At 44.3% G+C, this 254,323-nt stretch overlaps 3 protein-coding genes across 4 annotated transcripts in view; 2 read left to right on the top strand and 1 right to left on the bottom strand.

Moving 5' to 3' along the window:
- Positions 1–37,834: 37,834 nt before the first annotated feature.
- nadk2 (NAD kinase 2, mitochondrial) lies at positions 37,835–80,041 on the bottom strand. Of its 2 annotated transcripts, none has more exons than XM_034192460.1 (12): positions 79,414–80,041; positions 61,393–61,481; positions 61,184–61,272; positions 56,059–56,140; positions 55,826–55,909; positions 43,257–43,396; positions 42,827–42,920; positions 42,428–42,523; positions 38,971–39,026; positions 38,841–38,894; positions 38,623–38,746; positions 37,835–38,546 (listed from the first exon to the last, which is right to left on the bottom strand). In XM_034192460.1, exons 1-12 carry the CDS (start codon positions 79,636–79,638, stop codon positions 38,408–38,410), a joined length of 1,272 nt encoding a protein of 423 aa, XP_034048351.1. In that variant the 5' UTR covers positions 79,639–80,041; the 3' UTR covers positions 37,835–38,407. The 2 variants fall into 2 exon arrangements, with proteins under 2 accessions (XP_034048351.1, XP_034048350.1); XM_034192459.1 differs by having other exon boundaries at positions 37,836–38,546; positions 42,428–42,571.
- A 20,170-nt stretch (positions 80,042–100,211) lies between these two features.
- Positions 100,212–233,330, top strand: LOC117529831 (excitatory amino acid transporter 1-like). The gene is made up of 10 exons (XM_034192702.1): positions 100,212–100,246; positions 107,807–107,946; positions 108,030–108,167; positions 169,274–169,478; positions 169,574–169,616; positions 180,715–180,995; positions 181,080–181,313; positions 197,773–197,967; positions 198,056–198,190; positions 233,120–233,330. Exons 2-10 carry the CDS (start codon positions 107,808–107,810, stop codon positions 233,328–233,330), a joined length of 1,581 nt encoding a protein of 526 aa, XP_034048593.1. The 5' UTR covers positions 100,212–100,246; position 107,807.
- Positions 233,331–246,482: 13,152 nt separating this feature from the next.
- LOC117529139 (calcium-dependent protein kinase 2-like) overlaps positions 246,483–254,323 on the top strand; it is an 18,694-nt gene continuing 10,853 nt past the window's right edge. Inside the window, exons 1-8 of the mRNA XM_034191838.1 lie at positions 246,483–246,579; positions 248,769–248,805; positions 249,111–249,239; positions 250,402–250,539; positions 252,017–252,145; positions 253,092–253,238; positions 253,331–253,379; positions 253,554–253,674. Coding sequence (XP_034047729.1) covers positions 246,483–246,579; positions 248,769–248,805; positions 249,111–249,239; positions 250,402–250,539; positions 252,017–252,145; positions 253,092–253,238; positions 253,331–253,379; positions 253,554–253,674 — 847 coding nt within the window. The remainder of the gene's footprint in view (positions 246,580–248,768; positions 248,806–249,110; positions 249,240–250,401; positions 250,540–252,016; positions 252,146–253,091; positions 253,239–253,330; positions 253,380–253,553; positions 253,675–254,323) is intronic.

Here is a 254,323-nt window from a genome sequence, read left to right as displayed (position 1 = left end):
AGGGGACAGGATGACTGATCCGTGTTAAGGGAAGAATGAACATGGCCATGTATCATGAGATTTTAAGCCAAAACCTCCTTCCATCAGTGAGAGCATTGAAGATGCAACGTGGCTGGGTCTTCCAGCATGACAATGATCCCAAACACACCACTCAGGCAACAAAGGAGTGGCTCCATAAAAAGCATTTCAAGGTCCTGGAGTGGCCAAGCCAGTCTCCAGACTTCAACACCATAGAAAATTTGTTGAGGGAGTTGAAAGTCTGTGTTGCCCAGTGACAGCCCCAAAACATCACTGCTCTAGAGGAGATCTGCATGGAGGAATGGGGCAAAATACCAGCTACAGTGTGTGCAAACCTGGTGAAGACTTACAGGAAACGTTTGACCCCTGTCATTGCCAACAATGATTATGTTACAAAGCACTGAGTTGAACTTTTGTTATTGACCAAATACTTATTTTCCACCATAATTTACAAATAAATTCTTTAAAAATCCTACAACGTGATTTCCTGGATTTTTTTTTACTAATTTTGTCTCTCACAGTTGAAGTGTACCTATGATGAAAATTACAGACCTCTCTCATCTTTCTAAGTAGGAGAACTTGCACATTCAGTGACTGACTAAATACTTTTTTTTACCCCACTGTGTGTGTGTGTATATATATATATATATATAAACCAAAAAGTTAGCTTTGATAACAGCTAATCAGCTAACTGAAAAGTTATCTTTTATAAACTGAAACCGATAAATCACCCAAAAATCTATCGGAAGCTACAGCTAACTGATAACTTTCAAAATTGAGTTTTAACACCACAATCACAAACCCATACAATGAATCACCACTTCTGTCTTTGTGCCCTCTGCTGGAAGCTCCTGTTTACTACGTATTTTACTCTACCGCATCAAAAGGAGCCTGACCACTAAGTTGTCTCTCACACACACACACACACGCACGCACGCACACACACACACACACACACACACACACACACACACACACACACACACACACACACACACACACACACACACACACACACAAAATTAATTAAAATAATAATAATAATAATAATAATAATAATAATCATTATTACTTAACCGCATACAGCTATTCCACCGTGGGGCAGAGGTCTTGGAAAATAAAGCAGTTTTAACTTATGGTTTTGATTTATAAATCAAATTATTCTGTATAGAATAACTACATTAATGACAATTCTGTCATTTGTACAAAGTTAAAATATAACACGTCTTTGAACCCTCTGGGGCTGACGCAGTTGTATACGATGGCTGAGACCAAGCTTTACTAAATTATCAATAACTTTTTAATGATATGAGACAGAAACGTACTTTTTTGCCAAAAAGTTAACTCCGCAGACTTTCGAGCCAGCAGTCGGCCATTTTTGTAGTCCTCATAGAAGCTGTGTGATGACGTGCGCAACGTGAGTGTCCCATTGGAATTAGTTCACTGTCACATGGTTTTCCAAAATCCAATTGTAGGGCAGATTTACCTCACGTGAAAAGCCAAAGATTGTTTTTAGGAGTGATATGTTACTAGGTGGCCCATTTGAATAGCCGCCTGGGTGCTCCAGTATGCCCTGTGCCATTACGCAAAGTGATCAGTGAAAGCAGACGGAGCAGACGGACAGCCTCTGATGACAATCTCACGAGCTCAAACAAAGAGTGTGTAACTATCAGGATTGCTCCACTAGTTTCCATGTGAATGTTACTGGATAACTGTTGCTTTCCCGGTGTAAAGCACTTGTTTAACATATCAATGGAGTGAGGGGGAGGGGCCGCTCCTCAAACTGTAAGGAGCCAAAGTGGGCCAAAGTGTGAATGAAAGCTGCTTTAGGAGCAGCACAGAACACTCCAAAACGCAGTAGAAGTAGAGGTTTGTGATGTGACCTTTGGGTAATAGCAGACAGAAATTGCTTTGAGATGAAGACAAACAAAAAGCATAGAGCATTTTGTATATATTGTTCAAAATGTGCATTTGTGTTTATTGTTTGAACCTTTTTGTTATACAGTCTTTCACACAAGACCTCAAATTACCTTCATAAAGTGTCAAAAAAGTTGTTTATTATAGTTTGCTGTGTGTTTTGAATAAATGTGCGTGGAAAATTATTTTCTGCTTTACTTTTTCTTTTCTTATTTCTGATTGTAAACCTTTATTACACTTATAAAACACAACAAAAGCATATATATTATGAAAGTACAGGTTGTCCTGAAAAAAAAGAGACATAAAACTTGATTGTGGGATGCAGGGAGAGCTGTTAACAGCAATAATAAAACATTTATGCCAGGCGAGTGAACTGTCCAAAAAATGCCCTCGGACCCCAGAGGGTTAATTTTAAATAATGCACTAATTCTAAAGTTTTGTAACAAACACTCACAGATGCCAAAGGGATTATGGGTAAAATAGCCTCCGCTGACACTGATTGGTTGACTCATTCATTCTATGTAAAAACAAACATGTTAATGTGATGTATGTGTTGGTTTACATATAAATGTGCTTTTATAAAATATGCCATTTTTTTCATATGTTAAAAAAAGGTCATTTGCAAAAGTCAAAAGTCAAGTTGTGATTAGACAACGTCTAACCTGATAATACTGCCATGAACAATCCCGGCCAGTAGATGGCAGGAGAGACCGTGAAAACTTACCAAAACAACTATTCCAAATAATCCATGTCTGCTACATTTAATCTGCGTGGAATTTAATAAACACAAACCAAATTTCAGACATCATATATATATTACTCTAGAACAAAGATGACAAACAGTGTTGTAAAGGATAATAACCAGGACATTATAGCACAAACAGGAAGCGACTGCAGCTCATTGTGATTCCAATTGAAAATAATGGAGAAGCAACCTGAGCTTGTTCTGGCATTTTTACATAAAACAAACAATAACAACATCTATAAACCCAGCGAATATATTCACGACAGTTTTAGGCACAATATACAAAGAGTTTAATGCTGTTGTCAGTGTGGAGCCTGATCAGATCGTCTCAAATGCATTTCTCCTGTCATGAACTTTTACATGACAGGAGAGTTATCTCTGAGATAACCGTTGGACTCTTTTTTTCATGCAGTTGTTCACAAAGTGGTGATCCTCGCCCTATCTTTGCTTGTGAACGGCTGAGCCTTTTGGGGATGCTCCTTTTATACCTAATCATGACACTCACCTGTTTTCAATTAACCTGTTCACCTGTGGAATGTTAAAAACAGGTGTTCTTTGAGCATTGTTCAACTTTTCCAGTCTTTTGTTGCCACTGTCCTAGCTTTTTTGAAATGTGTTGCAGGTATCCATTTCAAAATGAGCAAATATTTGCACAAAAACATTAAAGTTTATCAGTTTGAACATTAAATATCTTGTCTTTGTCATGTATTCAATTGAATATAGGTTGCAAATCATTGTATTCTGTTTTTATTTACATTTTACACAATCTCCCAACTTCATTGGAATTGGGGTTGTATGATTTTTGGCCAAAATCCTTCACTCGGTGATACAAGCATCAATCAGATTCAGCATGAATGTTCTTCATAAATCAGTGTTTGAGTAACAAGCGTGAGCCACTAGAAAGTCCAATATGGCGGCCAGGTAGAGGTCAATGAAGATTTATACAGGGTTCAAAATTTTAAAATCCTCCAGTCATTTTGAAAAGTATGCCACATTATTTATCTGGTCACAAAGATTCTAAAAAGGTATAGATTGGACTGTATGATGGAATCTCACAAAAAAATAATTGAATTTTTCACCATCTTCTTTTTTTTTTAGATGCAGCTGTGTTGTATAGCTTCTTTGCCATATCCTGTTTTTGAGTTCTAATGAAGCAGGTTGAAAAATACCAGGGTCTTTTGTTAACTGGTGACAATCCCAATAAACCAAAGGTTCAGCAGTGGGTGCTGTGCTCTCCACACTGAGCTTTTGGAGGCCGAGGTTACATGGGGCCAGGCTGCGTTCAATGCCACAGATGGTGGTTGCCTTCCAGGGCCCAAACGGTGATGGGATGACACACACCACCAGGGCCTGCTCTCAGACATGACCTACAGTACTTTTTGTTGTTGTTTATTTGTTTGTTTGTGTTATGTGGGAGAGTAATTGTTTGCTCTAGTTTCCAGGTTTCCCAGCCTGCAGAGTCCTGGAGCCTATAAAAGCCCACCTTGAACCCGTCCTCTTGCTCTCACACTCCACCTGGCAGCAGCTCCTCCTCCTCCTCCTCCTTCAATCTTCTTCCTCTTTTCCCCATTATGTTTATTTTTAACTCCCCTAGATTTTTGTTACAATAAATTTTTGTCTTCCTTTATGTTGCACTCCAAGAGCCACGGTGTAACATATTGGGGTTGGTCTGGGAATGGTTGTACTTGGGTTCGGGTTTTCAGTTTTCCCATGTTAAGTTTGTTAGTTTGGGTGTAATTTGGTTGAGGTTCTGTTGTCTTTTGTTAGCTGTTGGGTAAGTCTCCCTTTAGTTTGGTTTGGTCCTTCTGGTTAGACCAGGGAGTGTGCCAGCTAGATTGACTTTGCCATCTTTCCTTCGGCCACTTATTTTGCCTTTTTTGTTTTCAAGGTAATCCTGGGTGGGGAATCTGTCCCTGTCAGGGGTAAGCGAGTCAGGGCCTTGTGGTTTGCTTTTAAAGCCACCTCTTGCCTGGCACTCCTCAAAAGATAGCTTAGGCTTTAGTTCTGGTTAGGTACCAGGGGACATTTGTATGTTGTACACTTTGTGTGTGTTTTAGGGAGAATGTGTTTAGTTAGGTGAGTATTGTGAGCTTTCTGTGTCTGTGATTCTAACTGTTAGCAGCTTTTGTGTTTTGTCAAGTTTTGGTATGTGGCTTGACTTTGAGTGTGGGCTTAATTTGTAGTCAAGCAGTTTTGCTGAGTCGACTGTTTGCTACTTTTGTAGTTGTGGTGTTGGTCTACTCGTGTGTTGAGAGTGTCTTTTGTTTGCTTCTTTTGTGTAGACTTACGGTTTTGATCTATAAATCAAATTATTCTGTATAGAATAACTACATTAATAACAATTCTGTCATTTGTACAAAGATAAAATATAACACATATCTTTTAATTTTAAATAATACACTGATTATAAAGTTTTGTAACAAACACACAGATGCCAAAGGGATTATGGGTAAAATAGCCTCCGCTGACACTGATTGGTTGGCTCATTAATTTTATGTAAAAACAAACATGTTAATGTGACATGTATGACACTTTGTTTTTGTTTGTGTGGAGTTTGGCGCTCTCTCTTTGTAATTTTTAACTTTAGGTAAGGGACTTACCATGGCTTCTCTGGAGGACTTTACTCTGTCACCATCTGGAGAGTTACTTGAGCAGTTTTGTTGGCCTATCCTTCTGTGGACAACGTGGCCATAAATGTTCTTGAGTCTGCAATTTCATTACTGGAGCCTCCTGATCCTTCGAGGCAAGACTAAAAGAACTAAGTCTTAAAGAACGAGAGCTGCAGCTAAGAGAGAAACAGATTTATTTAGACCATGAATGCTTCTTAAAAGAATTAGATTTTAAAAGAGCTTCTATGAATGTTAAGCCTGAACAAAGTTAGTTTGATGTGGTTAGAAACACAAGATTGGTTCCTCCTTTTGTAGAAAAAGATGTTGAGAAATATTTTCCATATTTTGAGTGTGTTGCCACCATTTCCAGATGACCTAAGCATTTCTGGACCTTACTCTTGCAGAATGTTCTAGTTGGGAAAACCCAAGAAGCTTATTCATCTTTAACAGTGATGGAGAGTGAATATTATGACACTGTTAAAATGCTGTTCTTCAAGCTTATGAGTCGGTTCCTGAAGCATATGATCAGCGATTTAGAAGTCTGGTTAAACTTGAAAGCCAGACATACAGTGAGGAAAATAAGTATTTGAACACCCTGCAATTTTGCAAGTTCTCCCACTTAGAAATCATGGAGGGGTCTGAAATTTTCATCTTAGGTGCATGTCCACTGTGAGAGACATAATCTAAAAAAGAAAATCTGGAAATCACAATGTATGATTTTTTAATAATTTATTTGTATGTTACTGCTGCAAACAAGTATTTGAACACCTACCAACCAGCAAGAATTCTGGCTCTCACAGACTTGTTCATTTTTCTTTAAGAAGCCCTCTTATTCTGCACTCTTTACCTGTACTAATTGCACCTGTTTGAACTTGTTACCTGTATAAAAGACACCTGTTCACACACTCAATCAATGACACTCCAACCTGTCCACCATATCCAAGTGACCATCTGGATGATCCAGAGGAGGCATGGGAGAAGGTCATGTGATCAGATGAGACCAGAATAGAGCTTTTTGGAATCAACTCCACTTACCATGTTTAGAGGATGAGAACAACCCCAAGAAAACCGTCCCAACCGTGAAGCATGGGGGTGGAAACATCATACTCTGGGGGATGCTCTTCTGCAAAGGGGACAGGACGACTGCACCGTATTGAAGGGAGGATGAATGCCATAGGTATTAAAGGCACTGCATTGCGGTGGTTTGAATCATATTTGTCTAATAGATTACAATTTGTTCATGTAAATGGGGAATCTTCTTCACAGACTAAAGTTAATTATGGAGTTCCACAAGGTTCTGTGCTAGGACCAATTTTATTCACTTTATACATGCTTCCCTTAGGCAGTATTATTAGACGGTATTGCTTAAACTTTCATTGTTACGCAGATGATACCCAGCTTTATCTATCCATGAAGCCAGAGGACACACACCAATTAGCTAAATTGCAGGATTGTCTTACAGACATAAAGACATGGATGACCTCTAATTTCCTGCTTTTAAACTCAGATAAAACTGAAGTTATTGTACTTGGCCCCACAAATCTTAGAAACATGGTGTCTAACCAGATCCTTACTCTGGATGGCATTACCCTGAGCTCTAGTAATACTGTGAGAAATCTTGGAGTCATTTTTGATCAGGATATGTCATTCAAAGCGCATATTAAACAAATATGTAGGACTGCTTTTTTGCATTTACGCAATATCTCTAAAATCAGAAAGGTCTTGTCTCAGAGTGATGCTGAAAAACTAATTCATGCATTTATTTCCTTTAGACTGGACTATTGTAATTCATTATTATCAGGTTGTCCTAAAAGTTCCCTAAAAAGCCTTCAGTTAATTCAAAATGCTGCAGCTAGAGTACTGACGGGGACTAGAAGGAGAGAGCATATCTCACCCATATTGGCCTCTCTTCATTGGCTTCCTGTTAATTCTAGAATAGAATTTAAAATTCTTCTTCTTACTTATAAGGTTTTGAATAATCAGGTCCCATCTTATCTTAGGGACCTCGTAGTACCATATCACCCCAATAGAGCGCTTCGCTCTCAGACTGCAGGCTTACTTGTAGTTCCTAGGGTTTGTAAGAGTAGAATGGGAGGCAGAGCCTTCAGCTTTCAGGCTCCTCTCCTGTGGAACCAGCTCCCAATTCAGATCAGGGAGACAGACACCCTCTCTACTTTTAAGATTAGGCTTAAAACTTTCCTTTTTGCTAAAGCTTATAGTTAGGGCTGGATCAGGTGACCCTGAACCATCCCTTAGTTATGCTGCTATAGACGTAGACTGCTGGGGGGTTCCCATGATGCATTGTTTCTTTCTCTTTTTGCTCTGTATGCACCACTCTGCATTTAATCATTAGTGATCGATCTCTGCTCCCCTCCACAGCATGTCTTTTTCCTGGTTCTCTCCCTCAGCCCCAACCAGTCCCAGCAGAAGACTGCCCCTCCCTGAGCCTGGTTCTGCTGGAGGTTTCTTCCTGTTAAAAGGGAGTTTTTCCTTACCACTGTAGCCAAGTGCTTGCTCACAGGGGGTCGTTTTGACCGTTGGGGTTTTACATAATTATTGTATGGCCTTGCCTTACAATATAAAGCGCCTTGGGGCAACTGTTTGTTGTGATTTGGCGCTATATAAAAAAAATTGATTGATTGATTGATGAATGGGGTCATGTATTGCGAGATTTTGGCAAACAACCTACTTCCCTCAGTAAGAGCATTGAAGATGGGTCATGGCTGGATCTTCCAGCATGACAATGACCCCAAACTCACAGCCAGGGCAACTAAGGAGGAGCTCAGTAAGAAGCATTTCAAGGTCCTGGAGTGGCCTGGCCAGTCTCCAGACCTGAACTCAATAGAAAACCTTTGGAGGGAGCTGAAACTCCAAACCTGAAAGAGCTGTATGGAGGAGTGGACCAAAATCCCTGCTGCAGTGTGTGCAAACCTGGTGAAAAACTACAGGAAAAGTTTGACCTCTGTAATTGTAAACAAAGGCTACTGGACCAAATATTAACATTGATTTTCACAGGAGTTCAAATACTTATTTGCAGCAGTAATGTTGTGTGTTGGGGGGTTTGGCTGGACATTTTGGTGTTGTTTTCTTTTCTTTGCTCTCCAGGTGGTATGCAAACTGGTTTTTGTCTGTGGAGAAGGTGCTGGCAGAAGAGTCCTTCACCCTCATCAGCATGATTTGCAGCACCTGTGGATGATGCTCACGTGCAAACTTAAAGACTTTCAGCTGAAGCAGATAATGAGATGGCGTTCTGCATTTAAGCCATGAGTGATTCAAGCAGAATTGCCGGGAACTCGACCTTGTGATGTTCGTTTGTGAGACGCTGAGGACCGCGCCTGGGTTTGTGCCTGTGAAGGAGGACGGGTGAGGGACACATGCTGTCAGCACACATCAGAGGTGATTGATTGTCTGAATAAGTGTTAACAGTAATTTGGTATTTTGTTACGCAGTATATTTGAACATTGATGAGAATTGTGCAGCTCGCTTCTTACTACCGTGGCGTACGGACTGATGATCCTCCACCTGTTGTGAGAAGCTGCTCATTTACATAAAGCTTAAATTCAGACCTGAATGTGTTGCTGATAGTGTGTGCCTTTGAAGGATATTTGTTGTAGCTGTTGACTTACCTCACCTTTCCCATCCTTCACAGAGTCAGTTTGTCGTATCCACCTGGGGGGTGTTCAGCGGTGAGTCTGGGTCCAGAAGCGTCGAGCTTTGATCCATTTGGGAGCTGGAGAGCGCGCCGTCCTTCACCTCGCCAAACAACCGCACATTTATGTTGTACACCAATTATTGCACAGGAGAAAAATAAAACTGTTTTGTTTTTGGAACCACTTTCTGGTTATTTAGCGCTGGTTTCAGTCAGACGCAGGTCCGCTCCTCAATCCGCGTCTGCACATAATAAGTAACATACAAATAAATTATTAAAAAAAATCATACATTGTGATTTCCGGATTATTTTATTTTTTTTTAGATTATGTCTCTCACAGTGGACATGCACCCAAGATGAAAATTTCTGACCCCTCCATGATTTCTAAGTGGGAGAACTTGCAAAATTACAGGGTGTTGAAATACTTATTTTCCTCACTGTATGTTTAATTTGCTAGAGAGAAAGAAACACTTTTCAATCGATGGTGTTCGTCTGAAAAAGTTGTATCAGTAGATGAGCTGAAACAGTTGATTCTCTTAGAGGACTTTAAAAACTGTTTGCCTGGAGTGGTTTGCACATACATCACCGAGCAGAAAGTTAACACACTTTCCACAGCTTCAGTGCTGAGTGATGAGTTTCTGTTGACTCATAAATCAAGTTTTAATCTTGAGCAGAATGATCTAAAGCAGTTCTGTTTGGCTCATCACACCCAGGGAACTGTATCAAACTAACACCATCTTACAGGCATCTTACAGGCATAAGATAAGACATTATATTTATCTGCCCAACGGGAGGGCGAATAGCCTTTGCCTTATTTTTAATGGATGGTTTTGTGCCCCTAGTTTCAGATCCTAACACTAAATGCCCAATAAAAATCTGGAGGGATAGTGGAGCTTTTCAGTCTGTAATTTTGCAGGATGTTCTTCTCTTTTCTGAGCTGTCAGAGTTAAAATGTAGTGTGACTGTACAAGGTTTTGGGGGCTCTGCATATGGTTAACCTGCACACTGCATTAGCTTCTGGAAATGTTCCTGTAGTTGTGTGCGCCTCCATTCCCATGGAGGGTGTGTCCATGATCCTAGGAAATGACTTGACCAGTTACAAGGTTTTGGCTGCTCCTGTAGTGGTCTCCGATCCTACACTGTGAGTTCCCATGCAGCAGCAATATCCGGATGCTTTTCAGTCATGCCTAAACAACTCTCGACTAAGTGATGCTGAGGTTCTGTCTGACACATTCCAAGCCAAAGGTAACACTTTTGGTTGTACTGAATATTTTCCTTCTCACAATGACCTGAAGTCTGCTCAACAGAGAGATTCTGGACTAACTGCCTTATTCGACAATGCTGTTTCCAAAAGTGAAATTAAGAAGCTCCTTTGTGCTTATTTTATTAGCCATGGGGTTCTTATGAGAAAGTCGACTCCTCCAGCATTGACCTGTGTGGATGAATAGAGTTCTGTTTATCAAGTCGTTCCTGAAGTTTATCTCAAACTTGCTCATGACCATAGCTTAGCGGCACATATGGGTGGAAAGAAAACTCTAGAGTGAGGAGACACTTATATTGGCCTGGAGTTAAGTCTGATGTTTATTGGAGAGGCTTTGAACACATCTTGGTAGATTGTGTAGGACCTCTTCCTCAAACAAAATCTGGTAATCAATATCTTCTAACAGTTATGTGTATGGCTACTCATTTGCCTGAGGCTATTCACCTCATTACAGCGATCACTGTTTCTAAGGCCCTTGTTAAGTTTTTCACTCTGTTTGGCCTTCCAAAGGTTGTGCAGACTGACCAAGGGTCCAATTTTATGTCCAAGATTTTCTCAGGTGCTTCAGCAGTTGTCAATCAAACATTGCACATGCTCTGCTACCACCCTGAGTCCCAGGGGCCCTGGAGAGGTTCCACCAAACTCTGAAAAACATGTTGAGAGTTTACTGCAAGGAGTTTGTGTTGTATGGTTGGGGGTGCCTGGCTGCCTTTGTTTCTGTCTTCTGTTCTGTCTTTTGTTTTTCCTTCCAGGTGGCACGCATTTAGGACTGAGTGGCTGTGTGGCTGAGTCATCAGGACCTCACCCTGATCACCTGAGGCTGATCATGTGCAGCTCGTCAGGACTCACAGCTGTGGTGCATCTACACGGATTGGAGCATGGTGGCATTTAAGTCTGGAGTACACAGTGTGTATTTACCAGAGACTCGACCTTGTGACCAGACGGGTGAGATTGTCGTCTTGAGAGCCATCTCATCATTATGGATGCAGAGAACGTCCAGGTTTGATGCTATGGTCTGTGAAAGAGGAGGGGGTGAGGTCTCACGCTCGTCAGCACACTTCCTGAGGTACGTTAGGTTTTGTGACTAACATTTGTACAGTCAGTAAATGTGGTGTCCCTCACACCTTATATTGAGCTGTTATGTTAGTCGTTTAATCAGCTTCCACTGCAGTTGAGTAATGTGAACTGGGTGTTCCATGCCTGCAGGGTGGGAAGCTGATTAGTGATTAAGCCAGGAAGTGTTTGCTGTTATGTACACCTTTGAGTGGTCTCTCTGTGTGTGGAGTGTGGACTCACATGATGGTTTCTTCTTTCACAGACTCGGTTTGTCGCGGCCACCTGGGGGGTGTCGGCGGGGTCCTTGGGTCCGAACTGTTTCTGGCTCCGGACCGTTTGTGCAGCTGGGAGCGCACCGTATACCCACCTCGCCAGTCCGCGCACTCATTTGTTATACTTTAGCACGTCACTGTTATGTTTATTAAATTTTGTTATCCTTTGTACCGTGCTCTGCTTATTTCATAATGGGTCCTTCAAACGCTGGTCGGTTCTCCGTCCTGCGTCCGACACATAACAGTAGTCTCTGGCCAAACATCACGGACCCAGCGGTAGCAGAGACGGTACCACGCCGGTAAGGCGGCAACAGACGTTCAGAAGTTATCCGGATCAGTTGCGAGTGCTCTCCGCCCGGATGGTGCGTGTTTGAGAACCCATTACTGAATACTGATTTGAGCGCTCTTGCAGCCGTGTTCCTGTGTTGTGCCTTATCCGTGGGTCGTGGTGGAGTGTGACTGGCGATGGCTTCGCGTCACACTCCGACCGGATAAGAGGTAAACGGGAGCTGCATGAGTGGGTTTGTAATGGGTGTATGCGCACGGCGGAGTTCTGTGGCACGGGTCGCTGAGCTTCCTGTGTTACAGTTGTAGCCCCGTTTCCCCGGGTGAAGATAACTACTGCGTCTGTTGTGTCAGCTCCGGCGTTATTTAGTTGAAACACTTTTTGGTTGTGTTTTACACATAGCTGCGCACAGGAAAAGCAGCATGTTGTTTTCTCTGTAACCAAAGGGGTTTTTATTTTCAGCACTTTGGCTCCCTCTGTTGGTGACTGAGTCACATTACCGTTAATGCTCTTAAGGTGGAACAGGTGTGTTCCATTTGTTTGAGCTTAACGGTATGAGTCACTGATTAGTTTTGTGTTGGTTCATTTTTTGTGGGTGTTTTTTGAGTTGGTTATTGTGTGGGATTTTTTACACTAATTAGTGTCTGGGGTTGTGACCCTGCAGTCTGTCTGGAGCATAAACAGGACCCAAGTTAACTTTATGTTAGTCTGTTAGGCTTTCTTTTCATTTCTTTTAGTTTCACCTCCCAGGGTTTGATGGGACGGTCCCCTGGGGGGTGATGGGGGGGGGGGGGTAATTGGGTTGTTTTTTCTTTTTTTTGTTGGTTTTTTTTTTGTTATGCCCTCTCTTCTCCTCTGGCTCCAGCCGTGTGAGCCGTAGGTTGTTGGCGTTGCTGGAGTGGTGCAGTTTGGTTATGCTGGGCGTTTCCCAGGTAACCTCTGCACCTGGGAGGGGGGGGGGTTCGGGGTGTTGTTTTTTTTGTTGATTCCCTGTTCCACCTCCGGCTTCAGCACGCCTTTGAGCCGTCTGCCATCGGCATGGCTGAGGTTTGGGGCAGTGGGATATACCCGCAGCTGGTGGCTGGTTTGGAAGTCGGAGGGGTGGCGCCGTTTTGTGCCGTCTGCCATAACCGCTGTTCCACTCCTCCCGGTTGACTTCTGGGGTATAGTCATGGTTGGTGATGCTGGACGTGCTTCCAGTTTCCACTGCGCCGAGGGGGTGGGGTTGGGGTTGTTTTGTTTGTATGTTTTTTTTGTTTTGTTTTTCCCCCCAGTTTCTGCCCTCAGGGTTTGACTGTGGTGTCCTCTGGGGGGGAAAGGGCTGTGGGTCCATTTAGCCATAGACAGCCGGGGCTGGGTCCGTTAGTCATGAGGGGGGGCGCCTCCTGGGGTTGATGGAACGGTCCTCTGGGAGGCGCTGGGAGTCCCCGTGGGTGACTTTGGATCCCAGAGGGACCTCGGCTGTGGTTATTACTCCTGGAGCTGGCGGGATGTCCTCTGGGGGGTGTTGGTCCCTACATGTCGTCAGGGGGGAGGGGGGGTGTTAGCGTTTTTATTTGCAAGCTTGAGTTTGGGTTGTTTTTCCTTTTCTCCCCTTCCCGGGGTTTGATGGAACGGTCCTCTGGGGAGGGGGGGGGGGTGGGTGTTAGCATTTTTATTTGCAAGCTTAAGTTTAGGTTGTTTTTCTTTTCTCCCCTTCCCGGGGTTTGATGGAACGGTCCTCTGGGGAGGGGGGAGGGGGTGGTTTGGTTGTTTGTGTTTGTCTTTTTTGTTTTATGACTAATCAGACTGTAAACATGGTTGGACAAAGGCTGACCGCACAGGTTCAAGAACTCCTGGCCACACCTGTGCTAATTGACTGACAGAACCAAAGGCAAAGATGCAGTCAGAGGAGAAGACGTCAACCGTTCTGTCAGATGAAGATTCTGTTGGAAGATGAATGCAGATACGGTCTCCAGCCATGGTCCCTGGAGGGGGGTGTTTCTCCTGGGCCAGGTTTGTGTGGTCGCCGGGAGGCTTCCCGTGAGGGTGGGGTGCTGTTGTATGGTTGGGGGTGCCTGGCTGCCTTTGTTTCTGTCTTCTGTTCTGTCTTTTGTTTTTCCTTCCAGGTGGCACGCATTTAGGACTGAGTGGCTGTGTGGCTGAGTCATCAGGACCTCACCCTGATCACCTGAGGCTGATCATGTGCAGCTCGTCAGGACTCACAGCTGTGGTGCATCTACACGGATTGGAGCATGGTGGCGTTTAAGTCTGGAGTACACAGTGTGTATTTGCCAGAGACTCGACCTTGTGACCAGACGGGTGAGATCGTTGTCTTGAGAGCCATCTCATCATTATGGATGCAGAGAACGTCCAGGTTTGATGCTATGGTCTGTGAAAGAGGAGGGGGTGAGGTCTCATGCTCATCAGCACACTTCCTGAGGTACGTTAGGTTTTGTGACTAACATTTGTACAGTCAGTAAATGTGGTGTCCCTCACACCTTATTATATTGAGCTGTTATGTTAGTCATTTAATCAGCTTCCACTGCAGTTGAGTAATGTGAACTGGGTGTTCCATGCCTGCAGGGTGGGAAGCTGATTAGTGATTAAGCCAGGAAGTGTTTGCTGTTATGTACACCGAACTGTTTCTGGCTCCAGTGTTGTGAAAGTGTAAGAGCACGGACCCACAACAGGGGGCGTAAATGAACGGACAATGGATAAGGCCAAATACAACACTTTACTGTTGTGAAATTGCACAACAACAACGACAGATTACAATATGAACTCCAATATACACAGTGTTATGTGGGCAGGCTCGAAGATAGGAGACGTCAGTCCACGAACCACACGATTTCCACCGCCACCGAACCCCGGGAATACTGGAGCCGCCAAGTCCCGAACTCCCAGGTGGCCACTGCCTACGCGTGTCGGATCTGGTACTGCTGGCGAGGAGCAAACACAGTTAGAAGTGGGTGCGTGTGCACCGAGCAACACATATGGTGGGAAATCACCTCCACCTCTCGTCAAAAAAAGGAACAGAGTAAATGCTGTCCAAGTCACACAAGCAACAGTTATTCCACAATACAGTCAGCTGAGAATTTACCTCTTCGTAGAGCGATATCTCGGCAATGAGGTGGAGATGCTGTCTTGCTGATATACCACTGAAGATCAGATGATTGATGACAGCTGTCGTCGGTGATAAGTGACAGCTGTCACCCCGGCTGCTCCTGTGAGGCGGCAGTGCCCTCTGGTGCCTGGAGCCCGCACTCCAGGCAGGGCGCCCTCTGGTGGTGGTGGGCCAGCAGTACCTCCTCTTCAGCGGCCCACACAACATCCGGACCGTTTGTGCAGCTGGGAGCGCACCGTATACCCACCTCGCCAGTCCGCGCACTCATTTGTTATCCTTTAGCACGTCACTGTTATGTTTATTAAATTTTGTTATCCTTTGTACCGTGCTCTGCTTATTTCATACTGGGTCCTTCAAACGCTGGTCGGTTCTCCGTCCTGCGTCCGACACATAACAGTTTGAGAAAGAATGGGATGATGGTGTTCCCTTGCTTCTCTTTGCAGCTCGAGAAGTGACTCAGAAGTCGTTGGGTTTTAGCCCAGCTGAGCTCGTGTTTGGTCATACAGTGCATGGGCTATTAAAACTCTTGAAAGAGAGATGGTTAGAAGACTCAGCAGTTTGTGTGCAGTTTCAGATCCAAACTCCAGAGGGCATGTGATCTTGCCAAGCCAAATTTGGAGAAGGTTCAAGGAAAAATGGCCTACAGCAGGATTGTTTTCCACCGGCGTGGCTCCACCGAGGCCCGAGGCGCCAGCGTGGAGTTATCTGACCATGGGTCCGAAGAAGGCGCTGACGGCGCTGGACTTTTTGTCTGAGGAAATCTCTGTTGTTAAAATGCAGCAGAAATCCATTATGGAGCTGGTGGAAGAAGTGAAGGCTCTCCGGATCCAGAATGCAGAGAAAGACCGGCGTCTGGTGTACCTGGAGAACCGTGTTGCAGAGTTGGAACAGTACACAAGGATGAACGACGTTATTATTACTGGAATTCATATTAAACCTCGATCCTACGCACGGGCGGTGTCAGAAGACAGCGGAGGGGAGGCCAGTGAGCAGGAGGCCAGCTCAGTGGAACAACAGGTGGCTGACTTCCTGCAATCTAAAGGTATTCAAATGGACTGTAATAACATTGAAGCGTGCCACCCCCTGCCCAGGAGAGAGGATGGAGACAAGCGAGCAGTTATAATGAGGTTTGTCAACAGAAAACATAAAATGGCATTGTTAAAACAGGGACGGAAACTTAAAGGAACAAACGTATTCATCAATGAACATCTGACCAAAAGAAACGCAGACATCGCCAGGAAAGCTTGTTTCTTAAAAAAGCAGGGAAAAATTCAACAGACATGGACATCCAACTGCAAAACATTTATGAAATGAATTGAACACCAGAACAAGCGAAGGTTATGGTAATCAGGAACATCGAGGAACTGGACAAATATGACCAATAAGGTATGAGGACACAAACACATCACAACACCATGACACAGACCAGAGGAACCTATTCATCTACTACATCATCTACATCTGGAGACAAGAAGGATATAACTCAAAGGATTGCTGATCATGGAAAAATAGAACTGAGAACATTTAAATACACAGACCACAATGTACTGGACTTGGAGCACGATATAGACCCGGACAATAATTTCTTCTCAAATATCAATGACAGTTGTTGGTATTATACAGATGAACAGTTTAATCGGATCATTAAAACGGATAACAAATTATCAATAGTCCATTTCAACAGCAGAAGTCTATATGCAAACTTTAACAACATTAAAGAATATTTAATGCATGTAATAAGAAAAATACACTGTATAGAGAATTCATAAAACTAAAGACTAAAGAGGCAGAAAATAGATATAAGAAATACAAAAATAGATTAACTAATATTATACGGGTATGTAGGAAGGAATATTATAGTAACATATTATATAATAACAAAAACAATATTAAAGGAATATGGGATATATTAAATAGCATGATCAAAAATGGTAATAAAAAACAGAGTTACCCTCAGTATTTCATTGATAATAATATCAAGAAGGAAAATAAGGATGAGGTAGTCAATGGTTTTAATAATTTTTTTGTAAATATTGGACCAAGCTTGGCAGAAAAAAATCCCAATTCCCAACCTGAGGATTGGGATAATAATCTCATAGAAAGAAATCCCTGTTCAATGTTCCTCACAGCAGTGGATGGAAAAGAAATTATAGACATTGTGAATAATTGTAAATATAAAACATCTACCGATTTAAATGAAATTGATATGGTGGTGGTAAAACAGGTCATTGAATGGATTGTAGAACCATTAACATACATCTGTAACTTATCATTTCAAACCGGTAAATTTCCCAATCAAATGAAAATAGCTAAGGTTGTGCCGCTGTATAAGACTGGGGATAGACACCACTTCACAAATTATAGACCTGTTTCTTTGCTTCCACAATTTTCCAAATTATTAGAAAAGTTATTCAATAATAGATTAGACAAATTCATGAATAAACATAAATTACTTACTGATAGTCAGTATGGATTCAGAGCACATAGTTCAACATCACTTGCATTAATAGAATCAGTTGAGGAGATTACAAACGCCATAGACCACAAATTACATTCAGTTGGAATATTTATAGACCTTAAAAAGGCTTTTGATACAATCAATCATGACATATTAATCAATAAACTTGAACAGTATGGGATTAGGGGGTTGGTGTTGCACTGGGTGAGAAGCTACTTAAGTAACAGAAAACAGTTTGTGAAGTTGGGGGAATATACATCATCATGCTTGGACAATGCTTGTGGCGTCCCACAGGGGTCAGTATTGGGTCCAAAACGGTTTCTAATTTATATAAATGATATTGTCAATGTTTCCAAAATATTAAAATTAGTATTATTTGCAGATGACACAAGCATTTTTTGTTCAGGGGGGATTTGCAGGAGTTACTGAGGAGGATCAGTATAGAAATGGGAAAACTGAAAATATGGTTTGACAGAAACAAATTATCATTAAACTTAAGTAAAACAAAATACATGTTATTTGGCTATTGTAATACAGACATAGAGGTTCAGTTACAAGTCGAGGGGGTAGATATTGAAAGGGTACATGAAAAATAAGTTTCTGGGGGTGATAATAGATGATAAGATAAACTGGAAGACTCATATAAAACATATACAAAGTAAACTGTCAAGAAGCATTTCAGTTCTAAACAAAGCGAAACATATTCTGGACCACAACTCACTCCGCATTCTTTACTGCTCACTGGTTTTACCATATTTACAGTACTGTGCAGAGGTATGGGGTAATACTTATAAAGGTACAACACAATCACTATCAGTAATGCAGAAAAGAGCTATAAGAATTATTCATAATACTGGCTATAGAGATCATACAAATCCACTATTTTTACAATCCAAATTCTTAAAATTCACAGACTTGGTTCATTTTCAAACAGTACAAATTGTGTATAAAGCAATAAACAATTTACTTACAGCAAATATTAAAAATATGTTTTTTAACAGATCAGGGGATTACAGTCTGAGGGGGAAATTTAATTTAAAGCATCAGTGGGCACGAACAACATTAAAAGGTTTCTGTATTTCTGTCTGTGGGGTGAGGATGTGGAACAGATTGGGAGTGGGGCTCAAGCAATGTCCAAGCATGAACCAGTTCAAACAGCGGTACAAAAATATGGTTTTTTTCTAGGTATAGGGAGGAGGAAGGGTAATGAGGGTTAGGGTGTTTTTGTTTTTTGCTTCGGCTTGTAAATATATAGTATTTTGTATGTAAGTAGGTATGTGTAGGTGTATATTTATGTTTGTGTATATATGTGTGTATATGTGTATATATGTGTATGTATATATATATATATATGTGTGTGTATATGTGTATGTATGTTGATATATATATATATATACTCAACAAAAATATAAACGCAACACTTTTGGTTTTGCTCCCATTTTGTATGAGATGAACTCAAAGATCTAAAACTTTTTCCACATACACAATATCACCATTTCCCTCAAATATTGTTCACAAACCAGTCTAAATCTGTGATAGTGAGCACTTCTCCTTTGCTGAGATAATCCATCCCACCTCACAGGTGTGCCATATCAACATGCTGATTAGACACCATGATTAGTGCACAGGTGTGCCTTAGACTGTCCACAATAAAAGGCCACTCTGAAAGGTGCAGTTTTGTTTTATTGGGGGGGGGGGGATACCAGTCAGTATCTGGTGTGACCACCATTTGCCTCATGCAGTGCAACACATCTCCTTCGCATCATCCGTGAAGAGAACACCTCTCCAACGTGCCAAACGCCAGCGAATGTGAGCATTTGCCCACTCAAGTCAGTTACGACGACGAACTGGAGTCAGGTCGAGACCCCGATGAGGACGACGAGCATGCAGATGAGCTTCCCTGAGACGGTTTCTGACAGTTTGTGCAGAAATTCTTTGGTTATGCAAACCGATTGTTTCAGCAGCTGTCCGAGTGGCTGGTCTCAGACGATCTTGGAGGTGAACATGCTGGATGTGGAGGTCCTGGGCTGGTGTGGTTACACGTGGTCTGCGGTTGTGAGGCTGGTTGGATGTACTGCCAAATTCTCTGAAACGACTTTGGAGACGGCTTATGGTAGAGAAATGAACATTCAATACACGAGCAACAGCTCTGGTTGACATTCCTGCTGTCAGCATGCCAATTGCACGCTCCCTCAAATCTTGCGACATCTGTGGCATTGTGCTGTGTGATAAAACTGCACCTTTCAGAGTGGCCTTTTATTGTGGGCAGTCTAAGGCACACCTGTGCACTAATCATGGTGTCTAATCAGCATCTTGATATGGCACACCTGTGAGGTGGGATGGATTATCTCAGCAAAGGACAAGTGCTCACTATCACAGATTTAGACTGGTTTGTGAACAATATTTGAGAGAAATGGTGATATTGTGTATGTGGAAAAAGTTTTAGATCTTTGAGTTCACCTCATACAAAATGGGAGCAAAACCAAAAGTGTTGCGTTTATATTTTTGTTGAGTGTATATGTGTATATATGTATGTATATATATATATCGGTTTAGGTGTGTAGGAATCTATGTGTATATGTGGCAAAGGGTATTACTGGTTGTGGGGAAGAAGGGGTAGAGATAAACAAGCTGATGCTTCACCCTACCCCTTTTCGGACATGTTGGGTACACAGTAGGAACTTTTTTGTTGTTGTCTTTACTGATCTATCTTGTAATTGTTGTTGTATCAAATGTTCGAAATAAACAGTTTTCATCTTCATCATCATCATCTTCATCATCATCATCATCATCATCATCAAAATGAAACATAGTGTTTTCTCCAGGGGAGTACTGGTCCTACTGCCACTTCCTGGGTCTGCTTTGCATGCTCAGCATAGCGGGCCTTTTGAGATCGAGCGTAAAGTCAGTGATACTGATTATTTGGTCAAGACCCCTGATAGGAGGAGGAAAGTATGGTTGTGCCATATTAATCTTCTCAAGCCTTATTTTACAGGAACGATGTCATGTCCGGTCTGAAATCTGTTGCTGTGCTGACTACCGCAGTGTCAGAACCGGAGGATACAGTTGGTATGGTTGGGAAAAAAAAGTTCCTGAAAGAAGCAACAGCCCTCCAGAGTGAACCTTGAGAAGCGCCAGATGAGGTACATTATATGCTGCAGCATGGTATTGCTCAGCCCAGTTCCAGTCCATGGAGCTCTCCATGTCTGCTGGTTGAAAAGTTCGATAAGTCACCTCAGTTTTATACCAATTGCAGAAAAGTGAATGCTATCACTAAACCTGATTGCTTACCGTTACCTCCCCTTGACGACTATATTGACAGTATAGGATCTGCAATTTTTGTCTCCAAACTAGAACTTTTAAGGCTATTGGCAGGTTCCACTGACCGCTAGGGCCTGTGAGATCTTGGCCTTTGTTACTCCAGATGATTTTTGTCAATATACTATCATGGCCTTTGGTATGAGGAACGCACCAGCCATTTTTCAGTGTCTTGTCAATACAGTTCTGAAAGGTGCTGATGGTTGTGAAGCCTACTTGGATGACTTGGTCATCTGTAGTTCCTCTTGGTCTGTTGTGAAAGTGTCGTGACACGGACCCACAACAGGGGGCGTTAATGAACGGACAATGGATAAGCCAAAAAGTAACAATTTAATGTTGTGAATCGCACAACAACGTACAGACAATAACAATATGGTGGACTGTCAATCATACACCAGGTGATGTGTGGGCAGGCTCGACGATAGAAGACGCCTGGAGAGAGAAGAGCTGGATCCCCACACAGCTTCCAACACCAACGGAGCTGAAGAACACCGGAGCCGCCAAGCCCTGCGCCCCAGGTGGCCGCTGTCTTCAGCAGTCAGACCCGGTACTGCTGGCAGAGAACAGAGACAGTCCAGATGAGTGTGAGTTCGCACACTCAGTAATGTAATAAGTAAAGGAGGGAAAACCTCCACCTCCAATCACACACACTCGTGCAGCTCCTGGTCAACCACTTATCTGAGTTGGGGTGTGAGGCGAAGCCGTCGCTGTCACACCAAACGCCAATCCTCCAGATAAGGAAACACTCCAGGAAAACGGCTGCAAATAGAAGTTCAGGTTAAACACACACAGTGTCAGTCAGCAGAGAAATTACCTGAATGGTAGTTGATTTCTCGGCGAGGAGGTGGAGTTGCAGTCCGGTCTTTGTAGTGGTGGTGATGGGTGACAGCTTGTGTTGATTGATGACAGCTGTCACCTCCAGCAAAGCCGACGCCCTCTCATGCTTGAAGCCTGCACTTCAAGCAGGGCGCCATCTTGTGGTGGTGGGCCAGCAGTACCTCCTCTTCAGCGGCCCACACAACATGGTCTGGCCATCAGTCAAGACTTAATATTTTTTCATGACGAGTAGCTGCCAATTTAACACTAAACTTCGCAAAGTGTGAGTTTGGGCAGGCTACTGTGACCTATTTGGGCAAAATTGTGGGCTGTGGAACAGTGGAACAGTGTGTCCTGTTGGTGCTTTTTTATAGAGCAACAGACTCTTTTTCCAGGCTAAGCGAAGATCTTCTAAATTAGTGAGACGCCATTTCCTCTCCAACTTATGGGTTACCTGCTTTAAGCTGCGAGTTTGTGAGTTATACCATGGAGTCAGGCACTTCTGATTTAAGGCTCTCTTTTTCAGAGGAGGTACAGCATCCAAAGTTGTCCTCAATGAGGATGTAAAACTATTGACGAGATAATCTATCTCACTCACAGAGTTTAGGTAGCTACTCCGCCCTGTGTTGGTATATGCCCCTGTGACCCACCTCTCTCCATCCTGGGCAAATTAATTCAATGTATTTTAGGGTCCCTTCTCATGCAGTGCAAAGTTTGGACTGTGTTTGGACGAAAATGGTGAAACAGTTCAAAATTAGCGCTTGAAACATCGTGGCAATGGCCAGGCATGCACGAACCCAGTGCGAAAGAGTTCATGCACGCGCCGGTGTATTTCCAGCAGGAACAGTGTCAGGTGCAGCACATGGCGCCACTTATATGGAAGAAATAAAACCCAGCTGGTACCTATGGGACCACATCGCGCCGTGGAATAATAATAATAAAAAAAAAACACACACACACCACCCAGGATGCAAACGCACACCTTACAAAACCTCTGATCCCAAGTCAGACTCTTTCCACAAAGCTACAGAGCTGTTCTTTGAAAGCTGCAGGAAGCTGCCTCATATCAGGAAGGACATGGAAGTATTACAAAAAAATTTAAATCCCACACCATATAAAAACACTGCATTTTATCAAGCGAGCAATACAAATATGATCCGTCTGTTCCTCTGGTGATGACCCATGGTCACAGACATACAGTCATGAAATGACATGAATGAGAAGCAGTGTGCTCTGATCATGTCCACATCTACTGGTCAGGTGTGTCCAGTCAGCCGTGCATGTGTTCTGCCCGACACACGTGTCTTCTGGACTGCGCGCTGCAGCACAGACATCGCGTCATATCACCCGCTGCGTGTTCTGATCTGATGGTCCGTTTCAACCTGGGGGCGCTGTCACTGTCCGCTCTTTGCGAGTGCTCGCTTGCTGCAGCTTGTCGCCACCATGGCGGTATATGTTTTTATTTATGTCCACCTAAGTACAACAATCAGACACATGCGCCTCACAGTGGACAGTTGTTAGTCCATGTCTGTCCAAACATAGTAGGTGTTGTGTAGTTGGAATGTCCAGAATGACAGATCAGCACAGCTGCTTCTGTTGGAAGCCACGCCTCCCGTGAGTAGAGCGCACACAACCACGTGTCAGTGTGTGTGCTTGCAAAGTCACACTCATGGGGAACTTAGACAAATTTCACAGCAGTACGAAAGTGGTCATCTGCAGTCTGTTGTCGTGTGAAGAGTGTGACTGGCCACACATTTTCTGAGTGCCATGTGAGCGGTGTTAGGTGTTCATGCGTGTCACCTGGAATTTGGCTGACACCTGCCACGAGAGGGTGTGATGGGTTCGCACAGCAAACACTCTGTCTTGTGTGCGCAAATACGTGTAGCAACAAGTGTACAAAGCGTTGGTGACAGTGATGACATTATATGGTTTGCACATGATTCATGTGTCATGCGCAGTAAGTGTGCACATCGTCCAAACTTTGCACGATGTGTGAAGGGGCCTTTACAGTCGATTTGATAAGACAGATTTCTGTACTGAGCGCAATGAAGTGTCTAACTCTGTCCCACAATATGTTCCACTGACACTCACAGAACATGAAATTACCTCATCAGTCATATAGACTCAGATATTTCTTATTGTTACATGGGAAACAAGGTACCAGTAGATTCAGTAGATTCTCACAAATCCAACAAGACCAAGCATTCATGATATGCAAACTCTTAAGGCTATGAAATTGGGCTATTAGTAAAAAAAAAGTAGAAAAGGGGGTGTACACAATAATAGTAGTGTAGCATTCAGTCAGTGAGTTCGTCAACTTTGTGGAACAAACAGGTGTGAATCAGGTGTCCCCTATTTAAGAATGAAGCCAGCACCTGTTGAACATGCTTTTCTCTTTGAAAGCCTGAGGAAAATGGGATGTTCAAGACATAACAGCGTAGTTTGATTAAAAAGTTGATTGGAAAGGGGAAAACTTATACGCAGGTGCAAAAAATTATAGGCTGTTCATCTACAATGATCTCCAATGCTTTAAAATGGAAAAAAAAAAAAAAAAAAACAGAGACGTGTGGAAGAAAACAGAAATCAACCATCAAAATGGATAAAAGAATAACCAGAATGTTGGGGAAGTGTCGTGACACGGACCCACAACAGGGGGCGTTAATGAAGGGACAATGGAATAGCCAAAAAGTAACAATTTAATGTTGTGAAGGTGCACAACGTAATACAGACAGATACAAATATGCGTTATATCAATCCGACAAAAAAGGTGATGTGTGGCAGGCTCGAAGATAGGAGATGTCCGGCGAGAGAAAAGCCGGAACCCACACAAGCCTCACCGCCAACGGACCTGAAGAACACCGGAGCCGCCAAGCCCTGCGCCCCAGGTGGCCACTGTCTTCAGCAGTCAGACCTGGTACTGCTGGCAGAAAACAGAAACAGTTCTGGATGAGTGTGAGTTCGCACACTCAGTAATCCCACAGTCTGTGTTCAGTAAGGAGGGAGCACCTCCACCTCCAATCACACACTCGTGCAGCTCCTGTCTAACCACTTATCTGGTTGGAGTGTGAAGCGAAGCCGTCGCTGATCACACCAAACGCCAATCCCACAGATAAGGCAACACCACAGGAAAACGGCTGCAAAGAAGTACAGATTATTACTCAATGTTTTGAGTCTGCAGAGAAAGTTACCTGTAAGGTAGACGATTTCTCGGCAAGGAGGTGGAATTGCAGTCCTGTCTTTATAGTGGTGGTGATGGGTGACAGCTGGTGTTGATAGATGACAGCTGTCACCTCCAGCGGCTCCGACGCCCTCTCGTGCTTGGAGCCCGCACTCCAAGCAGGGCGCCATCTGGTGGTGGTGGGCCAGCAGTACCTCCTCTTCAGCGGCCCACACAACATAGAATGGCAAAGGCTCACCCATTGATCAGCTCCAGGATGATCAAAGACAGTCTGGAGTTACCTGTAAGTGCTGTGACAGTTAGAAGACACCTGTGTGAAGCTAATTTATGTGCAAGAATCCCCCGCAAAGTCCCTCTGTTAAATAAAAGACGTGCAGAAGAGGTTACAATTTGCCAAAGAACACATCAACTGGCATAAAGAGAAATGGAGGAATATTTTGTGGACTGATGAGAGTAAAATTGTTCTTTTTGGGTCCAACGACCGCAAACAGTTTGTGAGACGACCCCCAAACTCTGAATTCAAGCCACAGTTCACAGTGAAGACAGTGAAGCATGGTGGTGCAAGCATCATGATATGGGCATGTTTCTCCTACTATGGTGTTGGGCCTATATATCACATACCAGGTATCATGGATCAGTTTGGATATGTCAAAATACTTGAAGAGATCATGTTGCCTTATGCTGAAGAGGACATGCCCTTGAAATGGGTGTTTCAACAAGACAATGACCCCAAGCACACTAGTAAATGAGCAAAATCTTGGTTCCAAACCAACAAAATTAATGCCTCGCAGATGTGAAGAAATCATGAAAAACTGTGGTTATACAACTAAATACTAGTTTAGTGATTCACAGGATTGATAAAAAGCAGTTTGAACATAATAGTTTTGTAGCATCAACAGCAGATGCTACTATTATTGTGAAAACCCCCTTTTCTACTTTTTTTTACTAATAGCCCAATTTCATAGCCTTAAGAGTGTGCATATCATGAATGCTTGGTCTTGTTGGATTTGTGAGAATCTACTGAATCTACTGGTACCTTGTGTTATGTGGGCCACTGAAGAGGAGGTACTGCTGGCCCACCACCACCAGAGGGCGCCCTGCTTGGAGTGTGGGCTCCAAGCAGGGCGCCAGACCCAGAAGAAGTGACAGCTGTCATTCATCCTCTGCACCAGCTGTCACTCGTTCATCATCATCATCATCATCACCATAAAGGCCGGACTGCAGCTCCACCTCCTCGCCGAGAAATCGACTACCAAGAGGTAATTTCTCTGCTGACTAATATGTTGTGTAATAATCTGAACTTCTGTTGCAGCCGTTTTCCTGGTATTTTCCTTATCTGTGGGATTGGCGTTTGGTGTGACAGCGACGGCTTCGCCTCACACCCCAAACCAGATAAGTGGTTAATCAGGAGCTGCACGAGTGTGTGATTGGAGGTGGAGGTGCTCCCTCCTAACTGTGTGCAGACTGTGGACTACTGAGTGTGCGGACTCACACTCATTCATCTTGTCTTTGCTTTCTGCCAGCAGTACCAGGGTCGACAGCCGAAGACAGAGGCCACCTGGGGACTCGGGACTTGGCGGCTCTGGTGTTCTTCAGACCGTTGGTGGTGGAAGCCGTGTGGGACGCGGCTTCTCTCTCGTCGGGGGTCTTCTATCTTCGAGCCTGCCCACACGTCACCTGGTGTTAATTGACTTTACAATTTTTGTGTGTTTAGTTGTGTGTTGTCACAACATTAAATTGTTACTTTTTGGCTTATTCATTGTCCGTTCTTTAGCGCCCCCTGTTGTGGGTCCGTGCTACAACACCTTCCCAACACCTTGTTTCCCATGTAACAATAAGAAATATACTCAAAACCCAGATTAATCTTTTTAGTCACATAGCACTACTATTATTCTGAACACTACTGTACACGTGTCAGAGAAACTTGACATGCACACAGACAAGGAAAGCACAAATAATATGAATATGTAGGCAGAATAATTAAGCACAGATCACTGGTTCATAAAATCACTTCTAATTGTTTGTGGGTGGAGCATCTGCACTTTATTATTCTGCCAAAAATATTAAGAATATTGCAACAGTCTCGTTTCCCTTTTAACCACATGTTGTAAAAGTTTTTTTAAGTAGTTCTTCATTGATGTTGACACAAACAGGTTCTTCATCTGCTCGTAAGACTTAAACTGGAAACAACTTAAAGCGACAATGTGGAGGATTTACTGCCATCTAGTGGTGAGGTTGCAGATTGCATTTCTGTAAGGTCAAACAGCTGCATGGTTTCAATTCACATTTGTGCTCTCTCTCTTGTCTCTCTGAATCAGTGCCGCTGTCATGTTGCCTCGGGGTTTTGCTCTGCTTCCCCTCCGGTTCTGTTTCCTCCAGGCGCTGCACCGCGGGGCTGATTAACTCACCCACCTGCTAATAGGCCCTGGTTCAGTCAGTCCACCTTCAGTGTTCATTCCGTGGTACCTGGCCTCCTCTCGATCTGCTGTGATGGTTTGATGCTCCTGACTCTGTACTTGGTTCTGACCCGTTTGGTCTTTGGGTTTTCCTCAGCATTCCTGCCTCTGTCAGCTCCGTGTGCAGCCACCTGGTCCTGGTTCCCTGCCACCTCCGTCATTCTGGTCCAGTCGATGTCTTCTGCCTCCAGTATCTCATTGCACATTTCCAAATTCGGTTCGGTTGGCTCGATCTGGGAGCACAGAAACAACAAACATTCATTCATTCATTCTTTTTTCCCTGTTACACCAGTTAAGGGTCACAGTGGGGTTAGATCTTATCCCAGCGGTCACTGGGTGAGAGATGGTGTGGGGCTTCCAGACAGGCCGCCAGTCCATCGCAGGGTCAAAAATTGACACATTTACACCAAGGATCAATTTAAAGTTTCCAGTTCTCCAGTTGTATGAAGTGGAAACCCACACAAACACGGGGAGAACACGCAAACTGCACACTGAAAGGTCAAAGGTGGGAGAGGAACCTGTAACCTGTGTAATCTAATGTTTGAAATAAACAACAGGCTGTAAAAATAAAAGCTTTAAAGGTTTAAAAGTTTTATTTTCAAAACGGATGCAACTTCTGTCCACAAATGGAGTCCTGATCCAAAGCAGATCTTTGTAGAAACCTACTAATTTGTCAACAAATAAAGGGCCCTATCTTCCACCAGGCACAAAGCAACACAAAATGTACAATCGGGGTTGTACAGACAAGTTAATCAGCCGCTGTGCAATGACACTTTAATCTCGATGTCCACTCGTCACTGATAAGGTGTGGTTAGTCACAATCACAAACACACACATATATATATATATATATATATATATATATATATATATATATATATATATATATGAAGCAGCAGAACCTTCGTGGTCGGGACGACGGTGGGGATCGAACCCACGCGGCTCGCACAAAAGACTGTTCCTCTACCAGGTCAGCCAAAGGGGAACTCCCCGTTAGCCAAGCTAGCGGGAACGTCTTTTCAATTGGGACCTGGGACTTTCAACCCGCTACACATCTCCCCACCATTTTTGACTTCGTCCCGAAGTCACAGGTGCATGTTAGCATACTCTGTGATCCACATCCTGTTCGTGACGCCAGATTGAAGCAGCAGGACCTTCATGGCTGGGACGACGGTGGGGTTCGAACCCACGCGGCTCGCACAAAAGACCGTTCCTCTACCAGGTCAGCCAAAGGGGAACTCCCCGTTAGCCAAGCTAGCGGGAACGTCTTTTCAATTGGGACCCGGGACTTTCACCCCGCTACAAATATATATATATATATATATATATATATATATATATATATATATATATATATATATATATATATATGAGACAAACACAGTGATATTTGAGAAGTGAAATGAAGTTTATAGGATTTACAGAAAGTGTGCAATAATTCTTTAAACAAAATTAGGCAGGTGCATAAATTTGAGCAGCCCAACAGAAAAAAAAAATACATCAATATTTAGTAGATCCTCCTTTTGCAGAAGTAACAGCCTAAATGCTTCCTATAGCTTCCAGTGAGAGTCTGGATTCTGATTGAAGGTATTTTGGACCATTCTTCTTCACAAAACATCTCAGGTTTGTTGGTTTCTGAGCATGGACAGCCCAATTAAAACTACACCACAGATTTTCAATAATATTCAGGTCTGGGGACTGAGATGGCCATTCCAGAATGTTGTACTTGTTCCTCTGCATGAATGCTTCAGTAGAAGTGAGCAGTGTTTCAGGTCGTTGTCTTGTTAAAAGATCCAGCCCCGGTGCAACTTTAACTTTGTCACTGATTCTTGAACATTGTTCTCAAGAATCTGCTGATATTGACTGGAATCCATGTGACCCTCAACTTTAACAAGATTCCCAGTACCTGCACTGGCCACACAGCCCCACAGCATGGTGGAACCAACTCCAAATTTTACTGTTGGTAGCAAGTGTTTTTCTTGGAATGCTGTGTTCTTTTTCTGCCAGGCATACAGCCCCTTGTTATGTCCAAACAACTCAATTTTAGTTTCATCAGTCCACAGGACCTTATTCCAAAATGAAGCCAACTTGACCAAATGTGCTTTAGCGTACCTCAAGCGACTCTGTTTGTAGTGTGTACGCAGAAAAGGCTTCCTATGCATTACAGCATCTCCTTGTGCAAAGTGCGCTGTATTTGAAGTTGAACTGTAGTTCAACTTCAAATACAGCTGTAGTTGAACAATGCACAGAGACACTATCTGCAGCAACATCATGTTGTTGGTCTTTGGAGCAGGTCTGTGGGTTGACTATTACTGTTCTCACCATCCTTCGCTTCATCTTATCACAGTGGAAACTGACAGCTGAAATCTCTGAGATAGCTTTTTGTATCCTTCCCCTAAACCAGTGGTGGCCAAACTATTCCAGAAAGGGCAGAGAGGGTGCAGGTTTTCTTTGCAACCACTGACTCCAGTAGGTGATTTCAACTGATGAACTCATCCCACCTGCTCAAAAGGATATTAATCAGTGAAATCACTTGCTGAAGTCAGTGGCTGCAAGGAAAACATGCACCATCTCGGCCCTTTCTGGAATAGTTTGGCCACCACTGCCCTAAACCATGATGTCAAACAATCTTTGTTATCAGGACATTTGAGAGTTGTTTAGAGGCTCTCATGTTGCCACTCATTAGAAGAGATGCAAAGAGGGGAAACATTTGCAAATGGCCACCTTAAATACCATTTCTCATGATTGGATTCACCTGTGGTCAAGGGTCAGTGAGCTTACAAACCAATTTTGTGTTCCAATAATTACTGCTAAATGTATTCAAATCAATAAAATGACAAGGGCGCCCAAATGTATGCACCTGCCCAGTTTTGTTTAAATAATTATTGCACACTATCTGTAAATACTGGAAACTTCATTTCACTTCTCAAATATCAATGTCTTTGTCTGCTATATGATATATTTAACTGAAATTTATAATGATTTAAAGGAAAATCATGAAAATTATCAGGGGTGCCCAAACTTTTGCATACAACTGGGTATATATATATATATATATATATATATATATATATATATATATATATATATATACGAGGTCTGTTAGACAAGTATCCGACCTTTTATTTTTTTCAAAAACCATATGGATTTGAATCACGTGTGATTGCATCAGCCAAGCTTGAACCTTCGTGCGCATGCGTGAGTTTTTTCACGCCTGTCGGTTGTGTCATTTGCCTCTGAGTAGGCTTTGTGTGAGCACTGGTCCACCCTCTCGTTTTTTTATTGCGAATAAATGTCTGAACGATTTGGAGCTTTGCTGCATCAATTTTTTTCCAGAAACTGTGAGAGACCTCCAGGTGGACACCGTTCGGAAAATTAATATGGCTTTCAGGGATGATTTTATGGGGATTATACAGATTAAGGAGTGTTACTGCCGCTTTAAGGATGGCCCACAACTGCTGAGAGCGCGGCACACTCCCAGCGCCGATCGACAGGCTCAGACCCCGCTGAAACAACCAGATCATTTCCAACGTGAAGGCTTTGTTGATCCGGGACCTCGTCTGACTTACACAACAATGGCAGAAGTTGTGGACATCAGCACTTTTTCGGCACATTCCACTGTTACAGGAGTTTTTGTCATGGAAAGAGGAGCGGAGGGACGCACCACGGAGCCGTTCATTACGCGGGACAAAACCACCTCGGTGTTGGTCTCACAGGACGGCTTAAAGGTGGATTTCAGACGGCTGTCGGTTGCTTTTCAGTCGTGTCATTATCCGATTGTGATTGTGCATGAGCTGGACCTGCCCCAACATGTCCTGGAAGGCTTCATCACAGCGTTGCTTTGCGCCATGCAGCTCCACCGCGACATGCGGTGGAGCCGCTCCTCTTTCCATGACAGAAACTCCTGTAACAGTGGAATGTGCCGTTCATTTCTAAACTGGATGCTGTCTTGATCCGGTATGTTGTCTGACTAGCACAGGAATTGTGAAAAGACGTGGACATCAGCATTTTTCGGCACTTTGAGACAGACGTGCGAAGGAGTTCCGCGCGTCGCGGTGGAGCTGCATGGCGCAAAGCAACGCTGTGATGAAGCCTTCCAGGACATGTTGGGGCAGGTCCAGCTCATGCACAATCACAATCGGATAATCACACGACTGAAAAGCAACCAGAATCCATCTGAAATCCACCTTTAAGCCGCCCTGTGAGACCAACACCGAGGTGGTTTTGTTCCGCGTAATGAACGGCTCTATGGCGTGTCCCTCCGCTTTTCTTTCCATGAAAAAAACTCCTGTAACAGTGGAATGTGCCGAAAAAGTGCTGATGTCCACGACTTCTGCCTTTTTGTGAAAGTCAGACGAGGTCCCGGATCAACAAAGCCTTCACGTTGGAAATGATCTGGTTGTTTCAGCGGGGTCTGTCAATCGGCGCTGGGAGCGCACCGCAATCCTTAAAGCGGCAGTAACACTCCTTAATCTGTATAATCCCCATAAAATCATTCCTGAAAGCCATATTAATTTTCCGAACGGTGTCCACCTGGAGGTCTCTCACAGTTTCTGGAAAAAAAAAAAAAAATTTGATGCAGCAAAGCTCCAAATCGTTCAGACATTTATTCGCAATAAAAAAAACGACGAGGGGAGTGGACCAGTGCTCACACAAAGCGTGCTCACAGGCGAATGACGCAACCGACAGGCGTGAAAAAACTCACGCATGCGTACGAAGGTTCAAGCTTGGCTGATGCAATCACATGTGATTCAAATCCATAAAGTTATTGCAAAAAATAAAAAGGTCGGACACTTTTCTAACAGACCTCGTATATATATATATATATATATACAGGTTTTTTTTTCCATGTGTCATGAGTTTCATATTCATGTTCATGAGTGTGCAACCAGGAAGATGTATAAAAGCTTGTGTCCAAAGCCGGACCTCCTCTACTTGGACAGTATAGTTTGATGGAAGCCTTTAAAATGTGTAATTTTATTTTCAACTTCACCCTGACGAGACTTTACATTTGCCATGAAAATGTGTTGTTCTTCACAGTGCTGTCTAACCTTCAGCTCCACGGGAAATAGTTGATCTCAACTGGTGCAAAAACAAACATTTTCTTTGCAATGTCAACTCCTTAAAAGACATCTCAGTGGACATGAGATCAAAAATCTGGACAACAAATGATAAGAAAAATGTTGCTTGGTCTGATGCGTCTCGGAGTGATGCTGAAAAACTAATTCATGCATTTATTTCCTCTAGGCTGGACTATTGTAATTCATTATTATCAGGTTGTCCTAAAAGTTCCCTGAAAAGCCTTCAGTTAATTCAAAATGCTGCAGCTATAGTACTGACGGGGACTAGAAGGAGAGAGCATATCTCACCCATATTGGCCTCTCTTCACTGGCTTCCTGTTAATTCTAGAATAGAATTTAAAATTCTTCTTCTTACTTATAAGGTTTTGAATAATCAGGTCCCATCTTATCTTAGGGACCTCATAGTACCATATCACCCCAATAGAGCGCTTCGCTCTCAGACTGCAGGCTTACTTGTAGTTCCTAGGGTTTGTAAGAGTAGAATGGGAGGCAGAGCCTTCAGCTTTCAGGCTCCTCTCCTGTGGAACCAGCTCCCAATTCAGATCAGGGAGACAGACACCCTCTCTACTTTTAAGATTAGGCTTAAAACTTTCCTTTTTGCTAAAGCTTATAGTTAGGGCTGGATCAGGTGACCCTGAACCATCCCTTAGTTATGCTGCTATAGACGTAGACTGCTGGGGGGTTCCCATGATGCACTGAGTGTTTCTTTCTCTTTTTGCTCTGTATGCACCACTCTGCATTTAATCATTAGTGATTGATCTCTGCTCCCCTCCACAGCATGTCTTTTTCCTGGTTCTCTCCCTCAGCCCCAACCAGTCCCAGCAGAAGACTGCCCCTCCCTGAGCCTGGTTCTGCTGGAGGTTTCTTCCTGTTAAAAGGGAGTTTTTCCTTCCCACTGTCACCAAGTGCTTGCTCACAGGGGGTCGTTTTGACCGTTGGGGTTTTTTTCTGTAATTATTGTATGGCCTTGCCTTACAATATAAAGCGCCTTGGGGCAACTGTTTGTTGTGATTTGGCGCTATATAAATAAAATTGACTTGATTTGATGCGTCTGAATTTCTGCTGTGAACCTGAATTACTGAATGGATAGAACGTGTGGCTGGAAGTGATACAGAAACATTTTGATTGGTCCTGGAAATATGACATTTGAGCGCCCACTGCCTGTGTGCGATCATCACAGACCAGAGTGACCACCCAAAAGCAGTGACATACTGCAAAAGTGAGAATTAACCTCTCAGATAGGGAAGCTGAAAATGACTTGCAGTAAAAGTCTCTTGAGACATTAACTGTCCGATTTATTAGGTACATCTAATTTAAACGAATGGTGTGTTTGTGAGAATTATGATGCTCAGTTTTTATTGACTACTTGAGAAAGCTGTTGATTTGTTTTAAGGCTAAAACCTGGGGTTGAATTGTTCTGTTTATACTGAGAGGTGGAGCTAACATACGAGGGTAGGCTGAAAAGTTCTAAGGCTCACCAAGAAGGAGAAATGCCATTTCAGTAAAACTTGGCATGCATTAAGTTCAACTCTTCTGATGACTAACTTATTTTCTTCTAGGTTGTGAGGTAGTTTGTGGTTCATAGCCAAGTTTGAAAGTACGTGGTAGAGGGAAACAGCAAAAATGGACAAAATCTGACATCGCGGTGTGATTAAGTACCTGCATAAAAAGGGGTTAAAGCCCAAGGACATTCATGCGGATATGGTTGCTACATTAGGGGATGAAGCTCCCTCTATATCTACAGTGCAGAAGTGGGCAGCTGAATTTAAGAGGGGCAGAGAGAGCCTTGAAGACGACCCAAGGTCTGGGCAGCCTGCAACAGCCACAACCCAGAAAAACATTGACCTTGTTCATGAAATGGTGATGGACAACAGACGATCGACGATTAATCAGCTAGCAGATGCTGTGGAAATATCCCATGAGAGAATTGAACACATTCTGCATGAAGAACTTGGAATATCAAAGGTGTCAGCTCGGTGGGTGCAACGTCTTTTGACGCCTGATCAGAAACGCACCAGGCTAGTCATGTCGAAGGCAAACTTGATGCAATTTGAAGAGGATCCAGCCAATTACATGGAACGTTTTCTTACCCAGGATGAGTGTTGGGTTCACCACTTTGAACCAGAGACAAAAAACAATAAATACAGTGGAAACACCCAAGGTCATGTGGGGAAGGTCATGGTTTCAGTTTTCTGGGATGCCAAGGGCATTGTGTTCATGGACTATCTTGAAAAGGGACAAACCATAAATGGACAGTACTATTCTAACCTACTGAGACAGTTATGCGAGGCTATCAAAAAGAAGCGACCAGGAAAGCTGACGAAAGGGGTGCTGTTCCATCAAGATAATGCCCCAGCTCACCAGTCAAAAGTGGCCATGGCTACTATCCACGAGTGTGGATTCGAACTGGTAGATCACCCACCATACTCCCCTGACTTGGCACCCTCGGACTTTCATCTGTTCCCAAACCTGAAAAAAAAAACTTGGCTGGGAAGCACTATCGGAGCAATGATGCGGTGATGGCTGCCGTTGAGGACTATTTTGACTCTCAAGATGAAAGCTTCTATGCCAAGGGAATCGAAGCACTCAAGCACCGCTGGAAGAAGTGTGTGGAGTTACAGGGAGACTATGTAGAAAAATAACCCTGAATTTGTTCAATTCGACACCTGCATCATAGTCAGCCTTAGAACTTTTCAGCCTACCCTCATAGTAGTTAAGGTTTTATCAGCAGGGGCGTCACCAACATAAAATTTCTGGGGAGGGTAAGCAGAGGGTATTAACATTGTGCAAAAGAAACACACCTCATTATCTAATTAACCAAACTCATTAAATACACTGACTCAGCTTCCCTTTAAGCTTGATTTTTTTTTCTCAGTGTCAAAGTCTCTGTTTTGTACTTTGATGGATAAGTTGATGGGTTTTTCAGAGATAAAAACTATAAGCAAAATACATAATTTAAACCATTTAAATTCAAAATAAATACAAATCAGCTTGTTAAAATGAGAACAAAGTGATCAAAATCTGGCAAAGTTTGGTGCAGCAGATCATAAAACAGCTCTGTTTTGCTGGTGTGAAACAGGAGATGTTGAACTTTACTGGATTGCTACAAGATTCATTCTAGAGACGGATGTTTTAAACTCAGCTGCAGGGAGAATCATGATGCCTTGTAAGGTGTCAAAACATGGGAAGAAATACACAAAATAATGAGGAAGTAAAACCAGATGAAAGCACATGACTGGGAATGACAGAAAAACTTTGTGGTGTTGAAAGCAGGCGCTGATTGTTCTCCAAACTACAGCAAAAAGCAGAAGCTGCTCCGTTCTTCCTCTCTTGATGGTACAAGCTAACCACTAACACATGCCAATTTATTAGGTACACCTATTGCAGTATAATACAACAGCCCTGATTCACCAGCATGATTACCCGATGGTCATATTTTGGCCATCGGGTAATCATCTATCTAGTTTGACTTGTTGTGGAAATATAACAGAAAATATGTTTTGTTGACTTTAACCTGAAAAACTATCCAGCCATTTTTAATGATCTTGTTCACAGACAGGCAGGACTAAATACAAATACCGTTTCACCCAGAGGTCACTGGGCGGGGCACACCGTGGACATGCAGACAAACATTCACACCTACGGTTAATTTAGAGTCACCAGTTCACCGAACCTGCACGTTTGGAAGCGGGAGCACCCGGAGGGAACCCACACAAACACGGGATCAAAATGGGAAACATCTGCCAGGATTATAGTTAGGATGTGGGAAAATAAAGCCTGCCTTCAGATGGCTTTTGTTGATTTTGTGACAGGTCATGGACCTCTGCTGACACCAGGGTCAGTATTGGTGTTTTTGTTTTTTTTAGTTGAACTGGTTCTGATAAACTACATTAAACACTACACAGGCCCATCAGGTCAGTGCTGATCTCCGGAACAACAGCATGAGGTTGATGAGCACCTACGACTCAACTCCATTACAGGTCATGTCTCCAGCCACGTTCGGTACCCACTAACAGCTGGATGTGGTGGGACGATGCAGCTGAAGTATCTTGTTGAAGGACACAGACCACCTGAACCTGCCAAGGAAGAGATTTTTATTTTGCATTTCACAAAACAGTAGGTCAAGTTCATCTTCGAAAGTAAATAAAACCTCTTTTAGGAATATTGAGGAACAAAACCAAGTTCATGACCCTACATGAGAAAACTTAGTTCCCACTATTTTTGTCCCCCTTCACCTCGGCGGGGGCAGAGAAATGTAGTCTGTCCTTCTGTGCCAACAGATTACTCACAAGTTGAGTGCAAGGACACCAAATTTGCATCCCATGGAAATATTGGACAAGTTTGATGATTAATGACCTTGACTATTTTCCAAGGACAGTTTTGGGGGTGGGTGGGGGGGAGCAAACACAAAAATACAAACAGCTATCCAGATTCAGTGTAGGGATACCAAATTTGCACCACATATGCAAGTCACAGAGACCTTAGATGAGATTGATAAGTGAAAATTCAATAAGGTATATCTTATATATTATATTCCAATTCTTCATGTTGGTACCATGAGTAAAATGTTTAGTGGTTTAATTGTCTTCAGCCACCGTCTTTGTCAAATTAAAACCACCTGTTTACAGCAACTGTGCATTCAGCTGATATTTGCTATTGCATGCTTATGTATTTTGGGTCAAGGATGAACGGCCTCATAACAGACCGCTGACGGGACTAATAGATTTGGAGAAGCTACGGAATTAACTAACGCTGCAAAATTACATTTTGGACTCACACACCTTTCCAGCAGGGGGCAGTAAATAATCTTTATATTAAAAGCATGAGTGCAGGTGCATATAATTGTAAATACATTAAAAATACATGACACAAGAAAGTGAAAACTTATTTCCATTGTGGTCCATTTAAAAATCAAATGACAAAATAGAAGTAAAAATGAAACAAAAATAACTGTGTATACAACAAGCTAAACAATTTATAAATACATTAAGACAGCAAATTAACATTAAAAATTATATAATTAACAGGAAACAAAAGGGTTGAGTTCCTTGACTAAAAGAGGTCTTGAGGTCTAAGGTTCTAAAAACATTCTGGACTCACTCACTCACTATTCCAACTCATTGCTTAATTTATTACCACCCTTGAAAAATATCAGTTACCTATTTTATAAACACTACCCAATCTAGAGGCCGTGGATCACCACGCAAGTTTCCTTTTATCACTTTCATATGTCTTATGATGTCACCAAGCACAACACCCTCTTGTCAGAGGACAGTTGGTCCTTTTTGCCTGTGCAGATGTTTTTACTCATTAGTACACACATTTAATAACCTGATTGATTGAAAAAACAACAGGCAAACATTTTTCTTAAAAAGTAGTATTTTATTGTGTAACGGTTTGCTTTATGACACAATTAGATCACACAGTGTTAATAAGAGCCTCTCATACACACATTTTGTGGCCAGTCCAAAGATGAACACTTAATTTGAAACAGCTCATGATCGTTTCAGCGCACACGTTTTAGTGCATTGTCAGGCTTTTCTGTCCTTATGATCGGCAACAACGGCTTAAAATGCTTTGTATTTTTTCCCCCTCAAAAAAAAAAAAAAAAAAAAAAAAAAAAAAAAAATCTTGCTCACAAAGGATCAGGTTCAAGTGTTTCCAGTTCAATTCCCTGCAGCATTCAGACCACAGAATAGTTGAACGCTCTGATCACAACCTCTGAATTCGGGCAAAGGTATTAAAAATCAGAACAACTTTAGTGTTCAAATCCCCCTCCGTTTTTCCACTTAGAGCATCATGTACTTTTACACCCTTATGTTGAAAGCATGTGACTAAAGGAGAAACTGATATGTTAACATGGCCCATTTTTAAAAAGAACCCAGACAGGTTGGAAAACACTGCATAATCAAGATAAACAGTTTAAATTACACCAATCCTTTAGGCTAAAGAGGAACAAAAATCACCAATATTCTTTACATTAATGCAATCTTTCATTTCTGCTTGTTTTGGTCGAGTTTAACTCAACGTGTCCAAAGCAGACAATCTCTGTCCTCAGTTTCTAACCAATCCCACTGTGAAAACTAGTACCTCGGATAGCTTTGGTTCAGATTTCAGTCCACGGCCTTTAAAAACCTTCCATTTGAATGAGGTACAATCACTGAGGTCTGCGTTGGACTCCTCAGTTCTCCAGAACCACCGTCCGGAGTCGATCCTCTTCACTCACACTGATGGTTGTGATGGCGCCGTCGTTAAACTCAAACGAAGTCCCGCCATCGACCACCATACAGGCGTCCCAGCACCGTGAGCGCACACACACCCTGCAGCAAAAACAAGTCTACCTGTAAGGGGGCTCACTCAAACATGTCTGCACCACTTCAACACAAACAAACTGACTTTGTGGCGAAGCCTCTTTGGTGACTGCTGGAGAAGACGCGGTTAACAATGGGCTCCCTGACGCTGAAGAAGAGCCGCGTGTCGTCCGGACTGAACACCAGAGAGTCATTGTATTCATCAGTAACTGAAAACAGACACACAAAATGTCAGTAGACACGTGCGCGCACACACACAACAAACGGGGGCAAAACAAAAAAACATGAGGATGGGGAACTCACCGTTGTCAATAAAGTCGCGACTGAGTGGGACATCGACGCCCGACTGCAACTTTGCTGAAACACATTTTGCCGTCAGATGTTGGCTGGAAAACGAGGCCAACTGACTTTAAACCACATCACTCAAACTTACCGATCTTAAGAACGTCCTCCACAGCTCGGTGAGTGAGTTTGTTGATGTTATAGGACCTGTGGATACCGAAATCAGACATCAATAGTTAGTGAGAAATAAACACTTCTAAATCTAAAAATGCTGTTTTTGAAAAGAGATAACACCTGTGAAGTGATTTACAAGATATTTTAACCCTCAGGTGACCGAGTGGGGTCACTGATGACCCCAGGCATATATTTTTGTGCACCATTTGTCTAATTTTAATTGGGAAAAAAGTTTCCTACCATGAATTTATCAATTTGTCCTGCGCTTGTTCATAGAATTCTGCAAAGATCTGCCAATCCGTGTGGCAAATATAATCCACACGTGTGGGGGTCACTTATGACCCTGGGAAGATGTATGAGATTTTCAACATTATAGCTTCAGATGGTATTGTAATTAGCCAACTATAATCATTATATTTTACTGTTTTGCAAGGCAATACAATTTCAATTTATTTTCATTTATATAGCGCCAAATCACAACAGAGTTGCCTCAAAGCGCATCATACAGGTAAGGTCTAACCTTACCAACCCCCGGAGCAACAGTGGTAAGGAAAAACTCCTTCTGAGGAAGAAACCTCAAGCAGACCAGACTCAAAGGGGTGACCCTCTGCTTGGGCCATGCTACAAACATAAATTACAGAACAATTCACAGATGAATATACAAGAAATGCAATTGGGGCACAGGACAGGAGGATCGCCAACACAAACACAACTCCCATCTCTGGATGGAGCTGCACCTTAAACAGAGAGAAAAAAAAACAGAATCAGGCATCAGAAAGACAAGAAATACTGTATAATCTGTCAGCATTAAACAACAAGAAAAACAGAGAAATACTAAGGTGATCGCCGGCCACTAGCCCTAAACTTCACTAAAAGACCCAGAATTTAGGTAAAGTTGAGACCGCGGCCCGCTCCAATTACTAATAAAATGAATTAAAAGAATAAAAAGCGTCAAATAAAACTGTACCAGTATGCTAGCCATATGAAAGGGAAAATAAGTAAGTGTGTCTTAAGTCAAGGCAGCCAACAGACCGAGAACAGCAAGATTTGCAGCCCCACAAGCACTGAGACTGACCCAGAGTGAGGATGAAAGGATGAGGAACAAATAAATGAGAGTGAAATAAATATGAAGAACCCTAAAACAATCATTTATACAGAAGTATTCCAATATAAAGTCAATAGGGTGACAAATAACCCCACTCAGTCATATTAGTTGCTAAAATAGCTTGGTCACTTGAGGGTTAAGAATGTTCACAGATTAGAACAGGAAAATTTCCCATTTTAAAAACATGGGCGCTGGCTGTGAAAACATCAACAGGATCTGTTGGAAATGAGAGCAGTGACACTTGCGCTTCTGTGTTGCGTTTTTTAAATTTTTTTTAAAGCCCACAGGTGTAAGTTCAATGGCGGCATGAGGGCACATATGGCTGCGACCAGAACTGTTCTCTCGTATATTAATCCATGATGTGACTGCTGACAAAAATTTGTAAGATTTATTGTCCGATGTTACTGCCCCACATCCAAGGTTTTTTTTTTTCTCCTTCAAGTAAAATCTAATGTTGTGCGGTTTAACAGTGATCGCAGGACCTGAACTGAAGTGAGAAGCATTTCAATTGTTGAAGGAAAAATGTCCCCAAAACAAAGTGGGTAACACTTGTTATTAACTGCACGCTATGAAGCATTAGTAAAGCATTTATAAAGTGTAAGTAAATGCTTAAATAACTACTTATAAAACATTTACAAAGCATTATTTTATGAGCTACTCATTGGTAAGAACATAAATAGACAGCTTAATTATTAATAACAAAATATGTAATTTCTTTATAAAACATTTATAAATGATTTTTAAATTCTCTATAAACCATTCAAGAATAGTTGATCATTAATAGTTAGCTATCGCTTAGTGGCTAATGGCGACCCGTTCTAAACCCACATTTAGCTATTGGTTAGCAACCAATGGTGGCTCAATTACTCACAAATCAACACCACCTCCTAACGGAACATCACTAACATTGTGTGACGAATGAACCCATACTTCTTGTCTAATATCGCCGTACCAATTTCTCAAAACAAAATATGTGTTGATAAGTATTTATGAATGGATATATAAAAGTGAATTGGTCAATTCTTGGTGACTCTGCGTAACACATATATATAGCATCTACAAATGAGTTAAAAATGCAAATTTAGCTATCACTTTAGTTAAGCTCACACCAAATACTTTACTATCAGCTTGTAAAGGCTTTATAATAGTATTTTTAAGTTTACTAACACAATGATAAGCATTTATAAATGAACATATAAAAGTGAATTGGTCAACTGTTGGTGACTCTGAGTATAATATGTAATTTACATCTACAAATAAGTTAAAAATGCAAATTTAACCATAACATAAGTTGAGCTCACACCAAATATTTTACTAACAGCTTGTAAAGGCTTTATAATAGTATTTAAGTTTACTAACGCATTGATAAGCATTTAGAAATGGACATAAAGTGAGTTGGTCAACTGTTTGAGATTGTGATTAAAATATAAATTAAGCATATACAAATTAGTTACAACAAAATTTAATCACAACAAGGATATTACAAATGCTTAACTAACGCTCAGTTAAGGCTTATTCGTACATTGAAAGAAGAATTCATACATAAAGTCTTTAAAACTGCATACTTGTAGTGATGGGGAAAGAGACTTGAGCTTTGTACGTTATGATACATAAAGCATTGAGGAATGCAATCTTTACAAATGTTATAACTGATACATTGAACATCAACTAATGGTTTATTAATGCTTAGTAGAGGCTTAATAATTTGTGAGGAAAAAATGTAAAGACAAAATATAATTTGTAAATTATTTTTTATCACTAATGAATAATGTCTGATTTTACATTTGTAAATGAAGAACTATTAATGATCAACCTTTCTTTCTGGTTTAAAAAAAAATCAAAAATGTAAAAATCACTTGTTTTATGAAGACATTACATATTTTATTAATTATTAAGCCATCTATTTATGCTCTTACTAATGAGTAGATACTAAAAACGAATGCTTTGTAAATGTTTTACAAGTAGTTATTTAAGCATTTACTTACACTTTATAAATGCTTTACTAATGCTTTATAGCGTGCAGTTAATATAAAGAGTTACCACAAAGGGAAAACTGCATGGCGCCTCACCTGATGACAAAAAACTAAATCTAACTGGGCTCGAAACTGCATTAACAGCCTTTAAATAAGATGTGAGCATTTAACACTGGGGTTCCTGATCAAAGATCACTGGAGAAGCAGAGAGCCACTCTGCCTCATGACTGATGGCTAAAAGCAACAGTCAGAGTCCAAATATCATCTTTAATCACTGCAGCCTCTGTTTGGCCACACACTCGACACCAAGGGTTCATGTTTAACAGAAAATGTTGAGTATCGCTACATGTACCAACCAGGCTTTGGATCCCGTTCCTGTGCAAATGCTCAGGCCTGAACTCTTCTGCTTTTCCCACGGGCCATCATCCACTGAGATCTCATAGTAGGAAGCCCTATGGAGCAAGAGTTTAACATGGGGTTTGAGGGACTTAAACTTCACCCTGTGATGAACAGAAATCACCCTATCAGTGCCAGAGACAAAAGCATGGTGGTAATGAAGAAGTGATGACCACAACAACAACAACAACACCACACACACACACACACACACACACACACACACACACACACACCACACACACACACACACACACACACACACACACACACACACACACACACACACACACACACACACACACACACACACACACACACACACAGAAGATATGCATCTCGCCGTATGCTGAGGGTACCTGGAGGACTGAGACTCCCCGATGAAGATTTCATTCAGGCTCCTGACAGGGAGCAGAATAGGTTTACAGTATCCATCATATAGTGGTCCTGCCCCTGGGGAATAGAACCAAATCATCAGCATAAACAAAACAAAAGGCAACAATGTGTGAAGGTTGGAGTGGTGATGCTGAGCAAGCTTCAAAGAAAATACTCCCAGTACACTGTGCCGATGTTTGTCCACATCTCCCTTTGAATTTCAGAACTTATTTGGTGTACTGAAAGTTATTCTTTGGGGGAAGAACATCAAACATCCTGTTGAGGCATCAAAACTCACAAAAACAATCACAATCTTAAAATTTCAATTTGCGTAAAACCACACACAGAGCAGACAGCAAGCAAACATGAGGACAAAGACAGACTGAGGAACTGAAAGTGGTGGAGGAGTCGTACTCCGCTGGCTGTCTGCAGTGGCGACACGGTGAGCTTGGCTGTGTTGCAACAAACTCAGCTGCTGCTCATGAAGATCCAGCGGGGTGGGATTAATTCCTGTCCCCTCTAAATGTAGTCGAATCCTCTGTCGCCACAACCACCTGAAGTCCACAGAGAAGACAGGGAGGGACAGGCTAGTGATTTCACTCAGTCACGAGCTAGAAACCTGACAATACTACAACCTCACTTCCAATGAAGTTGTGTAAAATGTAAATAAAAACAGAATATAATGATTTGCAAATCCTATTCAACCTATATTCAGTTGAATACACCACAAAGACAAGATATTTAATGTTCAAACTGATAAACTTTATTGTTTTTGTGCAAATATTTGCTCATTTTGAAATGCCTGTAACACGTTTCAAAAAAGCTGGGACAGTGGTATGTTTACCACTGTGTTACATCACCTTTCCTTCTAACAACACTCAATAAGCGTTTGGGAACTGAGGACACTAATTGTTGAAGCTTTGTAGGTGGAATTCTTTCCCCTTCTTGCTTGATGTACAACTTCAGTTGTTCAACAGTCCACGGTCTCCATTGTCGTATTTTGTGCTTCATAATGAGCCACACATTTTCAATGGGTGACAGGTCTGGATTGCAGGCAGGCCAGTCTAGTACCCACACTCTTTTACTATGAAGCCATGCTGTTGTAACACGTGCAGAATGTGGCTTGGCATCGTCTTGCTGAAATAAGCAGGGACGTCCCCGAAAAAGACTGCTTGGATGGCAGCATGTGTTGCTCCAAAACCTGGATGTACCTTTCAGCATTGATGGTCCCATCACAGATGTGTAAGTTGCCCATGCCATGGGCACTAACACACTCCTAATACGATCACAGATCCTGGCTTTTGAACTATGTGCTGGTAACAATCTGGATGGTCTTTTTCCTCTTTTGTCCAGAGGACAAGACATCCATGATTTCCAAAAACAATCTGAAATGTGGACTCATCATACCACAGCACATTTCTACACTTTGCGTCTGTCCATTTCAAATGAGCTCAGGCCCAGAGAAGGTGGCGGCATTTCTGGATGTTGTTGATGTATGGCTTTCGCTTTGCATAGTAGAGTTTTATCTTGCACTTGTAGATGTAGCGACGAACTGTGTTAACTGACAATGGTTTTCTGAAGTGTTCCTGAGCCCACGTGGTGAGATCATTCACACAATGATGTCGGTTTTTAATGCAGTGCTGCCTGAGGGATCTAAGGTCACGGGCATTCAATGTTGGTTTTTGTCCTTGCTGCTTACGTGTAGAAAGTTCTTCAGATTTTCTCAATCTTCTGATTATATTATGAACTGTAGATGATGGAATCCCTAAATTCCTTCCAATTGAATGTTGAGAAACATTGTTAAACTGCTGGACTATTTTTTCATACAGTTGTTCACTAAGTGGTGATCCTCATCCCATCTTTGCTTGTGAACTGCTGAGACTTTTGGGGATGCTCCTTTAATACCTAATCATGACACTCACAATTAGTGTCCTCCCCAACATACCACTGTCCCAGCTTTTTTGAAACATGTTGCAGGCATCCATTTCAAAATGAGCAAATATTTGCACAAAAACAATAAGGTTTATCAGTTTGAACATTAAATAGCTTGTCTTTGTCGTGTATTCAATTGAATATAGGTTGAAGAGGATTTGCAAATCACTGTATTCTGTTTTTATTTACATTTTACACAACATCCCAACTTCACTGGAATTGGGGTTGTAGGTCCAGCATTTTGGAATGCATTCTGAATCAATCCATCCATCACAGTCATGCCAATCACAATTACACAGTTCTAAACCCAAGTAACAACTGGATTAGACAAGGTGGACTCAATAACTTGAAATGATATACATTAGGCGTGGATGACATAACCTTATATTAATATCATTGTATACACACACACAGTGATAATTATAATATGTGTGTGTCAAATGGACTGCATTTATGTAGTGCCTTTTCCATTTATATCAGAAGCTCAAAGCACTTTACATTGATGCCTCACATTCACACTCGCACACCAATTTGTGGACTTGTGGATTAAGGACTTGCCCAACGGCCTTGATTGATTTTCCAACCAGATGGGGATTTGAACAGAGGATCGCCTAGTCTCCACCCCACTACTAGATCCTCACCTCCCCACATGTGCAGCATTGTCTTGAGTATTCTGCGTGCAGTTCTGCGCACCAAACTTTTGTGTTCATACCGAATGGCTCATTACAAATACATGTATTGTGACACCCCTAATATACAACCCCAATTCCAATGAAGTTGGGATGTTGTGTAAAATGTAAATAAAAACAGAATACAATGATTTGCAAATCCTCTTCAACCATGGGTTAAAGCAATAAATTTTCATCTGACTGAAATTTTTTCCTGGCAAAAATCAATGCCAGCAATTCCCTAAAATGTGGCGTAGTGGGGGCACACACTGTTTTTTCCCCTCAATAAATCCAATAAACACATTATACAGCCTCTAAGGAGAGACAGACAAAGCATAAAAAGAATACAAAACTTGAACATAAAGGTACATAAAAGGGTGGTGGGGGGTGGGGTGTAATCTTGATTCTGGGGGGTCTGGGGGTATGAAGCCCTCTGAAACAAATAAAACTCACTTCAATCTGTGAAGTAAAAACACAGTATTGATTATGGGGGTCTGGGAGATCTCCCCCAGAAATCTTTTAAAAGAGCAAGTCAAATTTTGTATATTCTGGTGAATTTTAATGAGTATGAAGCCGTCTGAAACAAAGAAAACTCACTTCAGTTAAGTAAAAATTCTTTGTCTTCTGCAGTATTTTGATCTGTTCTAATTCGGTGAATGCACCAAATGGGTGCTGTGTCGCTGTACAGTCAATAAGATACAAAATTAGGGCCTAAAGCAACTGACAACGTTGTTCTGCTGTGCACAAAGTAACACTGTCACCAGTTTTGAAAACACATGCGCACTGAGAAACTCAAAACTGGCTTATTCACATTTAATCTGTAAAATGCTCTCACTCCTAAAACAAACTAGGGCTGCAACTAACGATTATTTTAGTAATCGATTAATCATTTTTTTGTTGTTTGTTTTTTATTTACATGTGAGTTTTGCCATTATTTCTTGGAGTTATTATTAAAAGGTCTTTATCACACAACATCAACGTCTGACCTTGTAACAAAGTTATGATGTTATATTCTCATCAAAAACATACCTGGAGCAGTGTTTTGTTTTATTTTGCACATACATTATTAAACAAATACGTAGGACTGCTTTTTTGCATTTACGCAATATCTCTAAAATTAGAAAGGTCTTGTCTCAGAGTGATGCTGAAAAACTAATTCATGCATTTATTTCCTCTAGGCTGGACTATTGTAATTCATTATTATCAGGTTGTCCTAAAAGTTCCCTAAAAAGCCTTCAGTTAATTCAAAATGCTGCAGCTAGAGTACTGACGGGGACTAGAAGGAGAGAGCATATCTCACCCATATTGGCCTCTCTTCATTGGCTTCCTGTTAATTCTAGAATAGAATTTAAAATTCTTCTTCTTACTTATAAGGTTTTGAATAATCAGGTCCCATCTTATCTTAGGGACCTCGTAGTACCATATCACCCCAATAGAGCGCTTCGCTCTCAGACTGCAGGCTTACTTGTAGTTCCTAGGGTTTGTAAGAGTAGAATGGGAGGCAGAACCTTCAGCTTTCAGGCTCCTCTCCTGTGGAACCAGCTCCCAATTCAGATCAGGGAGACAGATACCCTCTCTACTTTTAAGATTAGGCTTAAAACTTTCCTTTTTGCTAAAGCTTATAGTTAGGGCTGGATCAGGTGACCCTGAACCATCCCTTAGTTATGCTGCTATAGACTTAGGCTGCTGGGGGGTTCCCATGATGCACTGTTTCTTTCTCTTTTTGCTCTGTATGCACCACTCTGCATTTAATCATTAGTGATCGATCTCTGCTCCCCTCCACAGCATGTCTTTTTCCTGGTTCTCTCCCTCAGCCCCAACCAGTCCCAGCAGAAGACTGCCCCTCCCTGAGCCTGGTTCTGCTGGAGGTTTCTTCCTGTTAAAGGAGTTTTTCCTTCCCACTGTAGCCAAGTGCTTGCTCACAGGGGGTCGTTTTGACCGTTGGGGTTTTACATAATTATTGTATGGCCTTGCCTTACAATATAAAGCGCCTTGGGGCAACTGTTTGTTGTGATTTGGCGCTATATAAAAAAAAATTGATTGATTGACATATATCACTGACACACCACAGAGAGATTTCCATCAGGCTTCATTTTTAGATGCCTACAGCAACTATCTCAACCACTGACAACATATTACGGCAAGAGTCCACAAAAGTATTTTAAAGGCCTGACTAAAGTGTAATATGTGATCTTTAATAAGTTATTTTCATGAAAAAAGACACAAATGTGCAGTTTACTGCATTTAATTTTTTTCTTGTGTAAAAACACAGCTTAGATGTGGTTTGACCGAAACAAATTGTCATTAAACTTAAATAAAACAGAGATGAAGTGGAGGTTTAAGAGTCACCAGGTGTTCACAGGAAACAGTTATTTATTTCTATATTTATTTATGCTGTTAGTTGGTTTTACCTTTTCTGTTGTGTTTTGTTTTATCAGGTTCTTTTTGTCTGTTTCTCTAAAATTGTATTGTAGCAATATTAGTTATTATTACTTTTGTTGTTGCTATTAATATATATATACAACCCCTGGCAAAAATTATGGAATCATCGGCCTCAGAGGATGTTCATTCAGTTGTTTAATTTTGTAGAAAAAAAGCAGATCACAGACATGACACAAAACTAAAATCATTTCAAATGGCAACTTTCTGGCTTTAAGAAACACTATAAGAAATCAAGAAAAAAAGATTGTGGCAGTCAGTAATGGTTACTTTTTTAGACCAAGCAGAGGAAAAAAATATGGAATCACTCAATTCTGAGGAATAAATTATGGAATCACCCTGTAAATTTTCATCCCCAAAACTAACACCTGCATCAAATCAGATCTGCTCGTTAGTCTGCATCTAAAAAGGAGTGATCACACCTTGGAGAGCTGTTGCACCAAGTGGACTGACAAGAATCATGGCTCCAACACGAGAGATGTCAATTGAAACAAAGGAGAGGATTATCAAACTCTTAAAAGAGGGTAAATCATCACGCAACGTTGCAAAAGATGTTGGTTGTTCACAGTCAGCTGTGTCTAAACTCTGGACCAAATACAAACAACATGGGAAGGTTGTTAAAGGCAAACATACTGGTAGACAAAGGATTACATCAAAGACAGAAAACTTAAAGCAATATGTCTCAAAAATCTAAAATGCACAACAAAACAAATGAGGAACGAATGGGAGGAAACTGGAGTCAACGTCTGTGACCGAACTGTAAGAAACCGCCTAAAGAAAATGGGATTTACATACAGAAAAGCTAAACGAAAGCCATCATTAACACCTAAACAGAAAAAAACAAGGTTACAATGGGCTAAGGAAAAGCAATCGTGGACTGTGGATGACTGGATGAAAGTCATATTCAGTGATGAATCTCGAGTCTGCATTGAGCAAGGTGATGATGCTGGAACTTTTGTTTGGTGCCGTTCCAATGGGATTTATAAAGATGACTGCCTGAAGAGGACATGTAAATTTCCACAGTCATTGATGATATGGGGCTGCATGTCAGGTAAAGGCACTGGGGAGATGGCTGTCATTACATCATCAATAAATGCACAAGTTTACGTTGATATTTTGGACAATTGAAAGGATGTTTGGGGATGATGAAATCATTTTTCAAGATGATAATGCATCTTGCCATACAGCAAAAACTGTGAAAACATTCCTTGCAAAAAGACACATAGGGTCAATGTCATGGCATAGGGTCAATATCAACGAGCAGATGTGATTTGATGCAGTGTTAGTTTTGGGGATGAAAATTTACAGGGTGATTCCATAATTCTTTCCTCAGAATTGAGTGATTCCATATTTTTTTCCTCTGCTTGGTCTAAAAAAGTAACAGTTACTGACTGCCACAATCTTTTTTCTTGATTTCTTATAGTGTTTCTTAAAGCCAGAAAGTTGCCATTTGAAATGACTTTAGTTTTGTGTCATGTCTGTGATCTGCTTTTTTTCTACAAAATTAAACAACTGAATGAACATCCTCCGAGGCCGGTGATTCCATAATTTTTGCCAGGGGTTGTATATAAAAAACAATTCATAATACATTTGACTCTTTTACAACAACAAACACTAAGCCATTAATTATTTATACAAAAAATATGCACACAAACTGTGCTGAGATGTGAACAGCTTAATGCTAACTTTAACACTGAAAACATCATAGACATGCTAAGGCGTTAGCATCGGTCCCGTTTTCAAGTTCTAAAATACATCCATCAACTGTTTTAGAAGACCATAACAGGTCGGTTTAATATAAAAAAGGTAAATATTACTCACAGACATATGCTCTTTAGGGTTTTAGTGGGAGAAAATTAAGATAAAGTGAAATGATACAACAAACGATCGAAGCATTGAGACGGATCATTGCTTCATTGGTTCAAAGCAAAGCCACACCCCACTCTACTTGGGGAAGGTCGGCCAATGTTCTCACGAAGACAGGGAGGAGAAGGACCACGGCTCATGGCAATCAGTAAACAGAGCGGAGAGGAAGGAAAATTCACACAGTCCCTTCCTCCACAGTCCACGCTGACACTGCTGCTGCTTTGATTAGCGCAGAATGGGATGTTGCTTTGACAGTGAAATCACATTTCTGCCCCAAAACATGCATGACACCACGTGCACACGCGTATGTGTGGTTAAATTTTCCAAATGATGGAAATCCGTCGTGGTGACGGAGAACTTTAACCCATGTCTTCAACCTATATTCAATTTAACACACCACAAAGACAAGAGATTTAATGTTCAAACTGATAAACTTTATTGTTTTTGTGCAAATATTTGCTCATTTTGAAATGGATACCTGCAACACATTTCAAAAAAGCTGGGACAGTGGTATGTTTACCACTGTGTTACATCACCTTTCCTTCTAACAACACTCAATAAGCGTTTGGGAACTGAGGACACTAATTGTTGAAGCTTTGTCGGTGGAATTCTTTCCCATTCTTGCTCGATGTATGACTTCAGTTGTTCAACAGTCCGGGGTCTCAGTTGTCATATTTTGCGCTTCATAATGCGTCACACATTTTCAATGGGTGACAGGTCTGGACTGCAGGCAGGCCAGTCTAGTACCCGCACTCTTTTACTATGAAGCCATGCTGTTGTAACACGTGCAGAATGTGGCTTGGCATCGTCTTGCTGAAATAAGCAGGGGCGTCCCCGAAAAAGACGTTGCTTGGATGGCAGCATGTGTTGCTCCAAAACCTGGATGTACCTTTCAGCATTGATGGTGCCATCACGGACGTGCAAGTTGCCCATGCCATGGGCAACTTACACACCCCCATACCATCACAGATGCTGGCTTTTGAACTTTGAGCTGGTAACAGTCTGGATGGTCTTTTGCCTCTTTTGTCCAGAGGACACGACATCCATGAGTTTTAACTTGCACTTGTAGATGTAGGGATGAACTGTGTTAACTGACAATGGTTTTCTGAAGTGTTCCTGAGCCCACACGGTAAAATCCTTTACACAGTGATGTCGGTTTTTAATGCAGTGCCGCCTGAGGGATTGAAGGTCACGGGCATTCAGTGGTGGTTTTCCGCCTTGCCGCTTATGTGTAGAAAGTTCTCCAGATGTTGAAACACTGTTCTTAAACTGTTGGACTATTTTTTCATGCAGTTGTTCACAAAGTGGTGATCCTCACCCCATGTTTGCTTGTGAACAGCTGAGACCATTGGGGATGCTTCTTTTATACCCAATCATGAGTGTCCTCAGTTCCCAAACGTTTATTGAGTGTTGTTAGAAGGAAAGGTGATGTAACACAGTGGTAAACATATCACTGTCCCAGCTTTTTGAAACATGTTACAGGCATCCATTTCAAAATGAGCAAATATTTGCACAAAAACAAGTTTATCAGTTTGAACATTAAATATCGTCTTTGTGGTGTATTCAATTGAATATAGGTTGAAGAGGATTTGCAAATCACTGAATTCTGTTTTTATTTACATTTTACACAACGTCCCAACTTCATTGGAATTGGGGTTGTGTGTGTCTACACTCATCACTCATCTCAACCGCTTTTCCGGATTCAGGTCGCGAGGGCAACAGCTCCAGCAGGGGACCCCAGAGTCCTCTTTCCTGTGCCACACTGACCACCTCTGACTGGGGGAACCTGAGGCATTCCCAGGCCAGTGTGGAGATATAATCTCTCCACCTAGTCCTGGGTCTTCCACGGGGTCTCCTCCCAGATGGACATGCCTGGAACACCTCCCTTGGGAGGCGCCCAGGAGGCATCCTTACCAGATGCCCGAACCACCTCAGCTGGCTCCTTTCAACGCGAAGGAGCAGCGACTCTACTCCGAGCTCCCCATGGATGACCGAACTTCTCACCCTATCTCTAAGGGAGACACCAGCCACCTTCCTGAGGAAGCCCATTTCGACCACTTGTACCATCAATCTAGTTCTTTCGGTCATGACCCAACACTTATGACCATAGGTGAGAGTAGGAACAAAGATTGACCATTAGATTGAGACCTTTGCCTTTTGGGTCAGCTCCCTTTTCGTCACAACAGTACGGTAGAGTGAATGCAATACTGCCCCTGCTGCACCAATTCTCTGGCCAATCTCACGCTCCATCGTCCCCTCACTCATGAACAAGACCCCGAGGTACTTGAACTCCTTCACTTGGGGCAAGGCCGTATTCCCTACCCGGAGTCTGCAATCCATCAGTTTCCTGCTTAGAACCATGGCCTCAGATTTAGAGGTGCTGATCCTCATCCCAGCTGCTTCACACTCGGCTGCGAACTGATCCAGTGAGTGTTGGAGGTCACCGGCCGATGAAGCCAACAGGACCACATCATCTGCAAAAAGCAGTGATGAGACCCTGAGCCCACCAAACTGGAAACCCTCCTCCCCTCAACTACACCTCGATATCCTGTCCACGAATATCACAAACATGATTGGTGACAAGGTGCAGCCCTGGTGGAGGCCAACCTCCACCAGAAACAAGTCCGAGTTATTGCCGAGCACCCGAACACAGCTCTCGCTTTGCGAGTACAAAGATTGGATGACCCTGAGAAGGGACACCCTCACTCCATACTCCCACAGCATCTCCCACAGTATCTCCCAGGGTATCAAATCATACGCCTTCTCCAAGTCCACAAAACACATGTAGACTGGGTGGGCATACTCCAAGGAACCCTCCAGGATCCTTGTGAGAGTAAAGAGCTGGTCGGTTGTTCCACAACCAGGATGGAACCCGCATTGTTCCTCTTCAATCCGAGGTTCGACTATCGACCGAACCCTCCTTTCCAGCACCCTGGAGTAGACTTTAGACTGAGTAGTGTGATGCCCCTGTAGTTAGCACACACTCTCTGGTCCCCCTTTTTAAATATGGGGACCACCACCCCAGTTTGCCACTCCATAGGCACTGTCTCAGATCTCAATGCAATGTTGAAGAGACGTCTCATCCAAGACAATCCCTCCACACCCAGAGCCTTCAGCATTTCTGGACGGATCTCATCAACCCCTGGGGCCTTGCCACTGCGGAGTTGTTTGACTATATATATATATATATATATATATATATATATATATATATATATATATATATATACACACACTCAACAAAAATATAAACGCAACACTTTTGGTTTTGCTCCCATTTTGTATGAGATGAACTCAAAGATCTAAAACTTTTTCCACATACACAATATCACCATTTCCCTCAAATATTGTTCACAAACCAGTCTAAATCTGTGATAGTGAGCACTTCTCCTTTGCTGAGATAATCCATCCCACCTCACAGGTGTGCCATATCAAGATGCTGATTAGACACCATGATTAGTGCACAGGTGTGCCTTAGACTGTCTACAATAAAAGGCCACTCTGAAAGGTGCAGTTTTATCACACAGCACAATGCCACAGATGTTGCAAGATTTGAGGGAGCGTGCAATAGGCATGCTGACAGCAGGAATGTCAACCAGAGCTGTTGCTCGTGTATTGAATGTTCATTTCTCTACCATAAGCCGTCTCCAAAGGCGTTTCAGAGAATTTGGCAGTACATCCAACCAGCCTCACAACCGCAGACCACGTGTAACCACACCAGCCCAGGACCTCCACATCCAGCATGTTCACCTCCAAGATCGTCTGAGACCAGCCACTCGGACAGCTGCTGAAACAATCGGTTTGCATAACCAAAGAATTTCTGCACAAACTGTCAGAAACCGTCTCAGGGAAGCTCATCTGCATGCTCGCCGTCCTCATCGGGGTCTCGACCTGACTCCAGTTCGTCGTTGTAACCGACTTGAGTGGGCAAATGCTCACATTCGCTGGCGTTTGGCACGTTGGAGAGGTGTTCTCTTCACGGATGAATCCCGGTTCACACTGTTCAGGGCAGATGGCAGACAGCGTGTGTGGCATTGTGTGGGTGAGTGGTTTTCTGATGTCAATGTTGTGGATCGAGTGGCCCATGGTGGCGGTGGGGTTATGGTATGGGCAAGTGTCTGTTATGAACGAAGAACACAGGTGCATTTTATTGATGGCATTTTGAATGCACAGAGATACTGTGACAAGATCCTGAGGCCCATTGTTGTGCCATACATCCAAGAACATCACCTCATGTTGCAGCAGGATAATGCACGGCCCCATGTTGCAAGGATCTGTACACAATTCTTGGAAGCTGAAAATGTCCCAGTTCTCGCATGGCCGGCATACTCACTGGACATGTCACCCATTGAGCATGTTTGGGATGCTCTGGACCGGCGTATACGACAGCGTGTACCAGTACCTGCCAATATCCAGCAACTTCGCACAGCCATTGAAGAGGAGTGGACCAACATTCCACAGGCCACAACTGACAACCTGATCAACTCTATGCGAAGGAGATGTGTTGCACTGCATGAGGAAAATGGTGGTCACACAAGATACTGACTGGTATCCCCCCCCCCAATAAAACAAAACTGCACCTTTCAGAGTGGCCTTTTATTGTGGGCAGTCTAAGGCACACCTGTGCACTAATCATGGTGTCTAATCAGCATCTTGATATGGTACACCTGTGAGGTGGGATGGATTATCTCAGCAAAGGAGAAGTGCTCACTATCACAGATTTAGACTGGTTTGTGAACAATATTTGAGGGAAATGGTGATATTGTGTATGTGGAAAAAGTTTTAGATCTTTGAGTTCATCTCATACAAAATGGGAGCAAAACCAAAAGTGTTGCGTTTATATTTTTGTTGAGTGTATATACACACACACACACACACACACACACACACACACACACACACACACACACACACACACACACACACACACACACACACACACACACACACACACACACACACACACACACACACACACACACACCATGAAGAATAATCTCTTCCAAGTTTGCACTGCCTGCTGCGTTCTACACTTCTGTGACCCCCAAAATTCTTTGTTACCTTACATTATTTGTTGTTGTTTATGCAGCTGCTCCTTTTTTTTTTTTTAACAGGTTCACCACAGCGTAAACAGTCAGATCTGCATTGGCATTTGACACATTTCACGCTGGATGCCCATCCTAACAACTTCAGTTTTAAATGAATAACTTATGCTCACTGGCACAGGATGTATTCTGAAATCCTGGCAAACAAGCACGGTGTCGGAGCAGCCACAGACTCTGTGAAATCAGGGGTTATTTGTGTAGTCATGTGGTTGCAGTATGGGACTGTGGGATTATTCAGCATCTTCCTCTTCACTGGCTCACTGTCTAAGTCACCCATTTTTTTTTTTTTATATCTGACAGTTATCCAGTATAAACCAGCCTTGACCAATGTGCATGCTTCTAAAACATCCTTTGCCACTTGCATGTTGAAATGTCAGTATTGTCATTCTGCTGTATTTCACATGAGCTGTAATACTAAAGCAATAACTTCTACAAGTCACACGAGGTGGCAACACAGGTCAGCTGGTTAGAACGACCTGGAATTACCAGGTCTTGCACAATACCACATCAGTATTTCATCATCAATCTGAAAGGTTTTGTCAACTGTGTTTGACATTAGAAGGCACTAAAGCAGTAGTTTCTACCAGTGACACCAAGAGGCTGCAATGCATCACATCTGCTTCTATAACATCAATAACAACAACAGTAATAACAATAATTTTTATTGTTGATCTGTGATCAATATGTTATTTCCACTTAAAGTTTAAATTTAGTGACGTTTGTCTTTCTCGAGTTTCACAGATATTCTCCTGAATTAAGCAGAATGATTAAACCAGGCAGCTTTCCAACCTCGCAGCTTGATTTGTAACTCCATCCTATCTAACAGCATGACAACTAAATAATCAAGCTGATCTGACAGAAGTGAGCATATTGCAGTTCAGTCAATGAAGCCAGTTTTCCAAGAGGAAAGTCAAAAACAACAAAAAAAAAAACAGCAGAGCAGCACTCAGATTATTTATGGATAAATACGCACCTGAACTCACCACGAAAGAGTTTCTCCAGGGCCTCTGGAAAGGCGTGAGTGTAACGTACAGGCAAACACAAATGACCTTCTGACCTTTAGTTGAAAAAGAGAAATGGGTCATACTGAGAATGTAATTCCTCAAAGAGGAACACCACAGAATCTTGAAATGAGAGTGAAAGTGAAACATTCAGCCAAAATCGTTCTCATATGATATAACCATGTGATTTATTTGTTGAGTTTACCTCTCAGGGTCTGTGTTAACACCGACGACAGGTTTGTCTTTGCTTAAAACCTTACTGGCAACAAGCAGCATTGTCCCGTCACCTAAAAAAACAAACTGCAGTTAGACACACTTTCAGATTCCAAACCTCCTGCACTGACACAGACTCGATGTACGCTGTGTGTCTGGTCCTCTTGTTGTGTATTTATCTCACCTCGGTGAACAATAAACCATATTTAATTGTCTCAGCTGCAACTTTTTCTGGAAAGTTACTGCATGTTCTTTCAACCATTTTTGTGCCTTCTGTTCTGTATTGATGGAATGGCAACCACACCGAGTCTGGTCTGCTTGAGGTTTCTTCCAGATAAAAAAACAAAAACAAAAAACAAACAAAACAAACCACACACACACACACACACACACACACACACACACACACACACACACACACACACACACACACACACACACACACACACACTAGGGAGTGTTATCCTCACCATTGTTGACAGCATGCTTGCTCGTGCGTCCTCATGCACACCACTTTAAGGATACCTTACAGCATGTGGTGATTGATTTATATAAATATAAAACACTGGACTGAATGTGTGTTTGTGCATCTTAAGGTTTGGAATGCAGCAATTCTGTAGCTCATACCTGGACACAAAACAGCCAAGAAGAACTATTGTGCAGCTCTCTGTGCCAAGAATGGGGCTTACAAGAATCATTCTGAACAGGAATGTCCCAGTTACTTGCCACTTAGCAGTGGAGGAGCCAGAACTCATCCCTGATCAATGCCCATGAAAACTGGCATTTGTCAAGCACAATACTTGTGTATAGGCTGGCTATGGTATCAAGCAACTTTTTGGGGACTCATGAACAGATGAAAGGGACTCTTTGATTATCACAGCCCTGTCATTCTTGTAGATAGGACAATCATCCAATCTTCAGTTGGGACTTTGTTTTAACAACCTTTCTTTTTAATTAATCTGTATTTATGTTTGAACAGATGCATTCTTTAGACACTGTATGCGTAACTGCTCCCTGTCCTGACATGTGGATAAATGCAGAGCTCAGAAAGCCACACTTCACACTGTTCCAATCAGAACACTCTGGATGACACAGTGTCTGAAGCTTCATATTAAAAAACCTGTTATTTGACAAACAGTCAATGTCTTGATTCTTTCTTTCCACAGACAGCCTGAAAATCCTTCTGCCTCAATACCAGTGATGGACCTGAAGTCCAGACAGAAGAAGAGAACATCTCTGCTCTTCAAAATGTGAGGAATGTGCCTCCAAAAAACTCAAGAGGTCTAAAGTGCAGTGGAGACCTCCACCTGGTGAAAATGTCCCGAGAGTTCAGCTCACTTGTCGTGCTGCTGTTATGCTTCTAAACAAAACAAAGGCTATTTGAAAAAGCTGTTTCCTTTTATATTTTAACATTAAATGAATGAATCATTAAACATGTCCATGAAGTCAAAGTTCAGGCAATAAGACACTTGCACAGGTTGCACAAGAAGCCCAACCCCTATTGTGTGTAATTTCATAGCATTCAATGTTGAATTGACTTAATTGAGTTAAATGTTGAAATGACTAATTAGTCAGTTGTTTCTCGGTTGTGTTTACTAAGCACATTTGCTGGTTTAATAGAGATGTTTACTCATATTTGTTTCAAATAAGGACAACTGCTCATTGCATTTTATCTCTGGAGTCTGACAATGACGTGTTTCTTGTTTCCATCGTAACAAAAATATGTGGAATCGTTATTTTTCAGTATGTAAGTTGCATAAGCCCATTGTAGTGAGACTAGCATACAAGTCACAGGAAAACTGTGTTTAAAAAACAAATCCAAAAAACAAACAAAAAACATAACTTCATTTATACTCCAGAAAAGATGGTATATCAACGGCATAGCATGTTATCGATAATATATTATTCAGTAAAATTTATTGGCAGGCCTGGTGTAACCTGTAGAACTCTGTGGGATGGGACTTGGACTGAAAACGTCACCTGGGGTTCAAGTCTAGTTGTGTGCTCCATGCCACCTGTTATGTCCTTGGACAAGACATGCCATCTGCATTACCTAGGGTGCACAATGCCATCAACATCACCAAACTATATGTCTGATGAAAGAGTTTGCCTCCTTATGTCATATGATAGTTAAACTAGCTTGGGGACTTGATGGCGCTGAATGTTACACCACTTGAAAGATGGGAATTTAATAAAATATCAGTTTTTGCGTATTTTTGCCTTGAACTTTGATGACCCCTGGCAATGTCACCATTTGGTTTTTGGTTGAAAAATTTTGGGAAAGTTCGTTTGTTGGTAGGTTCCCTCTTTGAGCCAAGTTTCATTGAAATCCAATTTGGCTTTAATCACAGCCCGCCTGAGCTTTACCAAAATTGAAGCAGTGGACGATTCTTGCAGAAAAAAAAGAGGAGTCCTGTTTGTGACTTTAATCAGCAGAAAAGGTGAGTCACGATTGACATCTGTAATTGTGGATGCACTGCTTCTAATCAGAACCAATGGGTCCACAATCAACGTAGAGAAATGATTGTTACACACCCCTCAAAACAATGTAACGTGCTGGACAGTAACAGTCCAGCACACCTGGGACCAACTCCAGCAGGACACTGCTTATTCAGGGGCAGAGAAAGGAGCAGACCCTACATATGCATGTTTTGATTGCGGGAGGAAAACCGGAATGCCGAGGGGAAACCACACAGACACTGGGAAACATGCAAACTCCACACAAAAAGGGTGGGAGCCATGCAACAACCTTCTTGTTGTGAGGCTCAGTGCTAACCACTAATCCACCTGTGCCGCCCACTCATGAACATCACTTGAGCAGATGGGGTGAGTTCATCAGTGAATCACCGTGCTGGAATCAGTGGCTGCAAAGAAATCCTGCACTCTCTTGCCCTTTATGGAACGTCTTTGGACACCACTGGTCTACACCAAGACAAGCTGCCTTGCTCTTATTTTTCCACTTTTCTATTTATTTCCAATACTGTCCTGTGCAGGGCCGTTAAATTATGGCAGCAGGAATTCCATTACTACAGCCGTGTGTCCCAGCAACTTTCAGCAACTTCCAAAAAATGTAATTTGTTTCCCACCACGTGTAGCCACCTCATGTCAAACCAAGCACATGATGTGATGTTGTGATCCACTCAAACAGGAAGAGTCAGTCATCCACACTCACCCATATGATCATGTCTTCAGAAAGTGAAACCTTAGTAACGCCCTCAGCCAGTAGTGGAGAAGAGTTAAAAAACAAACATATTTCAGCTGTTAGACACTGAAAGGTAAATTATCCAAATGCCTGACAAAATCAACCCTGCAATTTAAAACTTTGGAGGGACACAGCATAGTGGTCAGAATATAGCTACAAAGCATAGACTTATAGATAGAGCAAAGCTACAGTGTGCACTCCCTATAGCGCTAATGTAATGGTGCCGTGCTTATATGGCCGCGGCCGCCATTACCGATGAAGGCAAAAAGTACCTGGATGTGCAATACAGCGCGCGTGTTGAGTGAATGTGGAAGCACCGAGGGCAATCACTACAAAGGGCTTACATGGACCATAAATGTTGTACCTACCTGTTTTTGGTTCACTTTAATAAAAATTATTTTATTAAGTTAAAATAATTACATTTTTTTCCCTCTTTGGTAATGGTAGTGCATGCTCCTTGACTGCACACGGCCAGGTGTGACTCCATCCTCCAGCTTCGCTATATCCGACTCTATGCTACAAAGTCCTCTTTCTCACTCTTATATGTGATCCTCTGCTACACTACACACACTACATGCATTTTTAAATAAAATCATTAGACACTGTTCCAAGAGCCTCCAGTTAAGGCTTCATACATTAGACATACAGTACTAACAGAGTGCTTCACATTAACCACAATCACATGCACACAACGCTAATCACTGTAGATATATTACCAAGCCAGATGGCATTCTGCAGAGGATTACAAAGAAGCCATATGCCCATAGATCTACTGAAAGGATCCCGTCTACAAAATGAAACCAGTTGCATGCTTATTATCACTGATTACAGTACAAGTTGTACTATGAAAATGTACACAAAAAGACAATAATCATGACACTTAAAAATACAGCCGAAGCCACAAAATAGCACCCAATTTTTCTCCAAAAATTTACAGAAGGACAGCACACCCATGGTCTCTCCTAGATTTGCCACAGCTCTGTCATACCTGCCGCCACCTACTTTTAGGTCCATCGAAAGCAAACTACCACAATTACACATCAGAAATATTCCAAAAATGTCAGAATTTTTTTTTGTATTTACATATGCACGGATGCACAATATTGGAAAAAAAAATTGACATTGATTTCCCCCCCACCACAGCAATACAGTGCATCCAGAAAGTATTCACAGTGCTTCACTTTTTCCAGATTTTGTTGTTATGGCCTTATTTCAAAAATAGATCAAATTCATCCTTTCCCTCAAAATTCTACTCACAACACCCCATAATGTCAACATAAAAAAGTTTTTTTTTTTAATTAAAAATGTATTTTATTAATAATAAAAAAAAAACAACTAAGAAATCACATGTACTTAAGTATTCACTGCCTCTGCTGTGTCAATACTTTGTTGATGCATCTTTTGGAGCAATTACAGCCTCAAGTCTTCTCGAATATGATGCCACAAGCTTGGTGCTCCTATGTTTGGGCAGTTTATCTATTCCTCTTTGCAGCACCTCTCAAGCTCCATCAGGTTGGATGGGGAGCATCAGTGCACAGACATTTTCAGATCTCTCCAGAGACCTGGACTCATGCACCATTCCAACTTATTATAGAAACTTTGCACAATTTAATACCACCTATTTTATATAAACATGATCCAATCTAGAGCCTGTGGATCCCCACAGGCAACACGCTAGTTTTGGTATAAGGCTGTAACATTGAAGCAAATGTGGAAAAAGTGAAGTGCTATCAATACTTTCTGAATGCACCATACCTAATTGTGAAAGCACCCACAGACTCTCATCCACTTCACCCCACAGTATCTGGGGATGAGCACCAGCCGGATGAGCCTGTATAAAGACTTACTCATGTAACCTATCGATTCTTTTGTTTTATATTTTTTATTCTGACAATTTATCTTAACTTATTCCTACCGCCAGCAGAGATGATAGCATCTGCCCATCGCACGACGACTTCATCATATTCTCCTCTCTTCACAACTCTCACCTCGATACCAGCTTTCCTGTGAATCCAGAGTCACAAAGCAGTTAGTTTTATTTTAAATAAACTCTACTCCAGCCAGTAAAGCGTCGTTCTGTCTCCTCTGAATCTGTTGGCGTTCGTGTGAAGGGTCGCAGCTCACCGCAGGCTCTTCACAATGTGTTCCACGTTGTGAGTGTGGATGTTGTGCCTTTCCAGCAGGCCGCTGTAGTTGGAGCCTTTCATAGCAAGCTGCAAAACAAACACCAGCACAACAGCCAGAATTAGGCAACACAACACACGCCATGCGATTTGGCAGTCGAGGGCAAGGTTAAGGGAACTCGACCCCCCCCGGCCTTTATTTTTAAGCACTTCTTACATTTTGCTTGATAAATAATTTAATTTATCTGGTTTATCTTTCAAGTAAGATCTGTCATTTCAGACTTCTCTGTTATTCACCTGCCCAACTGTCTCCTCCCCGTGTTCCTGTTGTTGTCAGTAACCTGACCTGCTCCTGCCTCCAGACATGATCCTCATTAACCAGTTATCCACAGCGTTAATACTCTGCACTGACCAGTTACCCACAGCCTTAATACTCTGCAGCAGCCAGTTATCCACAGCCTTAATACTCTGCACTAACCAGTTATCCACAGCGTTAATACTCTGCACTGACCAGTTATCCACAGCGTTAATACTCTGCACTGACCAGTTACCCACAGCCTTAATACTCTGCACTGACCAGTTACCCACAGCCTTAATACTCTGCAGCAGCCAGTTATCCACAGCATTAATACTCTGCACTGACCAGTTACCCACAGCCTTAATACTCTGCAGCAGCCAGTTATCCGCAGCATTAATACTCTGCACTAACCAGTTATCTACAGCGTTAATACTGTGCACTGACCAGTTATCCACAGCGTTAATACTCTACAATGACCAGTTATCCACAGAGTTAATACTCTGCGCCTGCACAGGGGTCTCATCAGCCACACTGTTCTTCGTGTCTCCTTGTTGCAGCTCTGCAGCTAATTTGTTCTAAAGTTCACAACAAAGGAAGTGATGAAGGATTTGGAGGCATCAGACAGAAATGTAGATTTTCCACCTTTATCTGAGCAGTCACCACCATGAAGTAACCACAGACAAACCCATTACTCTAAAATGAACAAAAAATAAAAATTATAATTAGAAAAGAGCTTGCAGATTATCACCAAGACAAAGACCAAGTTAATGCTACTTTTGGTTTCCTCCAATGCCATCATTTACCTGCTTAGCTGTGATCATGAGGTTCTGGACCTTCAGAACAAATGTTAATTCCTGTGTATTAATTTGGACTTCCTTCCTCAAGGACATTAGGTCTTGTCACGTGTTTCATTTAACAGATTGGACAGTTGCTTGTGGAACCACAAATCTTCTCAACCTGCTCTTAATGAGGAACCTGATTTATGGAGATTTATATTTTTGCCCCAGAACCCTCGGCTTAATTCTTTAGGAGTGTTGTTTTTACTGTTACAGTGCATCCAAAAGTATTCACAGTGCTTCACTTTTTCCACATTTTGTTATGTGGATCAGATGATATTCATTTTTTCCCTAAATTCTACACATATTCTATCCCATAATGACAATGTGAAAAAAGGTTGAGATTTTTGCAGATTTATTAAAAATAAATAAAGTCAGCGATTGGGAAAAAAGGGCCTTAATAAGGGAGGAGTCCAAGAACCAGATGGTCACTCAATGAGAGCTCCAGCATTGAGAAGAACAACCATCTCTCTAGCAATCAGGGATGAGACAGGCAAATTCGATTTTCAGAGGAAAATAAGCCAGGGTCCAGGGGCCGCAGGCCCCGACGGGTCCAGGGCGGAGCATTTTTGCTGTTTTAAAACATGTAAATTACACTAAAATGATATTAAAAACTACTATAAATGCCAGGTGTTCATATCTATAATTCAAACTGTAAACCCTTACTAAGACCATCTACTGTACATGTGTATTTTTGTGACCAAAATATTTTTCATAACTAGACTTACTTGATTTTCAGCATTCTCCACTTTCAGCATGGCACACTTGTCAACAAACATACATGTACATGTGTATCCTCAAATACATGTACATGTATAATCCAATGTTCTATGTCCATTGAACTGTCAGACCATATAAGGTTTATATTTAGTCGATGTGATCTCCACCTATAACACTGTCATCACGTGTATACATGTATATAATATACACACACATACATGTATATATAACAATGTTCTAGCACACTACAATAACGTTAAAATGTCTGTTTACATAATCCACTGACTGTGTGTGTGTATGTGTGTGTGTGTGTGTGTGTGTGCGCAACACCGAAGAAAGGGCGGGAGAAACGCATACGAGTATATAACCTTTGCGCTGATTGGTCATAAGCTTTGAAATAACCAATGAAAACGTGCGTAAGTAATAGCTTTGACTGAGCTTCGATACCGTCTTGGTTTTTATGATTTGTTGGAGGGAAAACTGAATACAGTGGTCCCTCGTTTATCGCGGGAGTTACGTTCTAAAAATAGCCCGCGATAGGCGAAATCCGCGAAGTAGTCAGCGTTATTTTTTTTTACAATTATTATAGACGCTTTAAGGCTGTAAAACCCCTCACTACACACTTAATGCCTGTTTGAGAAAAGTGTATAAACATTTTCTCACTTTTCTCTCCTGTGTAAACACTCTCAAAGTTCAAACATTAGTAGAAAAATAAGTTCAGTATTATAGAATGAAACCAAAGATCAAAACCTGTTTTCAGGCCCAAACATTTGTTTGAGAAATAAAAATAGAACATTTTCCTATAAATAATTATGATGGCTTTTAGAACTAACAAATTTAATTTTAACGATCAACCTACGAGGTTGGACACATAAGAAATTATTAATAGTGACTCACCAGTATTTCACAGTTCCTCTGATTGCGCCTCTGCGTCCTAGCGCCGCTCCGCTCTTTTTCCACTGAGTCACACCTCGCTGCAGGTGTCTTTTTCCGAGTGAAGAACACAGTTATGGGTAGTTGTTGGCGCTCTTTTTTCTTCTGGGGGAGAAGCAGAATACAATGCGCGTGCTGTTTCTTTGCTCACTGCCTCCGGTGTTACTGTTGCGAGACGGATGCGGGACCAGCAAAGAAGCCAAGTCATTAAAAAGATACAAACTTCTCTCAGTGGCCACGGAGTTCTGCGGCTGCGGTTACTGAGACCATGCAGCACTGTGGATTTTTCCACAAGAATTCTATCCTTGTTGGAGCACTCTGCATCAAAACAGCGAGCGTAGTCTCTGGACCTGTTGCCAGATTTTGGCGACAGGCGCTGTTTAAATAAATAAATAAATAAATAAAAAAAAAAAAAAAAAAAAAAAAAAAAAAAAAAAAGGCAGCAGCATGCAAAATTGCACTAAAAAAAAAAATCTGCGAAACTGCGAGACTGCGAAAGGTGAACCGCGATATAGCGAAGGACCACTGTATTGGAAGATGAAAGACTACACAGTTAACTCCCTTACACTACATGCTCATTGTGCACCTACTTCATACTGGTCACTGTCAGCACAGCGTTACTCTTCTGCATTTGGCTGACTGACAGACTGATCGAACTTGCTGCGTCGGCGATAACAAACAAAGACCACTCAGTGTTCTGAATAGACGACAATTTTATTAAACAAAGGTACTCCTGGCATTAATTTTTTTTTGCATTCTTACCCCCCCCCCCCCTATAATTTTCTCAACGGATTTGGACGTTTCACAAAATCGACCCCCGGGACTGTACTGCCAAATCTGCGGAAATCCGCAGATAAATCTCATCCCTGAGCAATCCACCAATCAGACGTGTATGGTAGAGTGGCCAGATGGAAGCCACTCCTTAGTACAACCCCAATTCCAATGAAGTTGGGACATTGTGTGAAATGTAAATAAAAACAGAATACAATGATTTGAACATCCTCTTCAACATATATTAAATTGAATACACCACAAAAACAAGATATTTAATGTTCAAACTGATAAACTTTTTTGTTTTTGTGCAAATTATTTGCTCATTTTGAAATGGATGGCTGAAACACATTTTAAAAAAGCTGAGACAGGGGTAACAAAAGATTGGGAAAGTTGACAATTGCTCAATGAACACCTGTTTGGAACATTCCACAGGTGAACAGGTTAATTGGAAACAGGTGATTGTCATGATTGGGTATAAAAGGAGCATCCCCAAAAGTTTCAGCCATTCACAAGCAAAGATGGGGCGAGGATCACCACTTTGTGAACAACTGCGTGAAAAAAATAGTCCAACAGTTTAAAAACAATGTTTCTCAACATTCAATTGCAAGGAATTTAGGGATTCCATCATCTACAGTCCATAATATAATCAGAAGATTCAGAGAATCTGGAGAACTTTCAATCAATCAATCAATCAATTTTTTTTATATAGCGCCAAATCACAACAAACAGTTGCCCCAAGGCGCTTTATATTGTAAGGCAAGGCCATACAATAATTATGTAAAACCCCAACGGTCAAAACGACCCCCTGTGAGCAAGCTCTTGGCTACAGTGGGAAGGAAAAACTCCCTTTTAACAGGAAGAAACCTCCAGCAGAACCAGGCTCAGGGAGGGGCAGTCTTCTGCTGGGACTGGTTGGGGCTGAGGGAGAGAACCAGGAAAAAGACATGCTGTGGAGGGGAGCAGAGATCGATCACTAATGATTAAATGCAGAGTGGTGCATACAGAGCAAAAAGAGAAAGAAACAGTGCATCATGGGAACCCCCCAGCAGTCTACGTCTATAGCAGCATAACTAAGGGATGGTTCAGGGTCACCTGATCCAGCCCTAACTATAAGCTTTAGCAAAAGGAAAGTTTTAAGCCTAATCTTAAAAGTAGAGAGGGTGTCTGTCTCCCTGATCTGAATTGGGAGCTGGTTCCACAGGAGAGGAGCCTGAAAGCTGAAGGCTCTGCCTCCCATTCTACTCTTACAAACCCTAGGAACTACAAGTAAGCCTGCAGTCTGAGAGCGAAGCGCTCTATTGGGGTGATATGGTACTATGAGGTCCCTAAGATAAGATGGGACCTGATTATTCAAAACCTTATAAGTAAGAAGAAGAATTTTAAATTCTATTCTAGAATTAACAGGAAGCCAATGAAGAGAGGCCAATATGGGTGAGATATGCTCTCTCCTTCTAGTCCCCGTCAGTACTCTAGCTGCAGCATTTTGAATTAACTGAAGGCTTTTTAGGGAACTTTTAGGACAACCTGATAATAATGAATTACAATAGTCCAGCCTAGAGGAAATAATTTTGCGTAAATGCAAAAAAGCAGTCCTACATATTTGTTTAATATGCGCTTTGAATGACATATCCTGATCAAAAATGACTCCAAGATTTCTCACAGTATTACTAGAGGTCAGGGTAATGCCATCCAGAGTAAGGATCTGGTTAGACACCATGTTTCTAAGATTTGTGGGGCCAAGTACAATAACTTCAGTTTTAGCTGAGTTTAAAAGCAGGAAATTAGATGTCATCCATGTCTTTATGTCTGTAAGACAATCCTGCAGTTTAGCTAATTGGTGTGTGTCCTCTGGCTTCATGGATAGATAAAGCTGGGTATCATCTGCGTAACAATGAAAATTTAAGCAATACCGTCTAATAATACTGCCTAAGGGAAGCATGTATAAAGTGAATAAAATTGGTCCTAGCACAGAACCTTGTGGAACTCCATAATTAACTTTAGTCTGTGAAGAAGATTCCCCATTTACATGAACAAATTGTAATCTATTAGACAAATATGATTCAAACCAAAGCAGCGCAGTGCCTTAAATACCTATGGCATGCTCTAATCTCTGTAATAAAATTTTATGGTCAACAGTATCAAAAGCAGCACTGAGGTCTAACAGAACAAGCACAGAGATGAGTCCACTGTCCGAGGCCATAAGAAGATCATTTGTAACCTTCACTAATGCTGTTTCTGTACTATGATGAATTCTAAAACCTGACTGAAACTCTTCAAATAGACCATTCCTCTGCAGATGATCAGTTAGCTGTTTTACAACTACCCTTTCAAGAATTTTTGAGAGAAAAGGAAGGTTGGAGATTGGCCTATAATTAGCTAAGATAGCTGGGTCAAGTGATGGCTTTTTAAGTAATGGTTTAATTACTGCCACCTTAAAAGCCTGAGGTACATAGCCAACTAACAAAGATAGATTGATCATATTTAAGATCGAAGCATTAAATAATGGTAGGGCTTCCTTGAGCAGCCTGGTAGGAATGGGGTCTAATAAACATGTTGATGGTTTGGATGAAGTAACTAATGAAAATAACTCAGACAGAACAATCGGAGAGAAAGAGTCTAACCAAATACCGGCATCACTGAAAGCAGCCAAAGATAACGATACGTCTTTGGGATGGTTATGAGTAATTTTTTCTCTAATAGTTAAAATTTTGTTAGCAAAGAAAGTCATGAAGTCATTACTAGTTAAAGTTAATGGAATACTCAGCTCAATAGAGCTGACTCTGTCAGCCTGGCTACAGTGCTGAAAAGAAACCTGGGGTTGTTCTTATTTTCTTCAATTAGTGATGAGTAGAAAGATGTCCTAGCTTTACGGAGGGCTTTTTAATAGAGCAACAGACTCTTTTTCCAGGCTAAGTGAAGATCTTCTAAATTAGTGAGACGCCATTTCCTCTCCAACGTACAGGTAATCTGCTTTAAGCTATGAGTTTGTGAGTTATACCACGGAGTCAGGCACTTCTGATTTAAAGCTCTCTTTTTTAGAGGAGCTACAGCATCCAAAGTTGTCTTCAATGAGGATGTAAAACTATTGACGAGATACTCTATCTCACTTACAGAGTTTAGGTAGCTACTCTGCACTGTGTTGGTATATGGCATTAGAGAACATAAAGAAGGAATCATATCCTTAAACCTAGTTACAGCGCTTTCTGAAAGACTTCTAGTGTAATGAAACTTATTCCCCACTGCTGGGTAGTCCATCAGAGTAAATGTAAATGTTATTAAGAAATGATCAGACAGAAGGGAGTTTTCAGGGAATACTGTTAAGTCTGCTATTTCCATACCATAAGTCAGAACAAGATCTAAGATATGATTAAAGTGGTGCGTGGACTCATTTACTTTTTGAGCAAAGCCAATAGAGTCTAATAATAGACTAAATGCAGTGTTGAGGCTGTCATTCTCAGCATCTGTGTGGATGTTAAAATCGCCCACTATAATTATCTTATCTGAGCTAAGCACTAAGTCAGACAAAAGGTCTGAAAATTCACAGAGAAACTCACAGTAACGACCAGGTGGACAATAGATAATAAATAAAACTGGTTTTTGGGACTTCCAATTTGGATGGACAAGACTAAGAGTCAAGCTTTCAAATGAATTAAAGCTCTGTCTGGGTTTTTGATTAATTAATAAGCTGGAATGGAAGATTGCTGCTAATCCTCCGCCCCGGCCCGTGCTACGAGCATTCTGACAGTTAGTGTGACTCGGGGGTGTTGACTCATTTAAACTAACATATTCATCCTGCTGTAACCAGGTTTCTGTAAGGCAGAATAAATCAATATGTTGATCAATTATTATATCATTTACCAACAGGGACTTAGAAGAGAGAGACCTAATGTTTAATAGACCGCATTTAACTGTTTTAGTCTGTGGTGCAGTTGAAGGTGCTATATTATTTTTTCTTTTTGAATTTTTATGCTTAAATAGATTTTTGCTGGTTATTGGTAGTCTGGGAGCAGGCACCGTCTCTACGGGGATGGGGTAATGAGAGGATGGCAGGGGGAGAGAAGCTGCAGAGAGGTGTGTAAGACTACAACTCTGCTTCCTGGTCCCAACCCTGGATAGTCACGGTTTGGAGGATTTAAGAAAATTGGCCAGATTTCTAGAAATGAGAGCTGCTCCATCCAAAGTGGGATGGATGCCGTCTCTCCTAACAAGACCAGATTTTCCCCAGAAGCTTTGCCAATTATCTATGAAGCCCACCTCATTTTTTGGACACCACTCAGACAGCCAGCAATTCAAGGAGAACATGCGGCTAAACATGTCACTCCCGGTCTGATTGGGGAGGGGCCCAGAGAAAACTACAGAGTCCGACATTGTTTTTGCAAAGTTACACACCGATTTAATGTTAATTTTAGTGACCTCCGATTGGCGTAACCGGGTGTCATTACTGCCGACGTGAATTACAATCTTACCAAATTTACGCTTAGCCTTAGCCAGCAGTTTCAAATTTCCTTCAATGTCGCCTGCTCTGGCCCCCGGAAGACAATTGACTATGGTTGCTGGTGTCGCTAACTTCACATTTCGCAAAACAGAGTCACCAATAACCAGAGTTTGATCCTCGGCGGGTGTGTCGTCGAGTGGGGAAAAACGGTTAGAGATGTGAACGGGTTGGCGGTGTACACGGGGCTTCTGTTTAGGGCTACGCTTCCTCCTCACAGTCACCCAGTCAGCCTGCTTTCCCGGCTGCTCGGGATCTGCCAGGGGGTAACTAACGGCGGCTAAGCTACCTTGGTCCGCACCGACTACAGGGGCCTGGCTAGCTGTAGAATTTTCCACGGTGCGGAGCCGAGTCTCCAATTCGCCCAGCCTGGCCTCCAAAGCTACGAATAAGCTACACTTATTACAAGTACCGTTACTGCTAAAGGAGGCCGAGGAATAACTAAACATTTCACACCCAGAGCAGAAAAGTGCGGGAGAGACAGGAGAAGCCACCATGCTAAATCGGCTAAGAGCTAGTAGCTACACTAAGCTAGCGGATTCCTAAAAACACGCAAAGTGAATAATGTGTAAATAATTTAGAGGTGATTCAGCAGAAGGAGTGCTTTAGTTAAGGCACGTAAAGATTACACTGGGAAACAAATCGTAATCTAGATAACTAGATCAATCTAACTGCGCAGATTAAACAGCTAACAGATACAGAAAAACACAGCTGTGCTCCGGAACAGGAAGTGATACAATACCGTAGTGAGAGCCAACCACCAGTAGAGGCAAGCTGTAAGTGGCAAAGCTGAAAACCAACACTGAACGCCCGTGACCTTCGATCCCTCAGGCGGCACTGCATTAAAAACTGACATCATTGTGTAAGGGATCTTACCGCGTGGGCTCAGGAACAGTTCAGAGAACCCTTGTCAGTTAACACAGTTTATCGCTACATCTACAAGTGTAAGTTAAAACTCTACCATGCAAAGTGAAAGCCATACATCACCAACATCCAGAAATGCCGCCACCTTCTCTGGGCCCGAGCTCATTTGAAATGGACAGACGCAAAGTGGAAAAGTGTGCTGTGGTCTGAGGAGACCACATTTCAAATTGTTTTTGGAAATCATGGACGTCGTGTCCTCCGGACAAAAGAGGAAAAAGACCATCCAGATCGTTACCGGCGCTACATTCAAAAGCCAGCATCTGTGATGGTATGGGTTGAGTGTTAGTGCCCATGGCACTGCCAACTTACACATCAGTGATGGCACCATCAATGCTGAAAGGTACATCCAGGTTTTGGAGCAACACATGCTGCCATCCAAGCAATGTCTTTTTCAGGGACATCCCTGCTTATTTCAGCGAGACAGCGTGGCTTCATAGTAAAAGAGTGCGGGTACCAGACTGGCTTGCCTGCAGTCCAGACCTGTCACCCATTGAAAATGTGTGGTGCATTATGAAGCGCAAAATATAACAGAGACCCCGGACTGTTGAACAACTGAAGTCGTACATCAAGCAAGAATGGGAAAGAATTACACTTACAAAGCTTCAACAATTAGTGTCCTCAGTTCCCAAACTCTTATTGAGTGTTGTTAGAAGGAAAGGTGATGTAACACAGTGGTAAACATACCACTGTCACAGCTTTTTTGAAACTTGCTGCAGGCATCAATTTCAAAATGAGCAAATATTTGCACAAAAACAATAAAGTTTATCAGTTTGAACATTAAATATCTTGTCTTTGTGGTGTATTCAATTGAATATAGGTTGAAGAGGATCTGCAAATCATTGTATTGTTTTTATTTACATTTTACACAACGTCCCAACCAGGGCAGTCACAATTATTACAATATTCACCAATCGCGATTATTTTTCATATTTGCGATTACCGTGAATTATTTATTTTATCCACAAAGCATAAAACGACTCCGAATCTGACGTCATTGTGCTGCAGCCTCGCTCACTCTGTTTCAACCTCATCTTAAAGGAGGACAATAACATGGAGACTGAGGAGCGATCCGCCCTGCCATTTGGATAAGACGGCCGATTAAAACAGTGGCCGTCTTCTTCAAAGCCGTCTAAAATGCGGAGTTTACTGAAGGAGCTATCGGTGTGCGTGTCTGTGTGTGTGCGCGCGGAGTCAACAGGCTGCAGACTGCGAGGGAGGGAGTAGGTGAGGATTCCTGAATGGAGGCACGACACGTTAGTCTCCTGAGAACCATCAGTGCACGCAGCGAGCGCAGAGCAGAGAGAATTTTAACCCGACTGAACATGTTAAAAAACAAAACCAAAACGTGGAGTTGCTTTTACTTGTCTCTGAGCTTTCTCTCCCGGTGTGATTCTGCCATTACCGTCCTGTTCACACCATGTGCGCGTTGTATACTGAATTTATAAGATCAAGAGATGAAATAAACAGTCAAATATCTTTAAAAACATATTTAAAAAAGGGGAATATATGAATTAACGTGGCGAAACTGTGGTGATGTTCAGACGCACAGATCATAAAAAGCAGGTGAGAACTCTGAACTTTAACTGCTGTTATTTTCCAAAGGTATTTATTTGTTCAATCTTGAGCTTATTGTAGTGTTTAAGCACAAAACGTTACTGATGAGGAGAAAGAATTTCAGAAATGCAACAGAAACTACCACAAATCAGAAAAAGTTGGGACTGTATTTAAAATGAAGCTAAAAATAAAAATGTTGCACTATTCCCAGTTTCTCCACTCACAAAAGCGAAACATTCTTCCAGAATTGTGTAATTATACTACGATAGTAGAATATAAAGAAGGGGAAAAAGATAAAAAAATAGACAATATATTCGTCAATCGCAATTATTTGTCTGACAATTAATCGTCTCCAGAAATTCCTAATCGTGACAGCCCTAGTCCCAACTTCATTGGAATTGGGGTTATACACTCCACAAACAGAGTCGCTTGAGGTATACTAAAGCACATTTGGAGAAGCCAGCTTCATTTTGGAATAAGGTGCTGTGGACTGATGAAACTAAAATTAAGTTATTTGGACATAACAAGGGGCTGTATGCATGGCTGAAGAAGAACACAGCATTCCAAGAAAAACACTTACCTACAGTAAAATTTGGAGGTGGTTCCATCATGCTGTGTGGCTGTGTGGCCAGTGCAGGTACTGGGAATCTGGTTAAAGTCGAGTGTCAAATGGATTCCAATCAATATCAGCAGATTCTTGACAACAACGTTCATGAATCAGTGACAAAGTTGAAGTTGCGCCAGGGCTGGATCTTTCAACAAGACAACGACCCTAAACACTGCTCAAAATCTACTAAAGCATTCATGCAGAGGAACAAGTACAATGTTCTGGAATGGCCATCAGTCCCCAGACCTGAATATTATTTAAAATCTGTGGTGTAATTTTAAGCGGGCTGTCCATGCCCGGAAACCAACAAACCTGAGATGTTCTGTAAAGAAGAATGGTCCAAAATACCGTCAACCAGAATCCAGACTCTCATTGGAAGCTACAGGAAGCATTTTGAGGCTGTTATTTCTGCAAAAGGAGGATCTACTAAATGTATTTTTTCTGTTGGCAAGCCCAAATTTATGCACCTGACTAATTTTGTTTAAAGAATTATTGCACACTTTCTGTAAATCCTATAAACTATAAACTTCACTTCTCAAATATCAGTGTGTTCATTTGCTATACAATATATTTAACTGAAAGTTCTGATCCAGACAACCAATGATTTATAAAGGAAAATCATGAAAATTATCAGGGGTGTCCAAACTTTTGCATACAACTGTACATATATAGAAATAAATGAATATTACAATTTGTAATGCATCTGACTCTAATGCTAACTTTAAAATTGAAAATGCCATAGACATACTCACGTGTTAGCATTGCCCCCGTTTTTAAGTTATAAAATACAACTGTTTCAGAAGACCATAATAAGTCAGTTTAACATAAAAAGGTAATTATTACTCACTGACATATGCTCTTTAAAGTTTAGCAGGGAAAAATTAAGAGAAACAGGAGCATGCTCACAGCTCAAAAACAGAGGACCCATTATTAGCTGCCCAAAGTGCATGATGGGGGAAAAAAAAAAAGAAAAAGAAACACCTGTAACACCTTGTGGATAAAGTTAAGCGCCGTGAATACTTTCCAGATGCACATATGTTCCTTCTTGCTGTTAAATAGTTCTTCAGGTAGGTCCTCAAATACAGCCCAACACTCCCCAATTAGTCATTCAGAAGCTTTTCTAAGTCATCTTTTTCTTTTGGCTGCTCCCGTTCAGGGTCACCACAGCAGCATCTCAGCCTGTCCTCTGTATCTTCCTCCGTCACACAAATATAGACCTGGAATGGACGTGGAATGGACGTGCGCGCCTCAATCTATTAGTGTCGCTCAGGACAGGAAGGCGCCATTACTGAGGGTGGAGATGTGCAGATCATCAATAATAAACTGACCGCTTTTTTGCACTAGCGTCACTATTTCTTAACAGATTTTAATAAATGTAGGTTTGTTTTAAAGCCCTTTGAAAGCTCTTTCCAATGCACCTATGCATGTGTGGGTGAAAAAAAAAAAAACTTATGTAAAATGCAGAAATTTGGGGAAATTATGACAAACTGTGCTGCTTTTCTCGCTCTATTGTCGCTATTTGTTAACAGATTTTAATAAAAGTAGGCTTGTTTTAAAGCCCTTTAACTGCTCTTTCTAATGGAACCCATCCATGCCTGGGTAGAAAAAAATGTTTTATGTAAATGTGTGGAAATTTGGGGGAAATATGCCATTCTGTTCACTTACTGTGATGGTTTTTCCTGTCATCATAATCTCGATGGATTTTTATAATGACGCCTTGTAAGTTGTATTCTAGCTGATTAAAAGCTCTAATGAACCCATACATGCCTGGATAAAAAAAAAATCCTTATGTATTAAAATTAAAATCTGAAGTATGCCTTGCTATTGTGCTCATTTACCTTGCTGCTTTTTCCACTGTAATATTACTGCTAGTCTTTAATGACAACAACATATAATTAGTTTTTACTAACATTTATTACAAGTAGATTAAAGCCATTCAGAAATTATGACTTTGACCCTCAGTCAGGGTAAAAAGGTGCCTCCTCCATCCCCTCAACCACACTGTTAAATTGAATACCACCTGTGACCACCATGTTACATATCAAACAACTGGCAAGTATATATACATAAATATATTTGAACATTCATGTTTCCATATCTGTATGCATGTGAACGCAGCTTAATGAAAAGAACTTATGGTGTTGAGTTATAGTCTCAGTATTATCGATATTAAATTGCGACATAACGACTTTAAAATAGACATTTGTTTTACATAATTACATTAAGGCTATTATACACTTAATTTTAGTACTGGAGAATTTCTTTTTGTAGTTGGTGCAGTTGATGGTGAAGCATTGGCTGCTATTTTCCCCCTCGTTTTGCTTCTGTTTAACAGGTGCCTTAACTGGCTCAAGCTATCTGTCCAACCTTAGTAATGGCCGCTGTGTGGCACCCACTAGTCACGCGACGGCTTCCATTCCAGGTCTCTATTTCCTGGGCACACCAACCACCTGCAGGCCCCTCCCTCAGTAGTGCAGCAGATAACTGAACAATCATGCAAATGGTGATACAAGCACCAAAGTTGGCACAAATACTCCTTAGACATTGCTCTTTTGAACAAACCGACTGGCCACTTGAATTTTAGGTAGGTGGCCAGGTAGGGGTCAATTGAAGAATTACACAGGGGTCAAAATTAAAAATGCTGAAATCATTTTGAAAACTACACCACGTTATTTGTGTGATCGTAAAGATTCCAAAAAAGTATAGATTCGTAAAGATTCCAAAAAAGTATAGATTGGGCTATCTATGACTGAATGATTAGGAGTTATGGGGTAAAAACAGCAAAAACGGTGACAAAGGTCAGTTTCAGTTTGTACAGGGGTCAAGTTAAAGTTGCTCCAATTTTGGTAAAAAATGATGCAAATTATTAGTTGAGGTAACAGGGTTTTAAAAAGGAATAGCTTACACCATGTATCATGCTTAGTTATCATGTTACAGGGTAACATATGTCACGTCATAGAATCCAATGGATGTTGACCTTGTTTGACCTTTACTTTGGAGACCAAACATTCAACACAATCAAAACTATTATTAATCCTATTAGCTCAACCAATAATTTGTATCACTTTTTACCAAAATTACAGCAACATTAACTTTTGACCCCTGTACAAACTGACACTGACCTTTGTCACCATTTTTGCTGTTTTTACCACATAACTTCTGATCATTCAGGCATAGATAGTCAAAACTATACCTTTTTGGAATCTTTACAATCAGACAAATAATGTGGTGTAGTTTTCAAAATGATTTCAGCATTTTTTATTTCGGCCCCTGTGTAATTCTTCAATTGACCCCTACCTGGCCCCCTATTGAAAATTCAAGTGGCCACTCGGTTTGTTCAAAAGAGTAATGTCTAAGGAGTATTTGTGCCAACTTTGGTGCTTGTATCACCATTTGCACGATTTTGCTCTAAATATTCTCTTAGCCGCTGCACTACAGCAAGGAATTCAAACAATTTCCAAATCTTTCATGCAGTTTTGGAGCGCATCAGTCTTTGTGTGCAAATGTTTGACCTACTGAACATCTGGGAATAAAGTATTCCATAATATTGTTTGATAAAATGTGAAGTTGCAGAAAAATGAGTTTGAAAGTGTTTTGCCAAGGCGTATGCAAATTTATCAACACAACCCACATATAATGTTCCTAAAAATGCAGTGTCTTCACAATGTGCACACACACATAATACAAACAGTTTTCATAGAAAAATGGAAATTAACACAAAATAAAATTTTGCCCCTTTGGAATTATTCAGGATTTGACAAGAAGGGGTTTTTTGTGACCCAGACCAGTGCAGTCGGGTCATACAAACAAATAAACAGAAAGTGAAGTGCCCCATTTCTTGCAGTTTTACAAATAGGATAAAGCTTTCACAAATCTGAAATTCTGTTTTCAAGAAACCTTTACCTCTGTGAGAGAATTGAGTCCAGATCCGGCATGCAGCAAGTTCTGATCTTGACCAAGTCTGCATTTTCATAAAAATAAGTTTTCAGAAAGGCTGTGGCTATCCGTACGTAGCCGTATTCACATAGCAAAGTTCTATTAGTACGTACCGTCTCTCTCATTGGTCAATATAGGTGATGTGATCGTGAGGCCACTACTTGTACTACGTCAAGCACAACCACTAATCCTAACCATAACTAGGTACATGTGTATGACCTAAATATGGCGTCCGCTGCTGTGGTTCTGTCAGCTGTACCTGGCCTGAGAGACTTTCCACCTTTCTACCTTTCTGTGAAGTGTGGCGGAGACTGAAGCCTTTGTATGCATGTTTTTTATGATCCTCCATAACCGATGTCGAGTCGGCAAGACGGCAGACAGGGCGAAACTTAGCTTGGAAACTGCTGTCAGAAAACAGTGTTTAAATGGTGGATCATTGTTTAAATGTGATAATTAGGTTTGACAGAGTACCATCATTTTGAAATGTAAATTATGAATTATGAAACTGGTCACAGCTTTCTGTTGTTTTCCTTTAAGAACAAAGACGTAAATTACCAAGCTCATCCGAACTTCAAATGCTCATAACTTTCTTCATATTTGACATAGAACAAAGATTTAAACACCATTATGAAGGTCTCTTTAGGCCCTTTCCAACCGCACCATTTGTTACAATTCCTTTGACTTTAATTTTTTGTCACGTACCTACCATAACAATAACACAGCTTCGCTACGTACGAATAGAATTTGGAATTATTATTACATACGAATAGCCACTTCCTTTCAGAAATCTGTATCTCTCACGCTTACAAAGCTGTAAGACCTGCAAAACTGTCAGTGGATGTTGCCTGTATGGAGTCAAATTTGTCTCATAATTACTTGCAAAAGCCAGAGGGTGATTTACAAATATCCATTGATTTATACACATACTTTGTGATCCACAAACACAAATTTCTGATTTGTAACGTGTTGGTTTTTACAAAGAAATATGTTTTTGTAAATATATCATTTTTCATTTGAAAAAAAAAAAAAAGGCATCTGCAAAACTGAAAATTCTGTTTGTGAAGAGTGATTCAGCATTTGTGGATCCCTGATTACTCGCATTCATCACTTTGCTCAGTTACGCAATAGTGAGACATTCTCAGCGCAAAACTGCACAAATCCACAAACAAACAGCCAGCGATTCACACAAAGCAACACCGTCATACTCGCAAATGCACAGAGGTTGATTTACAAATATTCCTCAATTTGTACACATGTTTTGTGATCCACAAACACAAACGCATTTGCAAAACTCAAAATTCTGCTTGTGAAGTGTGATTCAGCATTTGTAGATCACCGATTACATGCATTCATCGTGTTACTCACTTACACCATACTGCAATTTTCATCTGACTGAAATTTTCTCCTGGCAAAAATCAATGCCAGCAATTCCCTAAAATGTGGCGTAGTGGGGGCACACACTCTTTTTTTACAAATCTATTCTAAATAGCCTCTAAGGAGAGACAGACAAAGCATAAAAAGAATGCAAAACTTGAACATAAAGGTACATAAAAGGGTGGTGGGGGGCAGGGTGTAGTTTTAATTTTGGGGGGGGTCTGGGGGTGCCCCCCCAAAACATTTTTTAAAGACCAAGTCAAATTTTGTGTATTCTGGTGAATTATAACAGGTACGAAGCCCTCTGAAACAAATAAAACACTTCAATCTGTGAAGTAAAAACACAGTATTAATTATGTGGGGTCTGGGGGATCACCACCAGAAATTTCAGTTCTGCAGATGCCTTTTTTTTTATTTTTCAAATGAAAAACGATATATTTACAAATACATATTTCTTTGTAAAAACCAACACACGTTACAAATCAGAAATTTGTGTTTGTGGATCACAAAGTACGTGTATAAATCAATGGATATTTGTAAATCACCCTCTGGCTTTTGCAAGTAATTATGAGACAAATTTGACTCCATATCAAAATGCATAGAACAACACTGTCATCTACTGGATGGAAATGTGAATAGCGACATACATATTGTGAAACTGAGCAGTTTTGCGCTGAGATGTCTAAGTGAGCAACACGATGAATGCGTGTAATCTGTGATCTACAAATGCTAAATCACACTTCACAAGCAAATTTTGAGTTTTGCAATGCTTTTGTGTTTGTGGATCACAAAACGTCTACAAATCAAGGGGATATTTGTAAATCGCCCTCTGTGCATTTGCTGGTTTGACAGTGTTGCTTTGTGTGAACTGCGAGCAGTTTGTGTGTTTGTGCAGTTTTGCCTTGAGAATGTCTCAATATTGCATAACTGAGCAAAGTGATGATGCGAGTAATCGTGGATCCACAAATGCCACAAACGTAATTTTCAGTTTGCAAATGCTTTTTTTTTTTTTTTTTTTTTGGTCAAATGAACAAATATTATACAATACATATTCAAGTGTAAAAACCAACGCACAGTTACAAATCTGAAATTTGTGTTTGTGGATCACAGCAACGTGTACAATCAAGGGATATTTGTAAATCGCCCTCTGTGCATTTGCTGGTTTGACAGTGTTGCTTTGTGTGAACTGCGAGCAGTTTGTGTGTTTGTGCAGTTTTGCCTTGAGAATGTCTCAATATTGCATAACTGAGCAAAGTGATGAATGCGAGTAATCGTGGATCCACAAATGCCACAAACGTAATTTTCAGTTTTGCAAATGCTTTTTTTTTTTTTTTTTTTGGTCAAATGAACAAATATTATACAAATACATATTCAAGTGTAAAAACCAACGCACAAGTTACAAATCTGAAATTTGTGTTTGTGGATCACAGCACGTGTACAAATCAAGGGATATTTGTAAATCACCCTCTGTGTATTTGCAAGTAATTATGAGACAAATTTAACTCCATATGCCTGAACTTTGCCCTGAACCGCGGACTCGGACGCTGTTTTTCAGTCTGAACTGTGGCCATCACCAGATATTTCAAGTCCTCCCTCGCAGAGTCCCGCGAACTGGTACACCGCTGCTGCTCGAACTCGTACCGCGTCGTCTTCGTCACAACCGCCACCTTCGCCGGTTGGAATCCGGCCTGAGGTCCTGATAACCGCATGTGTGCTGATTCATAGAGATAACGAAGCGAGTGCGCACACAGCAGAGTCACAGCTCGAGTCCCAGCGCGCAGTACTGATCCACGAGCCATGATCACTCAGCCCACGGTGCAAAGGGATTAACGTGTCCGGCTGCCAGCACTCAAACAAGCTGCTGCTCACATTCTGGGTCGCGTCAGTCCTCGGCACCAGCTGCCCACCGGGTCTGACCCTAAACCCACAGACTAAGTCCACGTCTTATTAGAACCAATGAGGCGTGTTCGCTGCCGTTAGCTTAGACAGGCTAAGCTTAAACACCTGCGTCACGTTCCGAGCAGAGCTCACGAAGCTAACAGCTAGTTCCGTAATGTAGTTATCCGTCATATGACATGTTTATTCTTATCTTATTGTTCTCATCAAACTGACGCTCTCAGCGCCAAAAGCCTTTTGAACAGAAAACAATAATGCAGCGTGAGAAAACTGACCGCACTGGACGCACGACGTCGCCACGCACCACGTCAGTACGAGCGTATAATCTGACTGGCTACGTAAAACACACGCCCCCTTTCGTCAAAGGACGCCGCCCATAGAGCTAAAGAATGTAGAGTGAACAGGAGCTCATCTTTACGATATTTTTGTCAGTCATCTTCGGACAGGTACTGTCACGGGTTTGTGGCCCACCGCCTTAGTGACATACAGCAAAATTGCATTTGACCAATGGAGTTCTCATTTCAAATTCCAATTAACACTGGATACCAAGGAATTAGAAATATTTCTGCCTGGTTCATTTTATGCTTATAACAGTATAAAAGCAAAACTATGAATGTTGGACACGTTGTTTTGGGGTCATTCACTCTGTCTCGGTTCCAAGTTGTTTCCAGTTATGCATTTAAATCAACATTTCCAATAACAGTCAATATTTTTTCTGCTGTACTACTTGCCAAGACATGTCTTTTGGTTTTGAAAGATAAAAAATAACTGAGGTCAGATCTGATCTGGACTACCACAGTTTACCTGCTTAGTGCTGGCATTTAGAGTTGGACATTGCCTTTTTTCCCCAATCTTTGTTTGCACGTTTTAAACTCTGAAATAAAATGGAATTACGCACAAACAAAAGATATATATATGTATATATGATATACAAATAATGAATGTTTATGAGTTCAATGGTATGAATATTTCGTGAGGTGAAAGCTGGAACAAACCATTCAACTGGTTTGTTCCAGCTTTCACCCAGTCCAGTCGAAGATTCAAGCTTCTCTACTATGGAAACCACCTGGACAACTGAGAGCCTACACAAAATCCTTGTCATTTGATATTTTATTAATTTATAAACAACAGAAAGGGGACTTACTGGTGTTCCACTGTAACATGTAGTCCAGTGATGCTGTGCACTGACTTTGGACTTCCAGAAAAAAAAAAAAACATTTTGTGTAGTTCCTCAGTAGTTGTGTAGTTCCAGCCAAAAATCATTTCATTTCATTTCATTTATTAATTCATTTCGAGCAGTGTAACAGAATACATGAACCTAGTACATATTAAACAATCAGATACATTTCATTTTTGCTCGAAAAGGAGTGGGAAGAAGAAAACCTGTTGAATCCCACCCCTATCTTACATTAATACTTAACTTAAACTATATTTGACTTCCAATTTCCATATCAGTTGAGAAAAACAAAACACACACACACACACACACACACACACACACACACACACACACACACACACACACACACACACACACACACACACACACACACACACAAACAAAATAAATAACACACCAAAATAAGAAACAAGTCATTCACATCAAAAATATTGATAACTAAATGAAGAGTAGATTAGTAAATACAATAAATGTTCATATAAGAAACGACAAGCTACATACCAACAATGGTAATACAATAGAAAGAACTCACATACCAACGATGGTAAGAAAACTTCAGGTATCAAACACAACACTGATACAGACAAGTGCACAACAAGACATTTAAACTCTACTATGACTATATTCTGACCAAACTGCATTTTTATACAAGGACTTAAATTTGTGAATATTTGGGCAAAGCCTTCACTGTAGATCCAGAGCATTCCACATTTTGACCCCACATGCTGTCACACAAAAACTTTTACGAGTGGTTTGTATCTTAGGTAAAATAAAATTTCCATTACCTCTCAGATTATGAATCTTCTCTTTGTGAGAAAATAATTTTTGCACATTTTTTGGAAGTTGATTATTGAATGCTTTAAATAACATAATTACAGTACAGTATTTTACAAGGTCATGAAATTTTAATAATTTGGACTGGATAAAAAGATCATGGGTGTGCTCAAAGAAACCAACCTTATGAATAATCCGCATTGCTCTTTTTTGCAATAAGAATAGCGGATTTATTGAACATTTATAGTTATTGCTCCATATTTTGACACAGTATGTGAAATAGGGGAGAACCAGAGAACAATATAAAATACGGAGTGCTATTTGGTCAACGAACTGCTTAGCTTTGTTTATAATAGAAAGATTCTTAGATATTTTAGTTTTTATTTGCCTGATATGGGCTTTCCATGATAATTTGCTATCCATAATTACACCAAGAAATTTGTTTTCCGATACATTTTCAATTTGTACACCATCAATAATAATTTGAAATTCATTTCTATGTTTATAATTACCAAAAAATCATAGCTTTTGTTTTACTTAGATTTAACAGTAATTTTTTGGTGTCCATCCATTTCTTTAATTTATTCATTTCCATATTCACAGTTTCCAGAAGCTCGTTATAATCTAAACTACTATAGAAGATATTTGTGTCATCAGCAAAGAGAATTAGCTTTAAAAATTTTGATGCATTGAATATATCATTAATGTAAAGATTGAACAAAATTGGACCCAGCACTGACCCCTGGGGGACACCACAGGTAATACCAAGATGTTCAGATGCGTAATCTCCCATTTTCACATACTGTACCCTTCCGGTCAAATAATTTCGTATCCAAGTCCCCGCTACTCCTCTGATTACAAAACCAAGGGGCCCCCAAAAAGCACTATAAGGACCAGCTGAAGAAACAGCTCTCCCTTGCAGGCATTCAGCATCAGTCATGGCAGCATCTAGCTACAGATAGACTCAGCTGGCGTTCCAGCATCAAATCCACCAGCCTGAAGTTTGAGGCAGAAAGAAGTGAGGCCTCACGCCAGAAGCGTCAAAGACAGAAAGAGCGGGCAGCAGCACAAGCCCAGCCTACTGAAGTGTTCATTTGCCCCAAGTGTAACAGGTCTTGTGCATCCCGCATCGGACTTTTCAGCCACCAGAGGGCTTGTGAACGGGTTGGCGGTGTACACGGGGCTTCTGTTTAGAACTACGCTTCCTCCTCACAGTCACCCAGTCCCGGCTGCTCGGGATCTGCCAGAGGGAAACTAACGGCGCCTAAGCTACCTTGGTCCGCACCAACTACAGGGGCCTGGCTAGCTGTAGAATTTTCCACGGTGCGGAGCCGAGTCTCCAGTTCGCCCAGCCTGGCCTCCAAAGCTATGAATAAGCTACACTTATTACAAGTACCATTACTGCTAAAGGAGGCCGAGGAATAACTAAACATTTCACACCCAGAGTAGAAAAGTGCGGGAGAGACAGGAGAAGCCGCCATGCTAAACCGGCTAAGAGCTAGTAGCTGCGCTAAGCTAGCGGATTCCTACAGTATGTCAATATTACATATTAATAAAAAAGCAACTTATAAATATAATTTACAAAAACAACAGTATTTATATATATATATATATATATATATATATATATATATATATATATATATATATATAATTTTAAAAGCAGGAATAGCATATAAACTAAAGTAACAATAGTGCACTTTTTTAGCATCTCACACCCAAAGTGCGCAAAGTATCCAGGCATGAGATGATGCAAGGAACAGGAACAAGTATTAGAGGTACAGTCAATTGTTTTTCCTCTTCTCCAGTTCCTTGTCCACCACACTTTTAAAGTGCTCATAACAGTTCTATACTACGCCTTCAAAACCAGGCGTAATTGATTTGTTGGTAGCAAGGCAAAATGGCAGTGGTAGGTCCATGACCTATACGGGATCTAGGCACTCCCGCCATCACGAGCCTCCCAGCTGACTGGGTTATAGCAGTGGGTAGATGGGTCTCATTAGCCCTGTTAAGGCGGTCCACCTAGGGGAAGGAAAACCCTGATGTTAAACCCCCAGCCTGGGTTACTGCCCCCGTGCCTCCTAGGAAGGTTCTTTAGCCAGAGGCTAGGAGAAGGTCACTCTGATGTAAAACCTACAGCCTGGTGGTCGCCACAGCCGTCTCAGCTTGTCGGTGCCACTGTGGAGTGCCACCTTGCCTAAAGAGTGGAATTGGTGTGCGCGAGTTGATCCCCACTTTAAGCAACGAGCGCAGGCGGGAAGGAAAGCCCTGCAGCGATGGGAAGAGGCGAAAACAGCAGGTGCATGATGGCACTGGGAGCTGCAATCTCGATCCTGCATGCAGGCGGCTCAGGAGCTATGGTCGTTTGATTGCTGACCCGAGACAACAGCATCATCCGGCAGGGCCCTGGGTGACCAAGCAGCCCTGTTTAGGGATAGCCCTGTTTGCTCCACATTGAGACAGACCTAGAAAAGGTGGTCTAAACATGACTTGTCTCACTAGACCCAGTTGGCTCACCGCTGCCAACGGGTATCACTACACGCGGTGCGAAAAGAAAAACAAAGAACCTGAAAATTGTGTGCTGGAATGTACGCACAATGATGTACTCAGACAATAGCGATCGTCCTCGAAGATGCTTAGCCTTAGTCACCAAAGAGCTAGCAAGGCTTGACATTGACATTGCTGCACTCAGCGAGGTGCACTTTGCAGACCAAGGGTCACTCACCGAGGAAGGCACAGGCTACACACTGTTCTGGTCAGGGAAGGCTAAAGAAGATCGTCGACTCTCAGGGGTCGGGTTCATGATTAAGAGCGCCATAGCACATAGGTTACACAGTTTGCCAGTTGGACATTCTGACCGACTCATGTCACTCCGGCTCCCCATCAACAACAAGGATTTTGCCACTATTGTTAGTGTGTATGCCCCAACCATGCAGGCCGACATCGGAGTTAAGGAGGATTTCTATCTGCACAACCTTCTACAGCGCGTCGACACCCAGGACAAGCTCCTCATCATGGGAGATTTCAACGCCAGAGTGGGCCGCGACTCTGATGTATGGAAGGACGTGCTAGGGAAACATGGCATAGGCAACTGTAACGACAATGGCCGCCTGCTGCTGGAGTTCTGCTCTGCACATGACTTGACGATCACCAACAGCCTGTTCCAACAGAAAGAGAGATTCAAAGCAACCTGGAGACACCCATGCTCCAAACACTGGCACCTTCTGGACTATGTTCTGACGCGACAGTGTGATAGAAGAGACGTACTACATACCAGGGTGATGCCTAGTGCGGATTGCTATACGGATCATCGCTTGGTCCGTTCCAAGATTGCTTTCACTTCCCCCTCCTAAGAAGAAAGGCCCACAGTTTAAGAAGCTACAAGTCCACAAGCTGCAAGACATAGACACAAAAATGGAGTTCCAGGCCAAACTGGAGGAGAGACTGGGTGGAGAAGAAGGCCTGCCTGATGACCCTGAACAACAGTGGATGAGATTAAAGACCATCCTTCAGGAGACGGCAGCACAAGTAGTGGGCTTCTCAGCCAGGAAAAATAAAGACTGGTTTGATGACTCTGATGCACAGATCCAGGAACTACTAGAAAAGAAATGTGCATGCCACAAGACTCTTTTAGCTAAACCTGATGACCACTCTGCCAAGACAGCTTACAGAAATGCCTGCTCCACACTGCAAAGCAAGCTCCACATACTGCAGAACGACTGGTGGCTAGCTTTTGTGGAGAAGACACAACAACATGCTGATGCCGGAGACATGCGCTCCTTTTATGAAGCCCTTAAGACCATCCATGGGCCAGCACATCAAGTGCAAGCACCCCTGCACTCCTCAGATGGCTCCACCCTTCTGACGGACAAGGAAACCATTATGCAGCGTTGGTCAGAACACTTTGAAAACCTCTTCAGTGACAAGCGCACTGTGCAAGAGTCATCAATCGAGAAGATTCCCCAGGTGGAGGTGAAATGGGAACTTGATGACCCCCCAAAACTTGAAGAGATCCGAAAGGCCACCACGCAGCTGAATCCAGGGAAGTCTCCTAGCATAGATGGCATCCCAGCAGAGGTGTACCAAAATGGAGGTGAGGCAGTCCTCGACAAGCTTCAGATTCTCTTCTCCAGTTGCTGGGAAAAGGAAATGGTTCCACATGACCTTCGGGATGCGGTCATTGTCTCCCTGTACAAGAACAAGGGCGACAAGTCCGACTGTTCTAATTACCGGGGCATCACTCTCCTCTCAATAGCAGGTAAGATTTGGCTTGAGTGCTGCCAACAGGCTTACCCCTACCATAGCGCATGAAAATACTCCAGAGAGTCAGTGCGGATTTCGGGCCAACAGGGGAACCACCGACATGATCTTCATCCTGAGACAGATCCAGGAGAAGTGCAGAGAACAGAACATGGCCCTTTATGCAGCCTTCATAGACCTAACCAAGGCTTTTGACACGGTCAGTCGTGAGGGTTTGTGGAAGATTCTTTCACGCCTTGGCTGCCCTCCAAAGCACCTCACCATCATCCGCCAGCTGCATGAAGGCCAGATGGGACAAGTGAAGTACAACGGGGCTCTGTCCGGCAGCTTCCCCATCTCAAATGGCGTCAAACAAGGTTGCATCCTCGCGCCCACTCTGTTCTCCATCTTCTTCAGCATGATGCTTCGTGAGGCCAAAGAAGACTTGACAGACGGCATCTATATCTGCTTCAGAACCAACGGAAGTCTGTTTAACTTGCGGCGCCTTCTGTCCCACACTAAGATCACAGAACAGCTAATCATGGAGATGCTCTTCGCAGATGACTGCGCCCTCGTCGCCCATACGGAGCAAGCCTTGCAACACATTGTCAACTGTTTTGCTATCGCCCTGGGACCAAGAACACCTGGTCTGACACACTGTCCCGGGTGCACAAAGAGGAAGTTGGAGCAAGTCTGTTGGACCCACCTGACATCATACCGGAATCCACTATCGTCGCAGCCCTCACGTGGGACGTGGAGGAAGTGGTCAGGGAGGCCCTGACGCGACATCCGGATCCTGGAGTTGGTCCTCCCAACAGGCTGTACGTCCCACCGGACGCTCGGACTGCCGTATTGGACTTCTGCCATGGTTCCAAGCTCTCCTGCCATCCGGGGGAGCGAAGAACTGTGGCAGTGGTCCGGCAGCAGTTCTGGTGGGTGTCAGTTGAAACCGACACCAGGGACTACATCCGGGCCTGCACCACCTGCGCCAGGGGCAAGACGACACACCAAACGGAGAAGGAGCTTCTCCAGCCATTGCCTGTGCCTCATCACCCCTGGTCCCACATCAGACTGGACTTCGTCATGGGTGTCCCTGCCTCCAAGGGGAAGAAAGTCATCCTGATGATAGTGGACCGGTTCTCCAAGGCGGCCCACTTCGTGGCCCTCCCGAAGCTCCCGACTGCCCTGGAGACGGCAGACCTCCTGGTCTACCATGTCATGTGTCTGCATGGTATCCCCACGGACATCGTCTTGGATCGTGGTCCTCAGTTCTCCTCGCAGGTCTGGAAGAGCTTTTGCAAGGAGCTGGGGGCCACGGTGAGCTGTCAACCCAGGTACCACCCTCAGACTAACGGTCAAGCGGAGCAGGCTAACCAAGATCTGGAACAAGCCCTCCGATGTGTCACATCTACGCACCCGATGGCCTGGAGCTACCACCTGGCCTGGATCGAGTACGCACATAATAGCCAAGTCTCATCCGCTTACCAGGCCTCTCCCCGTTCGAGGTCTGTTTGGGGTACCAGCCCCCATTGTTTCTGGCTGTTGAGGGAGAGCTCAAGGTGCCCTCGGTCCAGGCCCACCTCAGGAGATGCCGTCGGGTGTGGAAGAAAGCCCGCTCTGCTCTCCTGAAAGCCGGATGCGGGCTAAGGACCATGCAGACCGCTGACGAGCCCTGGCCCTGCTTACCAGCCAGGGCAGGAAGTTTGGCTATCTACCAAGAACATTCCTCTACACACAGACTCCCCAAAACTGACTGACCATTTCAATGGAACATATAGGATCATCAAGGTGATCAGCTCCGCCGCAGTGAAGCAGGGAGCTTGAGCTTCACTGCGGATTCACCCTGTGTTCCACGTTTCCCACATCAAGCCATACCACACCTCAGACCTCTGCACCCCTGGACCGGCGCCGCCTCCTGCCCAGATCGTCGATGGAGAACCAGCCTGCACTGTGAGGAAGCTCCTGGATGTTCGACGGAGGGGTCGGGGTTTCCAGTATCTGGTAGACTGGGAGGGATATGGACCGGAGGAACGTTCCTGGGTGAAGAGGAGCTTGATTTTGGATCCCGCCCTCCTGGCGGATTTCTACCGGGAACACTCCGACAAGCCGGGTCAGGCACCAGGAGGCGCCCGTTGAGGGGGGGGGGGTCCTGTTGTGTGGGACGCCCGAAGAGGAGGTACTACTGGCCCACCACCAAATGGCGCCCTGCCACACTGGCACTTCTTGGCCCTTAGAGGGCGCATGGGCTGGTTGACGTCTCCAGGTGCGCATCGTTAGGCTGTCATCTGTTTATCATCATCATCATCACCTTCCATAAAAGCCTGGGAGAGACACCATAACTCTACCGAGTTATCAGCTTACCATACAGGTAAACCGACTCAGCCATTTTGTGCCGTTCGCGCATTCATTGTTAATTGGACTCAGCATATTTGGTTTTGTGTTGCACTTTTGCAAAATAAACTGTCATTTATTTGTAATCCTATTGACCGTTCATTTACGCCCCCTAGCGTGGGTCCATGCATTCACTTTCCCAACAGCACTATTGTTACTGTGTTCAAAAGCTATTCCTGCTTTTAAAAATGATATATATATAATTCTACTTTTATATTTATAATACTGTTTCTAAATTATATTTAGAAATTGCTTCATTTATAAATGTATTTGTACATATTTGTACAAAAAACTACATATCTGTAGTTTTCTCTGGGCCCCTCCCCAATCGGACCGGGAGTGACATGTTTAGCCGCATGTTCTCCTTGAATTGCTGGCTGTCGGAGCGGTGTCCAAAAAATGAGGTGGGCTTCATAGATAATTGACAAAGCTTCTGGGGCAAACCTGGTCTTGTTAGGAGAGCTGGCATCCATCCCACTTTGGATGGAGCAGCTCTCATCTCTAGAAATCTGGCCAATTTTATTAAACCCTCCAAACCGTGACTATCCAGGGTTGGGACCAGGAAGCAGAGTTGTAGTCTTACACACCTCTCTGCAGCTTCTCTCCCCATGCCACCCCCCCCAATACCCCATCCCCGTAGAGATGGTGCCTGCTCCCAGACCACCAACAACCAGTAAAATCTATTTATGCATAAAATTCAAAAAGAAAAAATAATATAGCACCTTCAACTGCACCACAGACTAAAACAGTTAATGTGGTTTATTAAACATTAGGTCTCTCTCTTCTAAGTCCCTGTTAGTAAATGATATAATAATTGATCAACATATTGATTTATTCTGCTTTACAGAAACCTGGTTATAGCAGGATGAATATGTTAGTTTAAATGAGTCAACACCCTCGAGTCACACTAACTGTCAGAATGCTCGTTGCATGGGCCGAGGAGGAGGATTAGCAGCAATCTTCCACTCCAGCTTATTAATTAATCAAAAACCCAGACAGAGCTTTAATTCATTTGAAAGCTTGTCTCTTCGTCTTGTCCATCCAAATTGGAAGTCCCCAAAACCAGTTTTATTTGTTGTTATCTATCGTCCACCTGGTCGTTACTGTGAGTTTCTTTGTGAATTTTCAGACCTTTTGTCTGACTTAGTGCTTAGCTCAGATAAGATAATTATAGTGGGCGATTTTAACATCCACATAGATGCTGAGAATGACAGCCTCAACACTGCATTTAATCTATTATTAGACTCAACTGGCTTCGCTCAAAATGTAAATGAGTCCACTCACCACTTTAACCATACTTTAGATCTTGTTCTGACTTATGGTATGGAAATTGAAGACTTAACAGTATTCCCTGAAAACCCCCTTCTGTCTGATCATTTCTTAATAACTTTTACTTTTACTTTAATGGACTACCCAGCAGTGGGGAATAAGTTTCATTACAGTAGAAGTCTTTCGGAAAGCGCTGTAACTAGGTTTAAGGATATGATTCCTTCTTTGTTATGTTCTCCAATGCCATATACCAACACAGTGCAGAGTAGCTACCTAAACTCTGTGAGTGAGATAGATTATCTCGTCAATAGTTTTACATCCTCCTTGAGCACAACTTTGGATGCTGTAGCTCCTCTGAAAAAGAGAGCCTTAAATCAGAAGTGTCTGACTCCGTGGTATAACTCACAAAGTCGCAGTTTAAAGCAGATAACCCGTAAGTTGGAGAGGAAATGTCGTCTCACTAATTTAGAAAATCTTCACTTAGCCTGGAAAAAGAGTCTGTTGCTCTATAAAAAGCCCTTCATAAAGCTAGGACATCTTACTACTCATCACTAATTGAAGAAAATAAGAACAACCCCAGGTTTCTTTTCAGCACTGTAGCCAAGCTGACAAAGAGTCAGAGCTCTATTGAGCCGAGTATTCCTTTAACTTTAACTAGTAATGACTTCATGACTTTCTTTGCTAATAAAATTTTAACTATTAGAGAAAAAAATTATTGAACCTCCTATAGAAATTAGCGAAGCCGAGGAACTGTTGCAGCTTCCTACGGCTTGTTGGTTGGGGCCAATCTCTCACCGCCGCAACCTTGGCCGGATCAGGGGCGACGGAGTTAGAGGAAATGATAAACCCCAGGAAGGACAAAGACGTGCGGTGAAACTCGCACTTCTCGCCCTTCACAAACAGTCGGTTCTCTAACAACCGCTGCAGGACCTGACGTACATGCTGGACATGGGTCTCAGGATCCGCAGAAAAGATGAGAATATCGTCCAGATATACGAAGACGAATCGGTGCAGGAAGTCCCGCAAGACGTCGTTAACCAAGGCTTGGAACGTCGCGGGGGCGTTGGTGAGGCCGAACGGCATGACCAGGTACTCAAAGTGACCTAACGGGGTGTTAAATGCCGTCTTCCATTCGTCTCCCTTCCGGATCCGAACCAGGTGATACGCATTCCTAAGATCCAGCTTAGTAAAGATTTTGGCTCCATGCATGGGGGTGAACACAGAATCTAACAACGGCAACGGGTATCGGTTGCGAACTGTAATCTCATTCAGCCCCCTGTAATCAATGCATGGACGGAGTCCGCCATCTTTCTTGCACACCAAAAGAAACCTGCACCCATCGGGGAGGTGGAGTTCCGGATCAGCCGGCAGCTAATGAGTCCCGGATGTAGGTCTCCATTGATTCGCGCTCAGGTCGTGAGAGGTTGTACAGCCTGCTGGACGGGAACTCAACGCCTGGAACCAAATCAATGGCACAATCGTACGGACGGTGCGGGGGAAGGGTGAGTGCCAGATCCTTGCTGAAGACGTCAGCAAGATCGTGGTACTCAACCGGCACTGCCGTCAGATTGGGAGGGACTTTGACCTTCTCCTTAGCATGTAAACCGGGAGGAACCGAGGATCCTAAACACACCCGATGGCAGGTTTCGCTCCACTGAACCACTACCCCAGACGGCCAATCAATCCGGGGATTGTGTTTCAACATCCATGGGAAGCCCAAAATCACGCGGGAGGTAGAAGGAGTTACAAAAAACTCGATCTCCTCCCGATGGTTTCCAGACACCACCAGAGTTACTGGTTGTGTCTTGTGTGTGATTAAAGGGAGGAGTGTGCCATCTAGTGCCCGCACCTGCAATGGCGAAGGAAGCGCCACCAGAGGGAGCCCTACCTCCCTTGCCCATCTGCTGTCTAGCAAATTCCCTTCTGACCCCGTGTCCACCAGTGCTGGGGCTTGAAGGGTTAAATCGCCGCTCAGGATTGTAACTGGGAGTCGTGTGGCAATATGTATGTGTCCCACGTGAATGTTATGACCCCCCCTTAGCCCAGTCTCTAAGGGCGGTTGTTGTCGTTGTGGCCGTTTGGGGCAGTTTTTCTGTATGTGCTCTTTTGAGCTGCAGAGAAAACACTCCCCGCGGACCAGCCTCCTCATTCTGTCATCTGTTCTCATTTTGGCCCTGTCCCTAGCAACGTCAGCAGGGGGAGCTGTTGCCCCACGGAGCGCTGCGGCTGTGGAGCGTGGGGAGGGCGGAATCTTTTCGAACCCGGAAGGGAGAGGGACGGCGCGTACCCGGCCACGTCCTTCGCCTCGCTCCCGACGGAGTTCCTCCAACCGATTGTCTAACCGTATAACGAGATCGATAAGCCCATCTAAATCCCGCGGTTCTTCCTTAGCTACCAGATGCTCCTTCAGCACCGATGACAGTCCGCTTATGAAGGCGGCGCGGAGCGCAACGTTATTCCAGCCGGACCTCGCAGCCGCGATGCGGAAGTCGACTGCATATTCGGCTGCGCACCGGCGCCCCTGTCGCATTGACAGCAGCACTGTTGAAGCGGTCTCTCCTCTGTTAGGGTGATCAAACACTGTTCTGAACTCCCTCACAAACCCAGTGTATGCTGATAACAACCGTGAGTTCTGTTCCCAGAGCGCCGTAGCCCAGGTGCGTGCCTTACCTCAAAGCAAGTTAATAACATAAGCCACCTTGCTGGCGTCAGACGCGTACATCACGGGTCGTTGTGCAAAGACGAGCGAACACCGCATCAGAAAGTCCGCGCACGTCTCCACACAACCCCCGTACGGCTCTGGGGGACTTATGTATGCTTCAGGGGATGGTGGGGGGGTTCGTTGAACGACCAGTGGAATGTTAATATCCGGCACTGGGTCGGCAGGAGGAGGAGCCGCAGCAGCGCTCTGATCGCGCGCTTCCACCTGTGCGGTGAGAGCCTCCATCCTGCGATTAAGGATGACGTTTTGCTCGGACATCAAATCCAGCTGAGCGGTAAGGCGGTGAGGATTTGCTGCAACTCACCGAGCACGCCTCCTGCAGATGCCTGTGCACCCTGCTCTTCCATTGGCTGTCCAACAGATGGGTGACGCCCCTCGGGATCCATGACGCTGGCCGAGATATCCTGTTGTGAAAGTGTAGTGACACGGACCCACAACAGGGGGGCGCAAATGAACGGTCAATAGATGAGCCAAAAAGTAACAATTTAATGTTGTGAAGGTGCACAACGAATATACAGACAATCTCAGAATCTGATAACAGTCAATCCACAAAGGTGACGTGTGGGCAGGCTCGAGGATAGAAGACGTCTGTCCTGAGAAGAGCCGGAACCACACGATTTCCGCCGCCACCGAACCTGGTGAATACTGGAGCCGCCAAGTCCCGAATTCCTAGGTGATCACCGTCCCCGACTGTCGGATCTGGTACTGCTGGCGAAGAGCAAAGACAGTCAAGTGTGGGTGTGTGTACACCCCGTAACAACAACGGTGGGAATGCCACCTCCACCTCTACCACACACTCGTGCAGCGTCTGTGTAACCACTTATCTGAATCTGCAGGCTGAGAAGGTTACCTCCATAGAAGTACGATATCTCGGCGATGAGGTGGAGATGACGTCTGGGTTTTATGGAGTGAGATGATGAAGCATGAATGTGTGACAGCTGTCAGGAAATAATGAGTGACAGCTGTCACTCCCGGCTGTGTCCGTGGCGGCAGCGCCCTCTCGTACCTGAAGCCCGCACTTCAGGCAGGGCGCCCTCTGGTGGTGGGCCAGCAGTACCTCCTCTTCTGGCGGCCCACACAACAGGCATGGGATGATGTTGAATGAAAGGGAAACGCGATAGGGAGCTCATCTCGACAGAACACCAGCACTGCCCAAGGGCTCCTCAGCAGCCATAAAACAGCTCTGGTTGTAGGTCGCAGACAGTAAGCTGAACTCAAGGGGCTGACCAGATTCTAAAACTCACCACTTTCTTAAATCACAAATACAGAAACATTTCATTCATCATTGGTTTGTAAGAGGCTCAGTGACCTGATTTTAGGGGTGTTCCAAAGTAATTCTGTTTGACTTCATCAGGGAGGTCACTCATTACAGCCGAAGCTCCAGTTCTTTCAGCTAATTATAACAGGCTTTCGTGTTGTCTGCTCTGTGGAATTACTCTGAACTGTAACACGTCCCAAGTGACAATTTGTATCCATTAAAACTGGGTGTCACTCTATGCTGGAAACAATCTGTGTATGTGCAACACACACACACACACACACACACACACACACACACACACACACACACACACACACACACACACACACACACACACACACACACACACACACACACACACACACACACACACACACACACACCTTCAAAGAGAACACCTTTAACCCTTTATATTCTCAATCAACCCCCTACAGTATTTTATAATAATTTCCAAGTTTCAGCTCCCAGTATACAGTCAGGACACATACATGAGTTGCAGTTACATCCAACCCCACAAGATGGTGCAGCCACCCTTAGAGCACAGTGAGATGCACAGGCCACAGAGCTGCACATCACAGCCTTGATCCAGAATCAAAACCATGTCATTTCTGAAGTTACTTGACCAAGCAGAAGTGATGGAGTTGGCTATATCTGAGGTGAGTCTTTCTGGAGATTTAATACAGCTGCAAATCCTCTTCAACCTATATTCAATTGAATACACCACAAAGACAAGATATTTAATGTTCAAACTAATAAACTTTATTGTTTTTGTGCAAATATTTGCTCATTTTGAAATGGATGCCTGCAACACGTTTCAAAAAAGCTGGGACAGTGGTATGTTTACCACTGTGTTACATCACCTTTCCTTCTAACAACACTCAATAAGCGTTTGGGAACGTTTTCATCTCGTGCCTCCTGTGTGTGCGCACGCGTGTGTCTTTCCTGGTCCGCTGTGCGCACCTGTCTCCCTGTAGCAGTGATTCTCAACCGGGGTGCCGCGGCACCCTAGGGTGCCGTGATCGATCGTCAGGGGTGCCGTGGGTATTTTTCATATTCGCGATTACCGTGAATTATTTATTTTATCCACAAAGCATAAAACGACTCAGAATCTGATGTCAAACGTGCTGCAGCCTCGCTCTCATCTTAAGGCGGGACAATAACAAGGAGGCTGACGGCCGATTAAAACAGTGCCGTCTCCTTCAAAAGCCGTCTAAAATGTGGAGCTGTCGGTGTGTGTGTCAGTGCCTGTGTGTGCGCGCGCGCGGAGTTAACAGGCTGCAGACTGAATGCAGGCGCGACACGTTCAGTGCGCAGCGAGCACGGAGCAGAGAGAGGATTGTAAACCCGAGTGAACGTTAACAAACCGGAAACATGAAGCTGCCTTTACTTCTCTCTGAACTTTCTCTAAAGGTGTGATTCTGCCGTTACTGTCCTGGTCGTATGCTGAATTTATGAGATCATGAGATGAAATAAATGGTCAAATATCTTTAAAAAATGAGAATATACGAGGGCTGTCAATAAAGTTACGGTCCTTTTTATTTTTTTCAAAAACTATATGGATTTCATTCATATGTTTTTACGTCAGACATGCTTGAACCCTCGTGCGCATGCGTGAGTTTTTCCACGCCTGTCGGTGACGTCATTCGCCTGTGAGCACTCCTTGTGGGAGGAGTCGTCCAGCCCCTCGTCGGAATTCCTTTGTCTGAGAAGCTGCTGAGAGACTGGCGCTTTGTTTGATCAAACTTTTTTCTAAACCTGTGAGACACATCGAAGTGAACACGGTTCGAAAAATTAAGCTGGTTTTCAGTGAAAATTTTAACGGCTGATGAGAGATTTTGAGGTGATTCTGTCGCTTTAAGGACTTTTCACGGTGCGAGACGTCGCTCAGCGCTCTCAGACGCCATCATCAGCCTGTTCAAGCTGAAAACCTCCACATTTCAGGCTCTATTGATCCAGGACGTCGTGACAGAACAGAGAAGTTTCAGAAGAAGTCGGTTTCAGCATTTTATCCGGATATTCCACTGTTAAAGGAGATTTTTTTAATGAAAGACGTGCGGACGGGTCCGCGCGTCGGGACGCAGCCGACGCGGTGCGGCGGCACAGGAAAAACACCTCCGTGTTGATAACCATTTGTAAAATCCAGGCGGCTTTTGATGGCTTTCAGTGGAGTGAGTATATGAGAAATTGTTTAACAGGCAGGACATGTTCCAACTTGTCCTTAAGGCTTCCAACAGAGGTGTTTTTCCTGTGGCGGAGCGTTGCGGCGGCTGCGTCCCGACGCGCGGACCCGTCCGCACGTCTTTCATTAAAAAAAATCTCCTTTAACAGTGGAATATCCGGATAAAATGCTGAAACCGACTTCTTCTGAAACTTCTCTGTTCTCTCACGACGTCCTGGATCAATAGAGCCTGAAATGTGGAGGTTTTCAGCTTGAACAGGCTGATGACGCCGCCTGAGAGCGCTGCACGACGTCTCGCACCGTGAAAAGTCCTTAAAGCGACAGAATCACCTCAAAATCTCTCATCAGCCGTTAAAATTTTCACTGAAAACCAGCTTAATTTTTCGAACCGTGTCCACTTCGATGTGTCTCACAGGTTTAGAAAAAACCTAAGATTTTATTTTCCAGTCACTTTGCTTTCATGTTGCTGTCATCTTTGTTAATGTTGATCTCATTTATTTCCATTCCATAGATCAGAGACTCAGGTCACAATCATAGTAATACTATCTGTTTCATAAGAGATTCTGAGATGACTGGACATAAAGTCAGTTTAAACATGCCTAAGCCAATCTCATTTTAGGAATCAGATCTCGTTAGTACAATTACAATCAAGCAGACGTTTTGGAAATGAAAGACACTGACAAGTTTATTTTAAGATAAATATGAGTTCAAAAACATGCATGCTGAGTGCAGAGCCACCAAAATTCTTTGGGCACCTCAAAGATCAAAAATGAAAAAGTCAGAATTTAATCTTGATGTAGGGCCACGGACCAAAAGAAAATGTTTCAACGCGCCAGTCTCTCAGCAACTTCTCAGACAAAGGAATTCCGACGAGGGGCTGGACGACTCCTCCCACAAGGAGTGCTCACAGGCGAATGACGTCACCGACAGGCGTGGAAAAACTCACGCATGCGCACGAGGGTTCAAGCATGTCTGACGTAAAAACATATGAATGAAATCCATATAGTTTTTGAAAAAAATAAAAAGGACCGTAACTTTATTGACAGCCCTCGTATGAATGAACTGAGCCACAAAAAAAAAAAAAAAAAAAAATGTTCAGACGCACAGATCACAAAAAGCAGGTGAGAACTCTGAACTTTAACAGCTGTTATTTTCCAAAGGTATTTATTTGTTCAGTCTTGAGCTTAATGTAGTGTTTAAGCACAAAACGTGACTGATGAGGAGAAACAATTTCAGAAATGCAACAGAAACAACCACAAATCAGAAAAAGTTGGGACTGTATGTAAAATGAAGATAAAAATAAAAATGTTGCACCATTCCCAGTTTCTCCACTCACAGAAGCCAAACGTTCTTCCAGAGTTGTGTAATTATACTACAATAGTAGAATATAAAGAAGGGGGAAAAAAAAATAGACAATATATTCGTCAATCGCAATTATTTGTCTGACAATTAATCGTCTCCAGAAATTCCTAATCTGACAGCCCTACTTGAGATCAGAGTGCAAAATGCTTGAGGATTTTCGAAATACGGTGTTTTCTGTATCGAATTTCTATTGCGATAATTGGGTTTTGCGCAAAACCAGAGGTAATAGCATTATAATATTATTTTGGTTGGTGGTGTGCCGCAGGATTTTGTAAATATAAAAAGGGTGCCGCGGCTCAAAAAAGGTTGAAAATCACTGCCCTGTAGGCACTGTGTGTGTGTGCCATGCACGTTGCCTCCATCCGTTCTCTGTGTCTTGTGTGTGTCCAATCCCTGCCATATGCTGATCTTCTGTTTTGGTTTTTGCGTCAGTCAATCGTTTTTCGTCCACCTGTTTCTCATGCACACAGTTTATTCTTTGTTCCATATCTTTGTTCTGTTGTATTGTGGGTTTTGGTTTTGATTACATTTTTGTTGTCATTGTTGTTTATGTTTGTTCACCTTGATCTTTCTTTCTTAGTTTTCGTATTGGTTTGCATTTCGTTCACCTCTGTGGTTGTCATTTGTTTCCATGTTTTTATTTCTCATCTTCTGTGGTTTTGGTTGGTTATTGCATTTTCATTCTGGCTCATCCTTTTTTTTTTTTCCATATTATAGTTCTGTTACCAGTAATTGTCTGTTCAGTTTTTTATCTCCCTGGGCTCTCTTCATTCATGTGAGATTTTTAGTTCCGCTTCCTTGTTTGTCACACACCTGTTGTCAATTCAGCCTTCGTTATTTAAGCACTTCCTTGTTTATCTACTGTTGCCAGTTCACTGTGAATATCTCCATCAAGTTCTGCACCAGTGTCTAGGTTTGTACCTTATCCTCGTCCTCACTCTGATTTATTCTTGACTCAGTGTGTATGTGTTCCCTGGTGTAGATGTTGTTCAGTTTTGTTAGTTCTCCATGCATTCCCCTGAGTTTTTGTCTTCACTGGGATTGTGAATATTTTTGGGACTGTTGTCACCTCTGCACTCATTTAACTAATTGTCACAATAAATCGATGACTTAAATGACATCATCTCAGGTAAACTCCTCAGCTGCAGAATAAGTGTTCCACAGCCAGGACGGAACTTGCATTGTTCCTCTTCAATCATAGGTTTGACTATTGGCTGAACCCTCCTTTCAAGCACCCTTAAGTAGAAGTAGAGAAGCTTCAATCTTCGACTGGACTGGGTTGCTTGATGCAAGGACGTTTTGCTTCAAATCGCAGAAGCTTAAACTGGGATTTTGTGCTGTCTGAAGATCCTCTGTAGTTTCTCCTCTGTTAGTAGATCCTCTGTGGACAGCACAAAATCCCAGTTTACTTTAAACCTGTTAACACCTTGAGACAGAACTTAGTTCACACTAAGGACAGGATCCCTAGTTACAAACAGAGCAATGTAGTGTATTCTATCAGGTGTCAGGAAAACTGCAACAAACACTACATAGGTGAGACTAAGCAACCGTTACACAAAAGGCTATACCAGCACCGCAGAGACGGCGCCAGTTGACCTCAGTCTGCAGTTCATCTCCACCTTAAAGACACTAACCACACGTTTGAGGACAAGGAAGTTAAAATCTTAGCCAGAGAAAAGAAATGGTTTGAGAGAGGGGTGAAGGAGGCCTTCTATGTGAAACATTTGAAACCTAGCATTAACCGGGGAGGGGGTCTGAGACACGCTTTGTCCCCTGTTTACAATGGGTTACTCAGATCAAAGCAGTTTCGGTCTTTTGTTCATGGTAATGAGTCATTCACGTCATCGGGAGAGGCGTCAGTCCCATCATTAGGAGGGACAGCTACCCTGTCATTAGGAGGGTGCTAACAAGAGCACAGTAGCTGCTAATTAAAGCAATTGTTTAGTCACTTGCCAATAGCAGTCTGCCTCTTGGTAGGAGGGGTCTGGTTAGGTTTAAAACTTCAGCTTTTGTGGCTTCTGTTTGTTCTTCTCTACAAGGGTCAGACAGAAGTCAGACTACCAGAGAACGAATTTTAGCTGAGGATGCTTCTGCGATTTGAAGCGAAACGTCCTCGCGTCAAGCAACCCAGTCCAGTCGAAGATTGAAGCTTCTCTACTATGGAAACCACCTGGACAACTGACAGCCTACACAGAAAACCTTGAGTAGACTTTACCAGGGAGGCTGAGCAGTGTGATGCCCCTGTAATTGGCAGTACACTACATTAGTGTACTAAACAATACCTCATAGATTTTCTAGAGGTATTGTCAAGAGGAACATATGCAGGGGTGGTGGCCAAGTGGTTAATGCGCTTGGTTTCAGTTCAGAAGGTTCCCAGTTCAAATCCCACCCCTGCCACATTTCTCCATGTAATGTGGAGTTGCGTCAGGAAGGGCATCCGGCGATCCCGAGTGCAAACAAGGGAGCAGCCGAAGGGGCTTACTACTGTCACGAGGAACATGAGAGACACCAGACCCAACAATCCAGATGAGCTGTCAAAGCAACGCAGGCTTCCTTCACACCTCAGCAGTGCCACAGGCTGATTACCTCCATCACACGCCGCACTCATGTGGAACTTCAACAAAAGGAGCCCAAACCAAATATTGAGTGCAGAAATTGACATATGTTTCAGAAATGTGACGTGTTTGTGTTATAAATCCTTTTTTATTAATTGATCTTATGAAATATTCTAATATTTTGATGTATGTTTTTCTTAACTTTGGAGCTGTAGGCCATAATTTTCCAAAAAAAAAAAAAAAAAAAATTGTCAATGCTTGAAACATTTTAGTTTTTATGTAATCAGTCTAGAATATATACAATTTTCACTTAGTGAAATAAAAAAGGAAAGCTTTTCATGGTATATAGTGCAGAGCCTCTATACACCTGAGCTTCATCTGAAAGTGTGTTACAGGGCTAAGGGAGCACTGTTGTCCTCCTCCCTCTCTCCTCCCACTTTGTTCAGTCGGAGTGAGGGAGCGCTGCTTCAGGTGCCACAACAGTTCTTTGGCACCAGTTTCAGGGGCACATCTCATCAGCCTGCAGCACTGAGACCGTGCACTGATAACCGAACCACAGAGTGGAGGCTGTCTGAGCAGGTACGTGAGATAACCTAAGATTTTATTTTCCAGTCACTTTGCTTTCATGTTGCTGTCATCTTTGTTAATGTTGATCTCATTTATTTTCATTCCATAGATCAGAGACTCAGGTCACAATCATAGTAATACTATCTGTTTCATAAGAGATTCTGAGATGACTGGACATAAAGTCAGTTTAAACATGCCTAAGCCAATCTCATTTTAGGAATCAGATCTCGTTAGTACAATTACAATCAAGCAGACGTTTTGGAAATGAAAGACACTGACAAGTTTATTTTAAGATAAATATGAGTTAATATGATAATATGAGTAAAAACATGCATGCTGAGTGCAGAGCCACCAAAATTCTTTGGGCACCTCAAAGATCAAAAATGAAAAAGTCAGAATTTAATCTTGATGTAGGGCCACGGACCAAAAGAAAATGTTTCCATTAATTTTTATTTATGTCAATGTTTTGTCAACAAATAACATTCAAAATCTAATATCTATATTTCAAAATAATAAATACACTATTGTTTAATATGCATAAGTAATTCATTAATTTGCAGAGAATGGTGGGCTAAAACAAAGGGAGTGTGGACTAAACGTGACCCACGGGCCTCACATTGGGCAAACCTCTTTTTGAGAGAAACAGAAGACTGAAGTCTGTTTTTGATCAATTATTTCCTTCCTGCAGGTTTCAAAACTCAAACAATATGGTCACCAACACACACAACCTTGAGTGTTTGTGACCGTGTTATTTGAGTTTTTTTATATAGGGGAAACTGGGGCACGGTGAATCACGGGGCACAGTGAATCAGTAGCTATATCTGCAAAACTACATATATATATTTGCAGGAGTTATGACAAATTTTTATGCATAAAGACATTCCCCTTATAAATTAGTGTTTTGTTTTTGGATACATTAACGGTAAAACTAAGTGGCAAGTGAAGTCAGTTTTTTCCTATCAAAAGTAAATTTTGTGGATGTCATTGTCTTTGTATTTATTTCTCACAACAGAGGAAAGGTGGCCCAAAAAAGTGTTATTAGTTAGAAGACTACCCCGTCCAACTGAGAAGCATGTATTATGTCTTCTCCAGACTATCAGCTGTTTGATAACATGACTCGTGTGTGTCACGTGCACGGGCACAGTGAATCAGTCTAGAAAGTGATTTACTAAGCCCCAGTATCAAGTGGATGACAAATATTACTTGTTGAAGCTTATACATTTATTTTTCCATGGATTATTTCTATAATTTGTGTATATAAACAACTGTTTTCACATTTGAACGGAAATTATGACAGTTATATTTATAATAGTTTCTAAAGGACTTATATATAAGACACACACATTACATAGCTGGTTTGCTGGATTATAGTTTGTACATGCATCAACATATATTTAATAATTTTGAAGAAATCTTTATAATCATGTGTTTCTTCATCGTATTCTTAAGTTGATTCACTGTGCCCCATGAATTAGTGTCTGGGGCACAGTGAATCAAAATTTTAAAATCGATTTTAAACACCTGTAAATTACACTTGGGGAGCCATAAATAACACAGGATTTCAAGTTTATGCACATAAACAATGTCAAATGTATATATGTTGTCTTAATTCTGATGTGTGCCATTATTACGCCTCCGCCAAGGAGGTTATGTTTTCGGTCGAGTTTGTTTGTTTGTTTGTCTGTCTGTCTGTTTGTAAGAAGGATAACTCAAAAAGTTTTGAACGGATTTTGATAAAATTTTGTGGATTGGTTGGAAATGACAAGAGGAACAAGTGATTAAATTTTAGTGGTGATCCGGATCACGATCCAGATCCAGGAATTTTGTAAAGGATTCTTCACCATTGCAGGATAGCGGGAATTTTGACATTCTTGTTTCTAACTCCACAAAAACAAGGCATAAAGGCTTGAAAAAAATTAGGGTGTAACATAGTCAAATGTTCTATCAAACAACAAAGTTTGGTGATGATCGGATCCGGATTCCAGATCTGGTGATCCAGAATATGCAAAAATATAGGGAAAATACAAAATGTGTCAGTGTGAGGTGACAAATGAAGCTAGAGATGCACAACTAACACCAAATTGTAGCTGAATCTGTACTGATTCATTAAGGTGTCGTCCGATTTGATGTAGCTTCAAATGTTATGGAGCTAGATCCAGAAGAAAACCAGAATTACCGAAAAATTGTTTTTATACAATAACTTTTGAACTAATAAAGACATAAAAGTGATTCCAAGTTCTAGTGGTATGTTTTCATGGTCAAGGATGTCAAATATAAAGGAAAGAAAAGTGTATGTATCATAGTTTTGGTTGTAACACTGAATTGTTGAATAGATCACTGTGCCAAGGAGGGAATCTCTTTAGGGTCAGTGACCCTATGGCCTTGTGTAGCACATGCAACACTTAAAAAATAGTTCTATTTCAGAATTTATTGTTATTTATTTAGAGAAGTGTTTCATAAATGTTAAAAAAAATTCATATATTTGCAGTTTAGTTGAATAATAAATTGAATTTTGTCTCTTATTTGTTTTTGTCTATAAGCACAGGCAATATCAATATCAGTGCTCAGATGACAGTAGCTTCTGGGAAAAGTGCAAGTTGCAATAAACTGATGTCAAGCGCTAAGGATACATGCTATCCAGTCACAGCAGATGAAACTTTTTTTTACTACTGAGCAAACATCATTGTTAGACTTTTTTAGGTTCAGTGATTCCACGGTGTGTAGATGTTATGGCGTCAGTGACCCCATGGCCTTGGCGGAGGTTTGCACTCTCTGAGTGCTTCTAGTTGTGGATTAATTGCTGTTTGTCTGTGGAAATGTGAGTGTGGATGTAATCTCATTGTTGTTGCACTTGTAATGACAATGATAATAAAGCTATCCATCCATCCATCCATCCATCCATCCATCCATCCATCCATCCATCCATCCATCCATCCATCCATCCATCCATCCATCCATCCATCCATCCATCCATCCATCCATCCATCCATCCATCCATCCATCCATCATCAAAAAATAAAGGCCAAAATATGTACAGTTGTGTAACATTTTATTGACTACAAATGCTAGAAATGAACATGTTCATCTTAAGTAGATGATTCTGAACAAACTCTTTATCACAATTTGACTGACTCGATTTTGTTAACTTACCATACTTTCCCGTAGCGTCAATGTCATAGATTTCAAAAAATTGTTTTCTCATGCTGTCTATGTTCAATTCATTTGCCCGTAGAAGTCGTGCGTCTGTTCACCTCAATGCGACTGCTTGAAACAATTTTTTTTCATTGCCTCAAAACTCGATGGCCATTGGATAAATGCCACGATTTTGTCCCATTCTGGAGGTGAATGGAGCTGTGGGTGGGGCCTGGACTCTGAGCTTCCGCATGATGATTGGAGGATAAGTTGAAAGGCTGAATCCCGTTTGGATTCACAGCTACAGCATTTTGAGATCTACACTGTCACTTAATCATCGGGAGCTCAGTCCCATTGCAGATTTTGCAAGTGAAGTCTTAAGACAAACTGCAACCCATTTCTTGGCGTTTGCTTGACAAAATTTCTTGACCAATTCCCATGTTCATTTCTTACACTGTAAATAAAACACACTCATAGTATTTCCTTGTTTCAGTTTAACATAATGTATTGTGTTGTGGTAGCGGATATTGGGATTTTCCCAGCATGCACTGCTTAGCATGTTTACTGATAAAACTACCAGTTAATGCCGTTTCTTGCATGTGATGTGGTTTACGTTCATTGCTGTTACTGTTCTTCTGAGTTACCGTTGTAACCTGAGGTGTTTGTTTTGCCACACCATGAGTGTGAGTGTTAGTACAGCTCATTGCCTTCCATCAGCATGCGTACAATTTAATGATAAAGGGGCGTGGTCTCTGTGTCATTCAGTGTTTGGGGGTACGTGAGCAGCCACTAAATTGAGTTCGTCTCAGTCTGTTATTGTTATAACAAACCACTCATCTGATACAATAATTTCAACATTTCGTTTTTCGAGTTTAATATCATTTCATTAGTTTGTTCAGTCAATCATTCATAATGTTGGTTAGGTCGGAGCAAACTAGGCAGCTAACAAGGATCACATGCGATGGCAGACAATGCTGATATTGTGACTTGATTTTGTCAAAATCATTTGAGAGTTTTCTTCACAAGGAGAAACAGAATTAATCAGCAGGGCAAATCAACACCTAAGATATGGTGGAAAAAGTAACAGGTCTGTTCAGCTCGGTTGTTATGATGACAAAGTGAGCTGGCTGACTGGAAGTGCTGTGACAAAGAAAATGTACTATTGGCCTCTTAATGAAACCATCTCAGGGATGTCTTGTCTGGCCAAATATGGGTTTGGGGATCTGTCAAACTGACCGGCATATAAAAGGCATGAAAAGAGCAATGAACATGTGAGTCCATGTGCCACTGAGAGGACACTGGTCAACTCCCCGGAAAAGATGTCTACTTGGCAGAGGTGTAAAACGCCGGCTTCAGAAAGTAAAATTTGTTCCATCGTCCTAATAAACCAGCTGATTGTAATTAGTTCAGGCAGATGGATGAGCTAAATATTGAGATCACCTGTTTTAGGTGCACAGGTAGATTGAGTCACAGACCATTTTCTTGAAAAAGACCACAGGGCAGAATTTACATATAAATAAATTTACAAATTTTATGATACAGTAGTGTTCAGTGCTATGTGACTAAAAAGATTAATCCAGGTTTTGAGTATATTTCACATTACATGGGAAACAAGGTACCAGTAGATTCAGTAGATTCTCACAAATCCAACAAGACCAAGCATTCATGATATGCAAACTCTTAAGGCTATGAGATTGGGCTGTTAGTAAAAAAAAGTAGAAAAGGGGGTGTTCACAATAATAGTAGTGTGGCATTCAGTCAGTGAGTTTGTCAATTTTGTGGAACAAACAGGTTTGAATCAGGTGTCCCCTATTTAAGGATGAAGCCAGCACCTGTTGAACATGCTTTTCTCTTTGAAAGCCTGAGGAAAATGGGACGTTCAAGACATTGTTCAGAAGAACAGCGTAATTTGATTAAAAAGTTGATTGGAGAGGGGAAAACTTATACGCAAGTGCAAAAAATTATAGGCTGTTCATCTACAATGACCTCCAATGCTTTAAAATGGAAAAAAAACAAAACAAAACAAAACAAAAAAAAAAACAGAGATGCGTGGAAGAAAACAGAAAACAACCATCAAAATGGACAGAAGAATAACCAGAATGGCAAAGGCTCACCCATTGATCAGCTCCAGGATGATCAAAGACAGTCTGGAGTTACCTGTAAGTGCTATGACAGTTAGAAGACGCCTGTGTGAAGCTAATTTATGTGCAAGAATCCCCTGAAATAAAAGACGTGTGCAGAAAAGGTTACAATTTGCCAAAGAACACATCAACTGGCCTAAAGAGAAATGGAGGAATATTTTGTGGACTGATGACAGTAAAATTGTTCTTTTTGGGTCCAAGGGCCGCAGACAGTTTGTGAGACGACCCCCAAACTCTGAATTCAAGCCACAGTTCACAGTGAAGACAGTGAAGTATGGTGGTGCAAGCATCATGATATGGGCATGTTTCTCCTACTATGGTGTTGGGCCTATATATCACATACCAGGTATCATGGATCAGTTTGGATATGTCAAAATACTTGAAGAGGTCATGTTGCCTTATGCTGAAGAGGACATGCCCTTGAAATGGGTGTTTTAACAAGACAATGACCCCAAGCACACTAGTAAACCAGCAAAATCTTGGTTCCAAACCAACAAAATTAATGCCTCGCAGATGTGAAGAAATCATGAAAAACTGGTTGTACAACTAAATACTAGTTTAGTGATTCACAGGATTGCTAAAAAAGCAGTTTGAACATAATAGTTTTGAGTTTGTAGCGTCAACAGCAGATGCTACTATTATTGTGAACACCCCCTTTTCTACTTTTTTAACTAATAGCCCAATTTCATAGCCTTAAGAGTGTGCATATCATGAATGCTTAGTCTTGTGAGAATTTGTGAGAATCTACTGGTACCTTGTTTCCCATGTAACAATAAGAAATATACTCAAAACCTGGATCAGTCTTTTTAGTCACATAGCACTACTATTAATCTGAACACTACTGTATAAGCCGACAGTGAGCTTCCTCTCTTAAGCTGGGCAGACACTGTATGATATTTTCAATCATTGTACTCGGCTGCAGCTCAAACTGTGTGACAAAACCGCAGGGTGTAAAAGTTCAGAGCGCACGATTAATGTTCTCACACTGTACGGCCTGGTGCTCTGATGTGATCTGACTGCTCACATTGTATGTTCAAAAACCACACGTCGGACTCGTGTTTCCAGAAGCAAAATGTAAACAGAAGCTTTTTTTTCTTTTTCTTTTTTTTTCTAACTTTGTTTACATTTCTTATTTTTACAAAAAACTCTTGATGGGAGACATCAAAGTTAAAAAAAAATACAAGACTTTAAATCAGTTGAAGAATAATGGGGAAAAAAGAAACAGAAGCTGTTCTCCCAAAGAGATGATCATTGTTTATGCTCTCTCCGGTGTTTGCACAGTGCGAGTAACGCTTGTAGCTCTTCAGTAGCGGGATACCCTCATGACGGCCGACCAGAATATCAAACAGGTTTGATTTTCATCCGACCATACGATTGCTGATCGGAGGTGGCTGTGTGAGGTTAAATGCAGCTCGTTACTCCATGTGTACTACATGATGCAGGACGTGCGATTAAGCTGAAACTTGGCGCGATACAAAAAATTCTCGCACAAGTGAAAAATCAGCTGAAAAAGGGCCAAAAGTCGCACAGTGTAAGCCCAGCTTTAGGAGGACCAGCAGCCCCACTGCTGTTAAACAGTCGGACAACAGTTCATATCTCTGATGAATGTTTCTTCTGTTCTCCATCTCATGAACATCATTCACTCTCGAACCTCCTCAACCATGTCTCTCACTCTTGTTTAATGTCGCCGTCAATACCAAATCTTTTCTGCTGAGTTGTGTGGACTTCAGATCATGTTATTTGAGTTTTCCGACGTTGCCACTGTTTACCGTATTGTCATGACAACTTTCATATGATAGACCAAAAGTCAACTGTGATATTCCAACAGAGATTCCAACAGATTTTATGTGCAACCTGTTCAGGTTGCACATAAAATCATATATATAGAAAAAGAAATAATAACTGTAAGACAAATTGTCTCCTTTTTCTGGGTTCAAACCTTATGAAATCAGGACAGGGGCACTGCATGCACACCACACACTGTGTGAAGAACATCTTTATTTAATTTTTAATCACAGCATTTTGAGATAATTTCATGACACAGGTTTTATTGTGATGTGATTAATCATGCTGCCCGAGTTATTATGAATATAATGATAATTCATTTGACTCTTTTGGTGCCTTCTCCAGCACTCCGTGCCCTATGCACAGTGCGTAATGTGTGTGGTGACAGTAGCGTCTCTGGACAAAGCAAAAGAGAGATGTGGTTGAACCTCCTGGGCACCAGTAATTACTGCAGGCTGTATGTGTGTATACTGTGTCCTCCCACTTGTAGTAATGTACAATACTTTTTCAGCAGTATGCAGCGCATCCGGGAAGGCATTCACATACGTACCATGAAGGCCAAGAGGAAAGTGGAGGAGATCTCCAAAGAGGATATTAGGGCCTTCCTGAAGAAGAATTCCTTTGTGCTCTTCACAGTGGGAGCAGTCATTGCAGGTAACTGTGTTTTGAGGATAAATGTGCAAGTATCTCAGAATTGTGTCATTTCACACATACATGACAAGCTTTTTGTTTTGCAGGCATTATTGTGGGTTTCACACTTCGCCCCTATAAAATGTCCTATCGGGAAGTGAAGTACTTCTCTTTCCCCGGAGAGCTGTTAATGCGAATGCTTCAAATGCTCGTCCTGCCTTTGTTGGTCTCCAGCCTAATAACAGGTACAAAATAAGAAGCTATGAACTGCAAAACTCTGCACTGGATGACCACATAACCAAAATTATAAGGTCACATGGAACTTAGCAGGTGCATTGAACTCAATTGTAGATTGTGTTAAAAATTTGGGGTGTCTCAAATATATTCTCTATGGAACAAAATGTGATTTTGCTCTCACTAACCTTGTAACCTAATTAACATGCAAATCAGGTCACTGTTGCTATGCTAATCCCCCCCGGGACTACTTCTGTGCCAAATTTATTTTGGTCCCGATGGCCTTGGCAATATATTGACAAATGATTGCACAGATGGAGAAAAGGACATACAGTTCATAAGGTGCCCCTTAACTATTCTGTATACTTTAGTCATTCAGGTGGGGAACAATAGACAAGCTTTGTCATAAAAATATGTAATTGTCATTGAATCCAAGATGGCGTCCTTATCATTAGAAGATATTTATGTTGTGTTCTCAAACACTTTTGATTTGAATGAGAAGAGACGTACTCATCTTTCTAAACATGTTTTTTTTTCTGTGAAGGCTGTCAGTTGTCCAGGTGGTTTCCACAGTAGAGAAGCTTGAATCTTCGACTGGACTGGGTTGCTTGATGCAAGGACATTTCGCTTCTAATCGCAGAAGCTTCCTCAGCTAAATTTCTTGCTCTGGTAGTCTGACTTCTGTCTACACTCTTGTAGAGAAGGATAACAGAAGCCAGCAAAAGCTGGAGTTTTAAACCTAACCAGACCCCTCCTACCGAGAGGCAGACTGCTATTGGCTAGTGACTAACAGTTGCTCTAATTAGCACCTATTGTGCTCTACTTAGCATCCTCCTAATGACAGAGCAGCTGTCCCTCCTAATGATGGGACTGATGCCTCTCCCGATGACTCCCCTGACAACGTGAATGACTCATTACTATGAACAAAAGACTGAAACTGCTTTGACCTGTCAAGGCGTGGCACAAATCAGGTGGACACAAGTGCAAACTCTCACAACAGATGTGATTAGAATCAGGCTGAATTGTTGAGACAGGCAGGGATTCGGCACACAGGTGGTCCAGCAGCAACGGCAAAGGTACAGACAGACATGAGGCTGAGGCTTGGTCCAAAAAAACAGGCTGTGGTCAAAAAACACAGCGTGGAGGTAATCAGAGGCAAAGACAAGTACAAGATCAAGGGCAAAACAAGGTCAGATGCCGACAGGTTGATCAAGACGAGACGTGATAGCTGGAAAGTGAAGTACATTCAACAATCGAGCAAGAGACTGTGAGACTGTGAGGGCTTAAATAACTGGTGATGTAATTAGTGGAACAAGACACAGGTGTCAGTGAAGGTTCTGGAAGGGGGCGTGACCAGGGAAGACAAAGGTAAGTGCAAGAGAGTGAAGGCAGGAAAACACAGTGGAGTGATGAAAGTAACTAAGGCATGTGAGCAAGTGCAAGAGCGGGAGTGAAAGAAAATACAAAGCAGACAGAAACAAAGTGTGAGACATAAACACAATGGCTGGTGCAGTGATATGGAGTGGGAACATACTTAGACAGGCATGAAGGAAACATTGAACTATGAACAAAGCTAAACCGAATAATATATTAACCAGACTGACCCACATTAAAGTATAAGAATACAAGCAACAACTGATGAGCAAAAAATAAACAAACTAAAACCAGTGACCAAACAACAAAATAAATCATAAACAGAAAATGCAATACATACAATTGGGACACAACTGGATGAAAACAATGAAGATAAATATTAACCAAAACCAGTGATTAAAGCATAATAAAGCAACACAAAATAAATTATAAACAGAGTGCAATAAATAATGTAACTAAAGGAACATAACCAGACAGGAAACACTTGCACGTAAATAACAACCAAAAACTGTGATCAAAGCATAATACACACAATGTGATCAACAGAACTAAACTACAGCTACTTAAGGAACCAAGAGTGAACAAATACGAGGAGGACTGACAGAAACAAAACCAATGATAACATGAACATGAAAACCTGACAAGAACAAGAAACACGACCAGCTGAAGCATGACTATGATACAGGGCATGATTAAGAAATACAAAAGGCTCACAGCACAAACATGGAAAAAAGACTTCAAAATAATAACAGTCGTGCCCAACAGGGCTGGATCATGACAGTACCTCCCCCCAACGGACCGACACCGGCGGTCCCCAGAGAACCACAGACCCAAGCCGACAATGGGCGCAAGGACGGGGGAATGGCTGGAGGGCACTACCGAAAGGGAACACGGGCCAGCATCCAGGCGAACTGTATAGAGGAGGGCAACCAAAAGCCATACAGGGAACGAATGAGCAGGCAGGCAAACAGACCACTGAGGAATCCGGAGGACGACCATGAGGCAGACCGAAATGATCAGGCAAGGCCAGAGGCCGGCTATGGACCCCATTAGAAAAAACAGCAGAACTGAAGGAAGAACAGGAAGGCCCCCTGGCCATCACTGGCAAGTCGGGGGGTCAGACCTGATGGCACACCCGAGCTACGGATGATTTAGGGGAGTGTTCTGGAGGTTGGCTGGGACAGGAGTCGAACATTTGAGCTGCCCCTGGGTCTGATGTGGGACATAGAATCAACAGAATACTTGACCCCCTTAGGGCAACAGACCTATGGGACTGCAAAAACTGTGAAAAAAACAACTTGACGGCCCTGCCAATGAGGGAAGAACCTGTTTTATGAATGGAACGAGTGAATGGACTAATTAGAGGTAACAAAAAAGTGACAAAAGGGAAAAAAAAACAACCCACATAACCCCCCAATAACCAAGACATAAAAGCCGAATTACAGACCAACTCCCCAGACCCACAACAAAGCAACTGACCAAGAAACTGAAAGAAAAATGAACAGTGAACTGAGTTCAGGGAAAAACTGACTTCATGAGGGAGCTGAAAAATGAAAGAAACCAATCACATAAAAGGCTGTGAGGGTCAGGGTAATGCAATGCCTTATCATGACCATTAGGGGAGTAGAACTGTGTGATAATGGATTGAAGTACAGAAAACCCCTTATGCAAAGGACTGAGGATGTTTTTAAAAGAGGACAAAACAACAAAACAACTACTACAAGGAAAAAACAACTGACTGACCAAAGTTTGCAAGTAGTGCAACATATACCAGGCATAACCAAAAATCCAGGATTCAACAAAAAACCTGAGTGACAACTTAACAAAACTGCAAAGTAAGTGGAGGATCTGTTTCAAACAAAAATGTGAACGGTGCCCAGTCCACAAACATGTAAACACATAAAAAATGGAAGGAAATATTGCCAAACAACTAAATCAAATCAAATCAATTTTATTTATATAGCGCCAAATCACAACAAACAGTTGCCCCAAGGCACTTTATATTGTAAGGCAAGGCCATACAATAATTACGTTAAAACCCCAACGGTCAAAACGACCCCCTGTGAGCAAGCACTTGGCGACAGAGGCAAGGAAAAACTCCCTTTTAACAGGAAGAAACCTCCAGCAGAACCAGGCTCAGGGAGGGGCAGTCTTCTGCTGGGACTGGTTGGGGCTGAGGGAGAGAACCAGGAAAAAGACATGCTGTGGAGGGGAGCAGACATCAATCACTAATGATTAAATGCAGAGTGGTGCATACAGAGCAAAAAGAGAAAGAAACACTCAGTGCATCATGGGAACCCCCCAGCAGTCTAAGTCTATAGCAGCATAACTAAGGGATGGTTCAGGGTCACCTGATCCAGCCCTAACTATAAGCTTTAGCAAAAAGGAAAGTTTTAAGCCTAATCTTAAAAGTAGAGAGGGTGTCTGTCTCCCAGATCTGAATTGGGAGCTGGTTCCACAGGAGAGGAGCCTGAAAGCTGAAGGCTCTGCCTCCCATTCTACTCTTACAAACCCTAGGAACTACAAGTAAGCCTGCAGTCTGAGAGCGAAGCGCTCTATTGGGGTGATATGGTACTGTGACGTCCCTACGATAAGATGGGACCTGATTATTCAAAACATTATAAGTAAGAAGAAGAATTTTAAATTCTATTCTAGAATTAACAGGAAGCCAATGAAGACAGGCCAATATGGGTGAAATATGCTCTCTCCTTCTAGTCCCTGTCAGTACTCTAGCTGCAGCATTTTGAATTAACTGAAGGCTTTTCAGGGAACTTTTAGGACAACCTGATAATCATGAATTACAATAGTCCAGCCTAGAGGAAATAAATGCATGAATTAGTTTTTCAGCATCACTCTGAGACAAGACCTTTCTAATTTTAGAGATATTGTGCAAATGCAAAAAAGCAGTCCTACATATTTGTTTAATATGTGCATTGAATTACATATCCTGATCAAAAATGACTCCAAGATTTCTCACAGTATTACTAGAGGTCAGGGTAATGCCATCCAGAGTAAGGATCTGGTTAGACACCATGTTTCTAAGATTTGTGGGGCCAAGTACAATAACTTCAGTTTTATCTGAGTTTAAAAGCAGGAAATTACAGGGCATCCATGTCTTTATGTCTGTAAGACAATCCTGCAGTTTAGCTAATTGGTGTGTGTCCTCTGGCTTCATGGATAGATAAAGCTGGGTATCATCTGCGTAACAATGAAAATTTAAGCAATGCTGTCTAATAATACTGCCTAAGGGAAACATGTATAAAGTGAATAAAATTGGTCCTAGCACAGAACCTTGTGGAACGCCATAATTAACCTTAGTCTATGAAGAAGATTCCCCATTTACATGAACAAATTGTAATCTATTAGATAAATATGATTCAAACCACCGCAGCGCAGTGCCTTTAATACCTATGGCTCTAATCTCTGTAATAAAATTTTATGGTCAACAGTATCAAAAGCAGCACTGAGGTCTAACAGAACAAGCACAGAGATGAGTCCACTGTCTGAGGCCATAAGATCATTTGTAACCTTCACTAATGCTGTTTCTGTACTATGATGAATTCTAAAACCTGACTGAAACTCTTCAAATAGACCATTCCTCTGCAGATGATCAGTTAGCTGTTTTACAACTACCCTTTCAAGACTTTTTGAGAGAAAAGGAAGGTTGGAGATTGGCCTATAATTAGCTAAGATAGCTGGGTCAAGTGATGGCTTTTTAAGTAATGGTTTAATTACTGCCACTTTAAAAGCCTGTGGTACATAGCCAACTAATAAAGATAGATTGATCATATTTAAGATTGAAGCATTAATTAATGGCAGGGCTTCCTTGAGCAGCCTGGTAGGAATGGGGTCTAATAGACATGTTGATGGTTTGGAGGAAGTACCTAATGAAAATAACTCAGACAGAACAATCAGAGAGAAAGAGTCTAACCAAATACCGGCATCACTGAAAGCAGCCAAAGATAACGATATGTCTTTGGGATGGTTATGAGTAATTTTTTCTCTAATAGTTAAAATTTTATTAGCAAAGAAAGTCATGAAGTCATTACTAGTTAAAGTTAAAGGAATACTCGGCTCAATAGAGCTCTGACTCTTTGTCAGCCTGGCTACAGTGCTGAAAAGAAACCTGGGGTTGTTCTTATTTTCTTCAATTAGTGATGAGTAGTAAGATGTCCTAGCTTTAGGGAGGGCTTTTTTTTTATAGAGCAACAGACTCTTTTTCCAGGCTAAGTGAAGATCTTCTATATTAGTGAGACGCCATTTCCTCTCCAACTTACGGGTTATCTGCTTTAAGCTGCGAGTTTGTGAGTTATACCACGGAGTCAGGCACTTCTGATTTAAGGCTCTCTTTTTCAGAGGAGCTACAGCATCCAAAGTTGTCCTCAGTGAGGATGTAAAACTACTGACGAGATACTCTATCTCACTCACAGAGTTTAGGTAGCTACTCTGCACTGTGTTGGTATATGGCATTAGAGAACATAAAGAAGGAATCATATCCTTAAACCTAGTTACAGCGCTTTCTGAAAGACTTCTAGTGTAATGAAACGTATTCCCCACTGCTGGGTAGTCCATCAGAGTAAATGTAAATGTTATTAAGAAATGATCAGACAGAAGGGAGTTTTCAGGGAATCCTGTTAAGTCTTCAATTTCCATACCATAAGTCAGAACAAGATCTAAGATATGATTAAAGTGGTGGGTGGACTCATTTACATTTTGAGCAATGCCAATTGAGTCTAATAACAGATTAAATGCAGTGTCATTCTCAGCATCTGTGTGGATGTTAAAATTGCCCACTATAATTATCTTATCTGAGCTAAGCACTAAGTCAGACAAAAGGTCTGAAAATTCACAGAGAAAGTCACAGTAACGACCAGGTGGATGATAGATAATAACAAATAAAACTGGTTTTTGGGACTTCCAATTTGGATGGACAAGACTAAGAGTCAAGCTTTCAAATGAATTAAAGCTCTGTCTGGGTTTTGAATTAATTAATAAGCTGGAATGGAAGATTGCTGCTAATCCTCCGCCTCGGCTCATGCTATGAGCGTTCTGGCAGTTAGTGTGACTCGGGGGTGTTGACTCATTTAAACTAACATATTCATCCTGCTGTAACCAGGTTTCTGTAAGGCAGAATAAATCAATATGTTGATCAATTATTATATCATTTACTAACAGGGACTTAGAAGAGAGAGACCTAATGTTTAATAGACCACATTTAACTGTTTTAGTCTGTGGTGCAGTTGAAGGTGCTATATTATTTTTTCTTTTTGAATTTTTATGCTTAAATAGATTTTTACTGGTTATTGGTGGTCTGGGAGCAGGCACCGTCTCTACGGGGATGGGGTAATGAGGGGATGGCAGGGGGAGAGAAGCTGCAGAGAGGTGTGTAAGACTACAACTCTGCTTCCTGGTCCCAACCCTGGATAGTCACGGTTTGGAGGATTTAAGAAAATTGGCCAGATTTCTAGAAATGAGAGCTGCTCTATCCAAAGTGGGATGGATGCCGTCTCTCCTAACAAGACCAGGTTTTCCCCAGAAGCTTTGCCAATTATCTATGAAGCCCACCTCATTTTTTGGACACCACTCAGACAGCCAGCAATTCAAGGAGAACATGCGGCTAAACATGTCACTCCCGGTCCGATTGGGGAGGGGCCCAGAGAAAACTACAGAGTCCGACATTGTTTTTGCAAAGTTACACACTGATTCAATGTTAATTTTAGTGACCTCCGATTGGCGTAACTGGGTGTCATTACTGCTGACGTGAATTACAATCTTACCAAATTTACGCTTAGCCTTAGCCAGCAGTTTCAAATTTCCTTCAATGTCGCCTGCTCTGGCCCCCGGAAGACAATTGACTATGGTTGCTGGTGTCGCTAACTTCACATTTCTCAAAACAGAGTCGCCAATAACCAGAGTTTGATCCTTGGCGGGTGTGTCGCCAAGTGGGGAAAAACGGTTAGAAATGTGAACAGGTTGGTGGTGTACAGGGGGCTTCTGTTTAGGACTACGCTTCCTCCTCACAGTCACCCAGTCGGCCTGCTTTCCCGGCTGCTTGGGATCTGCTGGAAGGGAACTAACAGCGGCTAAGCTACCTTGGTCCGCACCGACTACAGGGGCCTGGCTAGCTGTAGAATTTTCCACGGTGCGGAGCCGAGTCTCCAATTCGCCTAGCCTGGCCTCCAAAGCTACAAATAAGCTACACTTATTACAAGTACCATTACTACTAAAGGAATAACTAAACATTTCACACCCAGAGCAGAAAAGTGCGGGAGAGACAGGAGAAGCCGCCATGCTAAATTGGCTAAGAGCTAGTAGCTGTGCTAAGCTAGCGGATTCCTAAAAACACACAAAGTGAATAATGTGTAAATAATTTAGAGGTGATTCAGCAGAGGGAGTGCTTTAGTTAAGGCACGTGAAGATTACACTGTGAAATAAATTATCTAGTTATCTAGATCAATCTAACTGCGCAGATTAAACAGCTAACAGATACTGCAAAACACCACTGTGCTCCGGAACAGGAAGTGATACAATACCGCAGTGAGAGCCAACCACCAGTAGAGGCAAGCAAGAATAATCCACTGGTTCCCAAAAATGCCAGTAAACTGTTCATTCCTAGACAACAACTAGAGACAAAATTTAAAGACCATCTGAATAGGTACTGACAGGAGTGAAAAAAATGCTTTTCTGGAAGGTACAATAGATGGAGTATTACTTCAAGAATAATAACTAGGCAGAGAGGCAAACTAACAGTCCTACCAGCAGAGTCATCTCCATTCTCTCTCTGGAGCGGAACTGTCACCTGGGTGGAGAGTGGAAGGGCTGGTGATGAAGGTTTGTGGCGATATCCTGGAGATGGGCATGGTGCGGAAACCCCCAAAGAAGCAGATGATGTCGGAGGAGAGTGTGTTGCGGGAGACTCTTTACACAGAGCCGTAACATTTTCCAGAAGTCCTGGTAGTACAGACAGTGTGCGCGGGGCCTGCGGCCCCAGAGGTGAGTACATTCTACAGGTTCCCAGCGGTATGTGCGCCATCGACTGCTGAGGCGAGGAGTTCCTCCCTGGGTCTGTCACTGAAGACGAGAAAGAGGGTGACAGAGCTGCTGTGAGCTGAGGAGACGAGAGCATCTGTAGAGATGCAGCGCCGACGGCTGGCGTTGTCAGTTGCTCTGCGCTTTGTGGCGCATGCGCTATGCGATTCATGGAAGAGGGTTCAGGAGGTGAGAACTCCACTTCTGAATGCTGAGGAGGCGTGATGTTTACAGCAGGTGCTTCTAAATACATGAATGGTTCAGCTTGGAAAGGAGGCGGGGACCCGGGGGAAGCCCCGGTAAGTGCAGATGTGCACGATGGTGATGTGGAGCTTCCCGATGGCTCAGAGGATGAACTCACTGACGTCATCCCTTCTGAGGGGTCGGGCAAAAATTGTGCAACGGCGTCGGGGACAGAGGGGAATGCAGAAGCCGAGGCCTGGTGCTGAGGCGAGAGCGTCCTCCTTGGTGCTGGGATTGGAGCTTGGTGAGTCCGTTGTGACGTCACTGTGGCTGCCGGGCGAAGCACCTGTCCTTCTGGCTGTTGCGGTCCGGGTCGCGCCTGCGTGACTAAGCGTCGTGGGGCCGGGGTTGGCAGTGGGCCTGACAATATTGGCGCTGCTGCTGGTGACAGCCAGGGATCAGATGCAGATGAAGGCGGAAGTGATATCGCGGCGTGAGAGAGGATGATGGAAGGAGGCGGGGTCATGCCGGACTCATAAAGTTCTGATTCAAACAAAAAATATATGGCATCCTCTATATACAAAGGGATTTGACCTTGTTTGAACAGCTCTTTGATGTTGTTTAAGTCTGGGTATGTAGATACTATATCAGGCTCTGCCTGCAGTATTTGATCTAGAGTTGAAAAAATGCGTTGTCTGTGCCCATGACTGGAACTTCCCAAAAACTCAAAAAAAATAAGTCGTGTATTTTAAAAAATACTGTGGCAACATCCTGGAGTGCCTGACCTTCTGCCTCTGATGACATTTCATCGTCAATGTCCTCCCACTCAGAGTCACTATCTGTGAGCGGGCAGCTGGGCAACAGGTGGAATTGAGGTTGAGCAATCCAGGCTGGAAGTTTCTCAGCAGCAAAAAACTCATCCAACCTTTCCAGGTCTGGAAAAATGCCATATAACCAAGCATTATCCTCAACAAGGTCCAAAGCCTGGCCAAGATAATCAAACCTCTTTTAGGTGTAAAACATGAGTGAAAACAATCAAAAAAGAAGTCAATTTCCAAAAAAATGTCTCTGATGGCAGCAAGGTCTTGGGCAGTGATAGCGGGTGAGGAGTTCGCTGCGTCCATGTTTGGCTCAATTGTTCTGTCAAGGCGTGGCACAAATCAGGTGGACACAAGTGCAAACTCTCACAACAGATGTTAGAATCACGTTTAATTGTTGAGACAGGCAGGGATTCGGCACACAGGTGTTCCAGCAGCAACGGCAAAGGTACAGACAGACATGAGGCTGAGGCTTGGTCCAAAAAACAGGCTGTGGTCAGAAAACACGGCGTGGAGGTAATCAGAGGCAAAGACAAGTACAAGGTCGAGGGCAAAACAAAGTCAGATACCGGCAGGTTGATCAAGACAAGACGTGAGAGCTGGAAAGTTCAACAATCGAGCAAGAGACTGTGAGACTGTGAGGGCTTAAATAACTGGTGATGTAATTAGTGGAACAAGACACAGGTGTCAGTGAAGGTTCTAGAAGGGGGCGTGACCAGGAAAGACAAAGGTAAGTGCAAGAGTGTGAAGGCAGGAAAACACAGTGGAGTGATGAAAGTAACAAAGGCACGTGAGCAAGTGCAAGAGCGGGAGTGAGAGAAAATACAAAGCAGACAGAAACAAAGTGTGAGACATAAACACAATGGCTGGTGCAGTGATATGGAGTGGGAACATACTTAGACAGACTTGTGATAACCAGAGAAATGGCACACGATGGTCACGGATCCAGACAGCCATCCGTTTAGATATGAAATGGTCGTTCAGCCTGTCGATGGCGGCTTCGGAGCGTGGCGTGCCGCACAGCTGCTGGGGGCCATCCTTAAAGCGACAGTAACACTCCTTATTCTCTACCAAGCCCGTAACATTTTCACCGAACGCCAGATAAATTTTTCTAATGGTTTCCAGCTGCCAGTCTCTAACAGTTTCTGAAAAAATTCTGATGGAAAAAAAGCCCAAATCATTCTGCCATTTCCTGACAATGAAAATCCGCCGAGTGGGTGGACCACTCCTCACTCAAAGCCTGCTCACAGGCGAATGACGCAACCGACAGGTGTGGAAAAACTCATGCATGTGCACGAGGGTTCAAGCTTGTCTGATGCAATCACACGTGATTCAAATCCATATGGTTTTTGAAAAAAATATTAAGGTCAGATACTTTTCTAATAGACGTCGTAAACTGGGATTTTGTGCTGTCTGAAGATCTTCTGTAGTTTTTCCTCTACTCCTGCTAAATAAAGGAGAGACACTCCTCTTCTTCTTGGCTCCATATCCTGTCTATCTGGTCTCTTTGTGCTTTGGGACTTCTGCACTTTATCCAGGGACCATCGTGGGTACCCACAGTATATTATGTTTTGGACTTAACTTCAAAGTATTGGTCTAGAAGTGAACGCACCCCATGGTGCCCCACCACGCAGAATTACTCGTACCTTAAGCTGGGAGTTTCTCCTGTCATTCTGGTCTACATTCAGTGGTGTTGTACTGGTCAATATTCCACCAGAGCTTCGTAGACTGAGCACTAAGTGTACACATTAGAAAAGAGGGAGCAGAGGCGGAATACACTGGAGACTCAAGAATGTGGGTCTCCTAGATCGCCATTGATCTTGGGTTCTCCCTACAGTGTTACTATCTAATGTACAGTCTGTAACAAGCTGGATTAGCTGTAAGTTTGAGCCACATTAAAATATTAAGTGAGGGACACTTGTTTACTCGTCTTCACTAAAACATGACTTAGTGATCTGAACTAAGACGAGGACCTGTCATCAGCGATTTTGAGCCCCATGAAAAGAAATCTTACTGGCCCCCCGACCATAGCTGGCTGCCAGGTCAGTGGAAACGTTTGACACTGTTCTACCTAAAACTATTCATTTTATAGATATTTTTGACTATCATTCCCATATTTGTGAAAAGAAAAACATGATTTGACAGTTGCTTGGTAGGGGAAGTAATGAAAATACAATGAAATTCATTTAGGTTCAATTATTTGCTACAAGACTGACACTCTAGACTGACAAAAATACATATATGTGGCTGATTGTTGGTATTTAATCATCTGATTTCCAGAAAATGTAAACATTTCTCTGATTGGATTGAGAACAGTCACTACTACTGCAAAGCAGGGGCATGAGAGTGTTGTGAAAGTGTCGTGACACGGACCCACAACAGGGGGCGTTAATGAACGATGCCCCTGCCGTATCGACAGCAGCATGCTTGAAGCGGTCTCGCCTCTATGAGGGTGGTCGAACACCTGTCGGAACTCCCCCCCAGAGCTTGCAACCATGACAGAAGTCAAGGACCGCAGCCCTGGCCTCTGGTGGGACGTACAACTTGTCCTTTGGACCTGTCCCCGGGTCTGGGCTCCGTGTCAGGGCCTCCCGGACGGTCTTCTCCACGTCCCAGGTAAGGGTGGCCACGACAGTGGACTCGGGGATGATGGTGTCAGGGGGGTCTGACGGCTCGGTCTTGACCTCCTCTTCATGCACCCGGGACAGGGCGTCAGATCGTTGGTTTTTTGTCCCGGGGCGGTAGTTGATCCGGAAGTCAAAACGCCCGAAGAACAGCGACCAGTGGGCTTGCCTGGGGTTCAGACGCTTCGCGGTCCGGATGTACTCCAGGTTCCGATGGTCCGTGAAAACCGTAAATGGTACCGATGCTACCTCCAACAGGTGTCTCCACTCCTTCACCACAAGACGTTCCCGATTGCCGACGTCATAGTTCCGTTCAGCTGGGGTCAAGCTGCGGGAAAAGTAGGCACATGGATGGAGAACCTTGTCGGACTCCCCGCTCTGGGATAGCACGGCTCCTATCCCTGAGTCAGAGGCGTCCACTTCAACTACGAACTGGCGATTGGGATCGGGCTGCACCAGAACCGGTGCAGTCGAGAACCGGCGTTTCAACTCCCTAAACACGGCTTCGCACCGATCCGACCAGGTGAAGGGGACTTTTGTGGAGGTCAGGGCTGTCAGGGGGCTAACAACCTGACTGTAGCCCTTGATGAACCTCTGGTAGAAATTTGCAAAACCGAGGAACTGTTGTAGTTTCCTACGGTTCGTTGGTTGGGGCCAATCTCTCACCGCCGCAACCTTGGCCGGATCAGGGGCGACGGAGTTGGAGGAGATTATGAACCCCAGGAAAGACAAAGAAGTGCGGTGAAACTCACACTTCTCGCCCTTCACAAACAGCCGGTTCTCCAACAACCGCTGTAGGACCTGACGTACATGCTTGACATGGGTCTCAGGATCCGGAGAAAAGATGAGTATATCGTCTAGATATACGAAGACAAACCGATGCAGGAAGTCCCGCAAGACGTCATTAACCAATGCTTGGAACGTCGCGGGCGCATTGGTGAGGCCGAACGGCATGACCAGGTACTCAAAGTGACCTAACGGGGTGTTAAATGCCGTCTTCCACTCGTCTCCCTCCCGGATCCGAACCAGGTGATAAGCATTCCTAAGATCCAATTTCATGAAAATTTGGGCTCCATGCAGGGGCGTGAACACTGAATCCAACAGAGGTAACGGGTATCGGTTGCGAACCGTGATCTCGTTCAGCCCTCTGTAATCAATGCATGGACGGAGTCCGCCGTCCTTCTTACCCACAAAAAAGAAACCAGCACCCATCGGGGAGGTGGAGTTCTGGATCAACCCAGCAGCTAACGAGTCCCGGATGTAGGTCTCCATTGATTCGCGTTCTGGACGTGAGAGGTTGTACAGCCTGCTGGACGGGTACTCAGCGCCCGGTATCAAATCAATGGCACAATCGTACGGACGGTGTGGGGGCAGCGTGAGTGCCAGATCCTTGCTGAAGACGTCAGCAAGGTCGTGGTACTTGGCTGGCACTGCCGCCAGATTGGGGGGGACTAAAACCTCCTCCTTAGCTGTCACACCGGGTGGAACCGAGGATCAAAAACACTCCCGGTGGCAGGTTTCGCTCCACTGAACCACAACCCCAGACGGCCAGTCAATCCGGGGATTGTGTTTTAGTACCCAAATCACTCGGGAGGTTGAAGGTGTTACATAAAACACAATCTCCTCCCTGTGATTCCCAGACACCACCAATGTCACTGGCTGTGTCTGGTGTGTGTTTAGTGGAAGAAGGGTGCCATCTAGTGCCCGCACCGACAATGGTGACGGTAAGGCCACTAGAGGGAGCCCAACCTCCTTTGCCCATCTGCTATCCAGCAGATTCCCCTCCGACCCCGTGTCCACCAGTGCTGGGGCGTGAAGGGTTAGATCCCCACTCAGGATCGTGACTGGGATACGTGCAGATCGTCGGGGTCTCCCCACGTGGGTGTTGTGACCCACCCTTAGCCCAGTCTCTAAGGACGAGTGCTGCTGTTTTGACCGTTTGGAGCATTCTCTCTGTGTGTGCTCAGTAGAGCTGCAGAGAAAACACTCTCCACGGATCAGCCTCCTTTGTCTCTGATCTGATCGCTTTTTGGCCCTGCTCGTTTCCATAGCAACGTCAGCAGGGGGAGCTGTCATCACGTGGAGAGCCCTGGCAGTGGAGCGTGGGGAAGTCGGCTCCCTTTCGGACCCGGGAGGAAGAGGGACGGCTTGTGCCTGACCATGCCCTTCGTCTCGCTCCCGTCGGTGTTCTGTTAATTGGTTGTCTAACCATATAACCAGGTTGATAAGCCCATCTAAATCCCGCGGCTCGTCCTTCGTCACCAGGTGCTCCTTAAGGACCAGAGACAGTCCATTTACAAAGGCAGTGCGGAGCGCAACAGCATTCCAGCCTGCTCGCGCTGCCGCAATGCGGAAGTCGACTGCATACTTCGCTGCGCTCCGACACCCCTGCCGTATCGACAGCAGCACGCTTGAAGCGGTCTCGCCTCTATGAGGGTGGTCGAACACCTGTCGGAACTCCCTCACAAACTCAGTGTAAATTGTTAGGAGCCATGAATTCTGCTCCCAGAGCGCCGTAGAACAGGCACGTGCCTCTCCTCGAAGCAAATTTAGAACGTAAGCCACCTGGCTAGCGTCTGACGCGTACATGACGGGACGCTGTGAAAAGACGAGCGAGCACTGCATCAAGAAGTCCACACACGTCTCCGCACAGCCTCCGTACGGCTCCGGAGGGCTTATGTGTGCTTCAGGGGAAGGTGGGGGGGTTTGTTGAACGACCAGCGGAATGTCTGTCTCTGGCACACGGTCAGCTGGAGGAGGTGCTGCAGCAGCGCCCTGAGCATGCGCTTCCACCTGGGCGGTGAGAGCCTCCATCCTACGATTGAGAATAATGCTCTGCTCGGTAACTAAGTCCAACCGAGCGGTAAAGGCGGTTAAGATGTGCTGCAGCTCACCCAACACGCCTCCTGCTGGCGCCTGTGCACCTCGCTCTTCCATTGGCTGTTCAAGCGATGGTTGACGCCCCTCGGGATCCATGACGCTGGCCGAGAAATCCTGTTGTGAAAGTGTCGTGACACGGACCCACAACAGGGGGCGTTAATGAACGGACAATGGATAACCCAAAAGTAACAATTTAATGTTGTGAATCGCACAACGAAGTACAGACAATAACAATATGGTGGAATGTCAATTATACACAAGGTGACGTGTGGGCAGGCTCGACGATAGAAGACGTCTGGCGAGAGAAGAGCCGGATCCCACACAGCTTCCACCACCAACGGAGCTGAAGAACACCGGAGCCGCCAAGCCCTGCGCCCCAGGTGGCCGCTGTCTTCAGCAGTCAGACCCGGTACTGCTGGCAGAGAACAGAGACAGTACTGATGAGTGTGAGTTCACACACTCAGTAATCCCACAGTCTGTATACAGTTAGGAGGGAAAACCTCCACCTCCAATCACACACTCGTGCAGCTCCCGAGATAACCACTTATCTGGGTGGGGTGGGAGGCGAAGCCGTCGCAGTCCACACCAAAAGCCAACTCAGCAGACAGGGTATCCGTCCCAGGAAAACGGCTGCAAAAGAGATCAGACTGATGCTCGGGTTAAGGTTCAGCAGAGAAGTAATTACCTGAATGGTAGCTGATTTCTCGGCGGGGAGGTGGAGTTGCAGTCCGGCCTTTATTGTGGTGGTGATGAGTAGTGGATGAGTGACAGCTGGTATGGATGATGAGTGACAGCTGTCACTCCCGGTCGCTCCGACGCCCTCTCGTGCTTGAAGCCTGCACTTCAAGCAGGGCGCCATCTTGTGGTGGTGGGCCAGCAGTACCTCCTCTTCAGCGGCCCACACAACAGAGAGTCCAAAACTATTGACCAAACATTGTATTTCAGTGATAGCTGGTGTTTTTAAAACCATTAAATTAATTCTGAAATAAATTCAGACTATAGGCATTTTTTATTTCAGAATGATTTTTTCATTCTGTAATGTTTTTTCTTCATAATAATCAATTAATTCAACACACAGCTGTGCATCTCCTTCCTCATGGGGTACTTGGGCTTGTTCAGGTGCTGCTGCTCCTGGCGTGTCTGTTCAGAACATGCTTTGTTTTTTGAGCAAGCCACCCCAACTGAACAAGCCCAAGTATCCCATGAGGAAGGAGGTGAGCACATATAATTATTTAACTAAAACAACAGTGAAATGTACAAATCCAGAGGGTTTTTTTTTTTCTTTCAGGAATATAAGCTAATATGGGGAGAAAAGTGAGCTAGCTTATAAACTATGGACAAAGTTAGAAACAGACAACAGGCTAACATTCCAGAACTTTCCATCACATGAACCAGTAACAGATCCACCTTGCCTATGAAAGAAGTGGGTGACATACTGTCGTTTCTTTCTCCTGTGTGAGCTTTTTTGTTTTCATTTTTTGGTTTCTGAGTACAGAGGCATACTACTGTCTCCTCCTCCACTGGCTGTCTGTGAAAAGGCTCTGTAGGTGTCTGACAGAGCAGGTGGACTGAACCATTTTACATACATAAAGAGGGGGGAGGTTTGAGAAACATTTCCAAAACAAATAAACAGTGTTACCAATATACTGTAAATAAAATATATATGTAATTGTAAGTTTATTATTGAGTGTCGTATTATAATTGTATTAGGCACCTCTCTGTGCCCCTGTCAATCATGAGCCCCAAGAATCATTGTCCTTATTCTCCATTTTTCAGCACCCCTGCCTGTCACTGAGAGGGTTCAGTGTTCCATATTCAAGATTAGATTTGTACTCTCATCATACAACTCTTGATAGTCTCACTCTGGCCCTTTAACTTGTCTCAGGAGTTTCAATAGTTGTTTTTCACAATTGTTTACATTCACCTGCATGCTAATGTTACTGCTTAGCTGATTGCTGACGTAACACATAGACTTGAAGCATTATGTCCAAATTTGTCCTTGGTGATTTTAACTACTGTCGATTAAATGAGACATTGGGGAAAGCATTATGTGACTTGTGCCCCCACACAGAGGAGATGTACCACAGATGGACCTGTGTTACCGCTCAGTGAGTGGCACTCATACATATCTGCCACTGCCTTCCTTGGAATCATCATATCATAACACCGTGTATCTTATGCTCCTGTACATCCGTTCCTTCAGGTGACTCCCCCGTGTGGAGAAGTTAGTGCCAAGTTGGTCAGAGGACAGCATCGCTTCCTTTCAGGACTGCTTTGGCTGTACAGACTGGCAACATTTTTATAATGTATGGGGAAAATAATATTGATGATCATTGCGATTCTTTATCATTGTACACCACACTGTGTGCAGACCTGATCATACCTTATTATTCAGGGCAGCAGTAGCTCAGTTGGTAGAGTGGGTTGTCCTATGTGGTTAGAATCTGGATCCCAAACAGTTACAACCAGTTCTGCCTACTGCTGTTGTGTCCTTGGGCAAGACATTTTTCCCACCTTGTCTAAATGTATAAATGTGTTGGAGGGGCGGTAGGTGCAGAATGGCAGCCATGCTTCCATCAGTTTGCTCCAGTGCAGCTGTGGCTGCACTAGTAGTTTACCACCACCCGTGTGTGAATGTGCAAGTGTATGAATAATGCAACTTGTACAGAGCTTTGGGTATCTTGAATAAAAAGGCACTCTATAAAGCATCATCATCATCACCATTCCAAATAAAAAGGTTATTATTTATCCAAATAATTAATGTTAGATAAAGAAGGAGTTTAAATCAACACAGACAGGCAGGAAGTGCACCCCAATCAACACATCATGCAAGAATACCAGAGCTAAACAACAAGAGCAAACAAGCCCAGCGGTAACACAATCAGGTAGTAGCTAGGCTGTAGACCACATACTGTAAGTGATCCTGTCTCCATTTAGGTCCAACAGCAAGGGTCAACTCCAACACTGCAGTGACCACAGGTCCAACCCCCAGTCTTTGGATGGTATAATGATGACTCAAGTCTACTTTAGTTAAAGTTAGCAGCTAGTATTTATTCTACACAACATGATAACAAGACACAGTGACAATAGATATAACAGTAAGAACACAGTAGCAGTAGCGTACATGATACAGACAGTAATATGAGCGCAGCGGCGCAAAGTTTGCTCATGGTACAAGGCGTCCTAAACAGGAAGTGCCAATTTTCAAATCTGCAGTAAAACAGGAAATGTTCAAATGTCAAACACTTCCTGGATTGACAGACGAGATCCCATGGAATCTCACGGGAACTCAGTGGCAAGCTCACACTCAAACAGGAAGTGCCAACTTTTCAGTCACAGTGAAACAGGAAATGTTCAAATGTCAAACACTTCCTGGCATGGGTGGAGCTAGAGCGGAGGCCGGGGTTTCACTGGACTCTCCTGAAATCTGATTGGACACAGATGGTTGACATGTCACGGCACCACACGTCTGGTTGAAAGAGCTGCATTTTGAAATCAGTGTCACATTGACTTCACATTGACTTATTAGTGCAGCAGATAACTGAAACAATCCTTCAAATGGTGATAGAAGCATCAAATTCTGCACAAATACAGCTGGAGCAAAATTAATGGAGCAACTTCAACTTTTGACCCCTGTACAAACTGAAACTGATCTTTGTCACCATTCTTGCTGCTTTTACCTCATACCTCCATAACATTCAGTCACAGATTGTCCAAACCATACCTTTTTTTGGAATCTTTATGATCAGGCAAATAATGCAGTGTAGTTTTCTATATGATGGGAGCATCTTTTAATTTAGACCAGGGGTGGGCAACTTGTTCCAGAAAGGGCCAAGAGGGTGCAGGATTTCTTTGCAGCCACTGACTCCACCAGTTGATTTCACTGATTAACTGATTCCATCTGCTCAAAGTGATACAACCCCTGGCAAAAATTATGGAATCACCAGCCTCGGAGGACTGCCACAATCTTTTTTTCTTGATTTCTTATAGTGTTTCTTAAAGCCAGAAAGTTGCCATTTGAAATGACTTTAGTTTTGTGTCATGTCTGTGATCTGCTTTTTTTCTACAAAATTAAACAACTGAATGAACATCCTCTGAGGCCGGTGATTCCATAATTTTTGCCAGGGGTTGTATTAATCAGTTCTTGCAAATAGACAAATATTCAAGTATGCTGAAGAGTGAGAAGGTAGACTGATATGGCCGTTGTATTTTTTTTAATTTAATATTTGCATCAAATGCACCATTTTTTTTTCTTCCAAAATTCAGGTACAGTATGTGAATTGTGAAGGTAATGATGCTCTTTTGTTCATTGAGGGCAGTTCTCTCTTGCTTGGCACAGTTTGTTGTTGTTTTAGCAATTTAAAACATAAAAGTAATGCCACTGTTTTAAGGGAAACAGTTGTTCAGTAAATCAGTTAATTGCAACTTTATATGTTATGTTTGGGTTTACTCAACTAAGGTAGGCATGGTGTGACCCGTGTTTTCTTTTTTTTTATTATTTATTTATTTATTTGCTGTCACTCACCTCCAAAAGAGCTGGAAACAGGGACTTAGCAGCTGGTCCTCCACTAAAAAACTATAAGACCACAGGCCATGCATTGTTTATGTTTTGTGCCTTTTAGTAAAGTTGTTGTTGGGAAGGTGTCGTAGCACGGACCCACAACAGGGGGCGCTAAAGAACGGACAATGAATAAGCCAAAAAGTAACAATTTAATGTTGTGACAACACACAACTAAACACACAAAAATGGTAAAGTCAATTAACACCAGGTGACGTGTGGGCAGGCTCGAAGATAGAAGACCCCCGATGAGAGAGAAGCCGCGTCCCACACGGCTTCTACCACCAACGGTCTGAAGAACACCGGAGCCGCCAAGTCCCGAGTCCCCAGGTGGCCTCTGTCTTCGGCTGTCGACCCTGGTACTGCTGGCAGAAAGCAAAGACAAGATGAGTGAGTGTGAGTCCGCACACTCAGTAATCCACAGTCTGCACACAGTTAGGAGGGAGCACCTCCACCTCCAATCACACACTCGTGCAGCTCCTGTTTAATCCACTTATCTGGTTTGGGGTGTGAGGCGAAGCCATCGCTGTCACACCAAACGCCAATCCCACAGATAAGGAAAGCACCAGGAAAACGGCTGCAACAGAAGTTCAGATTATTACTCAACGTATGAGTCAGCAGAGAAAATTACCTCTTGGTAGTCGATTTCTCGGCGGGGAGGTGGAGTTGCAGTCCGGCTTAAGTAGTGGTGTAGATGAGTGACAGCTGGTGCGATGAGTGACAGCTGTCACTTCTTCTGGGTCTGGCGCCCTCTCGTGCTTGGAGCCCGCACTCCAAGCAGGGCGCCCTCTGGTGGTGGTGGGCCAGCAGTACCTCCTCTTCAGCGGCCCACATAACAGGACCCCCCCCTCAACGGGCGCCTCCTGGCACCCGACCTGGCTTGTCCGGGTGTCTTTGGTAGAAATCGGCCAGGAGGGCTGGGTCCAGGATGAAGCTCCTCTTCACCCAGGAGCGTTCTTCAGGTCCATACCCCTCCCAGTCCACCAGATATTGGAACCCCCGGCCCTTACGACGGACGTCCAGGAGCCTGCGGACTGTCCAAGCAGGCTCCCCGTCGATGATCCGGGCAGGAGGCGGCGTAGGTCCAGGTGCACAGAGGGGCGAGGTGTGGTGTGGCTTGATACGGGACACGTGGAATACAGGGTGGATCCGCAGTGAAGCTGGGAGTTGGAGCTTCACTGCGGCCGGGTTGATGATTTTGAGGATTTTAAATGGTCCAATGTATCTGTCTTTCAACTTAGGGGAGTCCACACAGAGAGGGATGTCCTTTGTTGAAAGCCACACCTCCTGCCCGGGCTGGTATGTGGGGGCCGGGGAATGCTCAGTTGGTAGAGTGGGTTGTCCTATGTGGTTAGAATCTGGATCCCAAACAGTTACAACCAGTTCTGCCTACTGCTGTTGTGTCCTTGGGCAAGACATTTTTCCCACCTTGTCTAAATGTATAAATGTGTTGGAGGGGCGGTAGGTGCAGAATGCCCGGCGGCACCTCCTGAGGTGGGCCTGGACCGAGGGCACACCAACCTCTCCCTCCACCAGCGGGAACAATGGGGGCTGGTACCCCAAACATGCCTCAAAAGGGGAGAGGCCGGTAGCAGACGAGACTTGGCTGTTATGGGCATACTCGATCCAGGCCAGATGGTGACTCCAGTCCGCCGCGCGCGCGGAGGTGACGCAGCGAAGGGCCTGCTCCAACTCCTGGTTAGCCCGCTCTGCCTGGCCGTTTGTCTGGGGGTGGTACCCGGACGAGAGGCTCACGGTGGCCCCCAGCTCCTTAAAGAAGCTCCTCCAAACTTGCGAAGAGAACTGGGGACCACGATCTGATACGATGTCCGATGGTATACCATGCAGCCGCATGACGTGGTGGACCAGGAGTTCTGCCGTCTCCTGGGCCGTCGGGAGCTTCGGGAGGGCCACGAAGTGGGCCGCCTTGGAGAACCGGTCCACTATCGTGAGAATGATGGTGTTGCCCTGGGACGGCGGGAGGCCCGTGATGAAGTCCAGGCCAATGTGAGACCAGGGGCGGTGAGGCACCGGCAGGGGTTGGAGGAGTCCCGAGGTCCTCCGATGGTCTGCGTTGCCCCTGGCGCAGATGGTACAGGCCTGGACGTAGTCCTGAACGTCGGTTTCCAGGGACGCCCATGAGAAGCGCTGCTGGACCACTGCCACGGTCCTACGCACTCCCGGATGACAGGAGAGCTTGGATCCGTGACAGAAGTCCAATACGGCAGCTCTGGCCTCTGGTGGGATGTACAGTCTGTTCTTGGGGCCAGTCCCCGGGTCCGGGCTCCTTGCCAGGGCCTCCTGGACGGTCTTCTCCACGTCCCAGGTAAGGGAGGCCACGACAGTGGACTCGGGGATGACGGTCTCGGTGGGGTTCGACAGCCCCGCCTTGGCTTCCTCTTCGTGCACCCGGGACAACGCATCCGATTTTTGGTTCTTGGTCCCGGGGTGGTACGTGATCCGGAAGTCAAAGCGCCCGAAGAACAGAGACCAGCGGGCTTGCCTGGGGTTCAGCCGCTTGGCGGTCCGGATGTACTCCAGGTTCCGATGGTCTGTGAAAACCGTGAAAGGCAACGACACCCCCTCCAGCAGGTGTCTCCACTCTTCAAGAGCCTCCTTCACCGCGAGGAGTTCCCGATTGCCGACGTCATAGTTCCGTTCAGCTGGGGTCAACCTGCGGGAAAAATAGGCACAAGGATGGAGAACCTTATCAGCCTCCACGCTCTGGGACAGCACGGCTCCTATCCCTGAGTCAGAGGCGTCCACTTCCACTATGTACTGGCGATCAGGATCAGGCTGCACCAGAACTGGTGCAGTCGAGAACCGGCGTTTCAACTCCTTGAACGCGGCTTCGCACTGATCCGACCAGGTGAAGGGGACCTTGGTGGAGGTCAGGGCAGTCAGGGGGCTAACTACCTGACTGTAGCCTTTAATGAACCTCCTGTAGAAATTTGCAAAGCCGAGGAACTGCTGTAGTTTCCTGCGGCTTGTTGGTTGGGGCCAATCTCTCACCGCCGCAACCTTGGCCGGATCAGGGGCGACGGAGTTGGAGGAGATGATGAACCCCAAGAAGGACAAAGAAGTGCGGTGGAACTCGCACTTCTCGCCCTTCACAAACAGCCGGTTCTCCAACAACCGCTGTAGGACCTGACGTACATGCTGGACATGGGTCTCAGGGTCCGGGGAAAAGATGAGTATATCGTCCAGATATACGAAGACGAACCGATGCAGGAAGTCCCGCAAGACGTCATTTACCAAAGCTTGGAACGTCGCGGGGGGGTTAGTGAGGCCGAACGGCATGACCAGGTACTCAAAGTGACCTAACGGGGTGTTAAATGCCGTCTTCCATTCGTCTCCCTTCCGGATCCGAACCAGGTGGTACGCGATTCTAAGATCCAATTTAGTGAAAATTTGGGCTCCATGCAGGGGCGTGAACACTGAATCCAACAGAGGTAACGGGTATCGGTTGCGAACCGTGATCTCGTTCAGCCCTCTGTAATCAATGCATGGACGGAGTCCACCGTCCTTTTTCAATCAATCAATCAATCAATTTTTTTTTATATAGCGCCAAATCACAACAAACAGTTGACCCAAGGCGCTTTATATTGTAAGGCAAGGCCATACAATAATTATGTAAAACCCCAACGGTCAAAACGACCCGCTGTGAGCAAGCACATGGCTACAGTGGGAAGGAAAAACTCCCTTTTAACAGGAAGAAACCTCCAGCAGAACCAGGCTCAGGGAGAGGCAGTCTTCTGCTGGGACTGGTTGGGGCTGAGGGAGAGAACCAGGAAAAAGACATGCTGTGGAGGGGAGCAGAGATCGATCACTAATGATTAAATGCAGAGTGGTGCATACAGAGCAAAAAGAGAAAGAAACAGTGCATCATGGGAACCCCCAGGGTGTCTGTCTCCCTGACCTGAATTGGGAGCTGGTTCCACAGGAGAGGAGCCTGAAAGCTGAAGGCTCTGCCTCCCATTCTACTCTTACAAACCCTAGGAACTACAAGTAAGCCTGCAGTCTGAGAGCGAAGCGCTCTATTGGGGTGATATGGTACTACGAGGTCCCTAAGATAAGATGGGACCTGATTATTCAAAACCTTATAAGTAAGAAGAAGAATTTTAAATTCTATTCTAGAATTAACAGGAAGCCAGTGAAGAGAGGCCAATATGGGTGAGATATGCTCTCTCCTTCTAGTCCCCGTCAGTACTCTAGCTGCAGCATTTTGAATTAACTGAAGGCTTTTTAGGGAACTTTTAGGACAACCTGATAATAATGAATTACAATAGTCCAGCCTAGAGGAAATAAATGCATGAATTAGTTTTTCAGCATCACTCTGAGTCAAGACCTTTCTAATTTTAGAGATATTGCGTAAATGCAGAAAAAGCAGTCCTACATATTTGTTTAATATGCGCTTTGAATGACATATCCTGATCAAAAATGACTCCAAGATTTCTCACAGTATTACTAGAGGTCAGGGTAATGCCATCCAGAGTAAGGATCTGGTTAGACACCATGTTTCTAAGATTTGTGGGGCCAAGTACAATAACTTCAGTTTTATCTGAGTTTAAAAGCAGGAAATTAGAGGTCATCCATGTCTTTATGTCTGTAAGACAATCCTGCAGTTTAGCTAATTGGTGTGTGTCCTCTTGCTTCATGGATAGATAAAGCTGGGTATCATCTGCGTAACAATGAAAATTTAAGCAATACCGTCTAATAATACTGCCTAAGGGAAGCATGTATAAAGTGAATAAAATTAGTCCTAGCACAGAACCTTGTGGAACTCCATAATTAACTTTAGTCTGTGAAGAAGATTCCCCATTTACATGAACAAATTGTAATCTATTAGACAAATATGATTCAAACCACCGCAGCGCAGTGCCTTTAATACCTATGGCATGCTCTAATCTCTGTAATAAAATTTTATGGTCAACAGTATCAAAAGCAGCACTGAGGTCTAACAGAACAAGCACAGAGATGAGTCCACTGTCCGAGGCCATAAGAAGATCATTTGTAACCTTCACTAATGCTGTTTCTGTACTATGATGAATTCTAAAACTTGACTGAAACTGTTCAAATAGACCATTCCTCTGCAGATGATCAGTTAGCTGTTTTACAACTACCCTTTCAAGAATTTTTGAGAGAAAAGGAAGGTTGGAGATTGGCCTATAATTAGCTAAGATAGCTGGGTCAAGTGATGGCTTTTTAAGTAATGGCTTTTTGCCCACAAACAAGAAACCAGCACCCATCGGGGAGGTGGAGTTCCGGATCAGCCCGGCAGCTAAAGAGTCCCGGATGTAGGTCTCCATTGATTTGCGTTCCGGACGTGAGAGGTTGTACAACCTACTGGACGGGTACTCAGCGCCCGGGACCAAATCGATGGCACAATTGTACGGTCGGTGCGGGGGAAGAGTGAGCGCCAGATCTTTGCTGAAAACGTCAGCAAGATCGTGGTACTCCTTTGGCACCGCCGATAGATTGGGGGGGACTTTAACCTCCTCATTAGCCGTTGTGCTGGGAGGAACCGAGGATCCTAAACACTCCCGGTGGCAGGTTTCGCTCCACTGCGTCACAACCCCGGACGGCCAATCTATCCGGGGATTGTGCTTCACCATCCATGGAAATCCCAAAATCACTCGGGAGGTAGAAGGTGTTACATGGAACACGATCTCCTCCCTGTTATTTCCAGACACAACCAAGGTCACTGGCTGTGTCTGATGTGTGATTAATGGAAGCAGGGTACCATCTAGTGCTCGCACCTGCAATGGTGCCGGCAGAGCCACCAGGGGGAGCCCTACTTCCTTTGCCCATCTGCTATCCAGCAGATTCCCTTCCGACCCCGTGTCTACCAGTGCTGGGGCGTGAAGGGTTAAATCCCCACAAAGGATCGTTACTGGGATTCATGCAGATTTGCGGGGTTTCCCCGCGTGTGTGTTATGGCCCACCCTTAGCCCAGTTTCTAAGGACGGGCGTTGTAGTATATGCTCACAAGAGCCGCAGACAAAACACTCCCCGCGGGCCAGCCTCCTTTGTCTGACGTTTGTTTTTACTTTGTCCCTGCTCGTGTCCATAGCCTCCTCAGCAGGGGGAGCTGTAGCCACACGGAGCTCTCTGGCAGTGAAGCGTGGGGACGACGTCACCCTTTTGGAACCGGAAGGGGGAGGGACGGCTCATGCCCGGTCATGCCCCCCGGCCTGCTCCCGACGATGCTCATTCAAACGGTTGTCTAAGCGTATAACCAAATCGACAAGCCCGTCAAAATCCCGCGGTTCCTCCTTAGCCAGCAGGTGCTCCTTCAGGACCGGAGACAGTCCATTTACGAAGGCAGCGCGTAGCGCAACGTTATTCCAGCCGGACCTCGCTGCCATGATGTGGAAGTCAACTGCATACTCGGCTGCGCTGCGACGCCCCTGTCTCATTGACAGCAGCACGCTCGAAGCGGTCTCGCCTCTGTTGGGATGGTCAAAAACTTGTTTGAACTCCCATATAAACTCAGCATAAGACGTTAGGAGCTGTGAATTCTGCTCCCAAAGTGCCGTAGCCCAGGCGCGTGCCTCTCCTCGAAGCAGACTAATAACATAAGCCACCCGGCTGGCGTCTGACTCGTACATGACAGGACGCTGTGAAAAGACGAGCGAACACTGCATGAAGAAGTCTGCGCACGGTTCCGGAGGGCTTATGTATGCTTCAGGGGACGGTGGGGGGGGTCGTTGAACGACCAGTGGAACGTCTGTTACAGGCCCTGGACCAGCAAGAGGAGTGGCTGCAGCAGCGCCCTGATCACGCGCTTCCACCCTGGCGGTGAGAGCCTCCACCCTCTGGTTAAGGAGAACATTCTGCTCGGCCACTAAATCCAGCCGAGCCGTGAAGGCGGTTAAGATTTGCTGCAGCTCACTCAACACGCCTCCTGCTGACGCCTGCGCTCCTGGCTCTTCCATTGGCCGTTCAAGCTCGGGTTGACGCCCCTCGGAATCCATGACGATTGGCCGAGAAATCCTGTTGGGAAGGTGTCGTAGCACGGACCCACAACAGGGGGCGCTAAAGAACGGACAATGAATAAGCCAAAAAGTAACAATTTAATGTTGTGACAACACACAACTAAACACACAAAAATTGTAAAGTCAATTAACACCAGGTGACGTGTGGGCAGGCTCGAAGATAGAAGACCCCCGACGAGAGAGAAGCCGCGTCCCACACGGTTTCTACCACCAACGGTCTGAAGAACACTGGAGCCGCCAAGTCCCGAGTCCCCAGGTGGCCTCTGTCTTCGGCTGTCGACCCTGGTACTGCTGGCAGAAAGCAAAGACAAGATGAGTGAGTGTGAGTCCGCACACTCAGTAATCCACAGTCTGCACACAGTTAGGAGGGAGCACCTCCACCTCCAATCACACACTCGTGCAGCTCCTGTTTAATCCACTTATCTGGTTTGGGGTGTGAGGCGAAGCCGTCGCTGTCACACCAAACGCCAATCCCACAGATAAGGAAAGCACCAGGAAAACGGCTGCAACAGAAGTTCAGATTATTACTCAATGTATGAGTCAGCAGAGAAAATTACCTCTTGGTAGTCGATTTCTCGGTGGGGAGGTGGAGTTGCAGTCCGGCTTAAGTAGTGGTGTAGATGAGTGACAGCTGGTGCGATGAGTGACAGCTGTCACTTCTTCTGGGTCTGGCGCCCTCTCGTGCTTGGAGCCCGCACTCCAAGCAGGGCGCCCTCTGGTGGTGGTGGGCCAGCAGTACCTCCTTTTCAGCGGCCCACATAACAGTTGTTCCTGTTGTCATATCTTTTGAAAGAAAACTGCAGAACACAAAGTAATCTAAAAAAGAATGGGGAGAAGATCAAATCCAATTCAGTGTATTGCCTAAAAATTAAAAGAAGGAAAAAATAGGAGTGGTAGAGGAGCAGGCATCATTCTGAATGGGAGCAGGATGGGAGTGGGAGACATTTTACCAGGATTGGGATGGGACAGGGATTTTTCTGTGGGAGTTGGATGGGACAGGAGTAAAAATCTCACCCTCCAGTACCTGCACAGGAACCAACAACAAGGCTAACCCCAGCTGTGAGTGGTGGGCACGCACTGACTCCAGGCTACGTGGTAGGGGATGCCTACCACTCAGAGGGGGCAGTAGACAGCCATGTGGCAGATAACCCACCACCCTTCTCAGATCTACTCTTACAGGTGAGAGTAGAAGAAGATAAGCTTACTGTCAAAGAAAGCAGAATGAAAAAGCACTTTGCTGCTACCAGGCCAAAAGTCACTTCATATGCAATAGCTGCAAACACTGATCTTGACCCCTCAATGCAAAATGATTTAACTCAAATGCGAGCACAAATGACTGAGCTTCAGAATCAGCTCTCCAAAATGAAAACTAAAAAGACCGAACCACCAGTTGTTTCCCAAAGCAACTTGGTCAAAGAGCTAAAAGCACAAATCACAGAGCTGCAATCTCATCTTGCCAGACTCAAACCGCCAAGTGCGAACCAGAAGAAAATTAACAGCCCAACAGCTGATAACAAGGTAAAAACAAAACCCAAAGTGCCGGAACAAAGTCAGTCAACAAACCCAGTTCCAAAATGCAGATCAAAGCCCTGGTACTGTTTTCAGTGCGGCAAGGATGGTCATATTGTCTCCGACTGCCCCAACGAACCAAACCCGTCTCTAGTTGCTGAAAAAAGAGCACAGTTAAAAGAAAAACAGTTACAGTGGGACAAACAAAACAGTCAAAACCAACCTTTAAACTGAAACCGGCTCTCATTGCGGGACAAATGAGTGCTTCCAGCCTTCCAAAAAGCGCTTCCACAACAAATCAGCCACTGAAAAACTACCAAAAGGTTTAATCAGAGCCAAGTACACTACTCATGTGCAAATCAATGGTCAGACCTGCAGTTGTCTCCTCGATACCGGGTCTCAAGTGACCACTGTGTCCCAATCATTCTATGAAAACAATCTCTCAAACCTTGAAATCCTTCCCATAAACTGCTTGAAATTGAAGCTGCAAACGGTCAAAACGTCCCTTACTCAGGTTTTGTTGGTGTTGATATTACGTTCCCAAAAAGCTGTTTTGGTACTGAAATCAGTGTGTCCACCTATGCATTAGTCATCCCTGACACACGCTCAAACATTCAGTCATCTCTTTTAATTGGTACGAACACGCTAGACATTCTTTATGAAAGTTTATCTCAAACCAATGCCAATACCCAAGTTCTACCCTATGATAACAAAGTAGTGCTTAGTGTATTACAGCAAAGGCAGAAGCAGAAAGAAGACAGTAGTCTTGGTCTAGTCAGATTGTTGGGGAGAGAGTCAGAAATCATACCTGCTGGTCAAACTCGAGTCTTAGAGAGGTTAGTCCATGTAAACACTAAAACACCAGACAAGTGGGTCGTAGTTGAGCCACCCTCTACTTCCTCCTTACCAGGTGGGGTTCTTGTCACAAACTGTTTACTTACCCTTCCAGACAAACCTTCTCAAAAGTTTCCAGTTGTGCTGCACAATGAAAGTAAACATGACATCGTCATTCCTGCACGAAGCGTCATTGCTGAAATTCATGCAATTCAGGGAGTTTTGTCAGCCAACCAGATTCAAACAAGAACAAAGTCCAGTGAGCCTCCCCCGCTAAATCTGAACTTTGCTGACTCACCTGTCCCAAGTGAATGAAAGACAGAATCACAAAAAAACTCAGTTCAATGCCAGAAATATTTGCACAACATGACACAGATTTTGGGTGTACAAACAAAGTAAAGCACCAAATAAAGCTGAGTGATGGGACGCCTTTTAAACACAGGCCCCGTCCAATCAGGCCACATGATCTTGATGCAGTAAGAAGACACTTACAGGAACTGAGCGAGGCAGGAATAATCCGTGAGTCCGAAAGCCACTTCTCATCACCCATAGTGGTGGTGAGGAAGAAAAACGGTGATGTACGACTTTGTGTTGATTATCGGAGACTAAAGCTCAACACGATCAAAGATGCCTATGCACTCCCTAACTTAGAGGAGGCATTCTCAGCCCTTGCAGGATCAAAGTGGTTCTCGGTCCTGGACCTTAAGAGCGGCTACTATCAGATTGAGGTCGCTGAGGAAGACAAGCACAAAACCGCTTTTGTATGTCCCATGGGTTTCTTTGAATTCAATAGGATGCCCCAAGGCATAACAAATGCACCCAGCACGTTTCAAAGGCTGATGGAAAAATGCATGGGGGACATCAACCTTAAGGAAGTCTTAGTTTTTCTAGACGACCTTACTGTTTTCTGAAACCCTTGAACAACACGAAGAACGCCTTTACCATGTGCTTGGTCACCTCCGTGAATATGGTCTGAAATTGTCCCTTGAAAAGTGTTGCTTCTTTCAGACATTGGTCAGGTACGTAGGGCACATAGTCTCTCAGAACGGAGTCGAGACTGACCCCGAAAAAGTTGAAGCTGTGAAAACATGGCCAAGTCCCAGAAATCTAAAAGAGCTCCGCCAATTTTTAGGTTTCGCCGGGTATTATAGGCAGTTTGTTAAAGATTTCTCTAAAATTGTGAAACCACTAACAAGCCTTACCGCCGGGTACCCACTGTTGAGAAAGAGTCATGGGCTGAAGGCCGACATTGCCCAATATTTTGAGCCTAAAGCCCCTTTTGCTGATAGGTGGTTTGAAAGTTGCCAACAAGCATTCGAGACAATAATGAATAAACTTACCACTAGTCCAGTGTTAGGGTTTGCCAACCCCAAGCTTTCTTATGTGTTAAATACAGACGCGAGCACCTCAGAGCCTCACCTCAGGACGGTTTGTCTCGTCGCCCTCATCCAGAACCAATTAACGATCTTGTCTCCCTGAAAGAGCAAGAACGAATCCGTCAGTTTGTCAAACATCACTTACCTGGCGCAGACCCTTTTGTTCATGTCCCTCCAAATGCTGTCAGTGCTATCTGTGAAAAACATCTTGTTCTCCCGCCTCTTGACTCCGAAAATGATGCTCTTACCTGTCCTCTAGTAAAGTCCTTGTCAATGTCCACCCAAGCTGTTCCAGACAGTTTTGATCAGTGTAATGGTTTCCCAGTCATTCAAAGCATTTCTGAGGAAGAGCTGAAACAAAGTCAGAGAAATGACCCTGCAATCAATGAAATAATACACCAACTTGCAACAGGTGAAACATCTCCACCAACAGTCCGCAAAGAAATCCCACAACTCTCCATCTTTCTGCGTGAGTTAAACTTGAGTTCTTCTTCTTTGTCTTTCGGCTGTTCCCGTTAGCGGTCGCCACAGCAGATCAATCATTTCCATCTCACCCTGTCCTCTGTATCTTCCTCTGTCACACCAACCACCTGCATGTCCTCTCTCAGCACATCCATGAACCTCCTCTTTGGTCTCCCTCTTCTCCTCCTGCCTGGTGGCTCCATCCTCAGCATCCTTCTCCCTATATACCCTGGGTCCCTCCTCTGCACATGTCCAAACCATCTCAATCTGGCCTCTCTGACTTTGTCTCCAAACCGTCCCACCTGAGCTGTCCCTCTGATATGTTCATTCCTAATCTTGTCAATTCTTGTCACTCCCAAAGAGAATCTCAACATCTTCAGCTCTGCCACCTCCAGCTCTGCCTCCTGTCTTTTTGTTAGTGCCACTGTCTCTAAACCATACAACATTGCTGGTGTCACTACTGTTTTGTAAACTTTCCCCTTCACTCTTGCTGATATTCTTCGGTCACAAATCACTCCTGCCACCTTTCTCCACCCATCCACCCTGCCTGCACTCTCTTCTTCACCTCTCTACCACACTCTCCATTACTTTGAACAGTTGACCCCAAATATTTAAACTCATCTACTTTCACCACTTCTACTCCTTGTAACTGCACTATTCCACTGGGCTCCCTCTCATTCACACACATGTACTCAGTCTTGCTTCTACTGACTTTCATTCCCCTTCTCTCCAAAGCATATCTCCACTTCTCCAGACTAGACTCAACTTGCTCTCTACTCTCACTACAGATCACAATGTCATCTGCAAACATCATAGTCCATGGGGACTTCTGTCTGATCTCATCTGTCAACCTGTCCATCACCACTACAAACAAGAAAGTGTAATCCCACCTCCACCTTGAATAAGTCTGTCATTCCGACTGCGCATCTCACCGCTGTCACACTATTCTTGTACATGTCCTGCACTACCCTAACATACTTCTCTGCCACTCCAGACTTCCTCATACAATGCCACAACTCTTCTCTTGGCACCCTATCATAAGCTTTTTCTAAGTCCACAAACACACAATGTAACTCTTTCTGTCCTTCTCTGTACTTTTCCAACAGTATTCTCAGAGCAAACATTGCATCTGTAGTGCTCTTTCTCGGCATGAAACCATATTGCTGCTCACAGATCTTCACCTGTTTTCTAAGCCTAGCTTCTACTACTCTTTCCCATAACTTCATGCTGTGGCTGATCAGCTTTATGCCTCTGTAGTTACTGCAGCTCTGCACATCACCCTTGTTCTTGAAAATAGGAACCAGCACACTTCGTCTCCACTCCTCAGGCATCCTCTCACTTTCCAAGATTTTATTAAACAATCTGGTTAGAAACTCTACTGCCACCTCTTCTAGACATTTCCATGCCTCCATTGGAATGTCATCTGGACCAACTGCCTTTCCACTCTTCATCCTCTTCATAGCAGCCCTCACTTCTTCCTTGCTAATCTCTTTTACTTCCTGATTTACTCTCATCACATCATCCAGCCTTTTCTCTTGCTCATTTTCTTTATTCATCAACTCTTCAAAATATTCCCTCCACCTTCTCAGCACACACTCCTCACTTGTCAGCACATTACCATGTGCATCTTTTACCACCCTAACCTGCTGCACATCCTTTCCAGCTCTGTCCCTTTGTCTGGCCAATCGGTACAAGTCCTTTTCTCCTTCTTTACTATTCAACTTCTTGTACAGCTCGCAATATGCCTTTTCCTTTGCTTTTGCCACTTCTCTTCTCGCCTTACGCTGCATCTCCTTGTACTCCTGTCTACTTTCTTCATCTCTCCAACTATCCCAAAACATTTTCGCCAACCTCTTTCTCCTTATGCTTTCCTGGACCTCTTCATTCCACCACCAAGTCTCCTTGTCTTCCTTCCACTGTCCAGATGTCATACCCAGTACTGCCCTAGCTGTTATGTGTCGACGCGGGTTGAGGAGCGGACCTGTGTCTGACGGAACCCAGCGCTAAAACAACCAGAAAGCGGTTCCAATAACAAAACAGTTTATTTTTCCACCCTTTGGTGCATAACAAAGTGTACAAACAAAAGCTGAGTCGGTCTGGCGGAGTGAAGGACGGCACGCTCTCCAGCGCCCAAAAGGATCGAAGCCCGGCCCTTCTGGACCCACGTTCACAGCCAAACACCCCCCAGGTGGACACGACAAACCGACTCTGCGAAGGATAGAAAAGGTGAGGTAAGTCAGCAGCTACAACTAATATCCTTCAAAAAACACACACTATCAGCAACACATTCAGGTCTGAATTTAAGCTTTATGTAAATGAGCAGCTTCTCACAACAGGTGGGGGATCATCAGTCCGCATGCCACGGCAGTGAGAAGCGAGCTGCACAATTCTCATCAAAGTTCAAATATACTGCGTAACAAAATACCAAGTTACTGTTAACAATTATTCAGATAATCAATCACCTCTGATGTGTGCTGACAGCATGTGTCCCTCACCCTTCCTCCCTCACAGGCACAATGTGTCAAACCCAGGCGCGGTCCTCAGCGTCTCACAAACAAACATCACAAGGTCGAGTTCCCGGCAATTCTGCTTGAATCACACATGACTTAAATGCAGAACGCCATCTCATTATCTGCTTCAGCTGAAAGTCTTTAAGGTTGGACGTGAGCACCATACACAGGTGCTGCACATCATGTTGATGAGGATGAAGGACTCTTCTGCCAGCACCTTCTCCACAGACAATAAATCAGTTTGCATACCACCTGGAGAGCAAAGAAAAGAAAAGAACACCAAAACGTCCAGCCACACCCCCCCAACACACAACAGTACCCCCCCTTTAACGGGAAGCCTCCCAGTGACCGAACAGACCAGGTCCGAGAACAGCACCTCCCTCCGGGGTCCACGTCAGGAAGCAGACAGCGTAACGCTCCCAAGGTCCACCACAGACAGCAGGACAGGGCACCGTAGCCGGAAGTCCAGCCGGCTTCAAACAAAAACCCCAAAACAGTCCCAAATACAACCCAACATACAAGAAAAAACATAAAACCCACCCACAACCTCCCCAGGGGACCGTCCCATCCAACCCCGGGAAGAAAAGAAAAACTCCCAAATGCAAAAACCCAACACAGCCCCACAAACACAATACAAACATAAATGCATAAAAGAAAAATAACAAACAACCCCCCCAGAACGACTTGCAGAGCCAAACACCCCCCAGAAGGCCTATACCGCCGGTTCCAGGAGGAATAGCCAACACCGGGATCCCACAAAGGTCCCCAGGTACACATGGAGCAAACGGCGCCCCCCAGAGGACCGTACCATCAAACCCCAGGAGGCACCCTCCCCACAACCCAGGAACCCCAGTCCCGGCCACACTTGGCTAGGCGGCCCCACAAGCCAATTCCTCCCCAGAGGACCATCCCATCAACCCTGGAGGTGGAACCTGGAAGGAAACAAAAAACATCAAAGTCCAACCCCCGGAGGACTACCTTAAACAACCCCGGGGGCAAATAAAACAACCGATAAGCCCTGTTACCCTCCCCGGCACCCCGAAAGACCCCAGGTCCCTCCCAGAGCCCCTCGGCGGCTCAATTTTGGCAAACGGCACAAAACATCAAGCCGGGGAAGGGAACAGGAAAAACTAACCCGGCCCCAACCCCAAGGCGCAGCGGAAAACCGGAAATACGTCTGGTGTCTCAACCCGACCATACCCCAGCCTATCGGGAGGGGTGGAACTACCGAAATGGCGAACGGCAACAGATCGGCCCACCCCTCCGACTGAGGTATGTTCCCGCTGCACCACACCCCGGCAACACCAATGACGAACGGTACAAAGGCCCACCGAGGAAGGAGTGAAACCGGGCCCTAACTAAACCAGAAAAATCGCCCCTAACAACCCCCCCCAGGTGCAGAGGTCTTCTGAGAACGCTCAGCGTGACCAACCTGCACCACCCCACCGCCCACAAGACGAACGGTCTTGGGGCGAGTGAGGTTGGGGTTAGGGAAGTAGGGAAATAATAAAAACAACAAAACAAAACGACCCCAGAACCCAACAAAAAATACCTAAAGACACATAAAAAAAAACAACGATCAAGTGAGTCCAGACGGGCTTCTGTCGCCTGTCGTTCACTCCACCAGACACGCCTCTGACTCCCCAAACAAGTTATAACCCCTTTCAAAGAAACAAAACATTAGCCCATACAATTTTTTTTTTTTTTTGTGTATTATTTCACCTGTCCCAGAACACCTGGAGATATGTCACCATTATTTTTCTTGACGCTTATATGACGGGGCAATACAGCGGCCTCAGCTCGTCCGAGCTGCATGGGCTCATCTGCAAGAGGAGCCAGAGGTCCCGCCGGAGGAGCCTCAGTGGGGCGAAGAAGAGGCAGCCCAGATCTGTGTCGGGGAAAGCCCCGAGACGAAAAAACCCATTCTGATGGCCGCCCTCTCTCGCGTCCACGCTCCTTCATCCGATCATCTAGACGAATCACCAAAGATATTAGCTCATCTAAATCATTTGGCTCGTCATGGACTACTAGCTCGTTTTTTAATGGATCATTTAAACCAACCACAAACACTCCGCTTAATGCTGCGGCATTCCAACCGGACTGAGCAGGAAAAATTTGGAAATCCACAGAATAATCCGCCACACTCCGCCTCCCCTGCCTGAGATTCAGCAACCGTTGGGCAACGGTATAAGCAAAAACCAGAGAACATTGCATCAAAAACGGAGCACAAGCTTCAACGTTTCCCGCATAAGGCTCCGGACGACAAATAATCAATTCGGAAGCCGAATCTCTGGGTGTCGGAGTTATCTGCACCGGTATCGATGGTGCCGCAGCTGGAGCAGCAGGAAGCGGAACGGCTTGCGCTGCAAGCTCCGTAACGCGGACATCTGTTTGTTTAATTTGGTTTGTGAGATGCTGTAATTGCTCCCATATTTTCTCCAAGTGTTCTTGAACTCTTTCGGCAAATGGAACCGCCTCTGCCGCTGGGTCCATTATGGAATGGCCGGGAACTACTGTTATGTGTTGACGCGGGTTGAGGAGCGGACCTGTGTCTGACGGAACCCAGCGCTAAAACAACCAGAAAGCGGTTCCAATAACAAAACAATTTATTTTTCCACCCTTTGGTGCATAACAAAGTGTACAAACAAAAGCTGCGTCGGTCTGGCGGAGTGAAGGACGGCACGCTCTCCAGCGCCCAAAAGGATCGAAGCCCGGCGCTTCTGGACCCACGTTCACTGCCAAACACCCCCCAGGTGGACACGACAAACCGACTCTGCGAAGGATAGAAAAGGTGAGGTAAGTCAGCAGCTACAACTAATATCCTTCAAAAAACACAACACTATCAGCAACACATTCAGGTCTGAATTTAAGCTTTATGTACATGAGCAGCTTCTCACAACAGGTGGGGGATCATCAGTCCGCATGCCACGGCAGTGAGAAGCGAGCTGCACAGTTCTCATCAAAGTTCAAATATACTGCATAACAAAATACCAAGTTACTGTTAACAATTATTCAGATAATCACCTCTGATGTGTGCTGACAGCATGTTTCCCTCACCCTTCCTCCTTCACAGGCACGATGTGTCAAACCCAGGCGCGGTCCTCAGTGTCTCACAAACGAACATCACAAGGTCAAGTTCCCAGCAATTCTGCTTGAATCACACATGACTTAAATGCAGAACGCCATCTCATTATCTGCTTCAGCTGAAAGTCTTTAAGGTTGCACGTGAGCACCATACACAGGTGCTGCACATCATGTTGATGAGGATGAAGGACTCTTCTGCCAGCACCTTCTCCACAGACAATAAATCAGTTTGCATACCACCTGGAGAGCAAAGAAAAGAAAAGAACACCAAAACGTCCAGCCACACCCCCCCAACACACAACACTAGCTGTCTCCCTCACCACATCTGCAGTACTTTTCCAGTTGTCCAAAATTGCTTCCCCTCCAACTAGTGCTTCTCTCACCTGCTCGCTAAATTTCACACAACAGTCTTCCTCCTTCAGCTTCCACCATCTGATCCTTTGTTGAGCTCTCACTCTCTTCTTCTTCTTTACCTCTAAAGTCATCCTACAAACAACCATCCTATGCTGTCTAGTGACACTCTCTCCTGCTACCACCTTACAGTCTGTGATTTCTTTTAGCTTGCATCTCCTATAAAGAATGTAGTCCACCTGTGTGCACCTTCCTCCACTCTTATATGTTACCCTGTGCTCCTCCCTTTTCTTAAAGTAGGTATTCACCACAGCCATTTCCATCCTTTTTGCAAAAACAACTACCATCTGTCCTTCCCCATTCCTATCCTTGATACCATATCTACCCATTACTTCCTCATCACCTCTGTTCCCTTCACCAACATGCCCATTGAAATCTGCTCCTATCACCACTCTTTCATGCTTGGGCACACTCTCCACCACCTCATTTAACACACTCCAGAAATCTTCTTTCTCCTTCATCTCACAACCTACCTGTGGGGCATATGCACTGATGATATTCATCATCACCCCTTCAATTTCCAACTTCACACTCATCACCCTGTCAGACACTCGCTTAACCTCCAACACACTTTTAACATACTCTTCCTTTAAAATTACCCCAACACCATTTCTCTTCTTGTCCTCACCATGGTACCACAACTTGTACCCACCGCCGATGCTCCTGCTCTTACTTCCCTTCCACTTGGTCTCTTGCACACACAATATGTCTACCTTTCTCCTGTCCATCATATCAGCCAGCTCTCTCCCTTTACCAGTCATACTACCAACATTCAAAGTCCCCACTCTCATTTACACCCTTCTAGTTTTCTTCTTCTCCTGCTGTTCGCGGCAACGTTTTCCTCCTCTTCTTCGTCGTCTTCACCCAGCAGTAGCCCAATTTCCACCGGCACCCTGTTGGGCAATAGCACCGGAGGCGGACATTGTTAACCTGGGCCGCGACCGATCCGGTATGGGAATTCGATTGTGAGTCTGCATAGTTGGGTTGGCTTGTTTTACACTGGATGCCCTTCCTGATGCAACCCTCATTTATCCGGGCTTGGGACCGGCACTCAGAATGTACTGGCTGCACACCCCATGTGGCTGAGTTCGTTAAACAAACTTGAGTTGCAGAGTGGAATTCTTTATAGAAAAAGGCTAGTTGGTGATGAAACACAATATCAGCTCATTCTTCCCGAAAGCCTCAGACAAATGGTCTTAAAAAGTCTTCACGATGACATGGGTCATCTTGGTGTTGACCAGATGCTTGACCTAGCACGAACCAGGTTTTTCTGGCCAAAAATGGCTTATGATATCAAACAAAAAATAAAAACCTGTCAGATATGTGTCTGCAGAAAAACTCTGCCAGAAAAGGCAGCGCCCCTTGTAAATATTCAAGTCACCAGACCCCTCGAGTTACTTTGCATTGACTTTCTTACCATTGAACCAGATCGTAGTAATACTAAAGATGTCCTGGTAATGACAGATTTCTTTACCAAATATGCAATCGCTATTCCTACCCCAAACCAAAGGGCAAGAACCGTATCCAAAGCATTGTAGGAAAACTTTATTATCCACTATGGGTTCCCAGAAAAGATCCATAGCGATCAAGGCGCAGACTTTGAATCAAAAACTATCAAAGAGCTTTGCGACCTTGCAGGGATAAAGAAAGTAAGAACAACTCCCTATCATCCCAGGGGCAACCCTGTGGAAAGATTTAATAGGATGCTTCTAAATACGAGGTCTGTCCAAAAAGTATCAGACCTTTTTATTTTGTGCAAAAACCATATGGATTTGAATCACGTGTGATTGCATCAGCCAAGCTTGAACCTTCATGCGCATGCATGAGTTTTTTCACGCCTGTTGGTTGCGTCATTCGCCTGTGAGCAGGCTTTGTGTGAGCAGTGGTCCACCCCTCTTGTCAGATTTTTATTGCGAATAAATGTCTGAACGATTTGGAGCTTTTCTGCATCAATTTTCTTCCAGAAACTGTGAGAGACCTCCAGGTGGACATCGTTCGGAAAATTAATATGGCTTTCAGGGATGATTTTGTGGGGATTACACAGATTAAGGAGTGTTACTGCCGCTTTAAGGACGGCCCACAACTGCTGAGAGCGCGCCGCGCTCCCAGCGCCGATCGACAGGCTCACACCCCGCTGAAACAACCAGATCATTTCCAACGTGAAGGCTTTGTTGATCCGGGACGTCGTCTGACTTTCACAAAAAGGCAGAAGGCCTGGACATCAGCACTTTTTCGGCACATTCCACTATTACAGGAGTTTTTTTCATGGAAAGAAAAGCGGAGGGACGCGCCACGGAGCAGTTCATTACGCGGCACAAAACCACCTCCGTGTTGGTCTCACAGGACGGCTTTCAGGTGGATTTCAGACAGCTGTCGGTGGGTTTTCAGTTGTGTGACTAACCGAGAAATTGTGCATGAGCTGGACATGCCAGAACATGTCCTGTGAGGCTTCATCACGGTATTGCTTTGCGCCATGCGACGCGCGGAACTCCTCCGCTCCTTTTTCCATGACAAAAACTGTTGTGTGGGCTGCCAGAAGAGGAGGTACTGCTGGCCCACCACCAGAGGGCACCCTGCCTGAAGTGCGGGCTTCAGGCACGAGAGGGCGCTGCCGCCATGGACACAGCCGGGGTTGACAGCTGTCACTCATCAACTCATGACAGCTGTCACCCATCTCCACTTCATCAATCCACTCTATAAAAGCCGGACGTCATCTCCACCTCGCTGCCGAGATGTCATCTACCTGTGAATGTAATATTCTCTGCTGTGTCTGAACGTTGAGTTACGTGTGATCTGTTTGCAGCCGTTGTCCTGTGGTGCCCTGTCAGCTGGGTTGGCGGTCAGTGAGAGTGCCGATGTCTTCACCTCTCACTCCAACCAGATAAGTGGTAACAGGAGCTGCTATCGTGTTCCTATTTCAGAGGTGGAGGTGACTTTCCACCTTCTGACTGTTTTTGTTACTGGGTGTGCACACACCCACATCTCACTGTTTGTGCTCCTCGCCAGCAGTACCAGATCCGACAGTCGGGGACGGTGATCACCTGGGAATTCGGGACGTGGCGGCTCCAATATTCACCAGGTTCGGTGGCGGTGGAAATCATGTGGTTCCGGCTCTTCTCAGGACAGACGTCTTCTAGCCTCGAGCCTACCCACACGTCACCTTTGTGTATTGACTGCTATCAGATTCTGTGATTGTCTGTATAATCGTTGTGCACATTCACAACATTAAATTGTTACCTTTTGGCTCATCTATTGACCGTTCATTTGCGCCCCCTGTTGTGGGTCCGAGTCACTACACTTTCCCCAACAAAAACTCTGTAACAGTGGAATGTGCCGTTCTTTTCTAAACTGGACGCTGTCTTGATCCGGTATGTCGTCTGACTAGCACAGGAATTGTGAAAAGACGTGGACATCAGCACTTTTTGGCACAATGAGACAGACGTGCGGAGGAGTTCTGCGCAGTCACAGGTTCTATTGAACTACATGAAGTGAAAGTAGTTTAAACTATGCATTATGCAAAAGGACTTGCATAGAGTTAAGAGGGGAGGGTGTAACCCAGGTTAGCAATGTCAACTTTAAAGTAAAAGCATGATAATAAAACATTAAATACATTGGATAAAAAAAGATAACAAATATGTCAATATGATTAAATATTCATTAAAACACGTCTGTAATATATTACTTTAATCAAGAGTATGTTAAAAGCTTAAAAAAAATGTAATTTCATGGTTATTTTGGTTCAAAATGTCTTTAGGCTTTTATTTTGAAAAGCATGTTGCTGCGTGACCCGTGTAACTTGCAGCAACCAATCGGATTGTTCTAGTCTTCCCTGGTAGATGAGGGAGATATGCACATAGCAGACGCGGGCTGCAGGACAGGAGAGAAAGAGGGAAGGAAAATAGAAGTCTAAAGACGTTAAAAGATATTTTTGTTAAGAAAAACGGTACAGAGAAGAGTGATTTTTGTTTTTTCAACCTGTCCTGTGTGGGAGACGAATTGTACATTGGAGAAACGGGACTTGGCCATTCAGAGTTGGGTTGGAGAAATAGCCAACTTAAGTCATCTTTGAGCACGAGGTTGAAACAAGATGGCGAGCCGCCCTTTGACCTTCTGATCTGTGCATCCGTCTGAGAGTTAACGCCCTCTGCTGGACTGTACATATATTCCTTCTGAACTGGTAGGATTTACCCAAACTTCTGCAAAGCTGCCGTGGACACTGAACTGCTAATTCAAAGAAAGTAAAGGACTATTGAAAACTGGGAAGAAGAAAAAAATACTTTATATTCATTTTGGGAAGAAAAACAAGACTTTATATTCATGTTGATACTGTGGTATGCAGATTGTTCAGTCTTTTGCTGAATCATTTTTATTTTGACTATTAATGAACATATTGTAAAGAGATCATTTTTACAATGCAATTACTTTTCTTTGAATGGTGTTAAACAAGGAGTAGATTTTAAAGGGTAACTTGAATATTTGACTTAAAGGTGAACTTCACTGAATTTAAACTAAACAGAGTTAACTCAAAATAAATCTAAAACTCAACTGAAAATAGAACTAAAGTGAACTAAAACTAACAAAAAGGTTGCAACCTGAAACTAAACTTGAACTAAATCTAGACTTACAACCAATATTAAATCAAACCAAAGGTTTAATTAAAAAGTGTTGGATCTTAGCTACCTAAAACAGGAGTTAATGTATTGTGAAATTATTGTTTATTGTTGTCCATTGTCTTTTGTCTAATTTGTAAATAATAAGCTGGCAATTTAAACTTATTCCTTGGTCTGTGGTCTTTCAACACCCTTTCTACGTTCAGTAATCCAACTTTTACTCCAGTAGACGAACTTAGTTGATTGTTTCTGGTCCATAGGATATTGATTAGCACTTTTGCTGGTTATTACCCTGTAATTACCCCTCGTAGGTGTTACAATGTGCATTAGCAGCAGCAATGTCCAGGATGTTATAGAAAACAGCTATAGGCCATCTCCATGTTCCTGTGCGCACTGTGTAATGGTTGTAGTCTATGATTACATTTGGTTTTCGCTGCAAATCTTCTTCAAGCTCCACTTTCTTATGCAGCGTGCTGAGAAGAAACACATTTTTCTTCTTTTTAGCTGCATAAACTGTTAGCAGGGCACTGCCAGAAGTGAACACCTGTGTTGAAAACTCTTCACGTTCTCTGGTGTTTTTTACCTGCTCTGGAACTTCCCGTTGAATTTTGTTTATTGTGCCAAGCAGAGTTGTGTTGCGTTGTAGAAGCCTGTTTGCCAGAGACAACGATATGAAAAAAATTGTCCATAGTGACAGTTCTGCCTCTGTCCAAAAAGGGTTCCATAAGCCTTGTCACAACATTATCTGCAAGTCGCTGTCCTACGGCACGGCTGGGGTCTTTTACTAAGTAAGGAATGGCATTGCACATGTACTTAGTGTCCACGTCTGCTGCAATCCAAAACGTTATTCCAAACTTGTCCGGTTTAGATGCAATGTATTGCAGAAAAGGACATCGGACCTTTGTTGGAAATAACTGTTCATCAACTGTTATGTATTGCCCTGGGTTGTACGTCAGCACACAGTTCTGAACAAAGCGCCCCCAAATGTCTGAAATGGCAGCAAATTTGTCCGTCTGCATGCGTTCAAAAGGGGGTGTCCTTGATATGGAAGCATAAATAGCGCATCAACTCTTCATATCAGTCTCGGGACATTGTGGACATGATTTCCGGAATGCCGAAGCATTTTGACCAGCAGTCACACATGGCACCTGTTCTGCCAATCGCTCCTCTGAAGAATAAAACAGCAATGAATGCCATCAGCTCGTAGACACTTGTGCTCCAGTCAGGGTTTGTTTTGCAGGCTTTGTGTACTGTGCAGTCTGTGATGGTCCTCAGCATACTGATGTCAAATAGACAAAGGAAGCTTTGGAAGCGACTAGTCACTTTACATCTTGCAATCTCCGTTGGTCCTACATTGCTGACTGATGTCTGGGTTGTCTGCATTGGCTGAACGGTGCTAAAGTCCTCAATTTGTTGCTGAACCCAAACAGTTCCATCTCTTGCTGTCTCACAAGGTCCTGCCTAAAGATAACATGAGATAAGATGAAACCTCTATTGCCCAAAAGAGAAGAATTGTTTTGCATTTAGGAGCATATATAAATAAAACCATAAACAGAAAGATGTGAACACAGACAATGCTACAATATAAAAGCAAAATGTAAATACCTTGGAGTTTTCGCTTGCATCCTTGCTTTTTTGGGCCTCTTTTCTGGGACTTCTGTTCAGTGTGCTTGCGCTTCTGGGATGAAGAAGACTTTTCTCCAGTGCGCCTGCGTTTTTGGCACTGTGGTTTGTCTTCAGCATGCTGTTTGCCTTTTCTGAATTGGGAAGACTTTCCTTTCACATATGAAGGCTTCTCTTCATCGTCCTCCTCTATAACAATTATTATTCTTTTAGTCCGCTTATGTGCAAGTCTCATGTGAAGAGGCTGTTTTGGCTGTGAATCCATTGGTGCTGGCATGTCCTCATCAGAGGAGGAATCAGAGGGGATGAACTCTGATTCACCAACGAAGGAATCTTCATCACTACTCCTTGAGTCCACATCTGGGAGTGCTTGCAAAAGAGCTAAGGCTCGCTTGACCGTCTTGCTGCCATTGTGATGTTTGTCTTCTTGTCTTGAAGATGTGTCTGCTTTTCTAGTCAAAATGTCACATATACACCCACATACATCAGCTAACCCCATACAGCCTGTTTGTCTATGCAGATTGGGGACTGCATGCTACATTAACATATGTTTGGACTAGTGAATGGCTCGTTAATGAACCACTGTGCCACAATGATGGGCTCTTGGAGTAGAGGGGGGTACCTTTCCCTGCACAAATTTGCGCAGGCTCAGGCTCTAAAGTGTTAAACTTGGACAACACTGAACTGGTGGTTCTTGGTCCAGCGAGACATTGACCAGTTAATGACAAATGACAAAGTGAGGAGCCTTGTGGTGATTTTTAATCCCACGCTGTCCTTTGACCTACACATTAGAGCAGGAGTGGGCAATCATGTGTCATGAAGGGCCAAGCCACTGTTTTCCTTGCTATCACTCACCTCATTAATGATCAGGAGTTTATGTTCAGGGGTGACGCTCATCAGCAAACCCACCTGCTGAGGTACCTGCAGTGTCTTGGCCCTCGTTGCCCACCCCTGCATTAGAGATATTAATTAGATATTATGACTGCTTTCTTCCACCTGCGAAATATGGGGAAGATTCGTCTCATCCTGTCTATGGCTGATGTTGAGACCCTGATCTCTGTTGTGTGGGCCGCTGAAGAGGAGGTACTGCTGGCCCACCACCACCAGATGGCGCCCTGCTTGGAGTGCGGGCTTCAAGCACAAGAGGGCGCCAGAGCCACTGGGAGTGACAGCTGTCACTCATCCTCAACACCAGCTGTCACTCATTCATCTCATCACCATCACCATAAAGGCCGGACGGCAACTCCACCTCCTCGCCGAGAAATCTTCTACGACTAGAGGTAACCTTCTATGCTGTGATTACTGTTAATCTAATATTGTTCTGTGTGCAGTCGCATGCCCGTGAAGACCCAGGAGAGGGACAAACGGGAGCTGCACGAGTAAAGACGTTCCTGGAGGTGGAGGTTATCCCTCCCGGAGGAATTACTTAGAAAGGTTGCTGGGTGTGAGGACTCACACTCACCACCTTCTGTTTCTGTCTGCCAGCAGTACCAGGGCCGACAACGGAGGACAGAGACCACCTGGGGACTCAGGGCTTGGCGGCTTCGGTGTTCTTCAGGCCGTTGGTGGTAGAAGCGGTGTGGGCCCCGGCTCTTCGTTCATCCGAGGTCTCCTATCTTCAAGCCTGCCCGCAGTCCTCCTGTGTATGATTGGCATCATTATTCTTGTTTATATTCCGTTGTGTTCTTTCGCAACATTAAATTGTTACTCCTTTTCTTATCCATTGTCCGTTCATTTGCGTCCCCTGTTGTGGGTCCGTGTTACGACACCTTCCCAACAGGATTTCTCGGCCATTCGTCATGGATCCCGAGGGGCGTCAACCACAGCTTGAACAGCCAATGGGAGAACAAGGAGCGCAGGCGTCAGCAGGAGGCGTGGTAAGTGATCTGCAGCAAATCCTTACCGCTTTCACTGCTCAGTTACAGCTAGTGACCGAGCAAAATGCAATCCTCAATCAGAGGATGGAGGCTCTCACCGCCAGAGTGGAAGCACGCGAGTCGAGCGTCGCTGCAGTGTCTCCTCCTGCTGGCCCGGGGCCTAATGTAGATGTTCCACTGGCCGTTCAACTACCCCCCCCACCGTCCCCTGAAGCTTACATAAGTCCTCCCGAACCGTACGGAGGCTGTGTGGAAACGTGCGCAGACTTCCTAATGCAGTGTTCGCTCGTTTTTGCACAGCGTCCAGTCATGTACGCAGCAGACGCCACCCGGGTGGCTTATGTAATTAATCTGCTTCGAGGTGAGGCACGCGCTTGGGCTACAGCGCTCTGGGAACAGCAGTCATGGCTTCTGACGTCATACGCTGGGTTTATACGGGAATTCAAACATGTGTTTGATCATCCCAACAGAGGCGAGACCGCCTCGACCGTGCTGCTGTCACTGAGACAGGGGCGTCGGAGCGCAGCTGATTACGCTGTCGACTTCCGCATCGCGGCTGCGAGGTCGGGTTGGAATGACGTTGCGCTCCGCGCTGCCTTCATAAGCGGACTGTCTCCAGCACTGAAGGAGCATTTACTGGCTAAGGACGAACCGCAGGATTTCGACGGGCTTGTCACTCTGGTTATACGCTTAGACAACCGTTTGAATGAACACCGTCGGGAGCAGGCCGGGGGGCATGGCCGGGCACAAGCCGTCCCTCTCTCTTCCGGGTCTGAAAGGGTGACGTCGTCCCCACGCTCCATTGCCAGTGGGCTCCGTGTGGCAACAGCTCCCCCTGCTGACGAAGCTATGGACACGAGCAGGGCCAAAGTGAGATCTGATATCAGACAAAGGAGACTGGCCCGCGGGGAATGTTTTTACTGTGGCTCATGTGAACACATGTTAAAAGACTGCCCCAAACGGTCAAACACCAACGCCCGTCCTTAGAAACTGGGCTAAGGGTGGGCCATAACATGTACACGGGGAAACCCCGCAAATCAGCACGAATCCCAGTGATAATCCTGAGTGGGGATTTAACCCTTCACGCCCCAGCACTGGTGGACACGGGGTCTGAAGGGAATCTGTTGGATAGCAGATGGGCAAAGGAAGTGGGGCTCCCTCTAGTGGCTCTGCCTTCGCCTTTGAAGGTACGGGCACTAGATGGCACTCTACTCCCGCTAATCACACACCGGACCCAGCCTGTGATCCTGGTTGTGTCTGGGAATCACCGGGAGGAGATCGTGTTTTACGTGACACCTTCTACCTCCCGAGTGATTTTGGGTTTTCCTTGGATGGTGAAGCACATTCCCCGGATCGATTGGCCGTCTGGGGCCGTGGTGCAGTGGAGCGAAACCTGCCACCGGGAGTGTTTAGGATCCTCGGTTCCTCCCGGGATCACGGCTAAGGAGGAGGTTAAAATCCCTCCCAATCTGACGGCGGTGCCAGGGGAGTACCATGATCTGGCTGACGTCTTCAGCAAAGATCTGGCACTCACTTTTCCACCGCACCGACCGTACGATTGTGCCATTGATTTGATTCCGGACGTTGAGTACCCGTCCAGTAGACTGTACAACCTCTCACGTCCGGAACGCGAATCAATGGAGACCTACATCCGGGACTCCTTGGCCGCCAGGTTGATCCGGAACTCCACCTCCCCGATGGGTGCTGGTTTCTTTTTTGTGGGCAAGAAAGACGGCGGACTCCGTCCATGCATCGATTACAGGGGATTGAACGAGATCACGGTTCGCAATCGATACCCATTGCCCCTCTTGGATTCGGTGTTCACACCCCTGCATGGAGCCAAAATATTCACCAAACTCGATCTTAGGAATGCGTACCACCTAGTTCGGATCCGGAAGGGAGACGAATGGAAGACGGCATTTAACACCCCGTTAGTTCATTTTGAGTACCTGGTCATGCCATTTGGTCTCACCAATGCGCCCGCGACGTTCCAAGCATTGGTTAACGACGTCTTGCGGGACTTCCTGCATCGGTTTGTCTTCGTATATCTGGATGATTTACTCATCTTTTCCCCGGATCCTGAGACCCATGTCCGGCATGTACGTCAGGTCCTACAGCGGTTGTTAGAAAACCGGCTGTTTGTGAAGGGCGAGAAGTGTGAGTTCCACCGCGCTTCTTTGTCCTTCTTGGGGTTTATCATCTCCTCCAACTCCGTCGCCCCGGATCCGGCCAAGGTTGCGGCGGTGAGGGATTGGCCCCAACCAAAAAGCCGTAGGAAGCTGCAACAGTTCCTCGGCTTTGCAAACTTCTACAGGAGGTTCATTAAGGGTTACAGTCAGGTTGTTAGCCCCCTGACCGCCCTGACCTCCACTAAAGTCCCCTTCACCTGGTCGGACCGGTGCGAGGCCGCGTTTAAGGAGTTGAAACGCCGATTTTCGTCTGCGCCAGTTCTGGTGCAGCCTGATCCTACTCGCCAGTTTGTAGTGGAGGTGGACGCCTCAGACTCAGGAATAGGAGCCGTGCTGTCCCAGAGCGGGGAGTCCGATAAGGTTCTCCATCCTTGTGCCTACTATTCCCGCAGGTTGACCCCCGCTGAACGGAATTATGACGTGGGCAATCGAGAACTCCTCGCGGTGAAGGAGGCTCTGGAAGAGTGGAGACACCTGTTGGAGGGAGCTACGGGGCCTTTCACGGTTTTTACGGACCACCGGAACCTGGAGTACATCCGGACCGCCAAGCGGCTGAACCCCAGGCAAGCCCGCTGGTCCCTGTTCTTCGCGCGCTTTGACTTCCGGATCACCTACCGCCCCGGAACCAGGAATCAACGATCCGATGCATTGTCCCGGGTGCACGAAGAGGAGGCCAAGGCCGAGTTGTCGGACCCCATCGACACCATCCTTCCCGAGTCCACTGTCGTGGCCACCCTCACCTGGGACGTGGAGGAGATCGTCCGGGAGGCCCAGGCAAAGAACCCGGACCCGGGAGACGGTCCGAAGAACAAACTCTACATCCCACCAGAGGCTAGGGCTGCCGTCTTGGACTTCTGCCACGGATCCAAGCTCTCCTGTCATCCCGGAGTGCGTAGGACCGTGGCGGTAGTCCAGCAGCGCTTCTGGTGGGCGTCACTGGAAGCCGACGTCCGGGACTATGTCCAGGCCTGTACCACCTGTGCCAGGGGCAAGGCGGACCATCACAAGACCAGGGGTCTACTCCAACCCCTGCCTGTGCCTCATCGCCCCTGGTCCCACATCGGCCTGGACTTCGTCACGGGCCTCCCGCCGTCCCAGGGCAACACCGCCATACTGACGATAGTGGACCAGTTCTCCAAGGCGGCCCACTTCGTGGCCCTCCCGAAGCTCCCGACGGCCCAGGAGACGGCAGACCTCCTGATCCACCACGTCGTGCGTCTGCATGGGATACCGTCGGACATCGTCTCGGATCGTGGTCCCCAGTTTTCCTCGCAAGTCTGGAGGAGTTTTTGTAAGGAGCTGGGGGCCACCGTACGTCTCTCGTCCGGGTATCACCCACAGACGAACGGCCAGGCAGAGCGGGCGAACCAGGACCTTGAACAGGCTCTTCGCTGTGTCACCTCCGCGCACCCAGCGGCCTGGAGTAACCATCTGGCCTGGATTGAGTACGCTCACAACAGCCAAGTATCTTCTGCCACCGGCCTCTCCCCCTTTGAAGCGTGTCTGGGCTACCAGCCCCCATTATTCCCACTTGTGGAGGGAGAGGTCGGGGTACCCTTGGTCCAGGCCCACCTGCGGAGGTGCCGCCGGGTGTGGCGGACCGCCCGCTCTGCCCTGTTGCGGGCCCGGACGAGGGCCAAGGCCCATGCAGATTGCCGGCGTTTCCCGGCCCCTGCATACCAACCGGGGCAGGAGGTGTGGTTATCCACCAAGGACATCCCGCTCCAGGTGACATCCCACAAACTAAAGGACCGTTTCATCGGGCCATTCCCCATCGCCAAAATCCTCAGTCCGGCCGCAGTGAAGCTGACACTCCCGGCTTCACTGCGGATCCATCTGGTTTTTCATGTTTCTAAACTCAATCCATGCCACACCTCACCACTCTGCACCCCTGGACCCGACCCACCTCCTGCCCGGATCATCGACGGGGAGCCGGCATGGACTGTTCGTCGGCTCCTGGACGTCCGTCGGAAGGGTCAGGGTTTTCAGTACTTGGTGGACTGGGAGGGTTACGGACCCGAAGAACGCTCCTGGGTGAAGAGGAGCTTCATCCTGGACCCGGCCCTTCTGGTCGATTTCCACCACCGACACCCGGACAAGCCTGGTCGGGCGCCAGGAGGCGCCCGTTGAGGGGGGGGTCCTGTTGTGTGGGCCGCTGAAGAGGAGGTACTGCTGGCCCACCACCACCAGATGGCGCCCTGCTTGGAGTGCGGGCTTCAAGCACAAGAGGGCGCCAGAGCCACTGGGAGTGACAGCTGTCACTCATCCTCAACACCAGCTGTCACTCATTCATCTCATCACCATCACCATAAAGGCCGGACGGCAACTCCACCTCCTCGCCGAGAAATCTTCTACGACTAGAGGTAACCTTCTCTGCTGTGATTACTGTTAATCTAATATTGTTCTGTGTGCAGTCGCATGCCCGTGAAGACCCAGGAGAGGGACAAATGGGAGCTGCACGAGTAAAGACGTTCCTGGAGGTGGAGGTTATCCCTCCCGGAGGAATTACTTATAAAGGTTGCTGGGTGTGAGGACTCACACTCACCACCTTCTGTTTCTGTCTGCCAGCAGTACCAGGGCCGACAACGGAGGATAGAGACCACCTGGGGACTCAGGGCTTGGCGGCTTCGGTGTTCTTCAGGCCGTTGGTGGTAGAAGCGGTGTGGGCCCCGGCTCTTCGTTCATCCAAGGTCTCCTATCTTCAAGCCTGCCCGCAGTCCTCCTGTGTATGATTGGCATCATTATTCTTGTTTATATTCCGTTGTGTTCTTTCGCAACATTAAATTGTTACTCCTTTTCTTATCCATTGTCCGTTCATTTGCGCCCCCTGTTGTGGGTCCGTGTTACGACACCTTCCCAACAATCTCAGCAGTTTTTGATGATGTGCTAGATCACCATCACCTCCCCATCACTGTGATGGTGATCACCATCACCATCACCATCACCTCCCCATCACACAGGTGATGGGGAGGTGATGGTCTAGTGGTTAAGGTGTTGGGCTTGAGACCAGAAGATCCTGGGTTCAAATCCCCGCCTGACTGGAAAATCACTAAGGGCCCTTGGGCAAGGTCTTTAATCCCCTATTGCTCCCGATGTGTAGTGAGCGCCTTGTATGGCAGCACCCTGACATCGGGGTGAATGTGAAGCATTATTGTAAAGCGCTTTGAGCGTCTGATGCAGATGGAAAAGCGCTATATAAATGCAGTCCATTTACCATTTACATTTGTCTGTTCTAGATCAGACGACAACAATGTTCTATTTTCTGGTTTACCACAGTCCAACATTATGGGTCGCCAATTGGTTCAAAATGCTGCTGCCAGACTCTTGACAAGAAGCAGAAAATTTAACCAAATTACAGCCAAAATTGGACGATTTTGGCTCTTGCTTGCCTCTACTGGTGGTTGGCTCTCACTGCGGTATTGTATCACTTCCTGTTCCGGAGCACAGCGGTGTTTTGCTGTATCTGTTAGCTGTTTAATCTGCGCAGTTAGATTGATCTAGTTACCTAGATAACGATTTGCTTCACAGTGTAATCTTCACGTGCCTTAACTAAAGCACTCCCTCTGCTGAATCACCTCTAAATTATTTACACATTATTCACTTTGTGTGTTTTTAGGAATCCGCTAGCTTAGTGCAGCTACTAGCTCTTAGCCGGTTTAGCATGGCGGCTTGTCCTGTCTCTCCCGCACTTTTCTGCTCTGGGTGTGAAATGTTTAGTTATTCCTCGGCCTCCTTTAGCAGTAATGGTACTTGTAATAAGTGTAGCTTATTCGTAGCTTTGGAGGCCAGGCTGGGTGAATTGGAGACTCGGCTCCGCACCGTGGAAAATTCTACAGCTAGCCAGGCCCCTGTAGTCGGTGCGGACCAAGGTAGCTTAGCCGCGTTAGTTTCCCTCTGGCAGATCCCGAGCAGCCCGGAAAGCAGGCCGACTGGGTGACTGTGAGGAGGAAGCGTAGCCCTAAACAGAAGCCCCGTGTACACCGCCAACCCGTTCACATTTCTAACTGTTTTTCCCCACTCGGCGACACACCCGCCGAGGATCAAACTCTGGTTATTGGCGACTGTTTTGAGAAATGTGAAGTTAGCGACACCAGCAACCATAGTCAATTGTCTTCCGGGGGCCAGAGCAGGCGACAGTAAAGGAAATTTGAAACTGCTGGCTAAGGCTAAGCGTAAATTTGGTAAGATTGTAATTCACGTCGGCAGTAATGACACCCGGTTACGCCAATCGGAGGTCACTAAAATTAACATTGAATCGGTGTGTAACTTTGCAAAAACAATGTCGGACTCTGTAGTTTTCTCTGGGCCCCTCCCCAATCGGACCGGGAGTGACATGTTTAGCCGCATGTTCTCCTTGAATTGCTGGCTGTCTGAGTGGTGTCCAAAAAATGAGGTGGGCTTCATAGATAATTGGCAAAGCTTCTGGGGAAAACCTGGTCTTGTTAGGAGAGACGGCATCCACCCCACTTTTGATGGAGCAGCTCTCATTTCTAGAAATCTGGCCAATTTTCTTAAATCCTCCAAACCGTGACTATCCAGGGTTGGGACCAGGAAGCAGAGTTGTAGTCTTACACACCTCTCTGCAGCTTCTCTCCCCCTGCCATCCCCTCATTACCCCATCCCCGTAGAGACGGTGCCTGCTCCCAGACTACCAATAACCAGCAAAAATCTATTTATGCATAAAAATTCAAAAAGAAAAAATATTATAGCACCTTCAACTGCACCACAGACTAAAACAGTTAAATGTGGTCTATTAAACATTAGGTCTCTCTCTTCTAAGTCCCTGTTAGTAAATGATATAATAATTGATCAACATATTGATTTATTCTGCCTTACAGAAACCTGGTTACAGCAGGATGAATATGTTAGTTTAAATGAGTCAACACCCCCGAGTCACACTAACTGCCAGAATGCTCGTAGCATGGGCCGAGGCGGAGGATTAGCAGCAATCTTCCATTCCAGCTTATTAATTAATCAAAAACCCAGACAGAGCTTTAATTCATTTGAAAGCTTGACTCTTAGTCTTGTCCATCCAAATTGGAAATTCCAAAAACCAGTTTTATTTGTTATTATCTATCATCCTCCTGGTCGTTACTGTGAGTTTCTCTGTGAATTTTCAGACCTTTTGTCTGACTTAGTGCTTAGCTCAGATAAGATAATTATAGTGGGCGATTTTAACATCCACACAGATGCTGAGAATGACAGCCTCAACACTGCATTTAATCTGTTATTAGACTCAATTGGCTTTGCTCAAAATGTAAATGAGTCCACCCACCACTTTAATCATATCTTAGATCTTGTTCTGACTTATGGTATGGAAATTGAAGACTTAACAGTATTCCCTGAAAACTCCCTTCTGTATGATCATTTCTTAATAACATTTACATTTACTCTGATGGACTACCCAGCAGTGGGGAATAAGTTTCATTACACTAGAAGTCTTTCAGAAAGTGCTGTAACTAGGTTTAAGGATATGATTCCTTCTTTATGTTCTCTAATGCCATATACCAACACAGTGCAGAGTAGCTACCTAAACTCTGTAAGTGAGATAGATTATCTCGTCAGTAGTTTTACATCCTCATTGAAGACAACTGTGGATGCTGTAGCTCCTCTGAAAAAGAGAGCTTTAAATCAGAAGTGCCTGACTCCGTGGTATAACTCAAAAACTCGCAGCTTAAAGCAGATAACCCGTAAGTTGGAGAGGAAATGGCGTCTCACTAATTTAGAAGATCTTCACTTAGCCTGGAAAAAGAGTCTGTTGCTCTATAAAAAAAGCCCTCTGTAAAGCTAGGACGTCTTACTACTCATCACTAATTGAAGAAAATAAGAACAACCCCAGGTTTCTTTTCAGCACTGTAGCCAGGCTGACAAAGAGTCAGAGCTCTATTGAGCCAAGTATTCCTTTAACTTTAACTAGTAATGACTTCATGACTTTCTTTGCTAATAAAATTTTAACTATTAGAGAAAAAATGACTCATAACCATCCCAAAGACGTATCGTTATCTTTGGCTGCTTTCAGTGATGCCGGTATTTGGTTAGACTCTTTCTCTCAGATTGTTCTGTCTGAGTTATTTTCATTAGTTACTTCATCCAAACCATCAACATGTCTATTAGACCCCATTCCTACCAGGCTGCTCAAGGAAGCCCTACCATTATTTAATGCTTTGATCTTAAATATGATCAATCTATCTTTATTAGTTGGCTATGTACCACAGGCTTTTAAGGTGGCAGTAATTAAACCATTACTTAAAAAGCCATCACTTGACCCAGCTATCTTAGCTAATTATAGGCCAATCTCCAACCTTCCTTTTCTCTCAAAAATTCTTGAAAGGGTAGTTGTAAAACAGCTAACTGATCATCTGCAGAGGAATGGTCTATTTGAAGAGTTTCAGTCAGGTTTTAGAATTCATCATAGTACAGAAACAGCATTAGTGAAGGTTACAAATGATCTTCTCATGGCCTCGGACAGTGGACTCATCTCTGTGCTTGTTCTGTTAGACCTCAGTGCTGCTTTTGATACTGTTGACCATAACATTTTATTACAGAGATTAGAGCATGCCATAGGTATTAAAGGCACTGCGCTGCGGTGGTTTGAATCATATTTATCTAATAGATTACAATTTGTTCATGTAAATGGGGAATCTTCTTCACAGACTAAGGTTAATTATGGATTTCCACAAGGTTCTGTGCTAGGACCAATTTTATTCACTTTATACATGCTTCCCTTAGGCAGTATTATTAGACAGTATTGCTTAAATTTTCATTGTTACGCAGATGATACCCAGCTTTATCTATCCATGAAGCCAGAGGATACACACCAATTAGCTAAACTGCAGGATTATCTTACAGACATAAAGACATGGATGACCTCTAATTTCCTGCTTTTAAACTCAGATAAAACTGAAGTTATTGTACTTGGCCCCACAAATGTCTAACCAGATCCTTACTCTGGATGGCATTACCCTGACCTCTAGTAATACTGTGAGAAATCTTGGAGTCATTTTTGATCAGGATATGTCATTGAAAGTGCATATTAAACAAATATGTAGGACTGCTTTTTTGCATTTGCACAATATCTCTAAAATTAGAAAGGTCTTGTCTCAGAGTGATGCTGAAAAACTAATTCATGCATTTATTTCCTCTAGGCTGGACTATTGTAATTCATTATTATCAGGTTGTCCTAAAAGTTCAATGAAAAGCCTTCAGTTAATTCAAAATGCTGCAGCTAGAGTACTAACGGGGACTAGAAGGAGAGAGCATATCTCACCCATATTGGCCTCTCTTCATTGGCTTCCTGTTAATTCTAGAATAGAATTTAAAATTCTTCTTCTTACTTATAAGGTTTTGAATAATCAGGTCCCATCTTATCTTAGGGACCTCATAGTACCATATCACCCCAATAGAGCGCTTCGCTCTCAGACTGCAGGCTTAATTGTAGTTCCTAGGGTTTGTAAGAGTAGAATGGGAGGCAGAGCCTTCAGCTTTCAGGCTCCTCTCCTGTGGAACCAGCTCCCAATTCAGATCAGGGAGAAAGACACCCTCTCTACTTTTAAGATTAGGCTTAAAACTTTCCTTTTTGCTAAAGCTTATAGTTAGGGCTGGATCAGGTGACCCTGAACCATCCCTTAGTTATGCTGCTATAGACTTAGACTGCTGGGGGGTTCCCATGATGCACTGAGTGTTTCTTTCTCTTTTTGCTCTGTATGCACCACTCTGCATTTAATCATTAGTGATTGATCTCTGCTCCCCTCCACAGCATGTCTTTTTCCTGGTTCTCTCCCTCAGCCCCAACCAGTCCCAGCAGAAGACTGCCCCTCCCTGAGCCTGGTTCTGCTGGAGGTTTCTTCCTGTTAAAAGGGAGTTTTTCCTTCCCACTGTCGCCAAGTGCTTGCTCACAGGGGGTCGTTTTGACCGTTGGGGTTTTTACGTAATTATTGTATGGCCTTGCCTTACAATATAAAGTGCCTTGGGGCAACTGTTTGTTGTGATTTGGCGCTATATAAATAAAATTGATTGATTGATTGATTGATTTTGGCATCTCTTCACTGGCTTCCTGTCCCAGTGAGATCAGATTTGAAGGTTCTGCAATTAACCTATAAAATTATTCATGGATTAGCTCCTCCCTACTTAGCTGACCTAATTAAACCCTACACACCGGCCCGGGCTCTGCGTTGTCAGGGTGCAGGTGTAACCACACTCAACTACACTTCATGCAGCTGGGCTGCTTCAGTAAACCCCTTGACTCTGTTGTGTGATTTTATTGAAGATCGGGAGGCTTGTTTCAGATTCTGGTTTATTCTTGAACATCTCTCTCATATACTGAACAAAACAGAAAACTGGTCAGACATTACAGCCCAGTGTCTCACTCACGCAGCACACTACAGCACAAGTTAGTGTGGGGATAAGCAGGTAGTTGAATATATGTTGCAAAGATATACACACTTGTAAATGATATGAACACCGATAATACATATTTCAGCTCAGTTACAGCTTCATATCATGCCAATTGTGAAATAAAACAAAAGAAAGAAACAGTGTTGTGCTCTGCAACTCATTGAGCATCTCTCTCATGCACTGACGAGGCGGTACCACTGCCTACCAGGTTTATATAGTCTGCAGAGAGTGATGGCGCTCTTGAGCCATGGACTTAGTGAAAACCATACAACGAGCAAGTGGAATGAGACCCAGTCTCTGTTACACAGGACTACTTAGTGTCCCTCGGGTGGATAAAAAGTCTGCAGGCTGCAGAGCTTTCTCTTATTGTGTCCCTGTTTTGTGGAATGATCTTCCTATGGAGATCATTGACTCACTAGCTCAGACATGATTTTTTTGTTATGTGTCGACGCGGATTGAGGAGCGAACCTGCGTCAGACAGAACCCAGCGCTAAAAATAACCAGAAAGCGGTTCCAACAACAAAAACAATTTATTTTTCACCTGTGCCTAAATAAAATGTACAAAACCAAAACCAACGTCCTTCTGGAGGAGTGACTGTTGGCACGCTCTCCAGCGCCCGCAAGGAGAGAAGTCCGGCGCTCCTGGACCCACTACCACCAGACAAACACCCCCCAGGTGGACACGACAAACTGACTCTCTGTGAAGCAAAGAAGATGTGAGGTAAGTCAGCAGTTACAACAATATCTTTCAAAAGACACACGCTATCAGCAACACATTCAGGTCTGTACTTTTTATCTTTATGCAAATGAGCAGCTTCTCACAACAGGTGGAGGATCACTTATCCTGCACGCCACAGCAGTGAGAAGCAAACTGCACAATTCTCATCACAATTCAAGTATACTATGTAACAAAACACCAAGTTACTATCAACAATTAGTCAAATACTTAATTACCTTTAATGTGTGCTTGACAGCATGTGTCCTCACCCTTCCTTGCTTCACGGGCTCGATGTGTCAAACCCAGGCGCGGTCCTCAGCGTCTCACAAATGAACATCACAAGGTCGAGTTCCCAGCAGTTCTGCTTGAATCACACATGCCTTAAAAGCAGAACGCCATCCAATTATCTGCTTCAGCTGAAAGTCTTTAAGGTTGCATGTGAGCACCCGTCACAGGTGCTTCACATGATGTTGATGAGGGTAAGGATTCTTCAGCCAGCACCTTCTCCACAGACAAATCAGTTTCCATGCCACCTGAGGAGCAAAGAAAAGAAAAGAACACCAAAACATCCAGCCACACCCCCCAACACACAACAGTACCCCCCCATCAACGGGAAGCCTCCCGGCGACCGAACAGACCAGGCCAGAGAACAGCACCTCCCTCCGGGGTCCACGTCAGGAAGTAGACAGCACCACGCCCCCAAGGTCCACCACAGACAGCAGGACAGGCACCGCAGCTGGAAGGCCGGCTGGAATCAACAAAAGCCCCAAAACATACCCCAGTACACTCCAACACACAGAAAAAAACATAAAACCCACCCAAAACCTCCCCAGGGGACCGTCCCATCAAACCCCGGGAAGAAAAGAAAAACTCCCAAACGCCAAAACCCAACACAGCCCCACAAACACAATACAAACAGAAATGCATAAAAGAAAATAACAAACAACCCCCCAGAATGACCTGCAGAGTCCAACCCCCCCCAGAAGGCCTTCATCGCCAGTTCCAGGAGGAACAGCCAGAACCATGATCCCACACAGGTCCCCGGTATACATGGAGCAAAACGGCGCCCCCCAGGGGACCGTACCATCAACCCCAGGAGGTACCCTCCCCACAACCCCGGAACCCCAGACCCGGTCACACTTGGCCAGTTGGCCCCAAGCCAATTCCCCCCCAGAGGACCGTCCCATCAACCCTGGAGGTGGAACCCGGAAGGAAACAGAACAAAATCAAACATCAACCCCCGGAGGACTACCAAAAACAACCCCGGGGGGATATAAAACGACTGTAAACCCTGTTACCCTCCCCGGCACCTCGAAATACCCCAGGTCCCTCCCAGAGCCTTCGGCGGCTCAATTTTGGCGAACGGCTCAAAATATCAAGCCGGAGAAGGGAACAGAAAAAAACTAACCCAGCTCCAACCCCAAGGCGCAGCAGAGAACCGGAAATACGTCCGGTGCCCCAACTCGACCATACCCCAGCCTCTCGGGAGGGGTGGAACTACCGAAATGGCGAACGGCAACAGATCGGCCCACCCCTCCGACTGAGGTAAGTCTCCACTGCACCACACCTCGGCAACACCAATGACGAACGGTACAAAGGCTCACCGAGGCTGGAGTGGAACCGGGCCCTAACCAAACCAAAAAAAACGCCTCTAACACCCCCCCCCCCAGGTGCAGAGGTCTTCTGAGAATGCTCAGCGTGACCAACCTGCACCACCCCACCACCCACAAGACAAACGGTCTTGGGGCAAGTGAGGTTGGGGTTAGGGATGTAGAGAAATAAAAAACAACAAAATAAAACGACCCAACAACCCAAACAGAAAATACCTAAAAACACATAAAAAATTAATAATGACGTGAGCTCAGGCGGACTTCCAACCGCCTAACAGTCACTCCACCAGATACGCCTCTGACTCCCCATACCATTATAACCCCTATTTAAGGAAAAAAACATTTACCCGTGCTGGATTTTTTTTTTTTTTATGTGTGTTATGTTGCCTGTCCCGGAACACTTGGAGACACGTCACCATTATTTCTCTTGACGTTTACATGTCGGGGCAATACAGTAATCTCTGCTCGTCCGAGCTGCATGGACTCGTCAACAGGAGGAGCCAGAGGTCCCTTCGGAGGAGCCTCAGTGGAGCAAAGAAGAGGCAGCCCAGATCTGTGTCGGGGAAAGCCCCGAGACGAAAAAACCCGCTCTGATGGGTGTCCTCTCTTGCGTCCACGCTCCTTCATCCGATCATCTAGACGAATCACCAACGATATTAGCTCATCTAATTCGTTTGGCTCGTCACGGACTACCAGCTCGTCTTTCAATGACTCACCCAACCCATCTACAAATACGCCTCGTAAAACTGCGGCATTCCAACCTGTGGGTGACGGAGTTATCGGCACCGGTATCGATAGTGCCGCAGCTGGAGCAGCAGGAAGCAAAACGGCTTGCAAGCTCCGTAACACGGGCGTCTGTTTGTTTAATTTGGTTCGCGAGATGCTGTAATTGCTCCCGTATGTTCGCCAAGTGTTCTTGAACTTTTTCGACAAAAGGAACCGCTTCTGCCGCTGGGTCCATTATGGAATGGCCGGGAACTACTGTTATGTGTCGACGCGGATTGAGGAGCGAACCTGCGTCAGACAGAACCCAGCGCTAAAAATAACCAGAAAGCGGTTCCAACAACAAAAACAATTTATTTTTCACCTGTGCCTAAATAAAATGTACAAAACCAAAACCAACGTCCTTCTGGAGGAGTGACTGCTGGCACGCTCTCCAGCACCCGCAAGGAGAGAAGTCCGGCGCTCCTGGACCCACTACCACCAGACAAACACCCCCCAGGTGGACACGACAAACTGACTCTCTGTGAAGCAATGAAGATGTGAGGTAAGTCAGCAGTTACAACAATATCTTTCAAAAGACACACGCTATCAGCAACACATTCAGGTCTGTACTTTTTATCTTTATGCAAATGAGCAGCTTCTCACAACAGGTGGAGGATCACTTATCCTGCACGCCACAGCAGTGAGAAGCAAACTGCACAATTCTCATCACAATTCAAGAATACTATGTAACAAAACACCAAGTTACTATCAACAATTAGTCAAATACTTAATTACCTTTAATGTGTGCTGACAGCATGTGTCCTCACCCTTCCTTGCTTCACGGGCTCGATGTGTCAAACCCAGGCGCGGTCCTCAGCGTCTCACAAACGAACATCACAAGGTCGAGTTCCCAGCAGTTCTGCTTGAATCACACATGCCTTAAAAGCAGAACGCCATCCAATTATCTGCTTCAGCTGAAAGTCTTTAAGGTTGCATGTGAGCACCAGTCACAGGTGCTTCACATGATGTTGATGAGGGTAAGGATTCTTCAGCCAGCACCTTCTCCACAGACAAATCAGTTTCCATGCCACCTGAGGAGCAAAGAAAAGAAAAGAACACCAAAACATCCAGCCACACCCCCCAACACACAACATTTTTTCCACTATCTGGCTTTACTTCACCATCTGTTATGTGTCGGAAGCGGGCGGGGAACCGACCCAGCGTTTGACAGGACCCAGCATAAAAGAAGCACAGCACGGTTCAAAGGAAAACAAGTTTTAATTAACATAGTGTATTAAGTGATAATAACCCAAAAGTCAACGGTCTGGCGAGGTGGAAAAACGGCGCGCCTTCCCAGCAGCGCAAAAGGACCGGAGCCACAGCAATTCTGGACCCAAGGACAACGCCAACACCCCCCAGGTGGCCGCGACAAACCGTCTGTGAAAGAAGAAACCGTAAGGTGAGTCCAACACTCTCCACACAGAGAGACAACTCAAAGGTGCACACAATCAGCAAAACACTTCCTGGCCTAAATGTAAAATCAGCTTCTCTCCCCGCAGGCACAGAACAACTCAGTTCAAAACTCCACTGCAGTAGAAGCTGATTTAGATGATTAGCATAACAGCTCAATATAACAAGGTGTGAGGGACACCAAATTTACTGACTTTACTTCATGAAAGTCACAAAAACCAAAATACCTCAGGAAGTGTGCTGAAGAGCGTGAGACCTCACCCAATCCTCTTTCACAGACCGTGGCGTCAAACCTGGAGCGGTCTCTGCGTCCATAGTAGTGAGATTGTTCTCCCAACGTCGATCTCACACGTCTGGTCACAAAGTCGAGTCTCTGGCAAATACACACTGTGTATTCCAGGTTTAAATGCAACATGCCCTGATCAAGACAGATGCACCACAGCTGTGAGTCCTGATGAACTGCATGTGATAACAAGCCTCAGGTGATCAGGGTGAGGTCCTCAAACTCAGACCCACATCAGCCACTCAGTCCTGAACGCATACCACCTGGTGGGAGAAACAGAAAACAAAAACAAAGCCAGCCAAACACCCCAGCCCACAACACCATCTCTATAACGTGTGTATGCATGGGTCACAGTTTACATGCAAATACACACAATTTGCCATCTAATTTGTTTTTATAAATCACAGTTTTTATAACTTGTACTCTTACAAGTATTATTATTATTTCTTATCCTTGCACATGCTGTTTGATGAGCATTTTCCTCTACTTGCACCCACCTTGTGTGTTGTTTAAGAGCTGACGTAACGTGAATTTCTCCTCTGTGAGATCAATAAAGTTTATCTTTATCTTTATGTTTAATATATCCACCAATGAGCGTGGCAATGATCCCTAACAACAACATATCAAGATAGATTCAGACTTTGTCACCATCGTATCATCACTAGAAATTGTGTCAAGATTGTGGAATTGACACTGAATATTCATTTGTGATATTTCCAAATGACTGACCACAAAGTAAGACATAGACATGAGCAAACCATTAAAATGTACACATTATGGAATTTACCTGGAGGAGGGCTTCCTTGGCACAAAAACAAAATGAGAATTCTCAAGACACTTTGAAGAAGTGACGATCCAAAGTCAACATATGATAGGCGTTACACCGGAATGAAAGTTAGATGAATGCACTCATGGTCTATTCTCACCTGCAAAGATGATTCTGTGTGTTGAATTTTGAATAATTGCATTGTTTTCCTCTGTCCTTTAGGAATGGCTGCTCTAGACACCAAAGCTTCGGGAAAGATGGGCATGAGAGCCATTATTTACTACATGACTACAACGTTTATTGCAGTCTTCATTGGTATCATAATCGTACTCGTCATCCACCCAGGAAAAGGATCTAAGGAAGAGTTTGGGAAGCAACAGTCAATAGAGCAAGTCAGTCCTGCTGATGCCTTCTTAGATCTGATCAGGTAGCAATAAACCCATGAAGACGTATGTCCTGCAGATGTTTGAACAACATCCTTGTCCCATTGATGCCCATTTACTGAATCATTTCTCATTTCAGAAATATGTTTCCACCAAACCTGGTCCAAGCTTGCACACAGCAGGTGAGTTTTACCTTTTCAGCAAGAAAAAGCAATCATTTAGTAGTGACCCCTACAGGCTTAAATGTTTTAATGTTACCTGGGAAGTACTGTCTCCAACAATGCCATACGGAAATTCAAAGTCGTATCAGTGCAGCTGCCGCAGTCTATAACAAGCTCAGCAAGAGGATTTTCAACAACAGTGATGTTGAAACCAACACAAAGATTATGGTCTATAATGCAAACATCATACCGGCCCGTTTTTTTTTTTTTTTTGTCTGTGAAACACTGGTCACCTACTGGAAGCAGATACAACAGCTAGAGACACTTACTTTGGAAAACCTTCATCAAGGAATGCAATATGAAATCACAGCAATGTTTGAGACAAATTCTACACATCAAGTTGCAAGACAGGGTAAAAATGCCTCCATACTTGACTGAGCCTCCTCTTCCAACCTGGAGTCCATCAGTCTTGTCCATAGGTTCAGGTGGGCTGGACACATCTGCAGAACACCAGAGTATCACGTACCTAAACAACTTTACTTCTCCCAACTTTCCCACAGCTCCAGATCAGTTGGTGCCCTAAAGAAGAGACACAAGGACTTACTAAAGTACTCCTTGTTGAATTGTGGTATCAGTCCTAATGAGTGGGATGAACTTTCTGCAGATTCGTAGTTTTGGAGAAGTACACTCTGGAAAGACATCTAATTTTCAAAAGGCATCAAATTACCGAGGATGCCGTGCATTGCAGACAAAGGAATGACATGTTCAAACAAAGGATCGAAACCCTACAGCTTGGACGAGTGGCTAAGATGACGAAAAAGGGGCTTAAAGGACACATGGCATATGATTTAATGTGCCTTTCAACAGCACAACAATGTATTTGTGATTGTAAGTCTATCCGCACACGTGGTCAGAATCGGTGGTCGCTGACACACTTTATTGTGAATTAAACCACTTGCTTGCCGAATCAACTGGTTCATTTTGGGAAAACGTTTTACTCTGCATTTCTCACCCTCTACTCTTAATTTTTTAAGCGAATCTGTCAGATTTTGGATCCAGATGTGTGAAGAGTCTGGTCTCTGTACTGGAGCACAGTGGTTATACTATAAGGTCCCACAGTTGACAGTGTATGTCAGAGCACAAACAAAGCATGAAGTCAAAGGAATGGTCTGTAGACCTTCGAGACAGGAGTGTCTGGAGGCATAAATCTGGGGAAGGACTCTCATGGACTCTCAGTCCATGAGAACCAAAATTCTCTGGTCTGATGAGACAAAGATTGAACTGTTTGGCATGAATGTCAGGCATCATATTTGGAGGAAACCAGACACCATCCCTACAGTGAAGCATGGTGGTGGCAGCATCATGCTGTGGGGATGTTTATCAGTGGCAGGAACTGGGAGACTAGTCAGGATTGAGGAAAAGATGAATGCTGCAATGTACAGAGACATCCTGGATGAAAACCTACTCCAGAGCGTTCTTGACCTCAGACTGGGACGACGGTTCATCTTTCAGCAGGACAATGACCCTAAGCACATAGCCAAGATATCCAAGGAGTGGCTTCAGGACAACTCAATGTCCTTGAGTGGCCTAGCCCTGAATCAGATTGAACTTCTCTGGAGAGATCTGAAAATGTCTGTACACTGACGCTCCCCATCCAATCTGATGGAGGTTGAGAGGTGCTGCAAAGAGGAATGGGCCAAACTGCCCAAAGACAGGTGTATCTAGCTTGTGGTGTCATATTTAACAAGACTTGAGGCTGTAATTGCTGCCAAAGATGCATCAACAAAGTATTGTGCAAAAGGTGTGAATAATTATGTACATGTGATTTCTGAGTTTTTACTTTATTTTATTTTATTTTTTAATAAATTTGCAAAAAATTCAATAAATCTTTTTTCATGTTGCCATTATGGGATGTTGTGAGTTGAATTTTGAGGGAAAATTTATATATGAAGGTTTATATGAAGGTGGACTAACGAGGGACAGTTGGTGTTAATGAGCTGCACGTGAAACCGAGCAGACAGAAACAAAGTGTGAGACATGGACAGTAGCAGGTGCAGTGCGGAGGAGTGACAACATACTGAGAGGGGTGTGAGTGAACACAAAGCAGACAGAAACAAAAGAAAGACAAAGACAGTGGGCAGGTGTGGTGAAGTGAACATAATTAACTGGGTGTGAGGAATAACAGGAAACAATGAACAGGCTTGACATAAGACAGAATAAAATATAACACAGAACAGGGCAAGAACAGGAACAAATACTAAAGCAGAACAGCAAGGAAAACAGAGACTACATGACCTGAAGAATGGATGAATGTATGTCCACAATAAGCACAAAGTAATCTAAGTTGTAGGAGAATTTTACATGAAGCACTGAGATGCTTAAACCAGAAACTTAGCAAGTAAATTCCCCAAGTACAGGTAAGTAATTACCTGATCTCAGAAAAGAAATCCTATTAGCCCAGGAGGTAAACCTAAGAGCCAAGCTTCCCAAATATGTGAAAGATAACAGATTTGCCCAGGACAATTCACAACTACATCTGGATAGAAACACCAGGAAGGGAACCCAAGCAGAGACTTAGTCACTGCATAAATAGAGTCAATTCCCACAAGCAGTCAAAGCTCTGGGACAGCAGCACTGTGCTGGCGGGGACCCCACTCTGGAGCCACCACTGATGTGTCCACCACAGAGCGTGAGGAGATGGAGTTGACTGATGCTGCTGATTCTGCTGACTCGAGCGTCATTGAGAGCAGCGCAGGCATAGTGGCCATGGCTAGAGCTGAGAGCTTTAAGGAGAGCTGAGCAAGCGGTTCTGATGACGTCATTGTCGTTGTGGAACTCCGTGGAGTCTGCCCAGCCGATGCTTCCACCGTTGTGTGCACTGATGCGGAACCGACAACCGTGTTCGTCATCATGGTACCCACAGAAACGTTGGTCGGTAGACCTGAAGAGAACTGTGCAGTCTGAATGAACGGTGAGAGCGTAACTGCCGGCTCAATATGCGCCATTGCTGAGTCACCGAGCTCGCGTGTTGCTATTTGCGGCAGCGACATGGACTTTCCTGATGGCTTGATGGTTGGTACAGGAACTGGAAACAGAATCGATGGTTCCAGAGAACTCTTCACCGTTAAGCGGTCAGGCAACATTGTAGTTTTGGTCTTTTGAGGTGCAGAGCTTATCGGAACCGGCAGCAGCGGATGTGGCCACAGTTTGCGTGGAGCGGGCACAGGAGGAGGAAGAGGTGATGCTGATTTCAGCGTGGAACTCGGCTGTGAAATCGGTCCTCCTGTCCGGGGCTGTAATGTTGGATCTGGTACTGTGGAGCACCGTGGAGCTGGAACCGGTGGAGATGGCAAAAGTGAAGTTAAAGTGGGAGGCTGCTGAGAAGCCGGTGGGACAGAATAATCTGGAGTTACTGCGGCATCGGACAGCGTAATGGTGAGTGGTTCATCTGAGAAAAAGTTGTAAATGTCAGATTCAAAAAGAAAGTCCATAGGATCCTTGATACAGGTTAGCACCGTACCCTGCCTAAACTGTGTTTTAATGTCTCTTAACTCAGGAAATGCGGTTAAGAGTTCAGGCTCAGCAAAAAAGATCTGATCCAGCTCTGAAAAGATACACTGTTTGCTCCGCTGACTGTGGCAGTCCTGATATTCAAAAAATAAGTCTTGAATTTTGAACAGTATAGTAGTCGTGTCCTGAAGCGCCTGACCTTCAGCCTCAGATGACACGTCATCATCAATGTCCTCCCACTCGGAGTTGGTGTCAGTATGCGGGAGGCTAGACGCCAGGTGGCCTTCAGGCTGTCCAATCCAGGCTGGAAGTCAGATTTTCCAAGTCTGGGAAAAAGTCATACAGCCAAGCATTGGCCGCAGCAAAATCAAGGGCTTGGTTGAGATAATCAAATTTCTTTTTGGGTGTAAAACAGGCTTGATAACAGTCAAAACAGAATTCGATTTCAGAAAAATTGTCTCTGATGGTGGCAAGGTCTCTGTGACGGCAGATTAGGAGTTTGCTGGGTCCGTTACTTGGCCAGATTGTACTGTCAGAACGGGCGGCTGCCTGACACCAGGAGCAGGTGGACCCACGATACAAACTCCAAAACCAGGCTTTAAGGTATAAGAAGTCGTTGAGTTTATTTCAGACAGAGGTTCAGTACACAGGTGTCAGATAGCGGAGTAGAGGTACAAGCAGGGTGAGGCACAAATGTAGTCATCTCCAGGCAGGGGTCTGAGGCACAGGCAATCACTGGCATAAACAATGAACAGGGCAAGAGCAGGAACAAATACTAAAGCAGAACAACAAGGAAAACAGAGACTACGTGATACAGATACACAATCCAATGTTACAATGTAACTGATAACACAAATGAGAAAATACACAAATGATAAACTAATGATCAATAATGCAAACATAATCTGACAGAACAAAACTAGAACAGAACTGGGTGATGACAACAGAATGAAAAGAAACAAAGTGACAAGAAAAACATAACAGAATAAATCCTGATGAAAATAAATATTAATAAATCAATGCAGAAAAGAACAACAGAAAGGGGAAAACCCTGAATAAACCCCCAGATCTGGCCAAAACCATGACAGTTATAAAATCTTGCTAAGTTACGAGCTACATAAACAAACATGGGTATTAACCCCTTAATGCCCATCGTCGCATATATTCTACAATCTCTGACTCAAATATGCAACTTACCAAATTGACCTGTATGTCTGTTGTCGCAAATTTGCAACATACCATTATTATTATAACATTATAACATAAAGTCATTACCAGAATACCCAATATTACTATCTAGTTTTTGTGCAAAAGTAAAATGAATAATCTCAACATTATTTACCATCTACTTAAAGGCAAAAACTGTTGGGAAAGTGTCGGTACATGGACCCACAACAGGGGGCGCAAAGGAACGGACAATGGAGTAGGTCAAATAACAACACTTTACTGTTGTGAATGTGCACAACAAATACAACAGATTACAACAATAGATCAGAATCAATTCACAAAGGTGTTGTGTGGGCAGGCTCGAAGATAGGAGACACCTGTCCAAAGCAGAACCGGAACCACACGATTTCCTCCGCCACCAGACCCCGGGAATACTGGAGCCGCCAAGTCCCGAACTCCCAGGTGGCCACTGCCTCCGCGTGTCGGACCTGGTACTGCTGGCGAGGAACAAAAACACAATTAAAGGTGGGCGCGTTTGCACCCAGTAATCCGCACGGCAGGAAAGCTACCTCCACCTCTCGTTGGAAAAAAGGTCTGTTATCACTCACAAAAATCACAAAAGGTTACTGTCAAGCAGTCAGCTGAGAATATTACCTTCCAGGTAGAATGATATCTCGGCAAAGAGGTGGAGACGTCGTCCTGCTGATGTACCCCTGCTGATTGGTAACAGCTGTTGCAGGTGATGCGTGACAGCTGTCACCCTAGCTGCTCCTGTGAGGCGGCTGCGCCCTCTGGTGCCTAGAGCCCGCACTCCAGGCAGGGCGCCCTCTGGTGGTGGGCCAGCAGTACCTCCTCTTCTGGCGGCCCACACAACAAAAACACACACAAAACATTTTTTATATACAGCTATATAAATTCGGGCGTTAAGGGGTTAATGTTTCCCGTAAACAGCGGAATCACAGCTCATTCAAATGTCATATTTACCTAAATCAACCATAGCAACTTCAAGAAAACTGCATAATAAGCTTATATAGCACCTAAATAGATCCTTGTCATTTGGTTGGTGATTTGTAAGTCATGTGATAATGATCATTTGTCCCATTTGCAATTTTGTCCATTTACCATGCAGTTTTGCTTCCATACATTTTGCACCATTGCATGTGACCACCTTAACATAAAAATGTGACATATTGCGTTTGTGTGCATGCACCCGGTGCTTAGTGATGGTGCTTAGTTTAAAAACAAACAGCAGGGTTTGTTTTGGTGACAGACAACAATTTGGTTTATAAATTAATAAAATGCCTAATGACCTAATGAATGTTTTTCATTATTAATGGGTCTTGTTGAATGGAACATTTCATCTTTCACCTCATGATTTTTTTTACTATTACACTCATAAACATTCATTATTTGTATACAATAACGTATTACCAGTTCATTTCAAGGAACAATGCATGAAATTCATAGAAAAACAATGATATAACAGGTGGCTTCGATCCTCGTCACACACATAAACAAACATCTGCATCCGTATTTCCCAGAAACAGTGATCTCTATGCACTAATGTTAGATGATATCTCTGCTAATTCTTTATTTTATGTTAGCTATCAACTATTTGTGTTATTTGTTTGGAAGTTCTGAGAAATACAAGTTAAGTTTCACTTCCATCATATGTCCAAGTTTTAGACACAGCGAGATCTCCCCCTGTTGGTGCGAGCCAGTAACATTAGAAATGTGAGACTAAACCACACCTATTGTTAACGCCCACAAGGTATAAAAAGTGTTGTATTACACATTTTAATCAAATCAAATCAATTTCATTTATATAGCACCAAATCACAACAAACAGTTGCCCCAAGGCGCTTCATATTGCAAGGCAAAGCCATACAATAATTACAGAAAAACCCCAACTGTCAAAACGACCCCCTGTGAGCAAGCACTTGGCGACAGTGGGAAGGAAAAACTCCCTTTTAACAGGAAGAAACCTCCAGCAGAACCAGGCTCAGGGAGGGGCAGTCTTCTGCTGGGACTGGTTGGGGCTGAGGGAGAGAACCAGGAAAAAGACATGCTGTGGAGGGGAGCAGAGATCAATCACTAATGATTAAATGCAGAGTGGTGCATACAGAGCAAAAAGAGAAAGAAACACTCAGTGCACTTTAGGGGTCTATCACAAGATGGACACTGTCTGTGAGGGTCCCAGGCCTGGTTTTTTAATGTGACCTTGAATAAACAAAATGAGGAATACAATGGTTTGGTTTTTGGTAAGGGGCAGAATCTTACATAAAAGAACCGGGAAAGAAATAACACGAATATGCTCCACTTTCAGTATTTTCACTGTGATATTTTAATATGCCACAGATATGAAGTCTGTAAAACATTGTCAATGTGTATAAACATTACACCAGCACCGTTCTATTCCCAACTGACCTTTCAACCTGAAGAGCTAGCGGGACAGGCGTGAACGAACCCGCTGCAATGGTGTTGTGCACGCAATGGTGTCGTGTGAGCAGGAACACAGTGCGAGCAGCTGGGAAGTGGTGTGCCACATCGTGCCGCTGATGTGGAGAACAATAAAATAAAAACCAGCTGTATAATTAGTGAATATCAACGGGCTGATATAAATAATAAGTAAAAGGGGAGGCAATACAGAACCCAGCAGTTAAATAACCCTTGTTAATTAAAAAATAAATGCTACTACCGGGATTTGAACCTGCAATTTACAAAAGCTCTAATTAATAGATGGAAACTTTACCACTGCACTACAATCACTGTCTTATAACAGGAGTGTGAAATGGCTAAAATCAACAAGCAGAGAAACATATTTTTTTAAAAAGCGATAAAGTGGCGTGATAACTGACCAAACTGCATTTGTTACGGCGTATTTCTGCTGATACGTGACTGAAAGTGGCGTATTTGTCGCACTGTTGGCTCATCATATAGTCCTGCACCGCTCACAGGACAGGCGTGTCATGTCAGAGAGATGTGACATTCAGATTGCCTACTGCGTATCCACATGAACTGACAGTCCATTTCTCCACCTCGTCGCAAAAGCCATTATATGTTTTTATGTGCTTCCTCATGAGGACAGCATGTACACACATGCGCATGTCTGTCAAAACATGGGATGTGTTCTGCAGCTGTGACGTCCAGGACCAGAGATGTCTCAACAGCTGTTGGCAGCCAGCCATGCCCCCGTCCCTTCTGCACACAGACCAAGGTGTCACTCTGTGATCAGATGAGAGGCACCTCGCTTGTGGGGGGGCACACAAGCCACACGAACGCCATGTGTTGGAGGGAACCGGGGGGAGCGTGCAAAACACGGGGGGGAGCCGACACTCTGGCACACCACATGCATGCTTGGAAACTTCACAGTCGTGGGGGCACTTAGACAAATTTCACCGTCAGCTCGAAAGTGATGGTCTGCTGACTGTTTTCGTGCTGACAGTGTGAATGGCCACACATTTTCTAAGTGCCAAGCGAATGGTGTAGATGTTCGTGCGTGTCACCTGGAATTTGGCCAACATCTGCTGCGAGAGGGATCAAATGGGCTGTCACAGGGCACACTCTGTCTTTCAGCCGCTGTTGTGTGCAAATAGTTGTAGCAACAGGTGTACGAGGCGTTGGAGGCAGCTACAATGTTACACGTATTGCATACGATTCCTCCTTCATGCGCAGTTCATGCACAATTCGACCACATTTGCACTATGTGTGTAGGGACCCTTAGTTTAGTTTAGTTTAGTTTAGCCCCACAAAGTTGGGCAGAGGATCTCAACTGTGTCAACAAATGTATCACCAAATTATTAAAAATTTTAAAAATAATGTTCCTCAAAGAAAGACTGGAAGGGATTTGCATGTTTTTCCCTCACGTTTCAAGGAATCTGGAGAAATCTCAGTGGAAAAAGTGTTAGGGCACAAGCCTAACCTGAACAGCCCTGATTGCCGATGCCTCAGATCGCACTGCATCAAGAACCATCATTTCTAAACAGCAAGGGATTGCGTTGGGAAAACTTAGTCAAAGACTACAATATGAAATTACATGAGTAAATGTCACTTAAAACTTTACTGTGGGAAAAGAAGCTTTACCTTATTGCATTATTTCCTTGTCCAAAAGCAGTGTCAACTTCTCTGGGCTCAGTGTCATCTGGATTGGACCATGACATAGTGGAAACCTGTATTATGGTGTATAATAAATGTTATTGTGCTGTTTTGCACCTGTCTTAACGTAACCCTGAGAATGTATTTGTTGTTTAATTTTGTTTTAGCACTCTGGGGTCAGTCTGAACTGGGAGCGAAGAGCTGGATGTACTTGTTATTATTACACTGATAGCACGACTTTGTTTTCGTAGCCACTAACGACTGGGAGTGAAGCATGCTGGGATCATTCTGAACTGGGAGTGAAGAACTGCTTTTATTATATCTTTGAAATAACTTTCAGATGCCTGTTGATTAAAGAAATTATGTGCGCCAGGGAGGTTGAGTTGGCCACTCACCCTCCCTTCGCGGACACACTAGAAAAAAGGGAGTAGAACCATGCTTCAACAGAGTCTGCTGCGGGTTAACGTACGAACGCCCAGCCGGTTGACAGGCGCACTCTGCTGAAGGTGTTGGCTCTCCACCTTAAAGGCGTCACGGTAAGAGAAAAATGCGCTGCAACCACTTGTGTTTGATGTAACTGCTTTTGTGGGGAATAAGTATACGCCTTTTTATTCTAGCAAAATGCAGTCTGTGTGATCATTTCTGTGTGCCGATCTGACCGAACCTTGTGTTTCAAAACATATGGTCAGACAAATCAGTATTCAAGATCTTTTTTTAAACAAATGGATATCATGTGCTCTGGACCAAAGACAAAAAGGACCATCCAAACTGTTAACAGCAACAAGTCCAGAAGCCAGGGTCTGTCATGGTGTGGGGTTGTGACAGTGCCTTTGGCAAAGGTAATTTACACTGTGATGCAGCATTAATGCTGAAAAGTAGACTCCGATTTTAGATCACTATATTCTGGCTTCAAGATTAAATCTTTTCCTGGGACAAGAAACAAGACACAAAACAAGACAATACAAAACCACATTCTGCACATGTTACATGGCTGTGGACAAAGAGTGTACTGAATGGACTGGCATGCCCACAGTCCTGACCTGACCTGAAACCAAAAATGCAACAAGAATGACTCTGTACTGTTATACACCTTACAAAGTTTTTGCAGGAAGAATGGGATAAAATAACACCCACAATGCTTCACAACTTGAAATCCTGAGTGCCAAAACAACTTTTTAAGTGTTGTGGGAAGGAATGGTATTTTCCATACATCCTAACCTTTTCTGATTTGGGGTTGTACTTAAATAAAATGTTTGTTGATGCTTACATTTTTTTCTAAATTAACAAGGAAAACTCATGATTTACCGTCAGTTTATGCTCCTTTCCTCACCTGTAGTCATGAATTGTGTGTAATGACCCAAAGAACAAGGTCACGGATACAAGCAGCCTGAATGAGATTCCATTGTCGGATATCTTATATTGAGGGACAGGAGGAGAAGCTTGAATATCCAGGAGGAACTCTGAGTCAAGCAGCTGCTTCTTTACTTTGAAAGGAACCACCTGAGGTGGTTCAAGCATCTGGTCATATCCCTAGGGAGGCCTTCCAGGCATATCCAACTTGGACCACAGGGAAGACCCAGGATGTGCTGTGTGGGATTGTGTTTTCCAGCTTGCTTAGGAAGACCTCAGGATCCCACCAGGAAGAATTAGATGACCTGGCCAAGGATAGGAAGTGTGGGATGAGCTGGGAGAACAAAGGTCCAAGTCTTTGTGGTTCTGGTGCTTCCTGACTTACTGTATGGTTGTGAGACTTGGGCATTAACCAGTGACCACAGGCTAAGACTGGATGTATTTGGTTCCAGATCTCATCAGGGGATCCTTGAGTACCACTGGAGCCAAGCTATCAAAAAATGGTTACTTCGGGGGACTGAGATGAAGAGATTGGCTTGCAGTGTGAGTGTCAGCTGTGATGTTTCGGCCATGTGGTGCATTTCTCTCTGTTTATGATCCAGCACAGGGGTGCCTCAGTGTTGGGGACCCAAGAAGGTGGAGAAGGTCAAGAGGACGCCCATGCTTCACCGGTGTGTGGCAGATAGATGCTTATTATCAAAAAGTGGGATGGACCAGCTGTGTGCCTGGTTGGTTGCATTTTGTCGTTACACAGTGTAGGCACGGGGTGTGAAAATGCTAATCATGAAGCTTGGAAAGAACAATAATACTTTCTTTGCATGTACACAGAACTGTAATTACCATATTTTCGGGAGTATAAGTCATACTGGAGTCAAAATTATACCTTTTTCTGTATGATCAGCTCTTTAATTTGGGATTTTTGGTGCATTGCTGCCGTGTGCTTTTTATTATTGATACACCTGGTTAATCTTGGACTTCTAATTCCATCATCATCCAGTTCAAAACCAAATATGGGAAGCGAACAGTCCATGTGATGGTGACGGTGAACGACACCTTCTTCAACTCAACAAATGGCACCCAGGAGGTCGTGGAGCTCACCAGGGAGGAAGTGATCCCTGTTCCGGGTCAGGTGAATGGGGTCAACGCTCTTGGGCTAGTGGTCTTCTCCATGTGTTTTGGTCTGATAATTGGTAACATGAAGGAGCAGGGCCAGCTCCTGAGGGATTTCTTTGACAGCCTGAATGAGGCCATCATGCGTCTGGTTGCCATCATCATGTGGTAAGACGCAGATTTCAGTAAAACTTCCATCCAGTTATCACACCCATCTTTACTCATAGCTCCTTCATCTTTTCCCTTCTGCAGGTATGCTCCTATTGGCATCCTGTTCCTTATTGCAGGAAAGATTGTGGAGATGGATGATTTGACACAGATGGGTGGACAGCTGGGCATGTACACTATCACAGTTATCATTGGCTTGCTGATCCACGCTGTTATTATTCTTCCCACTCTGTATTTTGTCATCACTCGGCAGAACCCATTTATCTTCATTGGTGGGCTTCTGCAAGCTCTGGTAACAGCTCTTGGAACCTCATCCAGGTGAGTCATGGCCTCGACTGTCACTCCCACATCAAAACAACAAACTAATGATATCTAACCATGTGTTCTCCAGCACATACACAGGGCCAAATCATAGTAGAAGCAGGCTCAGCAAAGTAAGCCTTTTCCGGAGCTTGAACCTTTGCTGTGCTTGAACCTGGGAGTCTGCTGTTTTGATGGTGGAGCATTGAAAGCTCTGTGCCCATATAGTGTGGAAAAGCACTGAGAGGGACCTCAGAGCTGTAATTACTGAGGCGCTGCATCCAAGTGCCTTGTTTCAGCACTGGAAAAAAACCTCCATGCATAATGTTTCTACGACAATAATAGTTAGATTTTAATTGGAAAGTGATAAAAAAAAACTCACCTTCAGCAAGAACCAAGCGTTTGTCTTATCCGCTATCACAGATGAAGTGTTTTTTGTTTGTTTTTGTTGTTTTGGTTTTGTCTATTGTTATACAACACCAATTCCAATGAAGTTGAGACGTTGTTTAAAATGCAAATAAAAACGGAATACAATGATTTGCAAATCCTCTTCCACCTATATATTCAATTGAATACACCACAAAGACAAGATATTTAATGTTCAAACTGATAAACTTTATTGTTTTTGTGCAAATATCTGCTAATTTTGAAATGGATGCCTGCAACATGTTTCAAAAAAGCTGGGACAGTGGTTTGTTTACCACTGTGTTACATCATCTTTCCTTCTAACAACACTCAATAAGCGTTTGAGAACTGAGGACACTAATTGTTGAAGCTTTGTATATGGAATTCTTTTCCATTCTTGCTTGATGTATGACTTCAGTTGTTCAACATTCCAGGGTCTCCGTTGTCGTACGTATCGTGCACTTCATAATGCGCCACACATTTTCAATGGGCAACAGGTCTGGACTGCAGGCAGGCCAGTCTACTACCTGCATTTTTTTACTACGAAGCCACGCTGTTGTAACACGTGCAGAATGTGGCTTGGCATTGTCTTGCTGAAATAAGCAGGGACGTTCCTGAAAAAGACGTTGCTTGGATCAAATCAAATCAAATCAATTTTATTTATATAGCCCCAAATCACAACAACAGTTGCCCCAAGGCGCTTTATATTGCAAGGCAAAAGCCATACAATAATTACAGAAAAACCCCAACGGTCAAAACGACCCCCTATGAGCAAGCACTTGGTGACAGTGGCAAGGAAAAACTCCCTTTTAACAGGAAGAAACCTCCAGCATAACCAGGCTCAGGGAGGGGCAGTCTTCTGCTGGGACTGGTTGGGGCTGAGGGAGAGAACCAGGAAAAAGACATGCTGTGGAGGGGAGCAGAGATCGATCACTAATGATTAAATGCAGAGTGGTGCATACAGAGCAAAAAGAGAAAGAAACACTCAGTGCATCATGGGAACCCCCCAGCAGTCTAAGTCTATAGCAGCATAACTAAGGGATGGTTCAGGGTCACCTGATCCAGCCCTAACTATAAGCTTTAGCAAAAAGGAAAGTTTTAAGTCTAATCTTAAAAGTAGAGAGGGTGTCTGTCTACCTGATCCGAATTGGGAGCTGGTTCCACAGGAGAGGAGCCTGAAAGCTGAAGCCTCTGCCTCCCATTCTACTCTTAAAAACCCTAGGAACTACAAGTACGCCTGCAGTCTGAGAGCGAAGCGCTCTATTGGGGTGATATGGTACTAAGAGGTCCCTAAGATAAGATGGGACCTGATTATTCAAAACCTTATAAGTAAGAAGAAGAATTTTAAATTCTATTCTAGAATTAACAGGAAGCCAATGAAGAGAGGCCAATATGGGTGAAATATGCTCTCTCCTTCTAGTCCCTGTCAGTACTCTAGCTGCAGCATTTTGAATTAACTGAAGGCTTTTCATTGAACTTTTAGGACAACCTGATAATAATGAATTACAATAGTCCAGCCTAGAGGAAATAAATGTTGGGAAGGTGTCGTAGCACGGACCCACAACAGGGGGCGCTAAAGAACGGACAATGAATAAGCCAAAAAGTAACAATTTAATGTTGTGACAACACACAACTGAACACACAAAAATTGTAAAGTCAATTAACACCAGGTGACGTGTGGGCAGGCTCGAAGATAGAAGACCCCCGACGAGAGAGAAGCCGCGTCCCACACGGCTTCCACCACCAACGGTCTGAAGAACACCAGAGCCGCCAAGTCCCGAGTCCCCAGGTGGCCTCTGTCTTCGGCTGTCGACCCTGGTACTGCTGGCAGAAAGCAAAGACAAGATGAGTGAGTGTGAGTCCGCACACTCAGTAATCCACAGTCTGCACACAGTTAGGAGGGAGCACCTCCACCTCCAATCACACACTCGTGCAGCTCCTGTTTAATCCACTTATCTGGTTTGGGGTGTGAGGCAAAGCCGTAGCTGTCACACCAAACGCCAATCCCACAGATAATGACGAACACCACAGGCTAACGGCTGCAAAAGAAGTTCAGGTTATCACTCAACGGTTTGAGTCAGCAGAGAAATTACCTCTTGGTAGTCGATTTCTCGGCGGGGAGGTGGAGTTGCAGTCCGGCTTAAGTAGTGGTGTAGATGAGTGACAGCTGGTGCGATGAGTGACAGCTGTCACTTCTTCTGGGTCTGGCGCCCTCTCGTGCTTGGAGCCCGCACTCCAAGCAGGACGCCCTCTGGTGGTGGTGGGCCAGCAGTACCTCCTCTTCATCGGCCCACATAACAGGACCCCCCCCTCAACGGGCGCCTCCTGGCGCCCGACCTGGCTTGTCCGGGTGTCTTTTGTAGAAATCGGCCAGGAGGGCCGGGTCCAGGATGAAGCTCCTCTTCACCCAGGAGCGTTCTTCAGGTCCATACCCCTCCCAGTCCACCAGATATTGGAACCCCCGGCCCTTACGACGGACGTCCAGGAGCCTGCGGACTGTCCAAGCAGGCTCCCCGTCGATGAGCCGGGCAGGAGGCGGCGTAGGTCCAGGTGCACAGAGGGGCGAGGTGTGGTGTGGCTTGATATGGGACACGTGGAATACAGGATGGATCCGCAGTGAAGCTGGGAGTTGGAGCTTCACTGCGGCCGGGTTGATGATTTTGAGGATTTTAAATGGTCCAATGTATCTGTCTTTCAACTTAGGGGAGTCCACACAGAGAGGGATGTCCTTTGTTGAAAGCCACACCTCCTGCCCGGGCTGGTATGTGGGGGCTGGGGAACGCCGGCGGTCCGCATGGGTCTTGGCCCTCGCCCGGGCCTTCAACAGGGCAGAGCGGGCGGTCCGCCACACCCGGCGGCACCTCCTGAGGTGGGCCTGGACCGAGGGCACACCGACCTCTCCCTCCACCAGCGGGAACAATGGGGGCTGGTACCCCAAACATGCCTCAAAAGGGGAGAGGCCGGTAGCACACGAGACTTGGCTGTTATGGGCATACTCGATCCAGGCCAGATGGTGACTCCAGTCCGCCGGGCGCGCGGAGGTGACGCAGCGAAGGGCCTGCTCCAACTCCTGGTTAGCCCGCTCTGCCTGGCCGTTTGTCTGGGGGTGGTACCCGGACGAGAGGCTCACGGTGGCCCCCAGCTCCTTACAGAAGCTCCTCCAAACTTGCGAAGAGAACTGGGGACCACGATCTGATACGATGTCCGATGGTATCCCATGCAGCCGCATGACGTGGTGGACCAGGAGGTCTGCCGTCTCCTGGGCCGTCGGGAGCTTCGGAAGGGCTACGAAGTGGGCCGCCTTGGAGAACCGGTCCACTATCGTGAAAATGATGGTGTTGCCCTGGGACGGCGGGAGGCCCGTGATGAAGTCCAGGCCGATGTGAGACCAGGGGCGGTGAGGAACCGGCAGGGGTTGGAGGAGTCCCGAGGTCCTCCGATGGTCTGCCTTGCCCCTGGCGCAGATGGTACAGGCCTGGACGTAGTCCCGAACGTCGGTTTCCAGGGACGCCCACCAGAAGCGCTGCTGGACCACTGCCACGGTCCTACGCACTCCCGGATGACAGGAGAGCTTGGATCCGTGACAGAAGTCCAATACGGCAGCTCTGGCCTCTGGTGGGACGTACAGTCTGTTCTTGGGGCCGGTCCCCAGGTCCAGGCTCCTTGCCAGGGCCTCCCGGATGGTCTTCTCCACGTCCCAGGTAAGGGAGGCCACGACAGTGGACTCGGGGATGATGGTCTCGGTGGGGTTCGACAGCCCCGCCTTGGCTTCCTCTTCGTGCACCCGGGACAACGCATCCGATTTTTGGTTCTTGGTCCCGGGGCGGTACGTGATCCGGAAGTCAAAGCACCCGAAGAACAGAGACCAGCGGGCTTGCTTGGGGTTCAGCCGCTTGGCGGTCCGGATGTACTCCAGGTTCCGATGGTCTGTGAAAATCGTGAAAGGCAACGACGCCCCCTCCAGCAGGTATCTCCACTTTTCAAGAACCTCCTTCACCGCGAGGAGTTCCCGATTGCCGACGTCATAGTTCCGTTCAGCTGGGGTCAACCTGCGGGAAAAATAGGCACAAGGATGGAGAACCTTATCAGCCTCCACGCTCTGGGACAGCACGGCTCCTATCCCTGAGTCAGAGGCGTCCACTTCCACTATGTACTGGCGATCAGGATCAGGCTGCACCACAACTGGTGCAGTCGAGAACCGGCATTTCAACTCCTTGAACGCGGCTTCGCACCGATCCGACCAGGTGAAGGGGACCTTGGTGGAGGTCAGGGCAGTCAAGGGGCTAACTACCTGACTGTAGCCTTTAATGAACCTCCTGTAGAAATTTGCAAAGCCGAAGAACTGCTGTAGTTTCCTGCGGCTTGTTGGTTGGGGCCAATCTCTCACCGCTGCAACCTTGGCCGGATCAGGGGCGACGGAGTTGGAGGAGATGATGAACCCCAAGTAGGACAAAGAAGTGCAGTGGAACTCGCACTTCTCGCCCTTCACAAACAGCCGGTTCTCCAACAACCGCTGTAGGACCTGACGTACATGCTGGACATGGGTCTCAGGGTCCGGGGAAAAGATGAGTATATCGTCCAGATATACGAAGACAAACTGATGCAGGAAGTCCCGCAAGACGTCATTTACCAAAGCTTGGAACGTCGCGGGGGCGTTAGTGAGGCCGAACGGCATGACCAGGTACTCAAAGTGACCTAACGGGGTGTTAAATGCCGTCTTCCATTCGTCTCCCTTCCGGATCCGAACCAGGTGGTACGCGTTTCTAAGATCCAATTTAGTGAAAATTTGGGCTCCATGTAGGGGCGTGAACACTGAATCCAACAGGGGTAACGGGTATCGGTTGCGAACCGTGATCTCGTTCAGCCCTCTGTAATCAATGCATGGACGGAGTCCGCCGTCCTTTTTGCCCACAAAAAAGAAACCAGCACCCATCGGGGAGGTGGAGTTCCGGATCAGCCCGGCAGCTAAAGAGTCCCGGATGTAGGTCTCCATTGATTCGCGTTCCGGACGTGAGAGGTTGTACAACCTACTGGACGGGTACTCAGCGCCCGGGACCAAATCGATGGCACAATCGTACGGTCGGTGCGGGGGAAGAGTGAGCGCCAGATCTTTGCTGAAAACGTCAGCAAGATCGTGGCACTCCTTTGGCACCGCCGATAGATTGGGGGGGACTTTAACCTCCTCATTAGCCGTCGTGCCGGGAGGAACCGAGGATCCTAAACACTCCCGGTGGCAGGTTTCGCTCCACTGCGTCACAACCCCGGATGGCCAATCTATCCGGGGATTGTGCTTCACCATCCATGGAAATCCCAAAATCACTCGGGAGGTAGAAGGTGTTACATGGAACACGATCTCCTCCCTGTGATTTCCAGACACAACCAAGGTCACTGGCTGTGTCTGATGTGTGATTAATGGAAGCAGGGTGCCATCTAGTGCTCGCACCTGCAATGGTGCCGGCAGAACCACCAGGGGGAGCCCTACTTCCTTTGCCCATCTGCTATCCAGCAGATTCCCTTCCGACCCCGTGTCTACCAGTGCTGGGGCGTGAAGGGTTAAATCCCCACAAAGGATCGTTACTGGGATTCGTGCAGATTTGCGGGGTTTCCCCGGGTGCGTGTTATGGCCCACCCTTAGCCCAGTTTCTAAGGACGGGCGTTGTAGTTTGACCGTTTTGTGGCAGTCCTTCTGCATATGCTCACAAGAGCCGCAGACAAAACACTCCCCGCGGGCCAGCCTCCTTTGTCTGACGTTTGTTTTTACTTTGGCCCTGCTCGTGTCCATAGCGTCCTCAGCAGGGGGAGCTGTAGCCACACGGAGCTCTCTGGCAGTGAAGCGTGGGGACGACGTCACCCTTTCGGAACCGGAAGGGGGAGGGACGGCTCGTGCCCGGTCACGCCCCCTGGCCTGCTCCCGACGATGCTCATTCAAATGGTTGTCTAAGCATATAACCAAATCGACAAGCTCGTCAAAATCCAGCGGTTCCTCCTTAGCCAGCAGGTGCTCCTTCAGGACCGGAGACAGTCCATTTACGAAGGCGGCGCGGAGCGCAACGTTATTCCAGCCGGACCTCGCTGCCGCGATGCGGAAGTCGACTGCATACTCGGCTGCGCTGCGACGCCCCTGTCTCATTGACAGCAGCACGCTCAAAGCGGTCTCGCCTCTGTTGGGATGGTCAAAAAACTATATATAAACGTATAAACTCAGCATAAGACGTTAGGAGCCGTGAATTCTGCTCCCATAGCGCCGTAGCCCAGGCGCGTGCCTCTCCTCGAAGCAGACTAATAACATAAGCCACCCGGCTGGCGTCTGACTCGTACATGACAGGACGCTGTGAAAAGACGAGCGAACACTGCATGAGGAAGTCTGCGCACGTCTCAACACAGCCTCTGTATGGTTCCGGAGGGCTTATGTATGCTTCAGGGGACGGTGGGGGGGGTTGTTGAACGACCAGTGGAATGTCTGTTACAGGCCCAGGACCAGCAAGAGGAGTGGCTGCAGCAGCGCCCTGATCGCGCGCTTCCACCCTGGTGGTGAGAGCCTCCACCCTCCGGTTAAGGAGAACATTCTGCTCGGCCACTAAATCCAGCCGAGCCGTGAAGGCGGTTAAGATTTGCTGCAGCTCACTCAACACGCCTCCCGCTGACGCCTGCGCTCCTGGCTCTTCCATTGGCCGTTCAAGCTCGGGTTGACGCCCCTCGGAATCCATGACGATTGGCTGAGAAATCCTGTTGGGAAGGTGTCGTAGCACGGACCCACAACAGGGGGCGCTAAAGAACGGACAATGAATAAGCCAAAAAGTAACAATTTAATGTTGTGACAACACACAACTGAACACACAAAAATTGTAAAGTCAATTAACACCAGGTGACGTGTGGGCAGGCTCGAAGATAGAAGACCCCCGACGAGAGAGAAGCCGCGTCCCACACGGCTTCCACCACCAACGGTCTGAAGAACACCGGAGCCGCCAAGTCCCGAGTCCCCAGGTGGCCTCTGTCTTCGGCTGTCGACCCTGGTACTGCTGGCAGAAAGCAAAGACAAGATGAGTGAGTGTGAGTCCGCACACTCAGTAATCCACAGTCTGCACACAGTTAGGAGGGAGCACCTCCACCTCCAATCACACACTCGTGCAGCTCCTGTTTAATCCACTTATCTGGTTTGGGGTGTGAGGCGAAGCCGTCGCTGTCACACCAAACGCCAATCCCACAGATAATGACGAACACCACAGGATAACGGCTGCAAAAGAAGTTCAGGTTATCACTCAACGGTTTGAGTCAGCAGAGAAATTACCTCTTGGTAGTCGATTTCTCGGCGGGGAGGTGGAGTTGCAGTCCGGCTTAAGTAGTGGTGTAGATGAGTGACAGCTGGTGCGATGAGTGACAGCTGTCACTTCTTCTGGGTCTGGCGCCCTCTCGTGCTTGGAGCCCGCACTCCAAGCAGGGTGCCCTCTGGTGGTGGTGGGCCAGCAGTACCTCCTCCTCAGCGGCCCACATAACAATAAATGCATGAATTAGTTTTTCAGCATCACTCTGAGACAAGACCTTTCTAATTTTAGAGATATTGCGCAAATGTAAAAAAGCAGTCCTACATATTTGCTTAATATGCGCATTGAAGGACATATCCTGATCAAAAATGACTCCAAGATTTCTCACAGTTTTACTAGAGGTCAGGGTAATGCCATCCAGAGTAAGGATCTGGTTAGACACCATGTTTCTAAGATTTGTGGGGCCAAGTACAATAACTTCAGTTTTATCTGAATTTAAAAGCAAGAAATTAGAGGTCATCCATGTCTTTATGTCTGTAAGACATTCCTGCAGTTTAACTAATTGGTGTGTGTCCTCTGGCTTCATGGATAGATAAAGCTGGGTATCATCTGCCTAACAATGAAAATTTAAGCAATGCTTTCTAATAATACTGACTAAGGAAGCATGTATAAAGTGAATAAAATTGGTCCTAGAACAGAACCTTGTGGAACTCCATAATTAACCTTTTAGATAAATATGATTCAAACCACCGCAGCGCAGTGCCTTTAATACCTATGGCATGCTACAGAGATGAGTCCACTGTCTGAGGCCATAAGAAGATCATTTGTAACCTTCACTAATGCTGTTTCTGTACTATGATGAATTCTGAAACCTGACTAAAAGTCTTCAAATAGACCATTCCTCTGCAGATGATCAGTTAGCTGTTTTACAACTACCCTTTCAAGAATTTTTGAGAGAAAAGGAAGGTTGGAGATTGGCCTATAATTAGCTAAGATAGCTGGGTCAAGTGATGGCTTTTTAAGTAATGGTTTAATTACTGCCACCTTAAAAGCCTGTGGTACATAGCCAACTAATAAAGATAGATTGATCATATTTAAGATCAAAGCATTAAATAATGGTAGGGCTTCCTTGAGCAGCCTGGTAGGAATGGGGTCTAACAGACATGTTGATGGTTTTGAGGAAGTGACTAATGAAAATAACTCAGAACAATCTGAGAGAAAGTGTCTAACCAAATAACAGCATTACTGAAAGCAGCCAAAGATAACGATATGTCTTTGGGATGGTTATGAGTAATTTTTTCTCTAATAGTTAAAATTTTATTAGCAAAGAAAGTCATGAAGTCATTACTAGTTAATGTTAAAGGAATACTCTGCTCAATAGAGCTCTTACTCTTTGTCAGCCTGGCTACAGTGCTGAAAAGAAACCTGGGGTTGTTCTTATTTTCTTCAATTAGTGATGAGTAGTAAGATGTCCTAGCTTTACGGAGGGCTTTTTTATAGAGCAACAGGCTCTTTTTTCAGGCTAAGTGAAGATCTTCTAAATTAGTGAGACGCCATTTCCTCTCCAACTTATGGGTTATCTGCTTTAAGCTACGAGTTTGTGAGTTATACCACAGAGTCAGGCACTTCTGATTTAAGGCTCTCTTTTTCAGAGGAGCTACAGCATCCAAAGTTGTGCTCAATGAGGATGTAAAACTATTGATGAGATAATCTATCTTACTCACAGAGTTTAGGTAGCTACTCTGCACTGTGTTGGTATATGGCAGGGGTAGGCAACCTGTTCCAGAAAGAGCCATGAGGGTGCAGGTTTTCTTTGCAGCCACTGACTCCACCAGGTGATTTTACTGATTAATATCACTTTGAGCAGATGGAATCAGTTAATCAGTGAAATCACCTGGTGGAGTCAGTGGCTGCAAAGAAAACCTGCACCCTCATGGCTCTTTCTGGAACAGGTTGCCTACCCCTGGTATATGGCATTGGAGAACATAACAAAGAGGGAATCATATCCTTAAACCTAGCTACAGCGCTTTCCAAAAGACTTCTGCTGTAATGAAACTTATTCCCCACTGCTGGGTAGTCCATTAAAGTAAATGTAAATGGTATTAAGAAATGATCAGACAGAAGGGGGTTTTCAGGGAATACTGTTAAGTCTTCAATTTCCATACCATAAGTCAAAACAAGATCTAAAGTATGATTAAAGTGGTGGGTGGACTCATTTACATTTTGAGCAAAGCCAGTTGAGTCTAATAATAGATTAAATGCAGTGTTGAGGCTGTCATTCTCAGCATCTATGTGGATGTTAAAATCGCCCACTATAATCATCTTATCTGAGCTAAGCACTAAGTCAGACAAAAGGTCTGAAAATTCACAGAGAAACTCACAGTAACAACCAGGTGGACAATAGATAACAACAAATAAAACTGTTTTTTGGGACTTCCAATTTGGATGGACAAGACTAAGAGTCAAGCTTTCAAATGAATTAAAGCTCTGTCTGGGTTTTTGATTAATTAATAAGCTGGAGTGGAAGATTGCTGCTAATCCTCCCCCTCGGCCTGTGCTACGAGCATTCTGACAGTTAGTGTGACTTGAGGGTGTTGACTCATTTAAACTAACATATTCATCCTGCTATAACCACGTTTCTGTAAGGCAGAATAAATCAATATGTTGATCAATTATTATATCATTTACTAACAGGGACTTAGAAGAGAGAGACCTAATGTTTAATAGACCACATTTAACTGTTTTAGTCTGTGGTGCAGTTGAAGGTGCTATATTATTTTTTCTTTTTGAATCATTATGCTTAAATAGATTTTTACTGGTTGTTGGTGGTCTGGGAGCAGGCACCGTCTCTACGGAGATGGGGTATTGGGGGGATGGCAGGGGGAGAGAAGCTGCAGAGAGGTGTGTAAGACTACAACTCTGCTTCCTGGTCCCAACCCTGGATAGTCACGGTTTGGAGGGTTTAAAAATTTAAAATTGTTTTAAAACGGTTTAAAATTGGCCAGATTTCTAGAAATGAGAGCTGCTCCATCCAAAGTGGGATGGATGCCGTCTCTTCTAACAAGACCAGGTTTTCCCCAGAAGCTTTGCCAATTATTTATGAAGCCCACCTCACTTTTAGGACACCACTCAGACAGCCAGCAATTCAAGGAGAACATGCGGCTAAACATGTCACTCCCGGTCCGATTGGGGAGGGGCCCAGAGAAAACTACAGAGTATGACATTGTTTTTGCAAAGTTACACACCGATTCAATGTTAATTTTAGTGACCTCCGATTGGCGTAACCGGGTGTCATTACTGCCAACGTGAATTACAATCTTTCCGAATTTACGCTTAGCCTTAGCCAGCAGTTTCAAATTTCCTTCAATGTCGCCTGCTCTGGCCCCCGGAAGACAATTGACTATGGTTGCTGGTGTCGCTAACTTCCCATTTCTCAAAACAGAGTCGCCAATAACCAGAGTTTGTTCCTCAGCGGGTGTGTCGCCGAGTGAGGAAAAACGGTTAGAGATGTGAATGGGTTGGTGGTGTACAGGTGGCTTCTGTTTAGGATTACACTTCCTCCTCACAGTCTCCCAGCCGTCCTGCTTTCCCGGCTGCTCGGGATCTGCTGGGGGACAGCTAACGGCGGCTAAGCTACCTTGGTCCGCACCGACTACAGGGGCCTGGCTAGCTGTAGGATTTTCCAAGGTGTGGAGCCGAGTCTCCAATTCGCCCAGCCTGGCCTCCAAAGCTACGAATAAGCTACACTTATTACAAGTACCATTACTGCTAAAGGAGGCCGAGGAATAACTAAACATTTCACACCCAGAGCAGAGAAGTGCGGGAGAGACAGGAGAAGCCGCCATGCTAAACCAGCTAATAGCTAGTAGCTGCACTAAGCTACCAGATTCCTAAAAACACACAAAGTGAATAATGTGTAAATAATTTAGAGGTGATTCAGCAGAGGGAGTGCTTTAGTTAAGGCACGTGAAGATTACACTGTGAAACAAATCTTTCTAGTTATCTAGATCAATCTAACTACGCAGATTAAACAGCTAACAGATACAACAAAACACCGCTGTGCTCCGGAACAGGAAGTGATACAATACCACAGTGAGAGCCAACCATCAGTAGAGGCCAGTAAAGCGCTGCCATGCTTGGATGGCAGCATGTGTTGCTCCAAAACCTGGATGTACCTTTCAGCATTGATGGTGCCATCACAGATGTGTAAGATGCCCATGCCATGGGCACTAACACACCCCCATATAGATGCTGGCTTTTGAACTTTGCGCTGGTAACAGTCTGGATGGTCTTTTTCCTCTTTTGTCCAGAGGACACAATGTCCATCTATCCATCCATCCATTTTCTTCCGCTTTATCCGGAGTCGGGTCGCGGGGGCAGCAGCTCAAGCAAAGCCGCCCAGACCTCCCGATCCACACACACCTCCCCCAGTTCCTCTGGGGGAACCCCAAGGTGTTCCCAAGCCAAAGGTCCTGATTTGATGAATCATGGACACAATGTCCATGATTTCCAAAAACAATTTGAAAATAAAAACAGATAACCAAACAAACTCAAACCCTGACCATTTTAAAAACAGGACTCCCACAAGGCTGTGTTTTATCTCCCATTCTCTTCTCTGTTTATACCAATAGCATCTCCTGCATGATTTCCAAAAACAATTCATCATCCACTTTGCGTCTGTCCATTTCAAATGAGCTCGGGTCCAGAGAAGACAGTGGCCTTTCTGGATGTTCTTGATGTATGGCTTTAGCTTTGCATGGTAGAGTTTTAACTTGCACTTGTAGATGTAGCGATGAACTGTGTTAACTGACAATGGTTTTCTGAAGTGTTCCTGAGCCCACACGGTAAGATCCTTTACACAATGATGTTGGTTTTTAATGTAGTACCGCCTGAGGGATCAAAGGTCACAGGCGTTTAATGTTGGTTTTCGGCCTTGTCGCTTAAGTGTAGAAAGTTCTCCAGATTCTCTGAATCTTCTGATTATATTATGGACTGTAGATGATGGAATCCCTAAATTCCTTGCAATTGAACATTGAGAAACATTGTTCTTAAACTGTTGGACTATTTTTTCACGCAGTTGTTCACAAAGTGGTGATCCTTGCCCTACTTTTGCTTGTGAACGGCTGAGCCTTTTGGAGATGCTCCTTTTATACCCAATCATGACACTCATCTGTTTCCAATTAGGTGTTCTTTGAGCATTTGTCAACTTTCCCAGTCTTTTGTTGCCCCGTCCCAACTTTTTTGAAATGTGTTGCAGGGATCCATTTCAAAATGAGCAAATATTGCACAAAAACAAAAAGTCTATCAGTTTGAATAATGCGTAATAATCTTGTCTTTGTTGTGTATTCAATTGAATATAGGTTGAAGAGGATTTGCAAATCATTGTATTCTGTTTTTTATTTACGTTTCACACAATAACCCACTTCATTGGAATTGGGGTTGCAGATTTTGTGTGACAAATCAGCTAACTGATTTTGGTTTGGGAACCACAGAATCTCGTCTCTGCTGTTTGCGGACGATGTGGTTCTGTTGGCTTTGTCAGATCAGGACCTTCAGCGTGCACTGGGGTGGTTTGCAACCGAGTGTGAAGCGTCCGGGATAAAGATCAGCACCTCCAAATCCAAGGCCATGGTTCTCGACCGGAAAAAGGTGCTTTGCCCTCTTCAGGTCGGTGGAGTGTCCTTGCCTCAAGTGGAGGAGTTTAAGTATCTCGGGGTCTTGTTCACGAGTGAGGGACGGATGGCGCGTGAGATCGATAGACGGATCGGTGCAGCATCTGCAGTGATGCAGTCGCTGTATCGGACCGTCGTGGTGAAGAGAGAGCTGAGTAGGGGGGCAAAGCTCTCGATTTACCGATCGATCTACATTCCGATCCTCACCTATGGGGTTCCCCCGGAGGAGCTGGAGGAGGTGTGTGTGGATCGGAAGGTCTGGGCAGCTTTGCTTGAGCTGCTGCCCCCGTGACCCAACTCCGGATAAAGCGGAAGAAAATGGATGGATGGATGGAAATCAGCTAACTGTTGACACAGAGGCAAAAGCTGCTCCCTTCACAGCATTGTCCCTCATGGAGTGACAAGTTTTCCTTAGCTTAAAATGCGCTGCAGTGATATCACAGTGTTTTTTTTAATAGTTGATGGATTTTCAAGTTAAAAGTGCGCTGAGTGGCCACATAAAACAAGCAGACGTCTCTGTAAAAAAAAGACACAATTATCACACACGAACAGATCATTTACAGAAGCAGCAGTCATCCACCAAAGGTCCCTGAGGTGAAGCATGAGAGTGCCTTCATCCTGTAGCTCCTCCTCCATCTCAGTCAGGTAGAAACAGACCTCTGCTGCTCCTGGATGATACCACAGCCAACACTGTCTTGGTTCTCCTCACATGCAAATCCAAGGAAGAAGTCCAGCAAAAATAATGTAACATCGTGCTTCTTGTACCTGTTCAGACCACAATGGCTTCATTCCCTAAGTGGGTGTGTTCATTGATTTAACCAAACACAGTTCATTCCTAATTCACCTTTTATAATTAGACATAAAATTATTTTTCATCATTTATTGACATACGCTCAACAAAAATATAAACGCAACACTTTTGGTTTTGCTCCCATTTTGTATGAGATGAACTCAAAGATCTAAAACTTTTTCCACATACACAATATCACCATTTCCCTCAAATATTGTTCACAAACCAGTCTAAATCTGTGATAGTGAGCACTTCTCCTTTGCTGAGATAATCCATCCCACCTCACAGGTGTGCCATATCAAGATGCTGATTAGACACCATGATTAGTGCACAGGTGTGCCTTAGACTGCCCACAATAAAAGGCCACTCTGAAAGGTGCAGTTTTATCACACAGCACAATGCCACAGATGTCGCAAGATTTGAGGGAGCGTGTAATTGGCATGCTGACAGCAGGAATGTCAACCAGAGCTGTTGCTAGTGTATTGAATGTTCAGTTCTCTACCATAAGCCGTCTCCAAAGGCGATTCAGAGAATTTGGCAGTACATCCAACCAGCCTCACAACCGCAGACCACGTGTAACCACACCAGCCCAGGACCTCCACATCCAGCATGTTCACCTCCAAGATCGTCTGAGACCAGCCACTCGGACAGCTGCTGAAACAATCGGTTTGCATAACCAAAGAATTTCTGCACAAACTGTCAGAAACCGTCTCAGGGAAGCTCATCTGCATGCTCGTCGTCCTCATCGGGGTCTCGACCTGACTCCAGTTCGTCGTCATAACCGACTTGAGTGGGCAAATGCTCACATTCGCTGGCCTTTGGCACGTTGGAGAGGTGTTCTCTTCACGGATGAATCCCGGTTCACACTGTCCAGGGCAGATGACAGACAGCGTGTGTGGCGTCGTGTGGGTGAGAGGTTTTCTGATGTCAATGTTGTGGATCGAGTGGCCCATGGTGGCAGTGGGGTTATGGTATGGGCAGGTGTCTGTTATGGACGAAGAACACAGGTGCATTTTATTGATAGCATTTTGAATGCACAGAGATACCGTGACGAGATCCTGAGGCCCATTGTTGTGCCATACATCCAAGAACATCACCTCATGTTGCAGCAGGATAATGCACGGCCCCATGTTGCAAGGATCTGTACACAATTCTTGGAAGCTGAAAATGTCCCAGTTCTTGCATGGTCGGCATACTCACCGGACATGTCACCCAATGAGCATGTTTGGGATGCTCTGGACCGGCGTATACGACAGCGTGTACCAGTTCCTGCCAATATCCAGCAACTTCGCACAGCCATTGAAGAGGAGTGGACCAACATTCCACAGGCCACAATTGACAACCTGATCAACTCTATGCGCAGGAGATGTGTTGCACTGCATGAGGCAAATGGTGGTCACACCAGATACTGACTGGTATCCCCCCCAATAAAACAAAACTGCACCTTTCAGAGTGGCCTTTTATTGTGGACAGTCTAAGGCACACCTGTGCACTAATCATGGTGTCTAATCAGCATCTTGATATGGCACACCTGTGAGGTGGGATGGATTATCTCAGCAAAGGAGAAGTGCTCACTATCACAGATTTAGACTGGTTTGTGAACAATATTTGAGGGAAATGGTGATATTGTGTATGTGGAAAAAGTTTTAGATCTTTGAGTTCATCTCATACAAAATGAGAGCAAAACCAAAAGTGTTGCGTTTATATTTTTGTTGAGTGTATATCTTCAAAGTGAGTAAAGACAGCCAATGATAAACCAGGTGGACATTACCAGAGAGGCATCACATAAAACACATCAGTGTCATGGAAACATCATTAAAACAAGAACTTTGTAATAACTCACACTCCCCTGGGTAAATGTTAATAGGTTCACCACTGACAGCTGCCGCTTTTCTGCACAGGGCTTTTACAGTTTATGAATTTTAACATTTTGACCCCAAATCACTAGGATTCCTGGGGTCACAATGTCTAACAAAACAGTTCACTATTTTTATGTTAGAAGTGATGTTGTGTTTGTGTGCGCTGTCCCCGGAAGTCAAATTCCGCATTATCATGCAGGAGTTTAAACGAGACTGCAGTGCCCTATACAACACAAGTGAAATAGCATGTGACTAACTGACTGACTGATTGAGTGACTTCCTGCACATTGTGCTCTCTAGGCCACTGGCTGCGTCCTGAGAAAAAATGTCACTCAGAGGTCCACTGGCAGGACTGAACAAAAACAAATGTTGACAAATTAATTTTGGAGCTGTGTGTGTACTAATCATAGAAAACATACATGAGCCATTTAAGCCATCAACATCAACATCCATGCTGTCAGTCACCGTTTCCACCATGTCATCTCCCAGTTCAGCCACCCTGCCTGTCACCTTTAAATGTCTGGAGGAGAACAACAGAATTGATAAGCGAATTACTCGCTTTGTTCTGCCGGTGGGTGCGACCATCAATATGGACGGGACAGCGCTCTACGAAGCCCTGGCAGCCATCTTCATTGCCCAAGTGAATAATGTGGAAATGAACTTTGGTCAGATCATCACCATCAGGTAAGAACTTAAAGAAGAAAGAAAGTTTTCCATGTTGCCAGTGAGAAAAAAATCCCTGTCTCTCAGTGAACACTGTCTTTGTCTGAAGTATCACAGCCACCGCGGCCAGTATTGGAGCCGCAGGGATCCCTCAGGCAGGCCTGGTTACCATGGTGATTGTGTTGACCTCGGTTGGGCTTCCCACTGATGACATCACTCTCATCATTGCAGTTGACTGGTTCCTGTGAGTAACTACTCATTACCACATAATCAATCATCCATAATCAGTGCACATCACAATCTGATCACAAGCTTTTCCGAGTCTAAATGTGGACAAGACCGAGGGGTTTCTATGTGCACAGTCACAGCCGCGTCTCGGTGAGACGTGTCGTGCAGTCTAAAGCGCAGAGCTTCTTTTGGAGCGTGTCCAACTCCACTTCATCAAACCTATTAAAGGTTTGTATGTTTACATTGGAAGCTGAAGAGATCAGATTTCTATTACGATTATCACACACACACACACACACACACACACACACTGATGTTAATATGCTGAAATGCAAAAAGCTCAACTTCACACCTGGAGCATGCTGGGGGATAAGGACAGCTTATTGTTTTCAGCTCAGTTTTGTTGTTTGACACACACATTCACATCTTTGTGCGTACAAGTAGGCGTGCATGTGTGTGATGAACACGGTATCTGAATATTGCAGCATGTAAATAGCAAAAAAACTACAATCAACTTTTGAGAAGTTTTTTTTGGTGGTTCATCCTCACATGTTGGGCCGATTCAAATTCAAATTTTATTAATTTGTATAGCACCGACTCACGACATGGTCACCTCAAGGTGCTTCACACAACACAAAAACAACACGAATCAAACAATTACAAAAACACAATTAAAGAATAAAAACATAAAAGATAAAAAGAATAAAAGAAAACTTGCAATCACATAAAATACTAACAATAAAACAGGGGAAAAAGATGAGTCTTTAATCTGGACATAAAAATCTCCAGAGTCCAACTGCCATAACCGTGCAGGGAGATCGTTCCACAGAGCTGGGGCACGATAAGAAAAGGTTCTGTGACCTACAGATGCAAAAGTGATCTTCTTTGTATGTAATTAAAAGCATGAGAGCCCGCCCACACATGTGCATTCTGTGGAGTGTTGAGAGCTGATGTTGTTCATGGCATGGTATGTGTTCTCCAGCTGTGAGTTGGTCTGGACAGGTGGGCGTGTCAGCGGCAAGCAGCAGCTGCTGACCGCTTTGTACTCGCAACTCACAGCTGGAGAACACATATCGTGCCATGAACACCATCACCTCATAACAATCCATTGCGATGCGCATGTATCGGCATGCTGTCCTTACGTGGTAATATATAAAAACACATAGCACCTTTGTAACGCATTTCACAGGGAGCACATCAGTGTGCACTGGACATCATCAGCCACGCTGCCCCATGAGAAAATATTCATCTGATCATGTGAACGCTCAGCTGGCAATCCAAATGTCACATCCAACGCGTGAGATATAGTCCACCTTTGTCATGCTCGGCCCTGGCTCAGGGATTAGGTCTTAATTCTTGGCATAATTTCCTCTATGGTTTTTGGTTTTACTTTTCATATGTTTATACTTTATCATGTTAGTCTCAGTTTGGTTCTGCTGATTGCTTTTCTTTGTTTACGATTTAGTCACTGGTTTCATTCTTTATCTTATCTTATCTAGTTTTGCAGTCATTCATTTATTCATGGTCTTAAGTAGTAGTTGTGTATTCTCTGGTTTTGCTTTATTTAGTGCCTTATTGCCAGGTTGTGTTCTGTTAGTCTTGGGTTTTATTTTCTATCATCATTTATCACGTGTCAGTTATTCATTGCTTTATTCAGTACTCACTGGTTTTGTTTTCTGTTCATCACTAATTCTCTGTTTAACCAATACTTTGTTTTGCCATTTTATTGTATTCTCTTTTCTGTACCAGTCACTATCAGTTCCATTCTAGTTTTAGTTACATATAATCATTAGTTCTTTTGTTTTCCTCTTTTTGACTTGTCACGGTAGTTCTTAGGTTTGTCCCTTTTGTTTTGCTCATGTTAGTTATTTGTTTATCTTGAGCACTTCACGTTTTTCAGTTAGTTTTTTCTGTCACTTTCTCCTCTTGCTTTGCACCGCTTTGTTTTTCACTCCCGCACTCTCTTCCTTTTCTTCCCTCGTCTTTGATTCACAAAACCACACCTCTTTCCACAACCTCCCTCGCACCTGTTTCACATCATCTTGATTAGTCTCCTCCTTATTTAAGCCCTCACAGTTCCACAGCTCACTGCCAGATTGTTGACTTAGTAGCTTTACTGGTGTGGATAGCAGAGGTCGGTACATGAGAAGGCAGTCCAAAACCACAGCAGCACAAAAAACATCAGGCTATAGGTGTGGTTGATCAAACAGGCAGGAGGTCAGAAACAAAACGGGGCAGGCAGGATTATGGAACATGAGAAACAGAGCTAGAGAGAAGGCACAAGGCGCATCAATCTGGCGAGGAACTACTGCACCCAGTGAGCTTATATAACCCCAGGTGATGAGCTGCAAATTAGGAACAGGTGTGTGTGGAAAGCACCAGAACAAGGGTGTGGCCAGAGAGAGAAACTCCCACCACCAAGAACCCAGGGACAGACGAGAGATAGAGACAGACAAACCCAAGCAGAAAAACCCAGCAAGAGAAAGAATACACAGAAAACAAAGAATCAAGTTCAAAATTACTGTCATGTCTGAAGTTTTCTAAAGTGAAAATATCAGATATATGTTTTAGTTTTAAAGTAATGTGCTAATTTTTAAGGTTTTGTGAGCACATGCTGTGTCCAGCAGTGCATTATGGGTAGGATAGGGTAATCTCAGCACGTTCATGACAGGACAAATGCATTTCAGACACTCTGTTCAGGCTCCATGGACAACAGCAATAACTCTAGTGCCTAAAACGCTCGTGAATATATTCTGTGGGTTTATAGACATTATTGTATATGTATGAAAGTGTAGTTGTAAAACAGCTAACTGATCATCTGCAGAAGAATGGTCTATTTGAAGAGTTTCAGTCAGGTTTCAGAATTCATCATAGTACAGAAACAGCATTAGTGAAGGTTACAAATGATCTTCTTATGGCCTCAGACAGTGGACTCATCTCTGTGCTTGTCCTGTTAGACCTCAGTGCAGCTTTTGATACTGTTGACCATAAAATTTTATTACAGAGATTAGAGCATGCCATAGGTGTTAAAGGCACTGCGCTGCAGTGGTTTGAATCATATTTATCGAATAGATTACAATTTGTTCATATAAATGGGGAGTCTTCTTCACGGACTAAGGTTAATTATGGAGTTCCACAAGGTTCTGTGCTAGGACTGATTTTATTCACTTTATACATGCTTCGCTTAGGCAGTATTATTAGAAAGCATTTCTTAAATTTTCATTGTTACGCAGATCATACCCAGCTTTATCTATCCATGAAGCCAGAGGACACACACCAATTAGTTCAACTGCAGGAATGTCTTTCAGACATAAAGACATGGATGACCTCTAATTTCCTGCTTTTAAATTCAGATAAAACTGAAGTTATTGTACTTGGCCCCACAAATCTTAGAAACATGGTGTCTAACCAGATCCTTACTCTGGATTGCATTACCCTGACCTCCAATAATACTGTGAGAAATCTTGGAGTCATGTTTGATCAGGATATGTCCTTCAATGCGCATATTAAACAAATATGTAGGACTGCTTTTTTGCATTTGCGCAATATCTCTAAAATTAGAAAGGTCTTGTCTCAGAGTGATGCTGAAAAGCTAATTCATGCATTTATTTCTTCTAGGCTGGACTATTGTAATTCATTATTATCAGGTTGTCCTAAACGTTCCCTGAAAAGCTTTCAGTTAATTCAAATTGCTGCAGCTACAGTACTGACAGGGACTAGAAGGAGAGAGCATATTTCACCCATATTGGCTTCTCTTTATTGGCTCCCTCTTAATTCCAGAATAGAATTTAAAATTCTTCTTCTTACTTATAAGGTTTTGAATAATCAGGTCCCATCTTATCTTAGGGACCTCATAGTACCATATCACCCCAATAGAGCGCTTCGCTCTCAGACTGCAGGCTTACTTGTAGTTCCTATTGTTTGTAAGAGTAGAATGGGAGGCAGAGCCTTCAGCTTTCAGGCTCCTCTCCTGTGGAACCAGCTCTCAATTTGGATTAGGGAGACAGACACCCTCTCTACTTTTAAGATTAGGCTTAAAACTTTCCTTTTTGAAAAAGCTTATAGTTAGGGCTGGATCAGGTGACCCTGAACCATCCCTTAGTTATGCTGCTATAGACTTAGACTGCTGGGGGGTTCCCATGATGCACTGAGTGTTTCTTTCTCTTTTTGCTCTGTATGCACCACTCTGCATTTAATCATTAGTGAACCTGAGCCTGGTTCTGCTGGAGGTTTCTTCCTGTTAAAAGGGAGTTTTTTCTTTCCACTGTCGCCAAGTGCTTGCTCATAGGGGGTTGTTTTGACCGTTGGGGTTTTTCTGTAATTATTGTATGGCTTTTGCCTTACAATATAAAGTGCCTTGGGGTGACTGTTTGTTGTGATTTGGCACTATATAAATAAAATTGATTTGATTTGATTTGATTTGTATTTGCGTTTGTTAAATTCCATGCATCTTAAATGTAGCAGACATGGATTATCTGGAATTTTGTTTTGGCAAGTTTTCAATGCCTCTACTGCCATCTACTGGCCAGTAGTGTTCATGGCAGTATTCACCCTAAGTACTAAGCATCTGGGCACCAGTAGATGGCAGTGTTCTACTTATTTTGACCCCGGTTATATCAGATGGTTGTCAAATCAACTTTTTGGATTTGCAAATAGCTTTTTTTTTTTTACAAATTATGTTTAAAAACAAAACAACAACAACAACAAAAAACATTACAAGTCAGCTCTGCGGTGTTTGCACATGCACAGTGTGAGCGGTTGGATGCTTGTAGCTCTTCAGCAGCAGGATACAGACTAATATCACACAGGTTTGATTTTCATTTGACCATATGATCGGCGATCAGGAGGTGGTCGTGAGATGTTAATTGCAGCTTGTTACTCCATGTACACTACATGATGCAGGACGCGCGATTAACCTGAAACTCTGTCCAAAAAATTCTAGTACGAATGAAAAATCATCTGAAAAAGGGCCAAAACTCGCACAGTGTAAAGCCAACATTTATGTGTCAAGACAATACTGAGTGCATGTTTTACAACATCATAAAACATGCGCACATTCTCTCCACATGCAAAACATTTTGCGATGACACTTACAGGGCTCCGTAAAAATGCCTGTTTTTACAAATAAAAAATGGAATATTTTACAAAAGCACTGTAACACCAACACACGACACACGTCACATTAACGTGTTGGTTTCCATAATGAATGACTGAACCAATCAGTGTTTAGCAGATGGACCTATGGCGGCGCGCGTCAGTGCAGCGGCTTCTTGAGTTCCCGGTTAAGCCTTGGTATTTTTATACTTAACAGCTGTTATTGTTGTTATAGTTTTGAGTTGAATATGTGTGTGAACTACAGCTTAATCGAACTGATTGCTTGGATCCTCTTGCTTGCCTCTACTGGTGGTTGGCTCTCACTGCGGTATTGTATCACTTCCTGTTCCGGAGCACAGCGGTGTTTTTCTGTATCTGTTAGCTGTTTAATCTGCGCAGTTAGATTGATCTAGTTATCTAGATTACGATTTGTTTCCCAGTGTAATCTTTACGTGCCTTAACTAAAGCACTCCTTCTGCTGAATCACCTCTAAATTATTTACACATTATTCACTTTGCGTGTTTTTAGGAATCCGCTAGCTTAGCGTAGCTACTAGCTCTTAGCCGATTTAGCATGGCGGCTTCTTCTGTCTCTCCCGCACTTTTCTGCTCTGGGTGTGAAATGTTTAGTTATTCCTCGGCCTCCTTTAGCAGTAACGGTACTTGTAATAAGTGTAGCTTATTCGTAGCTTTGGAGGCCAGGCTGGGCGAATTGGAGACTCGGCTCCGCACCGTGGAAAATTCTACAGCTAGCCAGGCCCCTGTAGTCGGTGCGGACCAAGGTAGCTTAGCCGCCGTTAGTTCCCCCCTGGCAGATCCCGAGCAGCCGGGAAAGCAGGCCGACTGGGTGACTGTGAGGAGGAAGCGTAGCCCTAAACAGAAGCCCCGTGTACACCGCCAACCCGTTCACATCTCTAACCGTTTTTCCCCACTCGACGACACACCCGCCGAGGATCAAACTCTGGTTATTGGCGACTCTGTTTTGAGAAATGTGAAGTTAGCGACACCAGCAACCATAGTCAATTGTCTTCCGGGGGCCAGAGCAGGCGACATTGAAGGAAATTTGAAACTGCTGGCTAAGGTTAAGCTTAAATTTGGTAAGATTGTAATTCACGTCGGCAGTAATGACACCCGGTTACGCCAATCGGAGGTCACTAAAATTAACATTAAATCGGTGTGTAACTTTGCAAAAACAATGTCGGACTCTGTAGTTTTCTCTGGGCCCCTCCCCAATCGGACCGGGAGTGACATGTTTAGCCGCATGTTCTCCTTGAATTGGTGGCTGTCTGAGTGGTGTCCAAAAAATGAGGTGGGCTTCATAGATAATTGGCAAAGCTTCTGGGGAAAACCTGGTCTTGTTAGGAGAGACGGCATCCATCCCACTTTGGATAGAGCAGCTCTCATTTCTAGAAATCTGGCCAATTTTCTTAAATCCTCCAAACCGTGACTATCCAGGGTTGGGACCAGGAAGCAGAGTTGAAGTCTTACACACCTCTCTGCAGCTTCTCTCCCCCTGCCATCCCCTCATTACCCCATCCCCGTAGAGACGGTGCCTGCTCCCAGACCACCAATAACCAGCAAAAATCTATTTAAGCATAAAAATTCAAAAAGAAAAAATAATATAGCACCTTCAACTGCACCACAGACTAAAACAGTTAAATGTGGTCTATTAAACATTAGGTCTCTCTCTTCTAAGTCCCTGTTTGTAAATGATATTATAATTGATCAACATATTGATTTATTCTGCCTTACAGAAACCTGGTTACAGCAGGATGAATATGTTAGTTTAAATGAGTCAACACCCCCGAGTCACACTAACTGTCAGAATGCTCGTAGCACGGGCCGGGGCGGAGGATTAGCAGCAATCTTCCATTCCAGCTTATTAATTAATCAAAAACCCAGACAGAGCTTTAATTCATTTGAAAGCTTGTCTCTTAGTCTTGTCCATCCAAATTGGAAGTCCCAAAAACCAGTTTTATTTGTTATTATCTATCGTCCACCTGGTCGTTACTGTGAGTTTCTCTGTGAATTTTCAGACCTTTTGTCTGACTTAGTGCTTAGCTCAGATAAGATAATTATAGTGGGCGATTTTAACATCCACACAGATGCTGAGAATGACAGCCTCAACACTGCATTTAATCTATTATTAGACTCTATTGGCTTTGCTCAAAAAGTAAATGAGTCCACCCACCACTTTAATCATATCTTAGATCTTGTTCTGACTTATGGTATGGAAATAGAAGACTTAACAGTATTCCCTGAAAACTCCCTTCTGTCTGATCATTTCTTAATAACATTTACATTTACTCTGATGGACTACCCAGCAGTGGGGAATAAGTTTCATTACACTAGAAGTCTTTCAGAAAGCGCTGTAACTAGGTTTAAGGATATGATTCCTTCTTTATGTTCTCTAATGCTATATACCAACACAGTGCAGAGTAGCTACCTAAACTCTGTAAGGGAGATAGAGTATCTCGTCAATAGTTTTACATCCTCATTGAAGACAACTTTGGATGCTGTAGCTCATCTGAAAAAGAGAGCTTTAAATCAGAAGTGTCTGACTCCGTGGTATAACTCACAAACTCGTAGCTTAAAGCAGATAACCCGTAAGTTGGAGAGGAAATGGCGTCTCACTAATTTAGAAGATCTTCACTTAGCCTGGAAAAAGAGTCTGTTGCTCTATAAAAAAGCCCTCCGTAAAGCTAGGACATCTTTCTACTCATCACTAATTGAAGAAAATAAGAACAACCCCAGGTTTCTTTTCAGCACTGTAGCCAGGCTGACAAAGAGTCAGAGCTCTATTGAGCTGAGTATTCCATTAACTTTAACTAGTAATGACTTCATGACTTTCTTTGCTAACAAAATTTTAACTATTAGAGAAAAAATTACTCATAACCATCCCAAAGACATATCGTTATCTTTGGCTGCTTTCAGTGATGCCGGTATTTGGTTAGACTCTTTCTCTCCGATTGTTCTGTCTGAGTTATTTTCATTAGTTACTTCATCCAAACCATCAACATGTTTATTAGACCCCATTCCTACCAGGCTGCTCAAGGAAGCCCTACCATTATTTAATGCTTCGATCTTAAATATGATCAATCTATCTTTGTTAGTTGGCTATGTACCACAGGCTTTTAAGGTGGCAGTAATTAAACCATTACTTAAAAAGCCATCACTTGACCCAGCTATCTTAGCTAATTATAGGCCAATCTCCAACCTTCCTTTTCTCTCAAAAATTCTTGAAAGGGTAGTTGTAAAACAGCTAACTGATCATCTGCAGAGGAATGGTCTATTTGAAGAGTTTCAGTCAGGTTTTAGAATTCATCATAGTACAGAAACAGCATTAGTGAAGGTTACAACTGATCTTCTTATGGCCTCGGACAGTGGACTCATCTCTGTGCTTGTTCTGTTAGACCTCAGTGCTGCTTTTGATACTGTTGACCATAAAATTTTATTACAGAGATTAGAGCATGCCATAGGTATTAAAGGCACTGCGCTGCGGTGGTTTGAATCATATTTGTCTAATAGATTACAATTTGTTCATGTAAATGGGGAATCTTCTTCACAGACTAAAGTTAATTATGGAGTTCCACAAGGTTCTGTGCTAGGACCAATTTTATTCACTTTATACATGCTTCCCTTAGGCAGTATTATTAGACGGTATTGCTTAAATTTTCATTGTTACGCAGATAATACCCAGCTTTATCTATCCATGAAGCCAGAGGACACACACCAATTAGCTAAACTGCAGGATTGTCTTACAGACATAAAGACATGGATGACCTCTAATTTCCTGCTTTTAAACTCAGATAAAACTGAAGTTATTGTACTTGGCCCCACAAATCTTAGAAACATGGTGTCTAACCAGATCCTTACTCTGGATGGCATTACCCTGACCTCTAGTAATACTGTGAGAAATCTTGGAGTCATTTTTGATCAGGATATGTCATTCAAAGCGCATATTAAACAAATATGTAGGACTGCTTTTTTGCATTTACGCAATATCTCTAAAATCAGAAAGGTCTTGTCTCAGAGTGATGCTGAAAAACTAATTCATGCATTTATTTCCTCTAGGCTGGACTATTGTAATTCATTATTATCAGGTTGTCCTAAAAGTTCCCTAAAAAGCCTGATGGGGTACTGATGGGGACTAGAAGGAGAGAGCATATCTCACCCATATTGGCCTCTCTTCATTGGCTTCCTGTTAATTCTAGAATAGAATTTAAAATTCTTCTTCTTACTTATAAGGTTTTGAATAATCAGGTCCCATCTTATCTTAGGGACCTCGTAGTACCATATCACCCCAATAGAGCGCTTCGCTCTCAGACTGCAGGCTTACTTGTAGTTCCTAGGGTTTGTAAGAGTAGAATGGGAGGCAGAGCCTTCAGCTTTCAGGCTCCTCTCCTGTGGAACCAGCTCCCAATTCAGATCAGGGAGACAGACACCCTCTCTACTTTTAAGATTAGGCTTAAAACTTTCCTTTTTGCTAAAGCTTATAGTTAGGGCTGGATCAGGTGACCCTGAACCATCCCTTAGTTATGCTGCTATAGACGTAGACTGCTGGGGGGTTCCCATGATGCACTGTTTCTTTCTCTTTTTGCTCTGTATGCACCACTCTGCATTTAATCATTAGTGATCGATCTCTGCTCCCCTCCACAGCATGTCTTTTTCCTGGTTCTCTCCCTCAGCCCCAACCAGTCCCAGCAGAAGACTGCCCCTCCCTGAGCCTGGTTCTGCTGGAGGTTTCTTCCTGTTAAAAGGGAGTTTTTCCTTCCCACTGTAGCCAAGTGCTTGCTCACAGGGGGTCGTTTTGACCGTTGGGGTTTTACATAATTATTGTATGGCCTTGCCTTACAATATAAAGCGCCTTGGGGCAACTGTTTGTTGTGATTTGGCGCTATATAAAAAAAATTGATTGATTGATTGATTGATGGCCATCAGAAACAATTCGGTCTGCACAATATCTCTGGAGTTGAAATCTGCACTCGGGAGACAGCGACTCCTGAGGACAACAGAGTGGCGCAGCACAGTGCGGGGAGCAGCCCGCAAGAGGAAGCGGTGCACCCGAAAACAAAAGAGAGGAAAGCACAGGGGTGCGTTAGCCCAGTTAAAGGCTAGCAGGCCGCCGATTCCAACTCTCTTTTTGGCCAGTGTCCACTCGCTGGATGGCAAACTGGATTTGTTACGTCTGAGGCTGAGTACTTCTACAGAAATGAGGAACTGTGCTGTTCTTTGTCTTACTGAGACCTGGCTTAATAATAACATGCTGGACTCAGCCTTCCAGATTGATGGACTGCAGCTTTTCCGAGCGGACCACGACCACCGGTCGGGGAAAGGACAGGGAGGAGGACTGTGTGTGTACGTCAATGAAGGTTGGTGTACAAACTGTGGACTGGTTAAAAGCTATTGTTCTGAGGCTATAGAAATCATGAGTGTGCGGTGCAGGCATTTTACGTGGTTGCAGGGGACTTTAATCATGTGAAACTGACGGACATGCTGCCTAGTTTTTATCAGCATGTCACTTTTCCCACACGGGGAGACAACACTCTGGACTGTGTGTACACCAACATTGGTGGAGCATATAGAGCTCTCCCCCGCCCCCATCTTGGCTCCTCTGACCACATCTCCATCCTGCTGGCACCAGTGTATCGCCCGCTACTGAGGCCGTATAGGCCAATAAAGATGACAGTCACTGTGTGGCCCAAAGACGCAGCCTATATGCTCCAGGACTGCTTTCAATGCACAGACTGGCAGGTTTTCAGGGAGGCAGCTACGTGTGAGGGAGAGGTGGATCTGGAGGAATACACCTCCTCTGTTCTCAGCTTCATCTCCAAATGCATTGATGACATCACTTCCACCAGGACAGTAACCTGCTACCCAAACCAGAAACCCTGGCTGAATGCTGAGGTGAGAGCTCTGCTGAAAGTTAGGGATGCTGTGTTCAGGGCAGGTGAGGCATCAGCACTCACAGTGGCAAGGAAGGAGCTGAAGGCCAGCATTATGAGGGCTAAGGCCACATACGCTCAGAAAATCCAGGGTCATTTTGCTACCAATGACCCCCGGCGCATGTGGCAGGGGATAAAGTGCATCACGGATTATAATATTAGGGATGCACAGTTCTCAATGGACCCCTCTCTGCCAGACGCACTTAACAGGTTCTTTGCCCGCTTTGAGGACTTGGACATGTCCCCCAGCACCAGACTCACACCACGTTTTGATGAGACACCCCTCAGTGTGACCACAGCAGATGTAAGGAAGACCCTCCAGAGGATTAACCCCCGAAAAGCTGCAGGTCCTGACAATATTCTGGGGTGGGTATTGAGGGACTGTGCATACCAGCTGTCTGAGGTGCTGACAGACGTTTTTAACACATCACTGACTTTGGCAGCCGTCCCCATCTGCTTAAAGACTGCCACAATTGTCCCCATCCCCAAGTGTTTTACAGTGAGAAGCCTGAATGACTACCGACCTATAGCTCTAACTCTGGTAGTTATGAAGTTGTTGTGTGTTGGGGGGTTTGGCTGGATGTTTTTGTGTTGTTTTCTTTTCTTTGCTCTCCAGGTGGTATGCAAACTGGTTTTTGTCTGTGGAGAAGGTGCTGGCAGAAGAGTCCTTCACCCTCATCAGCATTATTAGCTGCACCTGTGGAGGATGTTTACGTGCAGGCCTACTGACTCGCAGCACCTGTGGATGATGCTCACGTGTAAACTTAAAGACTTTCAGCTGAAGCAGATAATGAGATGGCGTTCTGCATTTAAGCCATGAGTGGTTCAAGCAGAATTGCCGGGAACTCGACCTTGTGACGTTCGTTTGTGAGACGCTGAGGACTGCGCCAGGGTTTGACACATCGTGCCTGTGAAGGAGGACGGGTGGGGGACACATGCTGTCAGCACACATCAGAGAGTCAGTTTGTCGTATCCACCTGGGGGGTGTTCGGCGGTGAGTCTGGGTCCAGAAGCGTCGGGCTTTGATCCATTTGGGCGCTGGAGAGCGCGCCGTCCTTCACCTCGCCAGACAAACCTCACATTTATGTTGTACACAATTATTGCACAGACGGGAAATAAACTTGTTTTGTTTTTGGAACCGCTTTCTGGTTATTTTAGCGCTGGGTTCAGTCAGACGCTGGTCGCGCTCCTCAACTCGCGTCTGCACATAACAGAAGTGCTTCAAGAGGTTGGTCATGACCCATATCAAAGACTCCATTGATGTCACTGTAGATCCTCACCCCTCACCCATTTGGAGAGCAGGAATTCATATGTCCACCTGCTCTTTTTGGACTTTTCCTCCACTTTTAATACCATCATTCCACAGACCATGGTGCAGAAGCTCTGCTCCCTTTGTCTGAGCTCCACACTGGGGAACTGGGTTTTGGACTTCCTGACCAACCGTCCACAGACTGTAAGGATCCACAATACCATCTCCTCTTCCATCACCCTCAGCACTGGCTCACCTCAGGGCTGTGTGCTGAGTTCTCTTCTGTTCACTCTGCTAACATATGATTGCTCAGCAAGACATCCTAGCTGTCATATAGTGAAGTTTGTGGATGACACCGCAGTAGTGGGACGCATCATGGATGATGATGAGTCCATATACAGAGAGGAGGTGGAACATCTGGTGCAGTGATGCAGAGATAATAATCTCTGCATCAGTGTGAAGAAAACCAAGGAAATGGTAGTGGATTTTAGGAGGAACAAGGGCCCTCCTTCTCCCTTGTATATTGGAGGAGCAGCTGTGGAAGTGGTCTCCAGCTTTAGGTACCTGGGTGTGCACATATCCAGTGATCTCATCTGGGGTGCCAATACCTCCCGTTTGGTCAGGAAAACCCATCAACGTCTCTATTTCCTTAGGAAGATGCGGAGAGCTGGACTTGGAAGCTTCATTCTGAGGAGCTTCTATCACTGTGCAGTGGAGAGCATCCTCTGCACCTGTATTACTGTGTGGCACGGCAGTTGTACAGCTATTGAGAGGGGGGCGCTGCAGAAGGTGGTAAAGGCTGCACAGAGGATTGTAGGGGGCAGCCTTCCCACCACCTCGGATCTCTACTTGTCACGGTGGAGGGAAGGGCTCTCCGCATTCTGAGGGACTCTTCCCATCCTGCACACAGTCTGTTTCAGCTCCTTCCCTCAGGCAAGTGGTTCAGGAGCATTCAGAGTAGAACTACTAGGCTCAGAAACAGCTTCTTCCCTGAGGCTGTAAGGCTGCTGAATTCGAGCTGTGCTCCACATCATCATATATAGACTGCACTAAAGCACTTTAATTGTTCATATGCAAAAACTTTCTGTGTGCAATATATGTGCGATATTGGTTTTATTAATTCCCAGTGCAATATCATAGTTATGCATCTATATTTGGTATTAAATGTTGTAATATTGGTTACTATTTTGATTCATTTTAATAGGTTATATGTAATTAGTAATTATTATTTATGTTTTTAAATAACTGGGACCTGAGTACAAATTTCGTACCGCTAACATGGAAATGTGAGTTGGTATGACAATAAAGTTCCTTGAACCTTGAACACGACACACGCACATTAACGTGTTGGTTTACATAATGAATGACTGAACCAATCAGTGTTTAGCAGAGGCACTTTTACCCAGAATCCTTTGCGATCTGTCTGTGTTTGTTACAAAACCTCAGAATTAGTGCATTATTCAACATTAAAAGATATATGTTATATTTTAACTATGTGCAAATGACAGAATTGACATTAATGGAGGTATTCTATCAGTATTCACACAAAATCATAAGTCAGTACGACTTTATTTTTCAAGACCTCCGCCTGACCGGAGCATTGTGATTGGTGGAGAGCTGGCTTTGTGGCTGCTCTCAGGGTGCGTCTATGCTGTAGCCGTGTAGCCGTGTAGCTTCCAGCAGGGGACAGCATGTTCAAACATAGAAGTACTGGCTCATTGTTTGGGTCTTTTGTCGCTTTTGATGCTTCCAAAAGCGATCGTGGTGTTAAAACTCAAATTCAGCTTGTTAGTAGTTGCAAATGTACCAGAGACAATACTGGAATTTATCAGTTATCTGTAACTTCCAATACATTTTTGGGTGGTTTATCAAAGATAACTTTTCAGCTATCTGATTATCTGTTATCGAATTTAATTTTTTGGTTATCTGTGCCCACCACTGGGAGTTTGTGTCCTATCCCCTGTCCTATCCCACCCACCCTTCGCACAGTCTGTTCACACCCCTTCCCTCTGGAAGGACGCTGTGCAGCATCCGGGCAAAAACGTCCAGATTGAAAAACAGCTTTTACCTGAATGCTGTCAGACTGTTGAACAGTTCAACATCCACCACCAAACTGTGAACATTGCACCACATGCACATTGTCACCTTCTTAATACTCTAACACTGCTGCTGCTGCCGACCCTGTGCCTTGTATATATATATTCTATGACCACAGGGGTGCGCATATTGTACATTGCAAAAGTTATACAATAGGTTAGGTTAAAAAATTGTCCCAGTTAACTACACCAAGACCTGGAGAAACTGCATTTCATTCTGCCTTTAAGGGTCGAGTGACAATAAAAGTGAGTCTTAGTCTGAGTCTGAACTTGTGTGTTGTTCTTTTTTTTACATATACCGACCAACCAGTGATGACAGGAAATGAATTTTCCCATAATGCTTTTCAGCATGTGTGTCTGTAATGCTGCATTTACACATAACAACGACAAGTCACGAATGCCACTAAGTACACATTCTTGGCCGCTGATCACTAATGTAATGATTCGGGGCAGAGGCGTCAGGTGTCCTCAGGAACTGCTGCAACCTGTTAACACCCGTTACGATTAATGGCACGTGTTGCTGGAGAATTATCAGGAACCATTACGCATGATCAAGAATAATGTTTCGCGTTGTTGCGTGCTGTTGCACGCTATTGCGCGCTATTGCGCACTATTGCGCATAACAGTGCATCATTAAGTTCTGTCACATTGTGAACGAGGTGAGGTGGAGGTGTCTCCACACACACATCCATATTCATCCAACCGAATTCAGATCGCTCCAGTTTTTCAGAAGAACTTTGTGACTGCATGCGTAGTTGGGCTCTGTGCCATGGAGTGGTGCAGAGAGGAGGAGACGGACAGAGCCAGATGTGTGGCTTCATGTGGCTCTCGTCTCGCACGTTTTCCCAAACATCAGGCACATGCAGCAGGTGGAACACCTGCAGTAGCGTGCTGAAGAGCACTGAAATGAGACTTTTAGCTGACTTGGTGTCAGCAATCAAACTGAATGTGGTGCAGCAGGGTTTAATTGTATGCACGCTTCTTCCTCCGCTGGACTGGAGGAGGTGCAGGGATGTTTGGCTGCACGTGAGTCTCCTCTGGTTCCTCTGGCTCAGACTCGTTCTCCCGCTCATCGGTTACAACAGCAGGTGGAACACCTGCAGGAGTGTCCTGAGGAGCTTCAGCAGGAACTGTGGAATGACACTTGGCTGACTTCGCATCACTGTTCCTCTTCGGCATACTGCATCAAACTGAACACTGTGGAGCCAAGTCTAATTGTGTGCACGTGACAGAAAACTGATTCATCGTGGCACGCAGTGAAATGTGACGCTGCGTTACAAGTCGTGTCAAAACGTGACAGTTTCCCTGTCATTTTGTAATAACACGTGACAGTTTGGGCTCCAAGAACCATCACAGGAACCATTACGAACATTGTCATGTTCTATTAAGGATCACTACTCATCAAGACGGATCAATACGCTCAGTTGCTACCTCCATGACGTGAGACGAAATGAGGGTGGTGTGTGACATTCGTGGAAGATTTTTTGACAGGCAAAAACATGATCCACGAATATCAAGAATATCACACACCAACACGCACTATTAAGAAACCTATTCAGATGCATTAAGTCACGTTAAGAATGTCAGGAATGTGTCACGAATGACATTCGTAACACGTCTTGCTTATGTGTAAATGCACCTTAAAATGCTAAAATCTTCAAAATTAGTGCATTACTTTAAAACTAAAACATATAGCTGATAATATCACTTTGTAAAACAACAGAGGTGACATTAATTACAATAACTTGTCGTGAATTAGTTTGTTTAAAATTTTAACCATAGGTCAAAACTGTCTTGCTGTGCATGACTCCTGTGATATGTCTGCAAGTCTGTATGGTGTGAAAATAAATTATCTTTTTCCCCCTCCCCATCTTCCTTGCTCTCTGGTAGCCAGCTCTAATATGCTATCAGAGGATTGAGCTCTACCTCTCCTCGGTGTCTGTCTGCTACAAAACATGCAACAGGCAGGCACTAAAATGTAGTGATTTCAGGCTTTACAAATGTGTTTAACTGTTAAACTTTTTTCACTATGCCTGCAAAAATATGTTAGCGCTCTATAAGTTATCAGAACTAAATTTAGCAGAAGTTTATTGGTCCGCAGATGGTTTTCGAAGTTAGCTGAAAAGCTAATCAGCTAACAAAAAAGTTGGCTTCACTAATTAGTGGTTAGCGGAACTGTGCCCACCACTGGGAATCAGAGTGTCTGAGTTTGTAGCTGACATGAATAAAGACGAAAGTCCAGACTTTCAGTTATTTCCTGGACTCAGCCTTCAGAGGTGTATCTACATGTAGCGAAACATGTGGTGAAAACCAAGAAAAACTTGAGGTGGGTGGTGGCACGGCAGATGACCAATAACCTCCAACACGGGGAACCGAGTGCCTGAGCCTGAACGGATGACCAAAAACAGAGAGACCCCCAAATGGAAGACAGCATCGCAGTCCTAGGGACAAAGAAACCCCAAGGGCCCAGTCCTGGGGCCTACAGCAGCCCACAGAATAGCCAGGAGGGTGACCATTATGCCCAACAGGGAGCAAGGGTGAGACAGGTTTCCCCAAGGGACGCACGGGAACAGAGATGAAACCGGAATCAGGGACAAAGTGGGACGTGGTAGTGGGAAAAAAATCTTCTCCGGCATCACAGCAGTGATCAAACGGGAGAGGCCAACAAACCTTAACAAGTAACGAAGGGGGGTGAGGACCTGCACGGCCACATCCTGCACAATCCTGGGAAAAGAACAAGAAGAAAGAGCGGTCAGCAACAACCAGACAACCCAACAAAAGCACGGAGGGGAAGATAAAGAGACAATGGCATCAAAGATAGAACCCAAACAACACCAAAAAACAACTATGCCTGAAAACTAAAACCATGAATTTAAAGGATTGCTAAAAGTGAAAGTACTGACAAAAAAGGAAGGGAGGAATGAAATAAAAGGAAAATCCACTGAACAAAAATCCTACGCGGACCTAGGAAAGCGAGGGAACCAAAAAGGGAACCACATGTAGAGAAACACTGTAAAATACGGACAAACAAAAAATGAAACAATCATCGGACAGAAAATTTACAGGGAACGTGGAGAAAATATAAACACAAAGTAGTGCTATATAAACAAATTAAAAGCAAAAAGTACAAAAAAGAACCAAACTTACGTAGAGGGTAATCAATAATTAAAAATTGATGAATGGAACTGAGAGTGATATTCAATGCAAAAGGACCTGGAGGGATGACCCATTCCAAACATGAACCAAGTGGGGACCAGGGAGACATGAGTTCCAGAACTACCACAAAAATAGCATGTTTGCTGCGACCAATCTGGAATGAGATTTGGAACACAAAACTGTTTACCTGTTTTGGGGGAGGTGATGGTCTCGTGGTTAAGGCGTTGGGCTTAAGACCAGAAGATCCTCGGTTTAAATCCCAGCCTGACTGGAAAATCACTAAGGGCCCTTGGGCAAGGTCTTTAATCCCCTCTTGCTCCCGGTGTGTAGTGAGTGCCTTGTATGGCAGCACCCTCACATAAGGGTGAATGTGAGGCATTATTTGTAAAGCGCTTTGAGCGTCTGATGCAGATGGAAAAGTGCTATATAAATGCAGTCCATTTACTATTTACCAAGACAAAACAACCAGGAGAGCATTCCTTGCCAGAGAAAGGGAACCTACTGAATGGAGAAACTTGCCTAAATTTGCAAAAGGGGAACCATGAAAAACTGACAGTAAAGCAAATTTAGCTGGGGAGCTAACCAGGTCCAGTACCACTTTATAGATCCGGGAAGAGAACTTCAGTGAACCATGTCATGGGAAGCTAACCAGTTCCCAACAGAAATACAAATATTGAGAGAATGTTTGTTTTAAGCAAACTTTGAAACAAATCACAACTGATAAGCTAAGAAATAGCTTAGCACCAAAGAAATGCAAGAGTCCTATGGTGTCCAGAAATGAGGCACTAAACAGTCTTCCTAACGGACACTGAAAATGGGACAGCATGATTAAGAAAAATAACAAAAAACTCACAGTTCCACTGTTTACGGCAGCAACAGTTTTCATTGGGAAGAACTCTGAAGATCTGAGGAGAAATGGAGGTGATGAAGGGATGTCCTGCATCAGACACACCATAGCCGACCCGGCTGGCTCTGCAGCCACGAGTGGAAAAGTGCACGCATTGTCAGAAGCAGCTGGCTTCACTGAAGGCTGAAAAGCCGTGCGCGCTGCTGCATGCTGGACTGACAAGACTGGTGATTGTGGCCTGGTGTGCACGCCGGCATTATCAGCTGTCTTCACTGAAGGCTGAGGAACAGGACGTGTTGCTGCTTCCTGGAGTGACGTGGCCGTTGATGGTGGCAGCGAGCACACTGTGAGTACTTTGGGTGTCACTAGTTGAGTCTGGAGCGGAGTGTCCACCATATGTGATGCCAGTGATGTGGGCACAGTTGATTGAAGCTGAGGTGTGATGAGCTGTGGTAATGCGGACTGTTCAGCTGGCTTCTGGAGTGTGTGCACCTGAGAAACCTCTGTGGGTGTGTGTCTCTCCACTTGCTCTGGTGACGTCACCGCTGGTGCTCCTGAGAGCTGAGGTGACATGGTCTTTCCCGATCGCTCTGTGGGCATCAGGAGAGGCATGTCCCCAGCAGAGAGGTCGGGCAAGATGGGAACCTTCGTTCCCATGGGCGAGGAAGTCATGATGGCAGCAGGCTGGCACGATGGCGCCCGGAGCTTCCGGTGTGCCAGAACAGGTGCACGACGAAACGGAACTGAATCAGTAGCTGCATCTGGGAGCTGATAAGTTTTCCCAGACAGAATAAGCTTCGCCAGCTCCCACATGAACAATCTCCGAGGAGCCGGTGTAGGAAGCAGACAGGAGGAGGGCGGTGTGGATGGCCATGGCGGTGTGACTGCTTCGGCCGACAGTGTGATGAAGCAGGGCGTGTCCAGGCAGGAGTCATAGATCTCAGATTCAAACAAGTAGTTCATTGGATCCTTGACACAAGTAGAAAGCCGACCTTGCTTAAACAGAGTTTTGATATTTTTAGCTCTGAGAAGGCAGTTACTATTTCAGGCGCAAGGTGTAGAAGGTGTTCTAAAGCAGAAAGAATGTGCTGCTTGTTCCACTCTCCTGAACTGTCGCCGAACTCAAAAAATAAGTCCTGTATTTTGAAAAGAAACTTTGCCATCTGCTGGAGTGATGACTCCTCTGTCTCAGATGAGGAATCCTCATCTAAGCCAACCCACTCTGCATCATCATTGCATGGTGGGCAAGTGGACTGCAGATATGGCTCAGGTCGCTTCACCCAGTCAGACAGCCTTTCTGCAGTAAACAAATTGTCCACATCTTCTAAGTCAGGGAAGAGGCTGTGGAGCCAGGTATTTGCTTTGACGACTTCCCAAGCTTGCTCCAGGTAGTCAAACATTTCCCTCAGGGTGTTGGTGTGGCGGGAACAGGTGAAACAAAATCTTATGTCAGCGAAGATCTCTTTAATTCTTGTCAAGTTCAGCTCAGGATCCAAGTCCGCTGCCTCCTGGTACTGGCCAGATTGTTCTGTCATGGTTCATGGTGGCTTGGCCCTGAAGGTTGTAGGAGGTATATGCAGACTCATAGACACAGGTGTGGGATTAAGAAAAATGGCTTCATCTGGTAAGCAGGCAACATGTTTGGTAGACAGGATATCAGTCAATGTAGTGGAGGTACAGGCAGGTAGCAAGCTGAGGCAGAGTCCAAAAAACAAGCAAAGTTCCAAATACACGGTATCAAGGAGTTCACAGGGCTGAGGCAGAGGCAAAGTCAAAAAACGAGCAGAGTTCAGGGATAAGACAAGGCGGGGATCGATAACACAAGCAAGGTCAGAAATACAACAAGGCAAAACAGGACTATGGCATGAGGCTGGAAAGTGCAAAAATACAACAATCTGGCGAGGGACTGTGAGACTGTGAGGGCTTAAATACTAGTGGAAAAATCAAGGTGTGAAATGAGGAACAAGTGTGCAGAAGGTACTGGAAGAGGGCGTGACCTGGGAAGACAAAGGTAAGTGCAAGAGAGTGCAGTAAGACAAAAGCCACGTGAACTGGGGCAAGATAATTAAGTGACAGAAAACCCAACGGTGCAAAACCTGACTTGCTTGACTAAGCATAATAAACGCGAACAAAACAAAGGGGCAAAACTAAGAACTAAGGTGGCAAGTCCAAGAGTGGAAAACCAGAAAACTAATGATAATAACTAAAACAAGAGGACGTGATGCAGCCACGTGAATACAATAAACATTACAAAACAAACTATTGACTGAAGAGGAAATAAATGATGAACAAAAACAAAACCAGAGACTACAAACTCAGAATACAGGTAATGCAATGAATGACTAAACCACAAATAAATGATAAAGAGAGAATAAAACAAAAGCATTACACAAAGTAAAGAAACTAAAAGACCCAAACCAAGACTTAACTGACACGTATAATGATATGAAAAATAAAACCGTAAAATCCTCAGCGGAAGCCTAGACCCAAATAAGGGGAAAACCCAGACATGGTGCTAGGTTGTATGGCTGGGGCAGATCCTGACAGACCCTTAACTGGAATAGGACAGTTTAGAAAATGCAAACCTTGCCTCATGCCCTATGACTACTGGGATAGGCTCCAGTCCCCTGTGACCCTTAATTGGAGTAAGCGGGTATAGAAAATGGATGGATGGATAGATGAATGGTTGAATGAGATTGTACTACAGCCTTCACCAACTCTCCTCATGCAATCACTACTAGCAAATCCCGTCTAAGGAAGTTATAGCTTATACTTTGTTTGGGTTTTGCAACATCTTTCAAAAATTTCAGAACCAACTGTTATGAACCCCAGTGGAAATGTCCATTATTATTAGAATACTGTGAACACATGAAGAGTAAAGAAATGCAGGAGTAAAAATACCTGTAGAGCTGTAAGTGTAACTGTTCCAGACATGAATCATCATCTCTATCAAGTCAAAAGCAGCTCTACATCTGCTACCTACTAGTGACACAAATACCCGAGTCCCTCGGGTCATGTTCTACATCTTCTCATTTGTATTGAATATTTTTTGCAATGGGTTTTAACATAGAAACATAATTAAGTTTCCAAAATTAATCATTTCAATTAGAATATCCTTCCCAGAAATTAGTCAGGTAACTGGGGTAATAAGAATCCTTTTCTTCTGTAACTAGGATGGAGCAAATATGAATGTCTGCCAAAGGCCCCTCACTTTAAGTCAAATAAATTGTAGCTAATACCAAATGAATTCAGACTGTGTTTGAAAGAAAAATGTATCGAAGTGATTGTGTCAGATATTCAGATCTATCTGTTACGGTCCTGGGGCCTGCTTTCCATCAGGACAAGGAACTGTGTAACCTTGACAAAGTGTAGGAGCTTGTTCCTACATGGTTCCTGCCCAGGTCTGGTGCATGGAAGACCTTTAACCTTTGCGGGCTTATGACACCTGGAAGGTACCAATTAGAAATTACGCCAATAACCCCAAACATAAAACCGTGGGTTGAGCATAGGGTCAGCAGCCCAACCTTCTAAAACTATCAAGTGCTACAGAAACAGCTATAGATAAAACAAATTCTCAGCAAAGAAAGGACAACCCACTCCCCAGAGTGTCAGTGACAGCCGCTGATGAAAGCCGAAAGGACCTCAACTCCTCAAAATGCTCGATTGTTTTTGCCAAAGAAAGCACAAAACTCAATAATTGGAATGCAAAAACACTTTTCCAGTGCAGGAAACTAGACCAAGATATAAATGAAATGGCAACTAGACTAGAAACACTGGGTATTAATGGGATGCGGTGAAAAGCAGGCCCTAGGACCGTAGGCCTGATGAGTTTCAACGGAGATGTCTCCAGAAAATCCTAGGTGTGGCATGGAGAGACAGGGTGACTAATGACGAAGTCCTTCAAAGAACAACACAAAGACCACTCAGCCTAACTGTCAATGAATGCAGACTTAAGACTCTAGGACACATCCTTAGCATGAGAGACATCCCAAAACATCTTTGAAATGGTGATCAGAAGGTGATAAACAAGAGAAGACAGGTGTGGATTGGTTGGAGTGATGTGAAAGTCATAGCGATGGAGCAAGAAATCTGTAGAGATACTTTAGCTGCCCAATGTTCCTATATGAGCTGGAGGAACCAAGTCTTAAGTCTGTTACAAGAAGTATTTCCAGCAAAAAAAAGCTTATTGCGTAATATTGAAGATTATTTTATTCTTTAACTCTTTTTTGCTTGTTTGTTTGTGGTAAAGCCACCTAACATCTGGTGCTAGGTTGTATGATTGAAAGTATATCAAATATTTAAATGAAGATGGGGTCACTCTATCTGACCTATCATCTGGTTCCTGCGCTGTTCAGTGCTTGGTGAGGAAAGGTTTCTTTACCTTGACTTTGTAGACAATGTTGTGATCTTTGAAGAATCATTGGACACTGAGGAGAGTGAGGAAAGTCCTGTTTTGCGATTTTCCTGCTTCAAGACTAAGATTCAGGTTTTTAATTACTTCCTGGACTCAGCGATCAGAACTGTGCCTGTATGTGGTGAAAGTGTTGAACTTGTAGAGGCATTCATTTATCTCCAAGTAACATACATGTCTCTATGTTCTCGTTCCTTGAGATTGCGAGAAGCGTGGGAAGAGCTCTTGTAATCATGACGTCACTGGACAGAGGTGTTTGGTGATGTTGATATCATTGGAGAAGAAAGTAGGCCAAAGTCTTTAGGCTCTTGGTCCTGCCTGTCTTACTGTATGGTTATGAGCACCTTGGCCACTCCTCTACATGTCCTTAGCTCTTCCTCAAACAGGTTCTCCTGGCCCCCAAAGTAGAACAGGCATTCCGGAACGTGAAGATTGCCTTCACCACGGCATCTATCCTCTCCCTTCCAGCTCCAGTGACTCAGTTCATTATAAAAGGGAATGCTTAGATGGGGGTCGTCCTTTCTCAACATTCTGCTGCATGTGCCATCATGTCCCACAAGCTTACCCTGGTTGAGAGGAATTATTGTACTACCGATGAGGAGCTAGTCTCTATCAAGATCACTTTAGAGGAATGGAGGCATTGGCTGGAGGGGGCAGAGTGTCCTTTCCTGGTGTGGACGGACCACAAAAACCTGGAATACCTCAAAGCAGCTAAACCTCTCGACACCTGACAAGCCTGATGGTCTTTATTATTCAACTGGTTTATCTTCATACTGTCCTACAGACTAGGAACAAAGAACATCAAATGTGGTGCTCTCCCCCATCTGCCCAAGACCACAGAACAAGGAGACCATCCTAACCATGTTTTGACTTCCTTATGTCTTATTGGGGCAATCACTTGGGACAGTGAGGATCACGTTCGTTGGGCTCAGGGGACACTCTTGTTCCCATTGATTGGCTCCAAAATAAGTTATTGTTTCCTGCAAACTCTGTTCTCAAGTCCTCTATAGGACTCACACTGGTCTGACATCTCCATGGACTTCATGAAAAGTGTCCCCCACTCTGACGGTAACACAGCTGTTCTCACAACTGTTGAACTGTTTCCTAAACTGGTACATTTTACTCTCCTACTCCCCTACCCAAGTCTCCCTCAGCCAAGGAAACAGCGGAGACTCTCTTGATCAAGGTGTTATGAGTCCTCCTGGCTTCTCCAGGGATATGGTGTCAGATCAGGTCCCGTAATTAATGTTACAGTTCTAGAAGGCTTTTTGCTCTCTTCTGGGTGCCACAGTTCACTTGTCCTCAGGCTGTCATCCCCAATCTAAAGGACAGACTGAGATGCTGAATCAGGAGCTCTGAGACATGTAGGTGGAAAAGCTCATACGATACCTCTGATCTGATTAGTGTTAAATCCTACAGAACATTTTGGCTTGAGTCACAAAGTCTTAAAGGTGGGATGATCCATTCGGATGTCTTTCTGTGTGTGTTTGTGCTCTGTCTGGATTAATTACTCGTGTATGTGTGTGTTTATGTTCTTTAGCTATTTTTGACTTCTTCTTTGGTTTTATTGCCTTGTCTTCATGTGAATAAATGTTCTCTTCCCTGACAGGTGACATCAGTCTATTTCATTAGCTGACTACAATCAACTGTTTTGCGATATGCATCCGACTTTGTGCTGTGTAAATAAAGCGGAGTTGGACATGCAACCAATGCTGTGCACTTTAGATTGCACTATAGATCACCTCAAATGTTCTAGTGATGGTCTCAGTTGGAGCTCAGGTGATTCGTGTTTTCTTTGCTTATTGTTTGTACTGAAAACACTTTATAACATGTTTTAGTTTGTAGTCTTTAAAGTAGCTGAATTAAAGGACCTGCAGAAGGCAGGGAACAGTAACAAATAACAGGCGCTGTTAATGGTGTTTCATCTGAGGGTCATGCCATCAACCAAAACGTAAAAAACAAAGAGCCTGAATTACTAAGATCCCATATAACATGTACTAAATTGCACGGCCATTCTAAAATTTTGCATGTTGGGTTGATGATCCTTTTTTGGGGGTGATTTACTGAGAATAAGTGCTCAAGTGACAGCAAGTGGTAACATGATGTAGACAGCAGTATGTAATGCTGCGTTTACACATAGGCAGGATGTGTTACGAATGTCATATTTGCATCATTCTTGGCACATTCCTGACATTCTTAACGTGACTTAACGCATCTGAATAGGTTTCATCATAGTGCATGTTGGTGCATGACATTTGTGATTTTCGTGGAGCATGTTTTTGGCTGTTAAAAAATCTTCCATGAATGTCACGCACCACTCTCATTTCACCTCATATCGTGGAGGTCGCAACTGAGCATGTTGATCCATCTTGATTAGTGGTGATCCTCAAAAGAGCGACAGCGTTCTCTTCTTTGACCTGCGCACAATTAAACCATGCTGCACCACATTCAGTTTCATTGCTGCAGTATGCTGAAGAAAGACAGTGACACCACGTTGGCTAAAAGTCTCATTCCAATGCTCATCAGCGTGCTCCTGCAGGTGTTCCACCTGCTGGTGCTGCTGTGCCTGATGTTTGGGAAAACGATCAAGAGGAGAGCCGCATGGAGTCCACACTCTGTCTCCTCCTCCTCCTCTCTGCGTCAGTCCATGGTACAGAACCCAGCTAAGCATGCAGTCACAAAGTTCTTCTGCTGTGGATTAATTTAGATTTTGAGGAGCAAACTGGAGCAATCTGAATTGCTCAGCAGCTGACAGTAGGATGAATATGGGTGTGTGTGGAGACAATTCGCCTCATTCACAGCGTGACAGAACGTAACATTGTGCAGCGCGCAACAGCACAGAACATTATTCTTGACCTTCCGTAATGGTTCCTGATAATTCGCCATTAATTGTAACGCGTGGTAACAGGTTGCAGCAGTTCCTGAAGACACCTGACACCTCTGCTCCACATCATCATATTTGTGATCAGCGGCCAAGAATGTATACTTCGTGGCATTCATGACTTGTTGTCGTTATGTGTAAATGCAACATAAAGAGTCTATTCCACAGAGCGCCGTTCCTTCCCCTTTAATCCCGAATAGCAAATTGGGGCATGTTTTGAAGCATCATAGTAACTTCTTGATCCATCTTTGTCAATCTTGAACAAACTTGGTATACTTAGCAGCAGTGTTGCCAACTCCTCAGTAAGAAAAGTAGCTATTGGCTGTCCTAAAAGTCTCCAGAAGTCATTAATGACGTCATTGACTACTTTGCATATTAATTTCATATTATGACATCATAACAGATGTAGGGAGAAAAAAAATGTTGTGGGAGAGATCATTAAATAACATAATCAACTTTTTAATATTGTTTGGTAAATTCCATATTCATAAAAGAGTACTGAAAAGGAATTTACACAGCCTTCTGGCTGAATTTGAACAATATATGGGTTGCCGTGGACTTTACACCGAGCACCCTCTGGTGGCCATTTTTGGCTGATGAAAACCACCAAGCTCAATGCAAATACATGTAATTTGATCACTTTTCAAATGGGTCAGATTCATCAATAAAGTCAATTTAATGTACAATGGTTCATTTCAGGTCAGCTTGAAAAATCTCAGAGATAAGTCCAATATCGCTGTACCACAATGGAGACTGAAAGATCTGGCAGCAGCTGGATATCTGATCCACAGTACTGCAGTGGCTTGATTGGAAATAGGTTGCAGGTGAGCAGACTCAGCAGCTGCAAAGGATCAGATGGGCAGACCGGAGGAGGGAACCCAGAGTCCTGAGCACAAACATGACACACCAGGGAGGGAAAATGACAAGACACACAAGGAAAGGGAAAGGCATTGTTGGGGAAAGTGTAGTGACATGGACCCACAACAGGGGGCGCAAATGAACGGTCAATAGATGAGCCAAAAGGTAACAATTTAATGTTGTGAATGTGCACAACGATTATACAGACAATCACAGAATCTGATAGCAGTCAATACACAAAGGTGATGTGTGGGCAGGCTCAAGGATAGAAGACGTCTGTCCTGAGAAGAGCCGGAACCACACGATTTCCACCGCCACAGAACCCGGTGAATACTGGAGCCGCCAAGTCCCGAATTCCCAGGTGATCACCGTCCCCGACTGTCGGATCTGGTACTGCTGGCGAGGAGCACAAACAGTGAGATGTGGGTGTGTGCACATCCAGTAACAAAACAGTCAGAAGGTGGAAAGTCACCTCCACCTCTAATCACACACTCGTGCAGCTCCTGTTAAACCACTTATCTGGATTGGGAAAGAAGCGTAGCCATCGCTGTTCACACCAAACGCCAATCCAGCTGATAAGGCACACCACAGGAAAACGGCTGCAAAAGAGTTCAGACTATTATTTAAGTTTAAGTCAGCCGAGAAATTACCTTCACAGGTAGATGATATCTCGGCAGCGAGGTGGAGATGACGTCCGGCTTTTATGGAGTGGATTGATGAAGTGGAGATGGGTGACAGCTGTCATGAGTTGATGAGTGACAGCTGTCAACCATGGCGGCAGCGCCCTCTCATGCCTGAAGCCCGCACTTCAGGCAGGGCGCCCTCTGGTGGTGGGCCAGCAGTACCTCCTCTTGTGGCGGCCCACACAACAGGACCCCCCCCCCCCAACGGGCGCCTCCTGGCGCCTGACCAGGCTTGTTCGGGTGACGGTGGTAGAAGTCGGCCAGGAGGGCCGGGTCCAGGATGAAGCTCCTCTTCACCCAGGAGCGTTCTTCTGGTCCATACCCCTCCCAGTCCACCAAATACTGAAACCCCCGGCCCTTACGACGGACGTCCAGGAGCCTGCGCACTGTCCATGCAGGCTCCCCGTCGATGATCTGGGCAGGAGGCGGCGCCGGTCCAGGAGTGCAGAGGGTGGAGGTGTGGTATGGCTTGACCCGGGAGACATGAAAGACCAGGTGGATCCGCAGTGAAGTTCGTAGCTTCAGCTTCACTGCGGCCGGACTGAGGACTTTGAGGATCTGGAATGGTCCAATGTAATGTTCCTTCAGCTTAGGGGAGTCCACTTGTAAGGGGATGTCCTTGGTTGATAGCCATACCTCCTGCCCGGGCTGGTAAGCAGGGGCCGGGGAATGCCAGCGGTCTGCATGGGCCTTAGCCCTCGTCCGGGCCTTCAACAAGGCAGAGCGGGCGGTACGCCACACCCGTTGGCATCTTCGCAGGTGGGCCTGGACCGAGGGCACACCGACCTCTCCCTCCACCACGGGGAACAGTGGGGGCTGATACCCCAGACACACTTCGAACGGGGAGAGGCCGGTGGCAGAGGACACCTGGCTGTTATGGGCGTACTCGATCCAGGCCAGATGGTCACTCCAGGCCGACGGGTGCGCGGACGTGATGCAGCAGAGAGCCTGTTCAAGTTCTTGGTTGGCCCGCTCTGCCTGTCCGTTCATCTGAGGATGATACCTGGACGAGAGGCTCACGCTGGCCCCCAGTTCCCTGCAGAAACTCCTCAACACCTGTGAGGAGAACTGAGGACCATGGTCTGAGACGATGTCCGCTGGTATCCCATGCAGACGCACGACGTGGCGGACCAGGAGGTCTGCTGTCTCCTGGGCCGTGGGGAGCTTCGGGAGGGCCACCAAGTGGGCCGCCTTGGAGAATCGGTCCACTATCGTGAAGATGGTCGTCATGCCCTGGGACGGTGGGAGACCTGTGACAAAGTCCAGGCCAATGTGGGACCAGGGGCGACGAGGCACCGGTAGAGGCTGCAGAAGTCCTTGTGTCTTCGTGTGGTCTGCCTTGCCCCTGGCACAGGTGGTACAGGCCTGGACATACTCCCGGACGTCGACCTCCATAGACGCCCACCAGAAGCGCTGCCGGACAACTGCCATGGTCCTTCGCACCCCCGGATGACAGGAGAGCTTGGAACCATGACAGAAGTCCAAGACCGCAGCTCTGGCCTCTGGTGGGATGTATAAACGGTTCTTCGGACCGGTTCCTGGGTCCGGGCTCCGTGCCAGGGCCTCCCGGACAGTCTTCTCCATGTCCCAGGTGAGGGTGGCCATGATAGTGGACTCAGGAATGATGGACTCCGGTGGATCCGACAGCTCCGTCTTGACTTCATCTTTGTGTACCCGGGACAAGGCATCCGATCTCTGGTTCTTGGTCCCGGGGCGATAGGTGATCCGGAAGTCAAAACGCCCGAAGAACAGTGACCAGCGGGCTTGCCTGGGGTTCAGCCGCTTGGCGGTCCTGATATACTCCAGGTTCCGATGGTCAGTGAAAACCGTGAACGGCACAGACGCTCCCTCCAACAGGTGTCTCCACTCCTCAAGAGCCTCTTTCACCGCAAGGAGTTCTCGATTGCCGACGTCATAGTTCCGTTCAGCTGGGGGTCAACCTGCGAGAAAAGTAGGCACACGGGTGAAGAACCTTATCGGTCTCTCCGCTCTGGGATAGCACGGCTCCTATCCCTGAGTCAGAGGCGTCCACTTCAACCACAAACTGGCGGCTAGGGTCGGGCTGCACCAGAACTGGCGCAGACCAGAACCGGCGTTTCAACTCCTTGAACGTGGCTTTGCACCGATCCGACCAGGTGAAGGGGACTTTTGGAGAGGTCAGGGCTGTCAGGGGCCTAACTACCTGACTGTAGCCCTTAATGAACCTCCTGTAGAAATTTGCAAAGCCGAGGAACTGTTGCAGCTTCCTACGGCTTGTTGGTTGGGGCCAATCTCTCACCGCTGCAACCTTGGCCGGATCAGGGGTGACGGAGTTGGAGGAGATGATGAACCCCAGGAAGGACAAAGAGGTGCGGTGAAACTCACACTTCTCGCCCTTCACAAACAGCCGGTTCTCCAACAACCGCTGCAGGACCTGACGTACATGCTGGACATGAGTCTCAGGGTCCGGGGAAAAGATGAGTATGTCATCCAGATATACGAAGACGAATCGGTGCAGGAAGTCCCGCAAGATGTCGTTTACCAATGCTTGGAACGTCGCGGGGACGTTAGTGAGGCCGAACGGCATGACCAGGTACTCAAAATGACCTAATGGGGTGTTGAATGCCGTCTTCCATTCGTCTCCCTTCTGGATCCGAACCAGGTGGTACGCATTCCTAAGGTCCAGTTTGGTGAAAATTTGGGCTCCATGCAGGGGCGTGAACACTGAATCCAACAGGGGTAAAGGGTATCGATTACGAACCGTTATGTCATTCAGCCTCCTGTAATCAATGCATGGACGGAGTCCGCCATCTTTCTTGCCCACAAAAAAGAAACCTGCACCCATCGGGGAGGTGGAATTCCGGATCAGCCCGGCAGCTAATGAGTCCCGGATGTAGGTCTCCATTGATTCGCGCTCAGGACGTGAGAGATTGTACAGCCTGCTGGACGGGAACTCAACGCCCGGACCAAATCAATGGCACAATCGTACGGACGGTGCAGGGGAAGGGTGAGCGCCAGATCCTTGCTGAAGACGTCAGCAAGATCGTGGTACTCAACTGGCACCGCCGTCAGATTGGGAGGGACTTTAACCTCCTCATTAGCATTTACACCGGGAGGAACCGAGGATCCTAAACAATTCCGGTGGCAGGTTTCGCTCCACTGAGCCACAACCCCAGACGGCCAATCAATCCGGGGATTGTGTTTAATCATCCATGGGAAGCCCAAAATCACGTGGGAGGTAGAAGGAGTTACAAAAAACTCAATCTCCTCCCGGTGATTCCCAGCCACTACCAGGGTTACAGGTAGTGTCTTGTGTGTGATAAAAGGGAGAAGAGTGCCATCTACTGCTCGCACCTTCACTGGCGAAGAAAGCACCACCAGAGGGAGCCCTACCTCCCTTGCCCATCTGCTATCCAGCAGATTCCCTTCTGACCCCGTGTCCACCAGTGCTGGGGCTTGAAGGGTTAAATCCCCGCTCAGGATTGTAACTGGGAGTCGTGTTGAAAGATGTGTATGACCCACGTGAATGTTCTGACCCCCCCTCAGCCCAGTCTCTAAGGACGGGCGTTTTGTGTTTTGACCGTTTGAGGCAGTCTCTCTGCTGATGCTCACTCGAGCCACAGACAAAGCACTCCCCGCGGACCAGCCTTCTCTGTCTGAATGTGGCCCTGCTCATGTTCCTAGCATTGTCAGCAGGGGGAGCTGTAGCCACACGGAGCGCTGTGGCTGTGGAGCGTGGGGAAGCCGGCTCCCTTTCGGACCCGGGAGGAAGAGGGACGGCTTGTGCCTGACCACGCCCTTCGCCTCGCTCTCGTCGGCGTTCTTCTAACCCAGGGGTGGGCAATTAATTTTTACAAGGGGCCATCAGGGAACCTGAATCATGTCCGAGGGCCAAACCATCGAAAACTCCCTGTCTCCCATTACAAATTTTACAAAAAATTACCTATTTAATAGCTTTTATAGGTAATTTTTATTATTGTAATGATATGTAAATATTTAAATATACCTAAATAATCCTCTCATGATTTGCAACGCACAGACTTGACATTTTTAATATATGTAGTAATAATAATCAGACCTCATGAGGGCCAGACAGAGACATGCAAAGGGCCGCATGTGGCCCCCGGGCCGCAGTTTGCCCAGGTCTGTTCTAACCGATTGTCCAATCGTATAACCAAATCGATAAGCTCAGCCAAATCCCGCGGTTCCTCCTTAGCCACCAGGTGCTCCTTCAGGACCGACGACAGTCCGTTTATGAAGGCGGCGCGGAGCGCAGTCATATTCCAGCCGGATCTCGCAGCCGTGATGCGGAAGTCGACTGTATATTCGGCTGCGCTCTGGCGCCCCTGTCTCATTGACAGCAGCACGGTAGACGTGGTTTCGCCTCTGTTAGGTTGATCAAAAACAGTTCTGAGCTCCCTCACAAACCCAGTATAAGAGGCAAGGAGCCGTGAACTTTGTTCCCAAAGCACTGTAGCCCAAGCACGTGCCTCACCTCGAAGCAAATTAATCACGTAAGCCACCTTACTGGCGTCAGACGCGTACATCACGGGACGTTGTGCAAAGACGAGCGAACACTGCATAAGAAAGTCCGCGCACGTCTCCACACAACCTCCATACGGCTCTGGGGGGCTTATGTATGCTTCAGGGGATGGTGGGGGGGTTCGTTGAATGACCAGTGGAATGTCTGTATTCGGCACCGGGTCGGCAGGAGGAGGAGCTGCAGCAGCGCCCTGAGCGCGCGCTTCCACCTGCGCGGTGAGAGCCTCCATCCTGCGATTAAGGATGATGTGTTGCTCGGTCATCAGGTCCATCCAAGCGGTAAAGGCGGTGAGGATGTGCTGCAACTCACCAATCACGCCTCCAGCCGACGCCTGTGCACCCTGCTCTTCCATTGGCTGTCCAACAGATGGTTGACGCCCCTCGGGATCCATGACGCTGGCCGAGATATCCTGTTGGGGAAAGTGTAGTGACACGGACCCACAACAGGGGGCGCAAATGAACGGTCAATAGATGAGCCAAAAGGTAACAATTTAATGTTGTGAATGTGCACAACGATTATACAGACAATCACAGAATCTGATAGCAGTCAATACACCAAGGTGACGTGTGGGCAGGCTCGAGGATAAAAGACGTCTGTCCTGATAAGAGCCGGAACCACACGATTTCCACCGCCACAGAACCCGGTGAATACTGGAGCCGCCAAGTCCCGAATTCCCAGGTGGTCACCGTCCCCGACTGTCGGATCTGGTACTGCTGGCGAGGAGCACAAACAGTGAGATGTGGGTGTGTGCACACCCAGTAACAAAACAGTCAGAAGGTGGAAAGTCACCTCCACCTCTAATCACACACTCGTGCAGCTCCTGTTAAACCACTTATCTGGATTGGGTGTGAAGCGTAGCCGTCGCTGTTCACACCAAACGCCAATCCAGCTGATAAGGCACACCACAGGAAAACGGCTGCAAAAGAGTTCAGACTATTATTTAAGTTTAAGTCAGCCGAGAAATTACCTTCACAGGTAGATGATATCTCGGCAGCGAGGTGGAGATGACGTCCGGCTTTTATGGAGCGGATTGATGAAGTGGAGATGGGTGACAGCTGTCATGAGTTGATGAGTGACAGCTGTCAACCCCGGCTGTGTCCATGGCGGCAGCGCCCTGCCTGAAGCCCGCACTTCAGGCATGGCGCCCTCTGGTGGTGGGCCAGCAGTACCTCCTCTTCTGGTGGCCCACACAACAGGCAAAGCCTAAACCCTAACATGAGTGATTGTAGTAGAACAGCGCTCTGTGGAATAGACCTGTAAATAAGGATTTTGCATGTTAGTCCATGGGCCAAGCAGGTTTTCGGTACCACTGAAGGGGACCAAACAACACTTAGAATCCAGCCTCAGTGTACCATGGCCTACACAAAAATGTATGATAACCATCCCAGGGTGATAGCTGTAGCCAGCTAGGGGTCAATGAACAATTATACAGTGGTCAAAGTGTAAAAATGCTTGAATCTTGTTGAAAACTATATCACATTATTTGTCTGATCATAACGATTCCAAAAAGGTATAGTTTGAACTATCTGTGATGGAATGTTCTGGAGTTATGGGGTAAAACAACAACAACAAAAATGGTAACAAAAGTCAGTTTCAGTTTCTACAGGGGTCAAAAGTTAAAGTTGCTCCAATTTCAGTAAAAAAAATGATGCAAATTATTGTTTGAGTTGATGGGGTTCTAATAAGGAATAGTTTGCACCATCTGTCATGTTTAGTTATCACATTACAGGGTAACATATGGACGTCGACCTTGTTTGACCTTTACTTTGGAGACCAAACATTCAGCACAGTCAAAACTATTCCATTTATTAATCCTTTTATTTCAACCAATAATTTGCATCATTCTTTACTGAAATTGGAGCAACTTTAACTTTTGACTCCTGTACAAACTATATTAATGATCATAAGTGCAAAATTAAATTCAATTAACCACTTAGGTATGAGCAAAATAAGACAAGCAAACACACAACTGAACATGTGATTAAAATGATTATGCCTTCAAAATGGTTTGTCCAGTAACCCCCCCCCCCCCCCCACACACACACACACAAACACAAACACAGACTTGGTGTCCATGCCTTGTTTGTATGATATACCAGGGTGAGGTAGGTTATACAGAATATACAGTTGTATGCAAAAGTTTGGACACCCCCTGATGATACCCTTTATCCTGGATTCACCTGTGTAAGGAGGTCAAGGGTCAATGAGCTTACCAAACCAATTTTGTGTTCCAATAATTAGTGCTAAATGTATTCAAATCAATAAAATGACAAGGGTTCCCAAATTTGTTTATATAATTATTGCACACTTTCTGTAAATACGAGAAACTTCATTTCACTTCTCAAATATCAGTGTGTTTGTCTGCTATATGATATATTTAACTGAAATTTCTGATCCAGACAACCAATGATTTCTAAATGAAAATCATGAAAATTATCACGGCTGTCCAAACTTTTGCGTACAACTGTATGTCATTGGTGAAAAGACTAAAATAGAAAGACATGATAAATGTCACATTTTGTTTTCTATAGGCTGTGGACGTTTCCTTGCATTAAAAACAGACCACTGTAAATTAAGGTTTAATCATGTTTTCTCTGTCTAAAAAGATAACAGATTGAAAATAAAGAAATGCATACACAGTTCAGTGGAAATGACTGAATCAGATTTATGGATGTTTGCACAAATCAAAGTTAGCAAGCACCCTGCTTTCAAATGTGCAAAACACAGATGCAGTCTGCAGCCTCTTGCATCTGGTAAATTAACCTCTTTGCATTTTCTCCTTCCAGGTATTTTGCACATTCAATTCAGTTAAGACATTGAAAACTTAACATTTATCTTTTAAAATTGTACTTTAGCTTTTATGAGAAATTGCAGTTTTTGGTTTTATTAAATCAAATATACATTATTGTCCTCACAGAGAATTTTTTCATAAGCACTACACACAGCAGAATGTGACAAACAACACAAAAAGACAGATACATCATTGATAAAATCACGACACACAAAAAAACAGATACGGCATTGATAAAATCACAAAATAAAAGAAAGCTTAAAACCAGAGTATAAGTATAACCTGTATTATTTCTGATTGAACATTATAAAGTGAGGAAATTCAGCTGTGTAACTGCCTAAAACATTGTCACGTGATTCCCACCATTAGTACTTCTCTTCATTTTTGAATCTTTGCTTTCTTGTGGGGTGAAGTGATCGTCTACGTACCACGACCAACGTTTTGGGGGATTCCATCGGTGCAGGTATTGTGGAGTTCTTGTCTCGACACGAGCTCCGCAGCAGAGATGTGGAGATGGGAAGCTCAGTGCTGGAGGAGAAGGAGAGAAAAAAACCTTACAAGCTCATCTCCCAGGACAGCGATTTTGAAAACGACAAACGTGCACACGGTGAATCAAACATGTAATCCTAAATATCTTCCAGTGACTGCTGTGATGTACCTCTGCTTTTGGGAGTAGGAACATCAGTTTGAGGTGTTGTATTAAGTTAGAACTTTACTATGATTGTTTTAAACTATTAATTTGAATATCCTTTATTGTCATTTTGTAAACATGATTATTTCTTACATTCAAAAGGCCTTTTATTTGTGTCTATCATTTGTTGTTACTCTGCTTCAGACAACCCTGACAGGTGAAATTTTTATCATTTAAGTGTGAACGTACATTTCTGCAGATCAGTGGTTCCCAACATAGATGTCATACAATTTATCTAAGGTCATCCCAAAATGATTAGCAAGGAAGGAAATGTAATGGCTGAATTCTGCCATACAAGTTTACTTAATTTCTTTATCTTTGCCTATTTCTTGTGAAATAATCGATAGTTTGCACCTTTTGTTTTAAAGATGATAGTAACAGTGATTGTGAAACAGATGAACACATAACTGGTGCTCAGGTAATTGCATGTGCTAAAAATGAGTGATGTGCTGCAGAAAAGAGAAATGCTTCTCCTACAAGCTGCCATCACTTTCCTCATGAGAACTGCTAACCTTCTGCTTTACATAATTAATTTTGCGCACACAAGAGCACCAGTTATGTGCACGCCTGATCATAAACAAATATTATATGATTAAAGACTAGCCACCCACTGCATATTTTTGACTCCCTACTGGTTACATTTGTGGCACAAAAAATCCAAATCAAAGCCCAATATGAGTGTAACAGGAGTTAACCTCTTAAACCTGTGAGTCCCCAAATTTGGGGACTTGCCCCATTTTGGAACATTTGAGCGCTCATAACTAACCAATGCTGACACCAACATACACTTATTATACATCAAAATGTCAAGCGAAGTCTCATCTACAAAAGTATCCACCTTCAATCGTATATCAACTAACCACAGCTCAAATGCCAAACAAATAAAGACATAAATCAGAATTCATTTTTTGGGCAAAATAAAATATGTTACTCCTACCAAATATTATTTACTTTCAATTTTTTTTTGCATCCACAACATCCCCTAGGAACTGTGTAGCTGATCCAAATTTTGCATTTTTGACCTTGTACAAGCCGAGAAATAAATCATAATGTATGGGTATGTGATTTTGATGAAATAGGCCCTAGGGCTTAAGAGGTTTAGGTGGTGTAAAAAAAAGTGTTGTGAATTATTTTGAGCTCTTTTTTTAAAAAAAATTTGAGATCTGGGGACACAACGTGATCCAAAGTAGCTGCAATTGTGGAGATATTTAGCAAAAGTCAGGACATGAGCAGGTGGAACGTTGTGTGGAGCCAATAGAATGGATTTTTTGTTTTTTTGGGGTTTTTTTTTTCCAGAAACTGAGCGTTACCTTATCTGTTGCCCTGTCTCACTCCAGGGTCACTTACTGCACCGGTATCAGTCACACCGTACATCTTACTTTATTTTTACAGATGGTGTGGTTGCTGTTTTGTTGGTGCATCTTGAAATATATAATCTGCATGAATATAGAATTGGCTGCTCAGTTATTTTCATGCCAGGCTCCAGTGTAAACTAAAATTAAAATACAATGCAGATTGTGTAATTTTTTTGGGAGCAATTTCATTTCAGCAGGGGGAAATGGACCAGACCCGGCAGTGAAGCACAGCGTTCAGTGAATGTGTGAGCAAGGTGGTGCGTTCAGAGATTCACAGCTCACTGACCTCTTTATATTTCATCTGGAAATGTAATATACATCCATAATCCTGTGATAGATATGCTGCACTCTTCAGTACAAATAAGTTTTCAGATGTGACCAGAGACATTTTTCTTTTGTGGACAAGTCTTTTTATAACCATGGACCCCACGCATGTCCAGAACCTCACATGTCACGAGGCTGCATTCAAATTCAGTTGTTGTCTGCACTAACCTGCTGTAATAACAATACAACACACAACTTTATCCTGCTATTGTAAGAAATCCGATCCCGATGTCTTATTTTTTTTTAACTGGGAAGGTCAATCTGAGTCAAAAATCTGCAGGAGGAGACTGCCAAAATATTCATCATTCTCTTCCCATTTTCTCAAATGGCTCAATACCAATTGTACTTTAATTTTTCAATGCTAGATTTATTTTGTAATTATTGTGCAGTTACAGGTGCATTACTTGATTTAACCCATGCACTTGTTTAAGTTCTCAGATATGCAAATGTTATTTAAGTTTTGTTTGTGCACATCCACATTGGTACTGTGTATAACTTGCTGAATGATTCATTGCACATTTAGATGTGAAGCTACTAAATATTGTGCTGTATGAAAAAAATCATTTCAAAGTCGTTTCTTTGTGAATGTGTGCAGCAGGCATTTGGGACTTTTGTGAAAGTTACTCAGATTTTTGTGAAATGTCTTCGGTTAGATTTGTTTATTATAACCGCGGTGGAATAAAAGAGTAAAAGCTCTTTACTGTGTTTTGTCCTTTTGCTATAAAACTCTGGAAGCAGTGTGGTGATTAATTTTTATTTTGTCTGACAGTCCTCGGAAATGTCAGCTTGTACTTTGATGGATTGAATGAAATGTTGCTTTCCTCGATACTGAGAGGGGCCCTGAACACATCCATATGGGATCTGCCATGCCGACCCAGAGTAAAAACAGGAGAAGCCAAAAGAAAGAAAATACAAATGATTATTTACGAATAATTTCAGTCTACACTTAAACTACGTTTGCACATGCAGCCTCTCTAATCCAGACAAAAGCTGCGCCATGGGCAGAGACCATGGTGGCTAATATTGTGTTGCAAACAAAACATCATTCCTGCTTCTAACCTCGGAAAAGTCCCGTTGCCAACATACGCAATACAAATGTCTGAAGGCGTGTTAATTTTCTGACATTATTATACAGCAAAACCAGGACAGACCCACATTGTTAACTACGTGTCCTCTTGAGCAGCCTGTCACAGGTTTCCTGGGGAGGCTGACACAGATGAGACTGGGACTCCTGCGATGCACAATCTGGTCTCTATACCATCGAAGTAGGAGCTGTGTCTGCATTTCATCAGACCTGTTTCTGGGGGTGTTGGACTTCGCCAGGTCTGCCCCTTGTCACCAGTCCTGTTTGTGATGTTTATAGACAGGATTTCAGTGTGCAAGCAAGGACTGAAGGGTGACAGAATCACATCTCTGCTTTTTGCAGAAGATGTGGCTCTGTTGTCATCAGACAGTGAACCCCCACGTGCACTGGGCAGGTCTGATGCTGAGTGTAAAGTGACTGTTGAGCATCAGCAGATCCAAATCTAAGCCTGCGGTCCTCTGGTGGAAAAGGGTGGATTGTCCCCTTTGGATAGGTGGAGATGACCTGTGGAGGAGTTGAAGTATCATGGGGTCTTTTTCACAAGGGAGAGTAAGTTTGAGTGTGAGATCAATAGATGGACTGGAGTTGTGTCTGATGTTATGCTGCGCTGTGGTGGTTTGAATCATATTTGTCTAATATATTACAATTTGTTCATGTAAATGGGGAATCTTCTTCACAGACTAAAGTTAATTATGGAGTTCCACAAGGTTCTGTGCTAGGACCAATTTTATTCACTTTATACATGCTTCCCTTAGGCAGTATTATTAGACAGTATTGCTTAAATTTTCATTGTTACGCAGATGATACCCAGCTTTATCTATCCATGAAACCAGAGGACACACACCAATTAGCTAAACTACAGGATTGTCTTACAGACATAAATACATGGATGACCTCTAATTTCCTGCTTTTAAACTCAGATAAAACTGAAGTTATTGTACTTGGCCCCACAAATCTTAGAAACATGGTGTCTAACCAGATCCTTACTCTGGATGGCATTACCCTGACCTCTAGTAATACTGTGAGAAATCTTGGAGTCATTTTTGATCAGGATATGTCATTCAAAGCGCATATTAAACAAATATGTAGGACTGCTTTTTTGCATTTACGCAATATCTCTAAAATCAGAAAGGTCTTGTCTCAGAGTGATGCTGAAAAACTAATTCATGCATTTATTTCCTCTAGGCTGGACTATTGTAATTCATTATTATCAGGTTGTCCTAAAAGTTCCCTAAAAAGCCTTCAGTTAATTCAAAATGCTGCAGCTAGAGTACTAACGGGGACTAGAAGGAGAGAGCATATCTCACCCATATTGGCCTCTCTTCATTGGCTTCCTGTTAATTGTAGAATAGAATTTAAAATTCTTCTTCTTACTTATAAGGTTTTGAATAATCAGGTCCCATCTTATCTTAGGGACCTCGTAGTACCATATCACCCCAATAGAGCGCTTCGCTCTCAGACTGCAGGCATACTTGTAGTTCCTAGGGTTTGTAAGAGTAGAATGGGAGGCAGAGCCTTCAGCTTTCAGGTTCCTCTCCTGTGGAACCAGCTCCCAATTCAGATCAGGGAGACAGACACCCTCTCTACTTTTAAGATTAGGCTTAAAACTTTCCTTTTTGCTAAAGCTTATAGTTAGGGCTGGATCAGGTGACCCTGAACCATCCCTTAGTTATGCTGCTATAGACGTAGACTGCTGGGGGGTTCCCATGATGCACTGTTTCTTTCTCTTTTTGCTCTGTATGCACCACTCTGCATTTAATCATTAGTGATCGATCTCTGCTCCCCTCCACAGCATGTCTTTTTCCTGGTTCTCTCCCTCAGCCCCAACCAGTCCCAGCAGAAGACTGCCCCTCCCTGAACCTGGTTCTGCTGGAGGTTTCTTCCTGTTAAAAGGGAGTTTTTCCTTCCCACTGTAGCCAAGTGCTTGCTCACAGGGGGTCGTTTTGATCGTTGGGGTTTTACATAATTATTGTATGGCCTTGCCTTACAATATAAAGCGCCTTGGGGCAACTGTTTGTTGTGATTTGGCGCTATATAAAAAAAATTTATTGATTGATTGATTGATGCTGATGCTGTACCCAGGAACTGTTGTGGTGTTGAAGAAGCTGACCCAGAAGGTGAGACTCTCGATTTGTCAGTTAGTTTATTCTCTTGTCATCATTTAAGGTCATGAACTTTGGGAAATGAGAGTCCTCTGTAGGGTATCTGGGCTTACTCTCAAGGAGTGAGAAGCTTGAATATAAGTAAGAGACTCAGAGTAGAGCCGCTGCTTCTTTGCATTGAAATGAGCCTGCTGAGGTGGTTCAGGCATCTGGTTGCTCTCTGTTAGTCTCCATAAGCAGGTCTTCCAGGCATGTCCAACTGTGATGAGATGACTGGGAAGTCCTCTGATATGCTGGAGGGATTACATTTTACAGACGGTTTGGGAACAGAAGAGTTAGAAGACATGGTGTAGTAGTAGGATAGGGAAGTGTGGGATAAGCTGCTTAGTCTTAGAAAATTAATGAAAGAATTCATTATTTACACCTACTCTGACTCATAGCAACTTTATTAGGTAGAAATACTAAGTTAATAAACCATCTGCTGAGGGAAGAGGCTAAAACAGGTAACTAGCAACATTAGCAAAAACTTGTCAGTTTCTCACAAACTGCAGAAATGGATGTAAAAATATCATGCAGGTCTGAAGTGTGGATGCAGAAGCAGTAACAAACAAACTGCTTAAGAAAAGTCTGGGTTTATATAGTGGGTGAGGAGACCAGCTGAACAGCTGTCACTATCTGACTGACCCCTCTCTGATCCTGAAGGGAGCAGCACTGACACAGATTTTAGATGTAACAGCATATTAATATGGCAAACTGTGTGCCTTGCCATTCTTCAACCCTGGTTTGTAAGGTGATGGTAACATGGAATCTTGCAGACAGTGACATCCACCTTGCCTGACTGTAATCCTCGTGGCTAATCTGTATTCCAGGTTTTCACGAGCAGTGTGGATGATGATCTCTTCAACAGTGTCTCCACTCCTACATCCCTAATTTCACCGCCAACATCTCTCTGCTCCCAACATCATACATCTGCTCATGTACTGACATCTTAAAACAGAAAGCTCATGGGAGCAATGTGTTTGACTCCCCATGATCTTTTGGAAAGGACGGCACCCACGTCTTTGAAGTGTCAACAAGTCTCAGCACAGTGACTGGATGGATCTGGTAAATCCACTATTGCACAGATGTCAATTTCTTTTTTAAAATAGCATAGGTAAATTGGGCATTCCTGGACCACTGGAGCTAATCACCTGCATGTTTCATCAAAGATGTGATGGAACGCCACCAGCAGGGTGAAACTGCTAAAACACCAGAAGTAGAATGAAGCAAATTTTAAAGGGCCTTTCACAACGGATGCATTGGAAGCGTCAGAGGCACCATGAATCACTCTAAAAAGCATTATTTTCAATGAGATGCGTTGCTTTTTAGAGGCTTCAGAACCGTCACGTCAAAAGCTGAGCTACACCGACGCTTCTGACGGGAACAAAAAACAGATCAGTGCAGAAACCACGGATCAATACAAAACAGAAACATGTCACGACTGCTCATTTATAGAGAAGTTTTCTGAAGAAAAATCCTCGCAAATGTTTTTTTTTACCTCAAAATTTCTGATTTCTGTAAAAAAAAATATATAACACTTGTAATTAAAATAGCAAAATAATAAATAGATATAAGGTTCTTGAGAAACCTTTGTTCATCTGTAAATTAAAACCACCTGTGATTTCAGATTAGATCATTTCTTATTTAACATAAGGAACCTTGGACCTTTATTTTTAGACAAATAAAATAACATGGAAATTTGTTCATTTTTTTAAGTCTGGTAGATTATTCATATTTCAACCAGAAATAGACATTCGTCACGAAATGCCCCGCACGCAGTACTATGCAGTAAAGTGCAGTAAAATGTATATGTGTGGGGTTGTATTTGGTTGAACCCTCATGTGTTTGATGTGAACTGGGATACACAGTGGAAAAATTGGAGATTTACATTTTTTTATTTAGAGGATGTGGCCAACAGTGACCATAAAAAGTCAGTAGCCTTCGAACAAATGCAACTATTGGTATTTTTTTAAAAGTAGGTCAAGGTCACCAGCCTTCGAACCCATGCGAAGTACTCCTCCAAGGCACGTACCCACCAAATATGAAGTTTTTGCAAGCAATAGGTGCCGAGGTACACTGTGGCGAACAAATTTCAGGCGAAAGATTTGACAGTTGTGACCATTGGTGACCTTGAAAAGTAGGTCAAGGTCACCAGCCTTTGAACCCATGCGAAGTACTCCTCCAAGGCATGTACCCATCAAATATGAAGTTTTTGTGAGCAATATGTGCCGAGCTACGTTGCAGCAAACGAATTGCGACCGGACAGATGGACGGACAGACGGAGAGACAGACAGATGGACAACCCGGATGCTATATGCCCTGCTTCGCGGCGCAAACGCCGCGCAGGACATAAAAACAGTCACTTTAAATAAATACAAATGTTTATTATAAATACAACAGAAGATAATTTAAGAATGACTGCAGTGTGATTGTAAAGTAGGATTTCTGTGACAAACTGTTGGGAAGGTGTCGTAGCACGGACCCACAACAGGGGGCGCAAATGAACGGACAATGAGTAAGCCAAAAGGTAACAATTTACTGTTGTGACAAAACACAACTAAATGTACAGAAATTGCAAAGTCAATGAACACCAGGTGACGTGTGGGCAGGCTCGAAGATAGAAGACCCCGACGAGAGAGAGACCGCGTCCCACACGGCCTCCACCACCAACGGTCTGAAGAACACCGGAGCCGCCAAGTCCCGAGTCCCCAGGTGACCTCTGTCTTCGGCTGTCGACCCTGGTACTGCTGGCAGAAAGCAGAAAAAAGATGAATGAGTGTAACTCCTTACACTCAGTGGTCTACAGTTTGTGCACAGTAGGAGGAGAACCTCCACCTCCGAATCACACACTCGTGCAGCTCCTAGTGTGTCCACTTATCTGTAGCGCGGTTGTCGTCGTCACGCTCCACGCCACTTCCCAGATAAGGGTGAACACCACAGGATACCGGCTGCAACAGAAATTCAGAATCCTACACAACGTGTTAATCAGCAGAGAAGTGTACCTCACGGTAGTCGATTTCTCGGCGAGGAGGTGGAGTCCCGATCCGGCTTTTAAGATGGTGATGATGATGATGAACGAGTGACAGCTGGTGCAGGGGATGAATGACAGCTGTCACTTCCTCAGGGTCCGGCGCCCTCTCGTGCTTGGAGCCCGCACTCCAAGCAGGGCGCCCTCTGGTGGTGGTGGGCCAGCAGTACCTCCTCTTCAGCGGCCCACATAACATAAACCTCATGATTAATTTTTTTTAATTGAGTCATTTCAACTTGTAATATGTGATTTCCTATAATGTTGTGATCAGGACAGAGTCATTTCTAAAATATGAAATTGACTAGTGATTGTGAATGTTTTAAAATTGTGCACAATAAGCTTCTACCTGTGCAAATGTCTTTTGACTTCAATTTCGTGGACATTTTTAATGATCCATTAATTTATTGTTAAAATATAAAATGAAACAGCTTTTTAAAAAATAATAAAGTAGTTGCTGTTTAAAGAACTTTTTATTTAGAAGCAGGTGATGCTATCCAGGATTCTTGGGACCAGATGAAGGTCTCTTCTGCAGCTTTGACCTCTGGTGTTATTGTTGTTGAAGACACTTTTCTCCTATTTTGAAGAGCAGAGATGTTTTCTTCCGACTGGACTTCATGGTGTTCAGCTCATCAATGGAAGTTTTTGAAGTGCACCTGTATTAAGACTGTCTGCACAGCAAATGTTCCTGATTGTAACAAATAAAAAATATTCCTTAAAATATAAAGAAACACTACAGTGTGCAGTGTGTGTGTATATATATATATATATATATATATATATATATATATATATATATATATATATATATATATATATATATATATATATATAAAGACTCGTTAGCAGACTTTTAATGAGCCTTTCATTAGATTCAGGTGTGTTGGAGCAGGGAGACAACTAAGAGTGTCAGGAATGTGGCTCTCGAGGACCGAACTTGGCCACCCCTGGTCTTAGGAAAATTGTGGTTTCCAGTTTAAATCTGCTGGAATCACTTTACAAAATCCTAACTATACATTGTGAGAAACTAAAAAAATTAGCTGTAACAAATTACATAAATTTTTTAAAGTTGATCCAAAGTAGCATTTTTTTCAGTGCACTCTCATTTCCACCCTTCTAGTTTTCTTCTTCTCCCACTGTTTGTGGAAACGTTCTCCTCCTCTTCTTCGTCATCTTCGCCCAGCAGTAGCCCAATTTCCACTGGCACCCTGTTGGGCAATAGCACCGGTGGCAGGCGTTAACCCGGGCCGCGACTGATCTAATATGGAAATTCGATTCTTAGCCTGCATAGTTGGGTTGGCTTGTTTTACGCCGGATGCCCTTCCTGACGTAACCCTCCTCATTTATCCGGTCTTGGGACTGACACTCAGAATGTACTGGCTGCACACCCCATGTGGATGAGTTACTTCTGATAAAGAGTGCACCATGTGAAAACAGGGCACAGGTGTGTGATTACAAATCTAATGCAGGTGTGCAAACAGAGGAAAGGTAGAGGACAGTTCATCTCCAGATGATGGACTGGTCCATATATCATTGGACAATAGAGAGAGACAGAGAGGAATAAATCAGAATACAAACACTCCCCCAAACTAGAGATATTCATCATAAAATGCCCCGCAAACAGTACCATTTTCCATGTAAAGTCCAGTAATATGTACATGTGTGTGGTAGGTATTTGGTTGAACCCTCATGTGTTTGATATAAACTGGGATACACAGTGGAGAAATTGGAGATTGACATTATATTTATTTAGAGGATGTGGCCAACAGTGACCATAAAAAGTCGGTAGCCTTTGAACAAATGCAACTATTGGTAATTTTTTTAAAAGTAGGTCAAGGTCACCATCCTTCAAACCCATGCGAAGTACTCCTCCAAGGCATGTACCCATCAAATATGAAGTTTCTGTGAGCAATAGGTGCCGAGCTACGTTGCGGCAAAGGATTTGGCAGTTGTGACCATTGGTGACCTTGGAAAGTAGGTCAAGGTCACCGGCCTTCAAACCCATGTGAAGTACTCCTCCAAAGCATGTACCCACCAAATATGAAGTTTCTGCGAGCAATAGGTGCCGAGCAACTTTGCGCAAACGAATTGCAGCTGGATTAAAGTTTATCTATAGGCTTGTAAATGACTGGTAGTATACGCAACAGAAATATAAACGCAACACTTTTGGTTTTGCTCCCATTTTGTATGAGATGAACTCAAAGATCTAAAACTTTTTCCACATACACAATATCACCATTTCTCTCAAATATTGTTCACAAACCAGTCGAAATCTGTGATAGTGAGCACTTCTCCTTTGCTGAGATAATCCATCCCACCTCACAGGTGTGCCATATCAAGATGCTGATTAGACACCATGATTAGTGCACAGGTGTGCCTTAGACTGTCCACAAGACGGCCCACAGCAGCGGAGGGCGCGCCGCGCTTCGAGTGGCCATCGACAGGCTAAAACGACTAGATCATTTCCAAAGTGAAGGCTGTGTTGATCCGGGACGTCGTCTGACTACCAGAGAAATTGCAGAAGAGGTGGACATCAGCACTTTTGCAGCACATTCCACTGTTACAGGAGATTTTGTAATGAAAGACGTGCGGAAGAATTCGCGCGTCGGGACGGAGCCGCTAATGGCGCACAACAAAAAGCACGTCCGTGTTACGTATACTTTTCTAACAGACCTCGTATATATTTATTTTCATTGTTACATGGTTTTATCTTTTCTGTTGTGTTTTGTTTCATTAGGTTCTTTTTGTCCCTTTCTCTAAAATTGTATTGTAACATTATTAGTCTATTATTGACTATTATTGTCTATTATATAGACTATTATTGTTGTTGCTATAATATATGAATAAAAATAAATTAAAAAAATTACAATTTGACTCTTATGACAACGAACGCTGAGCCTGAAAAAATTAGGATAAAGCGAAATAAAATCCATGAATCATAGATCGAAGCACTGCTTTGACCAGCGAATCACTGCTTCGATTGGTTCAAGGTTCAAAGCAAAGCTGCGCTGCAGAAAAGTTGATTACAGACTCACTGCAGGTCTGTAATTAATGTAGAGAAATGATGATTTTCCTGACAAACAAGTGCGCAACTGCAAAAAAGCCTATCGGACATGCCTCATGACAAATCAGCCTGACTTCGTTGCAGTCACTAGTAATCAGTGGTAAAAACACGACTTTTTTGTGTGTGTGTGTGTTTGTAACAAGTAACGGCATGGCAAATAGAAAATGTATCGGAGTAGAAGTATGCAATTAAGGTCGGAAATCTAGTGAAGTAAAACTGAAAGTAAGCTGAATTAAAAAAAACTCAAGTAAAGTACAAAGTCTCCCAAAACGTACTTAAGTACAGTAGTGAAGTATTTTTACTTTATTACTATACAACACTGGAAATAACGTAAGAAAACTGACGGGCTGGCTCCGTGGTTGGCATGAAGCTGGACTGTCTGGTCACAGTGGCAGAGAAGAGAACACTGGACAAACTGCTGGACATTATGGGCGATGCTAGTCACCCTCTGCACACAGGCATCAGCAACCAGAGGAGCCTCTTCAGCCACAGACTGCTCCTTCCAAGTGCAGGACCAACAGACTGAAAACCTCCTTTGTCCCTCAGGCCATCAGACTGTACAGCTCCTCACTCAGGGGGAGGAGGAGTAACAGGAAGACAGAGGCTGGGAATGAGAGGAACAATAGTAGCCAATAAACCACTATGTCTGGTATTTATATTGTGTATTTATATTTGAAAGTTTCTTTTTTACTTTCACGTTGGATATTCTGTGTGCTTCTTACCCTGTGTGCTGCTATATAATGCTGCTGAAACCTCAGTTTCCCTGAGGGAGTCTTTCCAAGGCATCAATAAAGTTCTATTTTATCTATTCTAATCATTAAAAGAGGCTATTGGCGCTGATGGTTCGCTTGTGAGCTGGGTCACAGATGTTGTCGGAGGGGCTTGGCATTAATGTTGACGATATGGAGTTTGAGATGGGGGGGGGGCAGATCTCCTATCATCTAGGCTGGAGAGAGACAGAGAAGAGCGGTTTTTCACGGACCTGATAAGGTTTTGATTTTGTTTTACCTTTTAAGCAGCAGCCGCAATAGCGGTTTTATGTTGCTACATGTGTTGGAAATGTTCTTTTCCATGTTAAAGTTTTATTTGGCTGGTGGCACAAATTTTGGGGGTAGATATATTTGTCTAGAATGTGAAGTAACAGGTTCTGAGTATATTGTAATTTTGCCTGCAATAACTGGGAAATATGTTAATTTAGTTTCTTGGAATATTAATGGAAGTGGAAATCCAGCTAAAAGATGTAAAATATGGTCTTATTTAAAAGCAAATCAAGCAGACAGTTTTTCTCCAGGAGACCCACCTAAATCAGGGGGAGGAATTAAGATTTAGAACAGGATGGGCAGGTCACATGTACTATAGCGCCTTTTCAGCCACTTGCTGTTAAGGTTTAGGGGTCCAGACGCAGGACTGGACTGCTATTTGGTGATGGATGTAAAAGCAGGGAACAATAACCAGGACAGCATGCAAATGAAAGGAGATTGATTATATAAAACCAGAAAATGAAGTGGTCTGCTGAGGAGAGAGTTGGTCCGCCTTCTAGTGGTGGAAATCCGGGTGCCAGTCTTGAAGGAACGTGTCAACTAAAGATTCTCGGAGCAGGAGGGACTCTCACCTTTACAACCAGGAAATATGGAAGAAGACACACTGGGTAAGTGGAATGCACTCATTACACTGCACCAGAAAGAGTCACTGTTCATAACAGGATTTAACACAGATTATCTCAGAATGCATAAAATAATATCTCTAACTGTTCAGCAACTGGTCATAGTTCATTTGTGGTTTCCAAGGTCAAGGGTCAAGTGCAGCTCCAATCAAGTCCTGCTTGATTGGAGCTGATTTTTCTCAATCAAAGTTCAGGCAGTTCTTGAGCAGAGTTCTTGAAGAGATCTTTATCAAAGTACAGTCACAGTCTGAGGAATGTCAGAACGTAACTGGCATTTTGGACCAGGAGCGCTCCACGCCGGGAGCCGACAAGTTTCCATAGAGATGTGTGGCACCGGTAGCCAGTACCAGGGGCCAGGTCCACACAGAGGCAGTACCGGGTAGTTCTGGAACACGAGGAGAAGACAGTTTGTTCTAATGTGGAGATTAGATGGCCAGTCCAGAGTTACCTCAGTATAAGCTGCAAGCCGTTTCGGCGTCTGAACGCTCAGCTGGAGACGCATTTAAGGTCACGGTGCAGCAGTCAGGTAAAACCCTCTGATCTCCGTCTGGAGCATGGACGAGGCGTGGAGGCTGGCGACGCAAATGGTTAAGCAAGGCACAGATAACAGACGTGGAAGTCTACAGTAGCATCTGGCATCGACTGGCTTGATAGTATGGAGAACAATCAACCATGGCACAGACAGGACATGTACCAACCAAGAATCCGGCAAACATGAACCAAAAGCCCGGGTTTAAGCAGTCTATCAGAAATCAGTCACTCCTATGATCATGTGTATCCCATTACCTGCCTGCTGTGCATAAACTGATGACGTCATAGTGCGCAGTCCAAGAACTGTCCACAAAGGAAAAGATGAAAAGGCGAGAAGTGTGTGTTGGTCCCAATATGGATATTCCGGATGATTTTATCATGGATAGTTCAACACTGAACAGCAGCCAAAGCAGCCAGCTTGATGAGGACGCCCTGGCGAATGTGGAGAGCAGCGCGGTACCAACCAACACAACAAAAGTTAAAGTGAGCCAACTTTTTATGTACGCGTTTGCTGGGCGTTGTGCGTTTTGAAATAACATTAAATATTGTTAATGTGATTCCACGTGTTGTGTATCTCAGTAAGTGATAATAATACAATAACATGCAGTTGTCGTCTAGTATGCATTTTCTGAGTCCCTCCGTCCATGCCCAGTTGCCCAAAATGACAGATATTCACCCTTGTCTAACTTGGGCAAATACTGGTGATTTTGGGCAACTGGGCATGGACGTCAGGCCTCTGAAAATGCATACCGCCCTCCAAAAGCGTGTTATTGTATTATTAGTTGCTGTTGTTGTTTGTTGTTTGGAGACAGAGACAAGAAGAAGAGGAGTGTCTCTCCCTTATTTAGCAAGAGTAGGGGAAAAACTGAAAAGGATCTTCAGACAGCACAAAATCCCACTTTACTTTAAACCTGTTAACACCTTGAGACAGAAATTAGTTCACCCTAAGGACAGGATCCCAGTTACAAAGAGAGCAATGTAGTGTATTCTATCAGATGTCAGGAAAACTGTAACGAACACTACATAGGTGAGACTAAGCAACCTTTACACAAAAGACAAACCAGCACTGCAGAGAGGACGCCAGTGGACCTCAGTCTGCAGTTCATCTCCACCTTAAAGACACTAACCACATATATAATATTATTAGAACTATTGTTATCATTATTATTATTATTAGTAGTAGTAGTAGTAGTAGTAGTAGTAGCAGTAGTATCATCATCATCATTATTATTATGGCTGTGGTCTCAAATTGTTATTTTTATTGGTCAGTTATGGTGGGTTAGTGCTTAACACTATTCCATTCTTCCTGCTGGAATTTTATAATGTCACTTGTTTACAGTTGCTAGGCAACATATGCCTTTAATGTTTAGGATTCTGACATTTGGACTTGTAGACTTGTGTAGTCTTCTGTAGTCCTGCCTTTATGTTTTGACCCTTTTATTGTATTGATCTCTTTAACCTTTCAGAATTCTGACATTTGGACTTCGTGCTGTGCTGTTATCGTGCCGTGTAGTACTGCTGTGTAGTGTTATCTGGACACTCCGTTGTGCTGAAGTTGTTCTGTGAATTAATTAACTGGTGCATAAACCCTCCATCATGTCTTCAAAGATTATTACGGTCTATACAAATGGAGAGGCGTTTCGGCCGGGGATAAGGGTTGTCATTAATAAGCGCCACATGCCCACATTTGGATGCCTTTTGGACATTTTGACTGAGAAGATTAAACCTGCATTCGGTGCAGTTCGGAAACTGTTCACAGTTGAAGGAACCCAAGTTTGTGGACTCGACCAGCTGCTACATGGAGAGAACTATGTTGCTGCTGGGTTACATTTTACGAAGTTAGAGTAAGTATGATGGACACAAACACCAACCTCTCTCTGTCTCATTGCTGTATCACATGCACAGTGCGGCACCCACGTGAGTCGATGAAGTTGCCCAGTCTGACTGGTCCCCCCATCTGATCAGAACCCCCTGCCTTCACTGCGCATGCATCATTTCTGAGCGTCAGCAGCGATGAGCTGATTATCACCTCGTTTCTGCTTCAAACTGGTCTTCAGAAATGGTGTTCAAAATGTGACACTGTGACCCCCTTCTAATGATTTTACAACAAACTAAATAATACGCATTTTTTTATTTTTTGCGCTCTGAACCTGTTGCCTTAATCATATGTTTTTCTTTTTATAGCTACTGTAAGAAGAAAGCAAAGCCACAGAAAAAAGAGGTGAGAAAACTTTGTATTATATCAACCAAACTGAATATTTTAAACAATGTCAGCACACATGTTGTCGATGAAAGGCCGAACATTGTGTTGGTATTCTCGCATACTAAAGTCCCACATACTGTGCACAATTCTTTTTCTGCTCCTGTTGCATATTAATTTATTTTCCCTTATTTTTTAAGCTTCTGAGTGCTCACAGAACAACCAAGATGTTTTGCACAATCAAGTAAGTGGAGACTTTCACATAGATAAAGATCCTGATTATAAATATTTCCTGAATGATTTATATGTGTTTTTTGTGGTTTTAGTGTGTTTGTACAAAGCGAGTCCCAGGTTCCTCCAGTGCCGGTAAAGATCCCAGTCTGTGAGCTGAGAGGAATGGAATTTGTCCTCAAACTGGTGGCAAAAACTCTCCAACTTCATAGTGGAGTGAAGAGGTAGAGTACAAACAGCAGTACACACAGACCAGGAATGATTTAGTTCATTATTGGAACTAAATCAGGTTTAATTGTTTTAAAATACTTGCAAATTGCAGGCCTCACTGCAAGAAGTACTTCAGTCACAAAACAACACTTTGGAGATTCAAGTTTTCAAAAAGTGCTGCAGATACTTTATTTTAGAGTTAGCACCGTGTGGCACCTGCTGCCGGTCCCAGAGGTGATACAGAGGAGGAGACACGCCCCTTTTCCTGGAAAAATCATCCTTTATTGCAAGGAAAATGAGAAAATGTATTTTGGACTTAAGCACTTCTTGTGGCTGAATACTTAGATTTGGGTACTTTTTGTAACACAAAGCTCCTTATTGCTCATTTTTGATTGGCAAACAGTTTTACTCTGTCTTGTTGCCTTTCATGGTCAAATTTTATAGCAAAATACTCAGTTAACTCCAGTATTACACAGTAATGTCCCTCAGTTAAATAAGAAATTAATGTCCTAAATTAAAGAAAACCGAACTTTGATGCCAACATCTTTGACCTCACGGGTGCCTCATTAAGGAAAGTCCTGCTCAGAAAATCTGAAATCATATCAGACCCAAAAATAACAGCAAAGTCAAGCATATCAACATTTTGATAGTTTGTCACATGACACATACTCGTGTAAACAGATGACATATCTCTGTGGCCACAGGAGGGTTTGAACAGCAGATCACTTGTATTTGAGACCAAGGTTCTACCAGGTCAGTCACAGGGGGAATTTCCCGCTGGTCAAATCCGTAGGAGCATCTTTTCAATCTGGTCTTCACCTTGTTACAGTAGCATTTTATTGGTCAGTCATGGACCTGGGAGATCCATGTTAAAAAAAAAACAACAACAACAACAGCAGATGGACTTCAGTATTTCTTACACTACGAGTACACTCGTACGTTTTAGTGAATTGAATGATCATGTATCAGTATACTGGCCTTAAGTATGTATTTTGAGAAGTTTTTGGTATAAATGATTCTCTGGCCAGTTCAGTTTCTTCAAAGATGTGACTTCAGGACTTCTTCCACATGGGTCTTCAGGTGGAACTGATTGTGCTACAGCAGGAAGAACTGAAGGTATATTTGCCAACCTGAAGCCTTCTTAAGTTTTCTCTCATGACTTCTTTGAATTTGCAGACTTCACACACTCACTGGAACTCCCGTTGTACATCCAGCGGATCTGAAGAGCGGCGAGTGTTATGTTGCTGTTTGCAGCAGGGAGTTTAAACGTGAACCATACGCCAAGCACTGGAAAACACCCTGCAAGGAGGAATGGTATGAGGAAAAATGATGAATTAAATACATTTTATTTCTATTTTATCTAAAACATTTTTTTAATTCTAACGTTGTTTTTGCTCCCTACAGTAAAGTTGATTTACCTGCTGTTCCAACAACGTGTCCAACACAGAAAGTGGTGAGTTCATGTTCTTCTGTGGAGTTTGATCCACTTGTTTCAGCCTGTTTGACATTTTCTCCTATAAATTTCTTCTCGTTGACCACTGTAACACCTTGTTGGTATCATGGGGGGAAAATGGATTTTGGATATCAGTTTTTTGTGTCGCCGTGTCCACATTCTTGACATCACATCAGACCTGTATTTCCGATTTGATTATATTGCTTATCACTTTTTAATTTACAGATTGAGCCTGTTCTCAAAAATGATAAGACAACTGTCTCCAAGAAAAAGAAAAGGAAACCAGAATTTTGCTCAATAATGTAAGTACAGACCCTCATTTGGATAATTTCAGTTGTCGTCGGAGGTTTACATCCATCTTGGGCATGAATGTCGTGGTACTTTTGAGCTTATAAGGATGTGTCTGAACTTTTCTTTTGTCAGGGTGGAATGATTGTACAACATGCATCATTAATAGCTCTAAAAAAACAAGATTTGGGTGCACAAGTTGGAATTCATTTTGGACCTTCTCTAGTCTACACAAGGTCAAACTGATACACACATGCTCAAATATACACATACACCCCCATAATATTTGGTTAAGTGTCCTTTAGCAAGGTGCACCTTGACATTTTTGGCATAATTCTCGCTGCTTCTTTGACTAAATTGGTTGGTTTCCTGGCATGGACCTGGCTTTTCAGTGTTGTTCATGAATGTTCAACAGGGTTGAAGTCAGGGCTTTGAGATGGCCGTTCCAGAAGCTTAATGTGAGCCTACTTTATAAACCCACAACCAGTTTTGATAAGCGTTTGGGTCATTGTCCTGTTGAAACACCCAATTGTGGCCAGTATTCAACCGTCTAGGTGTTGTTTTGAGGTGATGCTGAAGACTATCACTCAGGCCAGAGCCCGGGTTTTTGGCCAACTGGCCAGAGCATCCATTGTCCGTGTTGGAGATTGTGAGTTCACATCCTGTGAGGAACAAGAGAGTACAGCCGTTACAATAACCACTAACGAGGAGTTAATAGGTCTTGTTTATGTCATGTTAATAACAGACACTGTAGATCCTTCAGCACCACTGATAGAAGATTTAAGTGAATGTATTTGAGCCCATGTCGATTAGAGAAGATCCAAATTAAACTGGAACTTGTGCACCCAAGTCTTGCTTTTAGAGCAAGTAATGATGCATGCTGTCCAATCATTCCACACAAGTTAAAAAAAAAAACAATTCAAAGATGTTATTTAAAGCCCAAGATTAGCATGATGAGTGTGTGTGTATACTTTGGACAACAACTGTGTTTGTCATGAATAGAATTTGTCTGTCGGTGAGCTTATATTTCTTTGGTTCATTGTTCATCAGTGTGCATCCTCATGGAGATGTCCTGGTTCCTCCGGTGCACATCAAGATCCCCAAATATGTAATGAAACGGCTGGATGACGTAATCACCATGGTGGCGAGCAAACTGCATCTTCGTGCTGGAGTGAGCAGGTACTGTAGAACATCAGGACCTTGAAAATCATGTCCAGTTTGAGGCTGCTGGGCTCAATAGTGTTTGGACAACTGTTTATACTTTGGGGTACAATTGTTTTAAATTAGATATCACCTCCAGAGCTGCACTTCCTGTTACGCTCACTACGCATTAGACCCCCCCCCCCCCCCCCCCCCAATTGAAGAAAGGTCCCGCCTCCCACTTATGTCATCATGAATACCAGTAGCTTAATGGTGGCAACCTTAATAACATGAAGCATAACCTTTTGAGTCAAGAGTAAAGATTGATAAAAGAACTCCACCAAAGTGAGTTGTAAGAACAGCTGCCAGATAGAGTTCTCACCACACGTTACTGTTAGTACAGTCAAATAACATCTCATAACTCATCTTGCAAAAGGCGCTTCACATTAAAAGTGTTTCAACACAAAAGCAGACCCAGCTTCACACCCAGGACTTTTATTGTGAAAGTCACAGTTTCACTGTACAGCAACGAGCCAATCTGAGCTAAAAATCTGTTGTTTGCATTGGTTCAGACACAGTTTTGTTTTGGCTAAACAACGGTATTATAAAAACACCAATATTCAACCACATTTGTACTTTGTGTTCTATGGAGGTCAATTCATTCTGAGGACAACAGATGAAGCAAAACACTTCTAAGGAGGGTGGGTTGTAGTGGAACGCTGAGGTATCTGGTGATTGTGTATCAGGGCAAACGGTTTCCATGTTGCATAAGTCAGGCAGCATGGCTCCTCGGCAGAATGTTTCAAAGGGCCCCAGAGAGGTTCGACTCTGGATGTCACAAATGGGAAACTCATACAAACGTTCCATTGCTTGTTCATGAAACTGAATCTGAATCAATAGTTTTCAGTCCTTGCAAACTGCAGTAGGGATTGGAACTGACTGTGCTGTAGTGAGTGAAACTGAAGGGGCTTCTTTGAATTCTCAGACTTTACACTGTGGATGGTCGTCCCATTGAAGATCCAAAGGACCTCAAGAGCCACAAACATTATGTTGCTGTGGGCAGGGGAGGATTTAAACCCACCCCATACCGCCCAGAAGAACCAGCAACCTGCAAGAAGAAAAGCAACGAAAGGTATGAGGCAAAAAAATAGAATAAAATATATATGATTTGATTTCTTACATGGTTGATTTATTAATCTTGGCATTATGTTTTTCTCCCTGCAGTGAAGCCGCCTCGCCTGCTTTTAGAACAACGCCTCATGCACAAGACGTGGTGAGTTCACTTTCACAGTTTGATCAATTTACTGAAACATGATAAAGGTGCCCCGCCCATTTCTAGGTGTATTAAATACATATTTTATGTACAGTGTAAACTTCCAGAAATATGATTAAGGACATAAACATTAATCAGTGGTCATTTCATCCTTTTTTTGTTCTCTCCATGTAGAGTGAAGATGAGCGAGATGTGAAGATTGCAGACGAGGGAGAGCTGAAAAAGATTGACATTCAGGAGGAACCCAAACAAATAATAAGAAGGAACACTTTCGTAGTTCCCCTCTCAGCAGTGGGTAAGTAGTGCTGTGGAGTGAGACATGACGGACCATCTGTGTCTGTCAAACTGTGGACTGGATACAGAATATATACGAGGTCTGTTAGAAAACTATCGGACCTTTTTATTTTTTGCAATAACTTTATGGATTTGAATCATGTGTGATTGCATCAGCCAAGCTTGTACCTTCGTGCGCATGCGTGAGTTTTTTCACGCCTGTCGGTTGCGTCATTTGCCTGTGGGCAGGCTTTGAGTGATCACTGGTCAACTTGTCCTGTGAGACTTCCAACACAGACGTGCTTTTTGTTGTGCACCATGAGCGGCTCTGTCCCGACGCGTGAATTCCTCCACACGTCTTTCATTACAAAATCTCCTGTAACAGTGGAATGTGCCGCAAAAGTGCTGATGTCCACCTCTTTCACAATTTCTCTGGTAGTCAGACGAGGTCCCGGATCAACACAGCCTTCACTTTGGAAATGATCTGGTCATTTCAGCCTGTCGATGGCCGCTCGGAGCGCGGCACGCCCTGCGCCGCTGTGGGCCGTCTTTAATCCGGTTGTAATGATCCTTAATCTGTGTGACGCCCAGATTATCCTCACCGAAAGCCGTCTGAATCTTCCGAATGGTGTCCACCTGGCTGTCTCTCACAGTTTCTGGAAAAAATTGAT

The sequence above is a fragment of the Thalassophryne amazonica genome, chromosome 17 (assembly GCF_902500255.1).
Source record: "Thalassophryne amazonica chromosome 17, fThaAma1.1, whole genome shotgun sequence".
Lineage (NCBI taxonomy): Eukaryota > Metazoa > Chordata > Actinopteri > Batrachoidiformes > Batrachoididae > Thalassophryne > Thalassophryne amazonica.
This window is presented reverse-complemented; position numbering and strand designations above follow the sequence as displayed.

What these genes read in the sequence shown, in the direction of transcription:
- nadk2 (XM_034192459.1), bottom strand. Translation starts at nt 79,638, where the DNA reads ATGGCTCGTGGATCAGTACTGCGCGCTGGGACTCGAGCTGTGACTCTG. An exon ending in CACTGCAGACAGCCAGCGGA is followed by an intron (nt 42,921 to 43,256) that starts GTACGACTCCTC and finishes TCTATTCCCCAG; the next exon opens with GGGCAGGACCACTATATGAT. An exon ending in CAAAGAGGCTTCGCCACAAA is followed by an intron (nt 38,547 to 38,622) that starts GTCAGTTTGTTT and finishes TTTTTGCTGCAG; the next exon opens with GGTGTGTGTGCGCTCACGGT.
- LOC117529831 (XM_034192702.1), top strand. Translation starts at nt 107,808, where the DNA reads ATGCAGCGCATCCGGGAAGGCATTCACATACGTACCATGAAGGCCAAG. An exon ending in GCCTTCTTAGATCTGATCAG is followed by an intron (nt 169,479 to 169,573) that starts GTAGCAATAAAC and finishes TTCTCATTTCAG; the next exon opens with AAATATGTTTCCACCAAACC. An exon ending in GGTCAGATCATCACCATCAG is followed by an intron (nt 197,968 to 198,055) that starts GTAAGAACTTAA and finishes CTTTGTCTGAAG; the next exon opens with TATCACAGCCACCGCGGCCA.